The sequence below is a fragment of the Trichosurus vulpecula genome, chromosome 7, assembly GCF_011100635.1.
Source record: "Trichosurus vulpecula isolate mTriVul1 chromosome 7, mTriVul1.pri, whole genome shotgun sequence".
Lineage (NCBI taxonomy): Eukaryota > Metazoa > Chordata > Mammalia > Diprotodontia > Phalangeridae > Trichosurus > Trichosurus vulpecula.
Window position 1 is genome coordinate 8,127,101 of NC_050579.1, and position 245,311 is coordinate 8,372,411.

Here is a 245,311-nt window from a genome sequence, read left to right on the forward strand (position 1 = left end):
ATCAAGAGACAGGTCCTATTGGGAGCTCTTTTCACTTACTCCCCAAGAAAAATCTGTCCCTGGTATCAAGGACAGGAAGAAATGCCAAGGACAAAATATGAGATTACTCAGAAATGCCAAGGCAAAGGGCTTGTTTTCCATGTGGGGAAGGATGTTTTAAGAACTTTAGCTAAAGCATCCCCAAGACCAAGGGAACATGAAAACAGAACCCTTTCTGCCAGACACCCTCAAACTTCTGTCAAGGGGCACACTTTGTCCTATAGCCAGGGCCTCAGGGTGGAGGCGAGCCAAACCCCCTCTGCTGGCCTGGCTGTGAGTACCCATGAGCTCCAATAGCCCAGAGCAGTCCCAAAATGACAGGAAGGGTCTGTTTTGGAAAATGGCAGCGGAATGTAGATAAAGCAAACATACCTCATGTAAACAAGTCATTGTCTTGTCTGGAAAAGTTTTCACCAGCCACAAAACACCTCTGACCGCACATCACCCAGTGGCCTCCTGTTAACTTTTCCCTACTCATTCCTAATTGCTTTTTTCCCCCACATCTTCACTGAGAAACTCTTGTGGGTGTAGTCTTCAAGAGTGTCTTTAAATATAAAAAGACAGGAGGCAAAGCGAAGGGCTGAAATGCCCAGCCCTTCTCTCCCTGGGTCCCTCAGCTTCCAATGACTTCCCCATTAAGGTCACCTTCCATCTACTTTGTCTGTAATGTATCTGATATGTGCTGAGGTACATACATACATGTTTCTCCCCTATTGGATCAGAAACTTCTTGAAGGCAGGGGCTGTTTTCCCCCTTTTTTGTATCCCCAGGACTTAGCACAGTGCCTGGCATGTCATAGATACTTAATTAAATTAAATGTTTGTTGGTTGACTGAGTGATCGCTTAGCAGCCATGAGGCTCATCCAAGAAAGGGCTGAGACATGGAAGGCTTGTACTTGTGTCAACCAAATGATCACTGTTTTCTATCTTGTTCAGGTTCTCTGGACTTTCCTCATGAACTGCTCTAACTCAGCCTCCCAGATCCACCCCTAGAAAGATTTCCAGTTATGAGGTGGGCTTCTTGAAAGACTCTGCCCTGAATTAATTAATTAGCCTTCTCTGCCCCGGTGGCCCCCATGCTGCCCTGTAGCAACAGTGTGCTATGGTGAACAGAGCATTTGACTCAGAGCCAATAGAAGACCCAAGCTCTCTGAGCTTCCATCTCCTCTACTAGAAAAGCAAAGAGATAAACCAGACGTTGGCCAATGTTCCTTCCAATTCCCATTTAAGCCTATGACCTGGTGATTTTGTGATTCACCAAAACTTGGAGGCTGTCAAAGAAGTCATGGCTACTCGTTCGGAATATTCTGAGCCTTGGAGGAGCTTCAGTAATGGGAACTCCTTGGCAGATGATGATTCTCCCTGACCTCAGCCTGCGCCCTTTCAGGAAGTCGATGACGATTCTTGCAGGATGCTTTGGAGGGCCGGTGGAATTCTATCACCACCACATGATGTAGCCCATCTCCATGAGCGAACCCCAGGTCTGGGCCCAACAAGGGCATCCCAGCAAATGCCAGGAGGGCTCAGGCCCCCAGTTCATTGGAAGGACTAGGGAGGGGGCACAGCGTGACTCAGAGCCTAATGTCCTTCCTGCAGGCTGCTCAGGCCCCTCCCTTGCTGTGGCCAGGGAACGGTCTGACCTTGAACTGAAGCTGCAACACTGGACTGCTTTCTGAGCATCAGAGATGACCGAAAAGCATTCAGCAGATCTTTTTCCATTGGCCTTCGCTACCCCTGCAGATATCTAGAAGCCAGCCCAGCCTTCAGTGAAAGCAGAATGGGGAAGTGGAAACAATATCTGAGGACCTGGATTTGAATTCTGAGGTTGTGACTTACTTTCTATGTGACTTGGGACAAATCACTTGTGCCTTTCTGGGCCTTGGCTCCTCAAATATCAAATGAGGAAGAAGGAGGAGTGAGGAACGATATGTTTACACAAATAAACACATCTATTATGGGCTCAGAAGGCAGTGTTGCCCAGTGGAGAGAGTCAGCCTCTGAACCAGGAGTCCCAGGCTCAAATGAGGTTTAGAAACATTTTTCCTTTCTAGCTCGCCTACAGCGCAGAGTGCATGAGGGGAAGTCAGATGAGATCACTCTGGAACGACAGTCTAGAGAGAGATTGAAAAGCGCTTTCAGTGCATTGGATCCTAGAGGCCATAAGGAGCCACTGGAACATCCTGAGGATCAAAGGGCTGACCATTCCAAAGCTGCACAGTGGAGTGGAGCTTCTGAGCACCCAGGGGAGTCTCAGCCAAGAGTCACTGTAGACGTACAGCAGAAACTAGCACTTCCGTGTGAGTCTAGCTCAGGGGACTGCTGAAGTGCTGATCTCCACCCCAGTCCCAGGTATGTTCATGATGGACTCGGTGGCCATGAAGTTGGCCAGACCTCACTGGTCCTGGCCCTGTTGTCCTCAAGGACCATAATCCAATCCTCTCCTCCTTCCCTCACTTTGAGAGCATCAGGGAAGCGGGAAGAATGCATGGAATGAATGAAACCAAATACCGCCCCCCCCAAAAAAAACAACATATCCCAGACATCCTCCCCAGCGCTCACTGCTGCGATGAGGAAAAGGCTCCCTTGCCTTGGCTGTTATCATTGGACTGGACAGAACTGCAGAAGATCATCAGGTCCATCTCCCCACCTCCAGGCAGGGTCAGTCCAGGGAGATAGGAATCTCTCCCAGGTCCTGCCGCTCCAGATCTTGCTCAGGGCCCCCCTCACCCATCAGCCATATGCCCTTGCCCCACCCCACACACACTCCTTGGAGAGCTCATCTCCAATATCTCATTCCACCAATGGGCTCCTTTTCAAATGCCTGTGGGATCTGATAAATACTCTGGTCTGTATGAGAAATACTCCAGAGACTGTTGCGGGCCAGGCATTCCAGACATGGTTCCATATTTTAAGAATGAAAGAAATACTTTCTAATGTCTAGAATAGCCAAAGAAATAGTCCCACTGTCCGAGCCAGTTCACATCTAAAGAACTAGGCCCAGGCTGAGCACGACATTTTAGAAAAAATGCTGATGTGCCAAATCTCAAGGCAGTGTGGCCCGCTGGAAAGAGTCAAGAGAACCCAGACTCAAGCCCTTGCTCAGACACTTGCTCGCTGTGTGACTCCGTGCCAGGTACCTAACATTGGTGTGCCTCAGTTTCCTGATTTGTTCAATGAGAGAGTTGGGCCGGAGGCCATTCGAGCTCTAAATCCATTATCCCATGATGCCAACATTTGCTACCTATTTGAGCTTGGGACTCGGTTTCCTCACCTGTAAGATGAGGGTGTTGTGCTGTACTCAATGCATTGAAAGTCACCCCCAGTTCTATGAAGAAGGCAACCAGGAGGTACCAGGAACCAAGACCTCACCGTGCAAGAAATGCCCCGAGGAGCCCCGGATGTTTAGCCTGGAGAGAGGCAGACTTAAGAGGAGGAAGGCAACTACTTCCAAGCATTTGTGTGGACTCCTGAGTGTGATCCAGAAGCACAGACCTGGGAGTGCAGGGAGGGGAAACAGAGGAGCAAAGACAGAGGCAGATTTTAATGTTGTCAGGACATGTTTTTGCCAGTTCACACTATCTCTGAGAAGTCTACAGATCTTTCAGGTCACAGAGAAATTTCCATTAGGCATTTAAATCTCTTCACAACATGGCCTTTTTCTATCTTCTCAGACTTCTTCCACATTCCTCTCCTCCTACACAGGGCTCATCTCCCATCTCAGAGTCTTTGCACTAACTATTCTACAGGCCTGGTGTCCTCACCACCCCCACTCCCCTCCCCTGTGCCCTTGGAATCCCTGGTTACCTTTAAAACTCAACTCTCTTTGGTGCTCTAGGCTCAGTATCTCAGAGCAAGGCCAATTGCATCTCACCTTCAGGGCTCTAGGGGGTACCCCAAGGGGGTGGGATACTTTCTCTAAAGCCATTGTCTTGGGCTCCACTCATGGAGCCCCCACCCGCCCAGTTAGTCACCTGCAAATGACTAGCCTCCCAGCTCCCCGGAACCATTAGCATTTCCAAAGGAGTGTTTATTTCTTAGATGCATTGAGAATGAAAGTGCCAGCCTCTTTCCTGAAGCTGCATTTACCCCTCTACCACCCTGGTTTCTGGGGCAAGACGGCTCAGACTTCCCAGTTTGAGGCTCACATTCAGATGTGGCCTCATCGTAACTTTGTCACTCCCTGATCCTCGGTCCAGCGATAATGTGCTTCTGGCACATGGGGGTATGGAGGGCCTGGACCTTCAGGGTGGCCACACAACTCCCTCTACCAATGTCAAGTGCCATCTTTGTACGACTTCTAGTCTCAGAGAGCTCTCCGGAGCCCCAAGAAAGGCTAAGCAACTTGCTCAGGGTCACACAGCCACTCAGGGTCAGAGGCACGATTCAAACCCAGGCCCCTGGGGCTTGGAGGCCAGCTCTCTACCCCTAGGCCATGCTCCCTCTCTACCTGGCACTTCCTCAATGCTCAGTGATCTATTGGCAGGGGGCACTTAGATCATCTGTGCCTTTAAATCATAGAGTCACCATTTCTTAGAGCTGGAAGGAGTCTCAAAGGCCTTCTCCTCAAAGTCACAGATGAATGGGAATCTCTCTGCAACAGAGTGGACAAAAATCCAGCCTTTTCTTGCAGCCCTCCAGGGATGGGGAGTTCATTACCTCCTGAGGTAACCCATGCCACTTTCAGTGTTTTTCCTAACAAGCCTAAATCTGCCTCTTGACCACATCCACCATTGGTCCCAATTCTGCCACATGGGCCCAGGAGAACAAGTGTGCCCCCTCTCCCCTATTTGAAGTTGCTATCGTGTTCCCCCCACCCTGAACCTTCTCTTCCCCAGGCCAAACATCCTCAGTTCCTTCGAAGGGTCCTCCAATGGCACAGACCTAGCTCTTTGCCTTGTCTAGACTCTTGACATGGAGCCATCCCTGGGCACAGCCCTCTGACGTGATAGCACAACCGAAGAAGGCTGCACTGAGGGAGGCCTTGGCCATCTCCTGTTCCAACCCCATTCTTGGGCAGCCTGCCTTCGCTCTATTCTCCCCTTCCTTCCGCTCCTTTCCCTTTCCTTCTGCCTAAGCCCTCAGTATCCCAGGAGAACTGTGTACCCAGGTGGCATCACCCCGGGATTGAAGGTTGCTGAGCCCTTGAGTTCTGCCCTCAAAGGACCATTGCTAGCATTTGTATGGGCTTACTTTGTGCCAGGGACAGCGCCAAGCACTTTACATCCTCATAACCACTCTGGGAAGTAGGTGCTTCTACTATCCCATTTTACAGATAAGGAAACGGAGATGAAAGTTATGTGACTTGCCTAGTGACTTCCTAACTCCAGGCCCAGTGTTCTATACACCACACTTTAGGCAGGAGCCATATTTTCATGCCTGGATCTTTGAACTGCCCAGTCAGATCCACCCACCAAGATGGCAGAGGCTGCTGCTGGCATCAGCTCCAGTCCGTGACGGTCCCAAATGATGGCATTTGCAGCCCAGTGCAGGGCAGGAGGAAGGGAACATGGGCTCAGAGTTGATGATTTTCTTTCAGTAAGTAATAGCAGAAGCTCAGGGCCTGAGGAAAAGAACCAAGCTGTTCTTCTGCCTCTGTCATCGCGCCCCTGGAAGCCAAGCTCACTTTGGAAGACAGAAAAACAAAAGCCAGAGAACCACAAGGGAACATATCTCAAGGGTCTCTGCACATTCAAGGCCTCCACTCCACGGGGCTCTGCCTAGCCTTCTCCCAGGACCTTGAGACAAGGAACAGAACCACTAAACTAAAGCGGATTGGAGCCGCGTCTCTGCCTGGGTCTGAATCCCGTCTTGGCCCAGCCAGCGCAGATGCCCATCACCCCTTGGGAAGGGGATGCAGAGGACACGTGCCGGAGGAAAGGCAGCAAAGATCTGACAGAAAGTCAAACCAGCCTGGGGCAGAGTGGAGCCAAGTAGAATTGGCGTCTGAGATGCTTGGAACTGGAATCAAGGAATTTTTGATGTTTGGAAAAAACTGTGAAATGGCTTTAGAATTTGGGAAGCCCAAGCAAGCTTCTGACTGGCTGGCAATGATGTCATGAGCCGATCTGTAATGCTGAGAAAATGGCTGCACCTGCCCTTCCTCCTTCAAAAATCAAAATAAAGAGGCGACCCCCAGGGTCCTGGTTATCGAACTGACAATCGCAGTGGCTTGTCAGTTAAAACTACTTTACCTCTAGTTTCCTTCAGGCCTCCTGCTTCCATGGCCTGAAACAGTCCCAGGGAAATGCATTTTGGAGTTGCTGCCGTTGTACTGGGGCTGGCAAAGCGTCCCTCCATTGGCCACAATAAAGGGGCCTTTCAAACCTTGCTCGGACCCCTGGGAAATAGGAGTTCTAAGTGACCGGCAGCTGAGCCAAGGGATGGCTCCCACTGCTGATCTGTGCATCCTTACCCCAGGGAAGTGGGTGGCTGTTTGCAAGTGGTGGGGGGACCAGCATGGCCCATGAGAGAGGCATGCGGAAAAGTTCCCTTCTGGCCCCCTTCTAGTCATTCGTGACATAGCTCAAACATCCAAGGGAAGACTGCATCATAGGCGGCAGCAATCTGGGCTTGGAGTCAGGAAGTCCTGGGTTCAAATCTGTCCTTTGTTGCTTATTAGTTGTGAGCCTAACCACATACATATATATATACATGTACCCTATCACATCCATGTATGTATGTCCACTCTCTGAATATAGAGTTCCATGCATAATTAGAGGCCTATCTATTTGGCTCAGAACCGTGAGTGTCGCTCATAATTCTGGGAAATGAGAGAGACGCTACCATGTGGTAGCGTCGGCAGAGGGAGGGATCTCTCTGTATCTCTAGCTCTCTGTCTCTGTCTCTGTCTTTCTCCATATATGTGTGTATATATACATACATACATATATATATTTAATTCAGATTATATATGTTACACATAAATATATACACATATTATATTTCTATGTGCATACATACATATATTTGATTCAGACATATATATGTTATACATACATGTATGCATATATTATAATTCTATATGTATATAGATACAGAGAGAGACAGAGACAGAGGGTAGATGGGCATGGTGGAAGCATGGACTGACCACAGAGCTAGAAGCTTGGAACTCTGAGTGCCGAAATCCCCTTGTGCCTAGGAGCTGCCCATCATCTATAGCCTGTCATGCTGGCCATATTTGGATTCAGTCAAAGGGCCACACTCGAGGACCTAGAGGGCCATATGGGCCTCAAAGCCCCAAGTTCCCCACCCCTGGATTAAACTGTCCAAGGATGGGAATGCTCGAGAACTGGGCAAGAATTCGCTCAAATCTAAGAACACAAAGCCCGAGAATCTGTTGTTATTGTTCGGCTGTTTGGTTGTGTCTGACTCTCTGTGACCCCATTTGGGGTTTTTCTTGGCAAAGACGCTGGAGTGGTTTGCCATTTCTTTCTCTGGCTTGTTTTACAGGGCGAGGAAATTGAGACGAATGGGGTGAAGTGATTTGTCCAGGGTCCCACAGCCCGTCAGGGTCTGAGGCTGGATTTGAACCCAGGTCTTCCTGACTCCAGGCCTGGTGCTCTGTCCACTGCACCGCCCAACTGCCCTCTGAGAATTAATCCTCTGTATGGCTTTTCCAGCTTTCTTATATCCTGTTCCCTTCCAGGTACCCCTGGGGCAGGTTCACTGGCCTCCTTGCCATTCCTAACCCCCAGCTGTCCCCTTGGTACCCTCTGGCTTGCTGTCCCTGGTGTCCAGACCCCTCTGCTTCTTGGGATCCCACAAAGCTCAGCTCTAATCTGCTTCTCTGCAGGGGGCCTTCCCACCCCTCCCCACCTCCAGCTGCTACAGCTTCCCAGCAACATTGCTGACTATCCCCAAATCATCCCCATCTAGGGTGCCTTGTGTGGGCTCCTGCGTTAGACTGTAAGCGCCTTGGGGCCAGGCCTGTTTCTGCCGTGCTTTGTATCCCCAGCTCTTGGCACAGGGCTTAGCATGTAGCCAGTGCTTAATAAATGCTTATCGAATGACTGACTGACCCCCACCTCCTCTCCTGGTCCCATCTCCTTTCTCCCACTACACTCTATCTTTGGGACTGTTCCTTGTTCATCTGTGGAAGCTGGCTCACACCCACTGTGCACCACCATAGGGCTCTTGGGGTGATCCCCACATGGAATGATCGATGATGCACAACCAGGTGCCATTACTGACAGAGCAGGCTCTTCCCAAGGAGGAGGGGGAAAAAGGAGAGGAGAAAAGGGGGGAGGAGAAGAGGAAGAAGAGGGAGGAGGGAGAATAGGAGGAGGGGGAAGAAGGAGGAGGAGGAGGCTGCCATGTATTTAGCACGTTCTTCAAGTGTGTGAAACATGTACAATCACTTCATCTGGGCCTCCCAACAGTCCTGGGAGGCGGGCAATGCCAGTCCTCAATCCATTTTATGGATGAGCTTGGGACAGGCACTTGACTCACCCAGGACTGCACAGCTACTAAGTATTCCAAAGGAGATTTGAACCCAGATCTTCTGGATACAAGCCCAGCCCACTTCCCACTAAGTGGACAGCGACGCTTTGGGCTTCCATGGCTGGTTCTGCCAATAGCCTCAGAAGCAGGTCTGTTCTGGTTTCTCTTTCCACCACAATATTCCTCAAAAGCAGAGACACCATAGCTCAGTCCCGAGGCCCTCCTCTGAACCACCTTCTAGACAAGTTTGCCTTAGGATGAGCTCCTATTGGTACTTGGGTAGTGAGAGGCCCTCGGGCACTACCCTGCACTGCCCTGCACTGCCCCACCCCCCACCTCCCATTAACAGTTTAGGCCAAGCTCTGACCTCTTTCATCCTTTAAGGGAAGGCCCAAAGCCACAAGGAGGCGTTGATGCTGAGCGACTTGTGGTCGGCCACATGCCATCCCACTTCCAGGTCAGTGGCCATCTCCTCCCTCAAAGACATGATGTCCATGGCTCAGCCAAAGCGATGGTCTGGAGCTGGGAAGGGAGGGCCGCAGCCAGATCCACTGGTCATGACAATCCAAGGGAAAACCTCAAGCTGACCACAGTTGCTGCTGTCCAGGACAGAAGGCTTCCTTGGGGCCAGGGGAACGGCCTGCTGATGGTTCCATGGCAAAGCTTTTAGCCGTATTTGTATGTAGAGGAGGCAGCCCCATCACCACTGCCTCTCAATATATTCAAGGCCTTGGGATCTGATGCGTGGGGGCTCACTCTCCGCAGAGGCAAGTAGCAATGCGTTCTAGGACCCCAGCAAAAACAGACGGGGAAACCTGCATCTTTCCAGTCACCCCTCGGGAAACAAGCCACTTTGGAGCTGGCCAGTGGTCATCCCCAGGCCTCTGTGCTAACACAAAGCATCACCAGCTTGTCACCACCTCCCTCGGAGCGCATTCTGCTGGTTTGGCCTTAGAAAATACAGTGCCATGGAGACTGAGGTCATAGGTCATGGGAAGAGGGTGGGGGAGGATAAGGAACTCGTATTTACAGATCACTTTGAGGTTAGCACTTTACAAATATCACCTCAATAGATCCTCAAAACGACCCTGGAAGGAACAATCATCATCTCTGTTTTATAGATGAAGGAACTGAGGTTAAGTGACTTGCCCAGGATCACACATCTGGAACGAGTCTAAGATGGGCTTCAACCACGTGACTCTTCTGCTCAATAAACTCCCTTAGTTCCCTATTACCTGTAGGATCAACTGCAAACTCCTCTGCTTGGCATTTAAAGACCTTCTGGCTTTTCCAACCCACTTGGCTAGGTTTCTTATACTTTATTTCCCTATGTGTGCTCTGCTATGTCTTTGTAACATTCCACCTCTCCCCTCTTTTCACAGGCTGTGCCTCCTGCCTGGCCTGCCCTCCCTCTTCAGTTCCACTTCTCAGTATCCCCAGATTCTTCTGGGCCTCCCCTCCCCCAAACTGCCTTGCCCTCACTGTGTATGTGTGTCTGTATGTACATATATGTGCATGTAAGTATATGGTGAGCCCTTCCACATCATGGGAGTTAGGGGCTCGGCAGCCCCCTCAATCTGGGAAATCTGCATACATACCAGAGAAGTCAGAAGTGTTTCTTTTTCTTTTATGGGGTGTTTACAGAACCTACTTGTAAAATTTGAGTTAAGTATTGGATCATAGGCCCTGTGTCATCTGTGGCTTCTGCAAAACTCCCCCCAAATTCCCGTCTAATTTCTTATGCCAACCAGCGGTATATCAAAACCACATGGGGAAAGTCGTGATGTGAAAGGGACAACTATACATGCATACATGAAATTACATATGTGTGTATAATATACTCATATCCACCAATCAAAAACTGTTTCTTAAACCCCGCCTGCATGCTTTTACAAACATAAAAGCGAAGATGGTCCCTGCCCTCTAGGAGCTTCAAATCCATTAGGGTGACAACAGGTGCATAAACAGGTATAGATGGGACTTGGGCAGGAGGGGTTTCCCCTCCCCTTCCTCCCCGCCCCAACAGGAGAATGTAAATGAGGGGGGTGGGGAGAGTGTAAGCTGCGGTGAGGGCGGGGGGAGAGAATATAAGCTCCCAGGAGGCAGGGAACTTCTTTTTTTTTTTTTTTGCCTTTTCTTTGCATCTCTAGGGTATGGAGTCTGGTGCACAGTAAAAGTGCTTAATAAATGCTTTATTGATTAGGCTGATCTCAGGGGAATGGAGGGCCAGTTTTCAAAATCTCCAGATTTAGTGGTGATGTATTAGGGGCTTCCTGACGCTAAACACAAGGCATCTCATTTCCCCCCTTCTGTGCAATGGGTCCACAAACCCTCTTGTCATTGCCCCCACCCTACTCTCTTTGGATACTCTCAGGCCATCTTTGGGAAGTTGAGGCAGGCCTCCATCAAGGTTTCCTAAGAGCTGTACTCACTCCCCTCATCTTCCTTCTTTGCACAATGCCTGACACATAGCAGGCACTTCGTAAATGCTAATTCCCTCCTCTGTCAGATGAGCCAACAGTACTGTTTATCTTTCCCAGCCTCCCATCAGGGGCCATGCCCTTCTATGCTGCGCCTAGTTCCAGGTGGGTCACCAGGACTAAAGCAAGGGACAGGTCCTAAAACGAGTGCACACACTCCCAAACCTCCTAAAATGCACACCTCCCTTAGTGAGCCCCTTTCAGTCTGGATGCCCCCTTGGGCATCGCTGCTCTCAGAACAGCTGCCTCCAGTTTTCCCTAGCAGGTAGGGGCAGGGCAGCGAGATCCAAGCTAATTCCGGTCAATGGGCATGAGGAACGAGCAGGGCATGAGAGCAGCAATGGAACGTCTGCAAGTCAGTATTGAATGTCTCTAAAGCAAAGGGAGGCCTAAGGAGCCTGTCGCCATGGATACCAAACACCACAAAAACAAGCCAGTAGTAGGCAAATTTATTATGTGAAGTGCTGAGCTCATACCAGGACCAGGATGGGTTTTTCCACTTTCCTTTACAATTGGGAAGCCGTCACTTAAAAGCCTGGATAAAAGCAGGCACTTTGAGGCCGAGCCCTCCCAGACACAAATTCATGAATTCACAGAATCCCATCTAACTCATGGCCAGGTCACCAGGCCCTGAGCTCACTGGCCCTGGGTTCAAACCTGGGAGAGTACACGCCCCTTCACTCCCCCCACACCATCTCTCTGGCTTGTTTTTCCCACACAGAGTTTCTGCTGGAAGGTTCATTCAATTCACTCATTCAACCAGAATTATTCATTATAGCTCATGGTCGTCTCTACCGATATGAGTTAGAGGATCGCCAGCTCCCAAGCAAGTGCTTGAGGTAAAAGTGGAAGTCAGGTACAGAAAACCTTTATGTCAGACTGGGAGCAGCACAATCAATCGCTCTAATTCTCTTCTGCCCCACCCTCCAACCTCAGAGCCTGTAGAGTTTTCCAGATTCCTAACCCTGTGGTTTTTGAACTTGGACTTTCTCGGCAGGTTCCAGCACTTCAGGAGAACCCTCTTGCTGATGGCGACCCTCCCCCAAACATATTGGCCCTAGCCTGTAGCTGATTGCTACAGTCCTCACTAGTATGTCAGCTCCTGGAGGCCACAAACAAGCACTTAATAAATGCTTGATGACTAATGACCCCAAGGATTCGGACTGTGTCTGCAAGGAAATCACCATGGGTAAATAGAAAGACAACTCCCTGACTTCCATGGAGTTACAGATTCAGCCCCAGTCTTGTATCCTCAGGGAAGCCAGGGGGCGCCATAGTGCAGAGAGCACTGGCCAGAGTCAGGAAGATTCATCCTTGTGAGTTCAAATCTGTCCTCAGCCACTTACTAGCTGTGAGATCCTGGGCAAGTCACTTCACCCTGTTTGCCTCAGTTTCCCCATCTGTCAAATAAAGTCATGGAGAGTCAGACAAGACTGAAACAATTTCAAAACAACAGCTTGTATCCTCAGCTGCCTTTGGGATGTTTCTACCTTCTCAGCACTCCCCACGTGTGCTAACCCCTCTCCCCTCATGTAGCTACCTCCTTAGCTCAGGAACTCATCATCTCTCACCTACACTATTCCAAAGACCTCCTAATCAGTCTTCCTGCCTCAGGTCTCCACACTCCAATCCATCCACATTGCTGCCAGAGTATAGACCTGATTGGGGGACTTCCCTGCTCACCCGCCTCCAGGGTCAGCTGCTCCATTTAGATTCGGAAACCCCCCACAACCTAGCCCCCATCTATCTCCCTAGCCTTGTTAGACGTTCATTCTCTTCCCTGGGACAGAACCAAAGTGGCTCTCCCATGCTAGAATATAAGTTCCTTGAGGGTGGGGGCTGTATATGCTGTTGTTCAGTAACCCCATTTGAGCTTTTCTTGGCAGAGATACTGGTGGGTTTTGCCATTTCCTTCTCCGGCTCATTTTACAATTGAGGAAACTGAGGCAAGCAGGGTTTAGTGACTTGCCCAGGGTCACATAGCTATTAAGTGTCTGAGGCAGGATTTGAACAAAGGAAGATGAGTCTTCCTGACTTCAGGGCCAATGCTCTATTCACTAGTGCACCACCTAGCTGCCCTAGCACATAGTAGGAACTTTTAAATGTTCACTGATGACTGCCTTTTGCCATTTTGAATCTTTGTCAGTAAAATAAATTCACTTTCTCCTGCCAAGGCAATGTTGTACCATTGTCTCCATTTCTGAAAGCTTTGGAGAAAAGTCTTTATGAATGAGTAGAATGAATCAATCTCCCTTTGGACCAAAGAGCATGGGGGTACTAGGAGAAAGAACATCACTGATTTGAAATCCCCCTTCTGGTGCTTTTTTCCTCTGTGCCCTTAGACAAATCCTTTCCCTCCCCTGGGCCTCAGCTTCTTCATCTATAGGACTCTGTGGTTTCTGAAGTCCCTGCTTAGCCCCTCATCACTCAGACCAGTAGAGGGACCTTGATTATCTTCAATGCTGAACAACCAAAAGCTCATTTCTCTGTGGCCCTGGACTGCATCTGATGAGTTTTCTGCAGCTTATCACTCTCCTCCCCAGTTTTCCTTGGGGGACTATTAAGACAGGCCAGTATTTCCAGGCACAAACCTGCTGATGGCAGGAAAGTTCCCAAAGTATTTCAGAGGCCATCACCACAATGAAGGTGCACAATTACCATCCTGTTGCAGCAGCTCCATCCACCAAGTGACCTCCACCATGTGCATTAAGAGCTGAATGAATCTGTGCTAGGAAGCCATGTCTTCCTGCTCTCTTCTTCCATGAGGGATAGGGATAGGGTTCTGGGGAACACTGAACAGGCCAGAGGGAAGTCAGGGCTACAGCACAAACCAGAGCCTGTCTAGTCTGGACTGCTCAGTGGCCAGGACCATTTTGGAGCAGACCGAGGGCTTATAGGCTTTTGGATTTAGAGCTAGGAGGGTTCTTGGAAGTCATGCTGTACATGCCCCTTCTTTTACAGATGACTTACCCAAGGTCCCATGGGCAGTTTATGGCTGAGCTGGGAATTAGTCCCATGTCTTCTAACTCCAAACCCCACACCCATTCCACTGAACCACACTGCCCCAGCATTCCTTGCCCTGGGCTGGGCTCCAATCTTGACCAGGTCTAATGAAAGCCCAATATATGAGAACTTCTCATATCAGACCCACAGCCAAAAATATCAGCCTCAGGCAAGGTACACAATGGGGACCAGAGAATTGAAAAAGGCAAAAAAGATCTTAGCATCCTGGGGCTGGGGCTAGAAGTCACCTAAGGAGCGATAGAGTCCAATGCCTTCATTGTATGATGAGGAAACTGAGGCAGGCAGCTAGAGCATTGGGCTAGGAGTGAGGAAGACCTGATGAAGAACTCTGCAACCTGTAAAGCCTAGCAGAAATGCCAGATGTTTCTGGCATTGCCCATGTCACCTTGGGCAAGTCACATCTCTCCAGAGCTCAGTTTTTCTCCTTTGTAAAGATGACCCAGTTGGACAAAGCCACTTTGAAGGCTGAGGACTTCCCAGTTGTCAATCCTCCATTTCTTCTGAGAGAGACATCTTGAATCAAGAGGTCTTATAACTCCTCGGTCACCAGTGCTCAGCCAGCTGCCTTTGACCATGGGCCACCATGCCACAGCGCCTGGCAAAAAAACAAGAGCAGGAGATCTGAATACATGAAGGAGAGGGGTGTCTAAGACATGTGCAGCTCACAAGAGCATGAAGAGCTAATGAATTTACCATGATGTGAAAAGGAGGGATCAGTCACTTTAGCAAGGGCAGGGAGGGGAGGCTACTTTCCTGCTTTACAAGGGTCACCGACTCAGAATGGGAAGAGATTGAACCCAGACCTCTGACTCCTAACACAGCATTGTGCTACATCATCTCTCTTTGAAGGACTTGTCCCATTTCATTCCCATTTTTCCTAGGATGATCAGGGAAAGCTAAAGTTAAAAAAAAAAGATTGAGACATGATATGACTGATTTCCACTCCCCAGAATGAAACCAGTATGAAAGGGTCACTCTTCCTCTTTCTTCCTCCCCTCCTTCTTGTCTTCCTTCCCCTATCCTCTTGCCCATTTCCCTTTCCCTTTATCCCTTCCAGGGATCTCTGAGTCCCATTTAGTCCACAGTTGGGGTTGTACACCCCAGCTTAAGTCAAGTACGTAAAGAATCCTTGAGTCCTAGAATCATAGCACCAAAGGGAACCATGGAGAAACAGCAGGAGCTTACTGGATAGTGCTTACCCTGTGAACTGAGAGTACCTATGGGTCACCTAAGTGCAGACATCTTGGAGGCAGTTGGAGATGTGGACTCGAAGTGCCAGGAGAGGTCAGGACAGGAGATAGGGATTTCTGAGTCATCTACCTGGAGGCAGTAGATGAGATCCAAGGGGCCCAGGAGCACAGATCTACAGCTGGAAGGGGCTGGTCAGGAGTGACTCATATTGATGAGGACAGACCCAGGGGGAATACCAGGGATTTGCTGGTGCCAGCTTGAATGGGATCTCCAGGCAATTGTTAAATTTTCAGTGTGATCACTTATTCCTTGGAAATTACCAAATCCTACAAATCAGAGCTTGGTCATTGTTCTGTTCATTTCCAGACTTAAGAAAGTGATGAAGATGCTAAAAATGCAGATAAAACCTGAAAGTGCATTTTTGGGGGAGGGCTAGTTGTTAGACATTTACCAACACAATCCTGAAGAACAGCCATATTAAGGAAATTGAAGAGGATCCAGCAAAGGGGACAGAGAAGGAATAGTTAGAGAGGTAAGAAGAAAATTACTATTACTACTACCACTGCTACTACCACTGTTACCTCTATTACTACTGCTACTACCAGTATTACCTCTATTACTACTGCTACTACCAGCAACAAGAAACATTTCCAAGTGCTTTACTGTTTGCAAAGCACTTTGTATGTATTATCTCATCTGAACCTCATAATAATTGCATGAGAGATTCACAAATAAACTGATTCAGAGAAAGACTATGACTTATCCAGAGTGACACATTAACTGACAGGGTAGGATTTGAACTTACCTACGTTGACTCCAAAATTCAAGTCCCTTTCCAGACACCAGAATGTGCTGCCTCCAAAGCCAAGGGAGGAGACAGTGTTCAGGAGAAGAAAGTGGTCAGTAGCATCCCCCAAACTACAAGATGCCAAAGAGCATGGGACTGGAAGAAATCCATTGGGTTAATGACAGAAGTCACTTAGGCAGGAGGACCTGAGAAAGGAGGGTTTGGGAGAATTAAGGGGGCAAAAGCCAGGTAGCAAGGGCTGAAGAGGAAGTAGCTGGTGAGAAAGTACAGTGCTAGGGGATCTGAACCCAACTAAGAAGGAAGAGAAAAGGTAAGAGGATCGAGGAAAGACTTTCCCTTTTTTTGTATTAGAGAGATCTGAGCACATTTGTCATCAGAAGGAAAAAGAGTCAGGCGAGAAGAAGAGCTGGAAGCTGGATAGTAGAGGCGGGTCCTGGAGCAAGTGTGAGGAGGTAGGCTCAAGGGTGTGGGCAGAGGGATTAGCTTTAGTGAAGATCAGGGACCCCTCTGCACCTGGGCCAGGAGAGAGAGGAGAGTGATGATGTGAGACTTGAGGAAGGGAGGGAAGGGGCTTGCCCAGTGATGGCCTCTGTCATTTCCATGCAGGGTGGCCCAATGACACATCTCAGCCCTCTCTCTGGCATGTGGATTCCAGAGCTGGGATGCATTGGCACCTCACTCCTTCCCTTTTCTAGATGCCTCTGGAAGCAGCTCTAGTTAAACTGATCCACCCTTCTGAGATACCTTGGGGAGGGAAGTGGATGAAGAGACAATCAGAAAACTCCTGGATCCCACAGGAAGTGCCGATGTGCAGGGGACACCATTTGGACCTTGAGAGAGAGAAAGGGCAAGATCACGAATCACCAAGAGCCTGGCAACAGAGAGACAGAGTTCCTATGGACCCTAGGAGACCCCTTGTTGGAGAAGAGATGTGCAGGGAAGCCTTGGACCAGCCTAGGGCTAGTTTGGGGCTGGGAATACATTTTGCATGTCTCTCCAAAAGGACCAATTCTTAGGAGCTCCAATACCATTACAGTGGGAAAGGATGGTCAGGGCACTATGAGGAAGGTGGGGAAGGCACGGGGTTAGCTCCAGTGAAGGCAGCTTCATTTGGAGGCTTTCTGCCCTTAATGTTCTGCAGCCCAAGGGTGGGGACAGAGAAGTCACCTTGGAGAAGGGGAGGGAGGATCAGCAGGCCTTTAAGGGCAGATCAGCACAGCAATGAAATCAAACAGTCTAGTTAGAGAAACAGTGGAGGAGTAAGTCAGGCATGTGGTCGGGTGAGGCCGCAGCTGGCTGAACAGACTGAGAGAAGAGCTGGGTCCATCCAGCAAAGGGCAGAGAATGGGCTTCCTGGGAGAAAGAGGGGAGGAGGGGCAGAAGAGAGGGCTGGAGAGGGGCCACAGTCCTAAAGGCAGTGAAGGTGCTCAGTGCACACTTCCAATAGGGATACCAGACACATTTCCTCGAGATCAAGACCATGTTGATTTGTGGCTAAGGTGAGTGGAGAGAGGGGACTTGGGAGTTGAAGGAGCTAAGGAATTGGGTGTGGGATAGAGGCAAGGACTCCAGAAGAAGATCTGGATTCAAATCCTGCCTGTGACACGAGCCTTGAGGAAGCGAGCCAGTTATTTCACCTTCTGAACCTCAGTTTCTCCATCTGCACAGGGGATGATGATACCTCTAGCATCGGTCCCTTCAGGGTTGCCATGAGGTTCACATGAGAGGACATAAGTCAAAGCAGTTTACAAACCCCAAAGTGGGCTAGAAGTATCAGTCATTGTCACTGTTAGAGGAGACGCCATGAATATGAAAGTTCCTGAGGATGACAGCAGGATGTGGGTAAAAGATGGAAGAATGGCCTGGAGTTCGAGTCCTCCCAAAGGCTAGGAAGCAAAGTTCAAGCTGATGGCACAGACCTCCTTTCCTCAGACCTCCTACCACTGAGCCAGACTCTAATCCAGAGGGTCTCTAGAAACCCAGTGTTCCACTAACTAATCCTTCAGCTCCTCATTTAAAAACCTCCAAAATATCTCTTCTAACACCGCCTGAAGGAGCTGTTGGAATTTACAAATATAGATCGCTTCCATAGAAAGTGTTATTTTATGCAATAGGGCCTGAATCCAAATTCTCTTGTCATCACAGACTCACCCTCTGGTTAACTGACCAGTGACTCTGGAACAGGCCCCAAGCCACCATCATGTATGTGAGTATCAAGAGGGGGAGGCATGGAGATGCCCAGTTGTCCTCTGGCTGCCTTCCCAGAAGGAAACTGCAATAGACCTATAGAGTGCTGCCTCTCCCTGGGCTCCAAATGGGTGTGCTTGGGTGGGCACCTCCCTCCCTACCACCCAGAGGCATCTACATTGAGGCCAGGTTTATGCACACAGGCAATAGGAATTGTTGTTCCTTCCCCCTACATTACCTCAGCAGCTCCTGCCTCTGCCCACTGAAGTCATGGCACAGTTACCTGTGATGACTGTCAGCATTTTCCTCATTTCTGTGGCTGCCCAAGGCCTCCCTAGTGACCACATCCAAAAGCGAGTTTAATTAGAACTTGTGACTCTCCACATTTATCATCTAAGGGCCCCGTGGAGTCTAACTTCAAGGGTGCCCGGTCCTCTGGTACAAGCTTATTCAAGGAAAGGGCAAAGAGCTGGGGAGGGTCAAGGGCACAGTCACCTCTGACCTTGTGGCAAACATGTGGTGATTCTGAAGTGGCTTTTGGAAGAGAAGCTGATCATTGGACACATGTGAAGACAAGGCTTGCCCTGCATCACGAAGCAGGAACCAAATGTCCAGAAAGGGACAAAAGGCTAGGGGGCAGGGGAAGGACAGTGGAACCCTAGCTGTCCCAACCCTTTAGGGCACACTGCATCCTAAGACCCCCTACAGCAGGCATAGCACTTAGTGAATAAGATTTTCTCCAGGAACACCCCTCCCACTGGAGAACAGAGATACAGACAATCTGTGGAAACCCCGCCAGGATCCAGGTTCCCCCCAGGTGCCCTGCTCGGCCCCTTCCATGTCTCATGGGGCTCTTTCCTGACCTCAGTCGGCTTAGCAGTGCTAAGCCTTTCTAAGCTCAATACAGGGCAGGCTGGTGTCCTCAAAGTCAGTGGCCGCAGCTGCTGCCTTCCTACTCCAAGGGCTTTTGTCCTGCCTTCCTGACTCTCGCATAGCCGGAAGTCCAGAGAATCCGACACTTCTCACTGGGAGAGAGTTAGCACAATCCTTAGAGATCATTTCATCACCCTGGAGAGAGAGGACCCAGAGAATAGGACTGGAAAAATCAAAATCCAGGGATCCTAGAATGCCGGGGCCAGTCGGGTCCAATCTCCTCCCCAAAGCCCTTTGCTTAGCTTTCTGACTTCACTCTGAACTCTACCTACGGTGATTTTCTCTTTCAATCTCCATTCAGTCTCCTCATGCCCAGGGCGAACAAAACATCCAGTGGCGGCAGACTGGGAGAAGATGGCTTGGCTAGGAAGGGCCTGGAACCCACTCCGCCCGCCCGTCATCTATCTTCTCCTGGCATTTTAATATGTTAGTCAGACTAGAAGCCCACCTGGCAGGGACCGAGCGGTCTCCTGTGGGGTCCCGGGCGAGCTGAGCTCACACAGCCCAGAGCCGAGCACCTGGCCAGCCCAAGAGCCGGGACTTGCACTTTGCTGAGGCAGCCAGAACTGGCACGTTCCCTCAAACTGATTGGCTGGGCGCTTGGAGCAGCCGGCCCTTTCTCAGCCATCAGCGGATGCTTCTGAGGAGGCCATTGGTGAGTGCCAGGCTGCTGGTCTCATCAGGTGAGATCACAAAGCGGGCTTGAAGCCCCCTGTGATGTTGGGGCAGCATCGAGGACTGTTTAGCCAAGGCTCAGCCTCCTCCAGCTATTGTTTCAACGTAGCCCTCCTTTCCAGCTCATTTCCTCTTTTCCTGCTGATGCCACCAAAGCAAAAAGCTTTTGCGAAAGTCATCGAGCCCAGGAATGGCAGACATCTGGCCTGGAGCTCGGAGTGATCATTAGAGCGCCAATGGCCCACAGGAAAGAGCCATTAGGATTTCCACGGAGTGGCGGGGTCTGTTGATAATGTCACTGCCAGCTCGACCGTCCTCCAAGGACACACCCCGTCATTGGTCTCCAGAGAAGGAAACCAAAGCTGGCGAGCTGGCTGGGGGCACAGCTCAGCCGAGGGCTTCATCCGTGCCCCTAGGCCAGCTGCCAGAAGTCAAGAAACACTTAGGAAGCACCCAGGGTGTACTACTGGGTGGGGAGTGCAGTGTGACAGATACAGAGCTGTCCTCAGGGCCAGTAAGATCTGGGTGCAAGTCCTACCAATGACACAGCCCCAACGGGCCACCTGAGCTCCTCGCTCAGTGCCCACATACAGCCCTAAGACTATCAGTCACCGAAGAGTTACTGACCTGCATTCGGAGAGGAAGTGTCTTCATCGACGTTTCCCTGTACCAGTGAAATGACAGGTCTGGGACAAAAGGAGGAGAGGGGAAAAGAGAGGAGGGGAGGGGAGGAGAGGGGAGGGGAGAGAAGGGGAGAGGAGAGAAGGGGAGGGAGGACAAAGGGGGAGGGGAGAGGAGGGGGAGGGGAGGTAGGGAGGGGAGGAAGAGTGGAAACAGGGAAAGGGGGAGTGTGAGAGGGAGGGAGGGCAGGGGAAAGGGAGTGGAATCCAGGATCCTGAGTTACATATTTAACACGGGCACTAAATTTGGATTTAGAATCAAATAAAGGCTGGGTTTGAATACCAGCTCAGCCCATAACTAGCTTTGGGGTCTTTGGGCCCCTCCTCTAACCTCTCTGGGCCTCAGTTTCTTGTTCTGGAAGTTGATGGAACAAGACTAGTTGATCACTGTGGTCCTCTCTAGCAGTAAAATTCTGTGGTTCTCAGACAGTTATCTAAAGACTTAATGTGAAGTGATAACTTGACATGAATTCAGAAGGAAAAATAATCTTAAATCAGAATAAACGTGTCCATTAGCATTCTTCCACTCTGCTCTGTCGGAATGGAGATTAAAAGAGAGAGAGAGAGAGAGAGAGAGAGAGAGAGAGAGAGAGAGAGAGAGAGAGAGAGAGAGAGGGAGGGAGGGAGAGAGAGAGAGAGAGGGAGAGAGAGATTTTGGCACCCCTGGGTATACTTTCTAGCCCTAGAGAGATTCCTAGGTGTCTGAAAGCAAACTGTCATGTTTGGCAGCGAGCATGATCCCCCAATTAACATTTTTATGCCAGAGAAACCAAAGACTTCTAAATTGAGCTATTATCAGATCAGATCTCTCCCTCCCTTTCCACCCTCCCTCTCTTTTTCTCTCCCTCTCACACACTTGTACACACACACACACACACACCTGCACAATCACATACACAAGCACACACACCAACTATCAGCTCTGGGATGGAACAATCCTTTAACACTGTAGCACAGAAACCAAGAGTCAGCTCTAAAGGCAAGTGGGAGGATTTAGACAAATATGGTGCTCTCCGAACAAGACATCCACATGTTTTTACAGGATTCTTTGCAGGAATCTTTCTAGTTGTGGAGTTCATGGCCCAGCTCGCTAGGGAGCCTAAGGCTAGCTGCAGGTTGTTGTTTGTTGTTGTTATTGTTGTGTTCCTTCTTCATTTTCAAAGAGGACCATGACATCAGGAAAAATGGTGACATGATTTGCAGTTGACTTTGATTTGAGTGAGGGAGGACTGTGCAAGGCCACCAGCCTCACTTTCTCCTCCAGAGCCATCTGGGTCCAGTGGCCTGGAAGTGGCCCAGAATGAAATGGGAGACCCCCTGGTGCTTTTAGGCTAAAGCCTTTTCAGGTTCTCACTTTGAAGGAGGTAATGCCCATCCAGTGAATAGACCTCTTTAAGAAGCCAGTCAAGGGATGGCCCCTTTAATCAGAAGAAAAAAATCAAACTGGGAGGGAAAGACCCTCAGGGTTGCTAGTCAAAAGAGAAACAGAGAAGGAAAGAGAAAGACAGAGAGAGAGACAAAGAGAGAGAGAGAAAGAAACAAAGAGAGAGAGAGAAAGAAAAAGAAAGAAAGAGAAAGAAAGAAAGAAAGAAAGAAAGAAAGAAAGAAAGAAAGAAAGAAAGAAAGAAAGAAAAAGGAGGAAGGAAAGAAGGAAGGAAGGAAGGAAGGAAAGAAGGAAGGAAGGAAGGAATCTAGCCAGTAAATCCCAAGCTAACTGGGGAGCTTCCGGCCATCAAAATTTACCTTCCTTTGGAGAGGAGAAGAGGGAGAGGAGGATCTGAGTTACCCAACTGGCTGGGTCCCCATTCAGGCACCTCAGACTACTCATGGAGGGTGACCACTGCACTTACTCAGCTCTTCATGGTTAAGAGGAATTTCTGCCATCTTTGTTCTGTCACTCCACATCTCTCCCCCCTTTCATGGCCAAACTCCTCAAGAAGACCAGCTACACTTCTTGCCTCTCATTCTCTTCTAAGCTCACTGCAGCCTGGCTTCTAGACAACTCAAACAGCTGCCTCCAAAAGCACTAGTGGTCTCTTAATTGCCTGATGCAGTGGCCTTTTCTCAGTCCTCACTCCCCCTCAGCCTCTTTGCATTCTTGGATGCTGTTGTCCACCCTCCCCCCTCGATAATCTCTTTTAGGTTTTTAGGACATAGCTTTCTCCTGGCTCTCCTTCCACCTATCTGACCCCTCCTCTTCAGGTCTTGCTAACCAACTGCAGGTGTTCCTCAAGGCTCTGTCTTGGACCCTCTTCTCCCTCTTTAACCTGGTGATCACATCAGCTCCCATGGATTCAATTATCAGATTGTTCTCAGATTTATTTATGCAACCCTAACGTATCTCTTGACCTCCAGGCTCATATCTCTAACAGCCTGTTGGGCATCTCTAGATGCCTCATAGACATTTTAGATTCACGCTCCCAATGTCTCCGTTATATCTCTTGTTTGTACAGGTTATCTTGACCATTAAAATGTGAGTTCCTTAAGGGCAAATACTGTATTTTGCCTTTCTTTGTATTTCCAGTGCACTGTACTTGGCATATAGTAGGCACTTAATAAATGCCTCTTGACTTGACTCACAACAACCCCAAGTGGTAGGCAGGGCCAGTGTTAATTACAGCCCCATTTTGCACATAGAACTGGTATGAGAAGACCCCAGGTCCTCTGAGGACAAGTCCCATGCCCTTCCCCCTACTCTCACCCTCTCAGTTCTCTACTGGTACCTCCCTGGGGGTTGTCAAAAAGAGGCTGGACGACCCTTGTCATGGACGTTGTGATGTCGAGAGGATTGTTATTCACAGACAGGTTGGACTCGGTGCCTCTGAGGCCTTGCTGACTCTGATGTTCTGAGGGCCCATGTAGACTTGGCCACATCTCCCTTGACACCTTTACTCCACCTAGGAGCCCAACCAAGGCAGCTCATCAGATAATCTTGGGGTGCAGTTCTGAGGGCACTGGACTGGGGACCAGAAATCTTGGATCATAGCCCAACCCTACTCAAACCCACCCCTTCCACGTGCTATTTGTATGATCATATGCCCCCACTTGACATCTCTAGGCCTGTTTCTTCTTCCATAAATCATGGGGATTAGGCCTAGAGAGCAGTTAAAATCCTTTCTAGCCCAAGGCCTGTAGTTCTGTGATGCTCTTAAGATGCAGCCTCCAAAAGTGAATCCTCGAGTCCCAATAGAGCCTCATGGGAACAGGGCACAGTGGGACTGCCTCCTCTAATCCTGGGGGGCCACAGGGAACCTATTACTACAGCTTGAGGCCACAGTCATTATTTGAGGGCCACACCCCACACTGGATCATATGAAGTTTAGGGGCCCCTGAGACCTTGAGATTTCTTCAGTATCAGCTACTACCCAGTCATAAATGCCTCATCCTGTGTGGAGGCAGTTGGGTGACATCTGCAACCTAAGCACAAGACCTGACATTTGTCTCTAATAAACTTCATCTTAACCAAGTCATTTCAGCTGTTGAACCAAAGGCAGTGGAAATCTTTGGGGACCCCTGAGGTCTAAGGATATCTAGTGGCCAGAAGTGCACTTCAGTATGAAGTGGATACAGATGTATGTGTGTGTGCATGTGTATCTGTGTGTGCGTGTGCATGTGTGGGCATTGCATGTGTACTGCATGCACATGTATGTGTGTGTGGGCACACATGGTTACTACTAGAACCTTAGAGGGGGCACAGTGATATCAGAGGAGTGGGAAGAACATGGAAAGGTCATCAGAAGCCCTGGATTCTCAGCCCAGCTCTATACATCCTATCTGTGTGACTTTGATTTACCCTCTAGGAGTCTCTTTATATACAAAGTGGGCATGTATTATTAGTTCTGCTTCCTTGCCAGGTTAGTGTGTGTGTCTGTACATCTCCTACATATGCATATATATTCACTCATATTCAAATGAGAGTGCCACATTTATGACAGTGGGGTGGGGATGGTGATAATCATCATGTGATGGTCTGCCCCATCTTGGCAGTGTGTAGGGGAGAGGAAGCAATCAGACCCACCTGGAGTGCTCCCCTTCATTGCCTTCCTGTGGTTGGAAGGTGTCACGGCTGATCTCTAGATTCCTTCCCTATTCCCTGGCCAGGGGCTGCAAAATGAACTCCCCAGCATTTGCACCAAAAGCACCACCAGCTGCCAGGCCATCCAAGGTCCCACTTCAAACCTGCCACCCTGGCATGCTGCACGGTGGCCTTCTACATGGAAAACAAGCCTAGCTGGGGATCAGGTGACCATTTCCTCCCTTTGGGTTTGTTTCCTGAGGTGCTCTGATACTCAACCATCACCATGAGAACAAGCCACGCTATCAGTGCTCAAAGAGAGTCAGATTGGGAGGAAGGTTCTTTTGGGTGGGATGGGGTGGGGGTGAAGGATGCTTAAAAGAGGGACCTGAGAAGAGCGGGTGACAGATGCAGGGACATCAGGCCCCAGGTCACCTTTTCCCTGGGATGGTGAAGCCTTTTACAAAGTGGAGATCACAGGCACAAAGTCACAAAATCTGAGCATGGGAAGACCTGAGAACAGGGTGATCTTGTGCAAAAAGCAGCAAATGGAGGGTCAGAAGAGCTGGCAATGGGAATCTCCTTCTCTGCCAGGGGGAGGGGCGGCCATTAGTAGCAGCTGGCTCACAAGAAAGCCTGAAAGTGGGGGTGAGGGGAGAGGACCTGGGGTCTCACTGGGGAGGAGCTCCCAGGAAAATTCCTCTCCTGGGTCAGGCGGGTAGCTGCCCTGTGACTGAGGGTCTCTAGGATGAGAACCCCCTTTCACATCTGGTTCAGTGACAGCAGCAGCAGCACACAAACACACATGTGTGTACATGCACACACACGCGTGTACACATTGTACTGCCAGGATCCACAGATTGAGAACAGTGATGAGCTGTAAGTCCAGTGTGGCACACCCTCAGGGCAGGGAACACTCAGGAAGCTTTCCCAGCCTGCACTGAGATGTCCATCTCAGGAGGGGGTGGCACTGGCAGGGGCCATGACCCTGGAGACTTGCTGCCATCTCGGTGATGCTCTTTCAGCAGAGGGGCCTTAGCACACATCCTGCCAAGCCCCTTCATTTTACAGACCAGGGAAGGTGGTAAGAGTTACATACTTAGTATGGGGCAGTGTCAGGATTTGAACTCAGGTCCTGTGCCTTAGAGTTCAGCACTCACTTCACTGCAATTTGTTTTTCTTTCCCCACAGGAGCAGCAGCTTAGTACAGCTGATGGAGGGCAGGCCTTGGACCCAGGAAGATATGAGTTCAAATGCTCTCACTGCCACCCAGGGGCTGCGGGGCTCTGAGCAAGTCACTGGGCAAAGGAATCCAGGCCTTCCCACGTTCTGGGCTCACTGGGGGCTGCTTGGGAAGCCCTTCCTTCTCCCCTGCCCATCACGGCCCCTGCCTCCAAAGCACTGGCCAAGGACCAGAGGCAGAAGTCTATTCCACATTGCTCCATCTCCTCCCCTGTTCTGACCAGACTTGGGGGGGGGGAAGGGGGCTCTTCAAAGCTTCTTTAGTCCCCCCTGATTGTCACTGAACCAGTGTGTTTGATGTGAAATTAATGGATCCCAGAGTCCTTTTATGGCAATTTTCCTCTCCTCTCCGGACCCGTCTCCAGCATCTTTAACAAACACTTCAGTCAGCCCAGGAGCTGGAGGGGAGGGGGCGGGGGAGCTTTTGTAAATTCCATCATCCACATCCTTTGCAAAAAAACCCCCAAAAACCCAACCCACCTATTTCCTGCTTGGCCTGCACTGCCTGGAAGCCCTGTCCTTACACAGACAAAGCCAGCCAGTTTGCTGCTATTGGATGACCTTCCAGGCCAGTCCCAGATCCTGCGATCCTAGATCTAGAGTGCAGCAGCCGGCTAGACCAACTCCCTCATGTTACAGATGAGGAAACTGAGGTACGGAGAGGTGAAGGGACTTGCCCAAAGTGAGACCTGCAGTAAGCGTCAGAGGCAGGATCAGAACTAGGGTCAGAATTGGGTCTGACTCCAGACCCAATGTCCTTTCACCCTGGCAGACACATTTATTCATTCAGCACAGCGGGAGGTGGGGGAGAAGGATCCCAAGTTGTGGGGCATGGCAGCGAAAGAATTCTGCAGAGTCAGGCAAAGAACCTGAAGAAACTGGCCTGGCCAATGCTTTAAAATGGAGATGCCAGGAAGAGCTGACTAATCTGAGGAAGGGGCTACAAGGCTCTGGGATCTGCTGGAGTGAGAAGACAGTGATAGAGTTACAAAACTGAATGCTATGTGAGTTCTGAGGGGGGTGCTCCTTTCTGGCCAGGGGCAGCAGGGGAGGCTTCCAGTGTACCAACATGTGATAGCTGTAGGTCCCTTCCATTAAAGATTGATGAGCGATCAATACTGACATGGCTCCTGTTAAGGCCATGCCAGACTCATGCCCTGAGGCTGCCCTCAGAATCCTGGTGACTCAGTCTCAGATTCCCAGGCCAGACTTCCCTTCCCTGACCCCCTAACTCCCACCCCTGTTCCTCCCTCTCCCTCATGCCCACCCATCTGTGTCAGCCCCTGTCCCTCCCATGCCCCTGCCCCTCTCCTTCCTATGCCCCTGCCCCCTCCCTCCTGTGGCCCTGCCCCCTCCCTCTCATGCCTCTGACTCATTCTGCTCTGCCCTGCAATTGTGCCCTCTGGAACCATAGTCCTTCCCTTCATCTCTCCCCATCGCCTCTCCCCCAAAATTACCTTTGCTTATTTTGCATTTAACTTCATTTCTCTCCAATAGAACATAAGCTCCTTGAGGGCAGGAACTGTGTGCACAGCGCCTAGCACAAAGTAGGTACTTAGCAAATGCTGCTGTGTGCCCAGTCTCACCTCGGGCCTGAAGGTGGATGAAGGGCAGCCTCCCGTCCTTGAGATAATCTTTATGAAAACTCGGCCACCAGAGTTTCCAGCTGCCCTCCTCCCTCCCACACGGCAGCCAGCGCCAGCGTCCTCGAGCCGAGCTGAGCGCCAGAACAGCAGTGCGCCATTGATTTTCCCCCGAACCTCGGCTCCTGCGCCTGTGGGTCGGCTTCCTCCAGAGACACCCAGCGGGGCTGGGGTTACATGATGTAAGTCTGCAGGAGCAACATGATCGCTGCGATCCTGCTGGGAGCTCTGACAACCTGACTCCCAGGGCCCCCAAAAGGAGCTGAGCTCACGACCTCGCCAGCCACTGCACTCCAAAATATAATTTCATTGTCTCGCTGGTTTTGTTCTGTTGGGTGAGCTCCATTTGTGCTTGCTGGAGACCATGGAATGATCCTCTGGGGAGTCTTGTGACTGGGCGATGTCTTTCATAGAGTCTGCATAGCCACTTGTCAGGGATGATATCGGGGAGAGGGCGATCTATTCAGGTGTGAGCTGACTGGATGGCTTCTAATCTCTTCCTACCCCAAGATGCTGATATCTGAGGATTCTTGTTCATGTTTCCCCGTAGGGGACCAGTCTCCCCAGGAAACACACCCCAGGCCTCCCTCTGTTTCCTTTAGTAAATCTGGGCTATCATTTTTATAGTGACACAGATAACAATTAATTAACAATCTTCCTGCCTGCCCAACCTCATACTCCTGGCACAGTGCTGGGCACGGAACAAGTGCTCAAGAAAAACAGTTCCTGAATTCAGCTGAAGTGAATTAAGTCGAGGCTCGTGGCCAGTCCAAGCAAAAACTATCCAAGTCCAACATGGCAGCCTAAAGTCACTGTGAGCTCCAGCATTTCAGCCTAGTGTTCTGCTGGGCTGCATGGACTCTGCTGGAGCTCCAGAGTGATGGGGTCTTCGGAGCAAAGGCAGAGGAAACATTCAGGAAAGCCCCTCCACTCCCACCCTCAAGCCCCCCAGTGCTTCCCCAGGCTGGTTTAGACACACCCAACCTCTGAGCCATGGACAGAAGAAGCAGTTTGCTATTTCCCTCATTATTGCTTTCTCTCTATCAAGCCCGACAAGCACATCCATCATCCTCTTCTCCCAGCTGTGTCCAGATGTCTTCTGCTATAACTTGGGAAAAGATGCAGACCGACATGCCCTCCCCACCATTGAGCTGAGGCCAAGTGGGCAGGAATCCCTTAGCTTGTCAACTAAGATCACAAGAAGCAGGGGGTACAAGAAGGAAAGAAAACGGGGGTGGGGTGGGGAGAGAAGACAGGAAGATGAAGTAAGGGGCTAAAGGGAAGGAATTCAAGGTGATGAAAAGGGTGGAATGACATCATGGGGGATATCCACAAAAGACAAGTGGAGGCAATGCTGTCAGCCAAAATCAGAGTCAAAAGACCTGGGTTCAAATCCTACAGCCAAGATGGCAAGGTGGCTGGTAAACAATCCAAACAAAGACAGTTGAAGGAACTAGGGCTGCTGAGCCTGAAAAAGAATGTCAGAGAAAACAAGGAAAGCAGGCCTCTAGAGGAGGGGTAGCCTTGGTCTTCTTGGCCCTAGAAAGCAGAACTGGGAGGAAGGTAGGAAGTTTCCAAGTAGATTTGACTTCTTGACAATTAAAGCTTCCTCAAGTGGGATGAGCTGCTCCCTCCCTGGAGGTCTATGGAAACCAAGAGAGGTGACCACTGCCAGGTCTGTGGTAGAGGCTTACCCTTTCATGGGTAGGCTGGACTCAATATCCTCAAATGTCCTCAAAGGCCCATCCTGGCAAGAGGTCACCAAGTCTACATGAGAGCCTCTGACCATTGTCTGACAAGACGGCCTCCTGACTGGTGACCCTGCCCCCAGGCATCTGGCCAATGCATCTGGCCAGAACATACTTGAGAGGCCAAACTATTTTTTTCTTGAGGCTCAGGATGAGTCTTTCAAAATAATCATGTTTAAAAAAAAAACAAACTAAACTCCCAGAGGAAATGGAGCCTGGGCATGAAGTCCCATAGCCAGCCAGGCCGGTGAGCCGGTAGCCAAGGGAGAATGCTAAGAGGGATTCAGTCAGCCAGAGATATCCCCAAATTCCAGGCTGCAGAAAAGGTCTTTGGGCTCTGGACTTTGTCTCTTCAAAGGCCAGGCTGGGGCTGGGGGGGGGGGTGGTGGAAGGAGGGGCAGGGCTTGGTTTCCATGACTTAGAGCTGATGGCCAGATAAGAGGAATGCCACAGTCGAGCAGTTGTGGCTGCATTGACTTCAGCATTGATCCAATCTTGATTGCTGGGAACACCAGGCCCATTTGGGGCTCAGTGATGCATGCTGACTTGTCTGCTGGTTACTTGTAAGGAGGACATGCCCCTCTGGCCTCGAGGTGGTGGTTTTTCTGGTTTCTCTTCTATGGAACATGGGAACTATGCCACCTACTCACCCCTCACTCCCCAAAATATCTGACATCTACTCCACACAGGCCTTGAATGTCAGCATTGGCAGGGGCCTCAGAGGCTGCTAGATCACCTGGTCCAATACCTGGAAAGGAACCTTTCTACAGCATGCTAACAAGTGCTCACTTGGCCTTTGTTTAAGGGCTACCCTTGCCTCAAATGGGGGCACTTCCTGCCAAAGTAGCCCATTAGACTTTGAAAGAGTTTAATGATTAGAAAGCCTTCCCACATATTGACCCCAAATGTCCTTTCCTGTAACTTCATTAAATGCCTATTAAGCCCTTACTGAGTATAAGGCACCAGGCTGGTAACTGGGCATACAAAGAGGCGTCACAGTCAAGCTCCTGCTTACAAAAACTTATGTTCCCCCGTGTAGATACATCATGAGCACAAATATACATGGTGCAAGAGAGAGTTTCTATGTTTGGCACAAGGTAAGCATGGACTCTTCCCCTTGTATTCATCCCATCAGTTATGGCAAGAGAAAAGGAGCATGCCAGGGAAGCAGTAGGAGAAAACCTGAGGAAGGAGGTCAGCCATGTTCCATCAAATGACCCCTAAGGTCTAGAACTTGGGACCATGGGTGAGGCAGGTTTGGGCCAGGAGGACATCCTTTCATTGTTCCAAGTTCTGGGCTCTGAAGTCAAGCAGGAAAGTCTAGTCCCCCTTCACACACTCAAAGGCTGTGAGCAGGTCCCTAAGAGCTCTCTTCTCCACCCCTCCACCAAACCCCAGGCCTTTCATCAGACATGGGGATATGCCATGACCTGAATCTTGACTATCCTGGCTGCCTTCCTCTGTATGCCCTCCAGTATCCTTCCTAAACTGTGACCTGAACACAGCCTCCAGATGGAGGCTGCCCAAGACACAATACCATGGTTTATCAGCTCTCTAGTCCTGGATACTAGGACTCTCCACATGCAACTCAAGCACACATCAGTCCTTCCCAGGGCTAGATCTCACAGTTGAGTCATACTGAGCATGGTCAGGCCATGGAATGCATAGATCTCTTTCATGTGAAATGTTGGCCACCCACATTTCCTCCATCTTGGGCCAGTCAGGTTGACTTTTTGAACCTGTATGTAATATTTCATTTCATTCAGGCTTACTAAATATCCATTTTGTTAGCATAAACCTAACATTTCAGCCAACAGAAATCTTTTTGGATCCTGACTCAGTCATCTAATGCATGGACTATCCATCCCTCCAGGTTTTAGTTTTAATCTTTCCATTTGATCAGCCTTTCATTTATATGTTCAACCATGACTTTGGTAAGTAACAATAAGAATGTGGAACAGAACAGGGTCAAGGACGTGCCACTGAAGACATCCCGCAAGATTGGCACTCACATGCCCTCTGTCATTCTCTGGGTGTGGCCTGTGAATCACTAAAAGCCTAGATACTCTTCTTGAAGCCTTACCTCTCCCTCTGGTCCATAGGGATCTCTTGAGAGACGTTGTCAAAAGGCCTGACAAAATAGAGTAACTCTATGTTTGGGGCATTTCCTTGTGTACTAGTTTAGTATTCCTGAAAAAAAAAAAAGAAAAAATCATTAGTCTTACACGACTCAACAACAAACAAGACAGGACTCATGAACCTTACCCCCACCGAAGTTTAGCTTTTATCACACACGGAAGCAGCATCAACCTGTGGACACTTAGGAATGCCTTCCTTCTGTTCATTGTTTCCTATTTCTCCTGTATACAGCTTGCTTGCCAATACATTTGTCATGTCCCCCATCAGACTGTGAGGCCATTAAGGGAAAGAACTTTCTTTGCCTCTTTTTGTATCTCCAGTGTTTAGCGTATCATAGGCACTTAATAAATGTTGATTGATTGATAAGAAATGATATTTTGACAGTGGAGCAAAGAGAGTGTGTCAAAAGCCCTAAGGGGATAAAGAACAACTTCTTATTGATTCAGAAATTGTTGAACAAGTCGGCCCAAAGCACATAACATTTATATTGCTTTACTGAACATGGTAAAACTTTTGACTCAATTCCTCACTCATGGCTAGTTCACATACTGCAAATATACAAAAAAAAAACCAACAAAACATTTCTTTATTTAAACTACACCACCACATGATAATGTCAAAAACAACTGATATAAAGTGGGACATTTTTCAGGGAAACTGTGTGAGCCCATTATAGTCCTGTCTTAAATCTATGATCATCTTTCTTTAATAAAATTAAGTACAGCTTCCAGACTGAAAAGGGAGTCAAGTCAGAACACTTTGCACATGCATTTCCTTAAGCTATATGGCTCCACAAAAACAGATAAAGAAAAAACTCCACCACATGAAAGAGTCGCTTTATCTCGTTGAATCTGTCTCTAATGATCTCAAAATGTTGTACGGCTCAAAGAAGTGTGAAATCATTGCCATTAGCACAAAGAAAGGTAAAGACCAAAGACTTCAGTCTTGAATTTAGAGATCAAATTGAACCAATGGGCAGAGGCGGCATTGATTAAGATCTTGTTCTCTCCAAGAGGACAAATTAAAGACATCAAAGATAAGACTTTGGTGACCAAATTAAGAGACTAGGGGCATGCTGAAAGCAAAGCCAAATGGGAGGGACACAGTTAGAGCAGGTGACCCCTCAGCGCTGTCTCAAGGTAGACTATAATGGCTTGAGAAAGGATCTTAACCAAATCCCCAAGATCCTAACAAAGCTCAGGGCCCAATAGCACGATGCATGCATTGATGAGCATTATTGGAACCTTCGATGGATGGGGATCAGGACCAGGCCTGTGAGCACGTGACAAACAAGTCAAAAACCTACCAAGATATTTACCTCACCAACTAACAAACAGCAAAGCAACAGTGGTGGTAGGTACATGACAAATGTGTCCAATGTACCCCAAAGGGATTGATTAACCCCAGGTGGAGTCTGTGAAGCATCAAGGAACCAAGAGTAAAACCAATCCCACCTTCCCCCTGCCCACCTCCATGGGTGACATCTGGATGAACTCTGATAATAATATATGGGTATTAGAAACATCAAACAAATGGTTGAGTCATGAAATTTGTTTGTGGTTGGGAAGCCAGGGTTGGAATCCTGACTTTAACTGTGTGACCCTTGGCAAAGCCTTTATTAATGCCTCTGGACCTTAGTTTCCTCATCTGTAAAATAATATAGTAATACCCACAGTATCACACTCCAGAGTGGATCATGAAGAGCCCTCTATTTGAATTTTGATTGTTCCTGGTGCCTCTGAAATCACAATGCTTCGAAACTGAGCTGCTCTGGGCAGCTACAGAGATCAGTCCTTCCTGACACTCAATCCACTCAATTCAGGTTCTTGGGGAGGAGGAAACCCAGCAGCCAGGATGGCCTCACTTTCCCTGGAGGTCTCCAAGCCCAAGCTGGATCATCACCTATTGGGAAGGTTGTAGAAAGTCAGATTTTTGTTCAGGTTTGGGTGGAACCATACAGCACTGAAATTCCATCCTGAGAATCTATGAATAATTCCTCCTCTCTTTGGAATCCATCTGCCTGAGTGGAAAGGGCTGTGGTGGTCAAGGCTAAAGAAAAGTAAGGCAAGGGTGGTCTCCAAGTGCATGCTGAGCTCCTTCTAACAGATGATTGCGACCTGGAGTCAGCAAGGGCAAGGAATCAGCCCTTACTGTGGTGCCAGAGGGAAGAAACTCCCAGCATCAGAGGCCTCAGGGTCCAGATCTACCCTTGACCTTGAAAGGTCGTTTGTCCGGGAGCAGAATATGCAGGAGAGCTTGGAGAAAACTTATGCAATTGTGATCAGTCATGTATACACCTGAGCAGGGGGCATTTCCGAGGGAATAGGTAATGAATTAAAGACTTAGCTGCAGGAAGACACGGTCTGCAGGGTTCCAAGGTTCCAAGAATTCGATGACCAGAGAAACAGAGAAAAATGCCGAGCTCAGGGATGAAACAAGTCTGTGATGGTGAGGACCTGACACCAGCTCATGCTCATCTTACTTGTTTCCTGGAGGGCCTCAGAGATCAACCTCCAGGAAAGATAGCATGGAGGGCAGAAAATTGCAGCACCTTTAAAAACCATCAAATTGTAGAGCTCAGAAATGATCTGTCCAACGTCCCTCAGGTGAAATGACCTGCCTGGTTATGTTAGTGCCAGAACCTGAATTAGAATCAAGGTACAGAATAACCTATGCCATCCAATGCTCTGCCCACTGAACCACACCATCTCTTCTGGATCCACCATCTCTAAGCCCAACTTGGCAGACCCAGCATGGGTCTCTTCTGCCTTTTTAATTCCAAGTTTTTTGGCCTCTCTATCAAGATAAGAAAGACTCATCTAGAAGAAAATACTGTTCTCCTAATAATAGTACATGTTTCTAGAAAGTGTTAAGCTCTATGGAGCTTAATGGGAGCTCTTGGGAGTCCCACCAGTAATCCCTCTTAGGGCACCTCCTGAACAATAGCCATTTTTATCCACTTGGTTCACCCTGTGTGGATAGCTAGCCCAAACTCTTTAGAGAACTCAAAGAAGGCCCCCCAACAAATTGAGTAGACAACCTGGTGGAGAATTTGTGGGAAAACAGACAAAGAACAGAGCAGGATGGGCGCGTGTGGATGGATCACAATCTGCGTTGGTGGAGAGGCTACTCACATCAGTGAAATTCACTTTGGTAGTTTAGGTTCATAGGGCCCTTTCCCCACACCCTGAGATGTAAGTACTATAGACATCATTATCTGCCTTTTACAGATGGTGAAACTGAGCCTCATCAAGGTGAGGTAACACCCAAGGTCACCAAGTGACTAGGTGGCCAAACTTGGATTCCAACCTAGGCCCTGTGATTCTAAATCCAGGTCCTATAGAAGAGACGCTGGGTTTGCCCTGCTCAGCCTGAGGGGGGTCACAAAGAGGCAACTTTGGGTTCAACATGAGGAGAGATTTCCTAATAACTAAAGCAAGGCAATATGGAACCAGGCTGCCTGCAGAGCCAGGGGGAGAGGCTTCCACCTCCCAGGAGATCTCCAAGGGAAGCTGACTCCTTTAGGCGTGGGCTGGAGACAGCCTCTGAGGTCCCTTTCAGCTCAGAGATTCTAGGACTGACCAGGGATCTCCCTAAAACACTAGTGCTCTGGACTGTGGTGTCAAATGAAGACAGGGCCTCCAAAAGTGTCAATGATAATTGTTAGGCATGGTTGTTGGTAGATGTTACACACACACACACACACACACACACACACACACACACACACAGCCTCCCCTGGAGGAGAATGAGCTTACAGGAGACATGAAAAACCTCCTCAAAGAGTTAAAAGCCTCCTGTGCACAACCACAGAGCGCCCAAAGATGCCAAGTGATTCAGGTGGTGACTGAGAATCAAAACATCCCCTGGGCTTCTAGACACTGAAATGGGCCAGGTAGAAGCCAACATTTTAAGTATAATTTTTTCTCAGATTAAGGGATATTCTTTTGGCAGCTGAAAAGCATTCAAAAAGCCTCCTTTCTAAAGGGCATCACTAGCAATATTTTCCCAGGCCCGACAGAGATTAAGAGGATAGGGCTCAGCTCACTGTCATGCGTCTGGAAAACGAACAAAACAATTGTCTCATTCGGGTACTTCTTTACTGTTGAGAAAAACCAAGGTGGTTAAAAATTAGAAGGAACAAAAATGCAGACTATAGCCTTGGTTCCACCACCAGGAGGTAGGAAGGAAGAATGGGGGGAAGGGCATTGCCCCAGCTATTAGGGGCTCCATCAGCAGTCCCCTGACAGTCATGGAACTTAATGAATCTTCAGCACTGGAAGGAAATGAAAGACTTGGCCCAACAACAAAACAAAAAAGCCTAGTTTGCCTCCATTGCTCTTTGGAAGAACTAGCCCTACCTTAAGTGATGTTCAAAGTTGGGGTACCATGAAAGACGATCTTTGGCAGTTGCTGGCTGACTCAATGGGCCTGAATCTTTGTGAAAGGACAAGAAGACACCCGTTTATTTAGCCAACCAACTTTTCCTAATTACCTCCTTTGGGATAGGACACAGAGTGTCTGACTAAGCTGGCCCTCAAGGCCCCTCATGGTGTCCATCGCAAGCTACCCTGCTCTAGTCCAGTCTCTTGGTAATGGCCCAGAAGAGCCCAGACCAAGCCAAGGAAAACCGGTTCCCTCCCAGGGTCTCCTCCTTCTTCCCAAGCCTATGGAGGGCTCCGTTTCCTTCCACGGGGGACCAAAGGGAATCACGGTTCATTTTACAACCCATCCAGCCTCTCACTATTTTCCCAGACTATCTCACCACCTACCCTCCCCCCTTTCAACTTCCCCAGAAGAAAACACCTCCCTAGTCACTGCTCCCCTAAACATCTTGTGTTCCCCTACCAGAATAGAAGCTTCATGAGTGATGGAACTATCAGATTTTGTCAGATTTTCTGTCTCCAGTGCCTGGCACACAGTAAATGCTTCAGAAATACTTTTTAATTCATTCAAGTCACCCCCTGGCTGGATCCTGAAGCTTCCTCCCAGGGCTGTACTGGCTCTAGAGTTGTTGGCAAACTCTGGTGAGGACATCAATCACTGGACCTCTGACCTTGCAAATCTCACAAGGTCATTCTCTCCTCAGTATTCCTTCACTTAACAATGGGGAAAATAGACACAACAGAAGGGACGTAGGTGCCAACAGCTGTGGAGTCCCATGGTGGCCCTGGGTGGTCCTCACCTGGAGCCTTCCAACATTTTATCTTCACTCAAATACAGCCAGGCAAGGCTAAATAAGTTACTCTTCTATGCACCCCCAGACTGGACCCCGCCATCACCCAAAAGTCTTTTCTTCGCCATGCAAATGAGCAAATGATAAAGGGCCATAGAATACTTGCTCATGTTCTGAATTGGAACCCAAGGCTTCTCTATGCACTTTCAGAAGCAGGATCACCAGACCCTCATGTTTGTGCTTCCTGGATCGGGCCATCGTTGGCTAGTCCTTTGTACCCACCTCCCAGAGCCACCTTGAGGTTCCTGAGAGATCACACGTGTACAGCACATTAAGAACCCCAAAGTACTTTATCAGTACTAGTTATTTTAATTTAGTGACCTATGGGATCATGAGACTTAACTCAATCTGCCCAAGGAATGCCCACGGGCCAGTCTAGGCTCTCCTGGCCAGGAGAAGGCCCTGCCCTGAGTGCACCGGGTCTTGACCAGAGCCGGGCTTGTTTAAATAGAAATCTGGTGACTGCTTGACTCACTCCATTCTGCTCTGTCAGGAAGTCAGACTTTTCTGCCTGTAACTGGAAAGGTGATAAGGAAAGCTCTGACCTGGCCTTTTATTGTGACCCTCTGGCTCCTGAGCAGGCTCCAACTGGTGAGATACACACCTCGAGAGCCAGTCTTCACATCATATCCATGTTTCTACACACGCATGTGCCCATTCGTCTCTCCCAAGGGCAGTCACCCAACCTCTGCCTGACTCAGTTTTCTCATCAGGAAAAAAGCAGAGTAATGATAGCCCTTAGCTCCAGGCCTGTTGCCAGGAACAAGTGGATCATCTTTGCGAAGTGCTTTAGGACGTGCTGTCGATGCCCATGTGGATTATTTTTGTTACTTTCTTTTTGCTTTGTTTTCCCTGGTCTCTAGCATGCATCTGGCCGTGGTTGGTGCTTGATAAGACAAAATGGTGCCCACCCTCAAGGACCTTCCATCGTGTGAGTAAGGGCAAAGGAGGATGCACCATGAGCCCGCTGAGGGAGTGTGAGACAAGGTAGGTGGGACGGGGGCGAAGGAGAGGCTCCTCCTGGGGGACACTACCCCGGCCCCTGGAAGCTCTTAGAGCTTCTAGGCATGAGTACCGCTACCTGGGCGAGGAAAGAAGGTCCCCCTCCTGTCCTTACCCTGTCATTGACTGGGCCCATGACTCTGCACCTGCAGTGAAGGATTCCTGGGGGTGAGTTCTCAGGGCCCCTGCTAAAAGAGTCACATGACTTGGTCCAAGTGACAGATGATGAATATGGACTCCAACAGTGGGCTTCTCCCAGTGGCCTCAGCAGTAACTCATGGGGCTGTGGAGGCATCTTGGGTCCCACCCCCTTTTCAGTCCTCTCCCAGTCTGGCTCCTGCTGACCTGGCCAGGCTCCTTCCCTCTTCCCCCTCTTGCCCTCACTGACTTCATCTGCCACAAACTTCCCATTCCTATCCCCCTGTGCAGCCGCTGCCCCCATGCCTGGAATGTCCTCGCTCATTCCCTCCACCTCCCACTTGCTCCCTCCCTCCCTGCCAAGCTCAGCTCTGGGGTCTCTTCTGCTCTCTCCCTTTCATTGCTGTCTGGAGTCTGGTTTAATGCATTGCCATCCGCTGCCATCTTCTCTTCACCCGCTGTTCCTCTCCATAGAGAGCAGTGCGTGTTTCACTTTGGGGCTGGCCTTGCCTGCACCTCTCCCAGCATCTGGCTTTGGTCCAGTGAATCAAATGCTTGTAGAATTCCCTTGGGTTGCCCTTGGGGTGGGGGAGGGGAGAGAGCCTGCTGTTGGAGCCCCTGTCATGGGGTCTCCATGCCAGGCTCAGGTCCCTGCATCTGGCGTCAAATCAGAAATCCTCCCTCCTTGGGCCGAGGTTGCCTCGAACCGCAGCTCAGAAGGCTGTGGATCCAGGCCTCACCTGGCCTGGCCCCTGAGGGCAGAGTGAGGAACCAGGACCTTAGAGAGGTCCCTCGGTGAGAGCTGGGCCAGAGCAGGGGGTGAGCTCCCCTTCCTTTGAGATCCTCGGGCCCTGGCAGGATGAGGGGCTTCCTGTAGGGGCAACTCCCAGTCAATGGCCTTGGACTCACTGGGGGCCTCTGCTCCTACTCTGGGATGCCAGGCCACACTCTCTGTAACCCCAAATGTCCACAGCCCGGCAGAGAAACAGGAGGATTTTGGCCAAAATCTCCTTCAAGGAAGAGCTCTTGGGCAGCTTTCCCCAGTGGAAGTCAAAGCCCCTGAGTCATCCAGAGAACAGCAGTAGGAGGAGAGTGGGGCCAGGGCCCAGAGTCCCAAGGATGAGTGAGACCCAACAAGACCAGCATCCACACACTTTTCCAGCACTAGCCCTACAACCCTGGGCAGGCCTCATTACCCAATCTGAGCCAAGGTTTTCTCATTTGTAAAGTGGGAACCAGCCTAGCCCCACATCAGGAGGCTGCAGGAACCTCAATGGAGCCAGTGTAACCTCAGAGTTATTGCTAGTGTGAGTAATAGTCAGCTACAAAGGCCTCAGGTTGGGGAAGGAGCCCTGGCTCTGGAGTCACAGGACGCACATTCAACTACTGCTTATGATATGGACTCCTATGTAATCTTGACAATTCCCCTTGCCCTCCCCTCGCCTGGCACAAGTGGGCTTTGGACTCTGGACCGCTAAGGTCCTAGAAGGTTCTAGATCAGGAGAATGCAGACTGTGAAACCTAGGAAAAACCTAAAAGAAAACCTAGACCACAGCATGTGGAAAGGGAGCTCCCAGGTGCTTCTTTCTGGGGTTCCCTGACTGTTTTCCTCCTGCCCCCCACCCTATCCCAGGAGCCTTCTCTGGCAGCAGAGAGAAAAAATAAACAGTTCAGCAAAACCCTTAAAAAAATAGTTCAACATACCCATAACCTGCCCTCTACATGTACACACACACGAACACACACACACTCACATGTACACACATATGTACTTATACATAAATGCAGTCACATATATAGATACGTGCACACACCTGCAAACACACACAATACACATGCATACACAGAAATACACTTACACATACACACAGTCACTCACATGCATGCTCTCACACACATGTGTACACACGAAAACACACACTTGCACTTACACACATACGTACAACTACGCTCACACTCACATATACACATTCACACACTCACTCAAACACACATGCACACAATCACATACACGTGCACACACTATCACACACATGCACACACACACTCACGTGTCCACACACAAGCGCATACACACAACTCCCATCAAAAGAGCCAGGTCCGTTTTCTCATCTCTTCTCCAGGCCCCGGCTTGGTCATCACCGTGACCCAACATTCGGTCTGGTTTTATGGTAGACCCCAGAATTCAAGCAGGAGGAAACCCTAGAACCCAGGTCTGAGCCTCTGGCCTAGAAGGGGCCTGACAGCTGTTTCTCAGGGCTGTCCTCCAGCATGCCCAATGGTCTGCATGGACCAGCCCCTCTGTTCACAGGCTGCACGGTTTAGAACCGATTTTTCTTCAGCTCTCTCTAGCTCACTTTTTTCCTTCTAAATCCAGTCGCTCAGCAAACAAAGCCAAGGGGGAAGATCGTATCTCTGTTCGCTTCGGGAGACTGAGCATTCTCCCCTTGTTCAACATTTTTCAGATTTCTGGGGCTTGTTTTCAACCCCTTGATGTTCCCTGGGTTTGGGCCAAAAGCAATAAGCCCAGCATGCCCCTTGTAGGGGGTGGAGGAGAAAAGCGGAAGACTCAAATTTTGGGGCAGATTTATCTCCACTAATGACAACCAAGTGTAGAAGCTGGGGACTGCCTCAGTTCCCACACCCCCATCCCAGCCCAGCACCCATGGACAATGGCCTTCCTACAAGAGTGGGTTTTTTGGAGTGAGGCCAACACTGTCTCCCCAAAGTGCCAGTGAAACCACACCAAACAAAGGCAAACAAAGGCAACCAGACCAGGCATGAATGCTGGGAGACTCAGTGGGACGGCAGCCCCAGCCCCCAGCCCTGGAGGGGTACCTAAGCTCAATCCCACATTATCAAGTGGAGGCTGGGCCAGGCAGTGGGCTCAGCTTCAGTCCCAGCACTCTGGGGCCAACCTCATTCTTTTCTGGGCCTCAGTTTCCAATTCTGCAAAAGGAAAGGGATGGGCCAAATGAACTTTATGTCCTCTGGCTCTAGTGCATAGTGAGACTTTCTATGACTCAGAAAGTCCAGAGTCCTTTTTTTGTTCATCAAAGGCTAAGCCCCACTATATGCAGAACTATGCCAGGTGCCTGGAAGACTGAGACAAAAGTGACTTCTATCCGAGAGGGCCAAGAAGGCCAGGCCTGGGATGATGGGCTTTGGATTCAGGAAGCTATCTCAGCAGATTGGGAAACTGAGGCCCTGAGTAGGTGGTCATGGCAGAAGGACTTTTCCCAGTCCTCATCTTCCTCAGTCCCTCTCCTGCTGCCGTCGACACATCTCCAGGTGTTGGTGACCAGGCTTCCCCAGCTCTTCTCCCACCTCACCTGACCTCAGGATCCTTAAGGGCTCTTTATCCAGCTGTGCCCACTCACTGTGGATGGGTCTCAAGGCTGTGGCCGAGGCCCTCTGCTCTTCTCCTTCCCTACTGTCCATGGGGCCCGTTCTCATCTCTGTGCATACAACTCTCAGGTCTATTTATCCAGCCCTAGTGTCTCCTGAATTCCAAGCAAGGGCATGTGTGTGTGTGCAAACTGTGTGTGTGTGTGTGTGTATGCGAGAACTCTGTGTGTGTGTGTTTGTGAGTGTGTGTATGCACGAACTCTGTGTGTGTGAATGCACCAACTCTGTATGTGTGAGTGTGTGTGTATGCACAAACTCTGTGTATGAGTGTGAGTGTGTGTGTATGCACAAACTGTGTGTGTGAGTGTGTGCATATGCACAAACTCTGTGTATGTATGTGCATGTGTGTGTGTCCAGCCACCTCTTGGGCATCTCAAACTGAGTGTAGCACCTAGATAGGACAGATAGGACAATCTACTTGCACACTTGCAGTCACAGGGGACTCACCCACTTCTTCACAATCTCTACTGGTAAGGAAGTACTTGCTTCTCCTGAAGTCTTAGACCCACCATCCTCTGCTAGCGCCATAGACATGCTTGAATACAACTTGCACCAAGGCCCTCTCCCAATTTCCCTGTTCAATAAACCCTCTGTTCCTGACACCTTTCAATCATTCCCTACTGGGGACATTCCTGCGCATCTTGGGTAAATAGAACTTGGCTTTGCTGTAGGACGAGGATGGACATGGGTTCAATGCCCTGGGCAGCAGGCCCTCAATCACCATGGACCATCTTCGGAAGGCCACACTGGATGGGAGGGGAGCGAGGTAACCATCACCCTCAAAGAATAGACTCATGGCCTCCAGCCAGAAAATACAAGAGGCACAAGCAGCTTCCTTTCCATTCTCTCTCCTCCTTACTCCATCCTTCTGGAACAAAGAATTCTCCTAAGGTATGCTCCTCCTCAGAAGGCATCAGGCTCCTGATCCCCTTTGGAAGTCCTCTGTTTAGAGATGATGAGATCACTATTGAGGGAGAAGAAAAGCAGGTGTGGCACCGAGCCTTGGGAGATACAGGAGGCAGGGCATGCATCTTAATTCACCAAATGAAGACTGAGAAGGAACATTTGGTCGAGCAGGAGATCTGGCAGAGAGCATCGTCCTTGGTCCCTGTGGCCAGAATGGCCTTTGTTTTTTTTTGAGTGACTCAGCTTACCTCATTGAGCCTCGCTGGGTGCTAGGGCTTCTCTTCTGGGGCAGGAAGCCCAGTGACCATGCCTGGGAACAGAGAACTTCCTGTGTGATGAGTCATGGGGCTGGCTGAGGGGAGGTGTTGACTCCAGAGCCATGCCCTATTGGGTGTTAACCTAGGGGAAGGGGCCAACTCAAGAACCAATCGGCCCTGGTCATTCAGGTGGCACTTGATGATGTCAAAAACTCTATAAGAGGGGAGAGGACAGCTTGAATAGTTCTCTTTCCTTTTCCGGTTGTTGTGGGAGCAGCAGCAAGCGTGACTCTGGGCCAGCCCTTGCTCTTGGGCTGAGCCCCGATGTTGGTATCTATGAATTGTATTGGGTCTGTCTGTTGATATTTGTAATTTGTATTTTGGTTTTGAGGTTCAGGGTGCTGGTTCGTTTCCCCCGAACTGAATGAATGTTCTGAACCTCAGGGTGCTGGCTTTTTCCCCTGAAGTATGTGAATGAATCTGTATTTGGTATATCTCTTGATGTTTGTCTCTTTGCTCCCCTGAACTAACTGAATGCTAACTGAATGCTGGCATTTTTCCCCTGAACTAAATGAATGTTGTCTGTACGCTAACTGAATGCTGGATTAAAGTAAGCTGGTCAACCCCTTCACCGTGCTTTCCTTGTTTAAGCAGATAAAAAGAACCTGTACTTTCCCGGCATTCCGGCAGCCTCCTGGGTGCTGGCTGTGGGGGAGATCTTATGCCCCCACAGAAGCTGCTAGCCGATTGTTAAAACAGTCCCAAAGGACAAAATCCTAATCCTAGTGTTTAAAGCCCTTCATGATGAGTCCCATCCAATGTTCCCATACTTACTTGAACCATACTGGCCAACTTGCTATTTCCCAAACTCGACGTGCCATCTCCCACCACCATGCATTGACACGAGCTACCTCCTGCCCTGAGCATGCCCGTTCTTCTCATCCATGGCCCCAGAATCCTACTCTTCCTTGAAGGCTCATCTCAGGGATCCCCTCCCCCCATACAGCCCCTCTGAGGCCAGCTGACAATGTTCTCTCCTTCATCACTTTTTTCCCAGAGTGTGTTGATTGTCCTTCTCCCTACTTTGAAATAAAAACATTTACTTGACACTCACCTCCTCCAGTTGCCATCTCATTTTTGTCTTCCACTTCATGGCCAAACTCCAAGAAAAGGCCTTCTCTGCAGCCTCTGCATCCTTGGCTCCCCCTTGTTTCTCGGTCTCTTGCTAGTCTTCCTAAGCTTCCTCCCTCCAATCGCTTCATCCAATGGCCTTTTTCTCAGGACTCTTGGCTCTCGACGTGTCCACCATGTTTGACATGGCTGGCTGCCCTCTCTCCTCTTTGGCTTTTGCCTCTCTTGGTATCCCCAGCACTGAGCACCTAGGAAGCCTAATTCTAACTTCAACAACATGTCTCAGTCTACCCCCTTCTTTCCCCTCAAACAGTCCCCACCCTCATTCCGACCTTTGTTGCCTCTCCCAGAGGTCACTAAAGCAACCTCCTCAAGGGTTCCTGCCTTGTGTCTCTCTCTTCTCTGACCTCCATTCGACTGGCAGCCGAGTGAATGCCCTAACCCAGTCATATATCTGATGGTGTTACTCCCACACTCCAGAACTTCACCAGCTCCCTTTGGCCCCGATCACTCAGCCTTCATTAAGTACTGATTGTGTGTCAGGCACTACCCTAATTGCTGAGGACACACAGGCAAACATGAAACCATCTCTCCTTATTACATTCTAATGGGAGAGAATGTGTACTCAGATCAGTGGAATGGGGCTTGGCCACACCCACACTGCTTAAGATAGCATTAGTCGCCCTCATGGACAATACTAGAGATCTATTTCCAGAGACTGGAGAACATGACACACATAGACATTCTGCGTTGGCCTAACCCCTAACCCTAGCCTAGGCAAAAGCCTACATTAGCAGTGTAGGTGGGAGGGTCAGCATCTTCAAGATGCCCTGACTCAGCAACCATCCTGGACTCACATCAGGCAGTGAGGTGGGAGGGCCTAAGGGTGGCAGGGAATGGAATCTCCAGTCTGGCCCGGAGTCCACGCTGCTGAGCAGTGATGGCTGAGGGGCACAGATACAGAGATGCCCGCACAGCCACCTTCAGCCTTGAACTTGGTGGGACTAATGCTATGTAGGACCTGAGCCTGACGTCCCTAATGCCCAGAGTGGAGAGGAGGAGAGTATGTCCCAAGGTGATCAGGGAAATGTCCCTATGGCTCTTCTTGCTGTCCCTTTGAAGTAAAAGCTCATCAGAACTGGGGCATCTAAAAAAAATTGGGGTGCAGTGAATGGAGCACCGGCCCTGGAGTCAGGAGGACCTGAGTTCAAATCCGACCTCAGACACTTGACACACTTACTAGCTGTGTGACCTTGGGCAAGTCACCTAACCCCAATAGCCCTACCCTCCCCCCTCAAAAAAAAAAAAACAGAACCGGGGCATCTGTCACCAGTTGTTTTGGACCCTCTAGCTCAAGGTCAGGTCTGTTCTGTTCTACCCTCTCAGGCTTCTCCTATACTTTGAGGGAAGTGGGGTTATCTCCCTTCTTTGCCATCAGCTTAAGCCCCCACTTAGCAGTGGAGTTGGGTCCCCCTCACTTTAGGGGCCCAGTGACTAACACCCTAGTTACTATGCTAACTGCTTAATACCAAAGGAATATTTATTCAAAGATGCGGTAAGAGTGAAGATATACACATTTCCCCCAGTGCCTCAGGGGCCAACCGCACACCTATACGTACCACTTCATGGTGTTATTAATACGGGTGCCCGTAGGACATCACAACTCTAATTATGACAGCTACGTTGCTCAGTAATTGTACCAAATTAACCTGTCTTCATTTGGTCTTTAATTTTTAAATGCTTGTAAAAGAGACCGTTTTTCTGGGAAGGGACAAGGGACGGGCGATTCTTTTGGTAAGTAAGAAATGAATGAACACAGCATTGGATACAAAACTCAAAAAAATAAAAAGGTCATTAGGGCAGAGAACCGGTTGTTAATTTATTTGAATCCTACCAGTGGAATGGAGTGAGGAGAGAGGGACCAACTCGCCAGCTTGGTGTTGCAAGCCCTGCACAGCCCAGCCTCACCAACCTCCCCAGACTAACTTCACAGGGCTCCTTCCCCTTCACTAACTCTAGGTTATAGTCAAACTATGGGATTGGCTGAAGAAAGCAGCCTGCCATCCCTTGCTGCCATATATTTTCACAAGCTGTACCCTATACCTGGAATGTCTTCCCCACGCCCAGCCCTCCCCCTTTCCACTTTTTGGAACTCTAGCTGCCTTAAGACTTATCTCAGGTGCCATTTCATTAAAAAAAAAAAGAAAAAAAACTTTTGTTGACCCTTCCCCCCATCCCCCAACCTTAATTATTGATGACCCTTCTCAAATCAGCTCATATTTATGAATCTGCATAAATGGTGCATCCCCCTGCCCTGCCCTCCGCAGCACAGAGTGATGCCCTTGAGGGCTGTTTTCATCTCTGACCCCTCAATCCATGTTAGGTTCACAGGGGATATTTGTTGAGAGAATTTTGTTGGATTCTTTGTCTGGCCCCCTCGGTCTTTCATCCCCAGAATACTAGGAACAGACAAGAGTGACTCACCTCATCCTTCTCTTGCTGTTTTCCCCATGCATAAATAAACAGAACCCTAGACATCATTTGACCCACCAACCACATACAGTCAGTAACCCTGAGCTCAGAGGGAAACAGATGGAGAAACCTCTAGGATGTGCAAGGAAGCCAGGACTTTTCTCCTGACTGCAACAAATGTGCCACATGACCTTCCTTTCCATGGCCTCAGTTTCCCTCTCCATAAAATGCGGGCTCTCTGGCATCCCTTCTAGATACAAAGATGCCCTGATTTTAAGCCCGGCCCTTCAAGATCCCCCCTCTCCTGCCAGTAGTTGCTGCCATAGAAACAAGCTCCATAGAAAAAGCCACCAGAGGAAAAACATGAGCACAGTCCAGCTTGTACTCAGTCAAGCAGAAGAGCTAGAAGGTGGCTCCCCAGAGGTGAGTATGCCAGCTGCCCGCCCCCCACCAGGAAGCCCTCATGTTCTAGAGTGATCAGTAGTTGGTCCAGGCGCCCATCAGCCACCCCCACCAAGGTCACCACTGAGCTTGACTTTCCTCATGGCCCCTCCAGCTAAGCTGCACCTGGCAACGGCCAATGGCAGTCCTCCCCATTAGCCCCAGCAGCCAGTTCTGGGTCTGGGGGCCCAGGCATTGACAGGGATGCAAAGCTTTGCAGGGTGTGTGGTCCTACAGGCATTATCCCCCTTTGTCCAATGGGGAACTGAGGCTCAGAGAAACAGACTTTTCACAGCTAACCCTGCCTCTAAAAAGAATATATTTATTAAGTCTTTAATCTGGGCCAGATGTGAACCATGCCCTGTATTCAGGGATATTGTATTCTTTCAGGAGAGACACACATATACACAGAAAAGTAAGTACAAAATCTATGGTCATTTGGCGGACAGGGGGCCATCAGCAACCAATCAGCAAGTGTTTATGAAGTCCCTGCCATGTATCAAGCACTATACTGGGTACTGGGGATATGGGGGCAAAAGAGACATTGTCCTTGGTCTCGAGGAGCTTACGATCCACCATACACACACAAATCCACGCAGAACAGGGGATGGCCCCAGAAAAAGGGGTCAAGGACAATTGGAGGGCAAGGACATTTGAAGCTGAAGGGAGTAGGAAGGGCAGGGAGTAGAGGAAGGGAGGGGACTCCTGATCGAGGCCAGAAGGAGGATATAGGGAGTAACTTCTCTTTATCACTTTAATTATCTGTGGTTTTAAACGGTTTGGGGCACTTTGTCCCACATTTCAACTGTGGCTGTGCCATGTCTGCATCTTCCAACTCTAGCTTTTGAGTGGAAAAAGCACGTTTCTTGCCTTTTTTGTATCCATCTCCAGAAATGGACTCAGTGCTCTGCACACAGTAGGTACTTTAAAAATAATTCATCATGGCAGCAAAGTCCTATTTGGGCTATGTGTAGACATCCAGTTGGACCAACTGAGAGTGCTATGTATTTCTTCAAAAGACCCTATAGTACATGTTTGTAGGATATTGTATTTATGAGGAAAAGAATAAAGGAATCTTCTACCTTTTTCAATGTATGCTGTAAACTAAATCTGGTTTCTCATCAGAAAACTTTTTTTGTGGGAAATCACTTGTTTTCATGAGACCTCAGGCATTTGGATGAGAGGGAACTTGGCCGTGCCATCCTGAGCCTTCATGGTGAAAGGATTCTTCCCCAAAGCACTAGTGTAGCCCCTGAATTGTACCAGGGTCACCATGGCTTTGGGGGTGTGGATCCTTCTTTGGTGATCACAGGTACCATGACTAAGAAGATTGTCTTCAAGAGTTGCTGCGGCCAAGAAGTCCACGTCCACGGTGGCCACCCTGGTGAAGTGTGGCTCTAAGTTTAAAGAGATTGGTCTCTGGGAGTAGCCTCCAGTCTATCTTGGGGTCCATCCCAGAGGAAGAGGGAAGCCACACACCCAACAAAGGCCTGCTGGGGAGAAGGTCCCTTGGATGCAGCCCAAGGCTCTGGTCCGGGATTCAGAGAAGTGAGTCCTGACTCCGCCACAACATCCCATTAGGATGTCCCCGAGACTGTCCCTGTGGGAACATCCCCAAAGACATGGAGGAAGTACTGCCAAGGCCTTTCCAAGAAAAGGAAGTGATAAAAAAAAACCCCGAGGAACCTAGACTTGCTATTCCATTAGAAGAGCACAAAATCAAGCCAACAAGCTCTCCCACAGGGCGTCAAGAGAAGGGCCGGGCATCCCACCTGGAGACAGCACAGCACAACGAGAAGACTTATATAATCAGAGTCCAAGGACTTGGGCTCAAATCCCCCCATCCCGCTGGACTTCTCACGGAATCCTTAGCTACCTTCGAGACTTGGTTCGAGCACCACCTTCTCTAGGACACTTTGCTGGTCCCCCTCCCTGCAGGCATTAATGTCTTCCCTGCCATGGTTACCTTGTACTTTTATACCCTCAGATCATGACAGAGTGCCTGGCACACAACAGGTGCTTAATAAATGCTTGTTGATTGGGCTGCTATCCATAGGTTTTCTTCATCCACCCACATGCTTGTTGTTAGAATGTAATTTCCTTAAGGACAAGCACTGCCTCCTTTTGGCCTTTCTATCCCCAGGACCTAACCTAGTGCCTGGCATGTAGTAGGTGTTCCATAAATGTTTGTCCTTAGATTCAGGGATCACCACTCCTTACCTGTGGGACCTTGGCTAAGACTTCACCTATCTGGGTGTTAGTTCCCTTGTCTATAAAGTGAAGGTGTTGGATTAGATCAGGGCTTCTTAACCTGGGCCATGGGTGGATTTTGGGGGGCTGATGGATTTGTATGGTGGAAAAATGTTCATCTTTATTTTCATTAGCTCCAGACTAAAATTTCCTTCAATTACTTCAAAAGATGATTCTGAGAAATGGGGAAGAGTCCCTCCACAGGCTTCCCCAGAAAGCTGGCTTGAGGGGTCCAGTGCGTGCATGCACACACACACACACACACATACACACACTCCTTACCATGCTCCCAGTACCCAGTTGGCTTTAGTGAACTAATGATGATATAGTCAACACCCAGTTTTGAACCCTGTGATCTCAGAATGCACATCCTGGCAGACCTAAGGCCTCACCTGGTGTGAGCTCAGCCTCTCTTCCCTTGCTCTCCTGTGATTTTCCACCTCCTCCCACCCACCTGACCCATCTCTACCCTGGGAACCATCACAAACCCTCCTAAAGACCAAAAACAAATGCTGGAGAACTCTTGGTTCAGAGACTCACAACTGGATCTCTCAGTGACTCAAACCTCAGGCTTCTATTAAAAAAGGATTGAATACCACCGGTCCAGGAGAGAACTTCCTTTCATTAAAACCTTTCTTGAGTTTGCTTCCGTCAGTAAAATTATTTGTAATGGATTAATTCCCCTTACAGGCCTTTGACAAAATCTCTCATCTCCGTCCCTTTTTAAAAACACAAAGAGCACAGAAAGGTTCACAGACACAGAAGATCGAGCCTGGCTGGGCAACGGTGAGTTTTGACATCGAACAATGAGCAGTGGAAGAGAATGGACACAGAGCAGAGACAGAAGCTGGGGGCCCACAAGGCTAGAGCCCAGCCCGAGGCAGCAGCCAGTCACGGCCCGTGTGGCCTTGGACAGCTCCTGGAGACTCAGCTTCATCAAACTCAAGAGCAAGCGACACCTGCATAATGAACTGAATTGAATGGACGGGTTCCGATTGCCTTGGAAGATGGGCGCCATTGCTGCTTGGGCAGACTTCCTGGAGGATCTTTGATGTTCTCCCTCAAGATTCAGTTTTCCCAGTGCTAAGATTCAACAGGCAATCCAGAACAAGGAACCAAAAGGCTGATTTTACTGAATTCCAGGATTTTAGAGCTAGAAAGGATGTTCAAGGCACCTGGTCCAACCCATACCTTCCTGATGAGTGGCCATCCAGCTCCTGTTGGAGGCCTCCAAGGTGGGGGAGCTCACCGCCTCCCAACACAGCCTCCTCCACTTGGGGATAGCAGTGACTGGTAGCAAATTTCCCCTTAAATCGAGTCTAAATCTGCCCTCCCAAAGACAATCGAAGCTTTTTCTTTGAGAAGAGTTTTGTTCTCATTTCTAGATGCAACCACATCCCCTGACCCAGGCAAGGAAAAATTCTCTCCAAGGTCAAATGGATCAACATTCAGGCTCAGTGCAGGTTACATGAACAAAAAGGAAAAACCACTATCCCTGACCACACAAGGTGGGCAGGGGAGAGGCTTTCCCCAAAGCCAGTCTTCTAGGACTCCTAATGTTTATGTTGCTGATTCCAAGAGGAAAAGCACAGCCCCAGAGTCATGGCCCCATGGTTTTCAGTGGGACACTGGCTGATGAGGGAGCACCATCTACCTGAGCCAATGCAACATCATCAGGTGTCTGCCATATGCAGGACTGGCCAGGTGCGGAAAATACCAGGACAAAATGAAAAACACTCACTTCTGTGTTGCCTAAATATTGCTACTGAGATGAACGTGAGCCCCCATCAGTGTGGTTCAGTGCAAAGAGTGTCAGACTTAGAGTCAGAGAACCTGACTGTTCATTATGACCAGTGTGACCTTGGGAGAGCACTCCATGCCTCTAGACTTCCATTTATTTTCCCTTCTGTAAAATGAGGGTGTTGGACGAGATCCATCTGAAGTCCTTCTGGCTCTAGAGCCAGGATCCTAAGCCACAGAAATGCTTAGTTTGGAAACATTAGCCTCAGGCTCACATGCGTAATGCCAAGGAGACAATCTCATCGTGAAGAAGAAATCTGGGCCATGACCCCCTGGCATCGGGAAAGCCTAGAGAAAGAAACACTGACTGGAAAAATGGCATTCCATTGATAAAACGCACCTTGGGACTCCAGTGAACTTGGTCCAATGACCAGAATCAGTCAGTGAGTCAATAAACATGTATTAATGATGCATTTCTATGCAGATGATTCTCAAACCCATCCTTCCTGCCCCAATCTCTCTGTTGACCCCAATCATGCATCTCTAACTGCCTTTCAAACACCTTGAACTGGACGTCCAAACTCAACAAGTTCCAAACAGAATCATTTTCTCCCCACCAAGCCCTCCCCCTCCTACCTCCCCTATTACCACAGAGGGAAACACTATCTTCCCAGTCCTGCAGGCTCCCAATCTGGAAGTCGTCCTGGACTCCTGACGATCTCTCACCTCCCATGGCCAAGCGATTGCCGAAACCTGTCTTTTTTACCTTTCGCACCATCTCTTGGATATGCCCCCTTTTCTCCTCTAACCCTAAATGTCCCTACCCTGGTTCGGAGGGTGGGTGCAGACTGCCATTGCTTCATACCTGGATTATTGCACTAGGGCCGGAGGGCCTGCCTGCCTCAAGGCCGTCCCCACTCCAGCCCACCCTCCAAGCAGCCACTATAGCTACTTTCCTAAAGCTCAGATCTGATCATGTCACTGCACACACTCACACTCAGCAGACTCCAGTGGTTCCTCGTCACTTCCAGGATCAAACGTGAAACCTTCCATCCGGCCTTCCAAGCCCTGCATATCCCAGCTCCCTCCGACCTTTCCAGTGTCCTCACCCCTGACTCTCTGACACATACACTTAGATCCAGCGACCCGGGCCCTCTCCATCTCTTGGCTCTGGGAGTTTTCTCTGTCTGTCCACCATGCCTAGAATGCTCTCCCTCTTCCACCCTGACTGCTGAGCTCCCTGGGTTCCTGCAAGTCCCCACTACAATCTCCCTCCCCCAGGCCTCCTAATTCCAGGGCCTCCCCTCTGTCCTTCATTTCCTATTTATCCTCTATACTCCTTGCTTTGTATGTGTTTGGTTGCATGTTGTCCCCGCCATGAAGCACAGGGTCTGCCTTTTGTCTCCTTTTGTACCTTGGCATGTAGCACAGTGCCTGGTACTTGATTGATTGCGTACCTACTATGCATCAGGCACTGCACTAAGTATTGGGGATATAAAGAAAGAGAAAAAACCAATGCCTGCCCTCAAGGAGGGCAGTCTAATGGGGGAGACCACATACAAACAACTAGGTAGAGACAAGGTCTAGGCAAAGTAAATCAGTATAGTCTCAGAGGGCAGGTGCCAAGACTGAGGAGAGGAGAGACTTCTTGCCAGAGTACAAATAGGGTAGACTCTTATCATCCCCCAGAGGAAGTCTACAGGATCCCAGAGGGACAGTTGTATATTACTCAGAACTGTAACCCCAAGGACCTAAAAATCTCTTCTAGCACCTGGCATGATGCCTGGCCCAGAGGATGGTGCCAAACATTCAATTTAACAACATTTCTTAAGCACCTACTATGTGCCAGGCACTGTGTTAGGTGATGGACATACAAAGACAAAAGGGAAGCATATCCTACCCTCAAGAAGCTTCCATTCTCATGGGGAGGAGACAACACATGAAGATAGATGCAAACTACAGATAAGGTGCAAACAAAGTGGCTTCAGAGGGATGCAATCAGGAGAGGCCTCCTGAAGGAGGTGCCCTAAAAGCTGAGACTTGAAGGGAGTGAGCTGATCTGAAGTTGGGGCAGCGGGAGGAGTCTGGGGGGCCAAGAATGGCCCATTTCCCACATGGGTGTAAACTTAATAGGAGATTTCAGGCATGCCTCTTTCAGACTCAGTTTCCATAGCTCTAAAATTCACTGATTCAATGCAAGAGAAGGTTTTATTAGAAACACAAGAGAATGTGTCATGGGAGGTGGCCTGAGACACAACGTGGTCCAAAATCTTCATTTTGCTGAGGAAGAAACTGAGCTCCAGGGACATGCACAAATTCATGCAGTTTGTTGGTGGAAGACCCAGGAGCAGGATGGAGATGACATCAGAGGGCATCTAGTCCAACCTCCTCATTTTACAGGTGAGGAAACTGAGTCTGAGAGATGTGATCCCAGGGCTGGTTATCAAAGTTCAGCCCTCATCCCATGCTCATGAATCTTCTCGAACCCAAAGCTCTTGGAAGCCTATGTGTTGAAGGGTCCTGGCATCCCACCTAGGGCTCAAGCTGGAAAGACTCTCAGAGGTCTTCTCTGCAGAGACATTTCATGGAGAACCTGGGGCCAGATTCCCTCCCTGTTCCCCGTCCCAGCTCCCAGGCAGCCTCGGTCACTGTCCTGAGCCTCTGGCAGAGGAGAAAAACCTCCGGAGAGAGAGTCTGCATGCTGCCCTCGCACGTCCAGCTGGGATGCAAAGGACCCTTTGACACATGTCTGCATTCCCTAATTTCACCCTTTTCATCAACCTATCTCGAAAAGCTTTGCAGCAGGGGAGAAAAGCTAATCCCAAACAGTGTTTGTCTCTGTGTGTGTGTGTGCGTGCATGTGTGTGCACATGTGTGTGCGTGCGTGTGTTTGGCAGGGGCTAGAGATGCTGAGTGCTGGTGGCTAGGCAAGGGTACCCCTGGGAAATGCTTGTGATTTCTGCAGGTAAGCAGAGGAGCCCAGGGGGAAGCAAGAGGCAACACATTTCTCTATAATAACAGTCCCAGATTTGGAATTTAAGTGCTAAAATGCTGCATGATCCAGGCGGGGTGAGGGGATCAGAGGTCAGGGCTTCAAAAGATGCTTCTGAAAATCCAAAACTTCCTTCCTTTTATTCTGTCCCCAGTGGTTTAAGTGGGAATAACCAATGAAAAGTGCTTTAGAAGTACGGCCAAGTCCTGCTTCCCCTTCGCACACCTAGAAGTGCATCCATTACCCATAAGCCCTCTATGTAAAGGAGACTGTTGTCAGGGGACCAGGCCCACCTGTCCTAGGCAAGCCTAGAAGAGGGAGGTCATGATCCTGGGAACATGGTGCCCCTGATGCCAGGAGAGGAAGCCTGCCAGCCTTGGAAGAGGGGGGCCATGTGCTCCTGATGCCAAGGGAAGCAGCCTGGAAGCCTTGGAAGGCCAAGTACATGCATAGAATGGAATCACAGCTCTGGGGCTTTTTTGCCCAAGGTGTCTCCTTTCTTTGACCCTCATAAAATGAGGGTGTTGGACAAGATGGCCCCTGGGGTTCCACAGCTACTGTAGCTGTGTAAAACCAACAATAACCAGCATACAGAAGGGCTGCTAACACAGGCTCTTTTGATGTGCTTTACTAAGGAAAGTAACTTTAAGGGGTTAATAATCTTACTTTAATCAAACACACACACACACTCACTTAGTTCAGGAGGAAAAGCCAGAAACCTGAACTTCAGAGCAAATACAAACAAATTACAAACATACACAATATAAACAGACCAAATCACAATTCAAAGTCGCCAGGAAAGCATCAACATCTGGGTTTACAAGATGGGGGTGGGGTCAGAGGCTCTTAAAATGGCTGCCCAGAGTCCCACACCACTCTACCAGTGACTGAGAGCCCCAAGGGAGAACACCAACCTCTGGGTTTATATATCTTGTTCAGGGTCAAGGGGTGTCTCAGTGTGCAAGTCAAACCCATGTGACCTAAAAGTGTCACAAATATGGGACTCAGACCCATGCAAACCAGGCTTTTCCTTGAGGCAAGGAAGTCATCGAAGACTCCTAATTTAATCAAAGAAACAAAGGCCAGATTCATCAAGGGCACTTCATTAAATAAGTGCTCCAAAAGAGAAAACAGCAAAAAAGGTCCGCCTTGATTACTGATACAGGTTCCCTCCTGAGCTAGATCTGTTCTCCTGTTACACTATCATTTAGTGATCTCGTATTTTCAATCTTGCTACCCAACTCACTTATATTGGAACTTTCCCCATGTTACATTCTCTGGACAATCTCCCTCATGCCTGGAGATGTTTCATGAAGGGTCTAAGCCCAAGGGAAATGGTGATGAGGTCCTCTTAAGGATGACATTGATCTGAGCCACACAGAACACTGGGAGAACCTTGGTATTGAAAGCATAGGATTCATGTCAGGAAGCAACAGGAAGGAAGAGCTGCGCAATTTCCCAAATGCAACACAAGACACTATTTAGGGCCCTCATGGCAGGCAGCTCACAGACTATAGTCAGTAAGGCTTAGGGTTACACCTTCAGTTCAGGGTCCTGGAGCTGGAGAGGTAAGAGAAGAACCAAGAGAGGCCAGTCATGAAAACCCAGAGAGGAGAGGAGCCAGGAGAACATGGCGGTCCAGTGTCCAGTGCTGCAAAGAGGTCAAGAAGGAGGGCCAAGAAAAAGGCCATTGACATCAACTTCTAGAGGTGTGTTAATGGCGTCCCTTGTCTTCTCACTTTTGTTGTTTCTCTCCAAGCCAACACTAACTTTCATCTTTGCCCTAACAAGTGGGTGTATGTAGGGAGCTGATTCAGAAATGCCTTCTGCACAAGGGAGGAGTCAGTTCCTGCTGGTTACATTTGGTGTCACTGTGTCTAGTTCCCTCTAACTCCCTGTAAAGTCATAATCCAGAATGGATGCTATGGATGCTATGAGCCTTTGGTCTCTCGTCCCTGAACTGTATCTGCCAACATTTCACCATCTCTCCCTCCGTCCACCTTCTCATTCCAAGTCAGTGAATCTCCAGGTATAGGCTGCCTTAATTCAGAGTGTCTCATCAATGCCTTCCCATCCTCCACAGCAGACAAAGGGCATGAACTGCCCCAAATTTCATGGTACTCTTCTTGCAAATGCTTCTCATGAGCGCTGCAGGGCCAGGTAACCAAAGGGCTTTGGGCATACCATTGAAACGAACTGCACCAACTCCTTGGTCTTCCTGACCAGAAAAGACTTGGCAGCCAGTCATCCCTTTAGATGTGCCTTCCTTATGTCTTCTGGGCTAGATGATGACAAGGATGTCGAGATTGATCTGACTCAATATTGGTGTCACTGGAGGAGGACCTCACACTGAGTACGCCAACAACTGAGTTAATATTGAAAAATGGCCTGAAGACCATTAATTCTTAGGACTCTCTGCCCCCTTTCCTCCCACTACCCCCCAGTCACCACAGAGGTGGAAGAGAGTCACATAGGACTGAGGCCATTTCCTGGTTTTTATTTGTCTGCCTTTAAAAAGGAAGATTTAAGTTTGATGTAAGGGGGAAAGTCCTTGATTTCAAATATCATCCACTCTACTGGAGGAAACGACATGGAAGATTATACCACATCCCATCATCCACCATCCACCAAAATGGATATGAGAATCAGTATTAAATATTTTAAAAATCAAATATTAATGACCACATCATTAAAAAAATTAGAAGATAAATCAATTCTATACCTCTCACAGCTATGAGTAGATGTATTCTCACCCAAAGGACAGAGGCAATTAAAAAAATAAAATAGTCAACTTCAATTTTATGAAATTGAAAAGCTTTAGCACAAATAAAATTAATATGTCTAGAATAAGAATGGGAACGTTTTGTTGAGGGAGAAAAAATGTTGCATCAAATTTCTTAGATAAAGGTTTGGTGTACAAGAAATCTTAGACAACTAACATGATAGACAATTAAACATGTGAGACCAAAAGCCACTCCCAAATAAATAATGTGATTAAATTTTATGAACAAATAATTCCCAGAGGAATTGCAAACTATAAACAACCAAATGAAAAAACGCTCCAAATCACTAACAGTAAAGTTGCCTGCGGCACGTCCTTGGCAGATCCTTGAACACACTCATATCTGTCTTTCCATCTTTCACAAAATCTTGTGTGATCTCAGTGTTTGCCTGGGAGATGCTTTGTTGGATGAGAGCCTTTCAGGGGGCATTTTGATCCACTGGAACAAATGATTTTTATTGTCAACAAGCAATCAGGCCAGTGAGACTTTGTATCCTCTACAATTAAGCAACTGAAGGACTGCTTTTGTAGAAAATCATCCATGAAAGTATGCCTGTGCCCTTTTCAGATTTTCAGTAAGGATACCTTCTACGCATGAAGAGGATATTCTCATAAAGATTCTGGAGAATACATACATGCATACACATGCACAAACACACACACCATCTATCTGCTCATGCCTTTTTCGACCATCATTTGGAGAGGGAAATGACATCATATGCAATATTTGTCTCTTCTTTGGGAATCTTCCTCTCTTTGAGATAATTTGAAAGCCAGTATTGGACTTTGAACTGTGTCACCTCCAGCATTTATTCTCCTGTCGGGTCCAGTGACTCTTCCCAATGCCATCTTGCCCAGGCACATTGCCACTCCTTAATAGTACACTGGAAACTGAGGTCCAAAATGATGGGCTCTATTATTACCTGAAGAACCACAGAATATCAGATCTGGAAGATACCTCAGTGACCATCTAGTCCACCCATATCTGAACAAGTGTTCTTGTCCTGCTACAGCCCAACAAGTGGTCAGCCAGTCTCTGGAGACCTCCAGTGATAGGGAACTCACCGCCTCCTAAGGCAGCTCATTCCACTTTTGGATGACTCTTATTGTCAGGAAGTTTTTCCTGACTTCAGAACTAAATCTGCCTCTTTGGGACTTCTACCCCATGGCTCCTGGTTCCTCCCTCTGGAGCTGAGCAGTTCACGCAGCAGCCCTTTAAACACTTGAAGACAATTCCCATGATGCCCCTGGACTTTCTCTTCCCAGACTATGATCCCTTGGTCCTTAAAACTATTCTCATTGAGAGACAGCGTGAGGTCATGCAAGAGCACTGACTCTTGATTGACAAGAGACGCAAATCCCCCCAGGCTGGTCATGTGTGACCTTGGCAAATGACTTTTCTCTGAGTCTCATCTCCCTGCTTTATGAGCATCTTGGTGCTCCCTGCCCACAGGGCTGACTTTGGAAATTCAGTTCAATTTAAAACCCTTCAGAAGTGAGAGTTACCCCTAGGCCTGGCTCATTAGGTGGGCATTTTGGTGATCTTTGTGATATGGATCACGGCTGACATTGGCCAAGTGAAACCCTTCGGAAGTGAGAGTTACCCCTAGGCCTGGCTTGTTGGGAGGCATTTTGGTGATCATTGTGATATGGATCACAGCTGATGTTGACCAGATCTCCTTTGGGAGAGTCAAAGGGAGGTCACCCTTTGGGACGAGTATCACAAGTGCAATTATCCTCATTCATTTGTTAAGACCAGACCAGAAAGTTGTTGATATAAAGAACTCCCAGTAAGGAAACCCCCTCTACTGGTGCAGGTAGTGCCCCACCCCCAGCTTCGGGGAGTAGTGAACCGCCTGGGGAACTGAAAAGGGAAATGACCGGTCTCACAGCCAATGTGCCTCCGAGGTGCAACCTGAACCCAGGTCTTCCTCGCTACCTCTCATCCCCACCTTATAGATAAGAAGACTGAGGCTAAATGACCTGGCAAGTTATGGAAGTAGGGCATTAATGAACAATGCACTGCCTGATCTTTAACTCTCTTCCTCAGCCCATCCCCCCTCCCCCAAACTATGCACAATTGCCTCCCTTTGATTTCCAGAAAGTGCTTAGAGAAAGTCAGCTCCTTAAGGGCAGGGACCACCAGCTTTTGTGTTTGTCTTGGAGGCTTTTAGATCCACGTCTGGCATGGGGGAGCACAGAGGAGCTTTTTCCCATTCGCTTAAGCATAGAATCCAGTCCAGTGTCCCACTGGGGAATGTCTCTTCGAAGGCCTTTCCCCCTCACTGCTTCCTACCCTAAGAGAAGCAAATTGAGCCCCACCCCCACCCCCAACACCTATAATCCCTTCACCATATGTGGGTGGCCTGGTCTGACACCTGGATCCTATTGAAGAGGTTAAAATCAAAATGATCATGGTATGGAACCATACGTTTCTAGGGGTGCTCAAGACCCCAAAATACCGATACACCGGATCCTGCTGAAAGAATTCGACTCAAGCCTTCTCAGTCAAGGGAAAAGATAAAGTTTATTAGGGATTCACCATAATGGGTTGTCTTAAGAAATCCCACCCTTTCTGACGCCTGTTTTCACAAGCGGGCCAGATTCAACCTACTGAGCTAGATTGAATCTGAGCGCCTTTATGGAGGCAAGATGGAGATTATATACACAAAGATTGTAGGAGGGATGGAGGGGTGGTCTGGGGTGACTAGAGGAGGGGTTTAGGGAAGGTCTTGAGGAGGAGTCTAAGAAGGACAAGATGAGGTCAGAGTCCAGGAACCAAGAGAATGGGCTTAAGAGCAGGAAGTGGCTGAAGGAATATCAGGGTTGGGAAGTAACTGAAGGCATGCACATTGATAGTAACAATAGAGGGCCAGGCTTAGGTAGAGATTTTGGCCTAACGGTAATATAAGGCTTCTGGCCTTAGGGGAATGCCAGATCTAGTTGGAAGATTCAAGGAGAATTCAAGGAGGCTCCCAGAGACTGTGCCCTCATCACTATCACCAGGGACTGGCCCCACGGTCCCAGGGGCCAGTGTGGGAGACAAGAAATAAGCATTTAAGTGCCTCCTGTGTGCCACGCACTGTGCTAAATGCTTTAGAAATATTATCTTATACCAACCCTCTTAAGTGCCTGGAGGCTTGAGAGAAGCTGACAAGCAGATGCCAGCCCTGGTGGGGCTCCCCCAAGAGTGGGTGTCTTGGGAGGCTTGCAGAGTTCCCAGCCACTCCAAGGCAGTGACGCAACCTCTTCAAGGTGATGCCAGAGGCCCAGATATTGAAGCTCCAGGGCAGCTTGGGGAGGGACAAGTGCCCTGACAATGGGCTGCAGGGTATTGCCAGTTCTTGGCCCTCTCCGGGCAGCTGCTGACACAGAAGGTTTTCACTAGTCTGAGAGGGTCAGACCCCCTTCCCAGCTCCTCGGCTCCAGCCCAGCACCCTGGGAGGGCCTCTCTTTCTCCTTTCCCAAACTGAAAGCATTGAGGGCATTTCAAAATGCTGTTTGTTTATTCCCTAGTTGAATTACCCCTGTCTCAGTCAGATTCTCCAAACCCCTGAGGCACTTTCCCATTTTCCTTTTGCTTTCTGGAGGTTTTCAAGTGCTCCCTTCCCCAGGTTTGAGTGAATGTGGTCATCACTGAAATGTCTCATCCACCAGCCTCCATTTCTCTGTCCTTAGAAATGATAACCTTGAATGCAAAAGGAATAAAGATCTACAGAAGCACCGGGATAGGGGGGCATTGCCCCTCTGGTGGCTGTTGGGCCCCAGCTAGAAGGTCCCTCCACCCCCAATGACTCAAGGCAGCTCCAGGGAAACACAGAACAAATATTCCCCTTTGCCCTTTCTCATGATGGAATCCTCAAATTTGAGTTGGAGAGAACTCCAGGAACCTAGTAAACATCGGAGGCAGGATTTGAACCCAAGCCTTCCTGGCTCTGTTACTAGTAACCCCAGTTATCATCCCAACTTACATTGATATAGGCTTTAATTAACATCAACAAAATGCCTTGCTGGCCTCATCTTATTCGACCCTGGCGACAATCCTTAGGATTCCATCTGGAATGAGTCTCAGAGGCCAGCAAGGCTACCTCCCCCTCCCCACTCTACAGATGAAGAAACCAAGGCCCAGGACATTAAGGGACTTGGATCACAGGAGGCCTTGGAGGCCTCGACCCCAACCCCCTCATGTCACAGATGAGGAAACCTCGGCCCAGAGAGGTGCCACAGCCCAGGTCACAAACAGTGGAGCCCATAGTCTAGAGCTGGAAGGGTCTTCTGAAGCCAGCTGAGCCAAGCAGCTCGCCTCTCAGATAAGGAAAAGAGGGAGCAACTTGTGCAAGGTCAGCTAGGTGTTGAGCAGCCGAGTCAGGATTTGAACTCAAGTCCTCTGACTGCAGTCAACGCTCAACTTATTAGCCCTGCTTTACAGACAAAGTAGCTGAGACTCAGAAAGGAAGGTAGAATTAGTCAAGGTCCCACTGCTAGGAAGCATCAGGCCTGCCTCCTTCTAGCAACAGCAGCGAGGCTCTACCCACTGGGCCACCCTTCCCAGGGAGGGCTCAGAATCCAGAGGAGCCAGGCTGGCCCCGTTGAAAGACAGATGGTCTTCCCTCAGAAGAGGAGCTACTTGCCTGGGATGCCAGCTTGTCCCCTGTGCACATCTGAGAAGGCTGGGGCATTAAAGCTAACATTCCTTCCTTTGGACTCTTACCCACAGCCCTTCCATGCAAGCCTGGCTTATCTCTCCTAGGCAGACCCTCCTCCCTCTGACCTTGGCACAGGGCTCTTCCAAGGCTGGAGGAGGCATTTCAGAGCCCCTGGAGTTAGTGGCATGGCAGGGGGGTGGGGAGGTTGATAGAGGCGGAGACTAAGAGGAGTTCTTTCTTGCTCCGTGCCAGTGACATTGGCCTGAGACTCTGCACTACCCAGATCACTTCAGATGACCTCTCAGACCCAGGTGGTACAGAGGAGCCAGGGGGAGAGCAATGCTCAGTGCCTGCCAATCCTCTTCTCCGAGCCTCAGAAAACTTTTGTGGGATGGGGTGGGATGGGATGGGATGGGATGGGATGGGATGAAATGAGATACACTGTCTACAAGGGCCGCAGCTCTTAGAGGCTTTGTGCCCTAGTGGTTAGAGAGCCAGCCTTAGAGCCAAGAAGACCTTGAATCAAGCCCTGCCTTTGACTCATCCAGGCTGTGTGACTGTGGACAAGTCAGCAGACCCTCAGGGCCCTAGGCTAACAAGTCACAGAGAAGATGCTGACCTGCGTTGGGAGGTGTTTTCTCACTGGCACTACTCTACATGAATGGAATCACCATCATCCTCTTCCTTACCCCCATCCCAAGTGAAGTGATGAGAAGATGGGTTTCCTCTGGATTCTCGGTGGAAGGCTTAAAGTGGGGACTTTATAGAGAGGGAAGTTGAGGCCCCGAGCCCTGTGCCCAGGATCACACAGCTAGTGTCTGAGACCAGGATGGAAGCCCACTCTTTCTGACTCCAAGGCCAAGGCTCTTTCCAGTCAGCTAGGCTGCCTCTGTGCTCTGCGATGGAGTGGAGATTTTAGCAGGAGCAGAGGAAGGAAGGGAGAATTCTCAAGATAAACTTGCTGTGGTGTTTGCTTTCTTTATCATTAGGGCCTCACTGCCAGGCAGCTTCTCCTATCGGCTCTGGTAAGCTGATGGGCGTGACCTTAAAAGTGTCTCCTCTGACACACTGTCAGGTTGCCTTCTTTTCTGCTGAGTGAATGGACCCCTCTGCTCCTCTGAAGCTGTGTGTAACTCAGACAGACTTCAGCCAGGCTGCTGCATCAGCACTTGGCCTCCTGCCTATTAAAATTCACTCTGCCTTGAGAGCCCTCCTCCCCAAAAAGGCAAGTTTCAGTTGAGGTGACTTCTCCTAGAAGTGATGGGGTGGGGGAGTCAGAGGTTCTGAAGCCCCGAAGGTTACCTGCTCAGTGCTCTGCCTTTGGGGACACCCAACCCCAATAGAAACGAAGACCTTCCTAGAAGACCTTACAGCCAGGGAAGGAGCCTCCTCAGCTCAAGTGCTAGGAATTCTTGTCCTGGGGGGATGTACCAAGGTCACACAGGCAGGATCAGAGCCCTGGTCCTCCACCTCCAAGCCTAGCACCCTTCAGTACACCACAGATTTGGGGGCCTCAAAGGTTCTTTCTAATTCTGAGCTTCTACCAATTGGTGAAGTCTGCCTCCTCTCAGTTCCTATTGGTTCTACCCTCCGGAGCTAGCAGAACCTGGCTCATGGGCAGCCCAGTTGAAGGTACTCACTCCCCTTAAATGAGCTGACAAGGGGCGAAGTCAGCAGGTTTGGGAAAACACTATTTACAACAACTCAGACAATATAAGAAGAAAGAGTAATAACAACCGAAACTCGGTATGTAAAATCATAACAACCAAGCTTGGCCCCGAGAAAGAGTTAGGAGAAGGCACCTCTTGGCCTTCTTTGCAGAGGCAGGGCCAGGGGGTGTTTTATATATATATATATATATCTATATATATATATATATATATATATATATATATATATATATATATATATGTATGTATCAAAGATATCAATACAATTGACCTTAAAACACAACAAAGAAGGAGGTCTCTCCTCCTCCAGCTGTCTTGGGGCATTCTGTCTGCATCTCTCCTAGGATCTGGAGCAGGCTGTAAAGATGAGGGGGAGCTATGAGGGACCAGGGACTCAGGGTCAGAAGGGACTTACCTCAGAGGCCATTTGGTTCAATTCCTTCATTTGGCAGATGAGGAAACTGAGGCCAAAGAAGAGGAAACTGAGGCCAAAGAAAAGGAAACAGGCAAAGAAGTGGTTTGGCCAGGGTCACCTGGGCGGTGAGCGTCAGGGCAGGATTGGAACCCAGGTCCTCAGACTCCCAATCCATTGTTCTCTCCCCCCATCCGCCTCCCCTTGGCCCCCAGGACTCCCTACTTTGGTGATGCTCATCTATGATGTGTCCTAGCTCCCCCCTCTGGCAGAGTGTGAGCTCCATGAGGGCAGGGATCATCTTATTTCTGTCTCTGTGTTCCCAGTGTATCTTAATACAGTGGCTGGCATATAGTAGGTACTTAATAAATGCTGATTGATCTGAATTTAACTGAGTTAGCCATCTCAATGAGGAATATAGATCCTTGTCCAGGTTGAAACCAGAGTCGTTTGGCAAGGCTTTTTAGAGATCCAGCCTGAAGCTCTGCAGTTCAGGGCTCACTCTTACCCAAAGGTGGGAACACAGTGAGACCAGATGCTGGCAACTGAGCTGGCCAGTGTTGGAGAAGACTATGGCCATTTGGGAGCTTGATGGGGCCACAGGTATCAGGCATGTGGTTGGTCACTACAGCCCCTCCAGCTACTCCTCCTTCCCACTCCCCCTTCACAATGGCCCTTCGAGGCACAAACTATATACAGCATGATACCCATTGTACAGAGGAGGATGCTGAGGCCAAAAGAGAGTATGTGCCTAGCTCACCATCCCACAGTAAGTGTCAGAGACAGGATTCGAACTTATATCTTTCTGATTCCAAGTCCAGCTTTTAACTGCTATGCTAAGCTAAGAGTATTCACCGTCTCATAAAATCATCCCAGCTGGAAGAAGCGCCTTCCACCTCTAAGGCTCCATGATCTATGAACCTCACCTGTCCTACTTAACTGCTCGCCATGTGATGGTCTGAAACAGAGTGCTTTGAGAAAACAAAAGGCATCCCCTCCCTCACTGCCTGCCTCCATCCCCCAGCTGGCCCAAGACAGAGAGGACTACATGGACAGCGTGCCGAATACAGGGCAGACAGCGGCCATTGTAGCAGCTGTTATTGTTGTGAGGAAGGGTCTGATCTAGGAGAAGGGATGAGGAAGTACAGATCAGAAATTAATTGGAAACAGTCCAGGTCAAGGAGGGACTCCCTGTTGATGCTGGGCTCCTACGATATGGTCACTCCATGAAAAGTCACGGCCCATCTTTTTAACATCAACGTTCTCTTGGTTCTGCCAACGGGTAGTGTGACTTGGAATCTGTTTCTGAAAAGTTAAAAATGGAGAGCGTTCAGAGGGCAAAAGGGGGTGAGCTTCATGGTGGGTGCATGGGTGGGTGTTGTTTGTCCTTCGATTTTCAAAGATGGCCAGTGACATCACGGGGGTGAATTGGATTGAAGTGAGGCCAAGCTGCACAAAGTCATCAGCCTCACTCTCTCTTCTGGAGTCATTAAAGTCCAGTGGGCAGGACAAAAGTCAGGAAAACGGTGATGGCCTGGGATGCAGTGGATGACCTTGGCGTCCCCGATGTCTGATCAAGCTCTGAGCGCTCCACAGCTCCTGCTTCATCTGCCTTTGTGGCTGGTGGAACAAATTGTTCTCATGTGCCCGCTCCACAGAGGGAAGTCTTCACATACTTGGGGCAGACACCCCCCTACTCGGTTACATTCAGCATGGCTTAGTTCCTCTGCCGTGATGGTTTTCCCAGGGTGTGCCCCCTGCCCATGCTCCAGCTTGCTCCCTATTCCCTATAGGCCAAAAGGCAATCTTGTCCTCCTGGTATTTAATGCCTTCCCCAGTCTGGCTCCACTCTACCTTGCCAGATGCATTATTCCATATTCTTCTTCTTACCCTTATCATTCCAGGTACAGGGGAGCATCCTACTGGCTCTGCTCAGGACCCATTTCCCACCTCCATGCCTTGCCACAGGCTGTCCTTGAATTCAGTCCCCTCTTCTTTCTTCCACCTCTCAGCATTCTTTGTTTCCTTCAAGGGGAAGTGCTAAAGTCCCCTTCTTGGCAAAACGGATCCTAGTTTCCCCAGGAGTCAGGCATTCTGCTTCCTCAAACTTCCTCCAATTTTCTTACCTGTTTGCATGTTATACAGGCCTTGCTAAGACACAAGTTCCTTGGGAGCAGAAATGTTCATCTGGGTCTTTGTAACCTGGCTCAGCTCCTGCCTCCCAGTTCAGGGCTTTAATCAATGTCTGTGAGACTGAATGGAGTGTTCTTTGATGACCCATGAGCAAAGCCTGTACTAGGTCTAGCAGAGATACTCCCCTCAAGCTTACATCTACCAGGGAGAGAAGGTGCTCACACAGGTCACTGTACTACTCAGGAGGTTTGGAAAACACCCTACAAAAGGGAAATGGCACCAGGGAATGCAACAAAGGGGAGCATCCTTCTAGATCTGGAGAGCTAGACACCCTGGGAGACACCTGGATGCTCAGGGATCTGAATTTCTTGGAGCACATTAAACAGACAGCCATTGAGGGGACCGTTGCACAGTTTCCCAAACCCTGATGATTCTTTTTGAGAAGTGTTTTCTGACAACACATGGACCAGGTGAGTGCATATTGTTATCTCCGTCTCATGAATTCAGGAGCTGAGGCTCCCCCAAGGCCTACTGGGACCCCCACCCCCAGCATCTCAGGGGCTTTACTGTGACTCCTTCAGGGCAGACTTCTGCCTCCCCCACAGAGCAGATCCTTGGGGAGTTCATTCCTCCTTCCATCCCGAAAGGAAAAGGGAGATTAGGAGACTTCATAGACGTGGCTTGTCTCACCTTCACAAAGCATTTGATGAAATAAGTATTCAATGCTCTTCTTGTGCATAGATGTGCCCTCAGTGATAGCAGAATATATGAGTTCAGAACTCACCAAATGGTCACACTCAAAACAGTCATTAATGATTCCATGCCAAGCAGGCAGGATGTCTCCAGTGGGCACTCCAGGGCTCTGTGCTTGGCTCTAAGGCATTGGAAGGCTTTGTCAGTGACTTGATGCTTATAAAATACAAAGATGATAGGAAGCTGGAGGGAGAGCTATTGTACTGGAGGACAGTTTCATAGAGCAAAAAAAAAAAGGCTGGAGCATTTCTCTCACAGCCACTGCTGCATCTTTAATTACCACCTCTATGCACCTACACATCCAGCCCTGTGCTTCCTGTGACATGACACTCAGTCCTCTCCCTCCATCTCTACCTGACACTGGACAGCTCCACCCACCCAGATGCCACTTCCTTCCTCCTCCATCCCACTCCAGGAACCTCAAGCTCAACATGTCAAAATGGGACCATCCATATAAAACCTCTGTTCAGCTCCCCCTCTCCTTGTGTTGAGGGTAGCCTGTCTTCCTTCCTGCCTATCTCCCCAAAGCCCGAATACTCAGAGTCACAGCCCCCCATCCAAGTAGTAGCCAAACAATAATCCCTCCACAATTAGCCTTTACTTGAAAACCTCCTGAGACAGAACCATGACTTCCTGAGGCAGCTCTTCCTAGTTTGGGACAGCTTTCATCTCCACCTAAATTTGCCCCTAACTCAGCTAACCAGATGTCATTATAAATTGCAGGGCCCCCAAAAGGTGCCTTGTCAAGGTTATGAGATAATCATTGGTGCCACAGACGTAGAGAAGGGCACATGTCCTGGGTGGTATTCAAAGAGAGGAGTCTATAAACTGTAGGTCAGAAAGTCTGTCTTCTATAGATGGTTATTAAAGGGATGGTTAGTGGACATTTAGAAAAGGAAGCAGTGACCACAAAGAAGCAACCTGGCTTCCTCAATGAATGAAAAAGCATTTATTAAGCAATCACCCTACGCCAAGTCCTGGGCTTCACTGTGAGGATACAAACAGAAAAAACCAGATGGGTCTCTGCTCCAGAGAGAGGAGGCATCACATCAAAGAAAGTTCAGCTGGAGGATAGATAGCAAGTACAACAGCTGTGAGCCGGGCCCCAGGTTCTTAGGCAGCATCATTTTATCAAATGCTAGTGCTTGGAAGGAGGTCTCCAATGGCGTGCATCTCCAATGGATCTCCAGGGATGAGGCAGGACAGGTGTATCCCCCTGAGAACAGGGTCAATTCAAGACATCAGTAGTAGAACAATCCACATGGGCTCTGGGGCAGCCCCATTCCAGATCCCTGGGGGCAGGGGTAAAAGGAGGGGGTGTCTCCTCTAGGGCCAGCCCCCTCCGTCCCCTCTATCACACAGCCTCGACAAGAACATGAACAACAAACAGAAGTCGAAGGGCTCTATTTCAAACAAAACACATTTCCCTCATTATGATCCTTTGTCATTTACTTTTTTCCTCTTAAAATTATGGAACTTTTGTGCACATGTGTGATTTAATAAAGCATATGATGTAAGCCACAGTTATGGCCTCAGGTCTTGGCTTTTAACAGGTTCTAAATCACACACAGTGCTCCCCAGCATCCCAATTTGTGATTGCTGCCCCTGGATAGATCACGCTAAATGAAGGTCATTTTTTTTGGCAGTGTCACCAGATGCAGTACAGCAAGAAAATATTTTCTGCCACATCCCCCGTTCCATCCCTGCCTTCCCTCTCATCTACATCAATCTAGTATGTACATAGTTGTCTCTATGTTGTCTTCCCTCCTGGAGAAAAGGACTGGTTTTGCTTTTCTTTGCATCCCTAGCCTCTGGCATTTAGTAAGCCCATAGTAAATGCTTACTGGTTGACTTACTGACCCAGCTATAATTTACCTAAAAGATTAGACAAAATGGGATGATTAGGACTCCAATAGAGTGTGGATGAGGATTTAGAATGGGGTGAATGGCCAAACCCCTCTTCACCCCTTGTCCAATAAAAAGCTTCTTAATGGCTTGATTTCAACTTGGAAGGAGATCTCCAAAGGCATGGATCTCCATTGAATCCATTGGGTCTCCAATGGATCTCCAAGGATCTGTGGTTGGCCCAGACCAGCTAACATTATTAGTGATTTGGATAAAAGCATCAATGGTGTGCTTGTCAAATTTGCAGATGATGCAAAGTAAGAGATTGGAGGTGGGGAATAGGGTGGGCCAGCATAGACAACACAATGGATAACTGAGTCAGGATCTACACAGACTCTAACGACTAGAATACAGGACTGAATCAAATTTAATAAGGAGAAATGTGAAATTTTATATTTGGGCTCAAAAATTCAACTTCAGAAGTATGTGATGGTGGGAGTGGGGCGGGGAAGGAGAGCGGTATCCAGATACCACAGATACCGCAGCTAATCCAGAAAAGCTCTAGGGTTGTTAGTGAACCACAAGTTCAATAGGAATCAATACTGTGATCATTCAATCCACTCAACAAACATTGATTAAGGGCCTACTATGTGCTGGGCAGCAGAAACACAGAGATTTTGAAAGGAAACAGCTGCTGTCCGTGAAGGGCTTAGATTCTACTGAAGGGATGCAAATGGACAATTATTAGTTAATATGAAATAAACACAAGGTCATTTGGGTGTGGGACATCACAATTAACAGTACAGGGGAATGATGTTTGAGAGGAACCTTGAAGGGAGCTGCAGTCTCCAAAGCAGAGGGTTCCAGCATCGGCCACAGCTTGGCAAAGACACAGAGGTGGGGCATGGAATGTGGCAGATGAGGAACAGCAGAAAGGCCAGATTAGCCAGACTATGGAGCATCTGAAGGGGAGGGATGGTGCAGTGTTCCTTGGAACCAGACTGAGAAAGGCGTTTCCCAGTCCCCCTAGCTGCTCGAGCCTTCCCCGTTCAGAGTGCGTTCCATCTCCTTGGTAACTATCTTCTGGCTAACCAGTTGTTGACTTGTTAAAGCGTAAGCTCCTGGAGGGCATCACAGCTCTAGAGCAAGAGGGGACCTCACCAGCCATGGGGTCCAGTTGTCTTCTTTTGAAGAACAAGGATTTGAACCTGCTTCACATCCAGCCCCCTTTCTAGTACATGATGTGGTGCCGCTTCTCTGGTATTGCAGATGTCTCCAGTGCTCTCTTCTAGACACCTTCTCCCTTTTCTCTCTCCCTCAAGAACCTTCTTTGTTTAAAGGGGGCCAGGGAATGTTTCTGTTTCTGATGATTCCCAAAGGAATGCTGTGAAAATCAAGGCTTTCTGGGAAGGGGGCCAGAGAAACAGAAGACTGCTGCGGGGCTCTGCTCTTTAAAAAAAGGCAGAAACTTGTGAAATAAAGATGGACCAGAGCATTTGGGTCCAGAGGAAGGAGCTCTGGGTTTGCATTCAGAGGAGCTGGGTGTGAACCCTGGTTCTGGCACATTAGCTGTGTGACCTTGGGTAAGTCTGATCCTCTTATGCTCTTCACCTATTAAACAAGAATGTTTGATCTTGAGGGTCCCTGCCAATTCTAAGGTTCTGGGACCCTATTTCACCTAGTAGGTCTTACATTCCAAAGCCTGACTTCAGACTGAGGGCCCCCTTCCTCTAGGGCACCCTCCCTTTCCAGGGGTCACTACTGTCACTGAGTCACTGCTTCCAGGCTGCCATCTCTGACAAGGAAACTCCTTCAACTTGAGTCTGAACTGGGACAAACAGACCTTGCCCCTTCCTCTATTTTGAAGAGGAAGAGAAGCTTCCAAAGAGAAACCAAACACCCCCCACCACCTCAAGCATTTCACAGCATTCCTTTGGTTTAGGAGACATTTTTTTCCAAAGGTCAACTTCACCCTGTCCAGATCAATGGGGTCTGAATTAATAAGCTCAGTTTAGTCATAAAATATTAATAGACACTGACTTGCCTCATGTGTTTTCCCTGGAACAGAGCTCGCCCCAAGGATCTGATGCAGTCACCCACCCAACTTAGCAGTGGGTATGCTTCCTAGGACTGTCCCCCTGCCCTCCCCCAGGCCCCTCCTCCCTCGAACCATGCCTCTGCTCGCTGACAGGAATACTCTCTAGAAAGACATCATTCAATCAGTCAGCAAGGAAGCACCTACCATGTGCCGGGTACTCAGCTAGCTGCTGGTGATGCAAGGACCAAAGTGACATGATCCCCACCCTCATGGAACTTGTATTCCACCATTAGGACAGCAATGGTGACAGGCTCCCATTTTCCCAGCCAGTATGGGTAACAAGGTCCAATTTCCATTAGGATTTGGGAAAGCATCTCTGAAAGAAGACAGGGGCTTACTCCCTCTCCTCACTCATTCCCAACCCTTGGCTGCCTACACTTTCTGACTTTGTAACCAAAGTCTCCAGGTGCCCCATTAGAACCAATGCCTTCCTGTTAGGAGACTCATTGAGACATGGTGGACAGCGACAAGAGCCCGGGTGCAGGCGGGGCCTCTCTGGAGCTTTTGGGTGGAGGTTGATGTGTCTGGCTCCATGGATCCCACTAGACTTCAGCACCACAATGCCAAGGAGGGGCTGAGTGGCAACTTGGCTTTGGATGAGGGAGAAGAGGAAGATGCTGATGCTGATGCCACCACCAGCTGCTGCTCTCCCCATGGACACTGACCCCTGCCTGGGATCCATCCCCTACAAGAAGCCTATGGGAGTTGTTCACAGGCTCCAGAATCTCAGGGCCAGGAGGGAGGAGCCTCAGAGGCACCAAGGCCATTCTGTACATGACCAAGTGTCCCCCTCCAGCTTCCTCAAGTGGATAAACTGCCTTTGGGCCTTGGAAAGAGAGAGGCTGGCACAGGCTTGTGTGAGTAAGGAATGAGTGTGGAAGGAGGGCCAGCATCCTGGCACATGGAGGAAGAGTCTGAGAATAGCAGCACACAGGGAGGGCATGGGCCTGTCTGGGAGGGCTCAGCTCAGGCACCACCCCTTCAAGAGGCCTTTCCTGACTCCCCCAGCCCCCACCCCCAACTCATTGCATGTTTGTTTCGAACACAGCCCAAACTGACTTACCTGTGTATGTGTCCTCTCCCTCTAATAGAATGGAAACTCCTTGAGGATAAGGCCTGCCTTACAGAATCAGGGAAGGAGCCTCAGAGACTTAGGGTTCAGAAGTCAAGAGCTGGTAGCCTCAGGGGCCGCCGAGTCGGACCCCAACCATCTCCCACCAGAACGAATCTGGCAGCCTCTGCCTGAAGACCATCAGTGACTCTCAGACAGCCAGACAAGGGAGATGCTCTAGATGTCACTGCCATTTTATAGATGAGGAAACAAGGTCAAGAGAGGTTAAGTAACTTGCCCGCAACCACACAGGGAAGTAAATGCAGGATTCAAACTCTGGGCCTCTGGCCCACTGTACCAATGCTTCTGGAAAGCAGCAAAAGGGAGATTTGAACCCAGGTCTGGTGCTCTACCCACTGCCCTACCCTGCTTCTCAGAAGTGTTTGTGGATCATCCAGGCTGGAGGAGAACCGGGGACCTGAGCCTCTTCCCCAAGGGAGCCTCTGCCCTCAGCCACTTACTTTCCGTAAAGTGTCAGCAAAGAGAAGGAACCGGCCTCCTGAGGTCACTAGAACCAAACCACTAAACGCAGATTAGGACCTGAGTTCAGGGCACCAGGTGTGGGCATGAGGGCGCATTATCTGTTCAGTGAGGGGAAAGAGGACGAATTTTCTGCTCAGAGAAGAATCAGGCTCTTTCTCAGTCTTTTTCTTGGTCTCTGTCTCTGTCTCTATCTTTGTCTGTGTCTCTGTCTCTCTATTTCTCTCTCTGTCTCTGTCTCTCTCTGTCTCTCTCTCTGTCTCTCCCTCTGTCATTCTCTCTCTCTCTGTCTCTGTCTCTCTCTCTCTTTCCCATCTCTGTCTCTGTCTGTCTCTGTCTCTCCTCTCTCTTTTCTTCTCCCTCTCTCTTCCTCTTCCTCTTCCTCTCTCTCTCTCCCCCCCCTCTCTCTCTCTCTTCTCCCCCCCTGCCCCATCCTGATCTTTGTCTCTCCCCACTATGGTTTAAGGGGAGAAGTGACAGATCTTCCCTCTTGATCATAAGCCCCTTGAGGACAAAACTCATTGAACTCCTCGTTTCATGATTATCTCTGAATCCATGGTGCCTAGCACAGTGCCTTGCAAACAGTCAGTTCTTCGTAAGTAGATGCTTATTAAGTGTTGGCATTAGCATCTGAGGATATTGGTTTAAAGGCCATTCCTGTATATGAGTGACCCTGGCCCAGTCCCTTCACCTTTCTGGGCCTCAGTCTCTTCTTTTGTTGAGCTTTAGGTCGAGGGCTCCATCAGCTGGGGCTGGAATCTTTGAGGGAAGTCAGAATGAAGCGATTGGTGGAGTCAGAAGCTTCCAGAAGTAGCCCTGGGCACACAGTAGGCACTCAATAAGCCTCTGCTCCCTCTCCTGATGCCCCTGGCTTCTAGGGCCTCCCCCTCCCTCTGTACATGTGGTTGTCCCTCCCTCCCTGACAAGCTCTGCCAGGCACGGGGTGGCTTCCTTCAGATGCTAAAAGAACTAGGGGATGCCCGAAAGCCTCTGCGGCTGCTTGGTCTGAACGGCACCCTACCCACCTCCACCATCGGGCACTGGCAGAAATGGCCGAGATCATCTCCAGGTCAGGCCCAGAGGAGCAGGCTTGCTGCTGCTCCTCTGCCAGGGTGATAGGAGGCCCTCAGAACAAATTCGGGAAAGGCAAAAGCTAACCCAATTGTCTGAATCTCATTAAGTCCCACAGGGCGCCGTTATAATTCAATTGACATTTGCTCCGGAGAGCCAGAGTAGCACAGCTCTGTCCCCTGAGCTCCGGGCAGTCCAGGACAGGCCCCAGAGCTCATCTCAGCTGGACAGGCCTTGCCACAGACACTCAGAGTTGGCAAGGACCTCAGAGATGACCAGTCCATCCACACAAGAACAAAGAGTCCCCTTACCATCCCCAAGTGGGTCCTCTGCCTAAGGTGTAGTGACAGAGAGCTCACTACCTCCCCAAACAGCCAGGCTACCCTTTGGAACAGTTTTCCTGTGGCACAGTGGTGAGAGTGCCAGACTTGGAATAAGGAAACCCTGGGTTCAAATCTCACCTCAGATCCCTACCCATGTAATCCTGTTCAACTCACTTGCTCACTGGGTGGCATTGGACAAGATCCTCAAACCCTGGGTCTCAGGTTCCTTGTCTGTAAAATAAGGGGTTGCACCAGCAGGCTTCTGAAGCCCTTCCAGTTCTCCTATAAACCCTCAGCTGTGCGACCTTCCCTTCCTCAGCATCATGATTCAGTGCAATGGGCGGGCCTTGGAGGCAGGGGACCTGGGTTCGAATCCCAGCTCGGCCCCTCAAGATCTGTTGAGAGCCTTGACATGTGATTTCATCTTCATGTGCCTCAATGTCACCATCTCCTCAGGGAGAAGGGGAACATATTGGTTCAAAACCTCTATGTTCCTTTCAGCTCTGAGTCTAGAACCCCAGCATCCTCCCTCCTAATCTGCTCCTAGATTCCAGAGGCTCTTATGGCTCCTGGTTCCACTCTTTGGGATCAAGCTGAGAGTCACATGTAGGGAAACCAAGACCAACGAAGAGACCAGGAGCAGTTCAGAAGGGGACACGGAGCACAGGTAGGGCAATGTTGGAACTCCCGCATCAAAGTTGTAAAAACCAAGCTGCGTGTAAGAGATTTACAGACTCATACACCAGCCTCTGCCCAGCCGCCTTTGACTAGGGAATCGCTCATGTTGGTTGAAGATTTTCTAATAAACAATTTGTCTTAAAAGAACACATGTAAGCCCCAGACAACAGAGTCAATTGCCTTCGTGGCCAGAGCACAAAGGAGGTGCTGGGTATCTGGAATGCCAGGGCCTGTGAGACTCAGTTTCCCCACTCAGGGGTGATATTCTCCTCTCACCAAACTGCTTCCAACCCCCTGGCTTGGCCCAAGAGCAGGCCTAAGCATCGTTTGTATTTTCTCCAGCCACGTGGGATTATAAGAACTTCTCTCCTTGTCTGGCTGACCAGTCCCTTTACTTCCCTGTGCCCAGGTGGTCAGTGTGGGCCAGGAATGTCTATCCCCGAGCCCCACAAAGTGCCTTGTGTTTGCAGCAGGAACAGGAGAGAAGCCCTGGACTTCAAAGGAGGGCCCCTTGCACCTGAGATCGGAGGGTGCCCAGAGTCCTGAGATGGCATTAGTAAGTCTGGGAGGCTCTCTCTGATGGAGGGTTAGGAAAATGCTCACTCTTAGCAGCGTGGGATATACTACGTCAACCCCATTCTGTACTGAGCTGACTATTTACTCCATCCTCAAATACTGTAATTCTGTGTTCCTCAGAGGCTGCTAAATAAATGTCCTTTAGTTTTGCTTAAGTATCAGATAGCTTACCCAGACCCTAGAGAGTGGCTGCTACAGAGCTTACTCTTATCATTCATGCTGGAACAGTCTCTCAGCCATGAAATGAGTGATTTTGGTCTCCATGTAACATTACAAAAACCTTCACCGCCTCCCACCCCCAGAAAACCCTAGCTCTTATAAGGCAGGTGGGCAGGCAGGCAGGTGGGCACTCAGGCATGCACATAGGCGGTCAGGCAGGTGGGCACATGGGTGGGCAGGGAGGCAACCAGCTTTCTTGAGCTCTCTTGCCTTCCATTTTCTTACAGCCCTTTGTCTGAGGGGATGCTTTGCCCCTAGTTCAGTTCATCCTTAACTTCCCCTTCTTCATCTGTGGCATCTCAAGTCCTCTCCTGACTTCTGAGATTGCCCCTACTGCACTCCCCATTCTCTCTCTCCTCTTCAGACTCCTCTGTCTACTGGTTGCCTCCCGGTTGCCTATGAACACACCCATGTCTCCTTCATCCTGGTGTCATCCCCACTCCCTATCACCTGATAGCTCTCCTCCCTTTCATGGCTAAGCTCCTTGAGAAGGACATCTACATTCAAGGCCTCACCTTCCTTTCCTCTCATGCTTCTCTTAACTCTCTACAATCCACTTCCGACCTCATTGTTCTGCTCTCTCCAAAGTTACCAAAGATCTCTTAGCTGCCAAATCCCATGTCCTTTTCTCGATCCTCGTCCTCTTTCACCATCCTCTGCCACTTTTGACACTGTCACCCCCTCTCCTTTTGAACGCCTCACATCTCTAAGTTTTCATGACACTTCTACCATTTATCTGACCACTCCTTCTTTGACTCCTTTGCTGATTCTTCCTCCAGGTCATGCCCACTAATTGTGGGTATCTCCAAGGGTCTTCCCTCTTCCCTCTTCTATCTCATTTGGTGATCTCCTCAACTCTCCTGGGTTCAGTTAACATCTGCATATGGATGATTCCCAGACATATTTATCCAGCCGTAGTCTCTCTCTTGAGAGTTCAGACTTACATTACTGTCTTTTCAACATCTCAAACTGGAGGTCCAATGGGCATCTCAAACTCAACATGTCTAAAATAGAACTCATTATCTTTCTCTCTAACCCCTTCCCTTCTTGAAACGTGCCTATAAATGTAGCACTTGGGAGCCCCAGCAATTCAGATACTCATTAGTTCTCCACATCTCCACCTCTCTCTCTCTCTCTCTCTCTCTCTCTCTCTCTCTCTCTCTCTCTCTCTCTCTCTCTCTCTCTCTCTCTCTCTCTCTCTCTCTCTCCCCCTCTCTCCCCCTTCCTCTCTCCCTCCCTCCCTCCTCTCTCTGAATACTGTGTTGGTCACTGCTTCTGGGCCTGATGTGATAAAGGCCTGAACTTAACATGTTCTATCATCTTTCTCTCATAAGAAGACAAGTTTCCCAAAGCGCTATGGGCTATATATGACTATGATTTCAGTTAGGAATCAAGGGGATGCTTCTTGCCTATTTATGCACAACTTGGGTCTTGGTGCTATGTATTTATTGTGCACAAAGTGAAACATGTTGTGGTTTGAACAAGTAGGTGATGGTGTCTTTTAAAAGACTTTTAAATGTGGAAAATCATGGTGATAGAAAGAGGAGAGAAAGACTATAGAACCTTGAAGTTTGAGTCCTAGAACCCAAGAGTTCTCAAGATAGAAGGTCATCTTGATCAAGCCAATCCCTTAAACAGCAACTCTCTTTACACAGTCATCCTCTTGACAGCCTCTAAAGACAGGAAACTCACCACTTCCAAAAGCAGTCCATGGTACCTTGGGGCAGTTCTAAATGTTGCTATGTCTCTCTAATGTGCAACCATTGCTTCTGGTTTCTTCCATTAGAGCCGTGCAGCCCAAACCTCACAGTTCTACAGTCATCATGGTCTCCTCTCTCTCTCTCTCTCTCTCTCTCTCTCTCTCTCTCTCTCTCTCTCTCTCTCTCTCACACACACACACACACACACACACACACTCACACACACACACACACACACACAGCCTGCCTGCCCAGGCTTAACCTTTTCTCCAAGCTAACCATCTCCTGTTTCTTCAACTAAAATGGTCTGATCTGAAATCCCCTCACCCTCTTGATGGCCCTTCTATGAGCATATGCCAGCTTATCCATGTCCTTGCCCAAATTTGTTGTCTAAAACTGAACAGGTCTGACCGAGGAGTCTGATAAGAGGAACACCATGAGCTGTATCTCCTTGTGCTGGACAGCTCCCCTCTCAAGGGAGTCCATGAGCTCCTTCAGCTGCTTTGAATTTGCATTCTCTCTCAGCTCCATTCTCCAGACCTTCCTGGCACAGATGATTCTTTTAATCAAAGGACAGGACTTCACATTTACCCTTGCTACATTTCACTTGATTAGATTCAGTCCGGGGCTCCAGCCTGCCAAAGTATTTGTGGTTCCCGATCCTCCCATCCTGGGTGCCCCACCCCCAACTTTGTGACATCTGGAAGCTAGCTGAGCAGGCCACCTGCACCTTCATCCAAGCCATGGCAAAGTGTTGTACCATCCCAAGGATAAGAACAAAGTCAAGGAGAGAGATCCAGACACTGGAAGCACCCCAAGGAAGAAGCATACTCTGTTTCCTGAACTCCAAATCTTGTTAATTTATTCAACTATTCATTCACTAAACATGGATTCAGCACCTCCTCTAAACAGGCACTCTGCTAGAGGATGGGACACAGACCAAGACCATCCCTGCTCTAAAGGAGCATGCGTTTGACTGTGTAAACAGAAGGCACTACTCTACTGGACAGCATCCCCTTGCTTCCTAACTGAAATTATAGTCATATATAGCCCATAGTCCTTCTGGGGTTCCTTATCCTAAATCCCACCTGCACTGACCATGCAGGTCTCCAGAGCTAGGCTGATCAGTCCCTTCCATGCCCAAATCTAGCAGGAGCCTCAGAGGTCATGTGGTCCTGGCTATCCCTAAACCTTGCACCCCTGCCCCTGAGGATATCAGCAAGCAATCTTCCAGTCTCACTCTAATACCTCCAAGGCAGCCCCTTCTGCTCCAACTCTTGGCCTGTGTTTCCTCCTATCAAGCTGATCACTGCTCCCTACCTTTCTTCCACCCATTGTTCCATCTTGGCCATCAGAAGGTATTCAAAAAAACCCTTCTTCCAAATGAGAACACATGTCCTAGTCCCCTCCCAAGCCTGGTCCTCTCTCCAGTGCTGGACCGATCTGACAAGGAGTCATCCACAAGAAGGTGAGGACAGCTGAGGCCCTCTGGACAAGTCCCAGGTTGTCCTGGGCCTTCTCTCCACATTGTGGTCCCAGCCCTCCATGCCTCAGAGTACGGGCAAGGAGAATGTCCTCAGGAGCCCAGGCACAGCTTTTATTGCCATGCCAAGGACCGCAAGTGCAGCAGTATCTTAGCCAGGTACCCAGGGCCACAGGGGAAGGGATAATGTACCCCCTCTCCCTCTACCATGTATGTGAGCAGGAACTGAGCCTCATAGCTTAGCTTCACTGTCAGGAAGAATAGAGTTCACCGGCAACCTTACTCTTAAAAACCAAACACACCAACCCTCAGGGACTCTTGCTCAAGGGGGCAAGCAGGGAGCAGATCTATGCCCATTTAACAGATGAGAAAGAGGGCAAGATGAGGACTTGGACTCTTTCAAGAGCCTGGCAGCCAGATGCTGATGACAAACGCTGCCTCTGCCTCCAGGGAACATGGTGGAGAGGGATGCCCCATTTATGACTTCATGAAACAGTCTGGTAAAGATTAGCAAGGTAACGGCCGTGACATATTTGGAGCTCCTGAGAGAAAGGTCCCAGGACGCTCCCATCATTATCCAATAAAAAGCTGCCTATCCCCTTTTTGCATGCAGGCAATGGTTTATGTGCTTCTAAACACTGATTTGGTCGACCTGTGGGGGCGAATTGGCAGGACCCCATGCTGCCTCCAAGGGCCATCTTCCCTTTGGATCCATTCTGAGATGGGAGCGGGGAGGGACCTGGCAGCAGGGGCAACTGGCCATGCAGTGAAGCCTCACTGCTGCACAAAAGGCTCAGAAAAGAATCACAGGAGGGACATTTATCCTTCTTTTTTATGGGTTACTCTGGTGAGACCCAACTCAACAGCACTGAGGACATCCTGACATCCCACAAAGTGGTGGTGAGGGCATAGAGGACTGCCCAGGCAAAGGCATGATGGTGAGAGATGGAAGCTTGCGAAAGAGACACAAGCATGAGGTCAGTTTGTCTGGAATACAGCACACATGGAGAGGAGCCAAGATGGCGCAAAGTGAGAGGCTGAGCAAGAGGGAGTTGGCGTGTTAGTCTAGTGGCACTAGGGAGCTGTGGAAGCTGCTTGAGGTAGGGAAGGGTGAGGCCATATCTGTTCTCCAAAGGGATCCTTTGTCATCTTTCCAGTGCTATTTTTGGAACCAGGAGGATGTGGGATAGATGTGGCCCAGATTTTAAGGGCAGGGTATGTTGTGCCAAGCAGACAAACTCACCACAAGGGTGAGAGTTGACATTCTGAGTCCTAAGGACGTGAGAATCCCTGAAAAAGAATGTGGAACTTGGAAAAGGAAATCCGGGGCCGGGCAGAGAGGCTAGGGTCTCAAGAATCTGGGAGTACGATGAAGGGAAGGCCAGCGAGGACATTGCCAAGACCAAAGAAGGATTTGAACCTATATTCACTGAGGTCAGAACCAGAACCCTCCTCATTGTGCCAAGTTGCAAATAGATCTATGATCCCATTTTACAGAGAAGGAAACAGGGACCCTGAGAAGAGATACCCTTAAGCTGGACCTCAGGCCCAGGCCCTCTGCCTTCAGCTCCTGTGCTCTCCCTATCCACTTTGGGCTACGATTGACACTCATGAATATCCCTGAATATTTTGTCCAGTTAGGCCCATCCCCATTGACATCCTCCTGGTGATTGCTCATTGGGCAGAGGTGGACCTGGGCACTGTGCGCAGAAACAGAGGAGGAGCTGGAAAGGCTTGGGATGAGGGTGATGGGCACCAGCTCCTCCCCTGGGGGCTACAGTACTGGCACTTCAATTAAAGGCAGAGAGATTGAGATCTGCTTTGGGGAAGGGACCACCCACTGCCAAGGAATCAGAGCTTTTTGAAATATCAAGCTCCACTCCCAAGGTATCAATGGTCTTTGGGGTCAGAAGCATTATCTCCTAAGTTCTTGAGAAGCAGCATGGCCTGTAGATAGAACTCTGGATGTAGAAGCCCAAAGACCTGAGTTTGAATCCTGACTTAGTTACTTGCTAGCTATGGGATTCAGGGAAAGTCCCCTAGCATCTCTCAACCTCTGTAAAATGGAAGTGATAATATTTGCAATGGCTATCTCCCAAGATCACCATGAGACCTAAATGGGCCAGTGTCTATCAAGCATTTTGCAAGCTCCTTTAAGCATTATAGGAATAAGAGCCATTGTTATCACTGCATTACTCCAAGCCAAGGTTTTGTACACAGTAGGTGCTCAGTTAACCGACCTGGCTTGAAAATGACCTTGAAATTCTCAGAATCCCCAAGCTCAATATATGGGGGCTGAAGAAGCTGGTAGAAAGGGCCAGTCATGGAGGTCAGAGGACCAGGGTCTGGCAGCCCTGGAGAGGCAAAGAAGTCCATGCCACTTCTCTGGAAAGAGGGACACAACCAGCCACTCTAACCCAGTGCATGCATCAACCTCCTCCAAGGCTGAGACTGCCTAGTGACCCAGCGGAGAGACAGTTAAAAAATTTTGGGTTAGGGTTATGGTTAGACACCTTCTGTATACAAGGCTTTGCACTGGGACCTGAGAAAAGTGAGATTCCAAATGACTCCATCCCTGCCCTCCAGGAGCTTGTACTCCTCAGGATCTTGGCGCCAAAGAGCCAGAGCCTCCTGACGGTTACTCCTACCATGTTGCCTTCACTTCCATTTCACTCATCTCCCAGTTGTATATGTTGGAAAGAAGGCACCTTCCCCTGAAATTCTCCCTCACGTCATACTACTCATCTGTGTAGAAAGACCTTGGACTAACCCGTAGATGGTAACTCTCCATTGCTGGGTCCAAGATCCATCACCAGGGAGAAGAAAAAGCTTACTACTTCACAGCCAGACTGGAAGGCAACGGACCAGTCCCTGAGCCCTATCATAGGTCAATAGGATCATCCACATAGAAGTGGGAGGGAGCACAGAGATCAAGGATCATCATGGTGCTGCAGCTGGAAGGGCCATTAGAAGTTATTAACAAATAAGGAAACAGGTTGAGAGAGAAGTCAATTATTCAAGGCAATACGTGTCATCAGTGACAAGGTCAGAATTTGAACTCAGGTCCTCTGAAGCTAAATCCAACACTCTTGATACTTTGTCTTGATGCCCAGAATATTCATTTTGCAATTGAGGAAACTGAGGCTCAGACAGGTTAATTGACTTGTTCAAAGCCACATAGGTAGTAATGGGGACCCAGCCAGTTGGGTAACTCAGCTTGTCCTCTCCCTCTCCTTCTCTTCTCCAAAGGAAGGTAAATTTTGATGGCCAGAAGCTCCCTGGTTAACTTGGGGTTTACGGGCTAGAATTCTGCCTTCCTCTCTTTCCCTTTCTTTCTTTTCCTTCCTTCCTTCCTCCCTCCCTCCCATCTTTCCTTCCCTCCTTCCTTTCCTTCCCTCCTTCCTTCCCTCCTTCCTTTCCTTCCCTCCTTCCTTTCCTTCCCTCCTTCCTTCCTTCCTTCCCTCCTTCCTTCCTTCCTTCCTTCCTTCCTTCCTTCCTTCCTTCCTGTCTGTCTTTCCTCACCCATTTCACTCTGAAACCCATTGATTGCACCACAATAGGGACCCTGCCCAAGCTCTATTTGATGGCTATATTTTGGGCCCTCCTGGATCAGAGTGAATGTCATGGTAACTGGCTCTCTTTGACTAGCAACCCTGAGGATCTTCCCCTCCCAGTTTGATTTTTTTTTTCTTTTTTCTAATTAAAGGGGCCATCCCTTGACTCATTTCTTAAAGAGGCCTATCCACTGAATGGGCATTACCTCACTCAAAGTGAGAACCCGAAAAGACCTTAGCCTGAAAGGGCCAGGGTCTTGCAATGCATCCTGGGTCATCTCCAGTCATCCTGAAGAATATCAGGCCACTGGACCCAGATGGCTTTGGAGGACAAAGTGAGGCTGGTGACCTTGCACAGACCTCCTTCACCCAAATCAAAGTCAATTGCAAGTCATGTCATCATTTTCCTGATGTCATGGTCCTCTTTGAGAACCGAGGACAAGCACAAAACAATAAATGAAGGAAGTAGGATTTGAAACCCAGCCTCCAGATGTCACTATCTCCACAACAGGGACTGTGGTGATGTATTTTTTTTTCTCTCTTCCCATCATGCCTAGAACAATTCCCTGTAGCAGCTCAATAAATGTAAATGATTTCCTGTTGATTCAATACACCAAGTATTTGTTTCTATGTCTACAAATTCTTTAGTCGCCTTGCTAAGAGGGGCTCAGCTGCCTAAAGTTTGGGGCTGTGCCTCACTCAAATTGTCAGAGAGCCTTTGATTCCTCAGTAGAAAAGGACACCCCAGCACCCCCCTCCCAGAACCCCCTTCCTGTGGTTTGGCCTCTGAGGGGGCAGGAACAGGCTGAGCTGCTGACTAACAAGGGAAGGCTGGAGAGGAACCAGTGCAAAGTCCAATATCTGGGTGAGTGCCTCTGAGTGCACATTCACTTGGGTTGCCCTCCAAATGAAAGTCCCCTTCTTTGGGCTCATTTGCTTCAGCCTGCAAGCAGGTGCTCATTATGCAGAAATGTAATTCTGCAGGATGAGGCTTTCCTGCTTCTGAGAGCTCCCTTTGGACAAGTTGCCATGGCATACTATTCTCTCTGAGAGCTCCAGATCCCAGCATGGCCTGATTGCCAAAGAAAGTCCTAATTAAAGAGGGAGGGGCTGGGAAGAGAGGGAGTCTTCAGGCTGCTTATGAGCAGCCTGTCAGAAGGGGGAGGGGCTGCTGAATCAGACAGGATGAAGCAGAGAAAGGAAGAGATGGCTAACCCACTCACCATAAGAAAGAGCACAGTGTAAGAAACAGGCTAGGGTCTCCTGAAGACTGGGTTTCTGCTCAGCCATCCAGTGGGAGGAAAAAAGGCAGAATGGAAAGTGTGTGACTAACCTGGGATTCACATCAGGGAGCTCTCCTGGAGCTGCAAGATGGTGACCTCAGTGACCAGATGTGGGGAAAATTCTTGGGGCCTTCCAGCAGTCTGCTTCTCAGCTCACAGCCTTTCCCCTGCCCTGGGAAAAGTGCTTGACTTTCCTCAGTTACTAAGTAAATGGAAAGGGAGAGAGACAGAGAGAGAGAGAGAGAGAGAGAGAGAGAGAGAAGAGAGAGAGATTGAGAGAGAGACAGAAGAGAGATTGAGAGAGAGACAGAAGAGAGATTGAGAGAGACAGAGAGAGAGAGAGATAGAAAGAGAAAGAGAGAGACAGAGAGAGAGAGAGACAGAGATAGAGACAGAGCGAGAGATGGAGAGACAGAGAGACAGAGACAGAGACAGAGAGAGAGAGAGAGAGACAGACAGACAGAGAGACAGATAGAGACAGAGAGAGAGAGAAGAGAAGAGAGAGGAGGAGAGGAGAGGTACATAGATACATGTATAGAGAGACACAGACAGAGACAGAGAGACAGAGAGAGACAGGGACATAAAGAGAGACAGACAGAGATCCCAACAGGCTTTACAACCTTTCAGGTGCACCTGCATTTCAACAACTCTGAAGGCTGGATAGGCTGGGACAGAGCTTGCTGGTGAGCTCCCAATGGAGTGGAGCTACCCCACAATGCTGGAGGAATCTGTGATTTTGCTTAGGGAAAAAACAAGCAGGAAAGAGCATGAACAAGTTGGGGATGAGGAGTTTCTTTCGTTGCAAACAGTGCTGCCCTTCAGTAAACTGGAAGCTCCCTGAGGACAAGAGCTGTCTCACTTTTGTATTTTATATCTCCAGGGACTTATGAAATAAATGTCTGGCCATAATAAGTATTTAATAAATGTTTGTTAATTGACTAATTTAAAATAACTTATCCAATTAAATTTTTTAAAATAAATGGACCAAGATCGATATCCTGACTTGTCTATTGGTATTCCCAGTGCTCTCTATATAGTAATCACTTAAAACACGCTGTTTCACTGCTGCATTCTTTGCTCCACAGGTTGCTCATGTAGCCATTCAAAGCAATTGGCCCCAGAAATTCACACAGAGAAATTCAAGAGGATGAAGAAGCTCACTGTCTAAATGATGACATGTGGTGGGATGGCAAGGCAGACCCCTGTTTGCCTATCAATATTTATTTTTTCTGGGTTTTTTATTCTTTTCTCTTAATAGTATTTTTCCAATTACATGTAAAAATAGTTTTCAACATTCATTGTTGCAAAATTTTGAGTTCCAAATTTTTTTCCCTCCCTCTCTCCCCTTCCTCCCCCCTCCCCAAGACAACAAGCAATCTGATACAGGTTATACATGTGCAATCATGTTAAACATATTTCCACCTTAGTCATGTTGTGAAAGAAGAATCAGAACAAAAGAGAAAAAACTGAGAAAGAAAAAAACAAAAGATGTGAAAATAGTTTGCTTTGATCTGCATTCGGACTCCAAAGTTCTCTCTCTGCATGTGGATGGCATTTTCCATCATGGGCCTTTTGGAGCTCTCTTCGATCCTGGCATTGCTGAGAAGAGCCAAGTCTATCAAAGCTGATCACACAATGTTACTGTATACAACGTTCTCCTGGTTCTGCTCACTTCACTCAGCATCAGTTCATATGAGTCTTCTCAGGTTATTATGAAGTCTGCCTGCTCCTCGTTTCTTTTATCACAATAGTGTTCCATTACATTCATAGACCACACCTTGTTCTGCCATTCCCCAATTAATGGGCATACCCACAATTTCCAGTTCTTTGCCACCACAAAAGAGTTGCTATAAATATTTTTGTACATGTGGATCATTTCCCCCTTTTTATGATCTCTTTTGCCCATCAGTATTAAGAGCTCGAAGAGACTCTGTGGACAATGAGCTGAGTCCCAAATCAAAGAAGAGGAGGGGGAAAGGGGGAAGGGGGGGGGGAGGGGGAGGGAGGGTGGGAGGGAGGGAGGTGTTTCAACAATCCGGCTAGCAGCTTCCACCCACAGCCAGCACCTGGAAAGCTGCCAGCAGCACAGGTTCTTTTGATCTGCTTAACTAAGGAAAACAAGGTGAAGGGGTTGACAAGTTTACTTTAATCCAGCATACAGAGAGCATTCACTTAGTTCAGGGTTAAAAACCAGCACCCTGAACTTCAGAACAAAATACAAACAAATTACAAATATCAACAGACAGACCCAATGCAATTCATAGTTACCAACATCTAGGTTCAGCCCGGGAGCTCAGAACAAGGGCTGGCCCAGAGTCACGCGACACCACTGCCGTGGCAAAGAGCTCCAAGGAACAGACAGCCAACCCCTGGTTTCTATATCTTTTTCAGTGCGACTCACCCACGTGACCTAGAATTGTCACAAAGAGGTGGACTTAAACCCACGTGGTCTAAAAGCCTCTGCTGTCCCAGACATGTAAACTAGGCCCTCCCTGGAGTTAGCCCCATCTTAGTTGCCAATCCATACCCACTAAGGTTTTATACCTAATAGAGTTTTGGGCCTGGGGCTTAGCACCTAGTAAGGCTCAATGAATTACTGAAAGGGAACAAAAGCCAAACTATTCAAGGGCATTTGTTGAACTAAGTGCTGAGGAGCCCATTTTACTTACCAACACAGGAGAAGAGCAAGCTGGATTGAATTTAGGGAGCTGTGAAGTGCTGTCATTGATCTGCTCCTGGACACGATGCCCCCTTCCCAATTTTTCTGCACTACTTATCACCCGCTGATCTTATATAGCTGTGAATTGTAGAGTATTGCAATCTAAGAAGAATCTGAATTGTAGGTGACCCAAAGGGCCCTGGAGAAAGAGTAGGTGTGCCAGGGGTACCATATTGCCAATGATGTCATCCTACTTGTGGCCTTGAATGTCACAAGAACTGACATTAAAGATATCAAAGTAATATATGGTCAGAAAATGAGGGGGACAGATCATGGAGTCAGAGTCCCAGAGGGAGCACTCACAGAATGCTAAAAGTCCCAGAGGACTCCTATCTACTAGGCAGATACTCTCTGGATCTAGAGAATGAAATTGAGAGGGCTCCCTCAGGAGGAGGAGTCCTGGATGGGCTGAATAGGGAACATGTATGGGAACTCAGGTCCCTGCTCTTATGTGTGGCCCCTTTCCAGTAGTTGTCTTGGGGAGATTCAGTGAGAACTCAGACTCTGCTCTTGTCTCTCGGAACATCTGGAGATTTCCCCCAAAGTCTGAAGCATAGCTTCATGAGATATCTCAGAGAAGGCAAACTTGCTTCCCTTGAGATGGATGGGTTATTTGGTGATGGCCAGGGGCCATTCTGATCATCAAACAGGAGACCAGTGAGTAATGCAATCTGGAGGCAGAGGTGAGTCTTCTGAGAACAAAGGAGAAACAGTGTGACCTAGTGGAGAGAGTACTGGGCTTGAAGTCTGGAAGACCTGGGTTCAAATCTCATCTCTGATATGTCTTTCCCTGTGCAATCATAGCCAGAGGTTCCCAAAGTGGGTGGTACTGCCCCCAGGGGGCACTGAAACATTGGTGGGGGCAGTAGCCTCAGGTGGAATTGGAGGGTGTTGAATTAAAAATAAGGGGGTGGTGGAAACATAAGGAAAAAAAAGAAGAAAATTTTGAAAAACTGTTCATACATGTTTCGTCTATTGTGTAACAGAGTTAAAGTCATAGTGATTATTTTCCAAATTAACACACAAAACGCAAGTTATAACCTATCAGTAGTCAAGTCCACTGACAGGTCTTAACAAGCTAGTGTTGGCAGGTGAGTGTGTTGCGCATTGTTGGGAAGCCCAGCATGCATTGGCAGGAATATGTGCGTGTAATGACTTGTTTACAATATGATACTATATGATTATACAACTCAATATTGTGTCATCAAAATTTCAATGCAGGAAAAAACTCGCAAACATAATAAATTATTAAATTAAAAATGCATCATTAAAAATTTATGTTTTTTGAAATGATGCAAATTTTTATAAAAAAAATTAAAGTGTTAAAGAAAGTAGATTTCCAGGGAAACACTGAATAATTTTTTTTAAAGGGGATGATAAGCCAAATATGTTTGGGAACCTCTGCCCTAGATGATTTACTTCATCTTCCTCTGCCTCAGCTAACATACTCTCTAGGACTTACTGAGAGGCAGAATGTTGCAGGAGAAAGATTGCTTGACTTAGCATCAGAGAGATAGGCAAAATTCTGGGTTTGGCCACAGGATCAGGAGAGGTGGGCTTTCACATGGGCTCTGCCATGGGCTCCATGATGCAGTCCACCCACAAAATAAAAAGGAGCCTTTAGTTCTAGCTCCACCACCAATGACTGAAGAGCAACCATACAGCCTTCCTCTGGCTATGCTTGTAAACTATCTTTTCCTCCTCACTCATAATATTTTACGAAGAAACTGAGGCCCAGAATCTCCAGTTACATGGAAAGCCATTGAGATAGTTTGGCACCAGACCCAAGCATTGGGAGGGCCTGGCCATGCACTTCCCTCTACCTCTTACTGCCCTTGCTCCCCCAAGGTCCTGAAACCATAGGGTTCCCTTTGATCTTTCAAATAGATTTGTGACCTATGTAGCATTTACTCTGAAGATACAGTATTTACAGCAAGTCGTTCAGAGTTTCCGTATCTCAAAGGAGGGAGAATTTTCTGTGTCTCTTTAAACAGTAACAATAACAACAACTGATTATATGTTATTTCATTGCATCCTCATGTCCACCGTTTGCTGTGGGGTTCCCTTCTAACACCCGGTAATCTGGCTTCCAAACCTGCCACTCAGCCGACATGTTCTCCTGCTGGCTGCTCAAGCCAGAGACTCCTCTCCATCCTCACCCTCCCAAGCTCCCTGCCCATTGTGACAACTAACCCACCGTCCTCCTGAATCTCATCTCCTTCTCAGCTTCTGTGGCACGCCCCCTTCATGTTTCTCTTTCTGCCTTTACGATTGCTCCTCAGTCCTTCGCCCGTCTTTGGCCCATCCCCCAACCATGACTGTCCTCAGCCCTCTGTCTTAGGCCCTTTTCTCTTCTCTTGCCACAGTCTTTTCCTTGGACATCCCCTGCTCTCAGCGGTCCAATGGTCAGCTTCAGGCTGCCGACCTCTAATTTCTCTTCAGCAATATTTCTGCATCACCAATTAACTATTGGGAATTTCCCACTGGATATCCTGTAAGCATCACAAAGTTAACACATCCAAAGCAAAATTCATTATCTTTCTCTCTAAACCTGCCTCTCCTCTAAGCCCCCTATGTCTGTGGAGTGCACTGCCATCCTTCCAGTCCACCTGCTTCAGCACCTCAGAGCAGTCCTTGACTCTCCCCTTCCTTAGAGACTCCATCCCATCAGTCGCCAGGTCTTGTCTACCTACCTCCACAGCCTCTCTAGCACCCATCCCTCTCACTGTTCATGTAGCCACTCTCCTAGCTCAGAAATGCATCACTTCTGGCCTAGACTATGGAAAGGCCTCCTAATTGGTCTTCTTCAAACTTTGTCTTCTTCAGGTGTGGCCCCTGGGAAAAGGACAAAGGTCAGAAGCCTTATTTTTGGAGTGAAAAATGGGCATATAAAGGGATTGCCCTGGCCAGTGGCCTCTCAATAGGTCTGAGGACAGGCTGCCATGTCCTATGTATAGGGTATTCTACTTGTCTTTGCAGGAAGCGACTGTGCTTATCAAGAGGGTAGCTGATCTTCAAGGATGCCCTTTCTTGCCTGTCTGCAAAGAATGCTGAGATTAGAGCAGGTGGAAAAAACCCAGAGTCCTCTCCAGTTGTCATGAAGGAGTGTCCCTTCTAATCACATTTGCAATTTTACAAATTGCCTTTGTTTGGAGGACTACCTTCAGAACCAGAAATCTTAAGAGAAAGCCCAGACTCATTCAAGGCCAAAGCTTTGACCTACTTGTCAAAGAGAAGAGTCTGTCCCAGCACTGGCCTCCAGCCTGGGAATGGGCGGGGGGCTTCTTGGTGACAGTCCCAACAGCACGGCACTCTTAGCGAGAGCCTCATCAAATAGCCTTCATTTTCAGAGGGGTACATGAGGCCCAGAGAGAGAAAGGGAATTGCCCAACGTCCAGCTAGTAGTGTCTCAGGACCAGAGCTGTCTGGTTTCTTTTCCTCTGGACACAAGGAAACCTCGGGTTCAGAAGTTAAAAGGCAAAATAAAATAAAACAACTAAGAAAATACAAAAGGACAATCTAGAAGAAATTGATGAATGCACCCCATTAAAAGGTTTTTCCTCCTTCGAAAAATAATGGTCCCGTGTAGCCCTACATCCTAGAAGCCCAGGAACCTCAGAGAGCGGCTGAGCCACGTGGGGCCTGGGATGACAGCAGGGGGAGAATGAGCCAGGAGCTTGCAGTCTGACCCAGCAGCCCCAGACGCCTGGGCTCCTCTTTCCAAATGGTCTTACAGCCAAAGAACGGCTGGTCGTACTCCTGCTCAGCCTCATCAGGTCCAAGAGCCGTTGTGAACAATTTTGTCATATAAGTCATTGTCCTTTTCCCTTGTTCTCTTTAAGGTATAGGTCTGGTAGTGACACCACTGATTCTCAGGATATGGACAGTTTAGTGATTTTTTAAAGTGTTTCCAAATTGCTTTCTAGAACGGATGGGCCAAGACACAGGTCCACCAACAATGCATTAGTGTACCTGTTTTCCCCTAGCCCCACCAGCATTTGTCATTCCTCTCTTCGGTCATCTTTGCCAATGTGATGAGTGTAAGGTCGAATTCTAGAGTTGCTTTAATGGACATTTATCTAATTATTAGTGATTTGGAGCATTTTTTCATATAGTTGCCAATAACATGAATTTCTTCATTTGAAAACTATCTGTTCATATGCTTTGATTATTCCTCTGAGAATAGCTTGGTCTTATCAATTTGAATCTGTTTCTTATATATCTTGGATCTGAGGTCTTTTTCAGAGAAATTTATTACAAGGATTTATGTCCCCCCCCCACCAGTTACCTATTTCCCTTCCAATTTAGCTGCATTAGTTTAGTTTGTGCAGATTATATATATAATCAAAGTTGTCCATTTAATCTTCTGTGACCCTGGCTATCCTTTGATTAGGAGCTCTTCTATTTTCCACAGATGGGAAAGATCATTTTTCTGTTACTCCTCACCTTTGCTCATGGCATCATCTTTTACGTCTAAGACCTTTAACCATTTGGAGTTTATCTTGTTATGTGGTGTGAGATGTTAGTCTACAGATAATTTCTGCTGGATTGATGTCCAGTTTTTGCAGAAATTTTATCAGATAGGGAGTCTTTACTCCAGCAATTGGGATCTTTGAGTTTGTTGAACATTTGGCTATCATGTTCGTTTACTTCTGTATGTTGTATGCCTAATCTTTTCCACTGTTCAACCTCCCTATTTTTTAATTAGTAGCAAATCATTTGAATGACTAGTTTCACGGTATAGTTTCAGATCCAATACTGTGAGGCTCCTTCCCTCCCATTTTCTTTCATTATGTCCCCTGAGATTCTTGACCCTTTGTTCTTCCAGATGAAATTCATTTTTTGTCTTTATAAAATAATCCATTGGTATAGCACTGAATAAGTAAGCTAGATAGTATTGTCATTTTTATCATATTGGCTCAACCTACCCATCAGTAATTAATATTTCTAGATTTAGTTAAATCTGTCTTTATTTCTGTTGAGTGTTTTGTAGTTGAATTCATGTTGTTTCTGGCTCTATCTTCGTAAAGGTATAGGTTTTCAGTGGGATTTAAATTAGTAAGTTCCCAGTTCATTGAACTATATTCATCTCCAATTTTTTTAGACAAATTTCTTAATGTTCTATGCATGTGGCATGGCATAGTTCAAGACTGCGTTGCAATATTTTCTCTCCACAGTGGCTTTTCTATAATTCCTAAAGAATTCTGTCACTCAGTATATCGGTATATTTTTCAGAGCATCATTCTTTCAATAGGGGGAAGACTCCTATGCCCAGTGGAAGTAAATAATTCTCAAAACATTTTTGGAGTGAGTTTGCTCAAATGAAGATGCCCAGGTTTTATAAGATTACTTAGATTTTTTTTTTCTGGGATTGAATGAAATTAATTACTTCCATCAGCGTAAATTACCTTATTCTAGACATTGTCTTCTCTTGCCCATGACAAGGATTTTTTCTTCGTAGCAATGATTAGCAGTTGTTGCTACTGAATTTCTCACTATTCTTCCAAGTTCAGGAAATCTATGCCACTTTGTAGAGGAGTCTATGACCAACCTACTAGTGGCCAGGTCCCTTTGAAGGGATTAATTTATTTTCTGAGAATTAATTTGGCTGTTTTGCTGTCATCATTTATCTGTTCTTGGCATCATGTTTTCAATCAGACTTTCTTCTTTTTACTTCAGTGATTGATCCAGTTCCACTGTAAACTCGGATGAACCTTGACATGCTAGACTTCCTCACACCAACAGCCACTGCGATATTCCTAAAGATTGCTGAGGTGTGCTCTTTAAGAGTGACACCTTTGGCATATTTCCTTGGTGGAATGTTCATTCTCAAATACAACAGAATTTAAAACACAGCAAAGGAAATCGTCTAAGGCCCCAAACGCATCACTCAACTAACAATTAACTAAGGCAGGCTGGGAGAATGTGACTTCATTTGGATTCATCTGACTCAGGGCAAATGTTGAGTCAGCCTACAGTCAGTAGAAGCATAATCACTGCTGTCACCAAATGAAACCATATCAAAATTGTTGTTTGTCCCAAGCAATCTTAACCCCACTGCATCAGGGTCTTCCATGGAGGCTCAGAATTGGAAGGCAGTCCTCGAGTCTAGTCCATGCCTGAACAAGGACCTGTATTACATTGTGCTGGACAAGTTTTCATCCACTTTGAAGACCTCCTGTGACAGAAACCCATGGTACTTGGCATGCCTCTGTTAGGAAGTCTTCCCTGGCATTCTATCTACTGCCCCATGATCCTCCAGACTCTCCCTCATGCCTGGAATGCCCTGCTTCCTCATCTCCCTCTCTTTGAATCCCTTCCTTCGTTGAAAGCTCAGCTCCTGTGCTGAGTCCTACAGGAAACTTTTCCTGATTCCCTCGGATGCTAATGCTCTCTCCTAGCTCAAATTAGCATGTGTAACTGCATCTGTTTAGCTGAGGTGGGGGGGTTCCTCTCCCTCCCCCCACAACCTAAGTTCCTTCTTCATCTTGCCTTTGTATCCTCAGCCCTTAGCACAATTCCTGGTGCACAGGAGCTTACTGAATGCTGTTGGGTTGGACTGGTCTGGGATCAGATCTAATCACACCTCCATCTGACAGCCCTTTGAATACTTTCAGACAGCCATCATCTTCCCAAGTCTTCTCCAGGACAAGCATTCCTAGTTACATCCACTTATCTTCATATGGCATATGGCCCTTCACCAACCTGGCTGCCCTCCTGTGTAGACTTTCAGCTTCCCAAGGTCCTCCTTAAAAATATGGCCCTCAGACTTGAGCACAGTTGTCCAGAGGAGATCTGAGCGGGGCTCAGGGAGGGCAGTGGGACTTTCACCTCCATATTCCTGGAAGATCTGCCCTTCATGATGCAGCCCTTAGGTGCCTTAGCTTTCTCTTTCTGTCAGGTCACACTCTTGGCTCATACAGAGCTTTCAGTCCACTAACCCTCCCCCCATACCAGATCTTTTTTTTTAATTTCATTTATTATTTTTATTTTTAGTTTACAATATTCAGTTCCATAGGTTTGGGGGTTCCAAAATTTCTCTCCCTCCCTCTCCTCCCCCCAGCCCCCCAAGATGGCATGTAACCTAATGTAAGTTCTACATATACATATGCATCACATTGGACTTATTTACATAACAGTCCAGTTGTAAAGAAGAATTATAACCAATGGAATGGATCATGAGAATGGAAAATGAAACCAAAAAAGAAGGAAAAAAAAAAGCAAACAGTTTGCCTCCATCTGCATTCAGACGCCATAATTCTCTCTCTGGACATGCACAGCTTTTTCCATCATGAGTCTTGGGGCTGTCTTTGCACCTTGCATTGATGAGAGGAGTCAGGTCTATCCAAGTTAGTCCTTACAGATACAGTGTGTGTGTAATTGTGTATATTGATCTCCTGGTTCTGCTCCCCTCACTCAGCATCAGTTCATATAAGTCATTCCAGGCTGTAATGAAGTCTGTCTGCTCTTCATTTCTTATAGCACAATAGTATTCCATTACATTCATACACCACAACTTGTTCAGCCATTCCCCAATTGATGGGCATCCCCTTGATTTCAAATTCTTTGCCACCACAAAAAGGGCTGCTATAAATATTTTTGTACATATAGATCCCTTTCCAACTTGTCTGATCTCTTTGGGATACAGCCCTAGAAGTGGTATTGCTGGGTCAAAGGGTATGCACATTTTTATAGCCCTTTGGGCATAGTTCCAAATTGCTCTCCAGAATGGCTGGATCAGTTCACAACTCCACCAACAATGTAGCAATGTTCCAATTTTCCCACACCCTCCCCAACATTTATCATTTTGCTGTTTTGTCATGTTAGCCAATCTGACAGGAGAGATGTGGTACCTAAGAGTTGTTTTGATTTGCATTTCTCTAATCAATAGTGATTTAGAGAATTTTTTCATATGACTATAGATGTCTTTAATTTCTTCCTATGAAAACGCCTGTTCATATCCTTTGACCATTTCTCAATTGGGGAATTGGTTCAATTGGTTCAGTTTCTGGTATATTTTAGAGATGAGGCCTTTATCAGAGACACTGGTTATAAAGATTTGTTCCCAGTTTTGCGCTTCCCTCCTAATCTTTGTTGCATTGGCTTTGTTTATACAAAAACTTTTCAATTTAACATAGTCATAATCATCCATATTGCATTTTGCAATGCTCTCTATCTCTTGTTGGGTCATGAATTCTTCCCCTTCCCATAGATCTGATAGGTAAACTGTTCCATGCTCTCACAAATTGCTTATAGTATCAGCCTTTATTCCTAAATCATGAACGCATTTTGACCTTATTTCGGTATACTGTGTAAAATATTGGTCTATGCCCAGTTTCTGCCATACTATTTTCCAATTTTCCTAGCAGTTTTTGTGAAATAGTGAATTCTTAGCCCAGAAGCTGGAATCTTTGGGTTTATCAAAGAGTAAATTGCTAGATTCATTGACTACTGAGTCTTGTGTACCTCTCCTATTCCACTGATCTGTTTCTTAGCCAGTATCAGGTAGTTTTGATGACTGCTGCTTTATAGTACAGTTTAATATCTGGTATGGCTAGGATACCTTCCCTAGCATTTCTTTTCACTCCTTCCCCAGATCTTAACCCACTTAATTCTTAGATGCCCTCTGGGGTCCCTTCTAGTTCTGAGGCATCAGAGTCATGAGTGCAGGACTGAGAGTCAGAAGCCTGCATTCCAGTCCAGCTCTTGTGCTAAATGGATGAGGGAGACTCTGGGCAAATCACTCCCTCCTCCTGATTCCTCCTCTGTCAGATGGGGAGAAGAGATCCTCATGGGACTGGAAGGAGGATCAAATGAGGTACTACATACCCAAGGATGGAAATCTGGTACAATGAGACAAATGTGGGCTTGGAGCCAGAGCCCAGGCTTGCATCCCAGCTGCATTGTGGGACCAAACTGCTCCCTGGGCACCTCTTTCCTTGTCTGGAAAAGGGGGTAATGAGTCTTCTCTAACGTATGGAAAGGCTGATGGGAGTCAGATAGTAGGAGGCCTTCTTACTTCTAGGCTAAGGAATTCCTGCTTTTCCTAGCATCCAGTTTAATCCAACCAGCACTGACTAAAGGCTAGGCACCAGGGACCCAAAGAGAAATATGAGCAAACAGGACAAGACTTCCCTGCCTGCCCAGCCCGGCCCCAGCCCAGAGCGTTTGCTCGCTGAGGTCTTTTTCTGGATCTTTCCTTTGTCTCCACCACACCCAGCAGCTAGCGTAGTACCTGGCTCTTAATCAGCACTTGTTTAATGAATGTCTCCCTGTCATCAGGCTAGATTTTGTCACTTTGATGTATTAAGTTAAGCAGGACAGAACACCAAAGGAACAGTGACAAAGGGCCCAGCTTTGCCAGTGACAGACTCCCACCCAAACCAGCTTTTTCATCCATCTCTCCAATTGACACGAAGGTGAGGTAATCCCTACCCAAGTACTGTGTTCCCCAAACAGCCCTATTTCACAACAGTAAAAAGTAATAAGCCTCCTACTAGCTGGAAGGGACCTTAATGACCATCTAGCTCTCCTTTGCCAGTGGGGAAACTGGGGCAGAGAGGAAGGTAGCCCATCAACGTCACTCAGTTCTCATGATGGCCAGCCCTGAGCCCTCTGCCTTTCACCCTCTGCCACCCCAGGGTGCATCCATCCTGGGGGAAGTAGCTAAGCCATTCATCTGCACCCTCTGTAGCCTAGCAGCCCTGGTTCAGCCATTTCACCCTCCATGATGTCTCTCCTCTGGACAGAAGGCAGGCAAAAATCAGGCTTCCCATCCTTTCAGGCTAGTGGGTGCAGTCTCCATCCAGGCTTTGGGGGCCCTCCACTCTGGTCCCAGCCCCTCATTCTTCTAAAGCACAGAGGAGATGCCACTTCTTAAGCAAGGGCTCTCTGGCTCCCCTGCCCCATACTCTCTCTTTAAATCACTTTGAAACAACTTACTCTTGAAACAACTCTCCATAGAGACATCTCTATGTCTGTTGGTGTCCGGTAAAATGGCAGCTCCTTAAGGGCAAGAACTGGTTCCCCTCCCTATGCCCATTATATACCCAGCATCTGGAACAGGGGAAGAGGCCACATAAGGCCTTTGAGTGTGGCCCTTTGACTGAATCCAAACTTCCCAGAACAAATCCCCTCAATAAAAGGATTTGTCCTGTAAAACTTAGACTCAGTTAAAGGGCTGCACCCAAGGACCTAGAAGGCCACTTGTGGCCTTGAAGCTACAGGTTCACCACCCTGCTCTAGAACAAGAATCTGTATGTAGCAGGTGCTTAATAAATGACACTGAACCAAGTTCAATCAGCCGATTGTCCAGAGCTTGCTCTGGCCTCTGGCTCAGGGCTAAGGACCAGCTCTGCACCATCCAAGGCCAGTTCTTTGAGTAGCAGAGGACTGTCTCCCTGGGCCACGCCCGCTTCCTGCTCCCACTCTGCCACCGAATCGGTCACCAGACACAACAAAGTGATTTACAGCCCACCGCAAAGCCAGGCTCCCCAAGATGCCCAGTCCAGGTCCATCCAGGACAGCTTGGACGCACTAGCAGAAACATGGTGTGAGCACCACCTGCTGGGAGCCAGGGGAACACTCCCCCTTTCAGCAGGAGGGTCCTAGTAAAGTATCTGCCTGAGGTTCCATCCCTCGGTCACTTTGCTGTGGGAAGCATGGCTCGAGCCAAGCGCAGCCTGCCCAAGGCCACCTGTTACATGGATCAAAAGAGGCCCTGCTAAGAGCAGTGCACATTCCCTGCAGGGAGCTGGGCTGGGGGGGGGGGGGGAGGTCCTCCTCTGTTACTGTGTGGCATAGCCTCTCTGGAGCTCTGTTTCCCATCCTGTAAAGCAGGGGCTGGACTAAGCTTTCAATCTGTGGTTAGCTCTAACCCTGTGACTTTCTAGCTCCCAAGGCAGGGAGCTGGGGGCGGAGAGTCTTATTTAACAAACGAACAAGCAGAAGGCAAGTTTGGGTTTCGATCCTTGGAATTCCAGGACCCAAGAGAAGCAGGGGGTGGGGGGTGGGGTGCCACCCACTCTCCATTTAGCCACAGGGATCGCGAATAGTGTTATGGATGAACCCCTCCTTGCTCAGGACCATTTGCTCTTCTAGCCCTTTCCATCAGTCCCAAGCTCAACTCTGCCACTAATTTGTGTAACATTGGCCAAGAGCCAGCAGAGTGAGAAAAGGGGAAGGGCCTTGCCCAGTGTCATACATGTCATGTCAGAAGCCCCTTATCTGTAAAATGAAGAGACTGGCATCTACCTCCCTGAACTGTGGGTGAAACGTCACCTACACAACCATTATTATTAAGTCACTTCCCCTCTCCCACGAAGCAGCTGCCCTGGGTGGTCCAAGGTCCCTCTCAGCACCACTATCTATGCCAGGCTCTTATGAAGGGTCAGTCCCATGATTACTGGCTCCCTGGAGCAGGAAGGCGCTCTGGCAGTCAATCCCTCATCTTGTCCCCACCAGCCACTCATGGGACAGACAAGGAGGTGGGAGCATAGAGACACGGCATGGTCCCCGGGGAGCAGCCCAGCCTGTACTAGAAATTCAGCCGCCTTATTGATTGTGCAGAACTCTTTTCTGGACACGGCCTCTCTTCTAAACACTAATTCAGTGTGGATCGGATATTTCTGTTCTACGGGAGAGTGGAGTGCGGCGGTGAGCCACATGGAAGTCTGAACAGAGGGGTGGACAGATTGGAAAGCGAAGCTTCGACGCCAGGCTAGTAGTTCTGCACATTGTGTAGCAGGGATTGGAGCCCCCCGAAGAATTTTTAGCAGCAAAGTGATGTGTTAAGCCTGTGTGCTGGTGGTGAATTTGGAAGGGGGGGTGGGACACATGGGTAACCAGAGGATGTGTGCCCAGGTGAGAGTGACCACATGCTCTTTGGGACTCTGTCGCCAGACTTCTGTAAGTGATGACATCACACGGCATCCTGTGGGAGGATGGAAGACATAATAGGTATGAATTGATGGAGAAACACTACAGGGCTAGGGACTGTCTCCTGGGCAGCCCTTGAGGCACAGCCCTCATGGGGCTGATGATTCTGAAGGCACCGGGAGGGCAGGAGAGGTTGTCTTTCTTTACCTCCTCACACTTAGCACAGTGCCTGGAACACAGTAGGTGCTTAATCAGTGTGAACTGACTGATTAGAGACACAGTGCTTTTCATGCTTTGTGGCCCTTATGAGACTCAGTCCTTTCTGTACTGGACTTTAGAAGTCAACGGGTTCGGTGCATGATGGAATTCCCAGCACCTTCAGTGTTTATCTGACGGTCCAGGGGTTAACATGCCTTTATCAGCTCCCTCAGATTAAGCCAATGAGGGATGAGCTGGCCTTGAGAGCATCCCTAGCAGTCAGGAGGAGCTTTGCAGAATTGGGGGAAGGGGAGGGTGAGCCAATGGAATGAACTGGGTGGTGAGAAGGTTTGCTATTTGTTGGGATTTTCTTATCTTTTTAAATTTTGTTCCCTTGAAGTCACCACCATGTCAGACTGGGTCACTTTGGTTAGCTGGGATTCAGAAATTGGGAGCTGATTAACAGGAGAACACTGACCCCAACAGGCTCTATAGGGCAGGCAGCAGGCGGCCCTCAGGGCTGCTATGTTAGAGAAGGGAGGGATGGGAGGTGCAGGGAGCAGATCGGGAGGCCATTCCAATCATGAACAGGGGTGTGGCAGTGGTAGAAAAGCCAGAACACCTGGATTCTAATCATGGTGTCACTATTTACTACTCCCTTGTGACCCTAAGCAAATAACTTCCCCTCAATGGGCCTCAGTTTTACCATCCATTGCGCTGGATTCAGCAGCCCAGGTCCAAATCTGATTCTGTAAGATGAGAGCCTGAGCTAAGATGGCAGTAGCAGGGGGTGAGGGTGGGGGGAGAGATGGATGCAGACAAGGACACTGCAGAGATAGAACTGACATGACTGGATGGATGAGGGAAAGGGAGGAGGGTCCTGGCGGCTTGGATGGAGCATCCCTGCATAAGGGGAGGATGGCAACGCTGAGTACCAGCAGGGCCCAGTGGCTCCATCCTGCCATGCTCTGCTCCATCCACACCCGAGGTGAGTCTGTAAGCACTGCTTTCCTCTCGTGTGACCCAGGCAGGAAGCCAGGGGCTCTGCAGGCAATAAATGGTTACTAAGATATAAAAGTTACAAAGATACAAAGTTTGCAGATTGTGAAATGAAAGAGGGCCATTCTCCCTTCATCCTGCCAGATGGCCCAGAGGACCAGGTGGGCACTGCCCCCATCCCTGGCTGTCTTCCAGGGTCAAGGCAGGGTTTCCTGTAAGCTCCCAAGCAAGAAAAACAGGGGCATGTCCCCTGGACCCAAGAGGTCTTGGTGTCTTGCCCGTACAGGCAACTGGAAGGATCGGATCACCTTGGGAGCAGAGGAAAAGACCTCTTAAAAGGAGACCTCTCCAGGTCCACCAAGCAGTCTTTTCCCAGAATTTAGCTGCCAGGTATTGTTTGTGCCCTAGGGCAAAACCCAAGGCTGGTAGGCTTCCTAGCCCGGCTTCCACGAAGGGCACAGTCCCTCTGGTTTATGGCTTTGTTTGGTGTGTGCTGAGTGCCGGCTGAACACCCGAAGGCTGCTTCTGTGCCAGCTGAATCCTTGGACAACCATCACTCATGGGCCTTCTAAGCCCTGAGGGGAGGGAAAGAGCCCTGCCCAGCTCTGGCCTGGTCAAGCCTGTGGGACACTTGAGCCCTCCTGACTGGCTCCCTGCCCTGCTCTTCAGCCCTACACTGACCCTCACCATAAAACCCCCAAGCCTGTTCTTCTTGGGATCCACTTGGGGCATAGGGTGGACTTAGTGGCCAGCCCTCAGAGAAGCCATGAATGTGAGCTGCCGTGTCCACAGACTGCAGCCCTGCCTGCCTCCCAGCTGCTCGCAGAAGCCTTGGCTGACCCAGCCTTTGGGCAGGCTCTAACATTCTGGTCTGGTTTCTTTTGTGGTTCCAGAGGCCAACTATGCGCTTATTGCAGGAGCTTTTCACTGGGGATCCATGAACTTTGCTTTGTAATATGTTGATAACCGTATTCAGTAGAATTGGTAGTCTTATCTATTTTATGTATTTGAAACATGACTCTAAGAAGGGGCTTCACCAGCCTGCCAGAGGGACCCATTACATAGAAAAGGCGAGGACCCTGGTCTAGTGCAGAAGGATGGCATGTGGAGGGAAGGGCGGTAGCTGCTCCCCATCTGAGGGGCCATTGGCCCCACCCAGCATCGTCTTGCCTGGAAAGCTTCTAAAGGTGAGGGTGCCTGAGGGGGAGGCCTGGGAAGTGGACATGGTGTAGGGGCGAACAGTGTGCAAACTTTAGAAGATGGAGAAGTAAAAGAAAAATAAATGGCATCTGTACAGAAGGTGCCCACTTCCAGCCCTGGACCCACTGTTCTGTGATGAGACTGGAGGCAAGGCTATGCCTCCGGGCTGGAGTCAAAGAGAGGCTGGAGGCAGTGGGGAGCAGGCTGTATGGAGGGCGGTGGCCAGAGCCGGGAGAAGAGGCCCTGGACAGCTGGCAGTTACCCTGAGGATGGGCCAAAGATCCCCTTGGGGTCCCTGCACTAACTGCACACGGAGCTTCCCAGAGGCCATGAATGGAACAGCAGGAGAAGGGACCAGGCGCCCTCTCCTTGTGGGAGCAGCCAGAGAAAATATAGAGACATACACTCAAAAATACTGTAGGAAGAAATACGTATAAGCTAAATTCCACTTTGGATTTTCTCCCATTCGAACACTTTAATACTTCTAAGACAGCCTTGTTTCTGGCTTCTGGACTTCAAACCCACACTCTTGACATGGGCACCTTTATTCCCCTCCCCCCCACCTTGTAGCTCCCTTTTGGGGGTTGGCTTTCCACCTTAGAGTATAAGCTCCTTGAGGGCAGGAACTAGCTTTCTTTCTGCTGCATTTGAACCCCTAGGGCTTAGCACAGTGCCTGGAAGACACTAAGGGCTTAATAAATGCTCCCTCCCTTCCTGTCTTCAGCTCACATACACCTGCAGCTTCTCACTGGGCCTTGTCCTGACCTCTGGGGCCAAGCAGCAGCTGGCAAGGTCCCTGGTGCTGGCTCTGGTGCCACAGGGCCTGGGTGACTTTGGGCAAGTCACACTGATCTTGTGCCTCAGTTTCCTCCTCTGCCAAGTGAGAGGAGTTGGACTACATAGCCTTTGTCAGCTGGGGAGTGCAGAGGATAGAGGGCTGGGCCTGGAGTCGGGAAGCCCCAGGTTCGCATCCTGCCTCCGACCCTGACTAGCTCTGGGCCCCTTGCCAACTGATGTCAGCCTCAGCTTCCTTATCTGTAAAGCACCTCTCCCAGCGCTATGGTAAGGGTCAGATACAAGTGCTTAGCCAACCCCCAAGCCTACACAGCTTCATGGTTTTTTTTACATCTGTGACTGAATCCCTCTTTAAAGTACAAGCAAGCCCTTCAAAAACTGGCAGACAATCATCCTGTCTCCCCCACCCCCAAGTCTTTCCTCCTCCCCGGTCCTTTGGCCGATCCTGACCTGGCACCCACTCCTCAAATGAGGCACCCCAGAACAGACCCCAGCCCTCCAGATGGGGTCTGACCAGGGCCAGACACTCAGAATCCCCTCAGGGCCCAGTGTTCGGTCTCCAAAGTCCCAAGACGGCTGGGAAGTCATAGCAAATGGGGAACATGCCCTCTGCTCCCCTTTGGAGCAGTGAATAGGCCTGTCAACAGCGGGCACACAGCAGGAAGCCATCAGCTTTTCCTCCTTCCAAACTGCGTCAGAGGCCCCCTCCCCCTGAAGATGAAGGGCGTGTGGTCTGAGAGACACATGTTTGTCCAGGGAATGATGAGGGCCTTTCTTCCAGCTGAGAAGAGAGGCCAGGGCTGAGCTGTGAGCTTCAGAGGGTGCTGCCAGCACCGTTGGGCTTACCTGGGGATGTTTAGCCTGGAGAAAAAAAATGATGCCGGAATGAGTCTATCTGTCTGTCATAGGAAGAGGGGTTCACCTTATTCCGTTTGGCACCAGAGGGCGAAACCAGGAACCACAGGGAAAGCCAGAAAGAGGAAAAGCCAGGCTTGGTGTCAGAAATCAGCCTGGCTCACACTGAGAGCTGTCCTGCTGGAGCCCCCACCTCAGGAGGCCACAGAGAGGTCCTCACTCCATGGCACATGTCGGGGAGATTCTTGGGCTGGAGGTCCCTCGGTCAGCCCAGCTCTTAGGCTCTGAGTCTGACTGTGGCAGAGGGGACATGTTGGGAGGTAACCAAAGGTAAGATTCAAGGAATAAAGAATAAAGACCAAGCTCTGCCCTCTCAGGGAACTCTGCCATGTGTTTAGCAGGTAGCTGGGTTCAAGGCTTGGTTGTTGGAATCTATCCTACTGACCAGAGGTCACAGAAGGTCACAATGAGAAGGAGATTCTATAAAGAAGAGGGATGAGAAGGAGGGAAACTCAGGGAGGGAGAGCTATTTGTCCCAGGTCCCACAGTGTGTTCTATGGTCACAGCCTTTGTTGATGAAGGGAAAAGCCAGATTACCGTTTATTTAGGAAGCTGTTCCTTTAAATCAAATGCTTCAAATACCTGCTTGGGATGACCATTATCATCCTGATGAAGACTCCACCAAAGTTCTTGGCTAATCCTTGAAGAAACATCAAAAACACCTGCTTCGTTTAGTTTTGGGAAATAGATTGTTTTAGTTTTTCGGAGGTGGCTGCAAAATGAACCTGGATGTCCAATGAATGAATCGTCGACTTTACACATTCCGTAGAAAATGCCTTCACAAAACCTTCAGGGGCTCCCATCAAGCACTTGGAAAGGCCACATCCTGAGGTTACCCTTGAAAGGCCCTTTGGGGGAGTGATATGTCACTGCCTAGCCATCACCACTCTATGTGGTACCCTCTGGGATGGTTCCAAACCCTTGGAGCTCATAGGCCTGAGACCTCTTACCATCCCATGGGGCCAAACTCTCTGGGCACTGGGCCTGCCCCCTGGCCCCTTTCCTGCTTACCTGGGCCTGCTATACCCTAGGCCCTTAATGCTTCCTCATCCATTAATGCCCCACCCATTTTCTGGATGTTACCAAGGCCCAGGCTTGTACCCTTCTCTGTTCGACTCCACCCCTACCCCAAGCCTTAGTGTCCACTTACCTGTGACATCAGAAAATTTTAGATGGAAGGCAGCTCGGTGGCTGTGGATTGAAAAGGATCCCCTGCCCAACATGACTGACAGGGGCCATCCAGGCAGCTCTGGTCACAGGACCCTCTTGGCCCATTCCACTTTGGGTCTGCACTTAACGTTACAGAGATTTTCTGGACATCGAGCCTGAATTACCTTCTTTGTGACTTTCCTCTCCTTGCTTCTGGTACTGCCCCCCAGGGGCAAGCAGAAAGACCCCAATTCCGATCTCACGACAGTGTTTTTGATACCTGAAGAAAGACACGGTATGTCCTGAGTCTTTTCCAAGTTGAACATCCCCATTTTCTTCAGATGAAGGATGGCCTTCAATGGCCAGACTCAGAGTCCTTTCCCAGAGATGAGAAACTGACCAGAGGTGCCTGATGCCCCCCCTTAGAAACCCATGGTCTTCAGGTGCTTCAGGGGCTATGTGGGGAGGAAGGGGAGCCCAGTGAGGCTGACCAGGCCCTGTCAGAGGGCAGCCTCTCCCCAGGGCCCAGCTGACCCCTCCTGCCTTCTTCCGCATCACCTAAGCTCCACTGAAGACAACTGAGGCCACACTTTCCTGTTGGCCTGAAGCCTATTTTCCCTTCCAGTTCCAGCCCCTTGGTGCTTTCTTTTGAATCACATCTTCTCTACATTTTGTGTCATCCAGAACCTAGCAAGCCCAGTCTTGGATACAGGGCTGTAGCAACAATTCGGCTGGCAGCTGCTGTGGGGGTGAAAGACCAACACAAGCCCAACAACAAGAACGCTGTCAGCACAGGTTCTTTTGATCTGCTTTACTGAGGAAAGCAGAGTTAAGGGGTTAAGAATCTTACTTCAATCCAACATACAACTATCATTCACTTAGTTCAGGGGAAAAAGCCAGAACCCTGAACTTCAGAGTAAATACAAACAAATTACAAACATAGATTATAAACAGACCAAACACAATTCATAGTTACACATCTGGGTGAGCTGGGAGGCTCTTAGGGCGGCTGCCCAGATTCCTTGAACCAGCACTCCTCCAAGAGTGAAAGCCTCTAGCAAACAGGTCTGTTCTCTCTTTTTATACAGTCTTTGGATGTCATCAAACTGTCATCTGAGCAACCAGAACTCAGGCTCCTACTATTGGCTCTGGTCTTAGCAACTCCCCTTAGGACCCTGAGGGCTTCACACCCACATAGGCTTAGAACCTAGTAGATAGGGGTTTGGGCCTGGGGCTTTGCACCTAGTAAGGTTCAAGTGAAGGCACTTAATTAATTTATCATTCTAAAACAGTGAAAAAAGTCCCAACTTAATTGATATTACAGGGGCATCCTGTACTTGCACCATGGAGGCACTTGGGGCACCAGCTTGGGTCATTGAGCTGCATAGGGTCTTGATAAATGTTTGTTGAATGAGTGATTGTCCTCTCTTTCCAAATGTTGACTGCTGGGAACCCTAAGATGGAGAGAATGATGACCTGGAGTGGGCAAAGCCATACCCTAGGTCAAATCTAGCCCCGCCCCATCCAGCCCAGGTAAGCTAGGAGTGGAATGCATATTACAAAATACAATACTTTATTTTATATCAACAACAAAGTATCCTCAGTTCACAAGCTGTACAAGAACAGGCCAAAGGCCCTTGTCATCATCAGAAAACACTGATAAAAATAACTGATGCCTTCTTGGCATTTTAAGCTTTGCAGGGCGCTCTCCATGAATTGTGTCACTTGAATCTCCCGATAGCTCCATGAAATGCTAGGATTATTCCCATTTTCCAATGGAGGCACCTGAGGCCCAGGGAGGGTGACTTGTCCAGGGGCACATGACTGTCACATAGTGTCTGAGGTTCGTGGAATCTGCACTCACACCTTCCCCACCTCAGGCACAGGGATCTCTCCACTATGCCAGTGTTTGACTGAAATGCTGATGGGGAGGACTTTATTTCAGTCCTTTCCTTCCCAAAAACTGGATGCCCCTACACTGAGTTCTCAGAGTAGCACATGTTAAAAGGGAAGCCACCCACCAGGATGGGGAAGGGTCCTACAGGGCCAGGGAGGGAGCTCAGGATGTGCAGCCCGGAGCTGGGAAGACCTGGTTGTCCTGAAGCTTCTGAAGGGAAATTAGACTTGGACTGTCTGGCCCCAGAGGGCTGAGCAGGCACAATGGTGGAAGTAGGAGTCACAAAGAAGCCAAATTTGACTTGAACACTCCCAGAGTGGAAGGAGCTCTCTTCCTTGGGCTCCTTGAGCACTCGCTCGCTGGATGGCTGATGGTCAGGGACGTCAGAAAGGGGCACAAACTGAACCAAGTGGTCTCAGAGCCCCAGTTCAGCTCTTTGATCTCATACTGCTTGTATTCTAAGCAGGCTTCTGCAGCCACATCTGGAGGCTGCTCCAGCCAAGGCTGCAGAGCCTCGAAGATGAAGAGACAGAGAGAAGTTCACCCATCACTGCTCACTGCCACTTTTGGGGTCCCTATGTGCTATTACTCTACTCATTAAAATAAGCAATTACCACCCCACCAGCTACATGTGGTGTGTGGAAACACTTATGCCAACCTGGAGCTCTCAGCTCTTCCAAAGCATTTCTGTCTGGTTTAAAAACTCCATTAGAATGGATTTATTCCTTGTGTTCAGGAACTCGACACTGAGAGCCACTGGATCCAGCCAGACCAAATGCATCCGAGCTCTTCCAGACTAACCACAGAATGCTGTTAGTGGGTAATGATTAATTAATGTTGGTGAGCCACTTGAAGGATGAAAACCCTAAGTACAGAATCCCTACCCTGATGCTTGCCACCCCACCTGCACTCTGGCACAAATGACGGGACACAGGCACAGAAGCCTCCTCACTCTTTTTGCTGGAATATAGTCTAGGTCTCAGTTACATTCTCTCAGGAAGCTTCTTCCTCCCCGACACACAGCAGGAGTCATTTACTTCAGCCACAGGTCACATGCAACACATTTCTCAATTTTGCTTCTTCATCTTCTGATAGGGTTTGAGTCACACGTTTAATATCATGCTAGCAGAAAGCCTCACAAGCCATAGAGAGCACAAGAAAAAAGAAATCCAAGCTCACACTTCATTGTTTTAGGGCAAAAGCTGCGACTCCTTCAACAGAAAACAGAGGACCAGGGTGAGGCAGACAGGAGGGCCAAGCGTGCATGCAGACTCTGGCACAGAGAGATAACAGGCCCAGCAGCAAACTCTCAGTGCAAAGTACAAATGCAATCACATCACCACTGTCCTATGGCTAATGTCCATCGATTTACTAAGTCCGAGATTGAGTCCTCCCTCTGCTCCCTTCATAAATGCCATGGCCCAAGACGGCACCTTTTGGATAATTTCAGGAAGACCCTAGACTGAACGGGCCAGGAGTTCAGAACCATAGCCTCCCTGCTGAGGAGGATTCCTTATAAGAGATTGAGGAGGAAATTGGGCAGGAACTTGGAGGGCCACTGACTGCTTCTCTTCAGACTGAAGGCCAAGCACGAGGCTCAGGCTCTATGCTTTGGATCAACAAGGGTCAACCACAGAAGTACCGAGTAAAAGTATGGATTGCCAACAGTGTACCAGAAAGTGGCAAAATTTAAATAAATGTAAATCAAATCCCCCCACCCCCCACCCGACTTCCTCCATGGCTTTACTGAGCCCAGAGGATCTTTCTTCAAATAAATGACTCACCTGGACTTCTAGGGGGTCAACATTTGCTGTTTGCCCCCTCAAGCTTCAGCTGTGATGGTCAGTGTGTGTGGATGAAGAACTGTATTTCCAACTGACCAAAGCCCTCTCTCTGTCAGAATAGCGGCTCTACTCAAGAGGTGCCAGGTCCCAAAATGACAGGCCCCAACCCTCACGACACTAACTAGCTATTTTCAAAGAAACCATCATCACAGGAACTAATTACATCTCCTTCAGGCCACCAGAATTTTTACCAAGGGATTGTACCATATTCTATATTGTAAGGGAAAACATTTCATTTCCAAGCTTTTCAAAGATCTTGAAGGTAGCAGCCTGACAGACACCTCTGGGAAGGGCAGATGGGCAAAGTACTCATATTCTCATGGTCTTTTCCAAACAACACACTGTACCAACCCCTCTAGACCTACTAATGCGGCCAGTTCAGGGCCCCTAGAGCATGACGCACAAGGATAGCACACCCTGGTCCTAGGTTACTATGAGTAAAGTGAAGAGGGGGACATTAACACCTTTTCCTATGAAAAAAAATCCACTATTTAAGATTGTTACAGGGCATCATGTCATCCTACACCTTTCCATGAAGAACAGCAGAGAGAGCACTTCTGAGACACTCAGCCATCAACCTGCTTTAACCAAGCAGATGAAGAATATTTCGCTGAGCAGAAATCTAGCACTGTTCTATTTTTAAATGTGATTTTTACACCATCTTCATTCAACAGAGCTGGTTTTGTAAAGTCAAGGAATCACAAATTCTAAGAATTCTATGTAATGCATAAAGTTGTTTCAAGGTTGGAGGGAAAATCTGAATTTTTATCAAGACAGATTCACTGAGATAATTCTTTTCCTGTCCTAGTGTGTGTAGAGCAAACTGGGCTGGGAACCTCTCCACAGGACATGGCCACCATTGGCAGCTTCACCCTTCTGTGCCCCCTTGGCTCCAGAACGGATGGTCACACCCCATCACACTCTCCACAAAGAAGCCGGCTTGTCAAATCTCATGAGAATGTCCAGTTCCATGGAATGAGTTTGTTGCTGTGTCCTGGCCACTGGAGCAAATATTAGCCGTACTTTGTTGATGTGGATACAGCAGATCCTATTGAACAAGAAATCCCATAGAGCAGAGACCAGGGCTAAGTCTGTACTTGAAGTATGTCCTTTGGAGGTAGCATTTATGAATGACCTCCTCAAAGCATGCGACATCATCCCGTGTGGAATTACTCAGGCTGGGGCCAGATTATTTTAAAGTCAGCCCCTGCTCCCTACATCTAAAAGGAGGGTTTTCTGGGTGGCCTGAGGAAGAGCACCTGGGAAAAACTGACTCTGTTGTGTGTGTGTGGAAGAGGCTGTGTTTCTGAGGAAAAGGGTAAGGAGAACTTAGCCGGGAAGCTTCAGAGACAGGTAAAGGGCCCAAGCGTCTTACAGCTTCTCATGTCCACACTGCCCTGGGCCCCAAGAGGCAGTGACTTCCCAGGGTCACGCAGCTGGCATGTTTCAGAAAGGACTCAAGTCCACATCATGCAGACTTCAAGACTGTCTGCTAGGCCACATCTGCTACCGTGATTTTTGTAGATTCACTAAATTTGGAGAAGTATTTAAATGTTATTTTTTTGCTCAAATAAAAATAGTTTTATTTAATTATCTTCATTCTGCGCCAGAGAGAGAAAAGAATTGAGGGATCCCTACTACTACATTCAAGCACAAAATGGAAAAAGCCTAGCTAGAGAGCAGTTAATCTGAAAGAGATCTGAGGGAGTCAGAGGACTACCAGGTCAGCTGCAGTCCACCCTATCCCCGGGTAGCCAAGACACAAAAGTACACTTGGGCTGAAGAAAGACAAGGATGGAGAAATATGGAAGGGATGGGCCGCATGGGAAGGACTGTGGCCAGTTCTGGGCATGGCATCCTGGAAAGCCAGAGGAAAACAGCCAGGGTGGGGAAGGGACTCAAGCTTAGGCTACGGAAGGGAGCGAGGATGTTCTACTGGGAGAAGACTGGGAAAAGGGTGACAGATTTACATCCGACACCTGAACAAGATTCTGCATGGCTCCCACGAGCAGAACAAGACAAAATGAAAGCAATTTTAGGTTTGGTGTAAGAAACACCTCCCAACGCTCATAAAGCTTCCCAAAATGGAATGGACCCAACCTCTTTGGAGGGCTTCCTGCACTGAGGATTCCTTTTGGGGAGTGGGTGGCCTTAGCTGTCCTTTCCACCTCAAGTTCTGTGATTCTTCTGCAGTATTTCAATGGGAAGAAAAAACATTAAAGTTTTTTTTTTTTTTCTGTCTCTATGTCTCTGCCCAACAACCGTGTAAAAGAAAACACTGGAAAATGAAACAGGACAATTCCAAATTCACGTTCCCTCTCGAGGTAGCCTCCAAGCACACAGGCTTGGGCACAAATCCCAGTGAAAAACCAATGTTGTCAATGGCTGATGATTGTTCAGACCTGACACTACATGAAAGGGGGCCGGGGCGGTGGGCAGTGAATCTCAAAGTCACCCTGACCACACAGTCCATTGGTGAACAGGGCTGCAGTGTGGTCAAGGTTTAAGAAGACTGAGGGCCCTGCAGAGATGGCAGCCTCCACCAGACACACCCTGAAGATAATTAAAGAGATTTTTCTTTCTTTTTCCTCTGCTCCTAATGGGTTTGTGTGGGGGAAGCCAGAGCCCAAGCGGAGGTGCTTGGCACCAAAGGCCCTGCGTGACTGGCCCAATGCCCGGCAGCACTTTCATTTAATTATTTAAGCGCTCAGTTCCTTGTTGGAAACACAAAATTACAACCACTTAAATATGGTCTGTGACTCAAAAATGGCCAGGAAGCTGCATTTTCACCTCTTGTCATCTAAAATGGAAATGGGGGTCGTTCTGCATCCTTCTCAGGCCTGTTCTCAAGTCTGCTTCAAAATCACCCTCTCAATCATGCACCAGCTTAGGATTGGGCTCTGCCCGAGTTCCCCCTGACATCCCCATCCCAGAAGAGGAGCGAGAGGCCAGGCTGGGTGAACCCACAAACGGGGGTCTCTCTGGTGGGACACAAAGCTACTAATTACCCCTTTCTTCTTGTATTTAACTTCCTCAACACTCTGAGCTTGTAATCACCCATCAGAAGAGGAATTCGGAGAAGGGCTGATGGTGGCTTTCAGGCAGGCCTCAACCAAAATGCCTATTTCAGACAAATGCACTGCTGGGTCAATCTGTGGCCGTTTTCCTTCCCTCTTTCAGTCTGTTCTCTTTGGTTTTTAGTTTGATACAGTAGTCATACTGTGCTAGTAAAAGGCAGGACTCCAATGCCTGGAGGAGTCAGACACACCCAGCCATCCAGGGAACAAGCAAGAACACACACACACAGACACACACACAGACACACACACACACCAGGAAGTTCCAAGGAAAAGGTTTTATTTCTTGGAAGTCTGAGGAAGCAAAATACAGACCCTACAGTGGCCAGGGACCGGGGCAAGGGAAGAAAGGCATTTCTGGTCCTAACAACCAGTTTGGGGAACCAGGTTTTTTTTATTTTGAATTTCTTTAACCAATATTGCTAGAGATCCAAGGAGAAAGCTCATGAGCATGCCACAAGCAGCCCGGGCTCGGTGAGGCCATTCCCTTCTTCTATCCTGTAACTGGAGGCTCATTTCCATGTTGACTGGTTCTTGTATTGTCAGGGCTCTGTAGCTGCTCCAAGGAAGAAAGGCTTCATTTCAGCCAGATCCACTTGTCCCCCATGTCTGCATTATAGCCTGGATTGTATTTGTGACCTTTCAGCTAAAAAGGAAAAACAAACATCAGTACCGAGAACGATTTCACAAAGGAACACGACTACTCTCTCCTGACGGTTTTCAGCTACACCCAACACGTCTCCGCACTCTGGGGACCTTGATGACTGGTGTTCAAAAATCTCTCTAGTCAAATTCTGATGTCCCAGAGGAGAAAGCATCTTCTACTGAGGCATACTGGGCTCAATCTTCTATACCCCTACATATGTCCTGAGGAAAAAAGAGCATCCCAAAGAAATAACCAATGCTGGAGGGAATACGGGTGTGCCAACATCAATGCACTGTCAGTCAAGCCGTAAAATGGTCCAAAGATTATGAGAATGATTCTGGAATAATGAGAGAAATACTAACAAACCTCCTCACCTAGAGATCTCACAAATAGGTCAGAAAAAGAGAAAGCAGCCCCGCTGATGCCACAATGTTCAAGGCAGCACTTTTTGTGGCACCAAAAACGCTCAAGACAAAGTGAACGTCCGTCAATGAGGGAATGGCGGGTCAAAGTGTGGTCCAAAAATGCAATGGAATATGGTGAATTTCAGAGACTCCTAGTGAGATGGGACCAAGCTGGTGCAGAGTGAAGTAAACAACCAAAACCAATCACAGTGATGTGAATTAAGAGAACAAGAAAGCAAAACCTGATGCTGGTGCAGCTGTAATGAACAATCTTGGCTCTGGAGAAAGGTTAAGCAAATGTACCTCCTCCTCTCCTTGGAGAGGTGGGGGGCTTCGGGGTGGAATGGTGTGTACACTGTTAGCGATGACTGAGGCTTTGGTTAAGCGTCACCGTCTTCCTTTGCTACAAGAAAAGGTTCACAAGGGGAGTGACCCAGGGGCTTTATCTGGAAGGCAGTGAACAAACTGAGAAGAAATAATCCAAGGCATCCTTATCAGCTGGTGACAAACAGCACTGGATGAGAACACAAACCTGATGCCATTTTTTCCTGGGAACCAAAGGCTCGGTTTTTGCTGTTTCTTTGCCAACTACTGGGATATGTGGGAACATAGAGAAGAGCTGTCACAAATTACCGGAAAGCGGGAGAAGTTGCTTCTAAAAGTCCCTGGTACCCTCCATCTAGGCACCTCTGCACTGCAGGGCCTCTGGCACCAGAGCAACCGTAAGCTTCCCAGATGGGCTTCTTTTCAGCCACAAATGAGACTGTCTGCATCAAGTCATACAAAACAGGTTGTCAGAGTTGGAAGGGTCTTAGTCTATCCTCCTCAACTTACAAATAGAGGAACTGAGGCCCAGAGAAGGGAAAGGCCAGGCCCAGAGCAAGGCAGTTAGTTCCTAATTAAGCCTACCAGTTAACGACAAATTCAATTCCCCTCAACAAGTGTTCCTTGGATGTTTTCAGCATCACACCAGTCCATCTGGGACAAACAGAAGGAGCAGGATCCCTGCCCTAATGCAGCTTACAGCTATACTGAAGAGATAAGACATGTGCAACAGAAATGGCGAGAAGGTGATCTCCGACATTAAGTGAACCCCTGTCGAAGCAGTACTGATGACAAGGGGGAAAAGAAGAAGCCAGAGTGGGCAAGGAAGGCTTCCCACAAGAGAGGACCTAGAAAGGGTTGGAGTACAGGGACAGGGAGGCCACTTGAACAAGAAAGGCACAGAGAGAGTGAATTCATGACCAAACTAGGAGGCGGACTCTGCAGGAGGTAAGGCTCACATCTGTGGAGTGTAGTCATGAGTGGGAGACATTGTGCTGAAGAACTAGGGATGCCCCTCGAAATGGAAAGGAATCTTGGGGGGGTGCACATCGTCCACCAGCTCTGGGCAGCCACTGCTTCCCCTGGTTCCCTCATGGGTCCTTCTGTTCATGCATACTTCTGTTTCAATTTCACATGACTGACATTAACTGTTTTCTCTTTTGTGATCACCGGTTCAGTAATTTACCTCTCATCAGAGCTCAAGAAGGCACCAATCTGATTCTCCCTCATTTTTTTTTTAGCAGTGCCCATCTCCATCTTGAGCTCTTTGTGGTGTCTGTACAACTCTGGTGTAAGATGCTGCTCACACCTCCTTACTGCCAGCAACTTTGTCAAACAGGAAGTCACCCCTTCTGTTCCCCCTCTCTGGCAGCACCCTAAGTAGAGGACCTTATCGCCTCAACCCTAAATCAGTCTGCAAGAGTCTCCTGGTCTCTCTGCCCGTACCACAGGAGGCTTATCTTCTACCACCAGACTTAGGTCTTTAAAGCTCTAAATGTGTCACTCTCCCATTCAGAAAGCCTTTCAACGGTTCCCTGGTGCCTAAATGATTCAGTTTGGCATTCCCAGGCCCCCGCCCGCCTTGGCTAAATCCCCTTTCACATCTCTTTTACCCAAACCCTGCACGCTGGCCAGTGTGGACACCTTGCTCGTCCATGAACACGCTTCCTGCTCCCCTGCCTCTGTCCACTGCCCCGTCTTTGCCAATCGTCACCTGCCTTTCCTAACGACATCAGCCAGAAGTTATCCCTCCCTCCTCTCTGCCCATCTCTCATGCCTGGTTGGCACTGCCCAAATGGCTGCATCCTCACCATACTCACCTCTTGTACTATGGATATTCACGTCCAACTCTTCTCCTTGAGGGCAGAGACCAGATCCACTGGGTGCAGCTTTGCGGACTGTTTGAAGGAAGATTTCCTCAACGCCACCAGAACAAAATAAAGCCAGTTTTTTATCAGCCCTCTGATCTCTGCAGGCCTCAAAAGTCAACAAGGTCAAGGTTCTGTCCTAGCCAAAGCTTTGTTCAAATACTTAACTGCCCTCTCCTCTTCCTAGTAAACAGGTCGCCGCATTCTCCTCCAAATCAGACCGCAGCAGAGGCACCGGCTCTCATGTCCCAAACACCAGGGGGAGAGGAATACCGAAGGATCACTGTCCGTGGATGTGGGGGACATTCTTTACACTAACACATCACAAATGGGTGCAAACCAAGGGTCAGTCACGTAGAAGGCTTCTCCACCCCTCATTTAACAAGACTAATCAGCAATGATTCACTGGCCACTGTCAGCAATGACCAATGGAAAGAGGGCTGAGTGGTAGTCACAGGACCCGAGTTCCAATCTCTGTGGCACCACTTTCTCCCTAGGTGACTGTGGGCAGTTGAGGCAGCCTCTGGGGAATCAGAGGAGTTGGACTACATGTGACTAGCTGAGGTCCCCCCAGCTTTTGATCGATGGTCCTGCCCCTGGGGATGAAAGGAGACAGTGCCACGAGGCAGAGCAAAGGACAGAACTGCTCCGAGATGATGGAATCCTATGTCTACCAGCCCTCAGGGAACGAAGGGTAAACATTCATTATTATCTTAGTTATTAAAGTGGCCACACATAGGGATACAACTGCTGAAAATAACCAAGCCTCTGTCCCTAAAACTCACACCATCCATTAAGTCACTGGATCTACTCCCCCAAGCTGCCCAGTCTTCCCAGCTCAATCCTCTTCGCTCATCCCAGCCCCTGCCAGCTCCACCATAGTCCCAAATTCTGGGTCCTTGTCACCAGTGCAGACTCCCCATATGCCCTGAGGAAGAGTCTATGGAGGGCATGGCTACCCAGCTGTGTACACGGGCCACACAGAAGATGTGAAGCCGGCGATGCTGGCACAGCTTCTGGCCAGGCTCTTCCCGGCCGTCTTTTCACCTCTCAGGTGCAGGACCAAGCCCAAGGTGGTGCTTCCATGACTGGATGTCCGTGGCTTCTTCTCCTTCACCAGCTGGCATGGGCTTCCAACCATGCGTTTCCAGCATGTGGCCTGCTGGTGGGCCCAAGGCTTCAGTCTGACAATGTGAGGGATAAAGCCTTGCTCTTCCATGTTACAGAAGGATCTCACCTCCCTCAGACGCCACCTAATACCCAAACTCAAAGACAAGACTCTGGCCTCCATTTTCCTAAGGTTTTAAGTACTGAAGAAACACTTCCATCTTGCTCTGTTCCCCTTCTCACTGCAAACATTATTCAAGAGACAAGCTAGCAACTTTCCTTCTGACTTGTATTCGAGATAGAATCAACAGTTCCTAAGTGCTCACTGCATGCCAGGCACTACACGAAATGCCGGGGAGACAAAGAAGAAACAAAAACAATCCTTGATCCCAAAGGCCTCCCAAGGGGAGACGACGTGTGCATAATTCAAAGCTGAGAAAACAGAGTAAGTGGGGAGAAGTTTTATTTCTCTCAATTCCTGGAGTCAAACCCACACTCAGAGGACACCCTCAGGGCGAGGCTTCTCAACCACGGCCTCCTCTCCTGTTTCATTACCTCACAAAATTCTAATTAACAACCAATTTCCTTAAAATCTTTCAATCTTCTCTGCCGCCTTGTCCACAGCTCCAACTACTGCAGCTGCTGATTAAAGCACTAGACTTCATTCATAATTCAGGTTGTTTTCATGTGCTCTTTTCTAATCTAAAAAGTAAAAATGATCTCAAGTGAAAGTACAATTTAACCACACCTGCATGTGGCCTGCGAGAAACCACTGAAGATGGAATACTTAGGTGGCTCCATCATTTCCCTCCCCGAGCTGTACGTCGCCTCCACCAACCCCAGACTGCCATCCCTCAATGCCTTCTCAAGCCAGTAATTTTCGTTCATTAAGTTCCCAGAGGCCCCTGCTACAAAGTGCACAAGACACATGGCTGTCCACAGGCTGGTTTCCCAGTCTCCCCTCTGCTCTCATGCAACTCTGACTGTGTTTCCTAGATCATTTCGGGAGCAAGTCTCCTCCACAGTGTGCTGTGGTAGCTGACCATGCAGCTGCCAGGTGCCCTTGGCTTCTCATTTCTTCTCACAAAACTGGGCTCTGGGATCTGCAGCCTTGCAGCAGCACTGAGAAAATCTAGGTATTCAGGGGAGGGGCGTTTGCAGCAATGAACGGTATGAAGTCACTGAAAGCCCAATGACATTTCCCAAATGCAATCCTGGCCTATTTCTTTCTTCTATGTTTATTGTCCACGTCCCGAATGTCTCCCAAAGTCACCTAATTAAATGGGCAGTCCCACCAGGGTTAAAGGAATGTACATTTTTCATCCACTTTGTCTTTCTATGGTGGATGACACAGCGTGCATGACTATGGAGGTTTTAGCTCTATGGTACTCCAGGGCTAGACACAATTAGTACAGTGCCATCAGTGAACAGGGTCATTTGGAGAATCTCAATCTTAACAGGAGATGCTCTAATCTGGACCTGATGTAGGCCTTTTTATCTGATGCTAGCAAACATTGATGATTTGCTTACGGCTCCCTGCATCACATCAATCATCAGCTTCCTTTCTGGAAAGATCATGATACCTTCACTGGACGAGTTCTACAGGTTGGCTGAAGCCTGGGCTCAGGAAGAGTGAGGATGCTAAGGTAAGGACATAGGTCACAGACCCCAGAGCTGAAAGGCCGGTGGTGGGAAGCAGCCTCTGAAGCAGGAGCAGGGGTAAGACAGGATGCAGGAAGGCAAGTGGCTGATGGGCAATGGGGTGGGAAGAGGGAAAGGACTCAAGAGGCCAAAGGCCATGCGGTTTGCTGCCCTGATGTTGTCTGAGTCTGTGGCCTGCTCTGCCCCCACTTCCAAATCGGCCTCCTGCTATCCCCTGCTGCCCAGATACTCATGGCCACAGCCACCTTCCAAGCAGGAGCTCAACCAATAGACACCATTACCTTGGGAGTTCCTGCTGCCTCATCATCTCAGTGATTTTGTTTACAGGTGGGAGGCAACTGACAAAAGCCTTCAAGGCTATGGACTCTTCGTCAAACCTGTTCCAGAGATGGGGAACCTGCGGCCTGGAGGCCACATGTGGCCCTCTAGGTCCTCAAGTGTGGCCCTTTGACAGAATCCAAACTTCACAGAACAAATCCCCTCAATAAAACTTGGGCTCAGTCAAAGGCTGCACCCAAGGACCACATGTGTTCCCCACCCCTGCTTTAAAACCAATAAACCAGAAAAAGGGCAGGATCTAATTCTCTATGTGTCTCAGTAAGTTTGTGACAGAAACCTGTGGGCTTTGAGAGGAAACAGTCTGGAAAAAGCTGCCGATCCCTTCTTCACGTTTTCATCAAAGACATCCCTTAAGAAATCTGGATAGACCATTCTCATCAGGATGTTACAGCAATGTGAAAGGGGCACGAGGTCAGTAGCTGCTTACACCTTCTCTGCTGTCTTTCTGCTAATCTGCCATCTGTGGTCATTTCTTTTTTGGAACTGTCTGACATTTTAGGGATCCACTATTTAGTGCAGTTAAAGTTTGATCACTGAGGCAGAGACCGTTCTGCTGTATGTGTGTGTCTGGTCAGGCCCAGCCATGATTCTCAAACGCATGAAGGTCTAGAATGCTGTGTTACCCAGAACATCTCAAATTCTGTGTTCAGTTCTGGGCACCACACTGAACAAACCATTCAGGATGGTGATGAACCTCCCACTCTGCCCTGGACTTGGGGTGACAGCTGTCTTTAAGTATCTGAAGAGATGTCATGGGAAAGAGATAAGAGACTCAATCTGCGTAACTCCAAAGGGCGACAAGGAGCAGTGGGTGGAAGGAGCAGAGGTAGGTTGAAATTCATTGTAAAGATAAAACTTTCTGAATGGAGTGGAAGTCAAAGAAGGATGGGCTGTTTTGGAAAGGACTGGGTTCTCATTCCTTGGAGATCTTCAAGCAAAGGCTGCATGACCACCTGCTGGAGATACTGTGATGTCTTCACCCCTGAGTTGTCAAACAAGGACCAAGCTGCCTGCCCGCACCAAAGTGTAACTGGGAAGCACTTAATAAATAGAACAACAACAGCACAAAAAACGCTCCTGTCGTTCTCCAAGTCAAAATGCAGCCTCCAGGGCCCCTCTGCTATGGTCAGCAGCCCCCATTTCTATTTCTGTTGGACACCATGGCACCAGAGCCCCGAGACTCCTTCCGACTTGGAGCCTGTGACTTTGAGAGAGAATTCGGTGTGTGAACTTTGCGTAACTGACAGCAGTGCCAAAGTGAAGCCATTCAATTCATGCCTTCCCCATGAAGGTCCTTTGCTCAGGATCCTGGGGACCCCAAAACAAACAAGGAACTCAAATACTACTCCTGACTGGGGGCCACAAAGGCAAAGCAGACACTGCTTCTCCCACCCATGGCTCCTCCTTCAAAGACAAAGCCTGCCCCACTGTGCTCCACAACCTGGCAGGCCCTGCCTTTCCTTCCCATGCCCATCACTGGCATCTCACTACTAAGCTAGAAAAAGGTTCTCCAGTCTCATCACAGCCAGCCCGGGTCCTCCTCACACACAAGAGTCTGGCTGCAGCTTAGTTACCTGGATTAGTTTACCAAGTTTTTAATTTAAAGCTATCATTTAATCCTTCAGCTAAACACTGGAGCAGCCGAGCGTATCTATTAACAGCAGCACCTCCTGAGGAAGAAGGGGCCATGTGATAGTCTGGCTGTTTGTTTCCATCTCTGCAAAACAAAATTTCAGCCACAATCCAGAGAATAAAAAAGCCAGGAGAGCATCAAACCTGCTGTGTCCGGCCAGCGTCTATTAATTGTAGCACAAAATCTGCTCTCTTTGGCATTCTCTAGACAACATGGAATTGGCCCTCTGATATTTAGAGAGAGTCTCAGATGATCAGGATAATCAGTTATTAGTACATTAGACCAACAGAGGCCCGCAGGGAAGGTTTTCATTTCTAACACTTCACACTGGGAAGAGGCGAGGCAGGCTTTGTCTTTCATACAATTACTACAAGTCTGCATCTCCTCATTTAAAATAGAACTTCATACCTTCCAGGCCCAATTCACATTCATCACCTCGGGCAGCATCACCATGGGGTTTTGGTAAAAGAGATCAGCATTATTTGGATATACTTTTAAGGGTACTTTCCAAACAGAGCAGCATCTCAGTTATTCAGACTGCCTGACATTTCTAGCACAGGAGCAAGACTCTTCTGGGTTTGGGTTACAAGACATCAGAAGAAGTTTGTGAAAGTGTTTACACACATTCAAAGGGAAAACGTACCCATTAAAGAACATCTTTGTTTGCTGGAGGACCCCTGCCCCCAACCACACACACAGAAGAGGAAGGAGCATCATGCTGGAGTGCCATGAACTTCTAACACGTACTGCATCTAGGGTAAATAAGCCTCACATTCCAAGGCATGACCTGGATAAAAGGACTTGAAAAAGCAAAGGATGGAGACTTTTAGAACAGTCATTTGCCTCAAACCTTTCTCCGAATTAAACCTAAAAACATACAGAACTTTGCTAAATCTGGCGAGGAAAAGCTCTGTGAATTCCAAGTACTTTGCTTAGTTGTTTCCTGCTGCTTTACGTTCCTCCCAAAGCCTTCATTATAAAGGGAACACTAGTTACTGGGTCACTCGACAGTGCATCACACACAGTACTTTCAAACAGACCTCGCCAGAGCTGACTAACTTATTGGGGGAGGTGGGGGTGGAGATAAGATTTCAGATTTTTAGCCTACTAAGGATGTGGCAGCATGAGGAAGAAAGGATGAAACAAGCATTTATTAACCTTCTACTACAAATGGGCAGCTAGGGGGCAACACGGTGCACATAGTGCCAGGCATAGAGTCTGAAAACCTTTTCCTGAGTTCAAATCTGGCCTCAAACACTTCCTAGCTATGTGACCCTGGGCAAGTCACTTCACCCTGTTTGCCTTAGTGTTCTCATTTGTAAAATGAGCTGGAGAAGGAAATGACAAACCACTCCGGGTTCTTTGCCAAGAAAAACCCCCAATGGGGTCACAGAGAGTCAGACACGACTGGATTACCGCTTTGTGCCAGGCAGTGCTAATAAGCACTTCACAAATAATATCTCACAGCAACCCTCCAAGGGAGGTGCTGTTATTATCACCACTTCAAAATGGAGGAAGCTGAGGCAAACAGAAGTTAAGTGACTTGCCCAAGGTCACCCAACGAGGAAGTACTGGACTCAGGCTTTTCCTACGCCAGAGCTAGAGCACTACCACCTGCCTCAGAGGCAGCACAAAGGGTACTTACTGACTTTGCCTTCCAATTCCAGCTCAGCCACTTTGGACAAGCTGCTAGGTCAGACCCCTTCTAGCTCTAAGGGATGCTGCAAATTAGCCCCTGCCTTTGATGTCAGCCCAGTCTGGCTAGAGGGCAATCACATATCTCAAAGGAGGAATGGTTTAGACATAATTTGTCTGCAAGGCCAATCTGAATGTCTGATGTGATTCTGTGATACTGAGACCCGGGGAGGAGGACTCCCAGAGGGGGTGTGGGGTAGTGTCTAGAGAGCCAGGCATCATTCAGGAAGCACTGGAGGGCCAATAATGGCTGAGTGACCAGAGCCAAAGCACTTAACCCCTCTGTGCCCTTGCAAGTCTCTAAACAGACAAACTGCAGGACAATGAGTGGCAATGGTAAAGGGAGTCTCACCAGGAGCTCCCCACACCAGGAACCAAGTCCTGCCTCTGAATCTTACTGATTGTACGGCCTCAGACAAGTCCCTTCCCTTCCCTGGGCCTCAATCAGTTCTATGAAGACCTACAACATCTAGAAATAACACCCTGAAAGGAGTCACATATGATAAAGTGTGAAATCAAAAGACATCTGGGGTAACAGGGAGTTTGGCCTTGGAGGACCAAATGAAGTGGGGCAGAGACTAACAGAGTTTTGTCAAGATAACTCGCTGGTCGCAGCAAACACTCTTTTTCGACAACCTAGAAAGTGACTGTAGACATGGACATCACCAGATGGTCAACATCAAAGTTGGACTGATGACGTGCTTTGTAGGCAAAGGTGGAGAAGCTCTAGACAGTCAGTTAAAACAAGATCTGGAGCCAACTGTCGATCAGATCACAAGCTTCTTATTGCAAAATTCAGACTTAAACTGAAGAAAGTAGGGAAAGCCATCAGACCACCTATGTATAACCTAAATAAACACATGAACATAAAGCAGAAGTGAAGAATAGATTTAAGGGATTAGATATGGTAGAGAGAGCTTCTGAAGAAGTATGGACAGAGGTTCTTAATACTGCACAGGAGGCAACAAAAAAGCCACCCCAAATAAAAAGAAGTGGAAGAAAGAAAAATGGCATCTGATGAGGCTTTACAAATAGCTGAGGAAAGAAGGAAAATAAAAGGGAAAGGAGAAAGAGAAAGATCTACCCAACTGAATACAGAGTTCCAGAAAACAGCAAGAAAAGAAGGTTTTCTTAAATGAGCAATGCAAAGAATTAGAAGAACAGAATGGGAAAGGCAAGAGATCTCTTCAAGAAAATTAGAGATATCAAGGGAAAGTTTCATGTACAAATAGGTATGATAAAAGATAGGGTGGGCAAGAATACACAAAGAACTAATTAAGAAAGATCCTAACATCCCCTATAACCATGATGGTGTGGTTACTGCTCTAGAGCCAGATATCCTAGAGAATGAATTAGGTGGGCCTTAGGAAGCGTTGCTAACCATAAGGCTGGTGGAGTTGATGGAATTCCAGCTGAACTTTAAAATCCTAAAAGATGATGCTGCTAAAGTGCTACACTCAGTATGCTGGCAGATTTGGAAAGCTCAACAGTGGGCACCGGGTTGTAAAAATTCTGTTTTTGTCCCAATCCTAAAGAAGGGCAATGCCAAGGAATGCTTATATTACCCAACAATTGTGCTCATCTCACATGCCAGCAGGGTTTTACTTAAGATTCTGCAAGCCAGGCCTTAGCAATATGTGAACCAAGAATCACCAGAAGAACATACTGGTTTTCAAAGAGGCAGAGGAACTAGAGACCAAATTGCCAACACTGGCTGGATTATGGAGAAAGCAAGGGAGCTCCAGAAAAGCATCTTCTTCTGCTTCACTAACTACACTAAAGCCTTTGACTATGTGGGTCATAACCAAATGTGGCAGGTCCTCCAAGAGATGGGACTATCAGATCAACTTGTCTCCTAAGGAATCTGAATGCAGGCCGAGTACCAAAAGTTAGAACCAAACATGGAACAACTGATCAGATTAAAACTGGAAAAGGACTATGACAAAGCTGCATATTGTTACCTTATTTATTTAGTTTATATGCAGAGTACAACATGTGAGATGCTAGGCTGGACAAATCAAAAGCCAGAATGGAGACTGCTAGGAGAGATACTAACAATCTCATATAGGCAAATGATAACATTGTGATGGCAGAAAGTGAAGAGGAATTGTAAAGACTCTTGATGACAATGAAACAGAAGACTGTGAAAGCTAGTTTGAAGCTTAACATCAAAAAAACTAAGATCTTGGCAACTGGTCACAGTACTTCCTGGCAAACAGAGGAAGAAGAAATGGAAGCACTGTCCTATTTTACATTCTTGGGCTCAAAGATCCTTGCAGATGGTGACAGTAGCCATGAAATTAAAGGATTCTTGCTCCTTGGAAGAAAAGCTATGGCAAATCTGGACAGCAGACTAAAAAAGCAGAGGCATCATTTTGCCAACCAAGGTCAAAGCTATGGTTTTTCCTGTAGCAATGTATGGTTGTAAGAGTTGGACCATCAGGAAAGCTGGGTGCCACAGAATTAGTGCTTTTGAACTGTGGTGCTAGAGAAGATTTTTGAGATTCTCTTAGACGGTAAGATCAGATCAGTCAGTACTTAAAGAAATTAATTCAGGCTATTCACTGAAACGTTAAATACTGAAGCTGAAGCCTAAATACTTTGGCCACATAATAAGAGGATTCATTGGGAAAAATTTTGATGTTGGGAAAGACTGAAGCAAAGGGAGATGGCAGAGGAGGACCCCAAATCGATGTCCACACCTGACACACAAGTGGTTACCAGCCTTTGCCAGAAGGGCTCTGAGAAGACCATGATGTTAGCTGGAGTTCTAACATGGCAGCTTTCATGGTCACTTACGGAAATGAGAGAGCTTTCCTACCTTTTGCTGGTTGGTCCTTCCAGTGTCAGGCTTAAATGTTCTCAGGATGCTCTTGGTCTCTCAAGATTTCCGTCAGTTTCTCCCCCTCCACTGTCCCTCAGTGTTTTATGAAACTCATAATCTTCCACAAGAAATTTCAAACAAATCTATGCTCTACTCATCACCGAACCTCTACAACTGTCAAGAGATCAAACCTTTGCTAGCTAGAGAGATTTCTAGTTTCCTTTGGCCTCCTAATTACGCTGATTAAAACCCCCTTGAGTTTGCATTCTGAGTAGGAACAAGGAAGATCTGAGTTTAAGTCCTCTTTCAGGAACATACTAGTTGCCTAAATATAGACAAGTAATTTAATCCCTCAGGGACCTAGACAACTCTCTATGCCAATACATTACCAACAAGTTACCAATATGCAGTGGCATTCCCTACCCCCTACCCCCAAAACCCTCAACCTTAGGAAAAATCTGTTCTTTTATCTACTTCCAATTTTTCAAAATTAACAGCTTGTTTAAATATGTCAGAGTGAAATTCCATGTCATATCTACTTTTCATTTTTTATCCTGTCTTACAATTTGTTATTGATTTTGCTCTTTGCTTTAGACAAGTTGGTAGTCTGATTATACATCAACAACTGCTTTGGAAATGTTTCCCAAATCAGGAGTCAGACATTTCCTGTCTATTATTGTCTGGGATGTTATTAAGTGTTCACAAACCCCAGCACCCCCCAACTCTCTTCTCAATTCAATTCAAGCAAGTCCATAGACTTATCTCAAGAAGCTTGCATTCTACCAGAATTTAATACTTTTTCTAAGAAAGTATTCCTGATATTGAGACTTCTCTGCAGTTTATAAGTATTTGTCCTCTTTCATGTCCTAATTCGAGGTCCATCTTCCAATATATTGTTCAAAGTCCTCTCCTCCCTATGAATACTTTGCACTGAACCTATAGAATATTAAAGCATATTGTTGATTTGATCAGAAGGAATGATGAATTCTTTATGCGATTTTTTCATTCCTTCATCCTCTGCAACACATATTGTCACCCCACACACTACCATCATGTTTTGTCACCAGCACATAAGATGACTGGCATCCCTTGAGATAATGTTCCTTCTTGCCTTTGGATGCAGGATGAGGCCAACCCACCATCACTTTCACACACCTTCTTAAAAAGGACCTGGAGGCCTTTCCTCTCTTGCTGGGGGCAGCACCATTTTGCTGCTCTCTGACACTTGTGCTCTTAGCATTGTACATACGCACCCTAACACTCTCCCTGCCCCCATAGTCCATTGGTGGGGGGGGAGCAGCCAGAGTCTGCTGAATATAAGCCCTTCTCTCCACTCACATGAGGCCCTCATTACCTTTCACTTTGACTACTGCAATAGCCTCCTAAATGGTTTCTCAGCCTTAAGTTTCTCCCCACTCTCGCTCATCCTACAAACTACCACCAAATTAATTATCCTTAGGCATAGATCTGACCATTAGACCCTGTACTCAACTCCTACTGAGGCTTCCTATTTCCTCCCATGGTAACATCTCAAAGTCCAAAACCACCCAGCCCCAACCTATCCCTGAATGTTCAGCGGGCATTCCTCTTCCTCCCACACTCTGCCATCCAGTCAAAGCGGCCTTCCCTCTGTTCCTCACACACCACACTCCCCCTCCTCCAGTCTCTTTGCAGTGGTCATTCTTCACGCTTGCCATGATCATTTCCTTACTCTAACTTCAGAGAGCCCTTGTCTTCTTTAAGGCACAGCTGGAGCAGCAACTTCTACATGAAACCTTTCCTGATACCCTCCTCCCAATTATACACACCCGCATAATTGCTGACTCCCTACAAGGAAAATTAACGTTGTGCTGCATTGTCTAGTAACCAATATTCTCTGTGGCCCATCCTTTTCTTCATTTTGACAGACCCACTTCTGAAGGGAATGATGGATTAAGGCCATGACTCCCAGCTTGGGCGGGGCCCCTCACTTCTATTTACCCCCTAAGCACAGAAGTCAGCTTGAGCTAGGCCCTCCCCAGGGGATGACTCCTGTGTCCTTGATTTTCTTAATCCAAGTTAGCGGTGACCAGAGAGAACCCGAATGAGGTGGCTTATGCTTCTTTGGCCAAGACTGCTAGAGGCAGCTGGGTCTCAAAAAGCACTAGCATTCCCAGAGTGGCAGAGAGGGGAGTAATCAGACACAAGTGAAGGCCAGCCCACTTTCCCTAGCTTCAGATTAATCTTTTCACCTGAGGATCAGTCCTGGTCCTTCCCCTCCTCTCCAATGAGGAAGTAATAAGGGAAAGCTGAGAACTATTAACCCACCTCCTCCTATCCAGCAATCAGGATTGCCTTTGCCAGGAGAGGTCCAATGACGTAGTATCAGGCCAATGAGCAGGAAGACAGGCCCTCATTTGGGGTCTTTTGGGGCCTATTAATAAACTGTTATATCCCTTTGGAGAATTGCCTTACTTTACCTATTTGTTAAATTTCATTCATGACACCTATGAGAACACAAGCTCCTTAAGTGTAGGCACCGTCCACCTGATCACAGTGCCCGGCACACAGCAGGCAGTAATTGCTCACAGACTGATTGCTAAGTGTTCTTCCCACCAAGTTTCTGGCCTTACAAAAGCCAACCCTCTCTTAATCTTAAAATATGATGACCTTTACGAGAGATTTTAAAATCAGAAATTTTTTGGAGATTTGACATGAATGGTGTGGAATAAAACCAAGTTAACTTTAAAGAGCCTTTTTTTATACATCAAATTGAAATAGCTAAAAATTCTTTTCCCACCAATCTACACTTCATACCCCGCTATGAATATATCTTTACTTAGCTGTCCTACTCAGTGTCATAAATGTTAAAAGATGAAAACGCTCCCATAAGCTGGGAAAAAAGACAGAAAAAACACTATTTGGTGCCCAGGTCTCACCCTGACATTTGTTCCAATGGCTACAACAAGCGTCTTGTTCTCCCTAGTCACTCCAACTTGTCAGAGCAGTCCCCAAGTGGCAAGTACTCCAGAGTGCTGAGGCTGAAGTTACAGGCCGGAAGGTCAGGAGTGCCCAGGGGAATCAGAAAAGAAATGCAGAAACACTGCAGCTGGTCAACCTCCGCTTTTCATCCCAAATGTTTGTTTCTTAAGAATGCTGAGCCACTCAGGATTTTTATTTTATCTGAAGAAAAGAAAGAGAGCTTCAGATAGAAAGACTTAGGGGTAAATTTCCATTCTTGATCCTTCCTCAAAGCCTGCAGAAGGATGAGAAGCTGAGCCCTGACCTTTTTCCATCCCTGGCTCACCTAGCAGAAAATGTGAAAATTATTGCACTTCGATCATGACTAAATGGAACATAATATTTAATATGAAAATTTGCATTTCAATATCCATTAAAAGCCAGTTACCTAATTATGAATTCTTTTGGATGGTCAGAAAAAAAAGCCGTGTTTGTTTTTAATCCAGAATGAAAGGATTCTTACCACCTTGCATCATTTTTTTCATGATTTTAGGTAAGTTATATTCCAGGGCTTTTCTTGTTTGTTCCAAGTCTGGCTGTCTTTATTAAGATGGTTTTTGTAAGCCAAGAACAGACAGTACTAAGCATTAGAGCTGTCAAACAGCTCCATTAAAAAAAATGGGAAGGGAGACCTTGATAGTGGAAATGAAAACGACTAGAGATAGTAAAGAAATAAAAATAGCAGGCGAGAGAAAACAGAAGATGCTGTTACCATGGCAACTGTCTTGGACACAATCGGCTCCATGAAGGGAGCACTGCATCTTAATAGCATTTTGCCTCCTTATATCTGGAAAAGACTGCCGCTCTAAGGTGGAAACCAGTTCAGGGTTTAATTCTCAGCCTTAAAGAAAGGGCAGCACCATCACCAAAGTGACCACGGCCATCGGTTTTAAAGGGGCTTTCCAAGAATAATCAGTTCTACACACCCGATCAGCACTCACATGGAAGGTCAGGGAGGAGCCCAGCTCAACGGATGATGGCCAAGTGGACAAATCGTGCCCTTTAATAAAGCTGCTCGCTCTTGGCCTCTTGGCGCATGTGCCCCAGTGACAACATCATGGAAACCAACGTTCTGCTCCCAATTATGTCTCCAGTCTTGGTAATACCCTGGACTCTAAGTAGGCATCAGCAAACCAACAGCATGACTCCTGCCAGGCTAATAATAAGAATGAACAAGAACATGAAAGTGGCATTAAATCATCAAGGTCCTCTATTCCAAAGGAAATTTAAAAGCTTTCCACAGCACTGGTTCCAAGCTCACAATGGGAGAATATTGAAAACCATCAGTGAATCACCTCAGGGCTTAACCTCAGGCTTACACACATTTGGGTGCATGTCCTTTGTACCAGACACAGCACTAGGTTCTGAGCATATCGAAACAGAAAGGACTAGACCCTACTCTCATGTCCACATGGGGGCGGGGGCTGGCACTGCCAATGGGGAGTCAGCACAGGCTTGGCCCTGAACACAGTCAGGCATTCCAGGGAGCAGAGCTGAGGGAAAAGCGCAGGTCTGGATGTGAGATGAGGGATGGCATATACAGGTGAGGGAGGGCAAGAGCAGCCTTGCCACTAAGTGTCTGAGGCCAGACTGGAACTCATGAAGAGAAGTCTTCCCGACTCCTGGCCCCATGGTGCCACCTAGTCGCCCTCTCTTTTGTTATCGCTTCCCTGGATCAATCCAACAGCCTCCCAACTGATCTCTCCACGTTCCTGAGGGAGAGACCTGCCCTTGGCACTCCCTCATATACAACATACATGTGGGAAGCCCAGGAGCTAGATAAGAGAGACACTCAAAGGGAGCCTGAATGTGTTTGGGGGGCCAGACAGTCTTGCACAGTTCTGTGGCCACCTGAATGGTCCTGGGGGGCTTCACACTTTCAATAAATCCCATATTTGGCAGGTTCAACACTCTCAAGACAAAAGGAAACAAGGATGTCTAGACCAATGCTTGGGGGCCTTTAGTGGGCTCAGAGCTAAAGGCAACCCTGGGCTGCCTTAGGAGGGGAACGAGAGTCCAATTAACTTGGCCTTTGTTCCAGCTGTCCCGTTACGAAGGACTCCTCTGTTTGTCACTCTACCCACTTCCTGATCGGCCACAGCTCTGCTCTTTAGGCTCAACCAAACCAAACACTCAGAGTCTGCCATCTTGCAGGTTGAGGGGCTGCTTCATTCAGCCATTTCCCAGAATCCTTCACTTCCTTCAAAGCTCAGCTTCTACATGTGCATGCTGCTTCCCCCAAGGGAAGGCAAGCACTCTGAAGGTAGGGTCATCTTTTTTTATTTTAAATTTTTTTTAATTTAATATATTTAGTTTTCAGCACTGATTTTCACAAGAGTTTGAATTACAAATTTTCTCCCCATTTCTACCCTCCCCCCCACTCCAAGATGACATATATTCTGGTTGTCCCGTTCCCCAGTCAGCCCTCCCTTCTGTCACCCCACTGCCCTCCCATCCCCTTTTCCCTTCCTTTCTTGTAGGGCAAGATAAATTTCTACGCCCCATTGCCTGTGTATCTTATTTTCTAGTTGCATGCAAAAACTTTTTTTTTGTTGTTTTTGAACATCTGTTTATAAAACTTTGAGTTCCAAATTCTCTCCCCTCTTCCCTTCCCACCCACCCTCCCTAAGAAGTCAAGCAACTCAACACAGGCCACATGCGTATCATTATGTATAACCCTTCCACAATACTCATGTTGTGAAAGACTAACTATATTTTGCTCCTTCCTAACCTATCCCCCTTTATTGAATTTTCTCCCTTGACCCTGTCCCCTTTCGAAAGTGTTTGTTTTTGATTACCTCCACACCCATCTGCCTTCCCTTCTATCATTCCCACCTTTTTTTATCTTCTTCTTCCTTTCCTGTGGGGTAAGATACCCAATTGAGTATGTATGGTATTCCTTCCTCAGGTCAAATCTGATGAGAGCAAGATTCACTCATTCCCCCTCACCTGCCTTCTCTTCTCTTCCTACAAAACTGCTTTTTCTTGCAACTTTTATGTGAGATAATTTACCCCATTCTACCTCTCCCTATCTCCCTCTCTTAATATATTCCTCTCTCATCCCTTAATTTGATTTTATTTCTTTTAGATATCTTCCCTTCATCTTCAACTCACCCTGTGCCTGCTCTCTCTCTCTCTCTCTCTCTCTCTCTCTCTATATATATATATATATATATATATGCACATACATATATACAGACATACACATTCACTTATATATATATATATGCATGTTCCCTTCACCTACCCTAATACTGAGGTCTCATGAATCATACGTGTCATCTTTCCATGTAGGAATGTAAACAAAACAGTTCACCTTTAGTAAGTCCCTTGCAAATTCTTTTTCTTGTTCTTTGTCTTGATTACCTTTTCATGCTTCTCTTGATTCTTGTGTTTGAAAGTCAAATTTTCTATTCAGCTCTGGTCTTTTCACTGAGAAAGCTTGAAAGTCCTCTATTTTATTGAAAATCCATATTTTGCCTTGGAGCATGATACTCAGTTTTGCTGGGTAGGTGATTCTTGGTTTTAATCCTAGCTCCATTGACCTCTGGAATATCGTATTCCAAGCCCTTTGATCTCTTAATGTAGAAGCTGCTAGATCTTGGGTTATTCTGATTGTATTTCCACAATAATTGTTTCTTTCTGGCTGCTTGCAATGTTTTCTCCTTGATCTGGGAGCTCTGGAATTTGGAGACAATATTCCTAGGAGATTTCTTTTTGGGATCTATTTGAGGAGGCGATCGGTGGATTCTTTCAATTTCTATTTTACCCTCTGGCTCTAGAATATCAGGGCAGTTCTCCTTGATAATTTCTTGAAAGATGCTATCTAGGCTCTTTTGTTGATCATGGCTTTCAGGTAGTCCAATAATTTTTAAATTATCTCTCCTGGATCTATTTTCCAGGTCAGTGGTTTTTCCAATGAGATATTTCACATCGTCTTCCATTTTTTCATTCCTTTGGTTCTGTTTTATAATATCGTGATTTCTCATCAAGTCACTAGCTTCCACTTGCTCCAGTCTAATTTTTAAGGTGGTATTTTCTTCAGTGGTCTTTTGGCCCTCCTTTTCCATTTGGCTAATTCTGCCTTTCAAGGCATTCTTCTCCTCATTGGCTTTTTGGAGCTCTTTTGCCATTTGAGTTAGTCTATGTTTTAAGGTGTTGTTTACTTCAGTATATTTTTCAGTATTTTTTGGGTCTCCTTTAGCAAGTCACTGACTTGTTTTTCATGGTTTTCTCGCATCCTTCTCCTTTCTCTTCCCAATTTTTCCTCTACTTCTCTAACTTGCTTTTCCAAATCCTTTTTGAGTTCTTCCGTGGCCTGAGACCAGTTCATGTTTTTCTTGGAGGCTTTTGTTGTAGGCTCTTTGACTTTGTTGACTTCTTCTAGCTGTATGTTTTGGTCTTCTTTGTCACCAAAGAAAGATTCTAAAGTCTGAGACCGAATCTGGGTGTGTTTTCGCTGCCTGGCCATGTTCCCAGCCAACTTACTTGACCCTTGAGCTTTTCAGCAGGGTATGACTGCTTGTAGAGTAAAGAGTACTATTTTCCAAGCTTGGGGGGATGCGCCAGCTCTGCCACACCAGCACTCCTCCTTCCCCAAGAAAGCCCAACCTGGACTGGACTTGGATCTTCAGCAAGCTCTTCACTCCTGCTCTGATCCGCCACCTAATTCCTCCCACCAGGTGGGCCTGGGGCCAGAAGCAACTACAGCTGTAGGTCTGTAGCTGCCCCACCTCCGCTGCCCCCCAGGCTGAACTGCGAACTCTATCACTCCGTCCCCAGCAGCTTTTCCTACTAACCTTCTCTGTTGTCTTTGGTGTTTGTGGGTTGAGAAGTCTGGGAACTGCTGCAGCTCACTGATTCAGGGCGCTAGGGCATGCTCCGCCCGGCTCCTGGTCTGGTTGGTCCGCGCTGCCCACACTGGGCTCTGCTCTGCTCCCAGCTCCGTGAGGGATAGACCTTACCCAGAGACCATCCAGGCTGTCCTGGGCTGGACCCCTGCTTCCCTTTGCTATTTTGTGGGTTCTGCAGTTCTAGAATTGGTTCAGAGCCATTTTTTATAGGTTTTTGGAGGCATTTGGCAGGGAGCTCACACGAGTCGCTGCTTTCCAGCTGCCATCTTGGCTCCACCCCTTCTTTTTTCTTTCTTTCCCAGTGTCTGAGTATCAGGCACACACCTGATAAATGCCTTCTGATTACTGACAAGAGCATCTAAAGGAAGGCAACAAAGCTGAAGGGTCCCAAATTCCTAGCATCAGCCCACAGGGGAACATCGGAAAGCTCAAAGGCTGGGTGACCACTTGTTACCTGGGGAGGTTCCAAAAGAGATTCTTGGTCAGTGATGAGTGTTGGAGGTTTCCCCTGACTCTGAGATTCTTTAGCTTCGATGTTTAAGGAGACACCACTAGGAATGCCATCATTCCACGTTCAAAGAAGTCCTCCCACTACCTATGTGAGGGAGGCTGTACAAGTGGGATTATCTCCAACTTATGGACAAGGACACCGAGGTTCACAGCAGTGCTGCCCAACAGCTTCTTGTGACAGGGGGTATGGAGTGGCAAGCAGAATGAGCCTCACTCCTTTTCCATGGGCCAGGCTGTCAGAGATGTGAACTCTCATCCTCCTCCAGGCCCTCTGAGATGGTCACAGTCCTTCCTGTAATGTGGGATCCATCCAGGGTCTCATCTCGCTTGTCCTGAACACTACCTTCTCTCAAGGCTGTCCAGGACAAGAGCAGCTTATTGGGATGCACGTGCCTAGCAAACGGAGACTCAGACTGAACTCTGTGTCCAAAAGCAGCCGACATGAGCGACAGCTTCAACTCAGGTCTTCTGTTTAGCCCCATTTCCACATCACGGACTTATGAAGGTGAACAAGCTGTACCTGGAATCCTCTGGGCCCATAACTTCATTCTGGGTTTAAAGCAAATGACCAGTGCTTCTTATCTTCGTTCTCTGCCAAGGCTCCATTCCTTGCCTTGAGGGATAGGAAGGCTTTGTTGCCATCAGGCTTAGTTCCACAGAATTCTCAGAATTTCTGGTTTACTGCTATTTTAGAACCAGAAGAGCTTCTTAAGAAACAGAGCCTCAAGTGGTACACAGAAAGGGAAAATAGAAATACACACACACATGCATAGAAAGTATGTGTACATATATATATGTATCTATTATGTGTGGGTATATATTGCATTACATAGGTTTATATTGTGTGTATACATATAACACGTGTGTATGTATATGCATATACACATATACCAATATAAATGTGTGCTTATGCCTACATACCTGGGTTAGGTATTAAACCTGTAAACCTATCTCACACACAGACACATACACAGACATAGACACACACACACACACACACACACACCCCTTTGTTTCTCCCTGGTTTAGGTGTTAAACCTATAATGGTTCTACATCTATATCGAGAGAGAGAGATACAGCAGAAAGAAAACTATAGACCAATATCCTAAGCGAACAGTGCTGCACAAATTTTAAATAAAATATTGGCAAATAAAATGAAACAACATTATTAGAAAGATGATACACCACGAGAAGGTTAGGTTTATACCAGCAAGGCAGAGCTGGTTTAAGATGAGGAAAATTATAAATCTAAATCATGCTGATAGCACAAATCACAAAAATACAGGATTATGTCGATGTGCTAACAAGGTTTCTGATAAAATCCAATACTTATTTCTGTTCAAAAAGACTGGAAAGCACAGGAATAACTGGATCTTTCCTTAACACAGTAAATAACAGTCACCTAAAGGGATAAGTAATGGGGAGAAGTTAGAGACAATTCCAAAAAGACCACAGGTAAAGCAAGGATGCCACTATCACCACGATACATTACGACAGTACTGAAAAAGCTATCTGTAGAAATCAAGGGAAACCGAAGGAGAAACAAAATTATGGCCTTTTGCAAATGATGTGACAATCTAATTAGAAAATTGTGAAGAGATAACTAAAAATGAACTGAAACAATCAGTTCACTCAGTGAAGTTCCAGGATATAAGACATATCCACAAAGACCATCAAAACAACTGCACACTATCAATGAAACATAGCAGGAAAAGAAAGAGAAATTCCATTCAAAATAACTACATGATGTATAAAATATGTGTGAATCTACTGACCAGGCACATCCTGGAGCTATATGAATTCATTTATAAAACACTCTTTAGAGAAATAAAGAAAATAACAGTAACTGAAGAAATATTATTTGCTCACAGGTAGACTGAGTTGATACAATAAAAATTAAAATATCAGCTAAATTAATTTACTTTTTCAGGGCCATATCAAATCGCTACAGGATTTTTTAAAAATAAAGCTAGGAAAAAAATGAAATTCATATGGAATAAAAAAAGGTGAAGAATCACAAGGGAAATAATTTTTTAAAAGTGGGAAAGGAGCCCAGCAGTAAAAGATCTCCGACTGTCAATCATCCCAACAATTGGTGCTGGTTAAAAAAGAGAGAAGTAGCTCATTGGAAGAGACTGGGTACACAACCTACAGAAACAAATGAAAGCCTCAGCAAGAAAGCATCAGTGGGGTGTGACCCCCGTGATGAGGGTAGTGACTCACTCACTATTTGACAAAGACCATTGGAAAAATGGAAAGCAATCTGGCAGAAATGAGACTCAGACAAACATTTCACACCGCATATCAAGAAAAACTCTAAGAGGATACAACACCTTTGACATGAAAGGTGAACTAAGAAGGAAACTGGAAGAACCAAGAAGAAAGGACTTTTCAGTCATGGGTAGGGGAAGAGTTCATTACCAAGCAAAGGATGGAGAAGATCACATAAGATGATAGACAATTTTGATTATCTAAAATTAAAATGTGCACAAAACAGAACTAATGAAATTAAAATCAGAACAGAACAGTTAGCTGGGAAAATATCTTTGCAGCAATTTTCTCCGATAAAGGCTACGATGTCCAAGAAACATAAGGAATCGATTCAAATGTATGACTGAAAGCCACTCTAGTACATAAAGGGTCAAAGGACAGAACAGGAAGTTCCCCGGAGGAAGAAATCCAGGTTATCCACAGCCATACGAAAAAGGCTCCAAATCACTAATAATCTGAAAAAGGCAAATTAAAGCAGCTCCGAGGTTCCATCTCCAACTCATTAGATCAGCAGAGATAACAAAAGAGGAGGAGGACAAATGTCGGAGGGGCTATAAGGAAAACAGGAACTTTAATGTAACGGGGAGCTACAAACTGGCCCAGCCGTTACAGAAAGCATTTTGGAACTACTTCCAAAAAGTCACTATCTTGTCCATACCCTCTGAGACTCAACACCACCAACCCTAGACCCACACACATGCCAAAGAAATAAAAGGCTAAAATCTACAAAACTATTTATAGCAGCTCTTTTTGCAACGGCAAAGAATTAAGGGGTGCCACCCACCTACTTACTTAGCTAAATTACAGTATATGAATGTTAAAGCAATATTACTGGGCCATAATGATGAGATGGGAAGCTCTCGAGGAAACTGGCAAGACCCCCATGAACTGATGCAGACTGAATGGAGTACAACTCAGCCCAACAAACAACTCTGAAAGACTTGATGAAATGATCAAACCATGACCCCTCTGGGCCAAAGAGGGAGCACAGTACCCACCTTTGGCCCCAGAACTGGTGGATGAAAAATGCAGAATGAGGCAGACATTTCTGGACACTGCCACTGAGGGAAATTAGCTTTGCTGGTCTGTTTTCTTTTCTTATTATTCAATGGAGTGGGGTAGAAGGGAGAGAGAATAAATGCTTGTTAAAATTTTTTAAAAAATACTTTGGTATGGGAAGTTGCCTGGCATGGTAGATACAGCTGGTCTTTGGAGCCAGAATGAACTGGGTTCAAAGCCTCCTTCTCCTAAATACTCAATGTGTGAACCTGGGTGAGCTCCCCAACCTCCAAGCGCTCTCATTCACTCTAGGGATAGAAGTCACAGAGAATGTGTCCCCTTGCCCTTCTAGAGGAAATCCACTGATGCTGGGTGTTCCTGCCCCTTAGGAGGTGTCATGGTCCAGGCCCTTATCTCTATCCTAAACCTTTATTGGACGTTTGGGAGAGGAGCAAAAACAGGGAAGAGGAGGATAGGCAGGAAAAGGAGAGAAGAAGGGCCTTCAGGGGCTCTCTTGCCAAGAAAGCCAAGGGTATTGCCCAAGGGGACAGAGCTGTGACGTCCAAGGCCAAATCCAGACTGCTCTCTGCCACGTCCCACTGCCTCTTCCATGTCATTTCTTCCCATGTTATCCCCCCTATATTCCATTGGACTTGTACTGTCTCCAGCCATTAGATTGGGAGCTCCTTGAGATCAGGGGCTGTATCCCCAGAGCTTAGCACACAGTAAGTACTACATAAATGCTTTTCACTCACTTGTGGAAATGAAAGATTATCCAGAAGGGCAGCGTGTGCCAGGCCCAAATCAGAGTAGGCTATTTTCAGGGGTGGGTTTAGACTGACCTAGAGCATCTCGGATCTTAAATGACAAGTGGTTCTCCACTTCTCCTCTCTTCCTAGGATGACTTTGCTCTATTGCAGAGATAGCTGGGTGCTGGGCCTTGAGTTCAAATCCAGCCTCAGACACTTACTAGATGCGGGACCCTGGGCAGGTCACTTATTTCTCTCAGATTATTCAATTGTAAAATGGGGACAATATTAGCAAATACGTCACGAGAATGTTGCAAGGACCCGATGAGACGCTGAAGTGCTTAGCACAAAGCCTGGCATACAGTAAGCCCCTAACAAACATTCTCTTCACCTTGGAGGATATTTGAGTAGAGATGAAACGCAAAGAGCTCACTGTGTTTTGCGGTAAGCAATCAGCTGGTGAGAAAGATCTTTGTTCACGTGATTCCCTTCACTTGGCTCTTGTTTGGGGAGGTGGTGGTGGTGGTGGTGGGGCATATGGCACTTACCCCTGGAACCATGGGAGTGTGTGTGGCATTTACCCTCGGGACCATGAAGGGGAAGGATACACCCCTGCACATTTTTAAATTTTATTTGTAGTTTCAATTTATTATTAACTGAACAGAAGGGGGACTGTGGGAATCTATTCAGCCTTGCCTCTGTGAAAAGAGCATGGAAGAAATGTTTGAGGCTCTCTTCACTGGAGGTGTTGAAGAGCTGACCACAGAAGAGACTTACGTCCAAATGGTTTTCTGTTCTAGAAGCTGATTTTTGTCTTCTTTTTCTGCTTATAATGGTCACGCTAAATAAAAAGCCATACACTGCTATTGTGCAGTTTTCAGAGCTCACAATTTCCCAAATTTCTCCAAGGGTAGACAGAAAATAGCAGAAACAAAATCCCGAAGGACCATCAGCATTACTGAAAAATGTAGCATTATGACTCTTTAAGCACAGAGTATGATTTCCAGACCTGAGAGAGATTTCGAACAACGCCCAAAGAATCCCAGAGCCCCTTCTTTTTCATTTGATAAGGGTGTTCGGTGAGTACCAACATAATCCTTTTACTTCTGAGCCATCTACCCAGACATTGGTTTCTTCCTGTAAAAGAACGCGTCACCTCTGAAACATGGGCAGGCCACCTCAGGAAATACAAGCAGATCTGCCCCAGAATCCCCCAAGAATAAGTTATGCCCAGGGAAGCATCCCTACTCTGGCCCAGGACTGACTTTCTAGGCACCTTCACGGTACTCACTGAGTGGATTAGAGTTCGTGAATAGGCAGGTTTGCAGACTAAGAACTGCTGTTCTTGTTTAATCAAAGAAAAAGTTAGAAAATGAGTAACAAGACGAAAACAATTCTGTAGATTCAATCCACTGAGCCTTTGCTAAATGGCTCTGGGTGCAGGGAATCCAAAGACAGAGAGGACGCCGAGGAGGAGGAAGCAGAAAGTTCATGTGCCCATGGGAAGAGCCCAAAAGAAAGGGTCAGGGCAAAGAGCCAGGAAAATACAAGGAGAGGCTTCCACCCAGGAGCAGGTAAGTGAGGCTTCATCCGAACGGGGCCAGGAAAATGAAGGTACTTCAAGAGAAGAGGATGAGGGAAAGGCCAGGAGAACAAAGTGGGTCTTCTACAGAGGCAGAGATGCACCAAGGACGGTGGAACATGAAGACCATGAGCTAAGCTTAGACAGGAAGTCTAAATCAGGGACTCCCTGCTTGGCTGTGCAGCAATGGGCAGCCACGTGAGGACTTGGCGGGGAGAAGGGGGAGTCCCACAGAGGCTGGACCAGTAAGGAGAGAGACTGGTCAATTGGGAGGTGGGATGAGAACTGTAGAGAAGGGAACAAAGGAAGGCAGGATCCAGGGTGATTGGACTGGGTGAAGAGAACGACAGCCGGCGGCACATGCGACCAAAAGGTGCTGGGCCGGGGACACTGGGAGGACAGAGGTGTCAGGGGACAGGGTGGGACAAGAAGAGGACTTCTGGTCCTTGAGCTGTTAAAGAAGCATGCAGGAGAGGGACATGCATAAGGGGCCTGAGCTCTAAGGGAGATGAGGGCTAGAAATAGAAAACTGTCAACACAAACAAACATATTAATAACAAACCAACAAAAAGCACGTGATCACAGTGACTGCATCGACAGATACAGAGAAAGCTTCTGACAAAACAGGACTACTTCTGTTTAAGTAAAAACCAAACCTAACCTAACCCCAAACACTAGAAAGCACAAGAGTAAGTGACCCCTCCTTCCCTCACACAGAATGCCCTGATCTCAGGCTGAGAGCCAGGACTCTGGGCACCGGGCACAGGCCTTTCCAGCAAGTGGCAGGTGAAGCTAGGGTGTCCGTGTTCACTGCTACTATTCAATACAGCGCAAAACGCCAGTGAGAGCAATAAGGTGAGAAAAAGAACCAGGAGAATAAGTGCAGACAAAGAAAAACTGTATGACTTTGCCAATGATATGAAGGTTTCCTTAGAGAACCCTAGAAGCGTCAACTAAAACTAACTGAAAAATTAACAACTTCAGCAAAGTTGCTAGATGTAAAGTAAATGCATATAAAGAATCAGAATTTCTGTTTACTATCCAAAAACTCAGCAGGAAAATACGGAAAGAGATGGTCCATTTAAAATAACTACAGAACGCAAAAAAGAACCCAGGAAATCACCCTCCAAGACACGCCCAGGAACTACGTGAATACAACCACATAACACCCTGGGACAGGGCTGTCCAACCTTAGGTTTTTGGTGACACGACAGACAATATATTTCGGTTTGTCATTTTAGTGAGAGCTCTGCGGCAGCTCGGCTTCCTCTGCTAAAGCATTTACGTAAATGCCCATGCTGGTAAGCAGACGCATAAATTTTGGACAGCCCTGCTCTATGAAGATCTAAATAACTGGGGAAATGTCAATTACTCATAGGTAGGTCAAGTCGATCTAACAAAACGGCATCCCTATCAAGCTGCCAAAGGACTACTTACGGAACTAGAGAAAGTTACAACCAAATTCCTCTACAGGAACAAAAGGTCAAGAACCTCAAGGAAAATAATAGGGAAAAAAAGGTAAGAAAGAAGGGGGCGCCTCATGCTACCAGGTCTCCAATCGTACTATATAATGCAGGAACCATCAAACAACCTGGTGCTGGTTAGAAAGCCACGAGGTTGATCAGTGACACTGAGAGGGTAAATACACAAGCAAATGAACCCAGCAGGCCAAGGTTTGCCCACAGCCAGAGAAGGAACCAAAGGCAGACCCTGTGATGCGGATGCCAGCAAGGGCTCGGGGCTTAATGTCTTCTTGGCTTCTTCCTAGCTCTTGATGCCCGGACCACCAGGAGTTCAGGAATGAGTGGCCAAGTGGAGGAGGAGAGGAGGATGTGCTGCCTCTGCCTGAGCCTCGAGTGTGGCCCTTAAAGGGAGGTCAGGAGGAGTGCTGGACAAGGGAGTAGGGTCAATGAAGCGCCAGTTTGTTTTTGAGCAGAGGCAAAGACCATTTCAAGTCCTCACTTGATCTGAAAGGAAAAAGCTTCAGCCTGGGCAGCTATAAGTGCTCCTTCACCTGATCCGTTACACAATCTAAGTGTTTTATCTACCAATACTTTGTTGAAATTCTTAGGCAATGTGGCCAAGTCTTTTAATCACAAAAAATTTAGAGTCCCAGGGACTTTCATATCATGAGGCCTCTCAAATCCCTAGGGGAGGAGAGCTTTCCTCCTTCTTTAGCTTGGAATCCGATTTCTCACTGCAGATTCAGGGTCAAGCTTTCTTCTGAACATAGGGCCTGGATCCTCCTGGTAGGCTTCTCTCTGTGGTCAGTGCCATCCCAGGGGTTACGCCAACCTACCCCAGGGCAAGGCCTCCGAGCTAGAGCAGCCAGGCCAAGAGACCAGAGACTCCGGAATGGAAGGCAAAGGGCATGGCAGGGACCCAGCAAGTAGGAAAATGAACTGGAGATACTTTGTTATGAAAGGGACCTTAGACGTTATCGAATTCAATCTCCTCATCGCACAGGGGAGGAAACCGTCCAAGACGTCAGCACCCAAGGGCTCTGACTCCTGATCAGGCTCTTCTGCTCTCGTGTGCCCCTCACCCCTCAGATTCATGACGTAGGAGTGAGCTTCCAGCTCCTGTTCGTATGATCACAGCAAACAGGCTGCAGCAATGATGTCCCTGGCCCAGGCTCTTTCCCTCCTACTCGCCAGGTCAGTACTTTGAATTGTAAAAGAGCAAGGTCTGAAATTCTCAAATTCTCCGTCCAGCCCAAGGCCCAGCTGCATCCAAGCCAGGCAGGGCAGCACGTGATGCCAGCAGAGCACGGGCTCCCAAGGCCTTCTCACCCACCTGCAGCCTGGACCTCAGCGGTCATCCCCGAACGCAAAGAATCCCTTCCACCGCATTCTTGGCCAAACAGTCACTGCCGTGCTCATTGCAGGCCTCCAGAAAGCAGCTGAAGCCCCAGCCTTCCTAGGCGATCCATCCCACCTTAGAGCCATTCTTCTTGTAAAAAGCTGTTTTCTTCTTAAATCAATTTACTGTGTGCTTGTCTGCACCTGATCCTGCTTGTGGAGCCAGCTCCACTGCTTGGGGTGTCTCAGGACCTCTCTGCCATGCCTTGCTTGCCCCAGAAATTCATCACTGGATTCATGGCTGGGGAAATCTCATCCTGCTGCCAATCCTCCCCACCCGTCAGGCTCCTCCGATTGGACCTTGTGCATGGAGGGCAGGTCCATGGGCTCCAGGGCCCAGCCCCAGCACTTAGCTCGCCTGGCATCCCGCCTTCTTCTGAGACTGAAAGCTACCCCATCTCCCTTATGTCTTCCGATCTAGAGGCTCCCCACTGCCAGGGGCTTCAGCCCCTCTGCGTGGGGCCCCTTGCGTGCTGGCCATCATCTCTGGGGTGGCCGACAGTCTTATCAATACTCCTTCTGTACACAGCACTCCAGATGTCCTGTCAGTGCTCTTGAGGTGCAGACAGGGACAACACAAGCTTTTGGCACCGTCGGTCTGGGTTCTGCTGGCCCCTCTTGACCTAACAGGTCATCAGAACCCCTACCCTGCAGTCACTCTTTCCTAACTTGTACTTGAGATGCTGAGCCTCCAGAACGTGGGATCCTCTGCTCCCACCATTTCAATCCCTTGGGTTGGGCAGATGGCTGAACTCTCTGATCTGCTAGGCCTCTCTGAGACCACCTGGAGGTGAGGGCTATCACATGACTGACCCAGGGTCACAGAGGTGAGGCAGAAAATTAAACAAAGATCACAGGGAGAGCCACCTGGGAAATGGGGCTGCAGGTAGCAGGAGGAAAGAACAGTTTTGTTTTGTTTTTTTAAACAAATTACCATCACAGCTTTGTGCCCTTTTCCCCAAATTCTAGAGCAATGAAATACTTTCCCTAAAAGTGAACTTTCCTGAATTCACGCTGATAGAACTGATGTCCCCTGAAACTCCGGGGCAGAACCGGCCCAATCCCCTCTCCTCCTGTCATGCCCAGTAGACGCAGGCCCAGGACACTCTCTGGTCCCCTGTGGCTGGCGGGCCTGGCCAAGGGCACAGGATGCATCGTCACCCATCTAGCTTAGGCACCCCCAGATGACTTAGTATCCCTTATAGCCACGCACATCACCTTAATGCTTTCCTACCAACCTCCTTTTTAGATCTTTATACCAAGTGAACTGGGTCACAGGACTCATCTTGTCCTTCAAAGGTTTGCATCAGATGTCTTGCCCATCTGGCATTTGGGGAAACAGGGAGTTACGGAGAGCTGTGACAGCCAGGCTGCAGAGCGAAGTCCCTGCCGTGTTCTCGAGCCCCTTCTGCTCCCCAACCCGAGCGCCGGGAGGGCGAGGAGGGCCCATCATGGGGGCAGGGCATCACCCGGACCGAGTGACCAACCTTGTTTCTGTCAGGCTGACCACGACCCACATCTTTCTGTGCCCTGAGCACTAGGCTGAACTGTCTCTTTTACTGTTAGAAGGGATGGCTTTCTGGGAGGGCAGAGAACATACATAACACCAAAGTCAACAAAAAGCAGTGACTTCTGCTCAAAAGCCTGTCAGTGATATAACTGACCTCTACAGGGCAGGGCAGGCGGAGGGGATCTTAATCTGCCCAAAGGACACCCCCCACCCAACGGGAATCCAGCCCCAAATAACCAGGAGATGAAATGAAGAAGGGGATGAGAGAGATCCCAGAACTACTCTCTGTCTCCTAATCGTTTCCAATGACCAGGAGTCAGGAACCAAGCCCAGGATCAAAGGGAAGGGGGACGCTAGACTCAAGGAGAGCCCAAACCCTGCATGTGACAAAGGAAGGGCCTGACCCTCAGGGAGGCAGAGTAACCTGTCCCAGGTCAGAGGGAACATAAACACTAGAAGCTAGTGCTCCTGACTCTCAGGCTCGCCCAACACTTAGGGCCTAAGACTTCTGGGACAGGCTGGACTGACTGCTTCACTTACAGACAATTATCTCAGGCTTATTGAAAAAACAAGAAATGAATCAAGGTCTTACAATACCAGGAATTCTAGGGTTTTTAAATGAACCAATTACCGGATATCTGACTAACATTTGTAAGCCTTCCAACTGAGGAGAACTTTGCTGAATATTCTGAATTCCCACAATCTTTCCTAAATAACAGCTGACCAAGCAGTCATGCTAACAGTTGCTGATGAGGCCCAAGCATCAGCAGAATGTCCCCTTTGATCCCCCATCCACTCCCACCCAACAGTCATGTCAGGACACTCTCCAGGAAGAGGGCAGGACACGCAGGACAGTCAGATGCGGGGATGCTGGAAGGAGGGCTAACAACAGCGGGCAGGCCCCAGCCCCTCTGGGCCACCGAGCCCGGCCTGCGCCAGGCCAAAGTCCAGTATGTGTGCTACACTAACACGTCCACTGTACATTTGGGTAAATGGAGTAACAAAAGGGCAGAACTCCTTGTAAATTATTCCACAGATTGAGACCAGAATCTAATAAACCACCAGCTTGGAGTTTTCATAACTAACTTGGTGGGGGGTGGGGACAAATGTTTGGAAGGCAAATCACCTAAATGAAAATTAATTATTTTTGGTTTATTGAAACAAGAAATGTGTGCTGCAGCATTCCCCACAGCCCGAATGTGTCAGGCTATGGAATCCTCCGTTCTCACAAAGCCTTACCTCTCTGAACTGGTGGTAGAGGCGATCGCACTGGTGAGCTCCGATGGTGATCTCCGGGAGATAGATGGGAACGGTCGTGTAATTCACTACTTCGTATTTATTCTGGACCCTGAGCACCAAAGAGAAAACATGCAGATCACTGCCCAGACTCCAGATCAGAACGAAGACAGCTCCGCCCCCAGAAATGACGACCATTGCCCCTCTCACGGCCCAGCCTCGGGAAGGCTGGGTGTGGGCCCCTGTGCCTGGGATGCGGAAGGATGACCCATGAGGTCTTCACTGCCACTGCCATCACAGGTACATCCAGAAGGCTGGATTCCTCTCGACAGCATCACTGACAGAGATCTCTTTACCTCACAATGCATTGTTTCCTAAGCCCTTCTTAAAGTCAGCTTTCCTGGGGTCCTAACTGAGCTCACTGGAGCCACTCCATCGTCTCCTGTGGCTCCCTACCACCTCCAGGATCCAACAGAAAATGCTCTTCTTGGCATTCAAAGCCCTTCATAGCCCAGCCCCTCTCTGCCTTTCTGGTCTTCATACACTTCGCTCCCCTGCACTCCCTTCCACTGGCAGGTCCGGCCTCCTGGCTGTTCCTCCCACACGACCCTTGGCATCCTCTCTGGCCATTCCCAGGAAGCCTTTCCCAGTGCCCCCGAATGGTGGTGCCTTCCCTCTCCTGATTATCTCCAATTTACCCTCCCTGAGAGCAGGGACTGCCTTTGCCTTTCTTTATAGCCCCAGCTCCTAGCAGTGCTGGTACACAGCAGGTGCTCAATAGATGTGCCCTGCCTTGACCAAGACACAAGAAATCAAATCCCTCCAAATATTCTGAGCCCCATGGCCCCTGCTCCCTGGCCCCTCTCTAGGCAAAGCATCCTCACAGAGGCCTTTGCTCAATGAGCCAGTATCTCAAGACCCCTCACAATTCTGATCACTGGGATTTCTCTGGGCACATTCCTGCTCATCAGCAGCCCTAATGAAGCATGGTCCCAGAAGAACCTTGAGCACAATACTCCAGTAGAGACCAGAGCTTGGCCCACTGGCCCTGTTTCTATTCCAACTCCAGCAATCACCACCAAGGAAAGAATGGTTAGAGACCCTACAGCAATCTGGCCAGCCACGTCGCACTGCTGCTGCAGCCACAGTCCAGGGGAGCCACCCTTCCAGAGATGTGACTCCTCCACGGCCACTGCTACTCAAGATCCAGAAAACAAAAGTTCTCAAATCCCAAGTTCTGGATACCAACAAATGGTTAGGCATCCTGACAGGACAGGGCTTTATCAGTGCCATTCACATGAGAAGACAAAGGACAAGGAGGCCTTTCATGTGCCTTTGGGATCATTTCCCCCACTAGAAATGTGAGGACCTGGGGAGTGGAGACCACCCCAGCGCTCAGAAGCCAGCAGGTGCTTCATCAATACCTTTTCCTGCACACATTCACCCTGGAGGTGTTCTTCCTGACACATTTACACAAACCAAAATGAACTTCTGGGCAGTCACTTCATCATTTATTAACACCAACTACCTTAACAAGATAATACCTCACAATCCTGAACTTTGGCAGAATGACATTTTAAATTTTCAAGCAGGATTTGACTTTGACCTCGTGCCATTTCCTCTCCAATTCAGGCTCTGAGGTGTCTCAGGGTCCTGTCTGCCCACCCATTCACCAGCCAGGCTGCCTGCCCGTGCAGGCTCATGGATCCTCTTTGGATGGAGTAGGTGCTGAATGGCTGATGAACATGGAATGGGAGAAGAAAGGGATGCCCTCGGGGAGGGCTGCCCACAAGCCTTACCACGGGTACGAGACCACATGTATGCCAGGCATAGCAGACTCCTGCCCTCCCTGCACAATGTACCCAGCTCTCCCCAAGGGAGGCGCAGAAGGCAGTCGGGCACCCCCACTGGGCCCTCACCCTTCCTTTCTGCTGTCAGAGCCTGGTCTGGAGCACAGATTGTGGGTTCACGTCACTATCTGCCCCCAGGCATCTATTTTTTGGCCCTGTTGGTGGCCGTTAGCGTCCTTCACGGGCCTGAGTCTTCCCAGCCCTCATTCCAGGCCCAGGACATTTGCTGGAATTTAAACCTAATGAGGTGAACAGCCCATGTGCTAAAACTCCATTTTCAAGCCTGAGAGGCCCTTTAAAGACAGTTGCTTTTCTTCCTCAACAGGAGAACCTGTGACTCTCCCACCAAAAAGTTTTGTGATCCCTCCCTGAAATGGTGGCACCCAAGAGATGAGACATCAGACTTGGTTTCCTTTAGACCGAGGGCTGTACGTTAAAATGAGCCTGAATGAAAGTGCCCTCAGGCTATTGGAGCATCTCTTCCCACCCCACCCCCCCAATCTGTCCTCTGTACAGACACCAGAGCAGTTTCCTTAAGGGTAGATCTGACCATGTCACCTCCCATTGTCTCCTGGATATAACAGAAACTCTTTGCTTTGGCTTTTAAAGCCCTTCACGACTTGGCCCCAACCTCTTTCTGGGCTCCTTATACAGTCCTCTCCCCTAGTGCAGCCCTGCAGCCTCAGATCCCTTCTGGCCCTGTGACCCTAGGCAAGTCACTTCACCCATCTGCCTCAGTGTTTTCATTTGCAGAATGCAGATAATAATAGAACCCATCTCCCTGGATTGTGGTGAGATCAAACGAAGTCATGTTTGTAAAACCTTAGCACAATACCCAGCACATAGTAGGTACTATATAAATTCTTATCCCCTTCCTTTCCCTAACTCCAAAATCTAGCCAAAGTGTGTTTGGGGGTTTTTCCCCGAAGCTTCTGCCTCTGTACTGGCCACACACTGCAGTTCCTGCTGTCCTCCCCTCCCTTCAGGATCTGGCTCGAGTAGCTGACTAGGACTCCCTGCCCAGCCAGCCCACAGTCATTCCACATGCGCTCATCAACCAAAACTGGTGCTTCCCTTGCTAGAAAGGAAGCACCTTGAGGGCAGGGACTGTGTGGCTTTTGTTTGTCTTTCTATGCTCTGATGGGGAGGCTTCACGGCTCGGTGGTTAGAGCACTGGGCCTAGAGTCAGGAAGACCCGAGTTCAATCCAGCCTCAGATGCTGTGTGGCCCTGAGCAAGTCAGTTCACCTCTATTTTCCTTAATCCACTGGAGAAGGAAATGGCAAGCCCCTCCAGAGTCTTGGCCAAGAAAACCCCACAGACCATGATGGCATGAGACAGTCCCCAGGGTCACCAAGAGTCAGACACAACCACATGACTGAAGAACCACAAATGTCCCCAATACCTGGCACAGAGCTTGGTACAAAGTAGGAACTTAACAAATGCTCGTTTGTTGATCAACTTTTAAAGATTGGGGGAAAAATACAACAGAGGATTTTTTCTTTTTCTAGGAATCAAAACCAAGGAAATACCTTAGGTCCACTTCCTCACTAAGGTCCCAGAAAGACAGTGGGTGCAGTTCTTTTTGGAGTCCTTTACTATGCGTCTGCATCTGGGCACCAGCCAGGTTTTATAAGGAGTGGTAGAGGGCCTAACACCATGGAGGTAGCCCAGCCCTGATCCTGCTCCTCCCCTTCTCTTCCCTCCTCCTCCCCTCTTCCCTCCTCTCTCCTCCCCTTTCCCTCGTTCCTCCTTCTCTTTTCTCTTCCCTCCTCCTCTTCTTCTCCACCCCTCTTCCTCCTCTACCCCTTCTCTTCCCTCCTCCTCCTCCTCTCTTCCCTCCCCTCTCCTCCCCTTTCCCCCCTGCTCCTCCTTCCCTTTTCTCTTTCCTCCTCCTCCCCTCCCCTTCTCCTCTCTTCCCTGCCCTCCCTCCCCCTCCCACCCCAAGTATACCATCTTTATCCTGATTCCCTCTTCCCTGAGGGGCTTTGCAGAAAGGGCATTTTTCCAAACCCTAAGGTAAGAAGGAAGGCCTGGGAGGCCTGAGACAGGCTGAGTGGTGAGCTGAATTCAGGCAGAGAGAAAGCTAAAATTCCCTTCCTAAGAATCATTTCCATCATCCTGAAGAGGATCTTCACACTACAATGCCAGCCCTAGCAAAGAATCTGCCTCGGCGATTTAAAGGGTGGCACCACAGTGATGTGCACTGAAAACATAGGTGCCGTCTCCATCATTCAACAAACAAGCCCAAGAAAAAAGGACTAGAAAATGTGTGAGGATTTGGGGAATTATCGGCAGGCCCACAGCTCCATCTACATGGAAAACAAGGGGAGTGCGTCCCAGAAAAGATTCTTAAGTCGACTTAAGGATTCAATGATTTAACAGTTCACATCTCCCTCTTCTGTCTTTGACAGGGCTGCTGGTGCCATAAAGCCCCGGGCACCCGCCTGCAGTCTTGCCCAAAGCTGTCTGGGCTAGGCAGCCCCGGGTAACAGCGAGGGATAGCTCTCTATCTCAGGCGCTTGCTTAGAAGGGCAGCGTCCTCACCTGAGACCTGCTAGCAAACTCCTGCTGGAAGCCAGGCCCCAAAATGCCACCCAAAGGCCTGGGAAGAGCTGGGCTGCATCTCCTCACTGGCCACATATAGCCTAAAAATCAGAGTGAAGCTGGAGAATACAGTACAAAACTCTGGGGCCAGAGAGGCTGCTCCCCCATGGACCCATGCTGGGTTTTTACAAAGAGAAGCGATGGTACTGGAGGAGAAAGGAAGGCCAAATTCCTGCCCTCATGGCCTGTCCAGTCACCCCAAGGCCAATGAAGTCCCAGTTGCCAGGAAGGGACATGTGGCTCAGTAGGCAGCAGCAGGCACACAACCACAGAGGCTGCCTGGGCACAGGGCACCAGGCCAGGCAGGGAGCAGGGCCCCATGAAGAGCAGCCTCCATGCCCAGCTAGAGGCTCCCACCAAAGCCAGAAATCACAACAGAGTTGGGGGAGAGAGGACGAGTTCAGCCTCAGTGTGAGGCTCAGACGAGCGGTGCAGAGTAGCGGTGAAAAGGACGTACTGGACGTCAGCATCCATTGTCATTGGAAGCTGGCTATGAAAAGACGCCGACCCAAGAGAATGAAGCAAACTCAAAGCAAAGGGCAAGGAGGGCCTCTGCAATGCCCGAGGACACATTCACCAAGTGCCTAGTCTGTGCCAGACACCAGGTAGGCTTAAGGAGGACTGAAGACAGGGCCCAGGCACAGGGAGAGCTTCCTATGCAGCGCTGCTACCGGCATGCCAAATGGCCCGTGGACGCAGAGGCGTTCACCGACAAAGAAAGAGAAATGCAGCATCAATGGAGAAGCAAGCAAGAAAGCAGGCTGGAGAGTGGGGCCAGGACCAGGTGCAGAACACGCCCCACCCAAAGAGCCGGAGGAGAACCAGGAGGCAGGGCTGTGTGAGCAAAATGAGCAAAGATCAGAGCAGAGGGAGGGCAGAGCGCTGGGAGGGGTCAAGAGTCCGGAAAGAAAAGGATGTGATTTGGGTGCTCAAGAGATGCACGGCTGTCAGTCCAGCCGCTTCAATAATTAGTGAGGGAGGGTGGCTTCTGCTCAATGTGTGAGCAAATCTGGACGGGAGGGGCTTTTCTCTCCATTCTACAGAAGAGGAAGCTGAGGCACGGAGCAGTTAGGCATCAAAGGCTCCATGTGACGGCAGCTCCAGGGTTCCATCGAAAAGTGATCTGGAATGATGCTAAGAAAGCGATTATAACATCCGTGCCCTCTGACTGGAAAGGCACCAAAGAGGCACAAAGACCAGCAGGAGAAGCAGACGTCCACCGATGGGGCAGCACATTCACAGAGCAGCACGAAAACAAAGGCCACCAGAGCCATGGAAATTGGGACACCAGTCCTTTCCCTGGCCTGCTCAGTTTGGTGAATGGTGGAGGGTTTTTTAAAATGAGGGAATGGCCGGAAGGATGGATTTAGGGAAATGAAGCATCGTGACAGTGGAACAAAAAATAATCGTAAAAAACTTCTAAGATTTTCAGGAACCTTGGAGAGAACAGTTTCAGGCCAGTGAAGAAACCAGATGGCAAAAGCTTACAAAGTGAGGGGTGAAGGGTCAAGCGAAGGCAAGGACAAGACTCTTTCTAGGGGCCTGACAGTGAAAGGAGGGGGCTAAAGGCCAGGGGGATCGCAGGGTTTTTGTTTGGTTTGCTCTGAGCACATCTGGAGATGAGGGGCTTTAAGGGAACGATCAACAGGGAGACTGGCAGGGACGGGCCACGGGCACAAGTGCCAGGGGCTGACCTCGACAATGAGAAGGCCTCTTCCTCAGAGACAGGAGGACAGGATGTGCAAAGATGTCAAGGTCAGGAAGGCAAAGGAAGGACACTCACAGGTCAGTCCTGAAGGAGGCCAGGGATGGATGCAGAGAAGTGACAAGGGGAGTATTCCAGGCACAGGGGACAGAGGCTGTGTTGAAGAACAGAAAAGAGGTCTGTGTGGCTGGACAGGAGAACAAATAATAAGGTGGGATGTGAACAAAGGAAGGACCTTAAAGCCCAAGAGAAGAGCTTAGTAATAGGGAGCCCCTGAAGTTTGAGAGGGGTCAGGCCCACACTTTGGGAAAAAGAAGATGAGGTTCTGGTCAGAGAGGGGGAGGACCAGAGCTCAGGGTATGGCTGTGGGAGGGGAGAAGGGGGCATGTGGCTAAGAGAAGTTGTGAAGAAGGAAGTCAGTTGGACAGGAGGACACAAGGGTTGAGAATCTAAGCAAACTGCAGGCTGCTGCCCCAGAGCACCCAGGGTAGTGGATCTGCAGGGACAGATCATCTGTCTCTTTGGCAGGGGAGATTTGGAGACATCCATGAGATGCCCTTTCTGATGTTCAAAAGGCTAGAGAAGGGGGCTGGCTATCCAGATGGATAAACCATTTGTAATCCCAGGAGAGAGATGGCTGAACTCTGGTAAGAGCACTGGACTGCACCTTACTCAGCTAAGGCCACTTACTACGTCGAGGAAGTCTGGTTATCATCTGACACAAGATATGGCTTAAGCGCAGATCCTCGGGAAGTGACTTGGGAGGGGAAAAGCTTGCTCCTGTCATCAAAAGCCTCTGTGAGACAAAAGATCCCACAGAAGACAGCTCATCTATGGCCGACGCTTCCCAGGTGTTCACCCACAGCCTTCTAGCAGCAGGTGAGCATTCTCCAAGGCTTTCTGCCATATTTTGTTCAAAGCCAACCTGCCGTTTTCAGTGGTTCTGCAGATCCAGCTGTTGGGGCAGCTGACCCTGGGATGACTGCCCCAAGGATCCCCAGAGGGATATCAAGGATAATAAGGTCACTTAAGTGATCTGCCCAACCATGCACAGAGGACCAAAAAAACAGATGAACACGTATAAATTATGGCATACAACTGGATGATCGACCCATTGAGTGAGTCTATGTTTTACTGGTCCTGGGTCAATTCTACCAAATGTTTAAAGAACATTTGAGAATAGGAGGGCAGAAAGCTGCCAGTCAGAGGCAGTGAAGAGGAAATAATCCTGGAAGAAGAGAGAGATCTCCTTGGTTCTTTGTTCCACTGGAAGAGGTGGGAGATTTTCTGGGGGCAAAGTACCTGTGATGACACCTATGGGAGGGCTGAATGAGTTCAGGACATAAGAAAATGAGCATGCCTCACCCCTCCCCAGAGGCTCTTCCCTGCTCACCTCCTCCTGAGAAAGAACTTAGGTGAGCTTGGAAAAGGGAACACCAAACATCCCCATTGTGTTCAAGTTTTCTCCCTTTTCCAGTCCATTCCCCTAAAGCACAAACCTGTCATCATTCCCCTGCTCTAGAAACCTGGGTGGCGATGCGTTGCCTGTTTGGCAGGTAAAGCTTGTCTACCCTCCCAGCCTGCCATGAGGGCAGGCCACAGTCCAGCTAAAGGAGCCTCCCCATTTGCCTGACTTTTCCCAGGCTGTCTGCCAGGCTTGGAACACAATGCCTGCACACCTCCTTGTCCTCTAGGACTCCCTTGGTGTGTGCTCAGGGGGACGGACACCATTTACCCCAACATGATGTAATATCCTTGAAGGCAAGGCCAGTTTCCTTCATGTCCTGGTGTCCCTAGCACCTATTATGGCATGGGGTACATGGGAGAAGCCTAACCAGTGGATTTTTATTTTCTGATGGTTCACAACACCACTTCCAATCAGTGATGCTTCATTTAACCAGTAGAGAACAAGGTTTAGCAAATGTTTGTCTTCCGCATAATTTCATTCTATTTCTAGAAAATCTATTCCGTGATGCTAATTTATTTTCTTCCTCTTTTTTGTCAATCACAAGCTGGGTTTCAACAACAATCACTTCAAAGTTTTTCTGAAGCCTGGCAGGGCGAGCCTCCATAGCCCGGCCTTCTTGCTTGGTTTTCCTTCCCTATAGAAATTCAAAGATCACCCGATACATTTCCACCCACGGAATCGTCAGCATTTGAACTGGAACTGCGGAGACTCTGTACATTGAGCCTGCGCTACGTGTCCCTCTGCCGGATCCTTCTGTGTGCACTGGCTGTCCCTATCACTGGTCAATCCCTCCTCCTCTAGATGATTCACAATTGATGAGGTATGTAAAGCCCTCGTCCTCAAGCCTCGCTGGACGGCCCGGTCAAGAACCCAGGCCACAGCAGTGAGGTGCCTCTCCTTTCCTCCTCTGAGTTTTCTATGATTAACCCAACAATGCCCCTTTTCAGGCCAACTTCTCTCTGGAGGTGGAAGGAGCTTCACAGAAGCCACCTCGTCCAATGCCCTCTTCTCTCTGTCTGAGGGTGGGAAACCCAAGGACAAGAAGGATTTGTTCAAAGAAATGCCTGTAGTATTCAGGGGAGAAAAAATTCCCATGGTGTCCCTGGAGTCACCAAGAACTGGTGAGAACAGAGCCTGGGTTTCCCGCTTCTCATCTCCCACTTTCCTCTCTTCGCTTCTAGGTCCTCAGTCCTCTCGGATCCTTCCAGAACATAAGCATCTCCTGGAGCCCAAGGACCAGAGGGCGTTACACATCCCGAGTCCTCATTTCCCCAATGAAAGACCCCTTCCTGGGGAACATGGAAAGAGAGAAGGCTTCTGCCTTGATCCTCCCAGGCCGTTTAAATTTTAGCTGCTCATGTGATATGCAATTTTATACGTGGATTTAAAGTAGCCCCTTGTCAATCTGCCCTGGCTACCCCAGGTCACTAGATCTGGAGCTTTACTACAATACGAGGGAGCACCAAAAAAACAAAACAAAACAAAACAGTTTTATCCCAAAGATGATGAGAACTTTTGTGAAATACGACTCTAGTAAAGCCTGCTTTCGCTTCCTGAGATCAGCCTGATCTCCATTAAGTGTGGACAAGTTGGGATTCCCCCCCATCCAATCCTTACCAATTTCACTGAGGGAAACAGCCCCCTCAGCTTGCTCCCAGCAGCCTTTGTGTGCACCAGCTCAAGCCGTCACCCAAGCCTTTCCTGCCCCTGCTCCCTAGACCCCAACCAGCTTCACCAGGAAGCGGGTGTGAGTCCATTCCGTCCTCTGCCTTTGGCCAATAGCCACCACATGGGGCCACCCATGGTGACAGTGACGTGATGACTTCATAGATCTGAAGGACAAAGGTGCCCCAGCTTCAAGGCTGACATGGGCTGGGACTAGGGGATCCCAGGGGGGAAAATAAGTGAGGCTAGCAGGTTCTAGGTCCTTGTCTCTGTTTCATCATCTAGCAGTAGGCCACATGTCCTCTTATAGGTACTGCAGATTTCCAGAGGGCCACTCTATGGCCATGTGGATTAAACAGCAGGTTGGAACATTTGTCAATTCAAAAAACATTTACTGTAGAAACACTACATAAATTAAGAAACAGCCTAGAACCAAATTGTCACAGTAGGCGATGGAAAGACTTCAAGCAAGCTCTGCTACCAGGAGTTACCGCCTCCCCACGCCAAGTGATCCTTTCAGTTGCTGGGGCCAGGGTGCTGAGCTACCTGGCCATTCCCACAAGCACAAGCATAGACTCACAGCATCCTCAGGTGGTGGAGAGAACGATCATTTTGCTCCAGCCAAGGGCCCTTATCAAACTTGACATACTCGATATCTTCTAAAACCTAAAAGAAAAAAGAACATCACATATTAAACTGGGTTCAACTCAACAAATATCTATTAAGAGCCTACTAAGGACAAGGCATTGGGCCAGTCACACCCCCCCACTCCGCCCCCCCCCCAATCCAAGCACACTGTTTGCCCCCAGAAAGCTTCCATCCATCTGTACCTGGTCAGGAAAGACTTTCTGAGGAGGGGCCCTTGAGCTGGGCCAGGGAGGAAACCACTCTGAAACCACCAGAAAGTGAGTTTCCTGTATTCCAGAGAGCTCCATTATTCACTAGTCCAACAGAATGAACTGAGTAGCTAATAGCTTGGTCAACAAAGGTATGTCTTCATCTGATGACAAGCCTGGTTCATGTCAGGTCCAAATCCTTTCCTCAGTTCTTATGCCCACGATCTTTTGCCTAAGAGAAGGTGATACCCCACTTTGGTGAGGGGGCCAGCCAAATGCCCCAGGGCAAGGAGGTCAGCCTGGCTGAAGAAGTGAAACACGGGAAGGAGACACAGCACGTGCAGACAAGTCCTTAACCCTGATCTCCTCTTGGGTCCCACTGGAGACAGCCCAGGATCCCTGGGAGGAGCCGGGCTTCCAGCCTGGTACCCTCAGCATTTTATAGATGAGGCCAGGCAACAGCTCTTGTAGTTACTGTAGCCCCCCAAAATTCCTGTCACCAAAGCCTCTGGCTCTGTCAATTGGTTCAACATCAGAAACTGCTATCATTTTTCCAATAGAAACAACATGAAAGAAGAGACTTGACCATCTGCTTTGCCCCTACACCTAAGGACCTTGCCGTCTGACTCTCCTGGAGAGCTGGGACTGTCTTGGATTTCCAATGCTCTGGATACAGTAAGAGCTTTCTAAATGCTTCATTCACTGCTATGACTCAGCCTATTTCCCCAAGGTGGAGGCAGTCCCAAACTGTAATCTGCATCCACTCTCTCCCACTTATCTCCAAAGATCAAGATGAGGCCTACCCTCGCTCCCACCTCTCCAGCCTCCAGCAAACAGGTTTCCCTATTTCCCACCCCCTACAAACACACCCAAATCTCTGTCTTCTTACTTTTGGTGCCAAACCCCTGGAGAAGGTAAGATATCATCCATCATGCTCCTTCTGCATGAGCTCTCTAGTCCCTTGTGATCTGGCATCTGTCCACACCTCTCTCCTAAAACTGGGACCTCAAAGGTCACCAATAACTTGAGTCCTTTCTGGAGCATGAGCCCAGTAATCATCTGCATTTCCTCACCTGATTAGAAGGAGCCTCCCCCCCCCCCCCCCCGCCCCGAGAGCTTCCAAGAAGGAGGCGGCAGTGTCTCCGGCCCCTGCCACAGTGTGCCAACCCCAGTTCTACCTCAACCATACCCAGGCTTAGCCCTTCCAGAAAGACACCAACTGGCAGTAAATGGATTTTCCTTTTCCTTTTTAATAAAAACAAAGCAACAGTGCCTAAATGATCTGCAAATTCCCTGGTCCTAGGGAAGGAGGCCACTGGCTGAGAGTCTGACCTGGGCCAGGCCACTTACCTGTGGGCCTCAGGTTTCAAATCATCCAGTCCAAGCCAATCCACTCCACATTGATTTATGTACTGGAGAAAAATTAATAAAAAGGAAGCCAGTCCTTGGGCTCAAAGAGCACACAATCTGATGCAGCAGAGTGGGCCAAAAGCTAGTTTCTAATCTCTATAGGGGAAGGTTTTGGGAGATAGTCAGTAGTCCATCTCCCAGCCCTCCATTCAGAGAGCAGAGGAGACTGAGGGAGGTGGGATCAGTCAAGGCTTCAGTGGGTCTCGGGTTGGGGACTTTGGAGGTGATGAGCCTAACCTGGGAGGTGAGGGGCACCAGGCAGGGCAGCCGGTGCAAGAGGAGAGAAAGAGAGAATGTGTGCCTATATGTGTGCCAGCCCTCCTAACCACTCTGTGAGGGAGGCACTATTTATTAGTAGCCCCATCCTGCAGACGAGGAAATGGAATTATCTGACATTCAAGCATTTAAAATGTGAACTCGGAATTTAACCACAAAAGGCAAAATTAAAAGTTTTCAATGAGATGGAAAACAAAAATTTCTCCAACTATTTTAACCCTTACCTTGTCCACATCCTTTGCTTCCTTTGCCGTATATTGTAAAATCTCACAATTTGCACTATGAAAAAAACAGACAGATTCAGTTCAAAAAACACTGATAATGTGTAACCTGACAAAGTCCCACCACCAAAGACTCCCCCTCCTTCTCTGATGCAGGAGTGAGCCCAGTGCCAGGCCCAGAAGCCAAATCCCCAGCTGAAAGAACAGGAAAGCCGCCTGGACCCTCTGACAGTGAGCTCTCTCCTCTCTCAAATGGCCCTCTCTTGGTCCTCAGGCTTCCTGTCTGTCCTCCTGCCCCAAGCGACCAGACTCTTCCCCTGGACACTCACTCCTCCCTGAGGTTGTCCGGAAAGCCCTCATCTGGGTATGGGCTGTAGCGCAGCGTGGTCCTGGGCCCAGTCCTCTACTCTCCTCCCCTGGTACTCATCAGCACCCATGGGCTCCACCATTATCTCCATGCAGATAACCCTAAATGTGTGGCCTTCATCTCCCCCATGAACTTCAATCTCCCATTTCGTAGGACCTGCATATCCCATAGACACCTCAAACTCAGCTGGTCCAAAACAAAACTCATTCCCTTCCCCCCAAATCACCCTTCTTTCTTCATCATGTTGTTGTTTCTGTCAAAGGCAGCATGTAAGTTCGCAACCTAGGAGTCACCCTTCACTGCCGGGGCTGGTTCATGCATCACCTCCACTCCAAGTCTGGGTCAGAAGGAGGGGGGAAAGGGCAGCTGCTCGGAGCAGGCAAGGGCTGTACCATCACTGGAGAAGGGCGGCCACAGCTGTGTCCCATGAGAGGACGTCTCATCACATCAGGAAGGCTGAGGGACCTCATCCTCCCAGAGGATACCCACTCACTAATCCCAGAGCCCTTGAGAGCATGGCCGGTAGCCACTCTGGGGAGAGCAGCTCTAGCCCCCTGCCCAGACCCAAAGTTACAGAGGGCAGCTGACGGACTCAGAAGACCTGAGGTCAAAGGTCACTCTGATGCTCGCTCTCTAGCACAAGACCTTGGACAAGCTCCTCTCTCAGGGCTTCAGTCTCCTTTAACTGTAAAATGTGGGGATCGGATCAGATCAGACAGAATGTGAGAAGTCCATCCCACTCTGGGTCTCAGACCCAATGAGCTGCAGTAGCAGAAGAGACTTCCATCCCAGGAGTTCCCCAAGTAGATGAAATCCTGGGTTTAAACCCAAAAAAACCCCAAAATGAGATTAATTAAAGCTAAGAAACAGAAAGCAGCAGATATGCTAGTATCAAGTGCGTGGAAGCGACACATTTTTGAATCTTTCAACACATTTACAGGCAGCATCTTCTACCTCAAAGGCCCTTCCAGGGGCTCAGAATCCCTGTTCTGAACGCCCACAAAATCTTGTACTCCTACCTAGTACCTTCAAAGGACCAGCATTCATGAGAAAACGACGCACTGGTATATCTGTGACTGCTTTAAAGCAGACACACACCCAGGTTGGCTGACCCTCGAGGGCACTCCCAGGGCAGGGAAAAAGATTCTTAGTTCCAAACACCTAATTATTATGTCAAACCATTTGTACACTGGGAATAGGCTACAGCCCTTAGAGACAGGTACTCCCTCCGTCCATTCATTTCCTTCCACGGCCTGGCCTTCCTCCTGTCCCTTCCTCTCCAGTCATATGCAAAGCTCAAGGAATGCTGAGGTTCTTGCTGTCCAGTCCTGCCTGGACATCCCTATGTAGGTTGGGTGCCCACGTCAGGAGGCCCTAAGCCAGGCTGTTTTAATAATAACTCTCTTGGACTTACTAAAGTTGAACTGTTTACATTCCTACATGGAAGGGTGACATTTGTAACTCATGAGACCTTTCTCAGTATCAGGGTAGTTGAAGGGAAGATACATACATATAGATATGTATCTATATATGTATATCTACACATATATGTATATCTATATCTATCTATCTATATACATATATATGGACAGAAGGCACAGGATGAGTTGAATATGAAGGGATGATATAAAAAAAAAGAAATTAAGAGGTGAGAGAGGAATATATTGGGAGGAGAAAGGGAGAGGTAGAACGGGGTAAAGTATCTCACATAAAAGTGGCAAGAAAAAGCTGTTATAATGGAAAGGAAGGGGGGTAGGTGAAAGGGAATGAATGAATCTTGCTCTCATTGGATTTTGCTTAAGGTGGGGATAACATATACATGCAATTGGGTATCTTAACCTACAGAAAAGTGGGGGGAAGAAGATAAGAGGCAGGGATAGAAGGGAGGGCAGACTAGGGGAGGAGGTAATCAAAAGCAAACACTTTTGAAAAGGGACAGGGTCAAGGGAGAAAACTGAATAAAGGTGGACAGGAGAGGATGGAGGGAAATATAGTTAGTCTTTCACAACATGACTATTATGGAAGTCTTTTGCATAATGATACATTTATAACCTATATTTAATTGCTCGCCTTCTCAAGGAGGGTGGGTGGGAAGGAAAGAAGGGAGAGAATTTGGAACTCAAAGTTCTAAAAATAAATGTTAAAAAAAAGTTTTTACATGCAACTGGGAAATAAGATATACAATGTGGTACAGAAATCTATCTTGCCCTACAAGAAAGTAAGGGGAAAGGGGATGGGGGGGAGGGGGGGTGACAGAAGGGAGGGCAGACTGGGTAAAGTGGCAATCCAAATACACATCATCTTGGGGTGGAGGGAGGGTAGAGATGGGGAGAAACTTTGTAATTCAAAAAACCTTGTGGAAAAGAATGCTGAAGACTAAAAATAAATTAAAAAATAAAAAAAAACCCTCAAAAAAACCCCAAAACAACCACCCTCTTGGGCATCATACACTGACAGTAATTACCACCTACATCATGGCCACACCCTATTGCAAGGCTGCAAAGCTGCACTGGCACCTGGAAGGCCATCAGCTAGGACCTTGTCTGTTAAAGCCATGAGCTGGGTGGGATGTGAGGGTCCTCCACCCGAGGGCACATGGGAACCCCTGACCCAAGGTGGAGCTTACAGAAAAGCCACCCCAGAACTGGGCCAGAGCTCACTAAAATGTCCAGAAACGGCAGCAGAGCAACCTGAATGTGTGCACTTCAAATGCCAAGTCAACACAAGCCTGGGCTCACATCTTCAACCCAAAAGAAATCAGGGGAGTCCCTGCTATCAATGCAACTGACAAACTGGTCAATTTAAAATGGAAATGGCCCCAGGGTCATTCAGGCCAACAGACAGCAGCTTACTTGGGACAAAGTTGGCTGTGTGAAGGTGAGGGCTCAGGGGTACATGGGAGAGCAAGCTGTTTGACTGACCTCATTTCTGGAAGGAAGGTTTTCTTGTAAGCATTTTCAATGTCCTGTAGGTAGGCAGCTGTGATTTTCTTTTCATGGGCCTAAACCAACAAAAGTGAGACGTGACATGTGGTTACAGCAGATGAAGCAGGAAAGCTGGTCCATCAACTATCTGTCCATCTAGTCTCTGCTCACAAAGACCAGACAAGCCCGACTGATCTAACCCTGCTTGCCCCCGTCACCACAAAGCACATCATGAAGGACAGGGGAAAGGCAAAGACTGTGAATTCTGAATTAACTGCTTCTCTCTCTCCCTTTGTCTTCAGGCATTTGCTGGGTTGCTTGGAATCAGTCTATTAGGAACCAGAGAAATGATCTAGCCCCACTCTGCTCCTAAAGCGGGGTAGTGGAGGCTGGAGCCTCCACCTCCTGAGCGCCAGCCCTGCCACCTCTGGCCCCATATTTAAAGCTAAGAGGCAGGGTGAGGGGTCACTGAAGGCCCACTCCCAGGAGGATAAGCCATGACTACTTTGCTCAGTAAGCCTTCTCACTGGCCACACAGCTGGCTACTTCAAATACACAAAGGCAGGCAGGCAGTCCTAGGAATGGTCACATAAAGTGGGCCAAGTCTTCCAAGAGGACCAACGTGTAGTCGGGAGCTTGTTTTCTATCACCAACTAGACGGTGCAGTGGTATGTTGGTAAACCACAGAAGAGATGAGGAAAAGGACCAAAAAGGAGAGCAGAGGACCCACTAAATTCCCAGCCACTGACTGACATGCTAAAGTCCCAAGTCTTTACAGGGGGCCTGCCTTTAGGGCCAATCCAAAGTCCACTTTTGCCACAGCAAGTGGAAAGGAGGGACATGGAGCTCCAAAGATGGATGCCGTTTGTGGCTTTGAGCTCCCCTGAGGCCCAGAGAGCCCTTCTCAGAATCCAGAAGGTCGATGGACTACTTGCTACATCTGCATTCCAAAAGAAGGGAAAAGGAACAGATTCTCGGCCACCTCACAGATCAGGACATAGGACCCACTATGGGAAGATGAAGGGGAAGGGAGAAAACTAAAAAATGATGACCCTGAGACTGGCCCTCGTATCCCTCCAGGTGACACACGGTGTCCATCCCTCACAGTTTAAGCTCTCCAGGACACTGCCCTTTGAGACAAAGTGAGAGGGTTGGAACAGAAGGTCTCTGCTGATTCTCCGAAGTCTAGTATGCCAGGGTCCCTCAGAAATAAAAGGATGAGGGACCACCCACCTCCCCTAAGTTACCAAGCCCTAAGGGATGGCAGTGAAAGAAGCTAGAAGCCCACAGAGCCCCTGGACAGCTCCCAGGAGGGATCCCCTCCCCCCAAGGCTGGGGGGTGTTTCTGCAGCCCTGTGTGTCAAGCGGGCACTTCTGGAGAGTGGGCACAAGTGTGAGTAAAAGAGCACCGTGGTGCTAAATGACTTCTGAACAGTCACAGTTACAGGAACAACAGCAAAGTGAAGTGAGATGCGACTTGGACAGAAAGGCTGGGTTACATTTCCTTTCTCCTGAATCTTCTTCAGGATCTCAGGAACAGGTACATCAATGTATATGATCAGGTGAGGCGGCAAATACTGTGGGGCGGTGAGACGTTTGATTTCCTCATAGTGCTCCACACCTGGGGAAAGGGAAGAGAAGTCAGTCTGAGGGGAGCCGCCTGTGACTTAGCTCCTCATTTCCTTGACCCTTCCGCACAAGAGGAGCACAAGTGCCTGAGGACACACAGAACTGGCGAAGAATGATGTGCTCAGCCCTTGCCTTGGCAGGTTCTGCAGACGAAGGAGATGCGAGTCAAACCCCCACTTATCAAATGTCCTCAATGGTTTGCAGACTTCAGTGGATATACACTTTGGTCAAGTAAACACAGAATCACCCAAACAGCTCAAGGACTCTTAAAGGAGCTTAGGCTCATTTGTACAACTAAGAGATGCTTGATGACAACTGCTCAAACATCTAACATTTTGTGCTTCCATTTTTTTTTTCCACATAAAAGGCCCCCCAACTCCAGAGCTCTGGCTCACAGACAGAGGCAGAATTCTGGGAAAAGCTCAAGGCAAATTGCTGAACCTTTCTGGGCCTCAGTCTCATCTGTGAAATGAGGTGGTCACACTTGATCACAATCCCACCACGAGGCCTGGCCCAGGAAGAGAGGGCTGGCTGTGGAATCGGAAGGATGTGCTGCTGAGTTCTGTAACTCCGAGGCTCAGGCTCTCATGTACAAAAAGGTGATGACCTGACTCACAGGGCGGTTGTGAGGCTGCACAGGACTAGGTCAGAGGTGGGGAACCTGTGGCCTCAAGGCTCTCTAGGTCCTTGTTTGAGGCCTTTTGGCTCAGTCCAAGTTTTACAGAACAAAGGCTTTTATTGAGGGGCATTGTTCTGTGATGTCTGGATTCAAAGGGATGCACCTGAAGACCTAGAGGGCCACACATGGCTTTGAGGTTCCCTACCCTTGGGCTAGAGAAACATCAGCTGGGATGGTTCAGCAGATCCCAGCATTGGCATAGAAAGGCGGTGGGCACAACCCTTCGTTCTGTGGCCCATAACGATACCAAAGGGCTGTTCCAGGCCTTCCCCGGTCGGAGGAGTTGGGCCTTCAGACACAAGAAGACCACTTTCAGAATCTAGGAACAAGAACTTCCTCACGTGGGAGGCAATGAAGTGGGAGCAACATGGCAACCAGCCTCACCCCAAGGTCAGGAGCCACAGGAGAAGTGCAGCAGGCACAGAGTTTACTCGTGGGTTGCATACCAAGGGAGGGAAAAGAAAACTCCCAAGCTCTTTCTACAAAATAAAAATGGCAGGTCCTTGCTGCCCTTCATCAGCTGACACCACACTAGGAGAGTGAAGACAGAGGTGGAGACAGGATGTGCACACAGCCAAGGCGGGGAGCCAAGGGAGCAAAGAAGGGGTCCAGAGGTATATGGGAGAATGTTGGCCCTGGAAGGATGGGTCCAGGAAGGTGGGAATAATGAGAAAATACCTCCCAGGCCCTAGAGAGAGAGAGGATGTGACAAGGAGGGGAGCAGCTCTCTGCCGGCCCAGATAGTCCATCATGGCTCACTGGGCTTGGCCAGCCTGCTCCAGGCCCCAACTTGGAGCCCTGTCTCCCCCAAGCACCGCCCCCTCCCATCTGCCTTTTTTCACTCCACAAAAGAAATGAAAACAAAGCCCCCAAGGTGGTAGCAGAACAGATGCATCTGAACCAAATGGCCCTTTCCATTTCCCTGGTTCCTACTGGGACAGTGCCAGACATTCAAGGTGAGCATGAGAGCATGAGGTTCCAGTCCAGGGGTTCCTAACGTCCTGCGGCCGGTGAAGCTTAAGGACCCCTTCTCAGAGGCCAGGGTCCAAGCACCGTTGAATGACCACCTCTGACTAAAAACGTCCTAGAACCTGAGATGCGGTCAACAAAAAGAAAGAACGAGAAACCACAAAACTGAGACAGTCAAGAAGTGAAACCGTTCAGCACGCCTGATCCCAAACATCCTACGAGGACTCTGCTGCTGGGCTTCTCCCATAGGACTCTGTGAGCATGCCCGCGTGGATGTGGGAACAAGGAAGCTTTCCAAGGACGGTGCCTACTTACACTGTTTTCGGATGAATCCTTGCTTGAACATGGCCTCCGTGAAGACAAAGTCACTGAAGATGGAGCGCTCCAGAACTACACCCTGCCCTGTCATCACAAAGAGAGTGGCGCTATTAGGGCCACTGACCAAGGACAACCGGCGAGGGTTCCCAGCCTCCCCAGCAGGACATTGCTGGCCCCTTTGGCCACCTTGGACAGCCAGACCAGAAGCCCAGAGAAGGGGCTCTGAATCCTGCCCTGACACTCCAGCTGGCATGCTCCAGTTTCTTGGTCTGAAAAATGGCATCACTGACTCTTACCCTAACCAGACCACCCTCAACGTGCTGGGTACAGAAAAGAGGTGGAGGGCTTCGTCAGCCCTAAAACACCATGTACATGAGAAGTGCTTGGCCGGCTTTACACCCATGATTTCACCAGGGGAGGAAATGCCTCCCGCTAGTGCCGTTCAGCACCTTCTCTGCAACCTTAAGGGATTTGGGGAAGGGAACGTGGGGGAAATGACAGGACCAGGGTCACACAGGCAGGACGTGGACCCAAGTCAGACTGGCTCAGAGGCCAGCTGTCCATCCCTTAAGCCACAGAGCTTCTCTATCACTACCATGAGTTGAAAAGAATGACCGTCTCTGGGCCACTCAGAAGAGCAGCATGTGAGGTTAGAGATCCTGTGACTCCAGCATTGACCATACCTAAGTAGGAGTGGCTGTCACTAACAACCAGCCAGCTCCATCATTAAGGGAGGGGCACCACGCCCATCTACAGCACAGAGCTTCCCTCCAGATGTGCAAGGCCTGACACAATGGAAGAAGTGGGCTCACAAAACAAAGTGTCCTTCCAGATAAAAGAAGCAGAGCTGTTCCCAGGATCACAAGGACTCCCCTCCTAGCCCAGCACACTGAGGCCCCACAGATGCAGGCCCTCTCCTCAGTGCCTTCCATAGTGGGTCTACAGCCCTGGAATCCTCCCCTCCTGCCTTCTGTGGTGGGTCTACACCTCTGGAATCCTCCCCTCCTGCCTTCTGTGGTGGGTCTACACCTCTGGAATCCTCTCCTCCTGCCTTCTCTACGCATGCCCCCTGTGAGCTTGTGAGCAGAATCCCGGGGCTCCCGACCTGTGCTCAGCAGGTGGTCCAGGGCGTCCGAGTACTGCAGGAGGCGGTTAGCATAGAGCCAGGACTGCAGGCGGTAAGCATTGCCGTCATTACTCCTGGGGTCATCATAAAACTTCTCCAAGCTGCAGTTGCCCCCCAGCTCCAGACTCAGGACAGTCCCATCGCCTGAGTTTTTCTCCGAGTAATGTATGTCAGCTTCAGGGAAGTGTTTCAAACCTGGGGATGGAAGAAGGGAAGTTACCCCGGCACGTCCTTCACCTAGAAGAGGCGCGGCTTGGCAGCGCTCCTGAACGAGCCAGACACAGAAGTCCCCTTTCTTGGCCTCCCGGCAAAGCAGACCCCACAGCAGACGCCTGAAGCTCCCGAGACCTGGGACAGCACGGGGTGGGGGGAGGGCTTCGCTCGGAGACAGGAAGGATGGGGACCACGAGGGCCTACCTAGCTTTTCGGCCAGCTGTCTGGCCAGCTCGCTTTTTCCAGAGCGGACGTTGCCCTCCACGGTGATCACTTTGCTTTTCTCCGTGAACCTCTTTGTGGTTCTCTCTCCAAGTATGTAAGACAGGAAGCCGTAGCGTTGCTGGTACCGCAAGCCTGTGTGGATTCCTGCCTGAAAAACACAACGTCCAACGACGAAAACATGAACGTTCAGGAAGGAATCTCCAATTCCTCAACTCCGCTTACCGCTTCTGATGTACACTTATTAAACGCCTACTACACACAGGGCGCTCTAGGAGGACAGGCCCTACCTTCCCAAAGGTTTTATGGGCGTGGGGGAGGGGCGCTCTGACCCACGCGGGCACCTGTGTGCGCATGTGCGTGTGTTTGTGTGCGCAGCCTCATCACAACACAAATCAACCCACAAAAAACAGGTTCGAGGTATAAAAGAAAACGCTTTGTGAGGTCTGGGAGAAAGGTGTCTGGCCTGGGTGGAGGAATCGGCGCTGGAGATCCCCAAACACGTGCAGAGAGCGCCCTGACCCGCGGGGAGACACAGGAGGCAGCTACTGAGCTGGGGGGGGGGGGAGGGGAGGGGGGTGAGGCTTCACCTGCGCCAGGCCTAGAGTCAGGAAGACCCAGGCTCGCATCCGGCCTCAGGGCCTCAGACGCTTCCTCGCTGGGTGACCCTGGCCCAGTCACTGCACCCTCTATGCTTCAGTTTCCTCATCTGTCAAATGACCCAGGGAAGGAAATGCCAAGAAAACCCCAATGGGGTCACAGAGAGCTGGACAAGCCTAACAACACGAAGGTGGTGGCACGGGGAGGGGGGGAGGGGTTGAAGCAGGACCCGCTGGGGGAGGGGGGTCCCCTGGTCCGCTGAGGCCGGATAGCGCCCACGCGTCCTTCCCCGCCTGGGGACCCCCACTGCGCAGAAGCTCCCCGAGGCCGCGGGTCCCTAAGGCTGTGACCACAGGGCCGCGCCTGCGCCCCGCTCCTGCCTTGCCCCTGAGGTCCCAGGGCTCCGGGCGCAGGGAGAAACTGAGGCGGGGGCTCAAGGTCACCGGGGGGCCCAGCGGCACCTGACCACTCACCGCCCGTGAGGCGCCCACGGCCCCGAGCCCGCGCGCCGACACCGACAGAGACACGGCCCAGGCCGTGTGGGGCCTCAGGAGAACGACAGCCATCGCGTCCTCAAGCCCCGAGGGCAACTTTTCCGGGAAGTGGCCTCCGCGGCCCTGGACCTGTACGGATCCCGGTGCCTTCCGGTGTCGCCCGGAAGTGACGTAACGAAAGTGCTGCAGGAGGCGGAGGCACCAAGGAAAGGAGGGGCGGGGCTGGGAGCAGGGGGAGGAGAGGGGCGGGGCTGAGAGCTTGGAAGGGAGGAGAGGGGCGGGGCTGAGAGCAGGGAACCATGCCCTACCTGACAGCCTCCCAATTCCTGAAGCTGGCCAGCCAGTCCTCCAGGATGCAGTTGCTCCTGACCCCTCCCATGCCATGCACTCTGGCTATGCCCAGAGGAGGTCTGAGGAGGGCAGGGAAGGTGCCCGATTGCCTTAGCTTTTGGAGGGGAGGGCTGAGCCTGCCACCCCAAACACATCCTTCTCCCCAGTAACTTACCTGTACCTGCCTTCTTACCTCATACATGTCAGGCATCTCTTTCTGAAATGCCACAGTGAGCCCCCTTCCGATTCCCAGCATGTCAACATCCCCAGTTGTGCCCAGTGCCAAGGGGCACCTTTGTTAAGCTTTGTGTGCCAGCGACTACCTGACCGCTCGCTCTGCCTGCAGACTTCAGCAAGGGCTGGTTTGTGGCAAACAAAACAGATATCAGAGACAAGACAGACGGAAAAGTCGGGCCAATAAGGGGAGAAGGGGAGGGCATGGATAGCTCCACAAAGTTGGGGAGGAATTGTAGAGCACAGGAGAAGGGCAACCTGGGAACCTTCCTCGTGAAGGGTGCCAGCTGACTGACCACAGCACAGACACGAGAACAATCCATACCCTCCCAAGCAGCATGCCTCATCCTAGGATGCCCAGGGCCTGCTGCCCTCCCCCCCCCACCCCCCCATGCACAGCCACAGATGACTGGCTTCCACAGGCTTTCCTGGAAAGTTCCCGGGAGACAGAGAGAAGCAGCAGGCTTGAATCCACCCTCTGCATCAGAGCTGCTGAAGACTGGTTCTCCAGGCCCCAGCAAGGATGGAAAGGCTGGGCCAGCAGCTTCCTCCAAAACAGATGCGGATTTGGTTAGAGCAGAGGATCAAAGGGGCCTTAGCCAGTAAAAGGTGATGTGGAGCCTGCAGTCTGCTCCTCCCTGGGTTTCCCAGGCCTGGACCCCTTTCACAGCCAAAGCCCAACCCTTCTGAACTTTCCCCCCAAAAATACAGATACATTTCTTCACATAAGACATTTTAATTTAGTTTCCATAGTATATTTGGGGGATGGGGTGAAGGGGAAGGATCACAAAGCTTCCTTTGCTCCAGCAAATGGATCATTGGAAAACCAAGGCCAAAAATTTTAAAGTGGTCCATTTCCCCTTGAAAAGCAGCAATTTTTTGACTCTCCCATGACGAATTTTCAGAAAAGGAAAAGTCACCCATGACACACCACTCACTGCCCCAAAAGAAAAGCAGCTCCAACCAGTCAGAGCAGCAACTACTACCTTACACCTTAGAGGCACATTCTAAATACCAATCTTGGCACATGGGGGCAGGGGGAGGGGAAAATCTCTGGCTTCTCATCAGCAAATCACATCACAGAAGGAAAACCCAGAGGGCAGTTCAGGAGAAAGCTGGAACATGGCACCAGACATAAAGGGAAAGCTGGACAATGCAAAGGGGGTTTGTCATTCCCTACTCAGGAAATCCCAGTGCTTATTTCCTATCCCAGAGGCTTCCAGAACACTTGCTGATCATCCTTCCAGCCAAAGGGACCACATGTGGTTTGATGGCAAGGAGAGCTGACCCAACCTCTTAGTGAGCAATCACCGCAAGTACAAAGGGGCCACATTCCCACATCGGCCAGAATTCATAAAGGACGGCCAAGCCTGATTTTCACAGGGTTGAGGGATGGGCAGGCGGGGGCGGGGGGGAGGCTCCTCTCCAGTTCCTACATGATAAGACGTGCTTATTAACAAGGGACTCATCTATGGTTCCTATGCTGCTAACTGATCAGCAGTGCTTCCCTTAGTCACACCATGCTTTACCATTTAGACCCTCTCCAAAGAGCCCTGAAAGACCTCTATGAAGCAGACGAGGCTCCGAATTCCACGGCTTTGCTTGTGAGAATCTGCACCACTGGTTTTACAGGTGTTATCATGGACATCAGGGACAACATCTCCTTGGAATCATCCCATCAGCATCATCCCAGGAAAGGGTCTCCACCTTGTGGTTTAAATGGCCATTTACTTTATCCATAGCTGCCAGCAGTCTTTGCAATACCAAGAAAACAACAGGCTTATTTCATACATTCTTTATTTCCCAGTCTTCACCACAGAAGAATGTCAAAACTCAGCCAAGCAGAATACCGAATGTCAAACTACTACTAACTGAGAAAATGACCCAAATGAACCAAACGAACAAGAGGCTTATTTGAACTTTCCCAAAAGGCAAGAATGGAGGACAACCAGAGAGACGGAGGCATTTAGGATACCAGAAAAGTGGGAAACCGTTTTTCAAAATCCCACCCACTGATTGCTACATGGAAAGCCACACTATGGAACACTGGTGGCATCACTTCTAGCCTTCCAGTCGGTTCTCCAGGTGACGACTCCTGTCTAGCTCTATTTTTATGTCAATGACTGCAGGATCATGACTCTAAGATAATGGATTAAACTAAGTTAAAAAGGAAACCATTTAATGTGTGAAAGAAATGTTACAGGAAAAACAGGTAAACAGGCAGTATGAAGTACAGAAAAAAACTGTCTGGCAGCAGGTGGTCAGGGCTGCTGCTGCTGCACTCTGTGCTGGAACCCATCTTAAGGGAGCGTCCCCAAAAGTCTGCAGAGACTCTGGGAATGGGACTAAGTAGCCAGGGAGAAGAGGGGGTTAAAAACTGATCCATCAACCAATGAGGTGACATGTTTATATCACCCCCCGTCTTCACTCCAGAAGTCAAGAATGCCGACGTCAAGCTAAGTGTTACAGGGGCCTCCAAAAACCACAAGGTCTGCGAGCCCTGGCCCTCAAAGAAATGTCACAAAGCGGTATGTTTGCATACAGTGGGTCATTTCTGATAAAGTGCATTTACCTCACCTAAGGCAGAGAAGGCTCTCAGCACAGGGGCTTGGGTCTGTCTACACTGCTGGCCAACTTTCCTGCCAGCCAGTCCTATCTTCAGAGGGAAAAAGTTGTCCCACTGGATCACCTGAATGGACTGATCATTTCTGTCCCTGAGCTGACTCAGCGAGTAGCCCTAGGTGGATGAACACAGGGCGGACATCCCCTGCCATGCTTTCCACGATGCCTCCTGGTCCCACTCACAAGCCCTCCCTTCCTCCCTCCCATTCAGGCCTAACACTGAATCATGGCAGTCAGTGGGTCAGTGCGTGGTGGGTCACAGCTGGCTTCTTGCAGAGCCCTGCTCTGGTGCTATCTGAAAACGCCCACATTGATGGAAAGTCCTGCTTCTGGTCTATGCGGCTTCTCCTGTACGTGCACTTCCGCCTCCCTTTCACCGCTCTCCAGGTGGACAGGGCTCTGCAGCTGGACTGCCTGGCGCCTGGGACAAAAACAGAAAATGCCTCTTGGACGCTGTGGAACATTTTATACCATTTTATATCATTTCTGTAATTTCAATAAGACTCAGAGCCTGAACTGATTAACCAGAAGAAAAGCCTGACCCTAACAGTCTCTTTGCTCTCTCAGTAAACTCAGAATAGCTTTTCTCTGTTAGCAAGGTCAGATCCAGCTGACCCACGAACATTCCTTTCCCTGTAACCATTAAGGGATGAGACCCTAACCCTGAGAGACTGCCTCGCTTCATATTCTGCGGGTATATACTTTAACTGACCTTTGTCAACACTCTTGTCTTTACAAACCTATTCTATTAAGCAAAATCCTCTTCTTGTATCATGGTTAAACACACATAGGAATCATAAAAGTGAGGTAACACAGACTTCTGAGCCTGCTAAAAATAATGTATATAAGTTTTCTCATTCCTTTGTTCAGGCAGTCAGATTCAGGTCTGACTCCATGCACGCATGTATCCGCTAAGTTTAAAGGGAATGAATGAATAAATAAGCAATATGATTTTTTTTTCTATCACCTAGCTTGTTTGCCTCCTTTAACCAAACTTTCAGGTTTAACAACACTGACACCCATCTGGCTCCCGGAGGCCAATGCCCAGAATCCTGCTGCCCCGTAGCACCCACCTGGCTCCCTCCCCAAGACCTCCAGGGCCCTAGCTGCACCTCCAACCTCACTGGACACACTTCCCTGTGCTCAGACTCTGTGCTGAGAGAAAACTTGACTTTTAAAGGGCTTGTCTTCCCATAATCTGGTAGAAGTTTATAAAAAGTGAGTTTAATTAAGCCTCATGATGACCATTATGTGAACAAAACATGAAGAATTAGGATGCCTCCTTGCCAATCCACTGTGCTCCCTCTGAGTGACCTTCCAGAAATACAACCGCCATTCAGCTTGATCCCCAAAGTCACCGTAGTGAACCCTGGGCATTGTGCAGGAGCTTCCGCAGACTTCTGGCTCCAAGCCAAGTGGCCAGAAGTACCCGCCCTGGCTAGTCTTTCCTAGGATGGAGCCTGAGCTGAGCCCCAATACCTTCTCCTCTTTCCCCCAAAGAGCTTGGTCTGATTCTCTTTTCCAATATCATCTCTCGGGGTACTGAAGTCCCTGTTGTTGTCCACCAGGAGGTTCTGTTGGTCAAAGCAAAGAACAATTATTGTCTTCCAGTAGAGCCTGGTTGGGGTGACCGCCAGCAGGAGAGGAAGGAGGCAGTGCAAGAATGATTACTTCAATTAGAGGAATCACAAAACCAGAACAATCTAAATTCTAAAGACACATGGAATGTGTTTCATCATTTCAGTAGTGTCTGACTCTCCACGACCCATTTGGGTTTTTTTGGCAGAGCTACTGGAGTGGTTTTCCATTTTGTTCTCTAGCTCATTTGACAGAGGAGGAAACCAAGGCAAGCAAGGTGAAGCGACATGCCCAGGGTCACACGGCTAGGAAGTATCCGAGGCTGGACTTGAACTCTGGAAGATGAGGCTTCCTGACTCAGGCCCAGGGCTCTGTGCACTATGGCGCCACCTAGCAGTCCCTTATGGAATTTAGATAATATGAAAAATAGTAGGGAATAGTCTTTTAGGGTCTTTAGTACCAAAGGGGAAAAAAAAAAAAACAGTCTTTGGTCCTAAAGAGCCTAAAAGGCTCTGCCCACTGATGTCAGAGACAAGCTCAGCTCTTTCTGGTTCCATCCTTCCCAGCCTAGAGGAGGGCAGCATGGCGGACAAACAGACCAGACAGCCAAGTCCGGTGTCCTTGGCCGAGCCCCAGACTCCGTCTTCCTCAGGTCCTTGCCAAAGTCGATGCTGCTCTAGGGTTGGGTCACCCATACTCCCTCTCCCAGCCCTGCCTCTCACTCTCTCACTCACAGACCCCCTTTCCGAGAGTCCCTGGGTGGGCAGCAGCCTCAGGCATTCCCAACCACCCTCTTTCCTCCTCCTTCTCTGGTTCTCACCTATGTTTTATTTATCTATGCCCTGTTGCAGTAATCCTGGGGAGAAAGCTCTATCTCAGAGATGGGGGGGCCTTGTCCAGGGTCCAAAGTCAGGACCAGAACTCAGGTCTCCAGACTCCAAAAGCAGCTGTCCTGCCGGAGCTGGCCCTCGACTGTGGCCGAGTCTGTTGGAATCCCTGGCCCGCTGCTCCTTTCAGACACATTCATGAGCAGGAGCAAACGCTGCAGACACTTGGGCTCCACGCTAAAAATAAAATGGTGGGGGGTGGGGGGTGCCTTTTTCCTCCCAGACCCAATGAATCAGTCTGTGCTCACCTTCACACCAATAATATCTCCATCTTTCAGGTAATAAGGTGCGATCTGCAGGTTTTCCTGCTTTTTCTTCTTTTTCCTCTTGGAAACCTGCTGGTCCTATGAACAAGGAAAGCCGTCTGAATTGGTGAAGTAAGAGAGGCCCGGGGAGGACTCTTCCTACTCCACTCCTCAGCCGCAGAGGACCCTGCTCTACGGCCTGGCCGCTAAGATGACAGAAGGTGGGCCCTGCGTGCATCAGTGTGCCCCCAGGCATTACCCAGCTAGAGATGGGCATCCACTCAAACTTCTCAGGAAAGTACTTGGCGATCTCAATGCTGTCCACAGGGAGGCAGTAGTGGGCAGCCACGCCCTGTCGCAGGGACGCTGCGGTGCACTCATTCACCACGTCCCACACAAAGTCCATGGTGGGGTAGTAGGCCCTCTCCCCAGGGATGCCCATCTGGGTCCTTAGCAGCATGTCCTTGGGGCTGTGAGAAAAAAGAAGCAGAGGGCATCTTTAAACCCACTTCTGCTGTGGATGTGCTTCCCTGCCTCGGTTTTCTTCTCTGCTAAATAGGATAATAGTAAGCCCCATCTCCCAGGGTGGCAGTGAGGCTCAAGTAAGAAAACAGATCTAGGTCAGCTTCACGGTGGAGAACCCGTGCCAAAGGGAGTCCAAGTCTGGCAGAAGAGCCGTCCCTGGCCAGGCCTCAGGACGCACCCCTTCCGCAGCATACCCGACAGCACCCGACCTTGATCAGGATGCTCCAGGGTGGGGCCCTCACCTTCCACCCTCCACTGGCTGAGCTGCCCACTCTGGGCTCATCTCCCTGTAACAGGTTTCCAGCCCTTCTCCACAGTGAATACTCCCCAATCTTGCACTGTGAGGCAGCCCCTCACTGTTGGTGCCCACACTCTTATGTCCTTCCCTCTCCCTGGCTCCTGCACTGCCGCACCCCCAGGCCCGTATCACCCACAGCCATAAAAACCCTCAGCAGACTTTGTCTCCTTTAACCCTTCTCCCTTTTACCGCCAACCTTCCCCCTGGGGCCACCGTGGGCCCTGCGCCATCAACCCCGGATGGATAGAGGGCCCACAAAGCTCCACCTGCATGCTTCTGGCCGAGCGGTCAGCAGCACTGGCAGCATCACTCCCTGTGCACCTGCTGCTCTGCCCATGCCCCTCCCTCCCCACACCCAACCACTCTCAGCAGGCTCTCCCCCCGCTCGGCCCCCTCCTCCAGGTCCTCTCTTATGTCATAGGCCTCCATGAGACAGCAACCCCAGCATATGGGACTCCCCATCCCCTTTTCTTCCTGGCACTCAATGACAGTGTCTGAACTCAATGCTCCACCTCCCAGGTGTTTCCTCTCTCTCACGCGCCTCCTCCAACAGGAAGCCGAACTTGGCTGGCCCATGGCCAGCACTCCTGTGCTTCCCACTGCCTTTTGTTTGCGATGCTCTATTTCCAGGGCCCAGCACAGCCGGCGCTGGACAGCTGTGTGTTTCAACGAATCAAAGAGTGGTGCTGGCGCTGCACCCCCTCCAACCCTGCTCTGGCCTCTGGCCAGCTGGTCATGCTGGGGGCCTCCTCATCCCCTGTGTGAGCAGAGATGTGTCCACTGTAGAAGATCCTGGAGCCCACAGTGAGGGGAGCCCAGGGGCCACTGGGAGGGTCACCTGAAGCCTTGGTCTGCCCTGTTCTGTGCTCCTCTGTCTTGCCTATGACTTCACCGGGAATGGCCTCAATGTGTGTGCCCATCTTTCCCAGGGAGGAACAGAGGGGCCAGCGGGAGAGGCCGCCCCATTCCATCCTCCTCCCCCACAAGATCCTGCCATCTTCTCCCAACGCAGGCACAGCCATCTATGCTGAGATCTGTCCTCTTCTGCGCTGTTCCATTTCCAGCTGTAACAGCTGACCACGGCCCGATGACAGGTAGGATGGTCTCGGCTCTCCAGTCTCTTCCAGCCTGACGCTGGCTCACATTTCTACTTCCCACGGTTCCCACCAAGCTCGCCACCACTGGCCACACTGTCTCCCACACTGGCCACCCGACTGTGCCCGCGGTGTTTGCCATGGCCAGGGCTGGCCAATTCTCTTCCTCAATGCAAAACCTAGAATGTAGAGGCCAGAGGCCGCGAGGTTGCTGCAAACCTTTGGCGGCTGTCATTTCTTACTTGGGAGCCATGTTCTTTGCTCGCTGTCCCAGTTCCTGAGCCAGTGCTTAACCCACACCAAGCACCAGGCTGGTCAACAAGAGGGTCCAAAGGGGTTACTTCTCAAGTTTCTCCTCTTGTGCATCCTCTGTGACATGTGTTGCTCACTCCCTGCTGCACACTGGGACCACTCAGGCATGCTAAGAAGCCTTGCACCGTGGGGACCAAGAGGAAGCAGGCTTCCCTCTGTGCTACCGTGAACGGCTTTGAAGTCAGAGGGCCTCTGATACTGACTAGCCAGCTGGCTGATGCTAGGCAGTCACTTGGATGAGGCCTGACCCCCAATCCCCATCAAAACAGTCCCTGCCACGACCAACAGGAAGGAGATGGGTTTCATCTATTTCGGGTCAGAACCAGAAGGGACTCCTCTTATAGAAGCACCAGGACCCACGGGGCCTCTTAGCGGGATGTGACTAATTGCATGAGCCACACCCACAATGGACAACATTGCTTCCAGAAGAAAAACAAAACGCTTTGAATGTCACATGTACTGACTCAGAAAAGAACAAGGGGGCGAAACCTGCCCTTGGGGTAGAGAAGGACCACCAGACAAGCGCTATCAATTCTATGAGGGATTCACTGGCCAAGCAGAAGGGAAACCAAGTGAACAACATGGGGAAAAATGAGGTGTATGTGAGTGCTTATGTGTATGTGCACGTGTGTGTAGGCATGTGCTGTGTATGATCATGCAGTAAAAATGCATTTTCTGCATGTGTGCTTCTGTACTGCTGCACGTGTGTGTATGTACCGTCTGGCATGCATGCGTGTGTGTGTATACCACCGTGCACATGCGTGTATGTGCCATGTGGTGTGCATGTGTGTATTACTGTGTGGTGTGCATGTATATCACTGTGCACGTGTGTGTATGTACCGTGCGGTATACATGTGTGTGCATCACTGTGCACATGTGTATGTGCATGTGCATGTGTAAAGGCAGTGGAAATTCTTACCCCAAGGTCTCTCTTTTCTGCAGAGGCTCTATGCAGATCTGAGTCCTCCCTCCCACTTTATACTCCCTGGTAAAAAAAAGAGAGAGAGAGAGACAGAGAGAAAGAGAAATCATGTGATGTGTGACCACCCCATTTCTGTCTTTCATTCTGCCACTTTAACCACATCAAAGCTGTTTGTGCCCAATCAGATCATTAAGCATTCCCCAGGGGGCTTCAGTCGGGCACACAGATGCTCACAGCCCTGTTCACATGGGCTGAGAATCTGGCAAACCTCAGCGGCTCTGAGCAAAGTCTAGTGTGCAACTCACAAAGTGAAATGGCCAGTAATGGGCCCCCTCTTAACATGTGCCTGAACTGACCAATCTCACCACCAATCCATCTCCTAATACAGCTCTGCAGTGTTGGAACAGACTGAAGGGGGAGGGTTCAACTGGAAACCTACTTGAGTTGTTGCTGGCTGTTTCGCAAAAGCCTGCCTGGACGCTTACTTTCCATGGTCCAGGCTCTCAGAAAGTCAACAGATGGGAAACAGAAGTCCAGGAAAGACGGCAAGGTCATGGCCTGGAAGAGGAGACAACATTTCCCCAGATGTTAATAAGCAGCCCTCTTTAAAAAGCTCTTACTTATGGGTGATGATGGGCGCAGGGGGCAGAGTCTGCCTGATGAGACCACCTCCCAACTAGAAAGAAGGAACTTTTTTTTGGTGAATCTGAACCTACTCCACCAAGCTAGTTTCAAAAAATGAATTTCTGAAACTTGTGTATGTGTGTGCAAAGTGGGTCACCCCCTCCTACAACCCGAAGAAGAGGGAGGGAGGCCTGTCCTAAGTTTTATCAGTGAAGACTCTAGACTGCAGGGGCTGCCACCTTCTCTGGGGCCCAAATCCTACTGTGTGCTCCTTCATAGAGGAATTTCACAGTCAGGCTCTTTCAAGCTACAGGAATGAAAGGACGTAGCCTTATCTTTGCCATATGTTGCTCTGTCCTATTGTGAGACAGCCAGGTCATGGGCCTGCTTGCCTCGATAAAGGGGAATTACCCACGACTACCATCTGTCCCAGGAGACCATGTTTTCTCCTGGAGAGAACAGTCAGGTGTTTAGTTCTTACGCCTTAGTTCTCTACCTAACCAATTCTCTCCCAAGGAAAGCCTGGCCTCCTAACAGAAGGGAGCACTGTCCCGTGAGAACGATCGGGCCTTCTGGACAAGGATGGCCAGGATGAGCAGAGGCCACACAGTAGGGATTAAAGTGCAATCTTACACTTGGATCCAAAACCTCAATTCCACAAAAGGACAAGATGGGATTGATATGGCTGGTGCCAAAAGAGCTAACGCCATCCCAGGCAATGCAGTGATCGAGGGACTGTCCTGCGCCCAGGCTGGGCTCCACAGGAGGAAGGTGCTCCCGATGTTCTAGGCACCCCATTTTAAGAAAGACACAAATAAACCAGAGTCCCCTAACAGAGCAGCCAGATGCTGACTGGCTGTGAGCCTGTCGAAGAGAGGACTGAGGGAGGACCCAAGAGGGGACCTTGAATCTCTGAAGGGCTGCCCCTGCACAAGGGATACTTAAATTCTGCTCAGCCTCTGGGGCAAAGGGTTGGCCAGACAGAGACGTAGATTTGAGCTTAATGTGAGGAAAGACTTCCTGGTCATCAAAACTACTGAGAACCAGGAGGGGGCCAGGCTTCGAGGAAAGGCTAGTTGGCTATGGGCTCCTGGAGAGGCTGTGGAGGGGATCCACAGTCAAGGACAGGACGGCACCTAGCACTAATCCACCTGGCTCATCCAGGTAAAAATGGTTACCATCAGCCTTCAACAAAGACAAGAACCACATGCTAGAAAGGAAAGGGGATGCCCCATGGAGAACATTGGGCTTGCCTGGCATCTGTTGACAATGACTGAGGCGCTGGCTCAGACAGAAGGGCTGCAGGCCAGCAGCTGAAGGAACCCCACACCAGGAAAATGCCCATGCTCTGTTCTTGTGCCCCCTCTTGGTGGTCACCCTGATTGCGGCACACCTCAGGGGAAAAGCAAGGAAGGGCCAGCTGAATGCTGCGCTGGCCAGAAACCATAGCACCCTTGAAATATGCTGAGAAAAAGCCTGACCTGAGTCTTGAGATCCGCCACCGAAGCCTCTTCAGAGATCTCAACGTCCCCCACAAAAGTAAAGGGAATTTCAGGCTGGATAGCTCTATGCAGATCTGGGCACACAATAAATACAAACAGGTCACCTACAGGAGACGGCATTTTGGGCTGCATTTCCCAAGAATGGCAGGATGGGAGTCTGACTCCTTCATCCCAACTACATTACCTGGAAGGGAAAACAGCTACGCAATGGGAGAGAGAAATGAAAACAATGAAAAACAAGAAAGTGGGAAGAAAAATGAGAAAATGCCCTAAGGGACCAGAAGCCCTTCCTAAGTGGGGACAGGAAACGCAGATGCCTGTGAAGGGGATACTTCTTCCCTACGTCACCTTAAAAAACTGACATCTTTGCCTTTTCCATCAATCTTCTCACGAATGGAAAAGGAAACCCTAAAAAGTCAGCACCCTGGCCCCAGTGACACACAGGAGGAATGTGTGCTTCCATACAGGCTTCCTCGTCTGTCCTTTGAAGACAGTGAGGCATCGGAACACTGTTAAGGACTCACACAGGTTCATTTTTTAAGACCACAGGGCTGGCTTCTGGCCAGGCCCTGCTCACTGCCTCGCTGATGTGACTTTGAGCAAGATGGCCCCTGACAAGGTGGCACATCCCCGGGGAGGAGGGGCCTGGAGACCCTGGCCTAAAAGGGAGGATGGCAGGAAGCAGGGAGGCTTAGCCTCAGGGAAGATAAGACAGGACCCCTTCTCAGGGAGAGTGGACCCAGAACACAGTGCTTGTGAACCCTCACTGTCTAGGCCTATTAAATGACACCAATCTCAAAGGTTCTGTTGGGTACCCCATGGGAAGGCACCCAGAGAACACAATTATATAAATATCACCTAGTATTACTACTCACTGGAACTCCTGCTCACCCACCCAAAAAAAGGATTTTATATGTGGTTTATAAATTACAGGCCCATGGACCCTGGCAAACTATTGCTAATAACTTTTCTGCTAATTTTTTGAAACCAGAAACAACCACACCGGCCTTCCACATCCATTGGCCATTATGTCTAGTGCTGTAATCACATTTGGACTTACCACCTCCTTCAGGGGTGGTTCTCAAAGCCTCCATCTGGTGAGTGATGAGGTTCACTTGGTCCTGGGGGTTTTCTTGCCATCCAGAGGGAACTGATGGATGGTACCACCAGATAGGCACTTTTAGGAAACCCTGGAGAGTGAAACCTATTTCTCAACTATTACAATGGAAATGAATGCAAATGAGCTCGGACAGAACCAATGCAATAACCACAGGGGCCCCCTTCCCCCAACCTGCCCCAGCCAGGGCTATTCCATAATCCATCCAAGGTGCGACACTGTTTATCCGGCCCAAATGGGATGGATTCACCAACTCTATTCCTCCCAGCAAGATGGAGGCCCACCAGGCTTTCCCACATTTCCTGCCTCCAGGACCTCCAAACTCAGCCCTGTCTTCTGATGCCCTGACACAAACTGAAGCCCTGGGACCTTGCCATGCCTTCCTCTGCCTCAGCCTTAGAATGTCCTGTTCTGTGTTGTCACCCCCACAGAGGGCATGAGGGAGCCCTTGAACACAAGCCCATCTGGCTCTTTAGATCGTATCCCCATCATTTGGCACAAGGCTTGGCACACAGTCAGCTTGCAGAAGAAGGCCTTCAAATTCACACTTTCATGCATTCTTTTTAGGTCTAGGAACCTGGCATAATATGCTCAGCATTTTAAACCAAAAAAATGTTACTCATTAAATAAACATGAAAAAAGAGCACAAGTTGGACAGTACTAAAGAATAGCAAATTAAACACACCAAGTATTAAAAATACTGAAATGAGTAACTTGTTTTTAGGCACAAACCAATACCCTGGAAAAACCACTCCTAATAAAAAAATAGGCTTATTGTAGATAATGGCTTTTTAATCCATTCAGACAATTTCTTTGAGCATTTTTAAACGGAGCAACAATTGGTCAGCCTTGTCTCAATTACTGGGGAACCGAAATGTACACAGAGAGCACTTAAGGGCCGAGCCTCTTGCTGCTTCCCGTGGGCCCTGGCCCAGACGAGAAGAGCAAACACTAGCACCCTGGAGGACAGCAGTCATAGCATCTGATGGGGCAGCGGTTCTCACCGCAAGGATGCCCTGCCCTGCCCAAGCAAGTGCCAACCTCCCTCCCTTCTCTCACGTCTTCACTCCTTCCCTTGCTCCCTCCCTCAGCCCTTCTCTGTCTCCTTCCCTTCCTCCATTCCTCTCACTCCTTCACTCATTCTCTCCCTCCGTCACTCCCTCCCTTGCTCCCTTCCTCAGCCCTTCTCTTTCTCCTTCCCTTCCTCCATTCCTCTCACTCCTTCACTCACTCTCTCCATCACTCCTTCCCTTGCTCCCTCTCTCAGCCCTTCTGTCTCCTTCCCCTCCTCTATCCCTCCCACTCCTCTTCCTCCATCCCTCTCACTTCTTCACTCATTCCCTCCTTCACTCACTCCTTCATTCCTTTATTCCCTCATTTACTCCTTCGCTTGCTCCCTCCCTCATTCAATCAAATCAATCTCTTCAGAGTCATCATCTTACCTTGGGTGGGAGTTTCCCTTCAGATAAGACCAAAGTATCCCCACTGCTGATCATAAGCTCACTCAGGGAAGCATTCTAGGGGTAGAGAAAACATTCTGTTATGGTGTCTGGATTATCAATACCTTTTCAGCTAAACACTGACAAGAATTAACCAACATTCAATCAGCAAATTGGTGGTAGTGGTTTCAGAATCTACTGTGTCCCTGGGAATAGAAACATGAAAACCTTAAGAAAGGGATCCTGCCCTCCAGGAGGTTACATTCTGGTTAAGGAGACAAGATTCAGAGACATAAGGAAACACCATGGAACCAGGAGCCAAATGTTGCTGGGGCGAGCTCACCCATGAAAGCCAGGGTGGTCAGGGAGGCTTCGAGAAAGGGAAAGAAGAAGGGGCAGGGGGTGCAATGTGGATACATGGGGAGAGGGGAAGGCCATTTAGGCCTCAGGAAGCACATGAAGAAAGGCACGAGGGCAGAGAAGGAGTGTGGGCCATTTGGGGGATCACTACTCTTCATGGGCAGAGGGCCTATGCTGAGGGCCAGTAAAAGTACTATGTCTGGAGGTTGGAGAATGAGTCTGGGGTTTCAAAAGCCAAGTAGAAGAGTTAATAAACTGGCTACCAATAAAACCTTTGCAAATGGGGTTTACAGAAGAACAATCTGGCTGAGATACAGGAGCACCCTGAAGCAGCAGGATCGGATAAGAGACTGTACAATAATCTGGGTGGGTAAGACGGTAAGGACCTGTCTGGACTGGGGTGGTGACCAGTGGCTAGGAGAAATATTTTATAGGAAAAAATAAAAAGAAATTAATGGGAAGGTATGGATGGGGGATAAGAAAAGAAGAAAGAGTCAACAGTGACTGAAATGTTTAAACCAGAGTCTCTCATGCCACTGTTAGAAAATGGAAAGATGGGAACAGAAGTCTGTTGCTGAGTTGGTTTTTTGTTTGTTTAGAGGTGGGAGATAAAGCATAAATAAGTCCAATTTTACACAGCTTGAGCTTTAAGTGACACCAAGATATTAAAGGAGACATCTCCTGTGGACAGCTGGACATTTGGGTCAAAAGCTCAGGTGAGAAGACAGGACAGGAGACAGACACAGGCATCATCAACATGGAGGTGATAACCAAGAGCAGGAATAGACCCAAGCCTTTGTTGTTTTCAATATCCCAGAGTCAGGAGAAAGTATCCCTATAATGAAGGCTGTGAGGTCCTGGCAGAGCAGCCTCTGGAAATGGGGGTCAACATGTCTCTACCTCAGAGGGAACTCAGTGCTCTTACCCAACAATGCTGGAGCAAGGCGCGTGGGCACCAGTCATCTTAAGGACTTATTTCCCTCTCAGTGGGTCATCTTCAGCAGACTAGACTAATAGTATGAGCAAAGCAGAAGATGGATGGGGAAGGCTGGGGGGAATGGGAACCTTTGGACACCTGGCTTTTAGAAAGCCCCAGTGTGAATGGCAATCTAGGTTTCTGGGCCCATTTAATAGTATTTAATGGTATTTAATTTAGTGCATCATCAACCTAAGGACTCCAAAGAAACAAGACGATTTCTTAAGGTGCTTTAAAGAGTTTGAGAATACCCAACTGTCCAGCGTAGCCAGCCACAGCCTCTGTGACCTGCTAGATGAAATGAACACTCCTGAGAAGCCCCTAGAGGATGCTTCCCATGCTCCAAATTGAGGATTTGGGCTCAGATATTGCCAATGCATTATGCCAGCTCATCAATGATCACATGAAATAATCTGTAAAGCACTTATCAGAGTGCCTGGCACACAGTAGGAGCTTAATAAACGCTTGCTCCCTTGCCCCTCCCCTCCATCAGTGGCCCAAATGCCTCCTGCCTTTAGCTGGGTCTAAGACCAAGATGTACTCTCCAAGTCAAAAGGAAGAGCAGGAGGGCTGACTGAGGTTCTCACTGATGTAACCACCATCACAGAGGGAGCTCTTTGGAACTCTCTAAACCACACAGCTTCTAGAATACTCCAAAGTTTCTCTCTTCCTAGGCATCTCTAAAACCCTGAACCACCAAATTTGAGAGACAGGAGGAGCCTCAGAGGTCAGCAATCAGTTAGTTTGATCAGTATCATTAAATCCAAAGTGTGATTTTACAGATGAGAGAACAGGGCAGGAGCTGTTAAGGGGCATGTCTGAGGTCACCTGTTCGGTGAGTGGCCAAGCCACAAGGATGACTTCCGCCTGCTTATGACCACCCCCAATGCCAGGGGAGCAGCCCCTTGCTCACGGGGAGGACAAGTCTATAACTGTATCACGGGTTACAAGATAGTTAGCCATTCGGGGAAATAGAAATTAATTAGAAAACATCTTACTTCCTCATTTAAAGGCTCTCCAGCTTCAAAGCACCAATCGACTTTTCGCAAATGCCATGAGTCACCTATGATGAAATAAAAATCTGGATGAAGGAATTCTAAAGAGTCATAAGTTATAAGGACGCTCGTCAGGAGGCAACATTCTTTTGATCAAATGCGGCACAAACGGAGCAATGTGGGAGGGAGGCAGGGGCCAAGGGCACCAACTGGTGCACTGATGGATGCACCCCGCCCCTGGCCAGATTGTCAGACGCATCACCTCTCCTCCAACAAGAAGGAGTGGGTGGGAAGAGTCCACACATGTCCTCCCAGTACTTAACTCAGCCCCCTCCATGGGGAATTTCAGGCCTCTGACCAAATACCACATGCTGCTGCATGCTATAAAAATGAATGAATTAGACGTGAACAGACATAAATAATGAAGGTCTATCAAGTCACCAGGTACAGATGAGGCAAGATAGGAGAAAGAACAAAAAGGTGAGGAAGGGGGCAAAGTGGCTGAGGCTCGGATGGCCTGAGGCTCTTGGACAACAGCCAGAAGAAGCCTGGTTGGCGTCTGGGTCTTTAAGGAATCTGCTCACTGCCAATAAAAGGCAGTGAGCTCAACTCTGTGTGAGGAGAAAAGGAGGAAAGATATCCCAAAGTAGAAGGCAAAGTTAGGACATGAACCACTGGTCCAGCACAGGATCTGGATTTCTGGGATGCATTTAAAAAGAATGGTAAGCCCTTGGCTAGGGATGAACTCCAAATAGCAAGGACCAAGAAAAGCAGGCCAGGACTCTGAAGGACTGGCAGACAGGACTGCTAAGCTACCATTTCAGACAATGGAAAGGCCACACAACCAGAGGCAAATGCTGCCTTCACTTTTTAAAGAAATAGAGAGACCCTGCAGCAATACAGACCAGCCATCTTGCCTTTAATTCTGGCAATGCCTCTGGCAACCAGACTTCTTGACTCCAGTGACTTCCTTGCCTCCCAACCTTGGCCAGCTCCCAACATGGCCACACCTCCAGCTCTGCTGTTTCCCCTTCCCAGAAACTCTGCCCCGAGGCTACTTCTCTCTCTAAACATATTTTTTATCTTTGGTGCCTGAACTATCCCCACTGTCCCATTGCAGCTACCTCAGTTCACCTTCACATCTGTACTGACCCCAAGGTTTCCTGCCTTCATGCTCCACTGGTCCCTGCTCAGCCAGCTCTCATGGCAGATGCCCTCTGTTCAAATGGAGATCAGTGGTCATAAAGATTTTGTATAGACAAGAAAGCAGGCATATGGGATGAAAGTCACATGGTCTCTTGGTCACCTATTTTGGGTATTACTGCAGTCAAAGAGACAGTGATGTTCCTTAGGCACTAACCCTCTCTCTCCTGTACTAGAACTAAAGAATGTGAACGAGATAAAATCACACCATCCAGTAGATCCACGGCCACACCTGAGCTACCAGGGGATGGTAGAAGCGCTACACTCGGCCTTCAGCGTCACAGTTTCCAGCAGTGCTTACAGAGACAGGAACGGCAACAAAGAGAGCAAAGATGGGACAACAGCGGACCTGTGAGAGCCATGGCAGACCAAGCAGAGTGGTCACTGAGGAGCTGACACACAAAGAATACAGAGGAAAGGGAGGATACGGAAAGGGCAGACATTACTGGGAGAACATCAGCGACTTCCCACCCAGAGGCCTACTTTCTGCGTCAAGGGCATCCTTCATGAGGGTTACTGTTAGGGAGTAAGAGGCTTTCACAAGCATCCTGACCACTCCCCAATTAAAGTGTGGAGAACAAATTTCACTGGGCTTATTTGTGGATTAGGAAAAAGCCTCTGATTTGGTAGGAATACAACACCTTTTAAAGGCCATTTTACAACAATAAGATCAGGAGCAAGGATCCCATGATCACCACCATTATTCAGTGTTGCACTAGAAATGCCAGCTATAGCAATAAGAAAAAGAAATTGAAGGAATTAGAATAGACAATGAGGAAACAAAACTATGCCTCTTTGTAGATGATATGATGGCATACTTAGAGAACCCTAGAGAATCAACTAAAAAACAAGCTGAGGTAATTATCAACTTTAGCAAAGTTGCGGGATAGGATTAAATCATCAGCATTTCTATAGGCTACCAACAAAACCCAAAAGGAAGAGACAGAAAGAGAAATTCCATTTAAATAATTACTACAGACAACATAAAATACTTGGGAATCTACTTGCCAAGACAAACCGAGGAACTGTATGAACACAATTACAAAATATTTTTCACACAAATAAAGTCAGATCTAAACAATTAGAAAAATATTAATTGCCAATATGACAATTCTATCTAAATTAATTTCCTCATTCAGTGCCACATCAATAAAACTATCAAAGAATTATTTCATAGAGCTAGAAAAACAGTAACAAAATTCATCTAGAAGAACAAAAGGTCAAGAACATCAAGGGAACCAGTGAACAAAGGTTAAGGAAAGTGGCCTAACCATACCAGATCTCTGCCTTTATTATAAGGCAGTCACCATCAAAACGATCTGCTACTGGCTAAGAAATAGAATAGGGAATTAGTGGAATAGATTAGGTACACAAGGCACAGAAGTAAACAACCACTACAGAGGGTGCAGTGCGTACAGCCCGAGGCCTAGGGTCAGGAAGAGGCACCATCCCAAGTGCAAATCTGGCCTCGCATATTCAGTAGCCCTCTGACCCTGCACCAGTCACGTCACCCTGTTTGCCTGTTTCCTCATCTGTAAAATGAGCTGGAGAACAAACTGCTCTAGGATCTTTGCCAAGAAAACCCCAATGGGGTCACAAAGAGCTGGACATGACTGACACAAATGACCACATTAATCTAGAATGCGATAAACCCCTAAACTCAAGCTTTGCAGTAAGAACTGAATCATTTAACAGAAATTGCTGGGGAAACTGGAAAGCAGTTTGGCAGAAACTAGACATAGATCAACATCTGACACCATACATCAAGGTTAAGGTCAAAATGGAGAAATGATTTAGACACAAAGGGTCATATCCTAAGTAAATTATGGGAACGTGGAAAAACGTGCCTTTCAGATCTACGGATAAGGGAAGACTTTAGGAGCAAACAAGAGATAAAGGAGATTACAGGAAGTAAAATATAATTTTCATTATACAAAATTAAATAGCTTTTGGCACAAACAAAACTAATGCAGTCAAAACTAGATGGAAAATGGGAAAGTAGGGGAAAATTTTCCAACAGTTTCTCTGACAAAGGCTTCATTTCTCAACTACATAGGTAACTGAATTAAATTTATAAAAATGAGTCATTCCCCAATTGATAAATGGGCACAGGATATGAACAGGAAGTTTTTCAAAAGAAGAAATCAAAACTATCAATACTCACATGAAAATTGCTCTAAATCACTACTGATTAGAGAAATGCAAATGAAAACCACTCTGAGACAGCGTCTCATACTCATCAGAGAGATTACCATGAGAGAAAAGGAAAATGAGGAAGGCCAGAGAGGCCACGCTGGGGATGGAGCCGTAGACATGTCCGGCCATTCTGGAGAACAGCTTGGAACTGCCCAAAGGGCTAGAGAAATGTGCAGACTCTTCTGAGCCAGCACTATCACTATATCCTAAAGAGACCAAAGGAAAGGAAAAAGGACCTATTTGTATACTAATATTCATCGCAGCTCTTTCTGTGGGGGCAAAGAATTGGAAATTGAGGGAATCTCCAATTAATTAATTGGGGAATGGCTGATTGATTGTGATGGAGTATTATTTTGCTATAAGAAATGATGAGCAGGATGGCTTCAGAAAAACCTGGGAGGACTTAGACAAACTGATGCAAAGTGAAGTGATCAGAACCAGGAGGACACTACACAGCATCAGTAATACTGTAAGGATGATCAACCGTGAAAGACTTAGCTGCTCTGATCAAGACAATTCCAAACGACCTGTGATGGAAAGTGCTACCCATCTCCAGACAGACAACTGAGGAACTCTAATTCAAGTACAATTTTTTTGAAGTATAATTATTTTTATTATTTTGTATTTTCTTTTGCGACATGGCCAATATAGAAATATGTTTTGCATGTCCTCACAGGTGTAATCAAAATCAAATTGTTTGCCTTCTCAAGGAGGGGGCTAGGGCAAGAGGAAAAAAGAATCTGGAATTCAAAATTTTTAAAAATGAAAGTTAAAATTCTTTACAGGTAACTGGAAAATAATGAAATAAATAAAAATAACTTTTAAAAGAAAGAAAAGTAAATCAAATCAAGTAGTGTACTATGTTGCTGTATATCACTGAGCCATGCAATAGGATTATCTCCAAAGGACTAAGACTGAGGGTCACCCAGACAGCAACGGCGATTGGTATGTGGGGTATAGCCCCACACAGCCAACTGGGAGCTCTGAAGAACTAGAATCAAGGGCAACACCAAAGAATGTATGATAGGAAGAAAAGATGAGCTGGTCATAGGAGGCCGCTGGAATCCCCTACTTTTGGGTCTCTTGCACACTGGGTGGGTCCTCCATGACAAAGCCATGGTGAGACACGGAGGAGGGATGAACGGGATATGCGGACTTGGATGACAGAGACGTCTCCAAAATGAGGAGGTCACTGCTTCCCTGGGCCCTCCTGCCCTTCCCGTACCACAAGCCCCCAGGGCTCTCACCCCTAACCCTCCCCTCAACTCTCCCACTGAAAGCACAAGATCCTCAGACCAGGACTCATAGTGGCCACCTCTGCTCTTCCTGCTTCATGGACATCATCTCACCCTGCGGGATAGGCAGCAAGGAGCTGTTCAACCTTGTTCTTTTTCCTCTTTTGGTCGATTCTAAAGGGCCTTAATTTCCCCCCAAATACCGTCTATCTACTAGTGCTTTTGATTTTCAAGGAGTCCAAAGAAGGTGTAGCCACACTGCCCGCCAAGAGCACAGGAAACAGACCCAAAGGTCCCAGAGGCTTATCGTGTGGGAAGGACAGTGAGGAAAAGGCGGTAAACCACGCTGCACATCATCCTAGCCACTGACCTTGCAGACCAGCTTTCTCCAGCATCTTCTTCAAACACTAAGTGAAAAAAGCACAGAAAAGTTATGCTCCAGGTTAGTGAGATCCTCTGAAGATGGGGCTGGCCTTCTCAGCAGGCCCACCTTCCTGAAGGGGCAAAGTCCATGCCCAGGAGGCCCAAGCTGCCACACCTGGGCCTGGGCCACCTCTGCAGCCACCCCAGGCCTCTGGGGCACCTCCCCACTGGGAAGACCAGGGCGTCCACCACGGTCTCGGGGCAAGAGGGCCCAGGCTCTCCTCAGGGCGAGGATGCTGTCACTTACTTCGCTCACAGAGACTGCTGACTCCACGATGATCTCCATCATCAGACTGGACTCAAAGTCACTGCCCACCGTGAAAAACAGGAAGAGCTGGAAAAGGCCGACAAGCTGAGGTGAGGGGCTCCCAGGGCTGCCCGATCCAGCCAGACCTCGGCACGTTGCCCTTCCCAGGGGATGATCAATTTCTGATGTGAGTCCCTGATCTCCCAGAAAAGCAGATTGGCGGCCAATGGTCCGCCCCCAGCGCTTAAGGACCCCAGGGGAGGGGGGGCCCTCCTGGCAATCCCTGAACGAGGCTGAGCCTTAATGGGATCCTAGGACAAATCTGATGGCCTGGGGGGGTGGTGGTGGCGCAGAACACAGGAATGCTGACAACCCCCTACTCAAGCTGAGAAAAACAGCTCAGACAGATGCAGCGGAATTGAGGGGCTGCTGCAAGCTCGGACCACCAACATTCCCCAGGAGAGATGAAGGGCCAGGCGGATATGCTCCCAAAAAGGCCCACAGTGTCTGCAGGGGTGGACACAGGAGTGCTTCTCACCCCCCCCATGCACATGCATACATGCACACACACGCACACAGCATACATGTACATGCACAAATACATATGCATACACACACATACACTCACACACTGCACACACACACACACACACTTGACACGTGCACATACATACACACACACATGCATACACAAGCACACACAGACACACACACACACACACACCCCAACACTACAGGGTCAGGACCTCTGGATAGTGCCATGTTACGGTCTCAGAGCCCCGGTCTTTTTACCTGGGAGGAAGTCGGAGCTCTGCCACGACAAAGCCCCAACAAACTGCCCATTTCCATCTCTGCTTCAGCCACGGTGTAATGCTCCGGCACTGCCAAGGACACCAATGGACATAGTGAGAGGGCCGACCTTAGCCTCAGGCCCTACACAGGACTCACCAAACTGAGCAGGAAGGAGCCCGGCAGTCAGCAGGCTCAAAGAGCCCGCCGGGTTCTGGGGGCCCCACCAGGATGCTGAGCTGAGGCAGAGCCCAGAGGCCCAGGGTCCTCTGCCAAAAGAACAGTCTCTCTTGTTACTGAAGGACAAAGGAAACAAAGACTCGAGGGTGCAGCATCAGCTCAGTGTGACCAGAGGCTAAGAAGGAGCTCCCCAGTGAAGGCACCAAGGTCGGCCTGGGCCAAGCCTCTCACCAGACTGGCAGGCAAAGACACAGTCCATGACAGTCAAGGGCAGGAAGGAGGGTAATAGGGCCAGTCTGAAGCTTCCTGCATCCCACAATTCCAAGGTCTGTCCATGTCTGGCTTGGACCCAGAGTCAGGAAGGGGGATGGGAGCAGAGGCAGAGGGCATCTTAATCCAAAATGGCCTCAGCATGAGACGCCTTCCTTACACCGCTGATGGGAGTCTGAGGGTCAGACCCAGCGCAATAAGAAACATAATGCTAGAGAAGAAGCAGCCACAGGGAGGAAGCCAGAAAGGCTTGGAGGGTGTGGCGCAGAGCAGGGCCTGAGAGAATAAGGACTTCCCCAGAAAGAAAGGAGTGACAGTATGTGTGTGTGTGTTTGCACACGTGTGAGCACACACGGGCACTGGACCAGGAGAGGTCAGCATGAGCTGGCCAAGAGGAGTGCGTACTAGAGAGCAAGATGGCCCCAAGAGCCCAGCTCTCCTGTGCAGGCTTGCCGAGGCCAGTCACTGCAATGACAGGGAAGCCTTTGGCAGATTGGGTCATGGATCTTAGCGTCACTTTGCGCAGACCTCTTTGGAAGGCAGATGAGGTGGACTTAGGCAGGAACTCTTCCGCTCATCCCCATGCGAGGTCTCTGAGGAAGTCACATCATGGTCCCATTCGCCCCCACGAAGAAAGGGCTGAGCATGAAGGAGACGGGGCCCACGTGCAGCCGGCCTGTCCCCTGAGTTTTGAGGACACCAGGAAGGACCAAAGGAATAAACCGCAGGAAAACTAAGTGAGCCCAGCGGACAGTGGGCTAGGTTTGAATTCAGCAAGAGTGAAGTTCACATCCTACTTCAGAAACTGCTCTCCTCATCTATAAAAAGGGGCCAGACTCCACAGCCAAACCACCCTCCAACCTCATGTCCAGATCACCACAAAGGCAGCCTCCCTCCACCCTCCACGAGGGCAGCCACGGGGCCAGGCCACGGCCAGTGAGAACCCACCTACCTGGAGAAAGCAGCTGGCCATTTCGATCGATCAGCCTCAAGCAGCTGTTATTAACTGGAGGCACAAAGAGCATAAAGTGGCAGGTCAAGTGCGGGAGAGTCAGAGAACCCAGCCTGGGAGAAGCCGCTAGAACCCCGGATCTCCTAAGGCAGCTCCACCCCCACACTGCAGGTTACACTGCTTGTGCCCCCAGCCATTCACTGTTCTGAGCACTCCCCTTTCCTACACCCTCGGAGACTTCAATCATTTATTAAAATCCGATAACCCCCGGGGTCATCACCTGCTCCCCCCAAGATACTTGTTTTACTTTAATCTCAGCACCTGTCAAAGCCCCACCTCCTTCCTGAAACACATTTGGTTTTACCCATATCTAAAAATGCACCTACCCAGCTCCTCCTGCAACCCCAATTCCTTGATGGCTTTGATTCTAATGTCCAATAGCATCTGAAACAGAAAAACACATGAGTGAATGAAATCAGGCATCCCTGGCACCTAAAAGCCATGCTAATGACTGGGCATAACCAGGCATCCTGGGCCACACAGAGTCACTAGGAGGCAAGACGCCAAGGAGGGAAGCAAAGGGGCATGTGGAGGAAATGCCTGGTCATAGCTCTTGGCCCAGCTTTAAAGAGTTTTAAATTCCTGGCAACTCCAAAAGTTATCTCATCTCAAAGTGCTCTTTCTTTGAAATGTGGGCTTCTCCAAATCCAGTACTCCACCCTTAGGCTAGCATTAAAACTAAGAAACTCCCTTTAATCAAGGACTGAGGAATTGATGTTGACCAAAAGGCAGAAAATGAATAAAAAATGTTCAGTTTTTATGATTGCAAAGGAAAGGAAACAAGACTTGTAAACTGGGGAGTTTGTAAAATTGATTTTTAGGTGGAGAAAGAGAGAGAAGACTCACATCAACTCAAAAGAATCTTCCAATTTTAGAGCCTAGCAATCCAAGGAGCCATCTCGCCCACACTCCCTCCCCCGCCCAACCCCCATTTGACAGACAAGGAATCAGGGCTGGAAGGGACCTCAGAGATCACTCATTGAACCCCTCCACTGCAAGATGGGGAAACTGAGGCTTGGGAAGCTAGCTTGGAAACCGGCTGTGCCCAGCACTCCCTGTGGCCGCTACAGAGGTTCTGCTATGGAGTGCTCTCTTCTGGACAGCCCACCCACTGTATGGGAAGAACTGTGAAGGAAAGCAGGCCTAAGAAAACAGGGTCCAGCTATTCTACCACAAATACTGGACAAATCAAAGGTTTTCCAAGAAATATTTCATCCAAGAAGGATTGGTTTCATGAGGATTTGGAGAAACAAATGTCGGAACGTTAATATGAACAGGAAAACCCAAAACAATCCACTTCATGGAGCCTCACAAACGGACTGGCTTTCAATAATCTCAAAGTCTAAATTTGCCATCTTTCCCCCTAAATCCAAGAAGTCATGAAATATTTTATGATTCATGAAACAGAGAGAAGACTTCTTGAAATTCACGACTTCAGTTTGTTAAAACCAGATGAACAAAGAAACATCTCTAAGTGACCAAGGAACTCTAAAACTCTGCATTTTAGATTTTGAAAACTGGGGCTAAATATTTCCTGAAGAATTCTAAGAACAGGTAAAGGAGATTTTCGAATGGGGAAGACTTTTGAAGACAACCCCAGTTACGTGACTCTGGACCAGCCAGAGAGGCAGCGCAGGCACAGGGCTCCCCACCCCAGTTAGCCATTCGCTGGGTGGCCCCAGACCTGCCATTCTCTAACACAGGGTGGGGGGAGGGTCAGCTCCCCAAGCTCCTCTTTACTCACTGTTTCAATAGTCGCAGAAACTGTTACTTGCTCCTCCTCAGAATCTGCTTGGCACAGATTCTTCACCTGCATCCAGTTGAAGCTGCTCAGAGAATTCACCCGTCTGCCTCCGGCCATCATCAAGCTGCAGGCAAGGGGACAGATTCACAAAGTGATGCTCTCCTTTTCACTGTGACCCAGGGATGACCGACATTTCTCAAACTCTACACATGTAACTCTAAATGTCCTTATAAAAGGGAGCTCACCACATTCCCACGAGCACTGCCTTCAGCCAAAAGAAAACGAGAATGCTCGTCCTTAAAAGGGAAACATGCGAACCTACAGAGAGTGCATGGCCATGCTTCCATGACCCCGGGGCTCCATCTCCCACCCCAGCGCTAGCCCACAGAAACTCCCGGAGCCTCTCCTCAGGCACGCCCACGGCCTTGTCTCCCTCTACGTCACACGTGTGCATCACAATGACGCTCAGTCTCTGTGAGACAAGATGGCCAATGACATCTCTTTCTGCCTTCCGACTCCTTTAAGCTGCCCACCACTACGCCTAAGCTTCTGTCCTCTCTGACCCCACTGTTCCCCTCAAGCTAGCGTCCTACAGAGTCAAATCCCAGGAATAGCCATCTGCTCTCACTGCCTTCCCCTCGTTCCTCCATCTCAATTCACAGTGCTCTGCAAGGTGGCTGATGATCTCCAGAGGAAATGGGATGATTTCTTCTCAGCCCTCATCCTTCTTTCCACCCCCTCAGCCCCCCAGCGTCTGACACTGTTGACCACCCCACTCAGGGAGGCTTTGCTGAAACCGCTCTCTGTTGATTCTCCTGATTCATGCCTGGCTGCTTTGGCATCAGATGATCCCCCGTGTCCGACCCCCATGCATGGGTGTTCCCCAAGGCTCTGTTCTGGGCCCTCTGAGCTGATTTCAGCTCCCAAGGCCTTGCCAATGAGCAGTATGGAGACAACTTGCACAGACACGTGAAGGCCCAGGCTTTGCCCGATCTCTAGTCCCATAACACCAACTGTCAATGGAGCATCTCAAACCACCCCTAACTCAGAGTGTCCAAAGGACAAGTCCTTCTCTCTCCCCAGGCCCGGGCTCCTCTTCCAACATCCTTGAGGCTATAGATACCTCCACCAATTCCATCCCCAACATGGGATGCCACCTCAAGTCATCTCTGACACTTCCTTCACCTCCCTCACCCTCTAAAGCCTATCCACTGCCAGCTTTTTGTCAGTTTGACCACCGTCTTCTCTCTCGCACGGATTCCACTCTCTCCCCAATGCCCACCTAGATTAGCCCAGCAGCCTCTCTGTGCAGCTGCTAAGTGGCCATTCTTCAAGTCTCACTGGGCCATGCCAAACCAAGAAGAGCTTTCAATGTGGCTCCCACAGCCCTGACCCCATTCCTACACTCCGTGTTCTAAACAAACTGGCCTCTCTGCTGCTCCTCATGCACAAATGCCCATCTCCCACCTTCATGCCTTTGCACAGAGTGCCCTGCATGCCAGGAATGTTCTCCCTCCTCACCTCTGACCCTCAGGAATGCCATCTTCCCCCAAGGTCCAGCTCAAGTTCCACCCTGATCCTCCTACATCTGTGTGTCCTCTTCACAGCCCTGGAAAATCCTCCATCCTTACTCATTCGGGCTCATGTCTTTTCCACCCAGTGCCTGGCCTAATGCGCATGGAATCACCAGCTGAATGAATGAGCCATGCTGCCAGTTACCTTCAGCTTCCTACTGTTACCTGGTTTCACTGACTGTGAGAACTTCTATATCGGAAACTTCAAGTTAGTTTATTAGCAAGACAGAGGAATGGGATGAGCCTCCATCAGCTCTCCAAAACAATGCTGTGCACTGGCCAAGATGCCAAGAAGCTTAACAAGCTAACAGTCTTAGAACTGAGAGGGAGATGATGCTAACCCCTAAGTCTCTCACCCAGCATTTCCCAGTCTTGCTAGCAGGGCCAGGGTCTAACAAGGTAGCACCAGCCTGGGATCTGGGATGCACTCAACAGCGGCAACAAGGGGTGAACCTAAAATCCATCCAGCCACCAGTGATGAAGGAGGAGGTACAGAAAGGTGGGCCTGCTGAGCCTGGGGCAGCTGAGCTCAGTCAGGGAACTAGAGAACCAAGGGAAATGGGACAGGTCATATGAGCACATGGAACTCCAGTGCCAGGCTTGAAGGAAAAGTGACTAACATCCAGATGGGGTCGGGTCTGTCATCCCCCACTGCCTGAGGCCAGTGAAAAGTGAATACCGCATGGGGAAAGAGGCTGGGGTATAGCTCTGAGGCCTAGCCCCCAAGAGCCCACCCTTAAAGGGAAAAAAGTAAGAAAGCAGGCAACCACTAAAGAATGAAGAAGGAAGAAAACTCATTTAAAAACCCAGAGCACAAGCAGATAAATCAACAGCAAAGGGGAGGTGGCCACCAAGGCATCCCAACCACTACAAATGTCCTTTAATAACTGAGACACCCAACCCTTGGTGGTACAGAAGACAGTGAGGATCCCCAAAAGAACATCAAATCATAGTCAGGTGCTCCAAATGGCTCAAGAGAAAAACGTGAATCTTGAAAGCCATTCCACAGGAACAAATTGACAGAACTCCTGTGCTTCAAGACAGAAATCCTGAACCAGGGGTGGTGAGTCTCTTCAAAGAAGTGAATGAGGGAATGAATGGGAAATGAGGCTCCAAGGAAGGGGAGAACCCTCTAAAGAAGAGAAGCAAAGAGGGACTGAGGTCTCCCTACATGAGACAGAGATGCTGGAGTCAGGCTGCAGACAATAGGCTCATGGGCCTTCCAGAAGAACCTGACAAGTCAAAAAGCTCCCCACCATAAGGAAGAAGACCCCCAAGAAAACATCCCAGGACTTCTGAATAGCAAAAACAAAGCCCCGAGGCCAAGGAATACACAGGCAGCCTCCAGGAGAAAACCCTGTGATTCTACAGGGGTCAGGAAGAGGCCTTCCAAATAGAATGAGGAGAGCATCCAGCAACACAAAACTCTTTTGCACCTGCGAAAAACTACCAGAGTGAAGAGAGCACATTCACCAAAGCAAAGGGGGATCAAGTCACAAGCCAGACTGACATACCATGCCAACCTGCACCTCATCATCGGCGCCACAAAGACAGAAGCATCTGAAGCATTCCTATATAAAAAATCCAGGCAGGAGCAGGCTGTTATAGCTGCAATCACCCACACAACAGAAACACAAAAAGGGTAAATACAACCAAAAAAACACAAGTGAGGAAATAATTTAACCCATTTTTAGAGACTATTAAAAGAAAAAGGGGAAAATATAGAAAACACAGAATTGAACAATTTATTGGAGAAACTTGATCTAAAATACTTATGGCATCTTCTAAATGAGACTTTGAAGAATACGTGCACTTCTCAGCACCACATGGAACTTTCACAAAAACTAACAACTTCTTAGGGCACAGAAATCTTGCAAACAATGGGAAAAAGCAGAAATAGTAGACACACCTTTTATGGACCATCATGTAATAAAAAGAATGTGTGGTTCAGAGAGTACAACAAAAGACAGTCCTAAATAAAGACTTAACAATGAAATCCTAAATAACAAGTGGGTCAAAGAAGAAATCACAGAAACAATTAGAAATTACGTAAAAGACGATAATGATCATGAAACCACATAACAAAATTTCTGGGATGTAACTAAAGCAGTCCTGAGGGGTAGGGTGCTGGTGGTGGGGTGAATAATATCCTTAAAAACATACACTTAACAAAACAGAAAAAAAAACTTTTAGTCAACCTAATTAAAAACAAAGATAGAAAAATCAAATCAATAAAGTAGCAAATGATGAAGCTGAAATCACAATAAAACCAGAAGAAAAAAAGATCCTAACCCACTAAACACAAATATATGCTACCAAAACAGAATGCCAAAGAAATAGAAGAATACATTAAAAAAAAAGAAAGACCCAATCTAACAGAAGACCAAACAGAGATCCCAAATAATCTAATTTCACTACGGAAATAGAACTTTAGCTCCAAGGAACTACCAAAGGAAAAAAAACTACTAATCCTGATGGAAGCATAAGAAAATTAATACCAATAACACACAGAAAAAATTGTGAAAGAAAATGTTCTACCCAACTTCTTTTGAGTTGAATATAGAGCTAATGTCTAAATCACAAGAGAATAAACAAAACTAGGAAGAAAAGTATTTAAAAATTTTAAATAGAATCCCATCAAACCGACTATGGCAACTTGTGAAAGAAACTGTTCATCAAGACCAAGTGGACTTTAGACCCAGGACACAGGCATGGCATATTAGAAAACAATCAGCAAAATTAATCTCATTACATGTCAAATCTCAAGAGTGACTCAATAGTTTCAGAAAAAGCCTAGGACAAAGTACAGCCTTCTTCTTCGCTAAAAATAGACAAATCGCAAAGTAAACACCTAAAGATACATTTTGGTTTTTTAAATATAAAGAATCTCTATGTAAAGCAAAAGCTTCTCCTATGCAATGGGGAACCATGAAGAAGCTCTCCAGTAAATACAGGAAGCAGGCAAGGGTGTCCACTCTCCCTGTCATTTTTTTGTACATAATTCTAGAAATGCCAGCAATGCCAGTAAGAAAAGAGAAAAACAATTAAAGGTGTTAAAGCTAGGCAAAGAGGAGACAAAACTATTCCTATACACTGATAACATGATGCTTTATTTAGAAAATCCTAGGCAATCAGCAGTTACTGCAACAATGAGTTCTGCAGAGTTACAGGTTAAAAAAAAATACCACAGAAATCATCATTAAATCCAAAAGGCAATAAAGGGAAATCCCATTCAAAATAACTTCAAAATGTATAAAGTATTTGGGAATCAATTTACCAAAGTACATTCAATACTAGTTTCAATTATAAAGTGCTCCTTAAGGAAATAAAAAATAATTTAAATAGCTAGAGGAATATTCAACATGCATGCCTGGGCCATACTAATATAATAAAAATGAAAAGACTACCAAAGTTAATTTACAGTTTTAATGCTATAATAATCAAACTACCAAAGGGATACTTTACAGAACTAACAAAATTCATTTGGAAAAACAATAGATGTGGATTATCAAGGGAAATTATGAAAAAAGGGAGGGATAAAGGGAGGGAGGAAGGAGAATAGCACCTCCAGATATCAAGCCATATTACATAGCAGCGGCCATTTGGTTAAAAAACAGAGAAACAAATAAATGCAACAAACTATACAATGCCCAGAGATGAAGGCCTTGTTGTATAAAAATAGAGGAGAGCTCAATAAACAAATGCTCAGTAAATCTGAAAACATAAATTAGTTAAGAAAGGAAACTTCCCATTTGATTAGAAATGTTGGAATAACTAGAAAGCAGTTCGGCAGAAACTGGGATGAGAGCAACATCATTTGCCACAAATAGGGGAAATTCCATGGATCCATGGATCCAGGACCTGAATATGAAAGATCACACTATTACAAAATGAGAAGAGAAACTGATCACAAGACCTCTCATAGCTCTGGGGACATGAGTCCTTTACTAAAGGTAATCACAAAGATAACACAGGTAGTTTTGCTTACATGAAACTGAAAAGCTGCTCAACCAAATTAATGCATCAAGGATAAGAAAAAGGAGTCAAACACGGAAAAAAAAATCTTTGCATCAAAACTTTTCAGATACAAGTTTGGCAGCCAAGAAACCTAATAAACACACACACATATGTCCACATATCTGAACCTGTGCGCAAGCATATACACATCTGACCAAAAGACACATCTCAAGAGATTGGGGGTGTGGAGGGGAGGGAGTATCAATAGATCTAGACAAATGATTCTCAAAAAAAAAAAACCCACAATAGTTAACAACTGTGGGAAAGCATGCCCCAACTACCAATGCAAAACACATCAATACAACCCTAAGGATTCACCTCCCACCCACACCACAAAACTATCGAAAGTTAAATTAACACTGCAAAACTAATCATTCAATCAATATTTACCAAGTGCCTACTATGGGCCAGGTATAGGTCCTGCCCTCAAGGAGCTCAAACAAATATATATAAAGCAAGCTATATAGAGGATAAATAGGTGATAATGAGCAGAGAAAAAGGCACCAGAATTAGGACGGAAAAGGCTTCCTGCAGAAGGTAAAATTTTAGTAGGGACTTAAAGGAAGCCAGGCAGGTCTGTAGGTGCAACAGAGGAGGTAGAGTGTTTCAGCTACAGAGGACAACCACAGAAAATGACCGGAGATGGAGGGTCTTGCTCATGGAACAGCCAGAAGGCCAGTGTTAGTGGATTGAAAAGGACATGGGGAAGAGTAAGGTGTAAGAAGACTGGAAAGGAAGGAGAAAGATGGGTGATGAAGGGCTTTGAAGGCCAAACAGAGCATTTCGTATTTGATCCTGGACGAAAGGAGTCATTGGAGTTTACTGAGTAGGGGGTGACATGGTCAGACCTTAGGAAAATCACTTTGGTGAATAAATGGAGGATGGATTGGAGTGTGGAGAGCCTTGAGGCAAGCACTCCACATCACCCCCTACCCCCTGCCCAGCAGCTATTGCAATAGTCCAGGTGTGAGAAGATAAGGGCCCACACTAGGGTGGGGGCAGTGTCAAAGGAAAGAAGGGGGTGGTATGTTCCAAAGATGCTACAGAGGTGCACCTGACAAAAGATGCTGAATAGGTGAAATCTACAAGAGATGCTCCAGAGGCGAAATTGACATGAGAGGCTCAGGAAATGAACCTGACAAGAGATGCTGCAGGTGAAAGCCAGAGATGCTGTTGAGGTAAAATCAACAAGAGATGCTGCAGAGGTGAAACTGACAGGCCTTGGCACCATACTGGATATGGAGAGTGAGAGAGTGAAGAGTCCAAGATAACTCCTGAGTTGGGAGCCTGAGGAATTGAGAGAATGGGGGTGCCCTCTGCATAGGGAAGAGAACAGGGGAGGCAGTTTAAGAGGAAAGATAATGAGTTGTGTTTTGGACATACTGAGTTTAAGCTGTCTACTGGACATCCAGGTCAAGATGCCTGAAAGGCAACTGGAGATGCAATACGGGAGTTCCATAGAGAGTTTGGGGCAGGAAGGGCAGATCTGAGAATCATCTGAATAGATACGGTAATTAAATCCATGGGAGCTAATGAGATCCCCAAGTGAAATAGCATAGAGGGAGAAGCCCTAGGACAAAACCCTGAGGGACACCTGTGGTTAGAGGGTGCGACCCGGAGGAGAAACCAGCAAGGGAGACAGAGGAGTGGTCAGAGAAGGGAGAGATGAACAAAGAGACTAGTGACCCAAAAACCTAGAGAAAAGAGAGTATCAAAGAAGAGACAGTGACTCACAGGGTCCAGGGCTGCAGAGAGGTCAAAGAGCATGAGGACTGAGAAAAGACCACTGGACTTGGTCACTAAGAGATTACTGGTCAATCTGGAGAAAGTAGTTTCAGTGGAATGACGAGGTCAGAAGCCAGACTGTAAGTGGTTGAGAAGAGAGTGAGACGAGAGAAAGTGGAGGCAGCCGGTGTACGCAGGCTTTTCTAGGAGTTTAGCCACAAAGGGCAGAAGAAATAAAGGATGATAGTTAGCAGGGACAGAGATGTCAAATGAGGGCCTTTTTCAGGATAGGGGAGACATGGGCACATTTGTAGGTGGTAGGGAAGGGGTCAGGAGAGAAGGAGAGACTGAAAATAAGGGGGGGATGACAGAGAGATGGGACAAGGTACAATGGGATCACCTGAGCAGGTAGAGGGTTGGCCTGGGTAAGGAGTGAGGCCACCTCATCACATGAGACAGGGCTGAAGACAATGACAGGAGAGAATGACGAAAGGCACCTGAGTGGTAGAAGATGAGGAAGAGGAGAGAAGTAGGGGCTCATGACAAACGGTCTCAGTTTTTCTGTAAAATATAAGGCAAGGTTCTTGACTGAGAGAGAGGAAAGAAGGAGGAGATCTGAGGAGGGATGAGAGGGCTTGGGAGAGCTGTGGTGGAGAGTGGGGTAGTGAGCTGAGAAGGGAGGTATGGTAGGACTAACTGGCAGCAGTGAGGGCCCAGCTAAGACTGTATAACATAAATCGGTAGTGGAACCAAGCAGAATGGTGGCATGATTTCCTCCACTTTCCTTCAGAAATAGGCGTGTGGATGCAAAGGCAATGAATGACTGGAGTGATCCAAGGCTGAGGTTTGGGTGGACATAATCAGTGATGTGATGAGGGGGCCAGGGATTCAAGAGGGGAGGACAGGGTAGAGTTAAATTGGTTCACCAAGGAGTTGAGATGGGGAGAAGAGGAGAGAGTGGCCAGTGTGGGGAAGACAGAGTGGGAGACAATCAAGAGGTCACGGAATTGGAGAAGTCATAGTGAGGATGATGAGTAGGGCTGTAAGAGAAAGCAGAGGGCGATGTGAAAAGCCAATGGATTATGGTCAAATAAGGAGGTTTGGAATTCTTAAACACGGAGGTGGTACATTTGTGGGTGATGACAAGATCAAGCACATGACCATCTTTGTTTGTGGCTGGGGTGGGGTAGAGGAGTAGCTCTTTGGAAGTACGTAGGCTGAAGAACTGAGTGGTCAGGGAGTTTGAAGGAGAATCAACATGTATGCTGAAGTCCTAGAATATGAGGGCAGGAGCTAGGGAGAGGACAAAAATCCCAAGCCAGGTACTGAACTCATTGAGGAAGGAAGGGGAGTGACCTGGATAGGGGTGGAGGGAGAGGGTCCTGTAGACAACAGCCACCAAGATTTTCACTGGGTGGTAGAGACAAGTAGCACGAACTTCAAAGGAAGAGGTGTAACAAAAAAGAGATATGAGAAGGCATCTCCCCCAACTCCTAGGGCCCCAGGTGTGGAACACTGTCTGTTTTTATATTTTTTTAACGTATTGTTCTGATGCTTTTTCCTTCTCTTCCTCTTTTTCATTTTAAAACCTTCCCATTCTATGGGATGGCTCTCTGGGAAAGAGGAGGGAGGATTCAGGGAGAAATTGCGATGATGTAAAAAAAAGACTATCAGTATTAGAGAGATCTACTCCCTTAAACAGAATGTCTTCAGAAATTCTGCTCAGACTATACTGGTCTTTAAACAAAGCATTCACATCTGGAGTCCCTACAGCTCACGTTTATTATTTAGAGATAGTCTAAAAATAGTACCCCCTTTTTCTCCCATCAATGTGGAAGTCAAAAAAGTCACGCGGCACCTAGGGCCAGCCCTGAATCTGTCTTTGCTTTATGGACGGCCACAGCCAGAGTGGCCAGTGTACGGTCACTACCTCGAATCACTTTGGTCTTATGGCAAACTGCCCAAAGACAAATGACGTATGTCTGTTATCATTCTCCCTCAAATGCCAGATTAATGGCAGTCAACGTAAATAAGCACTCCTGAAGTGCCTAAAGCTTCTGAGCGGTCAGATAGAAATCTGTACAAAGGATGGAAAGAACCCATTTCACAGAATGTAACATTAGAAAACCTCAGTAACACTCAGAGAAGAGCAGACCCCTTGTTTTATGGGTGACCTAGGAGTCGAGTATTCCATCACTGATCCAAAAGTATGAGCAGAAGGACGGGAAGGGAAGGGATGCTGACCAGGGAGGGACTAAAATGACCCATAAGGCAACAGGCCCTGAGGGACCTGGCCAGCGGACATTGCTGTCCCAGGAGACACAAAACCTTCCTCACCCAGTTTTCTACTCATTCTACTGAGTAACTGGTTTCTGTGGGAACGCACCTCCAATTTGGAACCAAAAAGACAGATCTATCATTACAGAAACTTGCTTCTCAGTCCCCACTGCAGTAACAATATGTCCTTCATTCAACACAGCACGTGCTTCAAAGCCACTCAGACCCAATCACTTATGATCTCCCTACTGTCACAAAGACTAAACGCTGTCATTCCCAAAAGAGGGTGGAGATGGAAGGCCTGGTAATAAAATCCGCTCGGCTCACCTGAAGAGTCAGTTACCTCTGGTCATAGCTGCTGGAGTTCACTATCCACACGGAGCTGCCATCTTGAAGGCCTTGTGCTCTGAAGGTCCTTCCAAAGTTCTCCTTGGGAATGACTGACCAGTTCTCTAACTCAAGATCTCGAGAGCCTGTAATGTTCACCAGGACAATGCCAACAGGACATGCTACGGCCGTGAATATGGTGCCTACTTCAGCATTGGATGGAAACACGTGGTGGATTTCTAGAAACGGCTGCCCCTTTGCTCCATCACTGTTATTTGTCAACTGAAGGATGTTCAAAAGGATGGGAACAGCATCATCACCAGTTGGAATCTTGACCCCACCAACCTGTGGAACAACGTCAAGACGAAGGATGGTCAGATCCGAACTGACTGAAACAAAGTCGAATACAGTAAAAGTTTAGGAGTGCAACAGTCTCAAATAATTCCTAAGCAATGAAAATGTTCCTAGTTGTCCCTGGGATAACAAGTCCACAAATCATGGCTTCGAAATCTCCTGCCAGTCCTTTCATGTTCATCCTCATCTGAGCCCTCTGTAAAGGTGAAGGCAATGAATGCCCTCCTTGGTCTCCAGGCAGCCAATCTCCCCCCTTCAGTTCATCCTGGACACCACTGGGGGTTGACTATGCTTCCTAAAGTGCCACCTTGCTCTCACGTCACCGTCCCTGCCCAGAAGCCTTCAGAGCCTGCCCTCTGTGCTGCCAGACTGATCCCAACTCATTAACCTACGACTTAAGGCTCTTCTCAACTGACCTTTCCCACGTTCCATTTGTTAGGTCCCTATACGAACCAGCCCCTCTAGCAGGGGCAGCCTTCTGAACCCTTTCCTCCGACAGCCTCTAGTCAGGCTCTGGACCCAACCTGAACGGTCAGTTCCTTGCTACTTAAATCCAGTGAGATCCTGCCTCTTCTAAGAAGACTGGCCTCACCCTAGGTAGCTAATTACATCCACTTATTGCCTGTACGGCCACTTTGGCATGCAATTATCTACCTCAGGATACTGTGACTCATATGCCTCCACATGTCTTATCTTCCCAATGAGATGTTAAGCGCCTTCAGGGCATGTAAGGCTGTGTCTTTATACTTCTCTGGGGGCCCTCACATGCCCTAACACAGCGCTAGGAACAAAGCAGGTGCTCCAGAAAGCCCTGATGAACGGACTGGCATTTCAAGCTCAACAAATGAAAAGCCATCATCACAAAACAGTATTTTTCAGTCGAATCACTTTCAAATTCCAGCTTTGAAAGATTAACTAGCACTAAAGCACTCAAAGCAAGTCGAGAGCAGTGGAGCAGCTGAGATTCCTCGCATCTTTTCCATTTCCTAGCTTCTAATTCTTCTTGCATAATCAGAACTATTCGTTAAGCTGTGAGCAGGTTATCTTATTGCAATGATATTAAAGTTTTAAATCATAGTAAAGATTTCCTGAAGTATGTTTTACCTCCATCCCATTCCACACAAAGATGTCTTCCCCATCGGTCATTTCAATTTCATGCAATGTCAGTTCATCTCCTACAAAGATGGGATCACCAGTGAAACCACTTGTCACCACCATGGAAAACAGTGTCTGCCTCCTCTCTGCACCCAGCCCTTTTCGGAGCATTTGTAACTCAAGGGGTATTTTGGAGAGACAAAGGCAATCGATAACCTTATTTACTTTTCAGCCAGCCAACTCATAATGGGGGTTTAAGCCCTGTCTGTCTGGCTTCCCCCAGTGGCAGGAGGTGTCCAAGAAGTTGAGGGCTGAGATCCCCCCCAGGACACACTTCTAGCAGAGAAGGAGGATGCCTGTCCTGAATGGGCATGGCAGGACTGGGAAGCAGGACAGGTCAGTTGCACACATGCTCTTTCCACCTTAGAATCGCTAGAAATGCCATGAAGTGGATTTACTACTGGATTCCACTGTGAGCAGGGCTTGAGGACAGTGTGGAAGACAAAGGGTAAAGATGATAGGCAGCATGAAGCTTTGGCAAGAAATGTGGGGCTCCCATCCCAGCTCCCCAGATTGTGGGCAGCCCTTCTGTACACTGAGGGCCAGGAGCAGGGGGGTAAGGGCCCAGGGCACCCCTGTAGAAGGAAGCACACGTGGAGAACTCCGCCTCAAGAATTCCATGTCCTGCTCTCAGCTCTGCAGCAAGCTGAGGGCCCCACGAGGCCAGAGATGAGGGTGTTGGGCAAGATCTCTTGGCGCACTGATCACAAAAGGCACCAGCTGCAGGACCAATGCAAAGTGCTGCTTGTGCAAGGTGGCAGTTAGTAAATCCATCTCCTCACTCCAGCAAAGACTCAACATCCACTTTCCTAATCCACCAAACACGGTGGAAAGGAGGGTGGCTGGAGAGTCGGAGATGAGGACCCCCAGGCAAGTAGGAGACAAGGGCCAGTCTGGCCTCACAGCTCTCATGTCTCAGAGCACATGTAAAGGCAGAGCCTTTCAGACCCCCTACGCCCTTTCTGGGCTTGGCCTGACTCCAGCCCCCTTGCAGCAGGCTCCCTCTAAGGGGTGGGGGCAGACAGGGGAGGCTGGAGAGCCAACTCAAGTCCTGGGGGTGCCCGAGGACAGGGAGCCTACCTTCAAGGGCCTGGCAAACATGGAGTCCTGCAGGCACGAGCTTGGCAAGGCTGAGCACCAGATCCCCTTCCCAGAATTCCAGGAGCTGGAGACGAAGGAAAGAAGATAGGGCTGCACAAAGCCAGAGACCAGAAACAATTCTAGGCTGACCTGGAAGACCCTGCCTCACAGAGCTCTGAGCTGCTGAGAGAGCCCATTGCCTGTTCCAACACTGGCTGGAGGCCTGCCTCCGTAAGCCCCTGGAAATCTGTGGGAAGGATGAGTCCCAGCCTGAGGTGCATGGCTCCCACACAGGCATGGTGCTCAGACTCATGGGAGGCCTCCGCATTCGCCTGACCAAGGCTAGCCCACAACAAAACAGGCCCTGAGACCACTCAGGAGTGGAGGACAGTTTGCCAAGGAACACTGTGTACAAAAGGTGACATCTTGGGGGTCATTCTTCAAAGGCTCCAATTAGCAAGGAGCTCGGCTAGTACCTGATGAACCCTACTCAAATGGCATCTGACCTGGAAAAGAAACTGTTTCCTTTTTAATAAAATTGCCTGGATGCAGGGGAAAGTGTACAGTTGCTAGAGGCTCTGGGCTTGAACCCCAGGCTCTACCTTTGCTAACCATGTGACTAGACAAGCCCCTGCTCATCTCTGGGACTCGGTTTCCTCACCTGTAAACTCAAGGGGTTGGACCCAGTAAACTTCTGGTGCCATTACTGAAAACACTGACAGGGCTAATTCTCAGTGAGGAAACCCACTTAACCAATGCAGATCAGCTCTTTCTCCACCACATGCAACTTCAAAGAGACAGGAAAAGGTTCAGGAAGTTGCCCGGGGAGCTGTCATATGGCTTGCTGAAAGATGTCAGAGGCAGGATTTGAACCCAGGACTTCCTGCCTCCAAGGCTGCTCCTCGATGGACACATTAATTGAAGAAATGATTAAAGCAAAGGCCTGGGCCAGTGAAGCTATCTTAAGTCTAATGCTTCTGCTGAATCACCACCTGCTTTTGGCAACTTCACCTTCACCAATGAAACAACCCTACTGAATAACATGGCGCCAGGCTAATCTTCATCCTCAGCCAATAAACCACTGCCCTGGAATGTTCCAGCCCCTGAAGGCCGGGCCAACAGGCACAGCTGGGTCCGGAAGGGGAAGCTACGTTGGGGCTCTGGCACATTCACTTACACTCTCCTCACACAAAGGCCACTGCCCTCCCCATGCCCAGGGCTGAAACGGGAGAAGCAGCATCAGCATCTGGACCTTGACTAGCAAGCAGGCTCGAGTCCGTGTGAACGTACATTACCTGAAATACCGACTGCCGAAGATCACCTAAAGTTTTCCGTTTATCGATGGTCAAGTCCAACATGCAGTCTTCTGCTCTGGAGGAAGAGGGGTGCAGGGCCCCACTATAAAACTCATAGCAAGGGCCCAGGTGGAGATGCAGGTCTAGGTTGTTGACCACAGAGTCATAGTCTGCCCTGGAAAGCGCCACAGCCAAAGAAGGAATCAGTCCTTGAAGACCCTCAAAGTTGCTCCAACACCAAGAGTCCCTGCCCCCCAAAACTCTAGAACCACGAGACCGACTGGCTACCACAGACCTTTGAGGAAGATCCAGAGCACCACTTCGAGGCCCCACGTAGGCAGCTTTCGGGGCCAACTCGGCCCCTCCCCAAGGACTGCCACCCTGGAGCTGAGCAGAATCCAGCCCGGCCAGTCCAGCTTGACTTTTGGGAAGCCCACAGACTAGCCCAAGCTTGGGTGGACTTACCTCTTTTTCTGTAGCTCAATGTTGGCCTCATGCACCTCCCTGAGCAAGTGACTCGGAACCTTGTACTGTGGGTTGGACTGAGCTGCAAACAAAAACCCTAGTTAATGTGAGGTCAGCCAAAGGTGAGGAGGTTCAGGACGTGAGCCCCAGGCCAGGCCCCATGGATCAGTTCCTAGAGCTGGACTCATGTCTTTGGGGATCATCCTAATCACTCTGCTCCTCAGGCACGAGGCCCACATGGGCCAGTCTGTAGCACCACCTTGAATCACAGGACAGGCTGCTTGGTGGACACATCTGGTTGCCTCCCACAGGTCCACCAGCCTCGTGGCCTCGCTGTGTCCTCCAGGCACTGGGGGAGTGCCCACTATCTGCCACCCGGAGTCTTCCTCTGTGATGCCCCGTCACTCAGCAGGGATCGATAGCCCCTCCCAGAGGCATCCTCCATGTATCTAGCCCACATCCAGCCATGGACAGAAGAACAATGCCCTACTGATCCAGTTCTCAGTCTATTCCTTCACTAATCAATTGATACACATTTACTAAGCTCCTACTACATGTCTAATACTCTGCTAGCAGCGGGGATGTAAAGACAGAAAGAACAAACAGCCCTTGCCCTCAGGAAGCTTACATTCTATGGGAGACACAACACATATGCTTAAAACATAATCACCCACTTCACACCAAAGGTTCCCTTAGGAGGGAGGGCAAGATAAAACCAGATAGCAAAGACCTCTGGAAGCCTCCAATGTTAGTTCTGAGCTTAAGAGAGAATGGTGGAATGCCATGCTGCTCTACTGGCTTAGCAGTGGGAAAATCCTTACTTTAATTCAAGAGGGGAGCAAGGAGGAAGAAAAGCAGGCCAGGGATGACTGAAAATTCAGATTCCCGTGACAAAGTTGGGCCATACCTAGAGAAAGGCCCATAATGCTGAGCACTCGTGGGTTCCCCAAATAAGAAGCACTCACTGACCGGACTATATGCACCCAGCATCCTAAGGGGAAAGGCAGCAAACAGAATCTGTCTCCCATTAGCCAACAGGACAGAAACTCCAGGGCGGCCTACAGTCTTAATGAGAAGCCTGGAGCCCCAGGGGCTGGGAATGAGAGGTACCGGGGAGGACTAGACCCAAAGCTGAACTCAGAGCCAGAACACGTGGGATCAGGCCCCACCTCTGACCCAGGACAGCCCCCCAGCAGCTCCCTCAGCTGCAAAAGAGATCCCAGCAATAATAATAATCACAACAGCTAACATTTCAAGCACACTTATTGTGTGCCAAGCCCTGTGCTGCTCTGTACTTTACGATTCTTACAAGTGACCTTCACAATCACCTTGGGGATCCCCACTTTACAAAGGAGGAAAATAAGGCAGATAGAGGTTTAGCCCAAGGGCCCCCAGCTGGTCAGTGAGTGAGACCAGATTTGAATTCAGGTCCTCCTGAGCCCAGGCCCAGTGTACTGGGTGCTCTGACACCTCAATGCACAGACAGGCGGAGTCTCTCACCAGGGACTCAGGTAGCTAGTTAAGGGTCAGGAACACAAACAACCAGCCTGGCTTAGTCACCCTGACAGGATCACACCCCCATCTATGAGGACTGGGCCCTGTTTGCTTCTGGAGCCCCTAGGCTAGCACAGTGCCTGGCCCACACCAGGCTGCTGAGGACCTCTCACTCCTCTGTCCTCTTCCCAGGTCTTATATAAAGAAGGGAAATCAGCCTCCACACGAGTGAAGCCTGGTCTCTACTATTCTGGACAGAAGCTGAGGCTCAGAAGCCCGTGTCCTATACCTTCTGGAGGCCTCTGCAGCTGCGTCTTCCGGTAAAACAACATGTAGGCACTCTCTTTTCCCTGGAATTGCTTCTCAATGTCTGCTTCCTGGATGGGTTCCACTTGCGAATCATTGATGTCAAACCAATGAGGGCCTTCAGCGCTGACCTCCGGCCATGGATCCCCAGCAGGTTCTGCTCCAGAAGCTTTGGGGCCCTCGCCACAAGAAGGGGCTGTGGGACCAGGCTGCTTACACTCAGCTGGGGATGACCGGGGGGGGACTAGCGTCCCTCCTTAGACAGACCTTGCTGGGGTTGGAGCTAAGGAGAAACTCATCGGAATGGGCGTGCAAAAACTGAAAAGGAAAGAAGAGCTCAATTAGCCATGCCCTGAATGGGGACCCCGGCCACCAGAGGCAGGGAGCCCAGAGAGGGCTAAGAGACCAGGCCCAGAGGCAAGGCATCACTGGAACCCCAGACATATTAAGACTCAGTTTACACACAAGGACATAGTCCAGAGGGAAAGCAGATTCAGACCCGGCCTCCTCCAGACTCCAGGTTAAGGGCCGTGTTTATTCCATTCAGGGCATCATGACCCTGGTGCCCTCTGCTCTACCCGCTTTCGGGTATTTTCATCAGGTCCATTTTCTTCATCCACAAAGGTGACCATGTTAAGAGACAGTCACAGCAGGGTCCTGAGTAAAAGGGTGCCTACAAGCCCTCTGGGAATGCAGGAAGAAGAAAAGACTGCGTGCCCAGAGCAGGGTACTCAGATCAAATCTGCCCCAGGGCCACCTCGCAGCCACAAAGTCCCACCCTCAAAGAGCCTGCTGGAGTGAGACAACAGCCCCTGGCCTCACTTGTGCCCCAGTGTGACTCAGATCTGTAAGAGTAGGAGCCGTTTGCCAGGACACAAATGGAAAAAAGGAAATGCACAGGCAGTTCTCAAAGGAAGAAATCCAAGCCATCCACAACCATAGGAAAGAATGCTCCAAAAAAATCAGAGAAATGCGCGTTGAAAGCACCCCTGAGGTGCAGCGGACTTGGGCCTGGGGCTTGCTTGTCTCCTGCTGCCTCAAGCTACCTGTGCAATGCTGACAATGGCGATCTAGCTGCCAAATAAATGAAGTCAGTTACATTTGCATTTCCGATAAAGACCTCCACAGTGTCAAAGTCCAGCCTGCCCTCCCTCTGCCTATCTCTGGCCAACTAGCCTGGCCTGCCCCCAGCCTAGCACTAGGTCTACTGCCTGGTGCCCTCCCGGCATGGTGCACTCCACCCACAGCATCCTGAGCTTGTCCTCTCAAGCCCTGGTTATGAGGATCAAATCAAGACAAACTGCTATCATTTTTGGAACAGAAGGTCCCACGACTACCCCACAGCCCTCCTGCCAAGGCCAGAACTGCCCTCCCTGATCATGATGTTTCCATGTTCAGCCAGGAGACCTGGGGAGCTGAAGGTGACAGCCTGAGTTAGTTCCCAAGGAGCAGTCCTAAAACCCAGACGGAGGCCCCGTGGAGATCCTCTGGAGCTGCTCTGCTCTCCTGGGGAGGATCTCTGCTCCAGTCCAGCCTCCACTGAGGTCTCAGGGTTTTTCCTGAAGTGCAGATCTGACCACATGACCTCATGGGCTTCCTATTACTCCCAAAATCTAATACAAAATCCTGTTGGGCTTTTAAAGGGCCTCCTCTCTCTCCAGTCCTCTTAAGCTCTCCCACCTACTCTTCAAACTAGGGACTTTCCTGAACAAGAACCTGCTTCTCCAGACCCTGGCTGTTCTCTAGCTGCGCTCCCTGCATGGGACTCTCCCTCCTCATCTCCACCTCCTGGCTGCCACCTTCTCCAGGAAGCCCTCCTTATTTTCCCACACTACAAGTGCCTTTCCTGAGATTCTCTCCAGTGTATCCTTTCCATGTCTTGTCTGTACACAGTGGTTGGCATGTTGTCTCAGTCATTAGACCGTAAGCTCCTTGAGGGCCAGGACTGTCTTTTGCCTCTCTTTGTATCCCCAGTTCTTAGCACATAGTGCCCAGCACATAGTAGATGCTTACTCAACATTTACTGTCTGACTGACCTCCTACTAAGTGCACAGCTGGTGCTGATCTGCCTCTGCAAAAGGGGATGTTCTTAAGAGGTCTGAACCATTCATGCTGATGACCACACCAGCCCAGGACCTCAAGGAAGGCTGAGTGTAAAACCACAGAATGCTGATTCATCTTGCCTACTGGGCCAGAAAGAGTTAGAACAAGGTGGAACCCAAGCCACCTGCTCAGGCCCATGGATTCCCGGGCATGGAAGGGTGCTGGCATGCCCGCTCTGCTTGGAGACAGCAAGCATCCCTTGTGGGACAGGAACCAAGGCCAACTGTTCCCCTGGGGGCAGGGGGAGCCTTGCTCAGCTCTGACAGCCAATGTTCCCAGACTCAAGAGGACCAGAGAAGAGGCCCAGGCGGGTGGGGTTGCCATTACCTTCAGTAGGGGCCCGTGCTCTTTCCGATACTTCTTGTTCCAAGATATTTCTATGCTAGCCAGGAGCTTCTGACCCAGCTGGTCCACAGGAATCAGCTTGTTTTCCTCCTTCAGAAAGAACGATTGAAGCACATCAGAACAAAAGTGCATCGAGATGAGAAGCAGGGTGCCAATGGTCAATTCCAACATCAACACTCACTGAGACAGAACTGTGTCAGGAGGGGAGGTGCCCAAGGAACAAGCCAAAGGGCTCCTGCCCTCCAGGAGAGGCCATTCCAGGAGCAGGGCAGAGCCCAAGGCTCAACCAGCCCCTGGGTCATGAGGCTGAACTAACCACACACTCCATTCTGGGGCATCTTGTGAGTGTCCTCACCACACCCCATGGCAAGGTGGCCCCTGCAGGGACCCCCAACTTGACATGTCCCTGCTGGCTCCATCTCCCCGGCCTGGTTTCTGGGGAGAACAGAACCCTGGAGGCCATCCAGAGCATTCAGCCAACAGCACCACCACCATCCCCTGGCTAACATGCTCTCTCACCCCGTCCCTCCTTCCTCCTGCCAGTTTGGAATGCCCTGGGGGCACTTTCACTCCCTCAACATCTCTGCTTGGCAGCCCCGGAGGTTTCCCCTGGATTATCACCAGCTCTTCCCTCATCCAATAAGTTGTGAGGCCAGGTAAATGGAACTGCTTCCCAAATCCTCTCCCTGCCTCCAGCTCCCTGTCTGGGTCACCTGGTCTCATCTCTCGACCCATCAAAACCCTTCTGATTGCCTGAGGTCTACGCTTCAAAAGGAGAGCCCAGCAGACCCTCCTGATTCCTTTCTGCATCCTGCTTGCCCTCATCCTTCTCTGTGTATGGACCTTTCCTGGCTGAGGGGCTCTGGGCTCCTCTCTGACCCTCTCTGAGCTTCCATGGCCTCATCACACAGCAATGACCCACCCACCTCCTAGGGCTGCTGGGAGGATTAAATGAGAGCCTATATCCCAAGGACCCTGCCAGCCTTAAAACACTTTATGGATCCTGCCTAGTACAGTCTGTCTGGCAGCCTAGTGTCTATGTGCCAGGCCCTGTGCTGGGTGCCAAGGATGCCAAGAGAAAAGCAAAGTGTCTCTTCCCTCAAGGAATGGAATTTACTCCGCCCCCAAGTCTCAGCCCTCCAGGTGGAGCCAAGGGGCTACCTCCTCCATGAGGCCTGCTCAAGGCCCCCAGCTGAAAGAGCCCTAGGCCCTGCCCCCTCCTCCAAGGTGGGATGTGTGCACCCACCCACACAAGCTGACAGAGGACTCCTGGAGGGCAAGGGCCATGTCTGGTCCTCCTGGCCACACAGGAAGCCTCTCCTTCTCTAGTGGAATTTCCCGAATGAAAACTTGCTGCTGGAGCAATAGCAGGAGTCTGCTAAATGAACATAACATGAAGACCAAAGTCCAGGGCCGGCTTCCCTGAGGCCTGAGTACCTGCTGTCCAGACTCGGACCTGGCACAGTGCAAAAGGCTGGGGGAGGGAGACCCATCCTCCAGGGGAGGAAGGAAGGGTTCAAGACACAACGTACCTGTGATAAGATATTTTTGAGGACTGTTAACGGATTATCAGTTTCTTGTACACGTGGAAGGTCCTTCAAACTCTTGGCCTTTGCAACCGATTCTGACTCATCTTCCTGGTAAAAACAAGGACATCCTGGTCAATGGCACTAATACAGTCAGGAGACTAGGATGGCCATGAGCAAAGGCCCACGTGGACTGAACAAGCATAGCTGACAAGCAAGGACATTGAATTCAGCTGTTCCATGAAGGCGCAAAGTTTTTTCACTTTCTCAATAAACATGTCAACTCTCCAAGCTGGGGGACCTGAGACCACGGCTTGACTGAGAGATTCAAAAACGTTCTCCAAGGCCAATCTCAGTGTAGTTGCCATTGCTTCTAAGCCAGCCACTATCATGGGCACCTTCTAGAATGAGAAAAGGCAGCAGCCCAGGGACCTACAGCCGTCAAATGGAAGGGGCACAAGGTAAGAGGGGCAGGGAAAAGGGCCACAGACCTCACATGGCAGGCTGTATGACCCCTCTTAACACCACAGCCTTCCATCTGTTAATGATTTCTTATTTGGCCCACTGGCACCTACTGGTTTATAGCTTGTCTCCCCCATCAGAATGGTAGCTCCCTGAGGTCAGGGCCTGTCTTTTTTTTTGCCTTTCTTTGCATCCCCAATAATCAGCACAATGTCTGGCACCATATTATCTTCTCAGACATGTTGGCTGTCCCTTCCCTCTTTTAAGTAGGCTGGAGCCTTTCCACAACACATCTCATCACTGGCAGGGGAGTCTTTCTCCAAGGAAACATTACTGATACTGATCAGTGTTCTACATGTTGGGTCTTGTGTGTGGGTCATAAGAGCTCAGTTTGGATTTTAAGTGATGAATCTGCAGGTTAGTTTCCAAAAAAGACCAATGCTTCTATGCATTCTACTGTCTCAGGAAGAGTCCCAGGGACGTTTGAATGATCTTGCCCGCCACCCATCTCTAGGGGTCCTGGGAACCAGAGTTCCCTCTGTCCTGGTCTCCTCTCCCTGCTGCCTCTTGTGATGATGTGGCTTCTCTCCCTAACTGGATGGCAGGCAGGCAGAAGCCACACCATCACGAGAAGGAGTGGGGAGAGGGCTGCCCTTGGGGCTAGCTTCAGAGCTCCATAAAATGAGCAAGTGGGCTCATGGGCCACTGAGATCCTTCCAGCTATGACTCTAGGAATCCAAGGCCAGCTATGTGATTAGGATTAAGTCAATGAACCTCTCTGTCCTCATCTAGAAAATGCAGAAATTATTCTTGCAGGGTTGGGATAAAAGCCCTTTGCAAATCTGCAAAGCTGCCCAAGGTCAGACACCTCCCCTAGCCCATGCTCAAACTGGCCAAGTGCAGAGTCCGAAGTTCAAACCAAATCCATCAAGTCACAGGCATCTTAAACTGCCATATTTGTAGCTTGGACCCAGACCCACCTCTCTGGCTATCTCCATAACACTCCATAACATAACTCTCTAATCACAGGCTTCTGACATTTCAAACTCGTTCTCCTCCTCCCACCCCTCAACCCCTACCCATGCTCCAGGAATTAGTGTCATCCTCAATCACAGGGGTCATCATCATCAGTCAGGGCCATCATCATTGATAGGGGTCATGGTCATCCTCATCGGTGACAGTCATCCTCATTGGTCAAGGTATTCATCGGTCATGGTCACCCTCATCGGTCATGGCCATCCTCATTGGTCATGGCCACTGTCATCAGTCAGGGCCATCATCATCGATAGGGGTCATGGTCATCCTCATCAGTCACGGTCATTCTCATCGGTCAGGGTCATGCTCATTGATCAGGGCCATCCTCATCGGTCACAGTCACCCTCATCGGTCATGGTCATCCTCATCAATCACAGTCATCCTCATCAGTCATAGTCATTCTCATCGGTCAGGGTCTTGCTGATTGGTCATGGTCATTCTCATTTGGTCGGGGCCATCCCCATCAGTCATGGTCATCCTCATCAGTCATGGCTCTCTTTGGTCATGGTCGTCTTCGTTGGTCATGGTCATTCTTATCGGTCAGCGCTATCCTCATAGACAGGGATCATGGTCATCCCCATCAATCGGGGTCTTCCTCATCAGTCCTGGTCATCCTCATCAGAGCCCTTCTTGTCCCCACGCACCCCAGTTTCCTAGCCTAGTTCTGAAAATACAAATCAAATCAGTCCCACCTGGCCGTTCATCCCTGGCTACCACTCTTTTAGAATGGAAACTCCACGTAGGCAAGCATCATCTCCCATCCCTGTATCTGTATCTACAGTGCCAGGTTGAGAGCTGCTTTTCATCAGCAGGCCCACCCCCACCCCCTCCCTGCCTGAGAGGGCAGACATGAAGGCCCCACAGCCTGTAAGCACTGGCCACCCAAGCTGGTTACCTCCTTAGTACCCATGAGAAGAGAAGAGGGCACCTCATCCCTACTAAAAACACTACAAAGCACAGGCATCAACAGCACTTTCCTTAAAATGACAAGAAGCATCTACCTAAAGGCGCCAGCAAGCATCACCTGTGATGGGGACAGGCTAGAAGCCTACCCAATAAGAATGGGAGTGAAACAAAGATACCCATTATCACCCATACTGCTCAATGCTGTATTAGAAATGACAGCAATAGAAATAAGAGAAGAAAATGTGATTGGAGAAATAAGAAGGGGTGATGAATTAATAAAACTGTCTCTTTCTGCTGATGCTATAATGATATATTTGGAAAATCCTAGAGATTCAACTAAAAAGCTGGCTGAAACAGTGAATCCTTTTAGCAAAGTAACGGGATATAAAATAAACCCACCTAAATCATCAGCATTTCTATATACCACCAACAAAACCCTGCATGAAGAGATAGTAAGAGATACCCCACTTAAAACAACCATAGACAGTAAAAAATTCCTGGGAGCAAACCTACCAAGATAAACCCAGGAACTACATAAACATAATTATTGAAGACTTTTTATACAAATAAAGCCAGATTTGAATAACTGGAGAAATATGATTATTCATGGGTTTGCAGAGACAATAATATGATAAAAACGAGAATTCTACCTAAACTAATTTACTTATTCAATACCAGCCCAATTAAATTGCCACAAAATTATTTTATTGAGCTAGAAGAAATAAGAACAAAATGCATTTGGAAGAAAAAAAGGTCAAGAATATAGAAAGAATCAATGAAGAAAAATGGAAAGGAAGGAGGTTTAGCAGTACCAGATCTTAAACTACATTATAAAAACATCTGGCACTGGCAAAGAAACAGAATGGTGGATCAGTACAACAGAGTAGATATACAATACACAATAGTATATGACTGTAAAAACCCTGTGTTTGACAAATGTAAAGATTAAAGCTTTTGGGATAAGAATTCACTATTTGGGAAAAGCTGGAAAACAGACTGCAGAAATTGGGTATTGACCAATATCTTACACAATCTACCAACATAAGGTCAAAATGAACACATGACCTAGATATAAAGGAACATATCATAAGGAGATTAGGAGGACATGGAACATATTACTTATCAGACTTACGGATAGGAGAAGCATTTATGAATAAAGATATAGAGCACTGTGTGATATAAAATGGATATTTTTATTACATTAAATTAAAAAAGGCTTGTACAAAAGAAATCATGTATGCAAGACAGAAGGAAATCAGAAAATTGGGAAAAGATTTTAAAGTCAGTTTCTCGGATAAAGGTTTCATACCTCAAATATATAAAGACCTTTTCAAATCTTGAACAGGCAATTTTTCAATAAATGAATCAAAGATACATATGTATGTATGTATGCGTGTGTGCGTATAGAGATACATACATACACATATATAATCATATGAAAAAATGCTCCAAATCACTATTGACTACAAAAACGCAAATAAAAACAACTTTAAGCTATCATCTCATCCCATCAGACTGACTAAGATGATAGAAGAAAACAACAAATATTGGAGGGGATATGAAAAACTGGGGTGCTAATACACCATTGGTGGAACCGCGAACTGAGGTATCCATTTTGGAGAACAAAGAGCTACAAAACCACATATACCCTTTGACCCGGCAATGCCATTATTAGGTCTGTTTCTTAAAAGATGAAAAGCAAAAAGGAAAAGAACCTGTATGTTCTACAATATTTACAGCAGCTCTCTTTGTGGTGACAAGGAGCTAGAAAGTGCAGGGATAGCCCTCCATTGGGGAATGGCTGAACAAGCTGTGGCATGTGATTGTGATGGAACACTACTGTGCTGCGAGAAATGATGAGCCGGATGACTTCAGAAAAACATGCAAGGACTTACACGAAGTGATGCAAAGTGAGAGGAGCAGAACCAAGAGAACACTGCATACAGTAACAGCGACAGTGATCAAAGAACAACTAAGTTATTTTGCATGTCACAAATACTCATATTAACTACAAAAGACCTATGAAGGAAGTTGCTACCCACCTCCAGAGAAAGAACTGATGAACGGAAGTATGCATGGCATGGTTTTACGTGTGTGTGATTATCTGTGTCAAATGATAGCTTTCTCTAGTGTGAGGTGGGAAGGGAGGGAGGCAGGCACTTTGGAACTTAAAAAGAATTAACAAAAAAATACAATTTAAAAAGAGTGTCCCAAGGGTGTGTGGGAGACAGGGGGGATGGCAAAAAGACAAAACCAGCCCCCCAAAGATGGCAGGCAGCAGAGCGGAGGAGAGAGCTGTGAGAGCTGCCGCATTGCGCAGCCAGCCCTAGGCACAGCCCCTACGTTTGGCCCAAGGCTCCCTGGAAAAAACAACAAGGTGACGGCCGGAGTAGAGGAGCCCAGCCAGAGCAGGAAGGGGATGCTTGGACTTGCCTCGGCAGCCCCTGGCTGGGCAGGAGCTTTCTGGTCCTGGGGGACAGCCTTTCCCTTCACTCTGCTCTCCTTGCGCCACTCCCTGCCCCTTCTTCTTTCTCATCATTCAAGGGACGATCACGGGGTGCTGTGAAGGGTTACATCGTCCCTTGGGTGTTGCCTCCCCAGCTGCCTTGCCAAGAAGAACTGAGTTTTAATTCATCCATTGTCCAAGTGCCTCCAGACCCAGTCTGCACAGAGCAAGGACTCGCTGCTTCCTCACACAAGGAGACCTTTGGAAACGAGGACAGACCATCGGGGGCCCGTGTCCACACTCACCTCAAACTGCCAATTTCCCAACTGGTCCACATCTTTGATATACACATGGTAATGTCCTCCATAGCAGCCGCCTTTGTGTATGATAACAGAGAAGAGGTCGTACACATACTCCGAGTCATCCAACTCACTCTAAAAGGAGGAGAACATGTCACTGCAAAGAATGCGAGCATGGAGGAGAAGACCCAGAGCCCCAGGAGTCCCATGAGGGGCTGCTGGTCCCTAATAGGGCGAGGCCATTTAAAGATACACTTCAAATTACAAAACTGTCAGCAGCTTGATGGGATGCAGATGGCAGCCTGCCAGCCAATACCTTTTCTAGGCCGCTAGTGGGCGCTACCGTGCACAGAGCACTGGGCTTAGAGTCAGGAAGACCCAAGTTCAAATACAGTCTCAAATGCTTACTGCCTGAGTGATGGGGCAAGTCACTCCACCTCAGCTCTAAAATGGGGTAATAACGGCGCCCACCCCCAGGGTTGTTGAGGATCAAACGAGATCCCATTTGCACACAGTGTCCCTCATAGACTTTGTCATGGTTGTCCTCTCTGAGAAGGTCCATCCACACACGGGCCCTAAACTACACAAAGGTGCGTTCTGATGAGACACTCACATGCCCCCCCCTCCCCCCCCCAGGGGCACTGCTGCGCCGCCTTCTCTGGAGACTTTCGAAAAAAGGAGCAAGCGTGAGAGAGGGAGCCGCGGGCTGGCCCCAGCTCTGCCTGACCTTTGCCTTTCCCCAGATCAGAGCCCAAGATAAGGGGCCCAGGTGCCTGGCCTGCACGAGATGTACTTTGGAGCACATGGGCCTCCCCAACGAGGATGAGTGCACTTCACAGAGTTCTTCCTTTGTTAGATGAGGAGGTGGGGTAAGATTCACTGGGAGGCTGACAGCTACTCTGGAACGGCCAAGACGCCCAGCCCAAGCCTGAGCCAGGACAGCTCCTCACCTTCTTTGGGCCATGGCCCCCTTAGCCATAGGGTGGAGTCTAGGGACCCCTTCCCAGAATCACACTGTAAACTCAAAGAAAGGCTATACACTTCAGCAGATATGAGTGCCAACTAAGGTGTCACTCTGAGAAGTCCACGGATGCCCAGGGTAAGTGCCCCTGATCTGGATCATCCTTGCCAAGGCTCATCCTGCCTTCACTCACAAACCTTGGACTCTTGAAGACTACCCCACCCCTCCCCTCCAGGGCAGGCAGGCCCTTCCAATTTATTTCTCTGTATTTTCAAAACATATTTGCCCAAATGAAGAAATTTAAGCTAGAATCATTTGAAAAAATGCTCTAAATCACTACTGATTAGACAAATGCAAATTAAAACTCTGAGGTACCACATTATACCTATCAGATTGGCTAATATGACAGAGGAGGAAAATGGTAAGTATTAGAGAAGATGTGGGAAAATTGGAATACTAATGCATTGTTGGTGGAGTTGTGAACTGATCCAACCATTCTGGAGAGCAATTTGGAACCATGCCCAAAGGGCAATCAAACTGTGCATACCCTTCGACTCAGCAATACCACTAGTAGGTCTATATCCCAAAGAGATCTTAAAAATGGGAAAAGGACTCACATGTCCAAAAATATTTATAGCAGTTCTTTTTGTGGTGGCAAAGAACTGGAAATTGAGGGGATGCCCATCCATTGGGGAACGGCTGAACAAGTTGTGGTATATGAATGTAATGGAACATATTCAAGGTAACTCCAAAACGCTCATGATGGAGAATGCCGTCCACATCCAGAGAAAGAACTGCGGAGGCTGAATGAAGAGCAAGGCAAGACTATTTCCTTTTTTTAAAAACATTTTTCTTTCTCGTTTTTGTTCTGATTCTTCTTTCACAACATGACCAATGTGGAAACGTTTAGTGTGATTGTCCATACACAGCCTTTATCAGTCTGCTTGCTGTCTTTGGAACTCAAAATTTTACAAAAATGAATGCTGAAAACTATCTTTACCTGTCACTGGAAAAAAAAGGGAAAAAAATATTTGCCAAAGAAGTTTAGAGAAAGCTTTAGTTTCAAGTGGAAAGTATTTTTTTTAAATAAATTTGGCTGAACATGAGGGGAAGGCGCAGAAGCTATTCAAGCAGAATACGGATGGCTGAGGCTTGAGACTCTGGAATCTGAAGGACCAGAACAGCAGGCAGTTTCCTCCTCTAAGCAAAGCTCCCTGATCCCTCCCAAATCCCGAAATCAAAGGGCCAGGGGGCATCTCTGGAGCAGATGATGGCCTGTTTCCTGAGATGAAAGCAGAGGTTTTGGGACTCCCTCCTGAACCCATCACCTGACTAGGCTAACGAGCAAGAGGAGTGAAGAGGTAATGAGAGGGTACCAACCTGCTCACAGAAGGGCTTCAGGTCCATCTGCAGAGGGAACGTGTAGCAGCCTGTCTCCTTGTAGCGTTCACACTTGGCAAAGTCAAAATTAAATCTCAGCAAAGAAATCGTCAGGAAAGGAGGCAGCTTCCGCAGCCGGGCTGACTATGGAGACAAGACCAGCATTGTGAGGACAGGTGAGGAGTGGAGCATGCACACACATCCTCATGCTCACGGCAGGTGCCCATGAGGGCTGCAGACAACTTCCAAGTCCATGGGAAAGCCACAGACTGCATACAAAGTGACTGATACAAAGTGACCCCAGAAGAGCCTCCATGCATCTGTCCATCCACCAGCCCCCTGCCTTCCCCTTTAGCCTCTGTCCTTGTTCCTTTAGGGGATCCAGGACTGCAGGCCAGCTGCTGTCTTCCACACTGCCCAGTCCACACCCTGGCCAAAGACGGGCTACTACCCACTCACAGCCCTGAGGGTCCCATGCATTCACTGTGTGGCTTCTCCACGGTCACTCTCAGACACAACAACAGTGACCCATGGTTTGCAGGAATGGAGGAGGAGAATCCCAGAGCTACAGATGGTCCCACCCCTCCCTTTATTCAGAGTAGACAGCTGGGGCCCAGAGGAGAGGCCACAGACTCCAATCTAGCTGGGTGTTAAGCTGTGGTGAGAGGGAAGAGGAGCCTCAGGGGTGGTCAGAGGGACTGACCCAACAGATTCTCCTTTGAGGAACCCAAACACCATGTCAGAGAGCTAAGGACATTGTGGGTTCCCGCAGACAGCCCTTCCTCCCAGGGTTATGGAGAGGAGGTGCATCAGGGCGGGCAAAGGAAGCCTCCTGTGCCAGTGAAAGCAGAAGAAACCAACTGCCCATTTCCCAAACTGGGCCTGTTTCCTCGACTCAGCCAGATGACCTCTGAGGTCCTGCCAGCCCTGAGTCAACATGTGACACTGGACAGGGCACTTCATCCCTGGCCCAACTCACTTTCCTCCTCTGTAAAATGGGACAACAGGTGGAGAGCCCTTCCTTAGCCCAGGGCCGGGCACACTACAGGCGTTAAATCAGTACTCCCTCCCTCACCTTGGTGGCACTGACGAGCTTGTCACACGTTCCACAGTGATACAGGTTCTCCGCATCGAAGAATTCCTCCTCCACATACATGCTCCAAAGCGCTTCCTCCAGGCTGGACAGGTTTTTGACAGCCACTGTCAAGTCCAAGAAGTCCTCCTGCCGCTCAGAGAAGGACAAAAGTCTGTGAGGGGTGCTGGACCAGGATGACTGGTGTCAGCAGCCATGGTGTCGGAGCCAAATGACGGGTGCAAGGAACTTGCCACAAGCACGCCCCAAGATGGCCTCAGAGGCAGCCTGGAAAAAACTCTTCACTGGACAGAGGAAGTCAAGGCTTGGAGGGGGCAGGGACTGGTCCAGAGTCACAGGGCCAACATATGCCTGAAGTGGGACTAGAACCCAGGTCCTCCCAACTTTGACCCCCTGGGCCATGCAGCTTCTCCTCTGTGCCTAGACCAGGGCTACAAAGCAGATACATCCCCCCTCATCCCATCCCCAGGGCACACTCTATTCTGTACCTATGCCCCATCCCCCTCCACCTAGAGGAGGACAATATAGTTCCTGAGCAATTCAGCAGAAATGAGATGGTTCATCAGCCATCCAGGGGTGAAGGGCAGGGCCAGCTCCTCCAACGAGACTCCCCTCTACACCCTTTGCCCAGCCCCTCCCAAAGAGCCTCCTCTGACACTAGGGGCAGCCCAGTGTCCTCGGGCCCTCGGCCCAGACTGTCAGTGAGGGGTTGGACCCACCTGCCGCTCGCTGATGTTCTCACACTCCTTGCACATGACATAGTTCACTATGGTCCCATGGTAGAGGCGGTTAATGAGGTCGTGGCCAGAGGTGCCCACCAGGGAGCTCTCCAGCGCACTGAAGAGAATGCGGTTCAGCTCCTGAACATCATGCTGCCGCATTTCCTGCAAAATAGGGACAGTCACAAAGTCACTGGCCCGCTCATCTCACGAATAATGAAGCCGTGGAGAGCCACCCACACACTCACAACCTCTCAGGCTGGGGTTTCTCTAACAGAGCTGGCAGAACAGGCAAATGCTTGTCACAAATCAGACAACGGAGAAGGAATCCCAGGAAAACAGGAAAGAACTGCAACTTTTCTACTCCACTACTTATACCAACCAACAGGAGACTAACAAAGTGCATGCAGGAGAGGGGCCTTAGGGGACCTGCTTTAATGAGCTGATCATCTGGTAACAGTGAATGCCAAAGGCTTTCTCCCCCATGAAAGGCAATGAGGTATAATGGCTAGAGAGCTGGCCACCAAGCCACGAAGACCTGGATGGGGTTTGACAGGGTTCAAGTCCCACCTGACACTCAGGCTCTGGGCAATTCTCTAAGACCCTACCCAGCAGAAAGGGTGCCAACCTGTACTGGTAGAGGGAGTTTCCTCATCTGGGAGATCTGAAGGTCTGGCTGGCATCTCACCCCCTTCCCCCAGTCTCAGCAGACTGGGTAGAATGTACCAAAGAAGTTTTCTAGGCTTCCCAAATAAGAAGTTGTTTAAAAAGAGAGAAATTCCCCAAAGCGTCCACCAGCCACCAGCACAATGAGTCTCCGAAATGAGCACCACACATCTTGTGCTGTTAATTTGCCCAGCGAGCCCTCTTATTTCACAAATGAGGAAACGGAAGCCAGAGAAGGGAAGGGCCTTTCCCAAGGTCACCCAAGGAGCCTGAGACGTGAAGCCCTGGTTCCCGATGCCATAGCTGCTGCTCTCTTCAGGCATTAGGCAGCTCCCTCCCTGTGGCCCAGGAGAAACATTCTCTATCAGCAAAGGTTGGTACGTTCTTGGCAACGCTGAGAGGTCCAGAGTCTCCCAGCTGGTATGTGTCCAAGACAGAAATCGAACCCAGCTCTTGGGAGCTGTGAAAGTGGCCTCAGACTACTTCTCCATCTTACACTCTTTTCCCTGCCCCCTTCACAGTCACCTTCTAAGAGCTGGCTCAGGGCTCCAGCCTTTTGAGGCCCTGTGGAGCCTCACCCTGGCAGCCTGGCCCGGCCATTATTTCTTCTCCCCCCCCCACCCCCGCTTCCCCCCCTCACACCCAAGCCTGCACCCACCCAGGCAAGGTCTGAAGAGGATCCTGGGAAGTCCAAATAACATTCCAGTGACAAGCCAAAGACATCCTGCCACCAGAGGAAGCCCCTGCAACACGCAGACATCGTCCCTTCTGCTCTTTCTGGACAGTCTGTGCCTAGAGTACCTAGAGCAGGCTGCTGAGGCTGGCACTCTACGTACCCTGCACTTGCCTACCTCGCTGTTGTTCCAGCCAAAGCTGTCAGTGAGGTCAGTGGTGGATGCCGCCTGCTGATCTGAGAGAAGGAGCTGAGCAAACAACCGCTGTAACTGCAAAGGGATGATTCGCACCTGGACAGATGACAAGGACATTCCTCCCTTTAGGCCCCACATCTGTTGGGGAGACTAAGGAAAGGCCTCCTCTCGAGCCAGAATATTTCAAGGGTTCCTCCACCAGGCAAGTAGGAAAAACTCAGAGAGATCACAAGTGAAAACTGAATCTGAGCTTCAAAAATCAATGAATGATGTTATCGTGTAGCCGAGACCCTGGGCAAGGAAGTCACTTGACCTCCCTCAGCCTCATTCTCCACATTGGTAAAACGCAGGGAGCGGGGCTGGACTTGATGGCTTCAGCCCTTCCCTAGAGAAGCAATCCAAACCTCTTGGTCTGGCCTGAGCCCAGTGACATTCGATGCACCATGAGCTATGACCACAAAGAATGAAGGCCTCCCTCGAAGTCAGCACCAAGAATAGGCAAAGGGTAGGGAGGGGCCTCCCTTGGGTGGGGCCAGCACTGGCTGTTCCTGAGACCTGGTCATTCTAGCACCACACTGAATGAAGCAGGGCCCCGACCAGGAGGTGGTGGACACTGTGCCTTCCCCACAGTCACTCATCAAATGCACACATGGTTCTGGCCAGCCCTCAGCTCTTCAAAGAGCCACTCTGAGGGGAGCTCAGCCACCCACTCCCTGTGCCCTCTCTGGGCCTCTAGAGATTGAGAGGAGTCAGGCTCACCTCCTGCTCAAGACCGCAGACGAGTTGTGTACGTTGCTCATGGGCCAAGGCTAGCAAATCATCACCAGAGAGCTGGCCAATGGGCAATGACTTCTTCAGCTATATCAACTTATGAAGATGGTAAACTTGGGACAGCTTTGGGGACCTGAAGACAGACCCCAGTGAAATCACAGCTGATAACCAAAGTCAACGACTGTCTCTGAGTCATTAAATGCCCTCTGATCTGGTCCTTTGTAAATAGGCAGCCCTTCCCCAAAGCACACTGGAGAGGCCCCCCAGGCACCACTAGGCTAACCAGCAGGGTCCCTCCACAGGAGGGGAGGGGAGAGTTCCCACTGAGTCAGTAAACACAATGCTTCACCACAATCTGTAAGTCATAAAAGGGAGTTGGTGACAGTGCTGCTGTTGGCTGTTGGTAGCCCTGTGCTCTCCCCAGAATGAGGCCTACGATGGGGAGGTCAAAGGAACAGAGGGTCAGCCCCACAGTCAGAAAGAGCTAGGGTTCAACCCTGCCTCTAATGCCTGCTGGCAACTCACATGACCTATCAAGGCTGTGGGCAGCTTTCTAAGCCTATAATTTGTAGGATGGGCACCAGCGTGCACTGAATGTCCTTTACCAAGGGATGGCAGAGGCCGAGGCCCAGCCCTTACCTTCATCTCTACAATGCACAAACCATGTGCTCAGCTGGCCTCAGAGATGCAAATATCATTAAGATGTGGTTAGCATGTGCGGGCAGGGTGAAGGCACACCCAATAGAAAAAGTTTTATTACTTTTATAACGGGATTAGTTTTCATGCCCATAAATGCTGTTCCTCCTATCCCAGGGGTCTCCCCTTGGCAATGAACCAAGATACACACACTTGTGAAAGCTCAAAATCTCGGGTGTGTAACACACAAGGTAGGAGTGGACATCAACGGAGTGCCAGCCACACCCAGGACATGCAAGCCCCATGAGCTCATGAGTTGACAACAGGATTGTATGTGCCTACTAAGTCCCACACCAGACTCTCATGATGCTCAGAAGCAGCACTCACGTTCTCCGTGACAATGCTCCAATCTATAAGCATCCTTCCTCCATGTGAATCTAGCTTATCCACAGCAGGGTATAGTCGACTGTCACCTCCCAAAGCCTGGACGCTGCCTACAATGACAGTAGCTTTGGGGCTGCCGTGTTCCATGCTGACTCAGTGGGTCTGCAGTAGTCCTGAGGACCCACCCCCCCAGGTGGTTTTCATATGACCTGCTCTATAAATGGGCCTCCCTCCTCTCACCAGACACCTGACAGGGGCATCCAATCAATCCCACTGAAGTCTGGCTGCTGGGCTGGGTAGAGCCTTCTACATTGGACTATTTCATCCTGGTCCTTCTGGTTCTTCAGTAACTAAGCCCTTGAGAGAAGCCTAGGAGGGGCCTGCTCTTACAAAGCAAGTGGTCTGGGCTGCATTAAGCCAGCTCATTGGCAAGGAGCACCAAGCTTCCATGAAATGCTGAGGTCTTGGACACAACCTTGGCTCTTCAGTGACAAGCTTTCTCTCCTTTACCTGCTCTGACTACCGGTTCTGGGGAATCAGCCTCCACATGTCCACCAGTGGGTCATTGGCCAGGCCTCCCCAGCCCAATGAGGCCTTTCATTCCCATCCCTTCGGTGACATCATTTTGTTCCCCTCAGACTAATGCCTGAGTCTTTCTCAGATCCACTACCAACCCACTGAGAGTTAATATAAAAGCAAAAGAAACTTACCATCTACCTCTGTGCCTCTGACACCCTGACTGGCAATGAGGCAAAACCCGGACACATTTATCTTTCCTACTTAGGAGACATGGTCTCTGAATATACCATGCTTGGGGCAAGAAAGGAGGACAGGGCGTTTAGCCAGATCAAACTTAGAAAAATCATCTAGGGATGGTTGGTTAAGTGTGGCGATAGCTCTCGGGGAGGGCAAAGGGGAGACACTTTGTGGGGACGAGGAGAAACCAATGTGGCTGCTCAGAAAAGGACTGGCCTGTCCTCTACTCAGACTCCAACCTCCTTTCCTTCAAAGTGCTTTGTTTGGCAGAATTGGGGAGACCCTAGGGAATTTAGAGAAGACTCTGGTACCTTCGCATCAGGGTCATCCTTGTCCTCTAAGGATCCAAGCTCTTCTGGGTCCAGAGCAAACAAAGCTTCTACAAAGAAAAGGCAAACAAGAACCTTAGGTCACCTTCAAGGCCTGGGCTGTTCCATCCATCAGGTTGCAGCGGTTAAAGAGGGGAAGAGAGGTCTCCTCATCCACAGACTTGGCGTGGCAAGGAGACACTTTTTCAAAAATAAAACGCTCTGAAAAGACAACGACATTTAGGCAGTGAGGAAACACATGGAGGAAACCAGGTGGTTATTCACACCATCTCTGAGGGAAGCAGCATATCCAGGGACAAAGGGGGAGCTTGAAGAGTTAAGACAGCTCTCATCTGCCGTGCCCAAATCACTCCCAGCTGGGGGGAGGGGGGAGCTCCAGCAGGATCCCAACCTCCAGTCCTCCTCCCCCCGGGCCTCAGTTCCTTCCTCTGCAAAACGAGGGGCAGACAATGGCCCGGGATCGAGGTGGCCGTGGACCTTCAGCTTAAATGACCAGTCCCCCAATAACTGAGCGACAGCGACACTGTCCCCAAAATGTGGGGCTTCTGACAGACAGACTCAAGCTCCTCCTGCCAGGTTATCCCACCTGGCCTCAAGCCCCCAGGACGGAGCCATGCCTGGCCCTGACGTGGGTACAATCTGTCAGACGGGGCTTCCCTCTCTGGAACGGCAGTGATGCCAACCACTAGCACTATCGCAAAGTGCATTATGAATATCATCTTGTTCTCATTCGATTCTTATAACCCCTCTGGGAAATAGGTATGATGGTTATTTTCATTTTACAGAAGAGGAAGCTGAGGCCTACAGGGGTGGCCTAGGGTCACACAGCTAAGAACTGTCTGAGGCTGGATTTGAACTCAGGTCTTCCTGACTCCAGGGCGGACACCACATCCACTGGGGCACCCAGCTGCCTTTGGAATTAATGGGAGTGAGGCGGAAGAGAAAAGAAGGCTCAGGAGAATAGATTCAATCTTCCATCCTGCAAAACCTCAGGAACTGAAAATTATTTTCCCTCCCACAGTCTAACCCAAGAGGAGATTCCTGTCACTCCTGAGGCAGCACAGGCCCAGACACAAACAGAGGAGTCCTCCCAGCATCAACGAATCTCTCCAATGAGAAGCTAGCGGCTTCCAGAACCATGGACAGGGCTAGGTCCAGGGACACCTTCTTTAGCTGAGCTCCACCCCTGAGGCCTGCCATTCAAATGGCAAAAAGGATGCTCTGGTGCCCTCCTCACTGCACTTTGCGAAACCAAGAAAAAAAGGTAGGTTTTGTAATCATAAGGCTCTGAGTGTGTGTGTGTGCACGTGACAGCATGTGTGTATGTATGCGCGAATGCATGTGTACATGTGAATGAGTATATATGTATGTGCATGGGAGTGTGGGAGTGTGAGTGTGTGCACAAGTATGTGCGTGCCTGTGTGTGTCTATGTGCATGCGAGTGTGTGTATGTGTGCGTCTGTGCGCATGGGCTCCCACGTTACTGCTAGGGCAGTGTCTGGAGGGGAAGCAGAGAGAGTGGCATGAAGGCCCACCAAGGCCCTGGGGACAGCTGCCCTGGCTGTACCCCATGGGGCACAAAAGGGACCCTCCCCACAAGGGCTCTGTGACAAGGAGGGTGAGCAGGGCCTGAGGGTCCTGAACAGGGGTGGGGGCATGCAGGTAAATGCCAGGGATGGGGAAAACAACCCATCCTGATTTCAGGCTTCCTTTGTCACCCTCTGTATTCGATTTGATGCTATTTGGAAGGGTCTGGAGAACTAAGAGGGGCCCCTGTGCTCCCCAGTAAAGCCACTCGGTGACAGCAGGCTCAGAACACACGCTCTAGGAGCGTCACCACAGTTCTAGGCTCTCCTGGCTCAGAACACACACTCCAGGAGCATCACTGCTGTTCTAGGCTCTCCCAGAGTTTACTCAAAGCTGGAGAAAACAAACCTGTGGGGTGAGGACTGGGAGGGGGGCAGTGCTGGACAGTGACAAGGAGGGCTCTTGCCATCCAGATCAGAATTCTTCTGGTTTGGTGACAACCCCAAACTCTAAACCCTCTTTCTGCTGGCTCCGACTTCCCTGTCTGCTGATGCCATCCTGATGCCCATGCTGGGCTCCAGGGGCAGGGGCAGATGCCAACCTAGGAGCTGTGGGGGGGGGTTTGCGTCAGGAGACAGCCCCAGCCTGAACAGTTCCTAGCTCTTGGGCCCCTTCCACCCCGAGACAGTCGTCAGCTTGTGAGAGACAGCCTGTTTTCTTTGTTTTGGGGTTACAGAAACACACCTGACCAGAGCCACAACAATGCCCATCCCCCGCCTCGGTTACATTATACGTTATATTAGCTGACCTGTGCCAATTTACTCACCAATGACACAGGACGGTTACTCTGCCCCAGCAGAGACCACCAAAAATGCAGACATGGTCCTTGGGAGCAGGGGCCTCACAGGCACTCGCACCCATCCCCCAGGACCAAGGGAGATGAGAGGCCTTCCCAAGGCCACCTGGGCAGGACTGGTGGCCAGATGCTTCTCTGATGGTCCACTCGTCTAAGTTTCTAGGTGCACGGAAGCGCATGAATGAAGGCATCTGTAAGGTGCCTACCTCGGAATTCTGGGGTGAAATGGAGAGTCTGCAGCAGAGAGTTGAGGTAGCAAGTCCCGCCCTGGTTCTGGATGCCACTCAGGTTGGTGATGCCCCGGGGGGGGTGGCGGCTCTGGGTCCACGCACTTGGATTTTGTCCCTTTCTCGATGTGATTCTCTGGGATGTAGGGAAAGTCCTCTTCAAACAAGTCCCCAAACATTATGAAGGCATCAGGCCACCCTGCAAAAAACAGGCCCATTTACCACTCAGTTCTGCAAAGGCCTTTCCCCCAGACACCCCTAGCTGCCACAGACAGGGACATCCAGACGCAAGTCTTCCTTTAGAAAGGGGTTATCTGCCATCTTCTCAGGGGCAAAGGGAGGAAGCTGGACCACAGGACTCTGAAGATTCCTGGCTTCTGTAACACCATTACAATCCCCATCACAAGGCCCTGGAGGAGCCTCAGGCCAACCCTGCTTTACTCCCTTGTCTACTAGGGGAAGCCACATCTTCCAGTGCTGGGATCAGGGGACCAGGCTCCCAGAGCTGAGCTGCAAGGACAGAGACCAGGGTTGTTCCAATGGTGATTTTGGCTTGGAACCTCACGTGTGAAGGACAGAAGAGAGTGCCTGAGGATTATGGGACATAGGAAGGACAGGAAAGGACCCAAGAAGTCTAACCCTGGGGGTGAGAAGTACACAAGATGATAGGGCATGACAAAGGCTGGGGGTGGTAAAGTCAGTGACCTGCTCTCAAAAATACGTGACCTCAGGCACTGTGCCAGGCAGGCACTGCGGGCACATAGTGGCATCAGCATCTTCCACCTGCAAACTGATGACAATGGCAGAGGTGTCTCCAAGCCTCCTTCCCACTCAACATCCTACAGTGAGCCCATGTGCGACCTCGCCTGGCTACAGAACCACAGGCCAGAAGTCCCCCTTCACATCTCAATGCAGTGAGCCCATGTCTCTGCTCAGCCGGAATCTCACTTCTCAAATGCCTCCAGGACATCTCAGAGCAGGTGGCTCACTGGCATCTCACACTCTGCTCCTCCAGGGCAGAACTCACTGTCTTTTCCATAAAACCCTCCCCTACTCCCAGTTTCCCTATTACTGCCAAGGTCCCATAACCTTTCTGGTCATCAACACATGGGATCTTGTCACCATCCTCAACTCTCCATTGACCTCACACCCAAATATCCAATCTACAACCAAGGGCTCTCTCTCCAAGAAAAGCCCCCTCCTCTGCCCCACCCCTGGTTCAGGCCTCTTTCTCTCCCCTGACCCTGCCCTTGTTCAGGCCCCCTCCCCTCATCAAGTCCAGCTGCCTCAGGTCTTTCCCCATCCTTCCTCCATTCAGCCACTAAAGAGTTCTTTCTAAAAGGGGCAGGTGATAGCTCAGCCCCCACTCCATAACCTGCAGTGGCTCCTAATGGCCCCCAGGACTTCCCCCGGGGCCATGCTGCCCCTTGAACACAACACAGACCATTTCCTCCCTGGGTCAGGTGTGTTCTCCCTCCTGATCCTCCCAGTGCTCCCACCTGCCCTCTCGCTCTGAGCCTCCCCAACTTAAACATAAGCTCCATGAGGGCAAGGGCTGGTCAAAAGCCTGAAAAACCTCTCCCTGCCTGGGGCCTGGGTTCCAGTCCTACTTCTACCTAAGCCTCCGGCAGCCTCAGTGTGTGCCTGGTGGCCCCGGGTGGGCTTCTCTCCCCAGAGCAGGGGACTGCGGGGGAGGGGGGCGGTCCTGGGGCCGGGTGAGTGTCCCAGCCACAGCTTGGTTACAATGTATCCAGGTCATCCTAACCTTCAGTATCTGGCCCCAAGCGGGAAGGGGGGAGGGGAGCTGCTCCACGTGACATAGAGGCAGCCCCGCCCCCAGCCCTCCCACTCACGCCCCACTCCCGTCGGGGCCCCTCCCATACATAGACCAGGAGACTAGACATGTCTCCCCCCTGCCCCCCAACGCCCGGGGGTGAGAGCCTCGGAGCCGGGTTCCAATCCCTCCCCGGTCGCTCAGCCCCGCCCCCCCAACACCCAGGCCGGCCTCTAAGGGAAGCCCTGCCCACTCTGCCCGGGGCTACCATCGACGTCGGTTGGTGACCCCGGACCAGGGGCTTCCCCACTCTGGGCCTCAGTTTCCCCGCCTGAAGAATGAGGGCGGAGATCCCCAGGTCCGGTCCCAGTCCGGCACCTGCCCTCCCAGAGCCACCGCCCCGTTGCCCTCCCACCCCCGGTCCCGGGGCCCGCTCACCGCTAACGCCCTGCCCCCCGGCCCCAAGACCCCAACTGGAAGCAAAGGAGGAGGGCGCGGCAGAGAGCCGCCATTTTGGTGCGGAGGCGACCGTCGCCTAGTCTGCGCATGCGCCTAGGCGAACTACATCTCCCACAGTGCACCGCGCCTCCCGTCCGCACCAGACGCCAGGAGAAGCGCGAGCCCGTTTCGCAGAGCTTTGTGGGGGTTGTAGTCTAGATGCCTCCTTGCCGCCCTCTACCGGACAAGAAGAGGAAAGTGAAACCTTATTTAGTGCAGCAGGATACAGGATACAGAAGCAGCCAATCAAACCTTCTTGTCTCACATGGGAAGGCTGAAGCGCAGGGACATTCCTAGAGGAAAGCACTGGGCATTGCCGCCCAGAGAAAAGCGCCCTGGCTCTGGCATTCTTGGGGGCTGGCCATCTGGCGGCCTGAGGCAGTGCACAAAAGTGCCCTCAGTTTCCCCATCTGTAAATGAGGGCCGGGAAGGCTCTGGGTCCATCATTCTCTGTAAGATCAGGGCTTGGAGGAGGGCCATCCAAGCAAGCCTTCTCATTGTCCAGATGGGGAAACTGAGGTCCCGGCAGGTTCAGCGCCAGACCATAGGTCATAGGTCGTCTCGTCTTACCCCTTCATCTGTCAGAGGACGAGACTGAGGGTCAGAGAAGGGAAGCCGCTGGTCCCAATCAATACAGAAAATAAGTAGAAGGCGTTGCATTTGAACCCGGGACCTCCAGCCAAAACTAGTCTTTCTGAAATGTAACCTTGGGGTCAAAGGTTGGGCTGTTTTTCTTTGCAAGCTCAGCGTCCTGCATGTAGGAGAGCAGGTGCTGAATTCCTCAAAGCCCTCATTGTGAGGACCAGGAAACTGGGGAGGCTGAGGGAGGTCAAAAATGGCTGCTCACGGGGTCCCTGCAGGGTGTCACTGTGTGAGGGGTCACTGTGGGGGAGGGTCACTGCAAGGGGGTCACTGTGGGGGGGGTATAACCACAGGAGGTGACCCTGGGAGGTCACTGCGGGGGGGGGGGGTGTCACTGTAGCGTGGTCACCACACAGGGTCAACACAGGACAGCCACTGCAGGGGGGTCACTGTGGGGGAGTCACCTCAGCAGGGTCCCAGGAGGTGTGCAGGACTGGAATCTGGCCCCTCCTTTCTGCCAGGGCTGCAGCAGGTCCCCCCAGAGAACTTGGGCCACGCAGGGTTTTCCTTCACCCATTCATGCTCCCGGGCTTTGGCTGGGTGGATTCATTGTGTCCACCCCACTGTAGCCAGCACCCTGTAGGCTTCAGGGGAAGGAGGAGGAGCCGGGCACAGGCCCGTCCCAAAGGGACATTTCAGCCCCACTGGGGGCAGGAAGCCAAGGAGCAGAAGGATTCCTAGTAAAGAGGATACAGCCCGGAGCCCTCTGCTGAGAACCGAGCAGAAGCTCTTAACCAGGGCCAGGAACTTGTTTCTGAAACCACTTTGGTGACTGTATTTCCTACACTTGGTTTCTCTGTCATTCTATGGCTCTTCTGCATTTAAAAACAGGAGCCTGCGACGGGGCCCACGGGCTTCCCCAGGCTGCTGGAAGGCAGGGTCTGAGACACAGGCCAGAAGGTTCAGAAGCTGGGCCCTGGAAGAAGGTGTAGTCGGAGTGGGGAGGGACGGAGGCTTCAAGGGAATCACAAAACCTCAGACTTGGCAAGGACCTCAGAGGCCACAGTCTTGCCTCTCCCTGAACCATCAAGCAGCCAGTTTTGGCCACCCACTTATGAAGCCACAGTCAAGTCACTTATCAAGCAAGAGACATTTTACTAAGGTTTTGGATTTGGTTTTTGTCCTTTTTTTGACCAAAGGTGATCCGCTGGCAAAGGAAGAGACCTCTCCAGTCTCTTTGCCAAGAAAACCCCATGGCCAGTATTAAAATGCTAAAAGAGCTGACAGGAAGATGCACCCTCAGGTCAGCAGGGTGCTATGGGGCCACTGGGTCACAAAGAAGCGGCCATGATTGAATGACAACAACTTTGCTTAGGGCTGGAGAAACCACTGGCTCCCAAGGCAGTCTGCTCCACTCTGGGACAGCCCTCATCCACAGAAAGCTTTTTCTGACCCCCCTCCTCAACCTAGTTCCTTGCAGTTTCCACCAGGGCTCCTAGTGCTGGGGCCTAAAGCAAGATCCATTTTCCATAGGGCTTCTGTGAAAAGATGTGAATGTAGGCACTCCCCTAAGCCTTCTCTCCTCCAGGGAAGAGAACAGCACAAGTGTGCTTGCCTCCGGAGTGCTGGAAGCATGGCCTCGAGTGTCAGGGCTCTTGGCTGGTTGCCATGTCCTGCTGCTGACTCCCATGGAACCCGGCCTCCCCCCCCACCGCACCCCCAGCCCCAGGGCTCCTTCAGGTGACCCACTGTCTGACCCCATCTGCCTCCCCTGCACCTGCCCATCTGATTTCTGAGTCCACACAGGATGTGACCTTAGTCCTCATCATCTGAATTGTTTCCTGCTTGGCCCAGCCAAGATGCTCAGGGTCCTGGCTGCTGTTGTCTCTCCTAGCTTCGTGTCACCAGAAAGCATCCAATAAGTGCTCTTGCTACCTTTATCCAAGTCTCCAAGAAAACTGTGTAGAAGTCCCCGGCCAAGCACAGAGCCCTGGGGCACTCTCCTACAGACCCAGCAATGTCTGCTCTTTGGGTGCTGCTCTTCTCAATTCCCCGTTCTAAATCTTCCTAATGAATGACACCATCCTCACCCTCAAGGACAGCCTAAGAGGCTCAGTCCAGAGCTTCGCTCTAATGTAGACAAGATGAAGCCCGGGCATCCCCACATTTCAGGATTTCAAGCCCGTGGGTGGTGCCAATGCCTGTTTGGGTGGAGGGGGCGCATCATCTCTGGTGTGTGGGGGAGTGTGGCTCAGTAAGCCTTGCCCCCACGGGTTAAACTGGACTTTATCTGAAGGGATAGCTGTGTGCCCAGTGTTAGGCTTGGGGGGACCCTGGAAAATGGGCCACAGGAAGAAGGAATGGAGCAGTGGCCACACTCAGGGCTTGTGTGGCCCCTTTCTGAAGGGCTGGGCAGGGGAGAAGTATAACTCGGACTTCTGGCCCCAAAGCTTAGCAGTGTTGGAGTGGAGACAAAGGTGATCTGTATTCAGATCCTACAGAAGGACAATGGACTTGACTGACACCCAAAGCCAGGCCGTATCACATTTGTACCCCTGCGGGCCAAGCCTCTGGTGTCTCCAATGTCTAGAATGTTGGGGTGTCCTTGAATCTGCCCTTGCAAGACGGAGCAAGACCTAGGAAGCTCTGCCCTGAGCTTAGGCTGTCCAAGTCTAGGGGGCAGGTCTCAGCAGAGAAACTGAGGGCTCTTGCTTGGCAGTGGCAGGCACAAACTTAGGGCATGTGGCAGTGGATGAAAAGGGTTAAAAACAACAAAGAGAGAGAGAGAGAGAGACAGAGAGAGAGACAGAGAGAGACAGAAAGAGAGAGAGAGACAGAGAGACAGAGACAGAGACAGAGAGAGACAGAAAGAGAGACAGAGACAGACAGAGACAGAGAGACAGACAGAGAGAGAGACAGAGAGAGAGAGAAAGAAGGAAAGAATGTGTAGTCCCATTCCCCAGACATCTGTGAAATGCCTGCTGAGAGCAAGACAGACAGGGAAGCCCCTGGCCCACCAGTTGCCTCTTCGGGCTAACCCCTCAGATTGGCATGGAAGGCCCTGCCCAGGCTGGCTCCAAGCCCTCTTTCTGGGCCTCTGCCTTTCAGCCAAGGCAGCTCCTCACTCTTCCCTGGATGGATGGTCCATGGATCACCGCTGGGCCTTTGCTCACACTGTCCCCAAGGCCGAGTGTGCAACCCCTCCACTTAATGGGAGTTGCTCCTCCCTACAAGGCCCAGCTCAGGGATCACTTCCTGCACGAGGCCTTTCTTCATCCCAATCACTGTTGCTTCCCCTCAGCCTGAAAAATGACTGCCTTTATTTTGTTTCATTCCATGTATGTGTTCATGTCTGTATGTACATGTGTGCACACACATGTATATTTATACATCCTATATGTGGCAGGTCCCAAAAGTCTTAACACAATTTTAAGCTTCAGTTGTATTTAATAGGATGTATTATCACAGAGAGATGGTATCTGCAAATATATACATGTACACACATACAGGGGTGTGGAGTCAGGAAGACCTGGCCACCCCAGAGCCTTGCTGGCTGTGTGACTATGGGCAAGCCACTTGACCTCCGTTTACCTTGGCTTCCTCACCTGTGAAATGGGGATAATGCTTGCACCTGCTTGACAAAGCTATTGTAAAGAGAAACTCAGATAACCAGGTAAAGTGCCTTGGGAGCTCAGTGGCTAGCGGTGTTTGGACATGTTTTCTGTGTCCAACCCTTTGAGGGGCAGTGGAGCAGAGTGGAAACCTGCCCTGTCAGCCAGCAGGAAGGCCGGGGACAAGCATTCACTGTGTGACCTTGGATGAGTCCCTAGCTGCTCAGTGCCTGGGGCAGCCCCTAGAAGAGACATCAGGAATCCTGAAGCTCGGGGATCTCTTTTGTGGCTTCCTTCTCTACTCCCTCCTTCCCAGAACTGTGCCCTGTAACAAAGACGCTGGCCCAGGTTTGACCAACTCTGGTCAGTGTCTTAGGCTTTCCTTGGGGAAAGGAGGTAGGTAGGTGGTCTAGACTACAGCAAGTGGGCGGTGGTGCTGGGAGGGCCTCACTGTCTGAATTCAGGAGCCACCTCCTCTAGCCTCAATGCTTGTAGGGTCCCCTTGTTCAAGAGGTCCGATGCCGGACTAGAGGGAAGAATTGGCCTGGGAGCTTTGGAGGGGAAAGAGGGTCTTCATTCCCCCTCTGAGCAAGGGCTCCTCCAGCTCTCCGTTCTTGTAAACCTAAGGAAACATTACTAAGAGCTAACGTTTGTAAAGGCCCTACTACGTGCCTGGCACTGTGATAAGCAATTATGGTCTCATTTGTCCCTCTCAACAACCCCGCAAAGTAGGTGTAATCTTATCCCCACTTTTTTTTTTACAAATGAGGAAACTGAGACAAGCGAGCTTAAGTGACCTTACCAGGGTCACACAGCTAGTAGGTGTCTGAGGTTGGATTTGAACTGAGACCTTCCTGCCTCCAGGCCAGTGCTCTATCCACTGAGCAACCAAGCTGCCTCAAGACCTATGGTTATTGTTCAGTCATTCCAGTCGTGTCCAACTGTTGGTGACCCCATTTGGGGTTTTCTTGACAAAATGCTGGAGTGGTTTCGCCGTTTCCTTCTCCAGCTCATTTTGCTCACAGGTAAACTGCGGCAAGCAGGGTTAGTGACATGCGCAAGGTCACACAGTTAGTAAGTGTTTGAGGCTCGATTTGATGTCCCGACTTCCTGACTTCAGGCGCTCCTCTGTGCCTGTGGAAGGGAAAAAAATAGACTTTGGAAGACAGATACATAGGGAAAAGCTAGCTCCCCCACGTCTCCCTGATTTTCACCTTGCCTCACAGTGACCCCGCAGACTTATTCCTTGGACTTATCTCATTGATGGTGGGAGGGCCTGTCAGTTCATTGACCATACTGGATGGCACTGCTCATTTGACCAGAGCCAAAGAAAGGCCAAGCTGGCAATGCCAGTGGGTAAAAGGGCTTGCCAGAGTCCCCTGTGTGTAATAACTGAGGCCCTGCCAAACCCATCCATGCCCAGGCCTCTCTGATTGCTCCAGGGGTCAAATGAACCTGAAAGAGAGGTGTGTCCTTGGGCCTGCTTCCCATTCCTGGGTGTTCCTTCCCCTGAGGGCACAAGGGTACAAGCCTTATCTGGCCACTCCTCATGGATTGCAGAGGGCTCAGTCACGAAAACCTTTAGTCATGCTCAGATTCACTGGCCAAGGAAAACAAGCTCCATAATTCAATCTGGGTTAAGAGTAAGGCAGAGCAGGCTGGGGCATGGGCACTTGGCCCCAGCCCCGGCTCCAAGACCAGCTTGGAGATGGGCTCCAGGTTCTGCCAATGCCCCAGCATAAAGCCTGGATTTTCACTTACATCTCCCACTTCCTATCACCTATTGTACTAAAGAGTCAGTCACTAGATGGGACTGATTAGACACTCTTCAGTGTGAATCAATTAGGATTCCGCTGTGGGATTAGAGCCCCAGCTAAAAGGCGCCTCCTATGGAGGCCACCCCCTCACTTTAGAGAGGAGGAGACTGAGGCACAGAGAGGAAGTAGCTTGTCCTCGGTCATACTGGCAGATCTTGGGATTCAGATCTCCGAAGGGGCCATTCATGGCCATCAACACTGAACTTCCTTTATCTGGTCACCATCCCTCCCCATTCTGTCTCTCCCTCTCCCTGTTCTCCATCTCCCCCTTCCCTCCAAACCTTCAGTCCCCTTCCCAGGCCATCCCTGAGACTAGCTAATCTGTCTTCCTTCCCCACCGTACCCCATTCATTGGTGAATAAGCTCACCCTGGAGCAGCCTCTTCTCGCCAGGCCCTGGTCACGTTCATATCGGCCTGGCCTCAGCTCACTCCCAGAGCTCACCACTACAGCCCTTACACCTCGGCCACTGAACAAAGCTGGAGAAAAGTGTGGGAGCCTGCTGCCCGAGGTCACCACACACTTAGGGGACATGATCTCAGCTGCCCTGGATCCCCACCAGGCAATCCTCGTACATCTTCCTAACTGACCTCTCACTCTCCCATTCTCCACAACGGCTCTTCCAGACCTATCCGGGTCTCCTCAGACCTCCCATGGGGACCCCTTCCCCACCATAGCAGAAACCCTTGCCTCATATTTCACTGAAAATATGGAGGACTCTCACCCTGAGCTTCCTTTTCTCCATTCTGCCCCATCCTAGGTCAGGCAGAAGCCTCGAGCCACTCTCCCCTCCTTCACTGCTGTCTGGTGAGAAGAGGGGACCCTTCTTGCCAAAGCAGATACCCCTCCCGCCATGCCCAAGCTATCCTGTTCCATCCCATCTTCTCCATTGGATCGCCCCCTCTAGGAGCTCTCCTCTCTTTCACTGGCCTGCTCTTTCCCTGTCTCTCAGCTACTTCCTGCTGCCATCCTGAAAACAAAAACCAAAAACAAATGCTCTTAGATCATGTACCCCTCCCTTTTTGAGTAAGTCCTTGAGAAGCCCATCCACAACAGGGGCCTGCACTTCCTGTCCTCTCCCTCTCTTTGTAACCCTTTACAATCCAGCTTCAGCAGTCATCATTCCACGCAGACTGCTCTCTCCAAAGTTGCTCATGACATCTTGGTGGCCCAATGCATGGCCTTTTCTTACTCCTCATTCTCCTTGACTTTGTGGCATCTTGGACGCTGGGGATCACTCTTGTCTCTTCTATCCCCTCTTCCCTCTGGGTTTTCAGGATGCTCCTCTTTCCTAGTTCTCCTCCTCCCTCTCTGAACTCTCTTCTGTCTTCCTTGCTGTCTCTTACTCCAAGTGACGTCCATGGGTGTCCCCCAAGGCTCTGTCTTGGGCCCTCTGCCCTTTTTCCTCTCGTGCTCTCATCAGCTCCCATGGATCTGATCTATGTCTCCAGCTAGAATACCTTGAAGGGCATCACCACCCTCCCAGTCACCCAGGCTCCAGCCTAACAGCATCCTCAGACTCCTAGCTTTCTCTACCTCCAGGCCGCTAGGTTGCCCAATCCTGCCACTACTGCCTTTGTACCATCTCCCCAATGTGCTTCCTTCTCTCCACCCTGGTGGAGACCCTAGTCCCCTCACTCCTGGACAGCTGCAATAGCTGCTGGGGGGGGGAGTCCTGCCTGCCTCAGCTTCCCCCCACTCCAGCCCATCATCCACCCAGCTACAAAGTGGAGATTAAACCCTCATCACCTGACACCTCCGGGATCAAATAGAGAACAGTCTGTTTGGCTTTTAAAGCCCTTCACAACCTGGCTCCCTCCTAACTTTCTAGTTTCTAAAATACTTTTCTCCTCTGCAATACGTCAGGTCTGCCATAACATGATGTACATGTTCCTAAAAATCACCACCCCACAATGCAAAAAATGGGCAATAAAAACCATGGGGAAAACCATGGGGGAAAAGGGGCTTCAAAACTTTATCCAGGACACATTAAAAGAAAAAGTTAGGACCCTAATAAAATCAGGAGCACCTTATTGTTACATGTTGAATGGTTAAGAAATCGTAAAGACTACAATGAATAGCAGTGAGGTCTGGCCACTGCTCAGCCTGCCCCAGGCTTCCCACAGGACCCAAGTGTCAAAAGTCAAGGCCCTTGGGGCAGGAGGAAGGGAGGGCCTCTGGAGGTCACCACTCCCTGGGAAGTGAGGGGGGAGGTCAGGGCCCAGCCAGGGTGAAAGGTGGGGGAGGGATGGGTCTGTTTCCGCAGCTGTGACTGGGTCAGAAGACTTACAGTAAACATGGAGGCACTTGACCTTGAAAATGGCCTGTAGTGTGCTTATGGAAGCAGCTTCAGGAGGGTCGAGCTTGGCAGTTATTGTAAAGTACGGTGTTTTTCCTGTTTTCTGGATTTTTAGCAGATAAAATCATATATAAACAAACACAAAATGTGCACGAAGCTCACATCCTTCCCTAATAGATCTATTGTGCACTCATGTTCACATTTTCCCGAACGAGTACATTGGCAGAACTGACTGTCCTGCATGATCGGGGACCCTGGCCTCCTCTAACATTTGTTCCCCACATAAGATGTTCCATCTTCCCGTCCTGGGCACTGTCACCACCTGCCTGCCGTGCCTAGAATGTTCTCCCTCCTTATCTCCAACTCCTCCCTTCCCTGGCTTCCTTCCAGATTCGGCTTAAACGTTGCCTTCTGGAGACACTGGTGCCTTCCTTCTGCAATTATCTCCAACTTCACCAGCACTTAGCTTGTTTGTACTAGGTTGTTTGCCTGTTGTCTTCCCCTTTTGGACTGGCAACTTCTTGCAGGCTGGGACTGTCTTTTTCTTTCTTTGCATCTTTAGGATTTAGCACAATGCCTGACACATGATATGCACTTAATAAATGCTTCTTGGCTTGACTGGACAGTTCCTTGAGAAAACATCCTGGCTTAGTGAACTAAGCTCTATTCCTGGAGTCAAAAGCCCTGGGTTTATATCCTGCCTCTGATCCCTAATGGTTGTGTGACCTGGTAGGGCCTGTTTCATCCTCTAGAAACTAAGAAGATTGGACTAGACAGGCTCTAATCCCTTCCAAGTCTGCCTGTGATTCCTTTGTTGTCTGGACATACCTCCTGCCCTTGTCCTTACCCAGAGCCAGCCCCTCCCTTCTTCTTCCCTCCAATGCCTCTTTTCCTCCCTTTCTCCCTCTCTCCCTTCAGGACCTCTTCTGACATGCTCTCCTCCCTTCCCTCTTGGGGCCCTCGGTCCTTCCTTCCTCACGTCTTCCTCTCTCCCTCCTTCCCTTCCCATCTCACAGCAACCTTCTGAAGTAGTATTTGTCTCATTTACAGCCAAGGAAACCGAGGCTGAAAAGTAGAGTGGCTTGTCCCAGGCACATGGGCATCTAGCATCTGTCTGGGATAGGATTGGAACCCGGACCTTCCTGAAGCTGAGGCAATCATTCTTTCCACTAGAATGCCTGCCAGGCTCATGCGGGAGGGCCTCCCACATTGGTAACTCCAGGTGGGACCTCTTCCTAGTGCGTGATAGCCAGGATTTCGGTTGATGATATTCACCTGAGGGACCTGCTCAGCCTCTCCAAGCATCTAGAATGGGAATCCTCTTCTCTTCCAAAAAGCCATCCTTCCCTCCCCTCCCTTTTCTATCCCCATTCTTCCAAGAGCTTCAAAGCCTCCAGGAGATTTCTGATTCTTCCCATTCCCTCAGTCCCTTCATTCAATCCATCGCCAGACCTTTCTAGTTCACCTCCATGTTCCCTTGTGGATTTCTCCTTTTCTTTTCTCTTACATGGCTACCAGTCTAGTTCCATCTTTCACACAGCCACCAGTGACATCCTTAAAACTCAGGTCTTACCCAGTCACCACTCTCCTTAAGAAGCCACAATGGCTCCCTATGGCCTCTAGCTCGTCTCTTGGGCCTTGAAAACCCTTCACAAGTTGGCTCCAAGCCACCTTTTCCCTCTCCTTCCCTCACCCCTCACTCCAGTCAGACTGGCCTCTTTCTATTCCTTCCATATCACGTTTCCTCTCCTGTCTCTATGCTGTCCTCCGTGCCCTGAGTGTACCTTCTCCATACTTCCCTTAGGGATTATGGGATTCCCTAGTCCCCTCAAAGTTCAGCTCAAATACATCTACATGGAGCCATTCCTGGCTACCATTACCACACCCAGGGATAGTCACTCTCGTTTTCCCCCCAAACATTGACCTGGCATAAGAGGGGTGCTCTATATCCCCACCGCAATAATTGAAGACAATCTGGACTTCTGGATTGAATCAGCCCCCATTCCACTTAAAGCAGCTATGTTAATGAGTTGAGAATAATTGAATCCATCAATTAATCCAAGGCATTTCAATTAGGTCCAGAAAAAGCCCTTGATCAGGGTGAAAAGGGTAGAGGCCATTGGATGAAGACATGCTAACAGAAAGAACGTTGGGATTAGCTAAAAAGAGTAAGTGAGGCTGGCCTGTTCTCTCTAGCCATCTCCATCATCTTATCCAAGTCCTAATTTATGTCATCCACCAGCCCCCTGGATGCACTCCCACCTTCCTCAACATCTTTCATCTTTGGCTCAGCCTTCATCTCCCCATGTGGCCCTGCCCTCTTATGGTCATTGTTTTTGTGCTAGAAAAGACCTTGGCATGCCAATCCATCACCCTCCTTAACTCCAATGACCTCCATCTTAGAAAACTATCCCTACTTACCCCTTCCGTGGTCACACTTTAGACCTTAACACTACCCCAAATTATTTGGGCTTTGAGATCTGGAATTCCTAGATTCTCCCTCTCAAGCTCAATCTCCTGATCTTTCCCTACTCCTAAATGCCTCATTTCCCCCAAACCTGCTCTTCAGTCATCCCTCTCATATGCTGTAAGGCTTTAATCACTGCCATGTTCTGGGCCAGGCACACTCTTTTCCTAAGGGGAGACTTTTGGGGGCTCAGGACTAGTCAGCACTTTGTCTTCATGTTTCCCAGTTGCTGGAATAGCTCATTACTGGCAGCCGGGCACAGGCTGAGGGTCCCCTCCTCCTTGTGCTGTCATTTCTGTCCATGACCTCTATTCTCCCCTAAGCACTGATCTGTACTCAGAGGTTCAAAATGTACCCTCCTGGGGCCAGAACATCTGTACTAATCTGTACTAACTCACCCTCACACTCCCATGCACTGATTCATCTTCTCTGTGCTGAAACACAGCTGCTTTCTAAATTTCCACACACTTTCCTTGCCTTCTCTCTCAGAAACACTACCAACATCCTCCCTCCCAAACACCAGGGCTGGCTCCACTGATTACCTGGAAGAAAGCCACATACTCACTTATGAGCTAGGGGATAATTCACTGCCAGAAGCACCTGGCAGCCACCTTTTCCAAGACTATGATCTTTCTCTTCACAGTGACAGTCCCACAATCCCTCCCTGTGGCTTTGCCATGGCAGGACATGAGTGACCTTGGGGAAGTCACATTCCCTGGGTCTCATTTCCTTTACCTATAAAGTGAGAGGAGAGGATTGGAGGACCTTTCCATTCATTCTCACTCTGGACAGGCTATTCTATGGGAAGGCCTTGCTGAAGCAGGGCTCTCCTCCATCTTTGAGTCCCTTGCCCAGCTGCTAGTACCACCTGCTAACCCTGATGGACAGTACTACCACTTTTCAGCCTATCTCCTACTTTGAGACATTCAGTTTCTTTCAGTTTTTGTGTGATTATAAATAATGGAGCTATGAAGACCCCTGTGTGAATGGTTTATAGGCTTTTGTTTCTGTTTGTTAACTGGTGTTGAGAATGTTCTTGTGGCCTAAAGTCCATGCCCATGAGGACCCGTTAAAGAAACTGGGGAAGTCTCATTTGGAGAAGAGGTTGATTGGGTTTCTGTCATGGCTTCATTCATGTATTTGAAAGACTACCACTTAAGAGAGGGATGAGGCCTGTTGTGCTTGGCCCCAGAGGACAGAACATGGCAGAGGAGTTGGAAGGAGGAGGATTTATGCTCAGGGTCAGGGAAAACTTCCTATCAGTTTGAGCTGTCTCAAAAGGGAATGGATCACTTTGGGGAGCTGCAAGTGCCTCCCTCTGGGAGACCTTCAGACAAAGGCTGGATGCCCACTTGTTCATCCCAAGGTAGAAGGGATTTTCTTTCAAGTACATGGGGGACTAGATGGCCTGGGAGGAGTTTTCCAGTTCTGAAATGATTCTGGGAGGGCATTGTCACTGGTTGGAGCATGGATTTCTGTAATAATGGCAGAGGTTCATCTATGCTTTAGTCCAATAACTTATTTAACCCCTAGCAATGCTGTGAGATAGGTACTATGTCCATCTTATAGAGTGATTGTTCACTTTGAGTATAAAGTCAGCAGGCCTTTCTCCTTTGAGCAAAATAGTAGCATCAATACATTTAGACTCTGCTTCTGTAAGAAGGATCCTGAGGCCCAGAGAGTCACAACTTACCCCTGATCACTGCAGTAAGCATCAAGGTGGGATCCAAACACAGGCATTCCCACCTTCACATCCAGTACTCTGCCCACTATGCCATGTGGCCTTACCAAGGAAAGGGAGGGGGGATTGTTTCTGCAGTTGACTGCCAGGCTGCTCTCCAGAGAGATTCCATCTTCATGCCTATGTTCTCTCCCATGCCCAGCCTCTTCTTCAACACTTTCATTATCAGCTCCTCAGGGTCCTGGGTCCTGGCACTGGGGATACCACAGTGAACACCAGTCCCCTCCCTGAAGGGCTGACAGTTCAATAATCAATGGCATTGGTGGGTTTTGATTAGAGGATTTAGCATCATGAAGCTCAAATGACTTTGACCAAGCACCTTACTCAGTGTTCCAGGCAGCTCTCCTTAGAGACTTGGACCATCAGGATGCAGGCTTCCCATTCAGTATTCCTTAGGATTAATGCTTGCCCTGACACTTTAGTCTCATAACATAACGATGTGAATCAATCCTATTGATAATTCAGAAGGTTGTCCACGTGGTGCCAGATGTCTAAGGGATGTGTCCAGGGTTTGGGCTTTGACTCTGTGGCATTCAGTGTGCTTTTATCAATGGCTTGACTGTAAGCGGAGGAGATAGCTTGCTGATCAAATTAGTGGGTGGCACAAACGTGGGAGGGATAGGTACCACAGCAGATGACAGATTCAGAGTCTCCAAAATCTCAGACCGCACCTCTGTCTCATGGTAACCCCAAAATATGTGTCCTTTTCCTCCTCCTCCTCCTCCTTCTGCTCCTTCTCCTCTTCCTCCTCCTCCTCCTCTTCTTCTTCTTTTCTTCTTCTTCCTCCTCCTCCTCCTCCTGCTCCTACTCCTCCTCCTTCTCTTCTTCTTCTTCTTCTTCTTTTTCTTCTTCTTCTTCTTCTTCTTCTTCTTCTCTTTTCTTCCTCTTCTTCCTCCTCCTCCTCCTCTTCTTCTTCCTCTTCTTCTTCTCCTTCTTCTTCTTCCTCTTCTTCTTCTTCCTCTTCCTCCTCTTCTTCTTCCTATTCCTCCTCCTCCTCCTCCTCCTCCTCCTCCTCTTCTTCTTCTTCTTCTTCTTCTTCTTCTTCTTCTTCTTCTTCTTCTTCTTCTTCTTCTTCTCTGCTTCTTCTTTTTCATCATCATCATCATCATCATCATCATGAAACAGGAAGAGTATTCCTCACATACTACTATTCCTGATAGACTTCTGCCTCTTCTATAATGCCAGACTTTGGATGCAATGAGAGGACACATTGCCCATCCTGGATGGGCCTCTCCCCTCCTGGCCCAGGAACATGGTAGCTTCAGATATTTAAGGACTCAGTATCCCTGTGGTGAGCAGCATCAAGCCACAGCCCCTTGCATGGGCTCTGGAGGGCAGCCTCTCCACCTGCCCTATCCTGCATTGCTAGAGTAATGGAATCCTAAGCACACATGCCCCAAGATCCCCAGGATCCCCAGGACAGAATGGCAAGGCTGGGATCTGGCCTCAGTCCTTTGACTCCAGATCCAGTCCAGGCCTTACTGAATGGCCAATGGCCCCTCATTGAAATGGGCTCCATATCATGAAGTGGCTCCATATCATCATTCTCCAGAACACAAAAGTTGCCTCCTACTCAAAAAACACAGAGGCCTCTTCTACAGGGAAAGCCATACCACAATTACTTTTAAATGCCTGGGGAACTCTTTTGGCCCCCACTCCTCTGTGTCATGTTTTTGTTCCCTCTATCTTTCTGGTAAAGGGAAGAATTTCCCTCTCTCTTCTCTATCGCATTCATTTTCTCCTTTCCTTCTTCTTTGTAGCACTTTTTACATTCTTTCAAGGAATTCTCCCTTTTCTCCAATAGCCTGGAAAGAGGGACGTGCTGCTTTTCTGTAGATGAAGACCAACGTGCATTTTGTACTTCCATACCCAAGAGGACATAAAAATAGGAATGTCACTTGGGTGGCTACATGGAAGGTGAACTGAAGAAGAGAGAGGCTTGTCATGGGGCAACCAAAAGAGAGGCCATTGCAACGGTCCAGGTGAGAAGTGACAGACTAAGGATGTGGACACAAGAATGACTGGATGATGAGAAAGTGATGGGTGAGAGATATGTCACGAAGGCAGAGCCACCAGGGATTGGCACAGATTCGATGGGGGTGTAGGTGGGAGTGGGGGTAGGAGTGGGGGTGGGGTAGAGGTGAGGGTGGGGGTGGGGAGAGGGAGTTGAGAATCACTCCAAGGTTAGTATTCAAGGCTAATTGTAAGATCAGGCAAGCATGGCAGTCAAGCAGGGAAACAAGAAGTCAGTTGGTGATGCGGGCCTGGGCTCAGCAGGACAGTGAGGGCCATTGATCAGACATGCAGAGTTGTACATTACTGGCACAGAGTCAGCAGCTGATGCCACAGAACAGAAAAGAAGCAGAAATCTAATGATCTAATTAACTGTACCTACTTTGTTTCTCCTCCCATCTCCATGTATCCATCTCTCTCCATTTCCCTAGCTGTTTGGCAGTTGTCTCCTGATCCCACCTGGCTTTAAAAAAGTTTTATTTAAAGGTTAATAGTGAACATCTAGCAGCTGGATCTAGCACTGGGCCTGGAATCAGGAAGATCTGAGTTCAAATATGACCTCAGCCACTTATTAGCTGTGTGACCCTGGGCAAGTCACTTAACTGTTTGCCTCAGTTATCTCATCTGTCAAATGAGCTGGAGAAGGAAATGGCAAACCACTGTAGTATTTCTGCCAAGCAAACCCCAAGGAGAGTTGGACATGACTGAAACAACTGAAAAACAGAAGTGAGTGTCCATGTAGTCTTCCAGCTGTGGGATTCTCCCATTGATAGTGCTATTCCCTCTCAACCGTGACACTAAGGAAATCTCCCTTTGGGCAGCTTGCTCCAGTCACCTGAACTCAAGCACTGCTGCCCTCAATATCACCCTCAGGTCATTCCCAAGGATGGAAATGGCCTTTCTCCAGTTTGAGAGTCTGACCTATATTCAAAGAAAGGAATCAGAAAGGCAGAAGAAGGCAGCCACAAATAGGAGTGATTCTGTTCTCAGGATTATCTGGGCTACTACCCACTGCTCACTATTGCTATGGACTTCTCCTACAATCTTCCATTTTCTGCTCCCCTTCCTCTTGCTGTGTCCTAGACTGGAAATTCAAGGGGAAACATGATAGGAAAGAGTGGGAACATTTCACAACTCACTTTTATAGACAACCAGGTGGACAGCTATTTTTATTACAACTTTTTTCTTTGCCTCAGCCAATCAATCAGAGGATTTTTCCTGTCCTACTAGCAGCATGCCCAGCTCTCTTCCTAAAAAGGTCCTTGCCTCCACATTCTGATCAAGGTACTCAGGCATTCTCTAGATCACTCTTTCTACAAAGGTTATTGTCCTTTAAAGTGAGATTACATAAACCTCTGGGAATGTTGGATAAAAAGTGGTTGGAGATTGGGGAGGTCAAAGTGCCTTGTTTCTTTTTGAAATATGAACTCTGGCCAGAATAAAATTGGCGAGAAAAACTAGAGAATTGCAGAAATCCAGAGTCTCAGAGAAGGAACAGACCTCCAAATGGTAAGACACTTCCTTTTCTCCTTCCTGCTTGGGTTTCATGTTACAAAGGTATGTATTTTGTCTCTGCTTAACTGTCTGTTTTTCCTCTCATGTTTCTCTTCTTCTTTTCTCTCTGGGATTTATTTTTCCTGAAACAGAGGCTCTCCTTCTCTCAATCTGTCTCTCTCTGGTGAGAGAAATTTCTCCCTTTCCCTCCTTCTCTGGTCGAGTCATCCTTCCATCACCCACATATTCTTTGAGTCCTCTTGACTCTATGTCTCAGCCTCAGTCTCTCTATCTCTATCTCTCTCCCTCCCTCCCTTTCTCCTTCATCTCCTTTCTTTTCTTCCCTTCACCTCCCCTTTTCCCTTTTCTCCTCTTTTCCCTTTTTTCCTTCCTCCTCTTTATCATCTCCTTTCTTCTCCATGGCAAGGTTCCAAGTTCACTCAACCTATAATTGCAATCTCTTGAGAAATCATGGAGATACTGATTCTATTATCCATAATATTTTATTCCCAAGAATCTATGAATACCCAAATCCAGTACCTTGTTACTCAGTCCTTATTCTTGTCCTCCTTTATGGAAAAAATGTTATTACTGAGGATAAAACTTAAAAGTGCTTAGTGGTGTATGTTTTTTAACAGAACAGGTTGTTTAACATTTAGCAATCCACCATTACTGAAACAAGTGAACAACAAAATTAAACATCCATAGCAGTCCTCAAGCAGAGGTTGGATGACCTTGTATTCATTCATTCATTTAACAGACCTTCCTGTGCCAGGCACTGTCCTGGGTCCAGGGGATAAAAAGACAGACAGGAAATAATCCCTCCTCTCAAGAAGACAATATTCATTCTATTGGGGAGAAAGAAAAAAAAAAGCATGAATATGGAGAAGTAAATATGAATTACACACAAAGTGAATAAAGTTGTTTGGAAGGAACGGATGGGGGCTTTAGGTGTGGCTGCTCACCAGACAACTCTGGAATGAAGCCTGGAAGGAAGTTAGGGATTCTTCAAAGCAGAGGTTAGGGGGGAACGCATTCCCTGGCTGAAGTGGTGTGGACAGCCTGGGTCAAGGCACAGAGGTGAGAAATAATGTCCTGTACTAGGCTGTACTTTACAGCTGACAGAGTAGAGGAAAGAGAAAGGTGGCCTGGGACCAGACCTCCAAGGACTTTCAGGAACAGCAGAGATTGAACTGGCTTCTAGAGGTGATAGGAAGCCACTGGCAGTTGTGGAGCAGGGAAGTATGCAGTCAGCTCTGAGTTTTAGGAAGACCATTTTTGTAGCTGTGGGAAGGGTGGATTCAAGTGGGAGAGAGCATTGTCTTCTATGTTGTAAATGGAATTATTTTTCAGACATGGTTCCTGAAGCAAGATTGCTCCTGTTTCTCTTTCCAATTTTTTTTCAGCCAACTTCCATCCTATGATCAAGATATTGTCCCTGTTTTCTATTTTTTTTTTACCACTTCTGTTAGATCTATGTCTTAGTCTTCAACTCTCATATTCTTCTTTTGGGGGGAGAAATTTTTCTTTTTATTTTTCTTCTTTTCTTTTTAGTTTACAACACTCAGTTCTACATAATTTTGAGTTCTGGATTTTCTTCCCCCCTCTCCTCTCCCTCCCCAAGACGTCATGGAAGCCGATATATCTTCTATATATAACTTCGCATTGAACTTATTCACACAATAGTCAAGTTGTGAAGAAGAATTAGGACCAATGGAATGAATCATGAGAAAGAAGAAACAGAGCCAAAAAAAACCAAAACAAAACCAAAAACAAAAGAGAGAAAAAAAGCGAGCATGAAGTGTGCCTCAATCTGCATTCATACTTCATAGTTCTTTCTCTGGATGCAGACAGCATTCTCCATCGTGAGTCCTTTGGAGTTGTCTTTGCACCTTGTATCGCTGAGAAGAGCAAAGTCTATCAGGGTTAGGCCTCACAGAATCCATATATCTGTGGTTGTGTATAATGTTCTCCTGGCTCTCCTCCCCTCACTCAGCATTATATAGTGAAGGTTTTTCCAGGTTGTTATGAAGTCCGTATCATCCCCATTTCTTATAGCACAATAGTATTCCATTACCTTCATATACCACAGCTTGTTCAGCTATTCCCCAATTGATGGGCATCCCCTTAATTTCCAATTCTTAGCTACCACAAAAAGAGCAACGACAGATATTTTTGCACACATGGGTCCTTTTCCCACTTGTGTGATCTCTTTGGGATACAACCCTAGAATTGGTATTGCTGGGTCAAAGGGTATAAACATTTTTATAGCCCTTTGAGCATAGTTCCAAATTGCTCTCCAGAATGACTGGATCAGCTCACAACTCCACCAGCAATGCAACAATGTTCCAATTTTCCCACATCCTCTCCAGCATTTATAATTTTCCTGTTTTGTTATTTTAGCCAATCTGACAGGAGAGATGTGGTACCTAAGAGTTGTTTTGATTTGCATTTCTCTAATTAGTAGTGATTGAGAGCATTTTTTCATATGCCTATAGATATCTTTAATTTCTTCCTCTGAAAACTGCCTGTTCATATCCTTTGACCATTTCTCAATTGGGGAATGACTTGTATTCCTATGAATTTGGCTCAGTTCCCTGTATATTTTAGAAATGAGGCCTTTATCAGAGACACTGGTTGTAAAGATTTTCTCCCAGTTTTCTGCTTTCCTCCTAATCTTTGTTGCATTGGCTTTTTTAATGCAAAAACATTTCAATTTAACATAATCAAAATTATCCATTTTGCATTTTGTAATGCTCTCTATCTTTTGTTGGGTCATGAATTCTTTTCTTTTCCATAAATCTGATAGGTAAACTATTCCTTGCTCTCCCAAATTGCTTATATTATCAGCCTTTATTCCTAAATCATGAACCCATTTTGACTTTATTTTGGTATATGGTGTAAGATATTGGTTTATGCCCAGTTTCTGCCCTACCAT

General features: G+C 48.9%; 2 protein-coding genes across 2 annotated transcripts; both read right to left on the reverse strand.

Moving 5' to 3' along the window:
- Positions 1-108,966: 108,966 nt before the first annotated feature.
- On the reverse strand, positions 108,967-162,504 carry NDUFA10 (NADH:ubiquinone oxidoreductase subunit A10). Its single transcript, XM_036768535.1, has 10 exons — positions 162,334-162,504; positions 161,243-161,411; positions 160,805-161,020; positions 159,697-159,783; positions 157,604-157,725; positions 156,102-156,181; positions 152,817-152,871; positions 150,651-150,736; positions 140,780-140,888; positions 108,967-109,349 (listed from the first exon to the last, which is right to left on the reverse strand). The coding sequence occupies exons 1-10, from the start codon at positions 162,424-162,426 to the stop codon at positions 109,281-109,283; spliced, it is 1,086 nt and encodes a 361-aa protein (XP_036624430.1). The 5' UTR covers positions 162,427-162,504; the 3' UTR covers positions 108,967-109,280.
- A 2,194-nt stretch (positions 162,505-164,698) lies between these two features.
- Positions 164,699-226,377, reverse strand: USP40 (ubiquitin specific peptidase 40). The gene is given in 34 exon segments (XM_036766347.1): positions 164,699-165,961; positions 167,020-167,114; positions 168,254-168,349; positions 168,510-168,720; positions 171,399-171,464; positions 171,841-171,959; positions 173,507-173,601; positions 174,588-174,717; positions 176,087-176,161; positions 178,418-178,482; positions 183,419-183,455; positions 183,719-183,805; positions 184,511-184,599; positions 185,910-185,963; positions 186,296-186,353; positions 187,714-187,837; positions 197,650-197,978; positions 199,092-199,162; positions 200,223-200,307; positions 201,518-201,692; positions 201,983-202,064; positions 203,766-204,007; positions 204,009-204,100; positions 206,213-206,320; positions 207,763-207,867; positions 212,911-213,039; positions 215,246-215,389; positions 216,321-216,467; positions 217,058-217,222; positions 218,575-218,688; positions 221,451-221,518; positions 224,058-224,160; positions 224,162-224,277; positions 226,291-226,377. Coding segments are annotated over 33 exon segments (3,786 nt in total). The 5' UTR covers positions 224,258-224,277; positions 226,291-226,377; the 3' UTR covers positions 164,699-165,831.
- Positions 226,378-245,311: the final 18,934 nt, after the last annotated feature.

Coding starts and splice junctions, on each gene's coding strand:
- NDUFA10 (XM_036768535.1), bottom strand. CDS start 162,426: ATGGCTGTCGTTCTCCTGAGGCCCCACACGGCCTGGGCCGTGTCTCTG. Junction 161,021..161,242: donor ACAGCTGGCCGAAAAGCTAG/GTAGGCCCTCGT, acceptor TTCCATCCCCAG/GTTTGAAACACTTCCCTGAA. Junction 156,182..157,603: donor AGATTCAGGAGAAAGGAAAT/GTAACCCAGCCT, acceptor TTGTTGGTTTAG/GCCCATGAAAAGAAAATCAC.